Raw genomic sequence first — 288358 nt, 5'->3', positions numbered from 1 at the left:
TCTTTTGTAGTGGGGGTGAGTACCACAGTTCTATAGATGACTAGGAAAAAGATTTGCCCTGTGGATTTCCAATGGAGAAAAGAAGAAAAAGTGAGTTAAAATTGCATCAGTTAGACATAAAGAAAGAGCTTTGTCATGAAACAAGGCAAAACCCTGGACTAAGCTAGTGAAAGAGATTGTTTCCATCCGCTGAAGATTATTAAAAAGAGGAGATGCAACCATCTATCCTGGATGGTCATTCATCTGCCCAGAGAGAGGGAACTTGACTAGATGACCTCTTGAAGGCTTTTCCAGATACATAATTATATGATTGTTTCTGTGGATATTAATGGTAAGGTTAACTAGCACAACACAGGGTGATTTAAAAGTCCTAAATGCAAAAGGTCTGTTGATATTTTTCAGTATTCTAATAATTTAGCTTCATGGTTTTTGCCATGAGGAATGTGTGACTCATTAAGCCTAGGGAGAATTAATGTAAGGATCACAACCTGTCTGGAAGAACAAACAGTAAATTTAAACCTATTATTTAACCAAGTAACCACTGGGTCAAATATTCCTATCACATAACAATTACCCTTTGGCCTGGGGTTGTATCCTAACCCTTTTGTGCCCTTTTTATTTTCAAATGTACTTGGAAAAGTCAGGCCCTTTGTAGTTGCCTAAATATCCAACTGTTTTTTGGTAGTGTAAACATAGGCGGCCCAGCTGATCAGGAGACACATAAACCATATTTGGTTCAATGACTATGTACTCTACTGTGGGATTGTGGAACTGCTAGTGAATCCAGAAAATCAAATCAAACTGGAATTTTTTATGCAGCAATTGGAATAATCCCTACTACAGTCTGTATTACAGATCTTTTTTAGTCAATCAATCAGTGATATCTATTGAGCACCTATTGTGTATAGAGCAGTGTACTTAGTGTTTGGGAAAATACAATACAAGAAAATTGGTAGGTGCAATTCCTGCCTACAGGGAACTTAGAGTCTACAGGGGGAGACAAGCATAAAAATAAATTACAGAGAGGGAAAATAGTAGAGAATAAGGATATCTACGTAAGTGCTGTTCAACTGGGTGAGTATCGAAGTGCTTAAGGGGTACACAGTTGAGTGCGTTGTCGACACAGAATGGAGGGTAGGTAGGGGAAATGAGGGCTCAGTTAGAAAAGGACTCTGGAAGAGGTGATTTTAGGAAGGCTATGAATATGAAGGGGAAGGCCAAGGGAGGACATGGGCAAGGGGTCGTCAGCGGGTTGGATGAGGTCGAGGTAAAGAGTATAGGCAAAGAGAGCAGAATGTGTGAATTGGATTATAGTAGGAGATCAACGAAGTAAGGTGGGAGGGAGAGAGCAGATTGAGTGCTTTAAAGTCAATGGTAAGGAGTTTCCGCTTGATGCAGAAGTCAGTGGGCAACCACTGGAGGTTTTTGAGTGGTGGGGAGATATGGACTGAGTGGTGTACCAGCAAAGGGTTCTGGACAGCAGAGGGAAGTATGGCCTGGAGTGGGGAGAGACAGGAGGCAGTGAGGAGGCTGATGCAGTAGTCAGGGTAGAATAGGATATTATTCAATTGGATTTTTTGAGCACTTACTGTGTGCAGAGCACTGTACTAAGCACTTGGGAGAATATTAATCGATCAATACTTAAGTGTTTACTCATGTGCAGAATGCTTTACTAAGTACTTGAGAGAGTACATTATAACAGAGTAGGTAGACGTGTTCCCTCCCCCCAAGAAGCTTACAGTCTTGATGGGAAGACAGACATGAAAATAAACTATGGGTACGTATTTAAGTACTGTGGGGCCGAGGGTAGGGTAAACATAGAATAAGTGCTTGGATCAACATGGTAATAGTAGCATGATCAATGCTACTGAAATGTTACATCCCTTTGAAATGCAGCATTGATGAGATTGTAAGTAATCTTTGTATATCCTGATTCTAATATTGATCTTTTGTGCTATTGTATGCATCTCTTCTCTATGTCCGACTCCCATTGACTTCAAGAAGAGTTCCACAAATTGAAGTAACAGTCTGTGTAGGAGGTTTGAGATGACTGACAAAGTAGTACCAATAACCTGGAAACTTTAAAACAATGAAGAACGACTAATAGAACAGTTTGCAGAACATGAGAGCCCAAATTACAGATTACCTAAGAACGCAACTCACAATAGCTGACACACCAGAGGATGCTTTAATTTGAAGAATTAATTTTGAAAACGATTTTAGTTGAGATCTTGTTTGACCTCAGATTTGAAGAAGTTATGACCCTATCTGGCTCAGGTATGAGAAGCAGCGTGGCTCAGTGGAAAGAGCACAGGCTTTGGAGTCAGAGGTCATGGGTTCAAATCCCGGCTCAGTCACTTGTCAGCTGTGTGACTTTGGGCAAGTCACTTAACTTCTCGGTGCCTCAGTTACCTCATCTGTAAAATGGGGATTAAGACTGTGAGCCCCACGTGGGACAACCTGATTCCCCTGTGTCTACCCCAGCGCTTAGAACAGTGCTCGGCACATAGTAAGCGCTTAACAAATACCAACATTAATATTAAGAGGAGCAGTGAGACCTTATGGAAAGCACAGGCCTGGAAGTTAGAGGACCTGAGGTGTATTCCCGGCTCTACCACTTGCCTGCTGTGTGACCTTAGTCAAGTCACTTCACTTCTCTGGGCCTCAGTTACCTCATCTTTAAAATGGGGATTGAGATTGTGAGCCCCACATGGGACAGGGAGTGGGTCCAACCCAATTTGCTTGTACAGTGCACTTAACAAATGCCACAGTTATTATTATTCTTCTCTCTTGCATGTTCCCTTCTTCTGTGGGGAATGAGCACTCTGGTCCACAGCCTCAACAGGAAAGTGTTCCCTGCCAAGTCTCACCCTTTTCTTTATTTACCACCTTTACTTACCCCCTTAGCTCTTTACTTATTTATTTATTTTTCCAGTATTGTTAAGTGCTTATTATGTACCAGGCACTGTTCTAAGTACTGGGGTAGATACAAGGTGATCAGGTTGGACACAGTCCATGTCACACATGGGGCTCCCAGTTTCAATCCCCATTTTACAGGTGAGGAAACTAAGGCCCAGAGAAGTGAAGTGACCTGCCCCAGGTCACAGAGCAGACAAGTAGCAGAGCTGGGCTTAGAGACCAGGTCCTTATGACTCCTAAGCATGCTCTATTGACATGCTGCTTCTCTCTCTCTCTCTCTCTCTCTCTCTCTCTCTCTCTCTGTGCCTCTCTCTCTACACACACACACATATATATATCTGAATGGTCTCCCACCTCTGTTGTTTCTTGGTAGCCAATTTCCTGGCCCAATGTGGACCTGTGTGACAACTACCCAATTGTGTATAAGTCTATGCCTCTCATTTTCACCACTCCCAGGGCACCCCACCCCAGTGGAAACATTAGCACCCCCAGGAGACAACACTGAAAGACAGACCAGCCTAGTGCACAGAAAGTAGAAATAGGGTGGCCCTCCAAACTACACCACCCCACGCAGATGAAAATCTGTCCTCTTTTTGCAGCTTCCCAGAAAAGGAAATTCCACAAACCTTCCTTATTAACAAGCGCGGTATCTACTAAACCAAGAAAAACTTACCTCTGAGGGACAGAGTATGGATTAGCTAATTAAGATCGATGTGCTCTAATCTTATGTTAAATGCCATAAAAGGTTAAAACTTTAAAAATGAGAATGCCAATGTATAGAAAAGTTTTGGTCTGGGATTAAGAAGGACACAGCTGTTTAGATTTAAAAAAAAAAATGAGGCAACCTCCACAACTGCAGGGTAAGAAAGAATGACAATTTTTTGTTTTGTTTTTATTTTCCTTCTGAAATACCAAGACACAGTGGTAAAGGCTGTAGTATTTCTAACCTACCTGGTGGTAGGGAGTACTGGAACTTTGATGAAAAATCTTCCCAGTTTAACTGTTCGGATCCAACAATTTCAGATAAACATCTAAATTTCTGGGTGCTTATCCAAACCAAACCTCCAAGCCTTTGGAGCCTTGCCCATCGCTAATGTCTTGCATTTTCTTTCTATGTTTTTCAAGTTCATGGAACTTTTGAGTAAAGCCAACAAGAGAAGCAATGTGGCCTAGTGAAAAGAGCCCAGGCCTGGGAATCAGAGGACCTAGGTTCTAATCCCTGTGTGACCTTGGGCAAGTCACAACTTCTCTGTGCCTTAGTTACCTCACTGTTAAAAGGGAATTAAGACTGAAAGTGACATGTGGTGTCCAATCCGATTATCTTATATCTATCCCAATGCTAAGCACAATGCCTGGCACGTAGGAAGCACTTAACAAAACCATTGAAAATGGATTACAGAAAAAAAGAATAATATCCCTACCACTGTTGAACTATGTCAAGGTGAAGCCAGTGCTCCACAGATTGGGGCCTGTCAATTCATAAATTACTAAGGGAGATGATATCCCCAAAAGCCTTCTAGAGTTTTCTGATAATTACTTTGGCTAAAACCACCCGCTGAATTATTTTACCCATCACTTATTCCTGGAGTGACTGAACAGTGGAGACAGTCTGGCATGCTCTGTGACAATAGATTTAATAACCATTTGCACACAGGATGATGATTCTCCAAGAATTATTAGCTCTTGTTTCTTCCATCTAGTAAGACGCCCCAAAGTCCACACAATAAAAAACTTTGAGAGGAAATGTGATTGATCAGTGGAGAGATGAGACCTTAGTGAAAATGATTCAAGATTCAGTTTGATGAACTCATCAAAAGTATCCTGGGTATCCCTCATCTGGAATACGTTGCAAAGGCTAAATGTTAATTACACTATGAAAATACCAAAGGGCTCTCCAAAATATTCTTATTCATTGCACTCCGGTGTATTAGGTAATCCACATTTTAGACAACACGCTGATTACCTAGTTTCGAGTTTAGAAAGCACATCTATCTGGATGCTTGTGAGAAATCTTCTTTTTCGAACCAAGATTTGAATTATTAGCTAGTAAAATTTATTGGCACCTTCTTACTGACTTTCACTATTCCATTCCAGAATCCAAACACAAAAGGAAATAGAAAAGAGCTTTCCCGTTTGCTTCATCTAATCACCAATAAAACTGATTATCCAACACCCATTCAATTAAATTGCTTATCCACATTAGAAACAGTAATAAAAAGCGAATGCAAAACAGATCCATGAAACGTATTCCTTTCCCCCCCCTTTATAAAACTGCAAGTGTGATCTCTAGAGTAACCAGCCTTTAAGAAATAGTGCCACTATACAGGATTGAAAAGTCATCACCATCAGGCCGAGAAAAGGCCTTTTTTTCCGATGCTGATGGGAATAAATGGTCCCCCAAGGGAAATGATGAGTTCTCTTTATAGCTCACACGTTATTCAGGTTAGTTTGATCAAGTAGAGCAAAGCTGGCAGCAGGTAAAAATTACTGAGATGGCTGAAATGACAAATCTTCTATTGAAAAGAAAATCCAAGATGCAAGAGAGATAAAAGGGTTTATCTTTTTGAGATATAAAAATACCCAAAACAGAATTTATTTTTATTTGCTCTATTTTCTTTTAATTTTTTTTCCTCCACGTCCTTGTTAGTCGACGAGAAACGCAAGGTACTGTTAAAGCTGTCTATCTCCATTTTTGTATCTCCCTGAGGCCGGAGCCTCTTAACGCAGACTTCTGCCCTGTAAGGATCAGCTAGAACATAGCTACAAACACAAAGAACTCCCTTACAGCTCACCTTCTGGCTTCCTTTTAGCAGGCAGGGTTTTAGTGGTTAGCATCTGAAGCAGACTTTTTCATCTCTTGTTCAGGGCTGGCTCCAGAGAAGAATTTGCACCTCCACTCTTGACACTAATGTACTCAATTCCCACTGAAGGCCGCAGTTAGGCACATATCCACCAGATGCATAGTGCTATGGGTTAAACTGATAGCAGCTATTCATGCAGATGCTGCTTGCCAGAGCTGTCTCCACAGTGATCTCAAATAGGACAAACAATCCTGTTTACTATTTCTGCTCAACTCAGGGTAGCTTCCTCTTTTATCAGTGTATTAGGTTTGTTGCTTGTTGGGCCTGATGATTGCCCCAAGACGCTAATTCTTTCTGATCCTCTCTAATGTGATGACTAAAATACCCCAACTGCTGGTCTGGATAATTCCACTTTCGATGATGGGAGTATTAAGCAGCTTCCTACTAGAAAGACCTCAGTATCATGGGAGGTGATCCAGGCTTCCTCTAGTGCCCCTCTCCCATGATGTCCCTCTCCAATCTCGATGGACAAGAGATTTATCAAAGGTTACTCTTTGTAATTTCTGGCGTAAATCAAAATTGGCAACTGACTGGTGCCTAATTCAAGTTTATGAGTATTTACTATCATCTTGGGATGAGGTGGTCTAAAATTGAGCTACTCATCTTCCCTCCTAAACCTAGTCCTCCTCTGACTTTCCCATCTATGTAGATGCCAGCACTCTCCTTCCTGTCCTTAAAGCTTGCAAGCTCGGTGTCATCTTCCACTCCTTACTCTCTTTCTGCTCTTTCTTTCATTAAACTGCTAAATCCTGCTAGTTCTTTTTCCACAATACTTTCCAGATCTACCCCTTTCTTTCTATCTGAGCAGCTACCACCCTGGTTCAAGCTCTTGTGTATCACAGTTGGCTGTTACATCAGCCTATTATTACTAGTTTTGTCCACCTCAGTTCATACTCCATGCTGCTGTCCAGAATAGCTTCTTGCAAAGTCATTCAGAGTACCCTTTCCTCAAAAAAACCTCCTTCTCATCAAGCAAAACTCCTCACAGTCCACTTTCAGGCTCATCACCAGCTCTACCCATTTACTTACTGACATTGTTTATCCACTACTCCCCGCCTTGTCTTCTTTGTTCCTCCCAAAATCACCTTCTACCTCTGCCTTCCTCTTAATTCTTCCACATCTATCCTCTCGCTCAAGGTATTCCCCTGGCCTGGACCACCTTCTTTCTCCCCACACCCCTTAAATCCACCAGACTACAGTTATCCCTTTATTTGAAAACTTCCTAAAATTCCACTTCCTTCAGGAAGCCTTCCCAGAATAATTCACTACATCCACATTCCTAGTTTCAGCACTTGAGCATAGATGCATTTTTCATTTAAAGTTTGTGTATATTCAATTAATTATTCTGTTCATTCACTGAGGTAATCAACTCTTACTTCTTGCATCTTTATTTTTCCTCCTGCTCAAACTATTTGAAAATGCTTTTTTTTCTGTTTCTCCCCATTATACAATAATAATAATAATAATGGTATTTGTTAAGCACTTACTGTGTGCCAAGCACTGTTCTAGGCACTGGGGTAGATAAAAGGTAATCAGGTTGTCTCACATGGGGCTCACAGTCTTTATCCCCATTTCATAGATGAGGTAACTGAGACACAGAGAAGTTAAGTGACTTGCCCAAGTCACACGGCTGACAAGTGGTGGAGCCGGGATTAGATTAGTTTAGGAGATTATAGCCCCTGACGGCAGGGAATGTGTGTCTTGCTTCTGTTGCACTCTCCCAAGTGCTTAATATAGTATTCTGCCCTCAGTAGGAGCTCAGTAAAGACCACTGATAGACTGACTGGAGAAGTAACCCTTCCACTCTACTCTGTGATGTTCGGATAGAGTGCTTGTCCAATTTTGTCCTTTGAGAAGACTGAGAGAAACAGGAAAGCATTCAAAGAACAACAAAATTAAAATAAAATAAATGAGATCTTGTGAGAGAAGGTTTAGGGAATTGGGTGTTTTAGCCTGGAGATGAGAAGTCTAAAGAAGACAATCACTGTCTTCTAGAATATGCCTTTTTGTCCACAGAAAACCAAGCAGGAGGAAATGGGCATAAACTGCAGCAAGAGAGCATGCTCAATTAACCATAAGATAGACCTTATTGACTGGAAACATGATAAAACATGGAAATTAGTGACTGGGGGAAGTTGTGGTCTCTGTTCCCTGAAAAATCCTATTTTCTCCTTGTATTGTCTCCTAGGACCCCAGTTGTTTTTCAGTTTGTCCATTTTCAGATTGTCTTAGCCATGCTGTTTTGGGTAGCAGGAGAATTCACCTTCTTCAGTCACCCTATTAATTATCGATACAAGGAATTGATTTCCATGCAGCTCTTCACAAGTAACAGGATAGTGTGCAGCACAGTGTAAAGTGTCAACTGGATATTGAATATCAATACTATCTAGATATGGATAGTTAAAGTTGATCCCTGAAAATGTTCCTCACTACCCTCATAATGGCCAGGTATTCCCTCAGGGAATAGGCCTTTGGAAGAATTGGTGACTAATATATAAACCAAAGGTCACTGCCAAATTCCGATCACTAAATCACATTCTCCTCACTGAGGCAGAGGTGCAGTTTGAGATAGAATCTCTAACTGACGTACAGTATGTTAAACCTCAAAACTAGCAGCTTAATCTTGGTGGCCTCTGGTAGCCACCACAGTTCCATAAATAACCAAATTACCTGATCACAGGAGATCAAAAATTCTGCACTGCTTAGTGTTTAACCAACTGAAATAGAAGGAACAGGAATACCCACGAAGAGACTATATCAATCTCTCCATGTGAGATCACAGAAGTGTAGCCTAATGCTTTAGCTGCCAGAGTGGTTAAGCATGTTCTAATTTTAGAAACATTAAATAACTGATAACGGCATGTCCTTGTTGAAGACCAAGTTGAAAGTGGAAGGGCAGTGCCAGAAATAAAACCCAGGTTCTTGGCTGAAGGATCCAGGTATACCAGAGGTTCACTTGTACAGAATGTGACCCAGTAGCAGCATCATTCCCAAATCATAAAATCACCACTCTGTCCAGAACTCATATCAAAATCTTCTACCAGCTTTAGGCACTTTAGAAGACTAACCCTATTCTTCTTGGGACCCCTGGACAAGAGCTGCAGTGCTGAGTATCATCAGGTAATAGTGAAAAATCTCACAGTTCAAATCAACATTATATGTAAGCTCAGTTCTCCTCTGAAAGATCTGTTTTCACTACGTGTTTTGGATAAGATGCAGCATGTGGCATGAAGAAGGTCGGAAGAAATGGTTGTGTGTGCATGCAGTACCAAAGATGAGGTGAACACTACAATGCGGGATTTTGCAAGAACCCAAGGCCCATGATACAGGGGACATAGATATCAGTTAATCCATCAGTGGTGTTTCTTGAACATTTACTTGTTTTAGGAACACTGTACTTGGCACTTAGGAACGTCCAATACAACAGACTTGGTAGACACTTTCCCTGCCCACAAGGAGTACAGTCTAGAGGTATGCATGTGTGGAGATATATAGGTGTGATTGTGTGTATAGGCCCCACCTTAAGCCAGGAGAAACACCAGCTTACCAAATACAGATGAGAAAAAATTGCCAGACTGTGACCTGAAAAGGGAATCAGAAAGGAAAACCCTCAATGAACTGGTGAAATAAAAAAGATAAATAGGGAAGTGTCAGATGGGCGACAGTCTCCAAAGCAGACTTCACATCCAGCAACACAAAGCAGATATGGCTCTGCATGGCTTGGCTACCAAAAGAACATTAAATGCTCTTAGCAAGGCTGTCTCAGAGGAGCAACCGGCTTTGAAAGCCAAATTGAAAAAGGTCCATCTGATCATGTAATTAGAGAAAATGTAGGATCCATGCCATGATAACACATTAGAGATATTTTGAAATGAAAGAAAGTAGATAGTCTGATAATTAGCAATGGCCTGAGAATCTATGGATGTGGGCTGTTTGGAGAGGAAGCATCGGAATGTGCTTAAAATCAGATGCTTCTGTTTCCTCCTCGAAACTGGGGAAGAGTTCTCCATACCAAACCTTTGGTACCATTCACACCTGCACTTCCATATGTCTTGGGAACTTTCCACCAACATTGTTTAAGCTGGTGTTTAACTTCCATGGGATTTTTTTTTGAGCTCTTCTGTTTTCAGGATTTTTTTTTTTTACAACTTGAAACAGAAACACTATACCAATATAGCAAGAAAGAAATCTGTTTGCCTCATCGTCATTACAGTAATGAAGCATTCTCAGCAGTCGAGAAAATGTTCAAATGATGTTTACTCATTTCCATTAGGGGTCTTGTGGAAATGTAGATTTGTGAGAAAAAAGGGTGGGAGGCAGCACCTTTTCCACCAGAAGCAAATAATTTTGAAGTTCATTAAGCTTTTGTGTTCCGAACCAAAAATCGGACCCTGTTACAAATTTACAGGGCACCCATTTGGAGACGGTTCGGTGAGATGATTGTAGACTTAGACTCTGTGCCTACATTGGCAGTGTGAAATGGAGGGACAGACAATTAAATGGTAAATTTGATTAATGTTTATCTCCAACTTAGGTCATTCAGGTCAAACAAACAAAGAAAAAAAAACTTCATTCTAAATAGCATATTTTTTTTTGCCTGAATGCTCTGGATAATTGTCTTTAATTCATCTGTATAGACCACCCACAAATCTTTGCCGTGGAAGTAGAGGCAGAACTAGATTTTTTGCTAAGTGGGAACAGTTGTGTAATGACATCCCAGTTGCATCACGATGTCGTGGTGGTCAATTTTTATCACGATGTCATAATGCTATAACTTCACGCTCGCTCTTGTTTCAGGCTTCCTTTCGCACCCTTCCTTCCTCCCCCTTAGGATATGGAGAACCTTCCTTCCCCTGCCTCTTCAGGCTCCAGATGTGATACTCCCTAATAATAAGGATATTTAATATCAATCGATCACATTTATTGAGCACTTACTGTGTGCAGAGCACTGTACTAAATGCTTGGGAGAGTACAATATTAACCGAATTGGTAGACAAGTTACCTGCCCACAGCGAGCTTAGTCTAGAGAGGGAGACAGACAATATAAATGAATGATTTACGGATATGTACGTAAGTGCTGTGGGGCTGAGGGTGGGGTGAATACTTAGTGCCCAAGTGTTCACATCATTCAGAGGGATGTAGAGTGTTACCACCTCCTTTTCATTATTTATTAGGCACTGCACCAGCTCTGCTTACATAAAGAGAAGCAGCGAGCCTTGTGCAAAGAGCTCGGGCCTGGGACTCAGAGCCCCTAGGTTCTAATCCCAGCTCTGCCACTTGTCTGCTGTGTGACCTGGAGCCAGTCACTTCACTTCTCTGTGCCTCAGTTACCTCATCTGTAAAATGGAGGTTAAATCCTACACCCTCCTACCTAAACTGTGAGCCCTATGTGAGACAGGGACCGGGTCCAACTTGATTATCTTCTATCTACCCCAATGTTTAGTACCACGCTACCCCATAGTACGTGCTTAACAAAAACTACAATTATTAGTATCCCTGTGAGCCAAGCAAGGAACCTGCTGCACTGACAGGTTCACTGTAACTCCACCAATCATGCTCATCAAGCTGATATTGGGAGGCCTTCTCTTGTGCCGCTACTCTCTCTAAGGCAAGACTCCCAGAAGGTCACACAGTTTTCCCCCAAGGTGTCAAAAAGCTATCCTTATTGCTGCCGACTCTGTAATTACCATCACTGCCCATTATTCCTTGGACAGCCTATAGAGTAGTAGTAGTAATAGTATTTATTAAGTGTCCACTGTGTGCAAAGCACTATACTATGTGCTGGAAAAAAATAACTAGGGTGAGAATTAGACATGGGTCCTGCCCTACAAGAGGCTCAAAATTTAAGAATAATGGGAGAGACAGTGGTGCATTCATAGGGAAAGATGAAACAATAAAAATGCAAAGCATTGTAAAAGACAAGGATAATGAAGTAGCCTGGCCTAGTGGAAAGGACACAGGACTGGGAATCAGGAGACCTGGATTTGATTCCTGGCTCTGCCACTCGTCTTCTGTGTGGCCATGGAAAAGTCACTTCACTTCTCTGTGCCTTAGTTACCTCATCTGTAAAATGGGGATTAAATACCTTGCACTCCCTCTGCCATTAGACTGTAATCCCCATGTTGGACAGGAGGACAGGGTCTGACCCGATTATCTTCTATCTACCCCAGTGCTTAGTACAGTACTTAGCACATAGTAAGTAGAGAAGCAGTGTGGCTTAGTGGAAAGAACACGGGCTTGGGTGTCAGAGGTCATGGGTTCTATTCCAGGTTCGGATGCTTGTCAGCTGTGTGACTTTGGGCAAGTCACTTAACTTCTCTGTGCCTCAATTACCTCATCTGTAAAATGGGGATTAAGACTGTGAGTCCCACGTGGGACAACCTGATAATAATAATAATGTTGGTATTTGTTAAGCGCTTACTATGTGCCGAGCACTGTTCTAAGCGCTGGGGTAGACATAGGGGAATCAGGTTGTCCCACATGGGGCTCACAGTCTTAATCCCCATTTTACAGATGAGGGAACTGAGGCACAGAGAAGTTAAGTGACTTGCCCACAGTCACACAGCCAACAAGTGGCAGAGCTGGGATTCGAACTCATGAGCCCTGACTCCAAAGCCTGTGCTCTTTCCACTGAGCCACGCTGCTTCTCCAACCTGATCACCTTGTATCCTCCCCAGTTCTTAGAACAGTGCTTTGCACATGGAAAGCACTTAACAGATGCCATAATTGTTACATATTTTTCTATCCCTTACATGGTGAGCCCCCTGTAGGACAGGAGCCGGGTCCTACCTGAGCAGGCATGGCTACAGTATCTATGGAGCCCAGCCACCAGGGGATAGAGTTCAGAGGCAAATGGAAAGATCAAATGAAGCCACCTCCCTTCCATTTGAGTCAGGGAGGCCAGGCCAGTACTAAGTTGTCCATACCGAGAAGGCAATACCCATAGCATTTTCCTGCCCCTGGAAGCGGCTGAAATGCGTGGTTTGAGTGGGACATGTACACCTCACTGATTAAAACACTCCATTCAAAAAAATCCTGGGGAGTCGGTCAGTCGGTTGTCTTCATTGAGCAATTACTGTGTGCAGAACATTGTACTAAGTGCTTGAGAGACTACAGAATAACAATATAACAGACACATTCCCTGCCTGCAGTGATGGGAGGGGAGGGGAGGGAGGACTGGAAAGACAAAGGTGAAAGGGGACAAGATTGGGGTGCAAGGGGTCAGAAGAGTCCCTAGGAAGAGTGGAGGAGAAGGGGTGAGGGAAAATAGTGAAGTGGTGAAGAATCTACAGTATAATTTTTACTTACCCATAGACTCCGATCAACGTGTCAGGGCTGGTTCTGGAATAGAATCTAATAAATTGACTGAAAGTCTATGGGAGAATCTACCCCACAATATAAACGATTAACCAATCAATGGTATTTACTGAAGGCTCATTGTGTGCAGAGCACTGTACTAAGCAGCTGGGAGAAGACAATACAATAGAGTTGATAAACACGATCCTTGCCTGCAAGGAGCTTCCAGTTTAGAGGGGGAGACGGGCATTGAAATAAATTAATGTGAGAGTATACAAGGATATGTTTTAAGTTCTGTGGGACTGCCGTGAGTTTCAAAGTGCCTAAGGGTCACACAGCCATGGGAATAGTTGACATCCATGTTTTGGAAGAACATATCACTCCCAGGCCCATGCTCTATTCACTAGGGCAGGTAGTAGGCACTAGACCACATGTCTTTGACCCAAGTTAGGGTCCTTCTTCTCCGTGTGTGTTTGGGAAAGTGTCTGTCTCACCATCCTAATTTCACAGGAAGGCCAGTGGCTCAGGGACCATCTCCACTGTCCATAAGCAGCACAGCCCCAAGCTCAGAGGCCTTATTGGATGCCGAACGATCCAAGTTTCCCTCTGATGACTTGGAGGAGTCGGGGCTAGGAGTGACCAATTTTAATGCTCTAGTTGAATGTCACTTGGTATCCCTTCATGCTTGTATGCGGCAGAGTGAAGACTGTCTCCCCCGCTCTCCTCCTCTCAACCATCTGCAGGCACAGTGCCACTGTGTAGGGGTATTGCGCCCAACTGTAACCTCAGGCATTCACCACTGTCTGAAGCCGTGCTCATTGCTATGTGGTGGCGGCTGGCGAAATGCTCAGCTGTGAATACTTTGAGTTTGAGTAGCCAAAGCCCTACACAAGGGCACGGAGAAGTTCTGTCAGGGGCAAGCTCGCTGCCTCCCCTGTGGTCCTCAGGAGGGCTTCAGCTAAACAAGCTTAAAGCATGCATAGCTGAGTGCAAAACTAAACATATTTCTGGCAGCCACCACTTAACAGAGAACACGACTTCTAACGGTGTTTTATTTTTTTGCATGTTTTTATGGTATTTGTTAAGCGCCTACTATGTGTCAGGCATAAGCGCTGGGGTAGCCCTGGCAGTATCCATGAAGTATATGCACTTTGTCCCACCACTGTCAGCATCAAATACCATTAGACTGCAAGCTCCACGAAAGGTTATTTGCCAAGGACAGGGCTCTGTACGTGGGAGGTGCTCAGTATAGTTCCAATCTACAAACCCTCTAAGGCAAGTTCAATCTCTATGGTTTCCACTTCTTCTAGAGCTTCTTATAGCTTCTTCTAGAACCTAACAATCTAAAAGGGTTTGGAATATAAGGCTCCCATTATCTCTGCAAAGCAGTCTTTGGTGCAGTTGAGCTAATTCCTTCTAAGATCTCACTGGATTCTGCCCTTCACATTGCATGAATTCAATAATCAGCAACTGAAAGTCTGATTTCTAAAACCAAGAAACTCTCTGCTCATATGTAGGCTTGTTCTGTATGTTACTGCTTTGAAAGAGACATCAACGTTGCCTATTCAATGGAAACCAAGGGAATAGAGCAAAGGACAGGTCCATTATAAAGGACTTTGAAACTGAGGTCAGCAGTGCCAGCATTTTCTGAAGATCTACTGCAGGCAGAACACAGTAAACTAGCTGCATGGGAACATAAAATCAACACAGCGTGGCCTAGTTGAAAGAGCATGGGCCTGGGAGTCAGAGGACCTGGGATCTAGCCCCGACTCTTCCACAAACCTGCCATCTGACCTTGGGCAATTCACTTAATTTCTCTTTGCCTCAGTTACCTCATCTGTAAAATAAGTATTAGGACTGGGAGCCCTTTGTGGGACAGGGACTGTGTCCAACCCAATTATCTTCTATCTACCCAGTGCTTAAAACAGTGTCTGGAAAATAGTAAACGCTTAACAGATACTGTGTCCAACCTGATTACCTTTCATCTATCCCAGCATTTAATACAGTACCTGGCACATAATAAGCTCTTAACAAATACCATATTTTTTTTAAGTATAAGACACAATTCCTGACTTCAAGGAGTTTACCATCTAATGGGTAAAGTGGAAAACAGAGAACCTTTATACAAAAATCCATTTACCGTACCAGTAATTTTCAGCATTTCCTCTGCTGTTACTATACATAATTGAGTAAAAGCTTTCCTTTCTCCAACCAAGAATCAATTTCCAATTGATTCTGTTTTAAATTCAGCATTATAATTTTGCTTCAGAATCATGACTGCAGGGATGACAGGAAATGAGTATGAATGTAGAAAGATGAGAGACATTTCCTTGTCTCAGGACATTCTAGAAAACTAGAAGAAGTAGGAAAACCATGACATCCCCCAACCCATGGAATAAAATGTGAGCCAACTTTACCACACTTATAAATCACTAGGTGAGTATAATTCCAAAATGGCAGGCCACACCCTTCTCAGCTACCCGGTTCTTTAGCGCTTCTGAATCCAACTCTCTTCAGCTATAGTTGGTTGTGTCTACGTTTTATGATCTCTCTGTACATAGCTGTGAATATCCTGTCTTCTCCATTAGATTGTAAATTCCTCAAAAGCACCATCCATGTCTTGTTCTTCCTTTGCAATTCCCCAAAGTGTCTAACATAGTGCTCTGTACATAAACTGTTTTGACTAGTATTTTTTTATGGTGTTCGTTAAGTGCTTACTACATGCCAAGCACTGTTCTAAGCGCTGGGGTAGATACAAGCTAATCAGGTTGGACACAGTCCATCCCCCACATGGGGCTCACAGAATTAATCCCCGTTTTACAGATGAGATAACTGAAGCACAGAGACATTAAGTAACTTGTCCAAGGTCACACAGGAGACAACTGGCTGAGCCTGAATTAGAATCCAGGTCCTTCTGGCTCCCAGGCCCATGCAAGTTGGCAAAAGTTGATTGAGTGCTTTAAAGCCAATGGTAAGGAGTTTCTGTTGGATGCGAGGTGGAGGAGCAGCCACTGGAGGTTCTTGAGGAGGGAAACATGGACTGAACGCTTTTGTAGAAAAATAATCTGGAAGGCAGAGTGAAGAATGGATTGGAGTAGGAAGAGATAGAAGGCAGGGAGGTCATTGAGGAGTCAGAAGCAGTAGTCAAGGTGGGATAGGATAAGTGCTTGGATCAGCATAGTGGCAGTTTGGATAAGAGGAAAGGGCAGATTTTAGCAATATTGTAAAGGTAGAAATGACAGGATTTGTTGACAGATTCAATATGTGGGTAGGAGGAGAGAGATGAGTCAAGGACAACACCAAGGTTACGGGACTGTGAGACAGGGAGGATAGTGGTATTGTGCACCACAGTAGGAAAGAGCAGGCAGGACAGGGTTTGGGTGGAAAGATAAGGAGTTCTGTTTTAGACATGTTTATTTTGAGGTGTCGATAAGACATCCATGAAGAAATGGACAACAGGTAGGGAACCTAGGCATTTTCTCTCACCAGTAGTTCCAGAACCAGAATGAGAACAAGTCCAAAGCAACTGGCAAGAGAGGAGTCTCCTGGGTCCTGGATAGGATCCAAGTAATAATAATGTAAGCTCGTTGTGGGCAGGGAATGTGTCTGTTACACTGTTGTTTCTTGTTGTTTCTTGAAACAGTGTGGCTTAGTGGATAGAGTATGGGCCTGGGAGTCAGAAGGACCTAATCTTGGCTCTGCCATATGTCTGCTGTGTGACCTTGACAAGTCACTTCATTTCTCTGGGCCTCAGTTACCTCATCTGTAAAATGGGTATGAGCCCCATGTAGGACAGGGTCAGTGTCCAACCTGATTAACTTGTATCTACCCCAGTGCTTAAGAATAGTATTTGGCACATAATAAGCACTTAACAAGTATCATATTTATTATTACTCTCCCAAACACTTAGTACAGTGCTCTCCACATAGTAAGGGCTCAATAAATATGATTGATTGATAATAATCAGCAAAAAAATTATATTTGTTAAGCACTTATAATATACCACACATCATACTCAGCCTTGATGATCAGCTCAGACATGAGGCTCATAGTCTAAGAGGTAATCTCCATTTTACAGAAGAGGAAACTGAGGCACAGAGAAGTTAAGTCATTTGCCCAAGGTCACAGGGCAGGCAAGTGGCAGATCCAACCTCCTTAAATTTCACCAATGGATTAGAAACAAATCACAGTCATTCTTTCTTTTCCCAGTAGCACCAGGCTTTGAGTGAGGGAGAATTTATTTTGACCCACCCTTCATTCCATACCCTGCCCTTCTAGGAAATGAGGGGACTCTCTGGGGACCCTCATTCAAGAGGGAGATAACAAATCAGTCCAGAAAGAAAGAAACACAGGAATTCCAGAGAAGTCCAGAGGGGAGAGATAAGAGTCCCATCTCCTTAAAAAAAAGTCTTATCCTCACCCTATCACTACAAACTGTCAGCTGGCTGGTTAGAAATCACAAACACCTAGAACCCTGATGGTTCTGTATATATCATAGCAAAGGGGACAGAGGTGGACTTCTGGACCTCTGGACTGTAAGCTCAGTGTGGGCAGGGAATGAGTCTACCAATGGGTACTGTCCCAAGAACTTAGCATGGTGATTTGCAAACAGTAAATGCTCAGTAAATATGATAGATTTTGATTGATTGACCTGCATCTTATTTCCTCATGTTTCAAGATTCTGTGTTTCTTCTGCCCACCCAATGTCCACTATCAACAATGTCTTCATAATCAATGGGTGAAGAGTTCTAATATAGTTAAAATGGCATATCAATCAATCAATCAGTGGTGTTTATTGAGTGCTTACTGTGTACAGTGCATTATACTAAGCCCTTGGGTGACTATAATCCAATAGACTTGGTAAACATGATCCCTATCCACAAGAAGCTCAGAGTCTAGAGGGGGAGACAGGCATTAAAATAAATTACAGATTTGTACATAGTGCTGTGGGGCTGAGGGTAAATTGAATATTAAGTTCTTAAAGTGTACAGATCCAAGTGCATAGGTGATGCAGAGGGAGAGGGAATAGGGGAAAAGATGGCTTAAAAGGGGAAGGCCTCTCAGAGGAGATATGATTTCAATAAGGCTTTGAACATGGGGACAGTGGGCTCTGTAGGATATGAAGGAGGGATGGAGTTCTAGGCCAGAGGGAGGATGTGGGCAAGGGGGCAGCAGCGAGATAGACAAGATTGAGGAACTGTGCGTGTTAGAGCAGTAAAATGAGCGGACTAGGTTGTGGTAGGAAATCAGCAAGGTAAGTAGGGGGCAAACTGATTGAGCGCCTTAAAGCCGATGGTAAGGAGTTTCTGTTAGTTGTGGAGGTGGACAGGCAACCACTGGAAATTCTTGAGTGGTAGGGAGATATTGAATTTTTTTTTTTAATCATCTAGGGGAGCAGAATGAAGTATGGACTAGAGGGGGGAGAGAAAGGAAGCAGGAAGATCAGCAAGGAGGCTGATGTAGTAGGCATATGATTCTGGATTGATGGTGCTTAATTGCTGCAGGATATTTTGCACTAGTCTGGTAAAGATTATTTTTTCTAACGGTCACTCCACACCTCATTGGAAGGGAATTCTTCACCCCACTGTGCAACTTGCATTAGTAATGGCCATTCTTTAACAGACATATCCATGTTCTTCTCTGGAATTCAGTAATATCATTAATGGTCTCAGCTGTTTCCTATGAAAATAAGTTTCCGGCTGTCATGGGTCAGACTGACAAGTCAGGCAGAATGAACATTCCGCTTGGTCTCCCTCATTCCCCCTCCCATTCCCTGAATCACTAGTGTTTGTGTCCCTGGAAGATTAAGTAATCTTAATGGGCAGCAATTTCCCTGGGACGGTACTTGGTATCATGACACAGTGCACACAGAGAACAAACTAAATGTACTTATTGAGAAGATGCTGTGTAATTATCTTTGTTTCCCCAGTATATCTCAGAACCAAGATCCTCTGATTGTATATATGAAGCATCTGTAAACTATGACATTTTCTTTCTAAATAACTTTCAAATATAAGTTCCTGGAGGGCAAGGACTGCACATCTTTGTGAGGTTCTGAACAGTACCTACTGCAGGGCAGAGAAAAATGAAGAGGCTCCAAAGGTATTAATGGATGATGGATGACAATAACAGTGATGACTCAAACTGGAAGGATTATCAGTCTTTAGAATGGAGCATGCCCCAAAGCCTTCAGTGCCATTAGCAATTAATTGAGGGGATAATGGAAATCAGAGGAAGCCATTCAAGCCACACAAATTAAAGTGAATAATTTGAAGGCTTTAACTGGAGTTTCGATCAAAGATCTGTGAAAGAATGTAAGAGTAGGATAGGATACTCATCTGTCCTCTATGGCTTAGTCAATCACCTGTCTAGTGACAATGGGTTGGATCAGATGACATCTAAAGGTTCCTTCTAGTTCTGTGATACTCTGATCCTGTCTGGGACGGGTGCAGACTTACCTTAGGCAGTGGGGAAAGAACCTAGTTACCTCTCAAGTTTCCTTTCAGCCCTAGATTCAATATAATATGCTGTTCAACCTGCAGAACAGAAACATTAGAGAACAGTAGTCATCTTAGTGTTTTGCTAGTTTGCCACTAGGTAGGAAGAGGAGCACTATGACAGTCTTGCAGTTCATTTGGAAGAATTGTCCTCTCATTCCTTTTCCATTCCCCTTAAAGTTCATTAAAATATTTGCTTCCTCCATTCCCTTTTACCCACCTTCGTTACCACCTTATAATATCATTTGTACAGACCTGGGAGAATAGCTGAAAGAGAACTACTGTATGATAGGATTGGATCATCTCAGTGGGCCAGCATTCTTATCCTATAGGAATTATCGTGCAGTATTATGGCCTTCAGAGAGTTTTATTTTATTTTGTTTGTCTCAAAGACAGTATTCCTTCTAAGTCTGGAGAAAGAAGACATTTTCAGCCAAGAAGTGTTTCTCCCCTGATCCTCTCAGGACTCTGCAAGCCCAGAGTTACCCATTCATTATGTTTAAGAGGTAATTGTTGCCAGTCCTGCTGGATTAGGGATCCCATTTCCAGATGAATTCTAAACTGCTTAGGAATATTTTTCAACATACTGGTTCTTACCCTGCAATCATACTGCAGCTTTTTCAATGGTATACTTGGGTAAGAAGGAAAAAAGAAGCAAACCAAATATAAGTTCACTGGACTTGAGCATTGTGAATTTTCAGAAAACCCCTCTCATTAATCCTTTCTTTTTTCCTTTATCCATTATGTAGGATTAGTTCTTTGTAAATTTGGATTTGGGCTGATGAATTAAGTTCTTGGCAACTGCTGTTACTGCTGACTGGTTGCTGCTTTGTCTTCTTTGTGAGATCTATAACTCATTGCACCTGTTGCATCTGAATAGTCTACTCCAATCTTGGGTTGTTGAGTTCTTTTTTTCTCTTTTCTTTAAAAGCTTTTTAACATTAGATTTATAAGGAAGAACTCCCTGACGGTAAGGGCTGCTGAACCTCCAAATGAGATATTGGGAGAGACTGGGGTCTCTCTTTCCAGGGAGATCTTTAAGAAAGGACAAACATGGATGAAATATTCCGGATGAAGAATTAGACTTTGCTATATGATGCCATGCTGTATGCTATAATGATGCTCTAGACTGTAGGCTACTTGTGGGAAGGGAACATGTCTACCAACTCTATTGTATTCTCACAAGTGTTTGGTACAGTGCTCTGCACACAGTGAGCTCTCAGTAAATGCCACTGATTAATGCTGCCGATGGTTAGACTGTACCCATGGGTGTGAGAATCTTTGAGAGAGAGTCCCTTGTTTCCTTCCACATTTTTGTCCGTGAGAATATTGTATCAATCTATTGTATTTATTGAGTGCTTACTGTGTGCAGAGCACTGTACTAAGGGCTTGGGAGAGTACAATATAACAGTAAAATGGATACAGTCCCTGCCCACCATGAGCTTACAGTCTAGAGGGACATGAAGTGCCCCTTTTCTTGCCCTTTGTTATTCAGAGTGAACTTTTCTCAGACACTAATGATTAAGAGGGGATCAGTAATATCCTACAGCCAACAGGGTATGTGACTGTGTTTTTGCAGTAGTGGAGATGCGCTGAGCTATGAATTCTCTCTTGTCCAGTTCTCTGTGCCCTGAAGCACACATTGCAAAACAGCTGGTAGGAAGAATGGGTGCACTTTCTGGTCAGAGAACAGAATATCTCTTAGTCCTCAACAGCAACAGCTACTTCTGTGCCTTCCATCCACTGGAGGGTCATCCCAGAGAATGATACTCAGAAAGGGGTCACCTGTCCAGTGTGGTCCCTCTGATAATAATAATCATTATTATTATTATGGTTATGTATTAATTATGTACTTGTTAAGTGCTTACTATGTGCCAAACACAGGGGTAGATACAAGTTAATCATGTAGGACATAGTTCCTGTCCCACATGGGGCTCACAGTCTTAATCTTCATTTTACATATGAGGTAACTGAGGCCCAGAGAAGTGAAGTGACTTGCCCAAAGTCATACAGCAGACAAGTGGTGGAGCCAGGATTAGAACCCAGCTCCTTCTAACACCCAGGCCAGTACTCTATCCACTAAGTCACACTGCTTCTCAGATCTTTGTATGAATTTACAACATAGTGACAGCAATCAATTAATGGTATTTATTGAGGGTTTACTGTGGGTAAAGCCCTGTACTAAAACCATCAGGAGACCTGCAGGAGGGTGGGGCCAGCTTCTATTCAGGGCTTGGCCCACGAGAAGAAGATTTCTTTGCTTGTAGGATGTTTTAACTGCCCAGCTGCCCCCTCTCCCCCCCCCCCCCCCAGCTTAAATTTCCATGGTGATCTATCTGTCTATAACCTCGCTTTAGCTATTTTCTTATCACATCTAAGACAACCCTGTCCTAATCCTACCCCTTACCCTCAACACATACACACACACCAACACACACCACAAACATGCACACACACCTTTTCCTTGCAGAAATATGGGAAGCCTTGACCACAGTGTAGACTGATGATAGAGTGTTCTAAACCCTTTCCCAAGGTTCCTGTTCTTCAAAAGTTTTAGGGGAGCTGATGTAATGAAAATCCAGAACAGAAAAACAAGGGGAAGTGTGCTGTAGTTGAAGTAGGGAAATTCAAGTTCTTCAGATGCTTGAATTGGAATTCCTTGTTAAGGAGAAATTTGTGATTTGGGCCCAGAGGTGGATCTTTCACCTCTTTGTTAATAATAGTTATAATAATAATATTTATTAAGAGCTTACTATGTCCCAAGCACTGTACAAAGTGCTGGGGGAGATACAAGATAATCAGATCAGACATAGTCCTTGTCCCACATGGGGCTCACAAACTAAGTAAGAGGGAAAACAGGTATTGAATCCCCATTTTGCAGATGAGGAAACTGAGACACAGAGAAGTGAAGTGACTTGCCCAAGGTCACACAGCAGGCAAATTGCAGAGCTGGGATTAGAGCACAGGACCTCTGAGTTCCAGGCCTGTGCATTTTTCATTAGACCACGCTGCTTCAGGTTCATGTTCACCACCCCCATTGGGCTCTATTCTCTGCACAGATGGAAATAGGCAGTGTCTTTTCACTGTATATTTGGCTCACCTTTCCCATCCTCCTGACCTGACCTGCTCCCAAGTCTGGAACATACCCCTCTCCAACATTCCAAGACAGGTGCTCCATCTACAGGAAAACCACTTTTCTGGGTCCAAATCATTTTATCTCCCAGGAGTACAGTCTTCAGCAGTACAGAGCATCCCATGTCCACCTAACCTGCTCCTTTGAATCATTTCTCTTTTCTTGTCATCTGTACCTATAGAAAGAGAGACTGAAATTGAGCTCTGTGGAAGAAGGGTAGAATCAGCCCAAGCTCCAACTTCCCACTTCCTTCCCCATGAGCAGGATTTCCAATTTCTACTTCTGATGTGATACCCAACTGGATTGAGTGAGTAGAACCACTACTGGAGAAGAAGCCAGCACCCGATATGGGGGGACCCAGGAATGTGAGCTGTGTGATCAGCCCAGAGTTGGAGGCCACCACTAGGCCTCCCTCGCCTCTGCTCTCTCCCTCCCCAATCCAGAGTGGAGTAAGATAGGGACTGGCAGAATATCCCTGTGTAGATATGATGGCTCAAGGATTTACAGTGCAGCTATACGGGCCCTTAGGGGTTGGGGAAGTGGGGAACAGGCGTTCATGATCAAACCTGAGTGTAAAGGAAAGAGAGCATGCCATACCCAAAGGTTAAGTCCCTAGTAATAGTATATGTATAATAGTATACTATATACTAGTATACTAGTATATAGTATACTATAGTATAGTATAATATAGTATAATATATAGTATTATATAGTATAGTATAGTATATAATATATAGTATCGTATTAGTATAGTATATAATATATAGTATAATAGTATAATATAGTATACTATAATAGTATAATAGTATAGTATAGTATATAGTATAATATAGTATACTATAATAGTATATGTGGCTTCTTTATTTTCTTATTCATTGTGATGGTAATCCATACCTCAAGACAAGGGTAAGGAGCAAAATCTCTCAGATTTGAGCCCCTAATTAAAACCATTTGCTGACACCCTTGCAAAATCCCTTTCTTCTTAAGGGTGATGGAGACAGTGTAACTGATTCAGGATAGTTGTGTACAGACCATTTTGAGGCAAAGGGAGGGATTGGACCAAGACTGAGCTTATGATTTAATCCTATATTTGCTCTTAATATTCTGTATACCTTCAGTCATTCATTCATTTAGTCAGTCATTCATTTAGTAAGCATCTACTATGTGCAAAGCACTCTACTAAGTGCTGTGAAAGAATACAATGAAGGATAAGTAAGATGTGGTCTCTGGCCTTCAAGGGGCTAACAATCTAAAATGTGGGGTTGGGAGATTGGTCATGGGCACAAGGAGAAAGATTAAATACATAAAGACAAAGTCTAAGAACACAAGGCCAGCAATAAACACAGTAAAAGAACTGGAATAATTGTGCTGACATCTATCATCCTGTTCTTTTGGTTTGGAGAAATATTATCCATCTAGTTGAGAGAAACCCTATTTTGTGAGTCCCATGTGGGACAGAAACTGTGTTTGATCTGTAGTTAATACATGCTATAATTATTATTATTAGATGTGCTACCAAATTCTGAGGTTTGGGCAATAATACCAGAATTTAGCTCCAAATGGTGAAATATACTTTGCTGAGGAAAATATAAATCAGTGTTTTAAGGGGGAAAGAAAAGAATATCACATTGTGTATGTTTTTCCAGAAGAATAAATGAAGTGGTTGTGATCATTTAGGGTCTTATATGATACATTTATTTATCCATTCACTGAATTTATTAAACCTTTTATTTCTCAACCAGAACTCTGGCTGTACAGGAAATCAGCCGAATTGAGTTCTGCCACCTTTCTTAGGAATTCTGGTACGTTTTCTTCTAAGCTTTTCCTTTCCCTCCTCTCTCCCTTCATCATCATCATCCTCTTTATCCATCATTAGATCGTAAATTACTTGTGGGCAAGGGTCTATGTGTTTCCTTCTATCAGCTACTCATAAGCACCTAGAATAGTGTTCCTCACAATAAGGTGCTCAATAAATGCTAATGAAGAATAAATGAGGCCAGGTTGCAATCATTTTTTTTTTTACTTTACACAATATATTTGCTTATCCATTTGTTGAATTTATTAAATCTTGGACCATTCATTTTATAATACATTTCCTCTTTCTACTTCCCATCTAGAGCTCGTGCTGCAGTGAAAGTAGCACAAACTGAGTTCTTACATTTTTCTTTGGTCTTCTGGTATATTTTCTCTCCAGTTTTTCCATCCCCTTCTCTCTTCTTCACAACTAACTCTATACTTGAAAGCCCAGAAAATAGGGACAGCCCAAGCGGTGAACACCTTTTCCATTCTGAGAGCCAAACATATGTTGGTCAAGCAAAGATCCTGAACTAGCTTATTTTTCTAGCTTTCATTAATGTGTAAGGGCAGGATTTCCATTTCCCTGAGTCCTCAATCAATACATCAGTCAATCAATCACCATTGTACTAAGTGCTTGGGAGAATACAAGAGAGTAAGACACAATCCCTGCCTTTAAGGAGCTTATAGGAGAGTGGAGGAGCTTAGTTATGGTAGTTATGGTATTTGTTAAGCACTTACTATGTGTCAAGCACTGTTCTAAACACTGGGGTAGGTACAAGTTCAACAGATCAGACACAGTCCCTCTCCCACATGGGGCTCACAGTCTAATGGGGAGGGAGTACAGATATTGAATCTCCATTTTACATATGAGGAAACTGAGGCCCAAATAAGTTGTAATTTACCCAAGGTCACATGGCCAGGCAAGTGGTGGAGCTGGGATTAGAACCCATTAGAACCCAGGCTCATTTCCTTTCCAGTAGCCCATCCCACTTACAATTTACTTCCCCTCAACCATATCCAGCTTCCTGTTCATCCCTTTCTTCATAGTTTCCTTCAAACCTAGGTCAAACGTTTTCTTTGCTGAAGGTAAACTTCATCTCTGATCTGGACTCTGATCTGGATCACAGCCTCCCTACAACTTTGATCTGATCTTCTTTTGGGAAATGGTTGCCCCAGTGCAGGTTTGCGACTCTCATTGGTTGAAGTCTGACTAGTTTATTATATGTCCTATAGGAGATTTAAAAAAAATCAGAGACAATGTTTAGGAAGTGTTTTGAATTTTGGTTCAGGAGAAGGAGCCATCCCCAACATCCCGGCCCCCCATTTTAGATGGTGAGCTTCCTGAGGGTCTGGAAGCATGTCTAATTTTTCCTTGATTGTACTCTTTCCCAGGGCTTAGTAGATTGTTTTGCACATAGTAGGTGCTCAATAAGTACTACTGAATGAATGGATGAATGGGGAAAAGAGAATGATCAGATTGCTTCCTATTTGAAAATTAGAGCTAATTACTCAATGACTCTATCTTCCTTAACTTGTTGTCAGGGTGCTAACGTCAACTAATGATGAAAAAGGCATCTTTTGTACTTGAAGAGGATTCTATTAATGGAGAGATCCTATCCACACTGGGAGTGGGTGGCTGAAAAGACCTCCATTCTACCCAGGGTGGCCAGGCTAGGAGTGTCTTTTGCTGTGATAATTCGTTTGCCACTTGGAACATCTACTGTTCTTTCCAATCTGCTTCATGGTTTCTCAGTCTTCCCAATCTATGTTCAAGAACAGGAACCTCTCCTGACTGTGGCACATACTCTAATAGCTTGCAAAAACCATCACCACTGCTGCAAAAGCAACTCAAGAATGGGCCCCTCCTGACCAGTGGTGTCTTGGTGATGTTCACCGTGAATAACGAAGGTCTCAAGAAGGTGCACTACTGTGTTTTCATGAGCGCGGTGTACGTCACAGTGTGACACTCATACCCATGGTTACAGTTTAACATCAGCAGTGCCGTCTTCAATCCGAAGGGTACTACTACATGGTCATTAAATCTTTTGCATCATTTTTCATCTGAACGTAGAAATTTCCCTCCCTTTACTTCTTGGTGTCCCAGAGGGTAGCAAAGTGACAGGGAGCAAGTTCCAAGTAAGTGGCATTTTATGCATGCCACCTAGATTTTCCCTTCTCATTCCTACATCCATCTTCAGCATCTTGTATATATGCCTATTCAATTGTAAATTCAATCATTTGTTTTGACTACTCCTGTAAAATATTTTTTGTTTGCCTCTCCCATTAGAGTATAAGCTCCTGGTATGCAAGGGACATGTCATTCATTAATTCTGTGCTTCCCAAGTGTCTGGCACAGTGTATTCCTCCAAGTGGGTGCTCAATGAATACTACTATTGCTATTATTACTTCTATTACTACTATTACACTGCTCTCTGATAATCCTTGAAAAAAGAATGAATGGGATACACTAGAGCTGCCCCTGTGGAAAACAGGTTCTCAGAGACATCTCTAAACATAGAATTTCCTGTGGCCATGTTTGAATGTTATAAAGCAGTTACCCATGTGTCTAAAAGTTCTACTAAGACTTCTCTACACACCTGCATAAATCTTATCCCCTTTCTCTAAAGAAATGCACGTTCAAGGTCCACCTCTAGCCACACGGTAAAGTTTGCAGAAAAAACAGGATGTGACTACCTAAATATCCTGCTCCCCTCCCCCCAACCTCTCCTTTTATGTTCTTGCTTCTGAAGCCCCAGGCTAACAGCATTGGCAATATCAAATGTTCGGTCCACCACAAGACTTGATCTCAGTAAGCTTAAGTAAAAACACATCAGGTACAGATGAAACACCATGCTGGCTACCGGAAGACAGAAGTATTAGAGCACTACACATCAATCCTGACTTCCAAAACTATAAATGTACAAAGAGATCCATCCAAACCTTCACAGACAGCCTAAGCCATCTATTAGCTTTGCAGTTGCTCCTCAGAACCATCTGGATACAAATAGTGTGTAATGTTTAAATAATTCAGGCGCCTTCCTGCACCAGAGACACATGGGGAAAGGTGCCTGAATGTGGACCGTGTTTCAGTAGAGTTGGGAGGGCTGGGGAGATTCAGGAGGCATGGGGGTGCGTTTTTCGATAATCTTGGTAGTCTGGTTGGCCACTTGTTCCACTTGATAATCACCTCCTCCCACCTTTCACCCTCTCCTAAAAGGCAGAAATAACACAGATTTCAATGACAAGCTGAGAGGAGAAGGAGCATAGCCCCTAAAGGAAATGGTGTGGGGGAGACACCTCAGGGCAGTGTACATGGCAAATTCAAACCACCGCCAGAACCTGATAGCCTGATTTAAAGCACTCAGTCACCTAGCCCCCTCCTACCTCACCTTGCTACTCTCCTACTACACCCAGCCTGCACACTTTGCTCCTCCAATGCCAACCTACTCACTGTACCTCGATTTCATCTATCTCACCTCCAACCTCTCACCCACATCCTGCTTCTGGCCTGGAATGCCCTCCCTCTTCAAATCCGACAGATAACTACTCTCCCCCCACATCAAAGCCTTATTGAAGGCACGTCTCCTCCAAGAGGCCTTCCCTAAGCCCTCTTTCCTTTTTCTTCTACTTCCTTTTGGATCAACCTGACTTTCTCCTTTATTCATGCCCCATCTCAGCCCCACAGCACTTATGTACATAACCATAATTTATTTATTTATATTAATGTCTGTCATCCCCCCCGACTGTAAGTTCATTTTGGGCAGGAAACGTCTCTATTGTTCTACTGTGCTCTCCCAAGAACTTAGTACAGTGGTTGGCATACAGTAAGTGCTCAATTCATATGATTGATTGATTAGTTTCTGACCTGGTTTTCTCTTCTCCTAACATCCAAGGGACCCAGTCCACATCTGAAAGCTGACCTTACAGCCCCAAGGACCTACAAGTCAGCAAGCCCTATTCCGGCGATCCCCATTTCCAGCCAGGATCAATTCTTGAGGAGCATGATAGACGACTGAGAGCGTTAGTACAGTAGGAATGCAGCAGTTTGAAAGGCTAACTTAAGCTACAGCTGAAATGTTAGCTGAATGCTGGGAGAAAGGAATCTGTTGAACAGGTGTGGAGAGTCTGGCAAGGAGAGTTGAGCTGAATCCAGTACAACTGAGCTTGTCTGAATGTCTTCTCTGTTGATTCACTATGGCTGGTTAGAGTTACGGGAGTTAAAAGGGGAAAAAAAATCCAAAGCAAATACTCATTGCCTGTAGCAGCCAGGCAGTAGCTAGGCCATTTGCTTAGCTTTCCACAGCCACATTTTGAATGTTGCCCAGGAGCATCAGATCATCCACTAAACCGAGAGCACAAGAAAGATGGCTACACCATCATGGCGATCCTCTGAAACCACAGTCTTGAATGGCTGCTCTACCATCAGTAAAATGATCTTGAAGCTTCTCTGAGAGGCATCCTGATTTGGGGCTGGATTTGACTAGACATAAAAATTCTTTCTCTCACTATCCACAGGCAGATCAATGTATGTCAATAATTTGGATTCCCTCAATCTGGAATTTATATAACAGAGTATCTTTTTCTCTGTAGTTGCTAGCAGAAATGCCCAAATTATCTTAATTCCTGAATGTAACTTATTCCAATTTCTGGGCCATTATTTTCGATTTGTCAAAATCAATATTTTTAACAGCCTACAGAAAAATTATGACTGGAAGGCATCTAAATAAGTTGTATTTGGGGCCTTGAGACAACTTCTGGTACAAATCTGTACTGAGGTGCAATTGCCATCACTCTAAGGAAAAACACCAATTAATTTCTTCACCAGTTTGTCTGGAGGAGAACAAATGAACCATCCCTCTCATATTGATCACTTTAAATCTGTTATTCCACAGTAATGGATTGATCATTTGTCCTTTATTCCTAAAATGAAAAAAAGAAATGAATTCTGGCCATAAACAGAGGCAAAGTACTGCACCAAGTAACCATCTTCTAAAATTTCAGATTTAGAAAGGTCACTATCTGGAGGTGAGGAGAAAATGAATTTTCCCTCCCATTTCAAGAGGGAAATAAATGGAACATGCCATTTTTAATACATCAATTTTGTTCCAGCAATCATCTCTCCCTTATTAACTCTTCAAACCTAAAGTGTGACTCAGACGTTGGGAGAGGTGGAAAGGAAAATAAAAGCTCAAGTCAAGCAATATTTATGATTTACCTTTGGGTGAGTAGGTAATTAATTAACATATGACTAGCAAGCAGACTAGAGAAACATAAGACGGCAAGCCTGTACTCCCTACCCCAGCTGGAGGCTCAGTTAGCCAATGCCACCAGACATTAGTCTTAATAAATGGATTGGCAATACTGGAAAAATCTCTATTATGGGCTCATCTCCTATTCAGAGGATCGGAAACACCCCATTCCTGGAGCTCTGAAGCAGGATTAGTTGATTGGTCTCATATGAACCTGAAAGCCATTAAGAGCACATAGGATGAAAAGCAATTCAAATTGCTTTATTACCATTTTCTAGTAAAGTACCAGTTTAGACGTTGGACCTACTGTGAAGCAGCAGGTTTCCAGATATTGACTGTGCTGGCATGCACTCCTAGAAGAGAGGAAATGACTGGTTCCTAAAAGCAGAAACATCTGCTCAAATCATGAACAGGCCTGTCGGCTGAGACCAAGCAGCAGGAGTGCTTCTCAGACCCTGAACTCTGCGAGCATCACCGGTTGGTGTCACTGTAGATAGGAGACCAAGAGGAAGCTCCCTTGAACTCTGAATTTCTTGAAATATTATGCTTGAGAATTGTGATTTCTTTTTTTTTTGCCTTCAGGATAAAAAAAAAAACCCACCTCAACTGAACTAAATGATTTTGTGAAATATAAACACCCCATGCTTAGTGAAGGTTGAAGGAAGTGTTTAGGACATAGGAGATGGAGTCCACTTTCCCCAGTTTCATGTGCATCTGCTTTGTCCTTTTAGAAGGAAAGCTCTTTGAGATATGTTCAGTAGACTGCCTGTTTATTAAATGAAACAGGCTGTTTAATGAAGACCTCTACTTTCTCATCCACTTTATCTTCTATGAGGTAGAACTCTGGAGGTGAACAAGAGAACCTAAAACTTTCTGCTCTTCTAGTCATGTTAAAAAACAAATCCACACCCAGTATTTGGGGAATGAAACCACCAGGGGAAAATTTGTTATAAAGGGTTCCAAAGGAGGATGGAAATTTGGGCCAGAGCTTTTTTGTTTTGTTTTTTATGGTATTTGTCAAGTACGTACTGTGTGCCAAGCACTGTACTAAGCACTGGGGTAGATACAAGATAAGTGGGTTGGGCACAGTTCCTATCCCACATGGGGCTCATAATATTAAGACCAACTTTACAGATGAGGTACTGAAGCTCAGAGAAGTTAAATGACTTGCCCAAGATCACAAAACAGACAACTGATGAAGGCAAAATTAGAACCCAGGTCCTCTCATTCCCAGGTCCCTGCTCTTTCCACTAGGCCATCCTAATTCCATTTTTTTGTGTTTGTTAGGTTTCTTTTTGGTAGGGCATTGCTACATTGCTCACTAGAGCCTCAAATAGTGGTTCATATTTAAATGGAGTGAACCTCACATCCGATGAAAATTTTTTTAGAGTCCATAATTACCATAATTATTCCTAGTGAAATCTGACTCATTAGCTGCTAAAGGTAAGGTGGTTTACAACTGGGAATAGTATATTTTGTCCCAGTTTGGGATGGAAGGAGAAACAGACTAGTGGGAAGTGCCCAGGGCTTGGAGTCAGGGGACTTGGGTTCTAATCCTGGTTCTGTCACCTCCTGGGTGACCTTGGACAAGTCACTTAACTTCCCTGTGCCTCAGCTTCCTCATCTATAAAATGGAGACTCTGAGTCCCATGTAAAATAGGGATTATGTCCCTTAAAACAGTGTTTGGCAGAGAATGAACACTTAACAAATACCACTATTAATGTTATTATTGACTGAAAAGCATTAGGGAAGGGATTTGTATGTGGGAGTTTTCTATTAGATTGAGTTCTCATATGGACCACCTGATTGTCCAGGAATCTGCCTGATTGACTGCAGCTGCCTGGGAGAGTTGGTAGCTCTTTGGGCTCTAAACTGCACTCCTCAGCTATCCTCCATTATGCTTGATTCCAGAACCTACCCAGAGGAATGCAGGTAGGTGGTGGGAAATGGAAATGGTGCTGAAGTGTGGAAAAATTGGAAATTATCTGAGCCAGGCAGAAGAATTGACATCAGGATTCTTGGGGTATCTGCCAAGGTAGGACTTCTCATATTCATTCAATTGTATTCATTGAGTGCTTACTGTGTGCAGAGCACTTTATTAAGAGCTCAGAAAATACAGTTCAGCAACAAAGAGGGACAATCCCTGCCCACAACAGGCTCATGGTAACTCTAAAAATGCTGGTCTTGTCTCTGCAGTGCATTCACTATTTATATTAGCTTTCTGCTTAAAGTTAGATATGCCTTAAACAGATTCCAGTCATGAGGGCAGATTGGAATGATGAGTTCCCCATGCAGACACATTTGGAAATATAAACTTTCTATACAGTTGCCTTTTGTCTTCAAAACTGTGTGATGGCTAGTATTCTGGTGCTATGCATTCCACGGTGGGCTCAACTTGAAGTTAACTTGCTTATAATGGTGGCTCTATTATACCTCTGAAGTCTCTCTCACCTGAGTCCATGTAGCCTAGTGGTCTATTCCCCAAAATAACCTTAGTTGGAAGTGAGCTTTGATTCTCTGTTTGGGGTTCACTGTGTTTGTGCTGTTGATAATGTATTCATCACCAGCATTTACTGAACATCTAGTCTGAACAGAGCACTGTACTAAACACTTGGGAACTTATAGTTCCTTCTGTAAAAGATGCAGTCCCCTGCCCTGGGGGAACTGACAAAACCCTAGTGGGGAGAAGAAATGAATTGAAGCCAGGCATCTTGGAGAGGTTTCCCCATCCTATGAAGTAGCTAGAAGAGCAGATCCTTGAGGGTGAAAGGAGTCAGGATCTGGGTCAAGGCAGGGATGATTCCTGGGATATAGAGCTGCAACAGCAGGAGCCAAATTAGAGTGGTGGTCTCCCCCAGAGCACACAGATGTGGAAGTGCACAGACCTCCCCCATAAGGCCAGAATCCTTCTGGGGTGACTTTCTTTAAGCAGAAATTTTGAGAAGATCATGAGACAAGAAGCAAAAGTGAAAGCAATGCTAGATACTGCAAATAATAAATACAACAGCAAAACAAAAAGTGAAAATAATGCTAGGTACTGCAAACAATAATGTAGCAGCAAAACAAGAGGCTGGGCATGGTGTGGACAGGATTGTTGATCCTGGTTTGGACTTTCCAGCTATAAATGCACCCATAGATAAAGTCCAGTGCTATCATCTTCTAATAAAAAGGACCATTGACCCAGATCCAGATTTGGACAGTGGGAAGACAGTAAGACAGGAGTCATGGCTTTTTAGAAAATCATACATCACTTTGTAGACTTTTGGGGTTCCCTCCTGCAGGCTGGTATATAACTTTGATTTTCTTCAGTCTTCCTGCCGACTAATGACCACCATGGGAGTGGAGCAGCATGGCCTAGTGGAAAGAACCTGGGCCTGAGAGTCAGAGGCCCTGGGTTCTAATTCTGGCTCTGTCACTTGGCTGCTGTGTGACACTGGACAAGTGACTTCACTTCTCAGTGACTCAGTTTCCTCATCTGTTAAATGGGGATACAGTCCTTTTCTCCCTCCTACTTAAACTGGAGCCCCTATTCTGTCCAACCTGATTAACTGCTATCTCCCCTAGCATTTGGTACGATGCTAGGTATTCATTCACTCATTCATTCAATAGTATTTATTGAGCACTTACTATGTGCAGAGCACTGTACTAAGCGCTTGGAACGTACAAATTGGCAACAGATAGAGACAATCCCTGCCCATTGACGGGCTTACAGTCTAATCGGGGGAGACAGACAGACAAAAACAATAGCAATGAATAGAATCAAGGGGATGTACATCTCATTAAAACAATAGCAATAAATAAAATCAAGGGGATGTACATCTCATTAACAAAATAAATAGGGTAATAAAAAATATATACAAATGAGCGGACGAGCACAGTGCTAAGGGGAAGGGAGAGGGGGAGGAGCAGAGGGAAAGGGGGGGGAAAGGGGCTTAGCTGAGGGGAGGTGAAGGGGGGGTAGAGGGGCAGCAGAGGGAAAAGGGGAAGCTCAGTCTGGGAAGGCCTCTTGGAGGAGGTGAGCTCTAAGTAGGGCTTTGAAGCGGGGAAGAGAATTAGTTTGGCGGAGGTGAGGACGGAGGGCATTCCAGGACAGCGGGAGGATGTAGCCCAGGGGTCGACGGCGGGATAGGTGAGAACAGGGGACGGTGAGGAGGTGGGCAGCAGAGGAGCGGAGAGTGTGGGGTGGGCAGTAGGAAGAGGGAAGGGAGGAGAGGTAGGAGGGGGCAAGGTGATGGAGAGCCTTGAAGCCTAGAGTGAGGAGTTTTTGTTTCATGCGGAGGTCAATAGGCAACCACTGGAGGTTTTTAAGAAGGGGAGTGACATGCCCAGAGCGTTTCTGCAGGAAGATGAGCCGGGCAGTGGAATGAAGAATAGACTGGAGCGGGGAGAGACAGGAGGAAGGGAGATCAGAGAGAAGGCTGACACAATAATCCAGCTGGGATATTATGAGAACCTGTACCAGTATGATAGCCATTTGGGTGGAGTAAGTAAGTGCTGAACAGGTACTATTATTATTGTTATTATTATAATAATGTTGGTATTTGTTAAGCGCTTACTATGTGCCGAGCACTGTTCTAAGCGCTGGGATAGACATAGGGGAATCAGGTTGTCCCACGTGGGGCTCACAGTCTTAATCCCCATTTTACAGATGAGGGAACTGAGGCACGGAGAAGTTAAGTGACTTGCCCACAGTCACACAGCCGACAAGTGGCAGAGCTGGGATTCGAACTCATGAGCCCTGACTCCAAAGCCCGTGCTCTTTCCACTGAGCCACGCTGCTTCAGTATTATTATTATAGTGAAGCCCAAGTCCCTCAAGAGTCCAAAGGTGTTCCACTGACTGTCTTAATTGGTAGAATGCCAGGGAGGCTGCGACAGGGAATGTTGTCTGGACTGATGGAGATTGAGGATGATCCCCTTTACCATTTATCTATTTATTTTGATGTTAACTCATTAACTTATTCTTATTGCTCTGTGTCTGTCTTCCCCTGTTTAGGTTATGAGCCTCATATGGGACAGCAACAGTGCCTAAACTGATTATCTTATATTTTCCCCAAGGCTTAGCACATAGTACCTATCTACACATACTATCATATATTAATATATAGCATAACTATAGATCCTAAGGAGCCTGAAAGAGTTCTTTCAGCTTCTCAAAATACGAAACTCCCAAGGAGTGACTTAGTCCTTGGAAGAATCTGGCTTGACTTTTCTATTTCTCCTCTAAATACTCTGATGCTGGCAAATATAAAGGGGAGAAAATGTTTCGTCCAAGGGGCATGCTAAATTTGAAAACAGGATGTTCTGCTCCAACTAGGTTCTCAGGACTTGATTTAGATTCCCTCCTCCTCTCTACCACTTACCTTCTTGACCACTTTTATCTGTCTAAAATCCATAGTAGAGCCTCCCAGATATGATAGACATTCAATAAATTAAAATAATATTTGTCCAAGTACATTGCCCCTTCAGCCTAAAAAAACCCTCTGAATTTGTTCCCTAATATGTAATGCTTTTAGATATTGATTTTTCTTAAACTGTGTTTAAGTGCTTGAGTTGATGGGAAGATATTTTTGTAAGTTTTTCTTACCTCTTGTTCATTAAGAATTCATGTTAACTAGAAAGAACCTTCTGTACTATCAAAATTCAAGTAAAAACAACATTTTCTGTAAAAAATTAAAGAGCTCTTCACTGGAAATAAAAGGAAAAGGATAAATTTTATCTGTGATATAATTTGACTAGGTTTTAATCACTTTTATCACCCAAAGTTGTGCTTTGTCTACTTCTTTACTTTTTAAAAATCCTAAGGCATAACTACTAAATTATAGTCCTATAAAGTCTTTATAAGCTCAGTCCCCCAAATTAACACTATGTTGGTATCCATTAGGAACAGAGATTATTAATTTTAGTTCTGCAAATTCATTTCTATATTATATGCCAGTTTATTTTGAAAAATTAGAATAAGATTATCTGCATCAGTGCTGGAGTCTTGAATATCATGAGAGGACATGCTCTCTATTTTTGTTCCAAATATTAAGCCATTCATGCCCATTTATCCAAATGTTCCAGTCCCAAAGTATTTTAACAATGTTTCTCCAGTTAATCTATCAACCACAGTACACACAGAAACACCAAACTTCCTTCTGATATTTGATCCTTCCCCTTTCTTTTCAAAAGTAATGCTTAATCTCAAAATCATATTTTCCCCTTGAAAAGAAGACAGGCAGCCCCTACTCAGTTCAAAAGAAACAGGTATTTTTTCTTCCTCTCTCTTCCCACACTTCTTTTGATACCTCAGCAGCCCAGGATCTCCTCAGCCAAGACTCTTTGGCAGAGCCAATCTGAGACCCTGTAGTACGAGTAGTTGTAAACTCACTGAGGGCAAGGAATGTGTCTGTTATATTGTTGTGTTGTCCTCCCCCAAGTACTTGGTACAGTTCCATGCACACAGTAAGAGCTCAATAAATACTATTGATTGATTCTTCAGTCTGCTTGATTCTTTAAATTATGTTTTCACCCTACACCTCTGGGAAAAACAAAAGAGAAAGGAGGCTATTGGACTATCAGGAAGTGAGAAAGGAAACTGCAGCATTCCCTCAGATTTCCCCTGAGTACACTCCCACCCTTCCCTCACTTGTTGGTTGTTTTTTGGCTTTTTTTTTTTGGTGACTGTATTTTTTTTCTAATCATATTTGTTAGGCTCATACTAAGTGCCAGGCATAGTGCTAAGTGCTGGGATAGATACAAGATAATCGGGCAGGACGGAGTCCTAATCCCCATTTTACAGATGAGGTAATTGAGGCAGAAAAGTTAAGTGACTTGCCCAAGGTCACACAACAGACAAGTGGTGGAGGGGATTAGAACCCAGGTCCTCTGACTCCCAAGCCCAGGCTCTTTCCACTAGGCCAAGCCGCTTTGCTTATAATTCTTGTAATTCCTTCATCAGTCAAGCTGTTTGAGCTCTAGTTGCTTTTACCAGGCTTCTGTAGTAGCCTGAAATGGAGTAGGTATATAAAGGGGAAAAGGAATGGAGACAAGGAGGAAACTAATCTCTGGGTGGTACCATCTAAATGACATAATCTCCTGTCTTTGTCTTCCTTTCTTCCCTCTTCTTTCCAGTACTCTTCCCAGCTTTTCTAGCTCCTTATATCCTGGAAGGAGAGCAGCAGGAAAGTTGTGTTCTGAATGGCTTAAACAACACTGAGAGAAACTTTAGCATTAGAAAGGGGAACTGGAGTTAACTTCTAGTACAAGAGAGAAGCAGGTTGTAAAAGAACTGGGTCTTTGTGCCCTAGAAGATTGGCTGCCTGATGAAAGATGGACCCCCATTCATGGCTAATTACCCATAGTGCAAAAGGACCTGGAGTCTTAATAATAACTGTGATATTTGTTAAGCACTTACCATGTGCCAAGCTTTTTATTAAGCACAGGGGTAGATACAAGATAATCAGATCAGACATAGTCCCTGTCTCACATGGGGCTTACAGTCTGAGGGAGAGCAGGTACTGAGTCCTCATTTTGCACATGGAGAAACTGGGGCACCGAGTAGTGAATTGACTTGCCCAAGGTCACACACCAGGCAAGTGTTGGAGCTGAGATTAGAATGTGGATCTCCTGACTCCCAGGCCCCTTCTCTTTCCACTTGTCCATGCTGCTTGTTTATGACTACATTCCCCACCCCTCCCTTCTTCATCCACTTTTTCTGCCAAGGAGAAGACCAGGAAAGAGGGAGGATTTACATTTGAATCCCCTAGGTTTTTTTCCAAGTACTATTTACTACACTCACCCTAAGGGAGGACAGTGTGCTAAACTACTGTTTAACATGAGACTACTTGTCCCTTGAGACCTGAGGCTGTCTCCTGAGCTACGCCATATGTCTCCATTAGCCCAACAAGTGTGTTCCTGCAAGTGTATTTTCTACTTCCAAAAATCTTATGTTCATTAGAAATCTGTCCTGCCAGAAGCCCCATACTTACCAAAGCTTAATTAGCTATTTCTTAGTGAAGGAGAGGAAAACAGTTAATACTATTGCACTATCCCTGTGTTTCCTAAATAGTTCTGTCCACATACAGACTTGTCACTAAAATAGTAATAATAATTGTGGTATTTGATATGCTCTTACTTTATGCCAAACACTGTACTAAGCCTTGGGGCAGAAAAAAGATCATCATGGGGCTCACAGTCTAAGTAGGAGGCAGAGCAGGCATTGACTCTCCATTTTGCAGATTAGGAAATTGAAGCACAGAGAGGTTAAGTGACTTGCCTAAGGTCACACAGCAGGTAAATGGCAGATTCTGGATTAGAACCCAGGTCTTCTGACTCCCAGGCCTGGGCTCTTTCCACAAGGTGACACTGCTCATGACTGTTTTAAAACATGGTAACAGCAAAGCACATTGTAACATGGTGTGTGTCTTCACCTAATATGCTAAGAGCAGTAATTAGAAATCCAAAATCTTTCCTCGGATACTCACACCCACCTCACAATATTGAGAAGTTTCAGGAAGGCAGGGTCGGAGATGTGCATGAGAAGTTTTCCTTCCCAAGTGTACTCCATGTTACTTTACTTAAAAGCAAGCCAGCCAACTTTTAAAATGACTATAAAACATGGTTTATGGTGGAACTGTGCTCAGCACCTATTTAAACACATAGTTGTAGCTAGCACAGAAACTGAGTCTTAAATGTTCTGGTTTATTTCATTCAAATTCTTAAGCATTCCTAGTGTCTTTTGTAGAACCTGGGAAGTAGCATGGTTTAATTGATAGAGCACGAGCCTGGAAGTCAGAAGGGCCTGGTTTCCATTCCTGCCTCCACCACTATTCTGCATGACCTTGGGCAAGTCACTTAAACTTCTCTGTGCCTCCCTTAACTCATCTGTAAAACGAGGATTAAGACTGTGAGCGGCATGTGGGATGTGGACTGTGTCCAACCTGATTAGCTTGTATCTTTCCCAGTGCTCAGTACAGTGCCTGTCACATAGTAAACGCTTATCAAATGCAATAGGAAAAAAATGTAATTCAAATTCCTAAAGCATTCCTTAAGAGCCTTAAAGATCAATTATTTTCAAGGGGCACATACTGAGGTCTCCTAGAGTGGAAAACACTGTACTGACTGGGATATGTGCTAAAAGTAGACCTGATCCCTGCCCTCAGTTTATATCTAGCTAATTACAGTGCTATGCACATAAGTGCTCAATAAAATACAGATTTTCTGGGTAAAAAATAAACATAATTTGGGAAATAATTAGGCAGTTATTTTATTTGTATTAAGTCAAGACAACATTGCACCCAAAGGGTGTGAGGGAGGTCCAGAGAGCAGATCTAGGTTCTGCGCATGGTCTTCCTTGCCCTCCCAAAGGCTTTTGACTCAGGAAAGTGACAGTCCATGGGCCGTTCTTTGCAATTTAGGCTGTCCGAACAGGTATGTTAATAACACAAGGTCGCTCCATGATGGAATGACAGGTCGAGTTCTGGACCGTTGTGTTCAACCACGTGGAAAATGGTATCTACATGTATCGTTGCCTAGAAGGTGGACTTTCTAATGTGCAAAGACTTTGTGCAAAGACAAAGGTGAAAAGACTCTGTGAGCTACTATTTGTGGATGATTGCACACTAGTAGTCAACATGCTTCCAGACATTTGAATATAATGCATGAGTTGCTAAACTCTTTGGACTGACAATCAGCCTAAAAAAAAAAAAATGAAATCATGCTTTGACCTCAACCCAGTTCCACAGTTCTTGCTACAATTTTTTTTAACAGTATTTGTTAAGCACTTACTATGTACCAAGCACTGTTTTAAGTGCTGGAGTAGGTACAAGTTTAATGAGATTAATAATAATAATGTTGGTATTTGTTAAGCACTTACTATGTGCAGAGCACTGTTCTAAGCACTGGGGGAGATACAGGGGAATCAGGTTGTCCCACGTGAGGCTCACAGTTAATCCCCATTTTACAGATGAGGTAACTGAGGCACAGAGAAGTGAAGTGACTTGCCCATAGTCACAGAGCTGACAAGTGGCAGAGCCCGGGAGTCGAACTCATGACCTCTGACTCCGAAGCCCAGGCTCTTTCCACTGAGCCACGCTCACCGTGCTTGTCCTAAATGGGGCTCACAATCTAAGTAGGAGGGAGAACAGATATTGGATCCCCATTTTGCAGAGAAGGGACCTGCACAGAGAAGATAAGTGACTTGTTCAAGGTCACACAGTAGGCCAGAGGTGGAGCAGGGTTTAGAACCCAGGCCATCTGGCTCCCAAGCACTGGTCACGCAGCTTCCCTATATCCGGATGGATACAACTGTATCCATCAGTGGCATTCAGCTTAAAGCCATCAAAAAATCCTGCTGCTTGAGTAGCGTGCTTTCAAAAAATGCCACTTTAATGACAATATCTTAAGATGCATCGTCATGGCCAACGCATCATTTGGATAGAAAGGGGAGTAGGTAAATCAGTCAGTCACATTTACTGAGTGCTTACTGTGGGGCGAACAATGTACTAAGCACTTGGAAGAGTACACCATAACAGAATAATACATTCCCTGCTCACAAAGAGCTTACTATCTAGAGGGGGAGACACATTAATATAAGTAAATAAAATTACAGATATGTATGTAAGTGCTGTGGGGCTGAGGGGGGGGGATGAATAAAGACAAAGATTGAAGCCTACCAAACTGTTATCATCGCAACACTGCTCTACAGCTGTGGTGCATGGACACTGTATAAAATGACTCAACCAGCTCCACCTGTACTGTCTGAAGTAGAGGGCTGGAATAAAATGGAAATTTCACATTCCGGACATCGAGGTCCTGCAGTGTAATAGCTTCTTCTCCTCCCTCATCGATACCCATGCCCGTCACCCCTGCCGATTGTTCCGGACCTTTAACTCTCTCCTTAGGCCCCCTGTTCCTCCCCCTCCCCCATCTCTCACCCCCAGTGATCTGGCCACCTATTTCCTCACGAAAATCAACACAATCAGGTCTGAGCTCCCCAAAGTCACCCCTCCGCCTCTCCCCTCCCCCCCACCAACCCCCTCCCCTACTTTCCCATCCTTCCCTGCAGTATCCTCAGAGGAGATCTCCTCCCTCCTCGCAAGTGCCACCCCCTCCACCTGCGCCTCGGACCCCATTCCCTCTCACCTTCTTAAAACCATCGCCCCTGCCCTCCTACCTTCCTTAACTTCTATTTTTAACCACTCAATCTCCAAGGGCTCCTTCCCCTCTGCCTTCAAACATGCCCACGTCTCCCCCATCCTAAAAAAACCCGCTCTTGACCCCACTTCCCCCTCCAGTTATCGTCCTATCTCCCTACTACCCTTCCTTTCCAAAATCCTAGAACGAGTCATCTACAATCGATGCCTAGAATTCCTTAACTCCCATTCTCTCCTAGACCCCCTCCAATCTGGCTTCCATCCCCTCCACTCTACCGAGACTGCTCTCTCTAAGGTCACCCATGACCTCCTTCTTGCCAAATCCAATGGCTCCTACTCCATTCTGATCCTCCTTAACCTCTCTGCTGCCTTTGACACTGTCGACCATCCCCTCCTCCTCCATACCTTATCTCACCTTGGCTTCACGGACTCTGTCCTCTCCTGGTTCTCCTCTTACCTCTCTGGCCGATCATTCTCGGTCTCCTTCGCTGGAGCCTCCTCCCCCTCCCATCCTTTAACTGTTGGAGTTCCTCAAGGGTCAGTTCTTGGCCCTCTTCTGTTCTCCATTTACACTCACTCCCTCGGTGAACTCATCCGCTCTCACGGCTTTGACTACCATCTCTATGCAGATGACATGCAGATCTACATCTCCACCCCTGTCCTCTCCTCCTCCCTTCAGGCTCGCATCTCCTCCTGCCTCCAGGACGTCTCCACCTGGATGTCGGCCTGCCACCTAAAACTCAACATGAGCAAGACTGAGCTCCTCATCTTCCCTCCCAAACCCGGTCCTCTCCCAGACTTCTCTATCACCGTGGATGGCACGACCATCCTTCCCGTCTCTCAGGCCCGCAATCTCGGTGTCATCCTTGACTCGTCCCTCTCGTTCACCCCACACATCCTATCCGTTACCAAGACCTGCCGGTTTCACCTCTACAGTATCGCCAAGATCCGCCCTTTCCTCTCCACCCAAACGGCTACCTTACTGTTACGGGCTCTCGTTATATCCCGGCTAGACTACTGTGTCAGCCTTCTCTCTGACCTCCCTTCCTCCTCTCTCGCCCCGCTCCGGTCTATTCTTCACTCCGCTGCCCGGCTCATCTTCCTGCAGAAACGATCTGGGCATGTCACTCCCCTTCTTAAACACCTCCAGTGGTTGCCTATCGACCTCCGCTCCAAACAAAAACTCCTCACTCTAGGCTTCAAGGCTCTCCATCACCTTGCCCCTTCCTACCTCTCCTCCCTTCTCTCTTTCTACCGCCCACCCCGCACGCTCCGCTCCTCTGCCGCCCACCTCCTCACCGTCCCTCAGTCTCGCCTATCCCGCCGTCGACCCCTGGGTCACGTCCTCCCGCGGTCCTGGAATGCCCTCCCTCCTCACCTCCGCCAAACTGATTCTCTTTCCCTCTTCAAAACCCTACTTAAAAATCACCTCCTCCAAGAGGCGTTCCCAGACTGAGCTCCTCTTCCCCCCTACTCCCTCTGCCTTCCCCCCTTTACCTCTCCGCAGCTAAAGCCTCATTTTCCCCTTTTCCCTCTGCTCCTCCACCTCTCCCTTCCCATCCCCACAGCACTGTACTCGTCCGCTCAACTGTATATATTTTCGTTACCCTATTTATTTTGTTAATGAATTGTACATCGCCTTGATTCTATTTAGTTGCCATTGTTTTTACGAGATGTTCTTCCCCTTGACGCTGTTTATTGCCATTGTTCTTGTCTGTCCGTCTCCCCCGATTAGACTGTAAGCCCGTCAAATGGCAGGGACTGTCTCTATCTGTTGCCGACTTGTTCATCCCAAGCGCTTAGTACAGTGCTCTGTACATAGTAAGCGCTCAATAAATACTATTGAATGAATGAATAATAGGATCTCAGGCGCTGAGGCAATGCCCATCAGTGCTCGGCTGCAATGGAGTGGTCAGTTCATGCAAGTGGATGATCAAAGGATTCCCAAGGTGATCTACGGAGAGTTCAGCAGTGCAGCCCAGCCCGCTCCAGAGGTGATGGGAGGAGGAGATACAAAGAAGGCCACCCTCAGGGCTGACTGGCTGATACCAGTGCTTGGGAGAGCACCGTCCAGGAAGGTCCTCTTGTTACAAGGTCTGCCTTTCAGCTATTTCATCTGTTGAGAACGAAAACACCGCTAGAATGAAGTGCGTTAGGGGGATGGGGGTTTCAAGCTCTGCAGAACAATCGATGCTGACCTTCACATGAGCAGGCTGTGGTTGGTCATGTGCCTAACATCGCAGCTTCTACATGCATCTCAAAATGTGCTGAAAGTGAAAGGACTGAGGCTTGTCTGTCATTCTCAGGAGGAGGCTCCATCATTGGGTTTAATTTTACCATGCTAAATACAGGAAAAAATTGAGTTTATTTTTTTTTTTTTCATGGGGGGGTTATTTTAACTTTTTTTTTTTTGAATGATTCCCTGGTCTGGAGCTCTCCCACATAAGGAGTCAAGGGAAAGGGTGGCACCAATGCCACTTTCCTGAGGTGGGGGCATTGAGAGAGATACTAGTAGAAATTAGCATGGAAGGGGCAGTGGTTTTCAGGTCCTCAATACTTAGGTATATATATCTGTAATTTATTTACCTTAAGTCTGTCTGCCCCACTGGACTGTAAACTCTTTATGGGCAGGGAACGTATCTACCAACTTTGTTATGCTGTACTCTCCTGAGAGTTTAGTAATAATAATTGTGGTATTTATTAAGTGTTCACTCTATGCCAGCCACTGTACTAAGTGCTGGAGTAGATACAAGGTAATTGAGTTGGCCCCAGTTCCATACTGAGCTCATAGTCTTAATTCCCATTTTACAGATGAGGTAACTGAGGCACAGAAAAGTGAAATGATTTGCCCAAGCAGACAAGTGGCAGAGCCAGGATTAGAACCCAGTTCCTCCTGATTCCCAGGCCCATGCTCTATCCAATAGGCTCCCCACATATGGTACTCTGCACACAGGAAGCACTCAACAAATGCCATTGATTGACTGTTCAATTGAATGGGATGCTCCAAAGACTAGAGCCTTATGTGAGACAGGCATGGGGAACAAACGCACTTCATCGTAAGCTCCCTGAGGGCAAGGATCATGTTTACCAACTCATATTGTACCTTCCCAAACACTTACGACAGTCCTCTGCGCCCAGTAGGCAGTCTGTAAATGTTATCCATTAATTCATTATTCATTCATATTTACTGAGTGCTTACTGTGTGCTCAGCATGGTACTAAGTGCTGGGGAGAGTACAGTAAAACAATAGACACATTCCCTGCCCACAACCAGCGACAGAAGCCAAACCCTCTGGTCTATGGCTCACCGAGATGCAACAACATTTGCCCAGGAACCATGGAGAATAGAGCTCCTGCCCCCATCATGTTCCCTCCCAAAATTGCTCCAAGGAACACCATGTTAAGCTGTCACAGAGGAGGCAGCCGGATCTGAGAACCACTGCTCTATATGCCTCACTTTACTTGAATGCTTTGGACATTTGATGTTCCTATATATAACCTTCAGTATCTTTGAGGTTCCTCTGGAGGCCCATAAAATATCATTCAATTCTATAAAGGTTTTCTTGCTTACATTAATGTTTACTGGGTTCTTAAAAAATATGTTAATGAGGCTTGACTGGGCTGCGATAATGTAGACTTCTTATTTATCTATTTAACTTTGCCAATGTATATTTCTACTTTAGCAAGGGAACATGTATTTTCTACATTCTTTACATTCTACAGAGCATAAAAAAATAACCCCCAGAGTGATAAAATTCAGATATTTTCACTTGTACTTTCTAAATCTTGGACTCAATGAAATGACATTTTAAAGTCTAGTTCCCTAAACTCATTTCAGTGGATTGAAACCAATCTTTCACCATGAATCAGAATGGAAAAACTAATCAGGAAGAAACAAAAGACTATGAGGAACTTGACTACTATGCCCAGCCAAAGATTTGATGTCCAGCAATTTAGTCATTTGTTCATGGAAGATATGAGATAAATACAAAAGGTTAAAAAAATACTCTGTTTTCCAGATTCTGTAGGGTGGAACAACCAACAAAGCACATTAGCCTAAATGGACCAGTTAGAAAAGAAGTAAAAATTTAGACCTAGAAACATATTCCCCACTTTGGAAATATGAAGCTGGGAAGGTGTAAGAAGAAAGACAAGAATCCCAGCAACAAAGACCTACAAACCATAATCTTTCCTTTCAGATTCCTTTCTGCACTGATTTAGAGCTGATGTTCTATTTATTAATAAGAAGAATAACAGAGCATTTATTAAGTACTTGCTAATGGGCCAAACACTGCTAAACTCTGGGATAGGCACAAGAAAATCTGATCAGATGCAGTCCCTGTCCTAAATGGGGGTCACTATCCAAGAGAGTATCTTATTCCCATTTTACAGAGGAAACTGAAGCACAGAGAGGGTAAGTGACTTGCCCATGGTCACACAGCAGGTCAGAGGCAGAGCTGGGACTGGAACCTACATCTCTGACTCCTAGTCTCATGTTCTTTCCACTGGGCCATGCTGCCCTGAGGTAGTTCCTTTTACAGTGACACAAATTTAGTTCCTTTTCTTTCTCTTAGTCATATTCAGAAGACACTCTAACATTCTGTTGGTCTTTCTTGAAACACTCTTAACTATTCAAAATCCATTTGGAAGTGCAGATGCCAGGGTGAAATTTGCCAGTTGCCTAATGTGGTAATGCAGTACTTTCCCTTGTTATGAATTCCTCTGTATATGACATTAAGGAATTGGACTTTTTTTGGCACTGCACACACAAGTGTGTTGCTGGGAAACAAAAGCAGCAGACAGAACAACCTGGCGTGTACCATCAAAAATGGAGTAGTTCTTTCTGAGCAGAAGTCTTGGGAAGTACATGAGGCTAAGAGACAGGACCAGAAGCAGCACTGGGCTCTGCAAATAGAATCTGTAGTTACAAACCAAAGGTCAGTCACCATCTTCACATGTATGCAGGATGGAAAGAGCTGCTGGTGACATATGCCTTTTAAGCCACACTGGTACACATGAATAAGAATCACCCTCAGTGTCTACTTTGACTAGAAAGGGCAATGATTTATGGCTTTATGACACTTCGGTCAAGGCTAGTTGGAAAAATGTAAATTCAGTGCCTAATGTTGAGATATTTTCAAAGGAAACAATAAACTAAATCACTTTAAAGTAAGTCTTCATAGGCAAAAGGTTTGGAAGTGAAGGTTGCCTTCAGTAATGTGGTTCAGGAATCTGATGGGGGTATGTAGGCTTTTTTCGGTCTCATCCAAAAGACCCACTAAATGCCTAGTTATAGAAAAATGCACAGCCAATAGAAAGTTGAATCATCTTTGCCAATAAATTGGGATTTTCCTCAAGCATAATTTCTTCTAGTAACCTCACTTTTCTTCAGGTTCTGTGCCTGAACACCTGCACTGATTTGTATACAGGTGTATCTCAGGTTACAGTCACTGAGGACATGCCCTACGCTCATTGCTAATGTGTCCCGGAACCGTGAGCCCTGCCGCCTACCTTATAATAATAAAAGTTGTGGTATTTATTAAGTGCTTACTCTGTGCCAGGCACTGTAGTAAGTGCTGGGGAGGATACAAGCAAATTGGGTTGGACACAGTCCCTGTCCCATGTGGGGTTCACAATCTCAACTGGGGCTCACAGCTTATGTCCAATTGCTGCCAGTAAATCCATTTCTATCCCACTTCCTCCTTTCCTAGGCCTGCCCCCATACTCTCCTCCCCCTCCTCCCTTCCCACTCTCTCCTGGTTGGAGCAGTTTTCCTGCCTCTCTCCTGCATGCAAAACTGCCCTTCTCTCATCTTTCCCCTATGTTCCGATATTGTTTTTTCTTATTTAAAACAAGTCACACACTTAGTGTCATTGCTGGGCAAGTTGCATGCACATGGGGTTGCCACCTCGATACACAAATAGCGTCACTGCTTTGAGCCACGTATGTACAGCCACAAGCCTGTGCTGCCTTCACCATCATCACAAGCCAAACGTGTTGCCAGTGCCACAGATCCCAGCTGGGTCAATCATGCTTTCCTTCATCCCTGTGCCAGGGACTCAGTGCCAATTCTATCTCTCCATGCTCAAGCCCACCCAGTGCTTTCTCCCCTTCTCTCTTGAAGCCCCACCTCACTGGCTCAGTCCCTGCCACGTAATGGGAACGGGGAAAGACTGGGACACAGGGTGGCAAGAGTGGTTTCTGTGGGCATTGGTGCCAGCACAGCTGCCCCATCCACTCCTTTTCCCTTCCTGTTCCTGGCTTGTTATCGATAGCCAAAACTGGTGCAGAGGAATGGGGGGAGAGGGAGACAAGGGGTAATAATAATGCTGGTATTTGTTAAGTGCTTACTATGTGCAGAGCACTGTTCTAAGTGCTGAGGTAGGTACAGGGTAATCAAGTTTTCCCAAGTGAGGTTCACAGTTAATCCCCATTTTACAGATGAGGGAACTTAGGCCCAGAGAAGTTAAGTGATTTGCCCACAGTCACACAGCTGACAAGTGGCGGAGCTGGGATTCGAACCCATGACCACTGACTCCCAAGCTCGGGCTCTTTCCACTGAGCCACGGGTAATATGACAAGCTAGTCATGCCAGTGGTAATCATTGCTGAAATAGAAAAAGTAATAATATCAGAGCATGTGGAAGAGAGGTAGATAGGACTTGGGGAGATGGGGAAGTAGAAGCCTGAGTCCCAGATGTGGATAGGCACATTCTTTGGGAATAGGGAAGGAGAAGGGGATGAGGTGTGTGGTGGGGGAGGGGGGAGGTGAGAGGGGGAAGAGAGGAGGAATCTATAGTGTAAGTTTTCCTTGCCTGTGAGGCTCAGTCATTACAATAGGACTGGTTCTGGAATGGAACCTAAGGAATTGCATGTAAGTCCATGGGAACACAAACCTCACAATACAGCCATGCAATATTCAGCCACATTCTCAGGGAGCATAACCCAGATGTATGGTGCTTGAAGTGTGCCTGTGTATGACATTCTGCCTGGTTGAATTTGACTTTTTCACTTTTGAGCCTGAAGTTTCAGAACATTTCACCTGCTTCATTCTGAAGGCTCTAGCCCCAGTTCAGAACCTCAGAGGGCTCAATACCTAGTCGGACAAAGAGACTGTCAACCAGGGTTTCAAGAATCCTTCTGGGAGCACAGCCATGATGACAGAACTTGAGGACAAACAATAGAAACTCCAGAGCACCTAGCAAGAAGATCGGCACTGTGGCAAGAGAGGTGGTAAGAGAATATCGTGTACCCAGGTTTTAAGGTACACAGGAGCTGTACTCTCTGGTCATCTACTTGGGGTGCTCCTGCTCTCTGTTCCATGAGAAGGATGGCTCTGCTCTAGTGAGGATTTCTATGTATGAGAATGGAGGTGTGGGTATGGATGTGTTTGACGGGAGTCTGGATTAGGAGAGGATATGTAAGTGGGAGGCTCTGGATAGGAGGGTACTTAAGATGCAAAAATTTGAAACTCTGACGTGGACTATTTATTCCTGTTTTTCAGCTACCCTTTCTAGCATGTCTAATTTCTCTTCTTGAGTAGTTTAGCACATTCCAATTCTCATAGCCTCATGGTACAAATGAGTTTTCTTCTTATATCTGCTTAAAGGGCTGCCAGATGTACTCATCTATCTCCTATCTCCTCTCTAGCTGAGCTCTGTTTCCTTTTCTTAATTTTGCTCTGTGGACCCTGATTCTGATTGGGCTTCATCAAACTTTAATGGGCAGTTAGTGGACAGTTAAGTTTGGACTGCTTAATATTTTAACAATCACAAAAATTACACTGACCTATTTAACAATTTACAGTTTTAAAATGTATGTGTTGGTGTGTCTCTACATGCATACCTTAGTAAATAGATATCTTCAAATTTTACACACACACCCCACCACACCCTCTCCTGCCTCCCCCCCCCCCACAAAAAATATATTTCTGAGAAATACCTTGGAATAAAAGGAAGTGAGCAGGAAAACACAAGGCAAAGGAAATAACCCACAAAAGTCAAAGAATATTTATATGGAGATTGCCCAAATAATCACCTTATGTTTGAAAACAGTATTAAGAGCATTTACTGCTTGATGCTTAAAACAGTGCTTTTCACTGTAGGCTACTAGGTTTCATACCCTTTATGTGGTTCTTTCCTTTTCCCACTGCCTGCTACCTTCTCATTGCCACCAATAGAAGTTTAGTTTCCAGATGACTACAGGCTGTGGCCCAGAGAGAGCTTTATTGGAGTGGTTGGCAAGATGATTACTTTATGTGATACCACCTTGGCAGCTCCTTGCACATCCTGAGCAAATGTCTGTTTCTTAACTTGAAGCATGCTTGTGCTGCAGTAGGCATCTTTTTTTTCCTTTTTTATTTGAAAACGTCAGGGAAGGCTCCTGAGCTAATCTAAAAAGAGAAGGGCTCTGGCTCCGAGAGAAACTTTATTTAAGAGAAACGGCAGTGATTACTTCTCCTACTTTTCACAGCCAAATAAATATTTACTAAGTAAGGACACACAGCATACATTAAAATTAATGTTCCACCCAGCTTTAGAAATGCCTGTCATATCTGTCAATGTTTCAATAGCTCCATGACTGAGAATGGCTCTGTTGTCTCGCAGTGAGAGCTGCCATTTTACTGATGCTTCTCAGCAGGAATCTCGGTCTGATTACATAGTTTGAGTCAGAGGCAGGGCAGCTCAGCATATGAAAGCTCAAGGGAGGCAAGAAGAGCTTGTAAAGTTAGTGTAGGGTGAGAAGTGTTAACTTCCTAAAATATTTTTGGAGGTGAGTTTAATGGTGATTTCTAAACCATCACAGATATATCTACGTTCATTAATAACAAGAACCAGGAAAATGTGAAAGTTTTTTTTTTCCTGAGATTGTTTCCTATGGTTGACAACATATCCTGTATGTCACATTGTCACGGGGCAAGAATTCATAGAAGGGGTTGGTTCACTCTCAAGAGATATTATGTCTGTTTTCCCAAATGTCACTCACCTTATGGTGTGTGCGGCAAGGAGATGAGTTGGGCTTAAACAATTTCATTTGACGGCTCTCTTCTTTATGAATTTGATGTCAGTTCTGGCTTTTAATTAGGCAGCTAAGAGAATGGCTTCCAGCATCAGTGATGGCATTGTTAAGGCAGGAAAAATGCATTTAAAATATTATTGTTCTGTTCTTCTCTATAAGTATAGGTAATAAGGAAATAGAAACTTTTCCAGAATGTGTAAGCAGATTTGATCATCTACCTGGAGAAATTATAGAAATAGATCTGTAAAACTGTAAAAATGGAGAAACTGATTAATGAAATAAGCAAAAGGCACCCAACTGCAATTACCGGGCTATGTGGTTGAGTACTTTTTTCCAGATATTTGTAAATGAGTATGACAATGCTAAATTTGCTGCAATGTTCTTAGTAAAGTGCCTTGCTTTATATCTGCTATGTTTTCTCTAGGGCTCCAACTTTATGAGACAAGTGATCTGACTTATCTTTGCTTTCTGATTTCCATGACCTTTCCTGTAGGAGTGAGCAAAGTTTTCTTCAAGGATTCAAGAGAACCCTCATTATCAACCTCTTTTTAAATGTTGCTCACACAAAAAATTTTAAATTCAATCCATAACTTCTTTTGGAAAGACCATCTGGGCATTTTCTCTTAATATAAATTAAGAGGAAATTAAGGGAAACTTGTTCTAGTCATTCCTTCATTGAATGTTTTGCCCATATTTGATCTTCAGCATTGATATTCATAACCAAAAGGGGAACATTGCTATTTGTTATATAGTAATGGTTCTAATCAGAGAACTATCTGATATAATCTAGTCCAGTCTCTGCCACTGATTCTGGGAGATACTGAGAAGATCATCTCTCCTCTCTGTGCCTCAGTTTCTCCATGTGAAAGTGAAGTTGAAATATTTGCCATCCATATACTTCCCGGGGGCATTGGGAGGACCAATTAATAATTTAATGTAATTGAAAGGCTTCCTAATAAATAAGTCCTTACCACAAGTCCATAAAGCAATTGTTCTACCACAACCTATCCTTTTTTCCATTCCTTGAAAGGGCACACAAGCCTCACTGTACAGATAGCCACAGCTGGCACAAACTCCCAGTGGAGTTTTAAAATGAACATCTTCATGCTTTCGTACTGAAGGATTCGTCCCACTGAAATGCCCCAGAGCGCTAACCAAAACAACACCTCACTGTGGCTCAGTGGAAAGAGCACAGGCTTGGGAGTCAGAGGTCATGAGTTTGAATCCCGGCACTGCCACTTGTCAGCTGTGTGACTGTGGGCAAGTCACTTAACTTCTCTGTGCCTCAGTTACCTCGTCTGTAAAATGGGGATTAACTGTGAGCCTCACGTGGGACAACCTGATTACCCTATATTTACCCCAATGCTTAGAACAGTGCTTGGCACATAGTAAGTGCTTAACAAATACCAACATTATTATTATTATTATGTTTATGTGCATTGGCACGTAATAATAATAATAATAACTGTGGTATTTGTTAAGTACTTACTATGTGCCAGGCACTGTACTAAGCAGTTGGGTGGATACTAGTAAACCGAGTTGGACACAGTTCTTGTCCCTCATGAGGGTCACAGTCTTAATCCCCATTTTGCAGATGAGGTAAAGAAAAGTTAAGTGACTTGCCCAAGGACACAGAGCAAACAAGTGGTGGAACTGGGTTTAGAACCCAGGTCCTCCTGACTCCTAGACCTGTGCTCTATTCACTAGGCCACACTGCTGTTCATGGAGCATAAGCAAGTAGATGACAGAACCAGCCATGAGTGTATGGATGCATAGTGCTTGAAGCAAGGGCAGAACTTTCTGGAAGGATGGAGAACAGGTATTTTTCGCCAATTTAAAGATGAGGAAACTGAGGCACAGAGAGTTTTAGTGACTTACCTAAAGCCACACAGCGGGCAAGTAGTAGGGCCAGGAATAGAACCCAAGTCTCCTGACTCCAAGGCCCACGCTCCTTCCACTAAACCATGTTGCCAAATACTGAATACTGAATTCACATAAAGTAGTGCGGACACCAAATTACCTTCTCAAACACTGTCTTGGAGAGGCAATTAGTGCTTGAAACTTCCTCTTGCAATATCACTATCTTTTCTTCTTCTGCTAAGCCTCAGAATTTCTAAGCTATTCAAGGATGCCAGCTATTTTACTGAAGAAGAGGAAAGAATAGGACCTTAAAGCCCCTTATTTGTGTCCTTGGTCTGGAAATAAAAATGAAATTGTGAGGTTTCATGAGCTAAGCGTGGCAAGCAGGAAGTTTAACTGCTTCCCAGTACCATGTCTGAGGGGAGGAGAAAAGAAGAAGGGGAGGGAAGAAGAGAAGAGAGATTTGGGATGATTCTAAAGCTAAGAAAGTGTTCCGTTTGACTAATAGCCTCCTCCAAAATGTAAAGTGAAGAAAACATGAGTTATGGAAAAATGTTGTTTTATTTAGGAGGAGACTTGTTGCTAGGAGGAGTGTCACACTAAGATTAAAATAAAAATAGGTGATTTATTTTACTGGGAGAAATTAGGCTTTGGGAAAATATAACAAGTTTCTAGAACCTAGGAGAAGGTTGAGCTAAGCATTCCTCTGATTCCTAATATTCAGCTTTGGAAACATGGCTCTACATTCTAGGTTTTTTTCCTAGTACCCATACATCATCTTTTTTTTTTTTTAGGTTGCTGAATAGTCCTAATGTTCACTTTTCTAAGTGTCGCTTCCATGAAACAGAAGCTGCCAAACTACTTCAAGTTTCTGAGTTTAGGCTCCAACATCCTCTCCACTCTAAGCTCCTTATGGGCAGGGGAACATGTCTACCCACTCTGTTATACAGTACTCACCCAAGTGCTTACTTCAGTGCTCTGCACACAGTAAGAGTTCAATAAATACCACTGATTGATTGTTAATGGGAAAGTTTACAGAAATTCATGCAGTCCTTGAGCCACTTGGGACTCATAGAAAAAACAGAGTTGTACAATTTATTTGGTGATTCTGGGGCTTTATACCCATGTGCTTAGCGTCATTCCACCTCAGTAACAGCCTGAGTTGTCTAGCTTGAGTATGTGTGCCATCCTGAATTCACCAACTAATGTTCTTTGCATTATCCCTGTAGACATGCCCTTCTGAGCCCTGCAATTAGTCCAGTAAATAGAGCACTGTTCTGAGGTCCTAGTTCTTCCTGTAGTTGGTGAATGTGGGCCAGAGACTGCCAGTGACCTCCACAATGTGCCTGCTTCCTCACTCACTGCACTCTGTGCCACAGTGTGCATTTGACTGGCAGTGATGACAGAGTTGTGAGTGGTGCTAACAAACCACTAGCACTAGAAGCACCGGTTCTTGGTCCTGGTTGACCTAAGAGAAAGAGCTTGAAACTGGGTGTCAGGAGATCCGGATGCTCATCATGGCATAGTGGATAAAGCATGGGCCTGGGAGTCAGAAGGTCATGGGTTCTAATTCTGACTCCACCACCCATCTGCTGTGTGACCTTGGGCAAGTCACTTCACTTCTCTGGGCTTCAGTTACCTCATCTGTAAAATGGGGATTGAGACTCTGAGCCCCACATGGGACAGGGACTGTGTCCAACCCAGTGTGCTTGTATCTACCCCAGCAGTTACTACAGTGCCTGGCACATAGTAAGCACTTAAAAAATACCATTATTATTGTTATTATTATTATCATCAATAACTCTGTCACTTACTTTCCTGCTAGGTGACCTATTGCAAGTCACAACCTCTCCTGGCCTCAGGTCCCTCAGCTTTAAAATAGGGATTAAATACATACTTTCCCTTCCTCTTAGACTGTGATCTCCATGTGGAACAGGGACTGTGCCTAATCTGATTGTATTGTACCTACCCCCGTGCTTAGAACAAACAGTGCTTAGCACACAGTGACTGCTTAGCAAATACCATGAATCAATCAATCAGAGGTGTTTATTGAGGGCTTCCTGTGTGCAGAGCACTGACTAAAAGGATGGGAGAGTGCAAAACAAGAGAGTTGGTGGATGCTATTATTATTATCATTATTATTAATAAGTCTCAGGCCTGAGGCTCATCCATTATTCTTGATGTGAGATTCCATCAGCAGCAGCAGCCTGTTAAATTTTACCTGATCAATTCTGTTCCTTAGTTTGTATGACTCGCTCTGGGAGCAATATCCCCTGTGTTTGGGTATATTCTTTATCTGGTTCTGTGCCTCTTGAATCTCCCTCATGTTTGACATTCCATTGACTTTAAGGAATCTCCTAGTGTCAGGGTGAATTCAAGGAATGGATAAGGGTGAATGAATTGCGGTTCAAAGAATATAAATAGGAGATTTAGAGATTAGGAAGGCTTTGAGGAACCAAGGCAGGCATTGCCCATTCCTCTCTGCATCAAGCAGAAAGTCCAGACCATTGGCTTTATGGTACTAAATCAGCTCTCTCCCCACTTCTTATCCTCTCTCTTTTCCCACTCCACCCCATCTCACATTCTTCATTCCTCTCAAGTCAGCCTACTCACTATGCCTCGTTCTCATCTCTCTGGCCTACCAACCTCTGGCTGACGCCCTGTCTCCTTCCCGGAATTCCTTCCTCCTCCTTCGGTGACTGTAAGCCCGGTATGGGCAGGGATTGTCTCTCTCTATTGCTCAATTGTACTTTCCAAGCACTTAGTACTGTGTTCTGCACTCAGTAAGCACTCAATGAATACGATAGAATGAACGAATATCATAATGATAATAATGGTGAAGGTTAAGCACTTACGATGTGCCAAGCACTGTACTAAGCACTGAGGAGAGACAAGATAATCACGTCTGACCAAGTCCCTATCAATCGATGATATTTATTGAGCTCTTACTGTGTGCAGAGCCCTGTACTAAGCAGGTGAAGGAGTGCAATACAGTTGATAGACATGATCTCTGCCCTCAAAGAGCTTACAGTCTAACTGGGAGACAGCCATTAAAATAAAGCAGAGTTGGGGAAGCAACCAAATATAAGGATTTATACAGAAGTGCTGTGGGGGTGGGCGTGAGCTGTTGGGGGGGAGATCAATCAATGATATTTATTGAGTGCTTACTATGTGCAGAGCACTGTACTAAGTGCTTGGGAGAATACAATAGAATTAGCAGACATGTTCCCTGCCCATAATGAGCTTAGAGTCTAGGGGCAAGGCAGACATTAATATGAATAAATGGGTAATTTATAATATATAATTTAAAGATGTGTACATATAAATGCTGTAAGGTTGGGGTGGAGTCAATAGCAAATGATCAAAGGAGATGAGTACCTAAGTGCTTAGGAGGTGGGACTAAATCCATGGGAGATGCAGTAGGGAGGGAAAGTAGGGTGGGGGGCTGAGAGCTCAGACTGGAAGGCTTCATGGAGGAGAGATGATTTCAGTAGGGCTTTCATATGGGGGAGAGCGCCAGTCTATCAGATATTTAGGAGGGAGGGTGTGAGCAAAGGTTCAGCAGCAGGTGAGGTGAAAGCAAGGAGCAGTAAGTAGGTTGATATTAGAGGAATGACAGGAGTGAGCTGGGTTGTAATGGGAAAGAAGAAAGGATAAGTAAGGGGAGAGACTGAATGCCTTGAATCTGATGGTGAGATGTTTCTGTGTGATGTGGGGATGGATGGGGGAACCACTGGAGGTTTTTGAGGAGTTAGAAGATGTGTGCAGAACAATTTCTTTAGAAAAGTTATCTGGGCAGGACAGTGAAGTATGGACTGGAGAGGGGAGAAGATAGATGTATGGAGGTCAGAGAGGAGGCTGATGCAGGAGTCAAGACTGGATATGATGAGCACATGAACCAGTGTGGTAAGAGTTTGGATAGAGAGGAAGGAGCAAATTCTGGAGATGTTGTAGAGATAGATCAACAAGATTCAGTGAATGACAGTGTGTGGGTTGAAGTAGAGAGATGAGTCAAGGATAATATCAGGGTTGAAGGGATGGCTGGAAAGAGAGTTGGGAGGGGAGAGGGTTTGAGAAGGAAGATGAGAAGTTCAGTTTTGGACATATTGAGTTTGAGATGTCAGCAGGCCATCCAGGTAGAAATGTCTTTGAAGGCAGGAGGAAATGCAGAGTGGAGATTAGAACCCAGATCCTCCTGACTCCTAGGCCCATGCTTTATCCACTAAGCTGTACTGCTTTATTTATTCATATGTATAAATATATCTGCATATATTTATACATATTATTTTAGTGGCTATCTCTCCTGCTGAATTGTAAGATCCTTGAAGGCTGGAACCATGCCTTTTCGCTCGATTTGTACCTTCCAAAAACTTAATGCAGTGATCTGTACAGAGTAAGCACTATATACATATTAGTGATTGACTGATTGGTTGATCATTTCATCACACACACACCCTCCACATATACGCGATTCCAGTTCTTTACCTTCACCTTTGCAATAAGAGCCTTCGAAACTGTAGTTATTTTTTGGAGGTCCGAAGTGTAGAGATCCTATTGGAATTCTAGAAATATTCTGTGGGCTTCGATCAGTCGTATTTATTGAGTGTTCCTAAGTGCAGAACACGGTACTAAGCACTTGGAGAGTACAATATAACAGAGGCGGTAGACACATTCTCTGCATGCAGTGAGCTTACAGTCTAGTGGGGGAGACAGACATTAACACCAATAAATAAATTATGGATTCATGCATAAGTACTGTGGGGCTGAGGGAGGGGTGCAAATCCAAGTGCAAGGGTGATACAGAAGGGAGTGGGAGAAGAGAAAATGATGGCTTAATCGGGGAAGGCCTCTTGGAGGGGGTGTGCTTTTAATAAACCTTTGAAGATGCAAAGAGTGATTGTCTGTTGGATAACAAGAGGGAGAGCATTACAGGCCAGAGGTTGGACATGGACAAGAGATAGGAGGTGAGCTAGATGAGGTCAAGGTACACTGTGTAGGTTGACATTAGAGGAGTGAAATGTGTGGTCTGAATTGTAGTAGGAAAGCAGCAAGGTAAGGTAGGAGAGGGCAAGGTGATTGGGTGTTTTAAAGCCGACCGTGAAGAGTATCTGTTTGATGTGGGGGTGGATGGGCAACCACTGGAGGTTCCAGAGAATTGGGGAAACATGGACTGAATGATTTGGTAGGAAAATGATCTGGGCAGCAGTGTGAAGTGTGGACTGGAGTGGGGAGAGACAGGAGGCAGGGAGATCAGCAAGTAGGCTGATGCAGTAATCAAGGAGGGATAGGATGAATGCTTGGATTAATGCAAAAGCAGTTTGGCTTCAGGTGATTTGGGTTACTAAAGAGGAAATGTATGGAGGCACAGTCTTTTCCCACTGCCTTTCTTTAGTGTGGGTATGATTGCCTTTTCTGATATATGGTCTTCAATACAGCTATGTTATTTGTTTACATCTGAATTCAAGTCACAGTTTTACCTTTGGTTGCCATTTAAAATGTATTGGAGGCTTCAGATAGTGATAGCAGAAACCTTAGGATTCTGGTGAACTGGAGTGAATGATAGCTGTGCTCTACTATCTGTCCTGGCTATCCATTCTCTTCTGAATTGCACTTCAAGATGACTTAGAATTATTTGTGAATTTCTGGATTAGATGAATTCCTTTCTTTCCCCTTTTCTTTCACCATAATGCAGTCAAGGTTCTAGAGATCAGCTGAAAGCACTTTTGCAACATGATAGGATGTAATAACAACCTGAGCACTTAGATACATATCTGTAATTTTATACATTGGTATTTATGTCTGTTTCCCCGCCTCTAGATTGTAAACTCATTGTGGGAAGGGAATGTGACAGTTTAATAATAATAATAGTGATGGTATTTGTTAAGCGCTTCCTATCAGCCAAGCACTAGGGAAGCTGCAAGATAATCAGATCCTATATAGTCCCTGTTCCATATGGGGCTCACAATCTAAGCAGGAGGGAAAACACATATTTAATCCCCATTTTACAGATTAGGACACCAAAGCATAGAGATGTTAAGTGATTTACCCTAGGTCACACAGCAGGCAAATGGCGGAGCCAGGATTTAGAACTCAGCTCCTCAGACTCCCAGGCCTGTGCTCTTTCCACTCGGCCATGCTGCTTTGCAAGGCAAGATTCAGATAGTTGTGAATAAATATTCTCATGTTTATTTTGAATTCTCAGTAAGTACTGACAATATTTATTTGGTTGCCCAAAAGTTCAGCAATGAGTGTATTTAAATAGAACACATTGATCTATGCATTTTCTAACCAAGCCTTTTGTATTTGAATGCCTTAGAATATAATGTATAATTTTACCATGTGCTTTTAAAATAAGTACACATACAACATATTCGGGGAAGTCCTAAATATTCCTGCTATATCTAATCCATATTCATTTGGACAAATTTAGACAAAACCAGAAATGGGGCTGGTGTCTTTGATTGCTTTTAATGTTAATGAAATATGAAGCTATACCAATCCCATCATAAGAAATTTAGAGTAGCTTTTGAGGTTATTTATGGATTAGGGACATAATCAGAATAATTTTAACAGCAGGTCCAAGTAATATTAATGCTTTTTCCAAAGAATTAATTGGACAATTGGAGAAATATGGAAACAAATTTGCAGTATTTATTCCAAACTATACAGTTATAATTTTAACTAAAAAGCATGCCATGTGAGGTGTATGCTTGTTAGAATGCTAAAATATTCATGAGCCAATTTTCAACCCAAAACTCTCAACCTAGTTGTTGTTTTTTCTCCCTAAAAGAAATCTCTCATTGTCTTTACATTGACAGATATCACACAGAAAACCCAAGAACTAACTAAGCAACCCAAAACATCAAGGAGGTAAATCACTTTTCAAAATACATGCATTCACAAACAGCACATGCAACTCTATACCTGTATGTATGTATACATGATAAACATAATCAGCACAATTTCTGCTAACTTTTGTGACTACTTATGAAAGCCAAACTCAATGAGTACTGGTTTCAACTAGGCATTGGGTGGACAGGTGATGCACTAGCCTCTCTCTATTCCATCTCCTAAGTCTGCTATAGCATCTCAATTTGGGGCTCAAACCCTCATTGCTATTCTAGTCATAGTTAAAGATGGAAAACACCTATGAGGTCACTCAGTATTTCTCCCTGGGGCCACTGGAGAAGATAGTATATTTTTTGTTTTGTTTTGTTTTAATGTATTTGATCAGATCTCATTTAAAATATCTTCAAATACAGTATTTCTGTTAGTTTTCTTGGGAAGCTAGATTATATACTAATATTTCTCTACATCTCTGTCACTGTTCAATCTAAATTTACCTTTTTACTTGTTTCATCTTATTACTTCTGGTTCTTAGGGACCTCACCATCTAATTCTCAAGTATTTAGTACTCTGTGCTCTACACACAGTAAGCACTCAATAAATACCTTTGATTGATGGACTGATTCTTTCTATCAGATAGATGTGAACCCTAGTCTCATCTTCCTTAATTTTCATAGAGACAAGCTATATAGTTATACACAATTCCATGCCTTTCCCTCCTACTAATTCTACCAGGTAGAAAAGCAGCATGGCCTAGTGGATAGAGCACAACCACTTAGGTTGTAATCCTTGCTCCACCACTTGTCTGTTGTGTGACCTTGGGCAAGTCACTTCACCTCTCTGGGCCTCAGTTACCTCATTTGTAAAATGGGGATCAAGACTCTGATCCCTTTCCCCTGGACTGTGAGCTTCATGAGGGACAATGACTGTCTCCAGCCTGATTATCTTGTATCTACCCCAGTGCTTAGGGCAGTGCTTGGCACCTAATACCCACTTAACAAATACATAATCATCATCTGGTAACAACTCCCTCTCTCCCTCCACCCCCTCTCTCTTTTGCCTTCCTCCCTGGCTCCATCTCCTGTTATTTTCTAAGGAAAAGTGCCCAATTACGCTGAAAGCATTCATTCAATCATATTTTTTGAGTGTTTACTGTGGGCAGAGCACTATATGATATCATGTCCAGAAATAGCCAGTAAAGTTCGAACCCCGAGAACAAACTTGACTAGTGGATTTCTCCCAGACTGTACACTACATGTGTGTTTTAGTCTGTATGTTTTCTTGCCTAAATTGCATCATGTATCATCTGTAACTCTGTGATTTGGTCTTGTTCAAAGTAGGATGTTAGCACCTTCAATGCAGAGGCTCTATCTGTTCTGCTCTGCTCTGGGTCTCAGCAGCAGGTGACATGTACTCAGTGAGTTCAATTTTTCATTCTCTCCTTTGTCCCTGGTAAGACATTGGCAGTGTGGTGCAAAAGGGAGAGCTCCTTCTCTACATTCTGCACGTTTTTCTCAATAGGGTGGGACAATCACAATGAAGAAGACTGAGGTGATGTGCTAACCTACAGCAGAGAAATCCAACACTCAGCCAAAGATTTACTTCAGTAATAAAATTGTATGAAATTTGTTGGGGAATTCTACTCCCTGGATAGTACGCACTGCATTACGATTCTCTGGCTGATAAGGAAGTAGAGAACAAGTAATGTGGGCAAACTAAATGCTAGAAGAGCACAATGAAGCACAAGTCCTAATGAAACAGTGTAGATATGGATGATTTTAGAGTCCTACTAAAATTGTATCTCCTCCAAGAAGCCTTCCCTGAATAAGCCCTCACTTCCTCTATTTGCCCTCCCTTCTGTGCCACTATGGACTTTTCTGGACCTCTTAAGCATTTTGATATTCACCCCACCCCCACAGAACTTATGTACATGCCCAACTGTAATTTATTTTAATGTCTGTCTCCCCCTTTAGTCATTCATTCATTCATTCATTCGATCATCTTTATTGAGCACTTACTGTGTGCAGAGCACGGTACTAAGCGCTTGGAAAGTACAATTCAGCAACAAATAGAGACAATCCCTGCCCTCAGTGGGCTCACAGTCTAGAAAGGGGGAGACAGGCATCAAAACAAGTAAACAGGCATCAATAGCATTAATATAAATAAATAGAATTAGAGATATATGCACATCATTAATACAAATAAATAGAATTATAAACATGTACATATATACTACACAAGTGCTGGGGGGGTGGAGAGTAGAGAGAAGGGAGTGAGTCGGGGTGATGGGAAGGGGAGGGGGAGCAGAGGAAAAGTGGGGGCTTAGTCTGAGCTTAGTCCATAAGCTCCTTGTCACAGGGCACGGATAACGTCCACCTACTCTATTATATTGTCCTCTCCCAAACACTTAGCACAGTGCTCTGCACACAGTAAGTGCTCAAATGCCATTGATTGATTGATTGACTTAAGTCTACAGTAGCTGCTTGAGTCCATTATTGCAGTTTGTATCACACATATATCCCTTTACATCTCTATTGACTGTCATACTCTTTTCTCATGATTGCTCATGCTCGAACTTAAATAATATTGCTATTCCAGAATGCTCTTGTTCTGCAGATCTGCTCTTGATTTTATTGTGGCTATGGGGTGGTTGCCATTAATTGAATACATTTAAATAGCAATTTGGGGAAGTAAAAATAGTATATCCTGAAGGCTGGAAGTTGATGAGAGCTTCAATAAATAATTGTTCTAAATGACCAAGAACGTGCAAACATTTTTTGGCTGGTGGGTAAGGACAAGAGTAACTCTGAACTCCAAAATTTTCATTTAGCTCACCTAGAAGTCAGGGAGAAGATTCTGGTGCTGTGTAAGTAATATCCATTAACATATTGTAATTTCTCTAGTTATTTAGAAGATAACTTTTTTGATCCACAAAGTAAATATTCCAACCAGAGAATAAATTATCTTGGATCTTCCCCTTAGAAGCCAGAAGTGCACTGTAATATGTTCATAAAGCTCAGAAGGCATCGGGTTTCAGGAAAGTAAATTTTGTGGATATTAATTTTATAAAAGAACATGAAGTTGCTAGGATTATGAGCAATAAACAGTTGAATGAAATTCAAGCTAGGAAAATACATACTAAACCATCTGGGGAAAAATAAACCATTTGACTTGAATTGGATGGAATAAAAGAACTTGGGAAGTAATCATGCTCCAAATGAGCACAAACTATAGGATACTATACCTGTAAGTACTGGACAATAAGTTGCAATGCTGAATGATAGAAAAACAAAGGCTCATTTAGGCCAGATTCACCAAAGGTCTAAGCTTCCACGCAAGAAAGCAATTGTCTTTGACCAATTTTTCCCAGGACAGCTGCCACTAATTTTCTGGGAGGCCTAAGCAAGTCACTTTGTCTGTCTGGTCCTCAGCATCTTCTTACCTCGTGCCACCATACCTCCCTCACCCATTCCAGCAATATTCATTTTTGGGAAATTCTTCCTTCTGAATAACCTTTTTTTCTTCATCTTGCAAATCTATCTCTTCTTGTTCTGTCTAGTGGAGTTATCTCCACTCCTCAAAAACTCCAATGATTACCCAGTTTTCTCCATATGAAGCAAAAGTCCTCACATTCAGCTTCAAAGCTCTCCTCCAACTCAACCCAACTTATATATCAGTTCTCTTCAGCCACTACTCCCCCACTCACTCTCTTCATACTTCCCAAGCTGATCCAACCTTTCCTCACTTTTGGCTCCCTATCCCCCCACATCCCCTCACTCACACTGTTCCCCCAGCCTGGAACTTTCTCCCTTCCTCATGAAACTTGACAGACCATGACTTTTCCCAAATTTAAACCACTCTTAAAATCCCTCCTCCAACAGGCCTTCCCTGTTTATTCCTCAGGACCTTAAGTCATACTGAACCACCAGCCATTTCTAGCACTTATGGAAATTACAAGTATAAACACCCTGAGACCATATCTATATGTTTATGCAACTGTATATTTACTTATTTATTCTGATGACTCTATTTGTAACTATTTTTATTTCTTATGTCTCCTGTTAGTGCAAGCTCCTCATGGGCAGAGAATGTGTCCTGTCTGTCTGTTGTACTTTCCCAACTGTTTGTATCAGTGCATTCCTTCAGTGGACACTCAAAAAAAAAAAAATGCCATTACTGCAGGGGAAATGGACCAGCTCATCCAGTGGTAGCAGTTTGGATGGAAAGGAAAGGGTAGATTTTAAGCCATGTTGTGAAGGTTGAACCTACAGGATTTGGTGACAGATTCATTCACTCATTCATTCATTCAATCGTATTTATTGAACGCTTAATGTGTGTAAGGTATTGTACTAAGCGCTTTGGAGAGTACAGTGTAGCAATAAACAGATGCATTCCCTGCTCACCACGAGCTTACAATCTAGAGATTGCATATGTGGGTTGAATGAGAGAGAGAGAAGTTGAGGGTAATGCTAGAGCTAGGTTTACCCGCTTGTGAGATAGGAGGATGGTGGTGCTGTCTAAAGTGGTGGAAAAGTCAAGGGGAGGATAGGGCTTGAGTGGGAATGTAAGGAGCTCTGTTTTGGACATGTTAAGTTTGAGGTATCATTGGGACATCCAAGTAGAGATGTCCTAAAGGCAGGAGGAAATATGAGGATGGAGATGTAGATTCGGGAATCATCCGTGTAGAGATGGTAGTTGAAGCCATGGGAGCAAATGAGTTCTCCACCTCCTACAGTTAGGTGGGAGGCAGAAGAGGAGTCTGAAAAAGACTAAGAATGAGAGGCCAGAGAGATAGGAGGAGAAGCAGGAGAGGACAGTGTCAGTGAAGCCAAGGTTGGGTGATGGGGGTGGTTGACAGTGTTTAAGGCAGCTGATTAGGATGTAGGAAAAGCCATTCGATTTGGCAAGAAGGACATCACTGATACATTTTGAGAGGGCAGTTTTGGTGGAATGAAGGGGGCGGAAGCCAGATTGGAGGGGGTCAAGGAGAGAATTGGAGGAGAGGAGGTTGAGGCAGCTGGTGTAGGCAACTCACTCGAGGAGCTTTGAGAGGAATGGTAGGAAGGACAAGAGGCGTTAACTGGAGGGAGACATGGGGTCAAAGGAGGGATTTTTTTTTAGGATAGGGAAAACATGAGCATGTTTGAAAGCAGTGGAGAAGAAGCCACTGGAGCCTGAACAGTAGAAGACAGTGCTCAGGGAGGGGGTAAGTAGATGCTCAATAAATGCTGTTCAATGTCGTGATGATGATGGTATCATGTGTACTATGAAGCAGGAAGTACACGATATTATCTGGCACTAGATATGGAGAATGTTATTTGCCTTCAAGACAATTTGTCTTTGGCAATTGCTAAAGGTGCTAGTAAAGGGTTAAGTCCATTTAAGGTTTGCAGCTTCTTCATATTTGCCAGGGAGGAAATACCTTAAAAGACACTAACTGGAATTTTCCAGAGTAAAAAGTGTCAGTGTTTAACAAATGGTAATTCAAGTGCTAACTATTTTCAGCTACTAGTTTACCGCCAGGCACTGGTAATCAAGTAAAGGAGGGAAGAGGACAGGAACAATGTAAAAGGTCTCACTTTCTCCAAAAAGTAGGCTGAAGCAAATGAGGGAGAGCAGAGGACTTTTTCTATACTTTAAAAGGCAGAAGAATACCTTTAGTATTTGTTTTGAGGATATTTGCCTGTAACCCAGCAACTGATCCTACAGCCAGGGGCTGTGGAGAATAGTATTAGTGACTGGTTCATGGCAAAGAGAAGAAAAAAAAGCCGCTTTGTTTGGTTGCTTTTATGGTTGTTCTTCTGATATTTTCGGGGATGATTGGCACCTTTTGAACTCTTTTCAGTTCTTATTCATCTGTCTGAATTGAACCACGTGTTCTACTTGGTGGCATCTTCTCTTTTTTAAATTTTTTTTGATGTAGAGGTACAAGCTGAGAATTTGAATACTGATCCAAAACCAGATATTCTTTCTAAATAATTGCAGTTACTTTTTTGGCTGGTACATCCTCACTTTGCTTTTCTCCCCTGCATGCAAATGAATATCCCCTTGGATATTAGAGTCAATAAGAACATACAATTATGGAATCAAAGTTATGTAAGCAGTGTTCAGAAGTCCCCTAGCCCAACTCCTAAACTATCCAGACCTATGAGAATCTCATCTATTTTTAAAGATGTCCAAAAAAGGAGATCCCACAACTTTCCTCAATAACCTCCTATTCCAGTATTGGATAATCTTCACTTTTCAGAAATATTCCTTTTGTTCTGCAATTTAAACCCAATTCCTTTTATTCAAGGATGGAGATGGTCAACATACAAACCCAGAGTTCTTCTATAAGGTGAAAGTTGTGTCATTGCAAATCCCTACATTAAGGAAAAATGAGGCGCTCTCCTCATCTGACACCGCTCAAGTGTACACAGTCCATTTTTCTGACATGAGGAACGCCATAACCAATCAGGCTTGGGATGTCAGAAGAATGTTCCCTAATTCCCTAGCAACCTTCTAGCTAAAATGCATAAGGAACATGTGTGTTATGACAAAACTGAGAGTATTTGAATATGCCTATTATTTCTCCCATCAACTTCATCTTTTAAGGTTAAATAATCCAAAGTGTTTTAGACTTTCTTCATAGATCTGATTTAGCAACCCAGGAAATACTGCACCCCTTTCTTCCCTTATGTCCAAAGCAACATTAGTAATATACTTTCCCTCCAACCCTGTCACCCCATTCCCCTCCCTGCATTCTCTACTGAAGATTCACATAGGCTCAATGAGAGGTTTGTGAGACTGACTGCAAAGCAACTTCTATGGGCCTTTCTTTAAAAGAGTCACAAAAAGACACACTAGTGAAGAACCAAGAGGCCTTCATAATGTCTAGGAGAATCCCTAGTCCCCTTTGAGGACGGTGTGCCAGGACTGGGTAGAAACACGGCAGTCTCTTACATTCATTGATTTTTTTCTTTTTTTGGTCACACCCATAACCATATAATGATTGTGCCAGGGAGTATTTACCCTTATTTCCTTCTCTCTGTCATAAAGGAGGCATGCAGGGAATTGGCCCCAAATTCTGAATTAAAAATGCTTTCCCTTTGCTTTCCTATTAAATTCTCACGGGATTCCTCATGACGCTTTGGTTTCGGAAGGAAATTTACTCTTTCCTTGCAAGGACATCTTCTCCACTCTCTGGCTTCTATTTTTAAAATCATCATCATCATTATCATCATCAAATATTTATTATGTATCTAGGACTGTGTTAGGTGCTACAAAGAGCTAGTCAAACATACATACTAAAATAGACAACATCAATATGAACTTCCAGGTTGTAATACATATGAAACTTAAATACTAAAAGCATACAAAGGGCATGGAAGTATAGCAAGGGTACTGCAGAACTAACTGAATAGACTACATTTACATGTGAGCTGTTATTCTGTGATGTCTTGAGTAAATCAGTATATGCATTTTGATCTCTGTAACTGTGAGGTAATTGGAGACAGCTTCAGAGGGGGAAGGGGATTTTAGGTGGTCTTGAAAGAAGAGGAAAGTGTTGTTTCAATATGAGAAATCAGATGTCTATAGTATACCCATCAGTGCTAGTAACTGGCTGAATATTTAAAACATTTCAAATGAGGTGGCTTCGAGAAGAAAAATAAAAGGCCCAAAGTCTGACTATTTTATGATAATGTTTTGCCCCAGTTAATAAGATTATGCCAGGGTAATGTAGTTTAATACTTATATGACCAATCTATCGATCCATTCATTCAGGTAAGTAAACTAAATTTAATGTATGTAATAAGTTGTAAAATCATTTTACTTTGAGTGTTTGTAGATGTCTTCATTCTCGTCACAAACCAGGGAGGAATGCTATGAAAATGACACTACTTCAGAATCTTATTAATACATCTACTATCATTGAGACCTGGCTTTAAGAAACATAGAAGACTTGCCAAGATGTAAAGACATGGCATTAGTTCCAAATTTGGAGGAAGTAACCAGTTAGTCATGAAGAACGACAAAGCTTCTGGATCAAATTGTACACCTAGCTTCAACAAGAAAAGTGGATGTCTCCAAGCAAGTGGGTGTGTTCTTTGGTCCATTCTTGAGGATGCAAGAAGGAACCTGAAAGCAGGTGTTAAAATATGTGTTTAGTCCTACTACCACTCAACAACCCAGGACGACTAGAATCTTAATTTGATCCTGAGGGAAAACCAGGATAACCCGAAAGTACATTTTCAGGCAATGCGACCTACCTGAGGATTACTCCAAGGCAGTAGCACAGACAGACCCACCTGTTGTGTTTAGTAGTAGAGTAGTAATAGCATTCATCGAGCACCCACTGAATGCAACCTACTGAACTAAGCATTTGGGAAGTGAAGAACAAACCAGTGACATATTTTCTGCCTTCAAGAAGCTTATACGCTAATGGGGGAAACAGACATAAAAGTATTTACAGAGTACTCAAAATGAATAATCAAATAGTTGAATAAATGAATATACATAAGTCCTGGGGATGAGTATAAATGAATGCATTAGAGCTGGAGATAGCCAATGGATTAATATGACTTGGGATGCTGGGAACTAGACAAGGACCGTGTATTGGAGGAGATGGGCTGTCAGGAAAGCTTTGAATATACAGAGGGTTGTGGTCTGTTGGATTTGAGGAGGGAGGGAGGGAGTTCCTAGTCAGGAGAACTGCATGAGCAAGAGGAGGGAAGAGGGAGTGTCAAAGGGCAAAAAAATGGGGTAAGGGGAATCACAAGAGCTTCCCTCACCCAAAGTCCTCAGAGTGCTGGCGGCCATCATTTCCTGAGGCTGTTGTATTTAGGTAAGGTGTGCTCAGTGTCTGGGGAAACAGCTCTTGCGGTAGACTTAGCCCTGGAAGCCCATGCAGCAATAAAAACCCTATTAGAGCAGAAGCTTTGGGAAAATTATGAGAGCAAAAGGCAGAATCCTAAAAAATTGCTAGGAAAAGAGCAAAGTCTCCTCTCAGGCTCGCATCTGGAGAGTTTCCAGTACTCTACCAGGTTCTGTTATGGAAGGGGGAGTCAAGCAGAGGCCTGCCCATTCCATTTCTAGCTTGGGCAATGGCTAGCAAATGGAAGGCAATCTCCTACAAGTCAAAATGCACCTGTGCTGGGCAGCAGCGGCATGGGAGAGAGTCCAGGGAGGAGACTCAAGCTTATTACGTGGCAGAAGGCAGTGGTAAACCACTTCCATATTTTTACCAAGAAAACTCTATGGACACACTACCAGAATGATTGCAGATGGAGGTGGGGCGTTCTGGGGGAGATGTGTCCATGGAGTCTCTGTAGGTCGGAGATGACTCAATGGCATAAGACAAGACAACGAGCAAAGGCCACAACATAGAAAAATATGTGCACAGTGAGAAAGGGGCTGCCAGCTGCTCATTGACCTTTTCAACCACAGGATAAAATCGCACTGCCAGTAGTGCTATCATTGAATGCAAAGAACAGCCGTATGTGTTTATTAACATTTTATTCACACACACACACACATATATATATATATATATATATATATATATATGTTATAGGTGTATAGTTGCATAGCTTTTTTACACTGTCAATAGATGTATAGATTTCATATTTTCAGAGCCTTGTGTTAGTGGGTTGGTCGATATTACTTCCAGTTTTCACGAGACCGCTTCAGGATGGTACTCCTCCAGAAGCAGCGCCAAACAGCAGCAGTGGAGGAGTACTCCAGAAGCAGAGCCAAACAGCAGTGGACAGAGAATTTAGTTCCATAGTTTATACATACATACAAACACACACCGATATATATACACATACATAAACATAGAGCATATATAGTTGTGTAACTTTCCTTTCATGCAGGTATGGCTGAAAGTACTGTTGCACAGCCAGCAATCCATTTCACATTATTATAAACCCATAAAGATCTTCCTTATCTTGTGCTGATGGGCCTGCTGCTTGCAGATCTGTTTTTGGCATCCTGATCTTCCTGAAGCCTTTGCCAATGGCTGGTCTTTATGCTGGAGTTTTCTCTAAACAGTCCGCTGTTGATTTGTATTGCTTGAGACTGTGCTTCACTATGCCTTTTCTGGGAATGGTATGTTTTTCAGAAAATCTTTACTAATAGATGAGAATTAAGAAAAAAGTAAATCAATCAGTCATTGATTGATTAATATTGTTAATATTGAATCGATATTAATAAATACTGCATCACCAATATAGTACTCACCTGGTTCTCCTACCTCTATTAATCGATCACTGGTATTTATTGAGCACTTACTTTCTGCAGAGCTCTGCACTAAGGTCTTGGGAAAGTACAACGCAAAAGAGTTGGTAGGTTCATTCCCTGCCCAACGGTGGGTTAGAGTCTAGATGGGGAGACAGATATTAAGATAAATCATGTATATACCCCTCTGATCTCTCCTTCCCAATCTCTTCTGTTGGCTCCTCTTCTACTTCTCATTGCCTGATTGAGGATGCCCCACAAGGTTCTGTTCTGGGTTTCTTACTTTTCTTTTTCTACACTCACTCTCTCAGAAAGCTCATTTGCTCACATGGCTTCAGTTACCACCTTTATGTAGATGATTCCCAAATCTACCTCTCCAGGCCCAACTTCTCTCCTGCCATACATCTCACATTTCCTCTTGCCTCCAGTTCATCGCCACATGGGTGTACCACGGAAACCTTCAATTAAACATGTCTAAAACTGAAAGCTTCATTTTCCCTCCCAAACTCATTCCTTCTCCTAAATTATTTTTTAACAACATCACTATCCTCCCTGTCCCAGAAGCCATCGATCTTAGTGTTACCTTTGGCTCCTCACTAAAAGAAAAGATCAATGCAGAGTTGCCTAATGGGTAGAGCACGGGCCTGGGAGTCAGAAGGACCCGGGTTCTAATCTTGGCTCTGCAACTTTGCTGTGTGACCTTGAGCGAGTCACTCACCTTCTCTGTGCCTCAGTTATCTGTAAAATGGAGAATCAGACTGGGAGCCTCATGTGGAAAATATGCAGTGTCCAACTTGATTAGCTTGCATCTACCCCAGCACTTAGTACAATACATAGTAAGCACTTAAAAAATACCATAAAATAATAATAATGTCTACAACACTTCTATATGTTTGTGAGGCCTGGATGCCATATCGACTGCATGTCAATCAACTTGACCCCTTTCATATGGCCCCATCTGAAGTGTATACCTGGCATAAAATAGCAAGATCTTACCCGAGGCCCGAGGTACTGCAAAATTGCTGGATCATGGGCACCAAGGCAATAATGACCAGACTTCAGTTGTGATGGTGCACTCATTTGGTACAAATGAACGATCAAAGGATTCTTAGATGATCTTTTATGGTGATCTGAGTACTAGGGAATGCTTCGGTGGTGGTCAGATGAAAAGATACAAAGATTACTGAAGGGCAACCTCAAAACATGCTCCAATTGCCACTACTGCTTGGGAACCATTGGCCCACGGCAAGTCCTCTTGTTGTCAGATGTGCCATTTGGCTATCCAGTCTTTTGAAGACAAAACTATTTCTGCAGCGGAGGAGAAACGTGTTAGGCAAAAGGAGGAATAAGTGCAGCAAAGCAACCAGTGCTAGCCTTGCTAGTCATGCACAGATCATCATCTTAAAATAGTGCTCTTCTCACGTCACTCTAGACCGTAAGCTCACTGTGGGCAGGAAATATATCTACCAACTTGGTTGTATTTACAGAAGCAGCGTGGCTTAGTGGAAAGAGCACGGGCTTGGGAGTTAGAGGTCATGGGTTCTAATCCCGCCTCTGCCGCTAATCAGATGTGTGACCTTGGGCAAGTCACTTCACTTCTCTGTGCCTCAGTTACCTCATCTGTAAAATGGGGCTGAAGACTGTGAGCCCCATGTAGGACAATCTGATTACCTTGTATCTACTCCAGCGCTTAGAACAGTGCTTGGCACATAGTAAGCGCTTAACAAATACCAACACTACTGATTGTACTCTCCCAAGCATTTAGTACAATGCTCTGCATGCAGTAAGCACTCGATAAATGCCACTGATTAATTCATCACTCCCCTCCTGTAAAACTGCAGTGGATACCCTTTCCTTCCACATCAAACAAAAATGCCTAACCTTTGGCTTCACATCTGTCTACCAGCTTTTCTCCTTGTTTATCTACCACCTGATACTCCAGCCCTTGCTCTCCTTTCTTCCCAAGCCAACCTTGTGCTCATCCCTCATTCTTACTTCTCATGCCCCCAGCCCCTTGCTCATGGCTTCCCCCCATGTCAGAAGTTCCCTCCCCCTTCAAATTTGCCAAACCACAGCTCTCCCTCTTTAAAGCCCTCCTGAATTCCCACTTCCTCCAGAAGGCACTCTTCCCCACAGGTTACATCCTCCCAATCTCAACCAGTACAGATTTACAGCAGCACTTCTATTCATATCAATTTGCACACTCTCCTGTTTAAGCATGTATTTATTCACTTATCTATCTTCCATTCTTTTTTTCTCCTAACCAAAAATAAAATATCTGTCATCTCAGATTGTATGCTCCTGGAGGGCAGGGATTATGTCTTTTGCTCTTTTATTATTATTAATAATAACATTAATAATATGCAATTAGTATGCGTCAAACACTGTTCTAAGCACTGGGGTAGATACAAGTTAATCAAATTGCACACAGTCCCTGTCCCACATGAGCCACATAGTTTAAGTAGGAGGAGTTGTACTCACCTAAGCACTTTAGTACAGTGCTCAATAAATATCACTCAACTGGGAAAAAATGAGGCACTCTCTTTTGGGGCAGTAGCTCTTCACACAACTCCTCACCCCTGGCCACTTCCCAAATATCGAAGTTATTGGAATTTTTATGGTATTTGTTAAGCTCTTACTATGTGCTAGTACTGTACTGAGCACTGGGGGAGATACAAGTTAATCAGGTTGGATCCAGTCCCTGTCCCACATAGGGCTCACAGTCTTTTATTCCTAATTTACAGATGAGGTAACCGAGGCACAGAGAAGTGAAGTGACTTGCCCAAGTTTACACAGCAGACAAGTGGCAGAGTGGGGATTAGAACCCAGGACTTCTGGCTGTCAGGACCCTGCTTTTTCCACTAGGCAGTGCTGCTTCTCGAAGGGAGCTCCATATTTCTCAACCTCTGCTAGTGATGGGGCTGGGGAAGTCTCACAATCAATTTGTGGATTACCACAACTCATAGTTTCTTCAAGTAGAATGAAATATTCATAAAAATCAAAAGGAAAATCCTCCATCTAAAGCCAGTTCTTTTCAAAATTTCTATCTTTTTTTATTCATCTAAGAGTGAAGAGTGTGGAAAGAAGCAGGCAGTAGAACAAATTTGTACCTTAGGGAATGTTTAGGAGGGTTATATGAATGGTTGTGTGCATATCCTGTATCTATTTATCTAAATAAACATAAAAGTCATTATTTTAATAAATGTATTATAAGTAGCCAACTAACATGTTGGGATAATTGGGAATTGAAAGGGATCATTAAGAATTCAGCTTTGCTTGACAAATAGTTTCCAAGGGTTTTAGACCCACAAAAAATAAAATAAAATGATAGAGCTGAGGAAAAAATGTCTAGTCAGAAATCCTGAGTAAACCTAAGCATAAGGAAAATAAGAGTTTCTGAAAGCTTTTGCTATCCAGTTTTAAAAATCATGAGATTTTTTTTCCCCCATGATTTTGAGAAATACATCTAGAGAAATTTGGGGTGATAAGAATTAGGAATTAAATAAATACATATCTATTAAGTAACACCTTGAAGGATTTTTAGAATGGAAAACCCAGTAGGTGATATAGAACAGCTATAACCATGAGCAGCAATTGATAAGATGGAGAAATGCCTTAAATTGGCATGCCTTCTTTTCTCCCCTCTTGTTGATGCTTATGTGGAGGAACAGAAGGCTATTTTGTCCCTAGATCATGGCTGAGAGTATTTACTGGATATTCACTCCACTCCCAGCCCCACAGCACTTAAGTACTCATCCCAGTACTCTTCCATTCACTCATTAGTAATTTATTTCAATATTCATCTCCTCTTCTAGACTGTGAGCTCCTTGAATGCCGGGAATATGTCCACCAACTCTATTATTCTCTCCCAAGTGCCTAGTACAGTGTCTGGAACACAATAAGTGCTCAATAAATACCATTGATTGATTATGAGAAAACATTAATCAATTCATCAGTGGTATTTATTGAATGCTTACCATGTGCAAAGTACTGTACTAAACGGTTGGGAAAGTACAGTACAGTAGAGTTGGTAAAGATAATTCCTGCTCAGAAAGAGCTTACATCTCCAGGGAGAGATGGACATTAAAATAGATTAGAATAGGGGAAATAGTAGAGTATAAGAATCTTTACATAAGATTTTGGGGGGTGGGGTGAGTAGCAATGTGCTTAAGGGGGCATAAGTTAATAGTTGACTCAGGGGCGGGAGTGTTTAGGGAAAACAAAGGATTTAGTCTGGGAAGGATGATTGTAGAAGATGTGATTCTAGGAATTGAGGTAGAGTGAATAGGTTGGGGTTAAAGGAGTGAAGTGTGAGGAATGGGTTGTAGTAGGAGATGAGTGATATTTGTTAAGTGCTTACTGGGTGCCAGGCACTGTACTAAGCGCTGAGGTGGATACAAGCAAATTGGGTTGGACACAGTCCCTGTCCTGCATGGGGCTCACAGTCATAATCTCCATTTTACAGATGAGGTAACTGAGGTACAGAGAGGTTAAGTGATTTGCCTATGGCCACTCAGCGGACATGTAGCGGAGCCGGGATTAGAACCTATGACCTTTTTGACTCCCAGGCCCGTGCTCTATCCACTATGCCATGAAGCAGCGTGGCTTAGCGGAAAGAGCACGGGCTTGGGAGTCAGAGGTCATGGGTTCTAATCCTGACTCTGTTGTTTGTCGACTGTGTGACTTTGGGCAAGTCACTTAACTTCTCTGTGCCTCAGTTACCTCATCTGTAAAATGGGGATTAAGACTGTGAGCCCCTTGTGGGACAACCTGATTACCTTGTATCTACCCCAGTGCTTAGAACGGTGCTTAGCACATAGCGCTTGACAAGTACCATAATTATTATTATTATTATGAGTGAGGTGAGGTAAAAGGGAAAGAGTTGATTGAGTGCTTTAAAGCCAATGGTAAGGAGTTTCTGTTTGATGAGGAAGTGGATGGGTAACCAATGAAGATTTTGAGAAGTGGGGAGATATGTACTGAATGGTTTTTCAGGTAATGGAGTGAAGTATGGACCAGAGAGGGGAGAGACAGGAGGTAAGGAGGTCAGTGAGGAGGCTAATGCAGTAATCAAGGCAGGATATGGTAAGTGCTTGGATCAGGTGTTAGCAATTTGGATGGAGAGAAAAGGTCAGATTCTAGAGATGTTTTGATGGTAAAACCGCCCAAATTTCCTGACATTGAATATATAGGTCGAATGAGAGAGTTGAGTCAAGGATAATGCCAAGGTCGTGAGCTTGTGAGACAGGGAGGATGGTGATGTCTATAGTGATAGGAAAGTCATGGGGAGGACAGGGTTTTGGGGGGAAAATGAGGTGTTCTGTTTTGGACATGTTAAGTTGGAGGTGTCGATGAGATATCCAAGTAGAAAGGTGAGGGGAGAGACTAGAGATCAGGGAAGGAGGAAGAGAAGGGCAAGGAGAAGGGGCTAGCAGAGGAGGAAAAGGGGGAGGAGGAGAAGGAAGAGGAGAAGGAGGAAGAGGAGTCATCTCTCTGTAGTCTGTAAGCTCTTCGTGGGCAGGCATTACATTTACCAACTCTTTTGTATGGTATTTTCTCAAGTACTTAGTATAGTGTCCTGCACTCAGTAAGTACCACTGATTAATCCTGAAGACAGGAGGAAATGAGAGACTCCAGAGAAGGAGAGAGGTCATAGATAGAGAGGTAGAATTTTGGGAATCATCCACATAGCCATGGGAGCAAATGAGTTCTCCAGGGGAGTGGATGGAGGTGGAGATTAGATGGGGACCCAGAGCTGAGCCTTGAAATCCCCCACAGTTAGAGGGTGGGAGGCAGAGGAGGAACCAGCAGAAGAAACTGAGGAGTGGCCAGAGAGTTTGAAGGAGAACCAGGAGAAGACAGTGTAAGTGAAGCCAAACTTAGATAATATTTCCAGGAGAAAGGGGGTGGTCCGCAGTGTCAAAGGCAGCAGAAAGGTCAAGGAGGATTAGGATGGAGTAGAGGTCACTGGATTTGATAATAAGGAGGTCACTGATGACCTTAGAGCCATTCCCATGGAGTGAAAGGGGTGGAGCCAGGTTGCAAGGGGTGGAGGTGAGGAAGTGGAGTCAGTGAGTATAGACAACTTGCTCAGGGAATTTGGAGAAGAATGGTAAAAGGGAGATGGGGTGATAACTGGATGGAGTGTGGGGTCAAGGGAGGGGTTTTTTTAGGATAGGGGAGACATGGGCATAGGCCTGTGAGTCAAAGGACCTGGGTTCTAATCCCAGCTCTACCATGTACCTGTTGTGTGACTTTGGGCAAGTCACTTAATTTCTCTGTGCCTCAGTTCCCTCCTGCTAAATGGGGATTAGATACCTGTTCTCTCTCCTCCTTAGATTGTGAACCCCATATGGGACCTGATCATCTTGCATCTACCCCAGTGCTTAATACACTGCTTTGCATAGAGTAAGTGCTTAAGGAATACCACTATTTTAGTTAATATTATTGTTATTATTATTGGCATATTTGGAAGCACTGGGGAAACAGCTATTGGAAAGCGAGTGGTTGAAGATAATGGTCAGGGAAGAAAGAAGAGAGGGGGCAAATGTTTTGGCAAGTTGGAAAGAGATTAGGTTGCAGGCACAGGTGGAGGGGGTAGATTTTAAGAGGGGACAAGAAATCTCTTTAGAAGTGGCTGGGAAGGATAGGAGAATCGAAGAGGGGAGAGGAGGATGGCAGGACTAGAGAAATGCAGAAGGGAATTTAGGGAGACCGAATGGTTTCAAGTTTATTGAAGAAGTACATGGCAAGCTCACTGGGACGAAATATGGGGAGATAGAGGGGATGGGGTTTTGGGGGAGGTGGTTAAAAGCTTGAAACAGCTCTTGCAGGCAATGGGCATGGTAGTCAATAAAACTGGAGAGGTATTGTTGTCAACTGCTTTTTTTCCAATGGTGATGTCCAATTTTCACTGTAAATTTTTATAACAATAAGAAAACTTGTTTGATTGTGTTGATCATACATTTACTTGCATCTCTTAGCAATTAATACATTTGGGATGTGTGGATGCTCTCCTATTCTGGGTAGATAATTTGCCCCAAATATATGCTCATTGTCTTCTTTTTCTTTAAATAATTCTAGTTAATTATTATCTTCTTTCTATGAAATTCCCATCATCTTATGAAATAGTTTGTGCAGCATCAATTTAAGGTTCAGAACAATTTTTTTCCTTCGATTTAGTTGAGTTTTCTGCTATGTTAAAAAGTCATTAAAATGGTCCGTCCAAGGGCAATATTCTGTTTCTCAGTGACCGCAAAGAATGTTTAGAGAAACAAGGCGATTTATGCCCTCCTTGACAACTATCCTCATGGTTATGCTTGCAATAACTAACTTTCCCAGATTTTCACTCTGATTGCCCTTCATGGTACTATCATTCTTATATATCTATTAAACCCTTCTTAATTCTAGAATTAATAAAGTGTTTGGAGTCCTCCCCTTAAGGCCTTGTTAACTTTAGAATGTGGGAAAAATAATTGGATGTGTGACCAGAGATGTGTGCTTATTTCTAGTTAGATTGGACACCACCATGGTATGCCTGCTGAGAGATGAACAAATACCACCATGGCATTTGAATTTGACCTTGGGTAGCCCAACATTCTGAAAGTCTGCACATAAAAAATCATTGAGAAGCAGCGTGGTCTAGTGGAAAGAGCACAGGGCTGGGAGTCAGAGGACCTGGGTTCTAATCCCGGCTCTGCCACTTAACCGCTATAGGACCTTGGACAAGTCACTTAACTTCTCTGTGTCTCCATTTCCTAAACTGTATAAAGGGGGATTAAATACTTGTTCTCCCTCCTATTTAGACTGCGAGACCCATGCGAGACAGGGGACTGTGTCCAAACTAATTAACTTGTACCTAACCCAGCATTAGAACAGTGTTGAACACATAGTAAGCGCTTAACAAATACCATAAAAATTTGTTCATTCTGCAAGATTTCAAACAGTTGGATGATGTAATAAATCCTAGACTGGCTGAAACTTTGCCTCTTATGCCACTTTTGAACCATTCCACTTTCTCCATTCCACACCTTCTCTTCTTTCGAGTCCACATTATCTGCCCATACCACCCACTACAATTACTAGCCACCAACATATAATCCCTGCCCCCTTGGTCTCACTTCCAATATTCTGAGTAATTTGGGGTCTTTCTCTCCTTTCTTCTTTCCTTTTTCTCCTCTACATTGATCCTTAGGGATTCAACATCTATGTGGATATTCCTGATGACCTTCCTAACTTCCCACTTCCTCTCGCTCCTCAACTCTGCAGACCTTCAACTCCACCCCACTTTGCCCACTCAGTAACTTGAACATACACTGGATCCCATTGTGTGGTACTCACTGTACCATCTCTCACAAACTTTGAAATCCCACTCTCAGACCACAGCCTCCAAACCTGCCTTCTCTCCAACTCCTCCTTCCCCAACAAATTATTTCTCTTCCCACATAAAGATCTCTGATCTCAAAACCCCTCAAATTGCCCCAGATTATTATCCCCCATTTGGACTTCTTACTCCTCTTCCCCTATCTGGATACCTAAATCTAGCTGCACAACTCCAGTGTCTCTGGAGAACTCAGTTCCCTCACACCCCTGTCCCTGTGTCAATCGTGCAGTGCAATCCCTCAGTCCAGGATCACCTGCATAGTATGCTTCATCCTGTCCTGCACTCATACTGCAAAGTGTTGTTGGTGAAAATCTGGGCACCAAGCTGAATTCAGCCACTTCTAATTCATCCTCACCTCTTCCTTCTCTTCCTCTCAGCAGCACTACTTCTCCTCTCTTATCGACTGCCATGTCCATTGCTACCAATCATCTTTCTGGTCTTTTAAGCCCCATCTGAAATCCTCATTGCCCTCACCCACCCCCTCTCTTGCCCCGATAACCTTGCCAACTACTTCCCAGACAAAATCAAAACCATCAGTTGTGAGGTCCCCAGAAGCTTCTCCAAAGCTCCCCCGAGGCTCCCGAGTTCCCTCCCACCTCATCAGAAGTAGCATGACCTAGTGGATAGGGCACAAACTTGGGAGTCAGAAGGACCTGAGTTCTAATCCTAGCTCTGCCACTTGTCTGTTGTGTGACCTTAAATCACTTAACTTCTCTGGGCCTCAGTTACCTCATCTGTAAAATGGGGATTAAGAATGTGAGCCCCATGTGGGACAGGGACAACATCCAACCCGATTTGCTTGGATCCACCATAGTGCTTAGTCCAGTGCCTGGCACATAGTAAGCACTTAAATACCACCATTATTATTATTGTTATTATCTATGCTCTCATCTTTATTAGTCATCTCTCAAGAAGAGATCTCCCTCCTGCCTTTGAAATATACTCCTTCCATCTGAGCCTTCAATTTCATCCCTTCTCACCTTATAAAAACACTTATAAAAACTCTTTTCTTCTACCTACTGCCATCTTCAACCACATTACATCCTTCCCTGCATCAAGTAAAAGCCACCTAAGCCCTTGGGTATACACACACACACACACACATACACACACGCACACACACCCCTCCCCCCCCCACACTTTTGTACCTATATTTAAACTCTGTGACTTCCTCCTTTTATAATTGATTTCAGTATTTCTCTCCCTTGTTAGACTGTAAGCTCCTGTCTTCCAAGCTCTTAACAGAGTGCTGTGCACACAGTAAGAGCACAATACTTTGGTTGACTGAAACAAATATGGAACTATAAAGCAATCATTAGGCAAAATTTTACCTTTCTTGTGGTAAAGACATATAATTCCTCCAAGAGTTATGGTTCCCTATTCCACAGCAATCACCTTAAAAAGATTGAGGAACTAAAGTTTAATGGGGATCAAAAGATACATTTTCTCCCCTCCTTGCTAATCATGGAGCATGTATCATTCCCTTCCTAATCTACCGTCTCTAAACCCGTCATCAGGGTGTTCCACATATTTGTAGTAGACTTTCTTCTCCCCAGATGTTAAACTGCATTCCTTCCATTTTTCAAGATTCAGTGTAGAGAAACAGCATGGTCTAGCGGATAGAGCACGGGTCTGGGAGCCAGAAGGACCTGGGTTCTAATCTTGGCTCCACCACATGTCCGCTGTGTGACTTTGGGCAAGTCACTTAACTTCTCTATGCCTCAGTCACCTCATCTGTAAAATGGGGATTAAGACTGTGAGCCCCATATGGGACAGGGACTGTGTCCAACCTGATTAGTACAGTGCCTGACACAAATGCCATTAAAATAAAAAATAATACCTACCCCCTTCTGAAAGACACCACTAAGTGATACTAATCACAGATAGTTATACATAACCTTAAAGTGTCCAACCTATCCCTTGCTTCCATATATCCCATCTAGATGAAACCTGGGTGAGAAATGATATTTCTGATCCCAATCTATGGCAAAAACCTTCAAAGCTTGCAGTTGGTTAAAACGAGTCTAATTTCACTGGTAATGGCATAACAAGAGCTTTAAATCCATGGGTGAAGAGCCTATCATATTTTCCTTAGAGTCTTATTGAAAGTATCATTTTACTCCTCACCAACTTAGAGCTCATGCAAACACTAAGATCCCAATAACTTTAAAAGGAGTTCCACACTCAGCTCAACAGAGAAGCAGAACAAACACATGCTTCTCATAACTAAATGCAAACAATTCAATAGTTCCTCTGTCGAGAACTTAGTTCTGGGAGACACTGTTTTTTCTCCAGTCAAACAGAGTTCTAAAATTATTTCTTATCAAAATTGTTGTGCCTTTAGTTAGTGTTGGATTTATCCCCTTAAGAGTGCAATTCAAAATAGACTGGAGAATTGCTTCAGTTGCGAAAGCTTCTAGTTCTGTGGACAAAATACTATTTATGTTTACTATCATATAATTCAGGAATCTGACTTCATGAACACCATGTCAGACCTTTAAGGCAGTTATTCACTTTTTAAGACATTTGATGCCAAAGTCAGCTTTTGGTATAAAATAAATTGGGTCTGAATTGGCCAAACAAATTAACTACATAAGGAATTGTAGTGTGATTATTAATCTGTGCAGGAGGCTGCCGAAGTACAACCTTGCTCTGCTCACCATGAGAGTGGTTTTTCACTTTTACTGTAATGAAAACATTGATAATAGTAGTTGTGATATTTGTTAAGCACTTGCTATATGCCACAAGCACTGTAATCCAATTTAGCCTTTTCTTCACAGAGCACCTTGTTGTAGACTGTCTTCTGAATATTTCCATACACTTTTGAACTCCTCTCTCTATTAAAGTCTTCAGTCATTTTTAAAAGCGCATCCACTTTCTTGAAAATTGATGCAAGATTTTGTAAATCCAAAAATTGCAGCTGGTGGTGGAACTAAGATTCTAGCCTCAGCAGCAGCCATGACAGCCTCTCCCTCACCACCAGAGAGCAAGGGAGCTGCATCCAAAAGCAGTACAGACTTGGGGTGACTTTAAAAGGCAAAGATTTTAGCTGGATTGAGCAGCCTTTTCTACCATGCCACGATTCTCTCCTGCTTTCAAGTAGACCAGAGAAGTCGGCTTCCAGTTTGGGTTGGGAAAAGGCAGGAAAAGCAGGTCAGGAAGGGAATTAAATTCCCAGCAATTACTGGATATAATGTCGAGTGGGGGATTTTGGACCCTGGGCTACATCAGTAATTAGTGCATAATAAGATATCTGTATGTCACATATTGCAGATGTTTGGAACCAACAGTATGCCTGTATATCAAAGATTCATAAGAACTCTACCAACAAAATTTAAAAAAAAATAATTTATAGAGAGATATACCAAAGTGATGGAGAGTGAAGTAAATACAAGAAGAATTTCTTGAAGTGATAGCGGTGACCGGAGCTAGATAGAGTTAAACTAAGAAAGCTATAGGGAGGAGGTGAATTTTTTGTTTAGAAAGTCATCAACTTAAGACAAATAGCACTTAGACTGTTTCTAAATGTATGCCCTGTTTCAACTTTACAACACACCAGTTTTGACTTAAGATACTAACCTGGCACTAGATCCAGGGGCGGGGGCAGTAAGGAGGGGAATTGGGGGATTGGGCAGGGAAGCCCAGGAGTCAAGGGGAAATGGGTAAACCATTTTAGAAGTTACAATGGGAGGGACAAAGAGGGTAGGTTATTTGAAGAGAGCAAGGGATGGAGTGGGAGGGACCAGGGGAAGGTACTGGGAACTATCTAATCACAAGTTACAGTCGTCAGCAAAGGTCCACATGTCCATTTTACTTTCAGGGAAGTAAAATTCAGCTACCTTAACATGGAACTTCTCCAACTTATTCATTCATTCATTCATTCAATAGTATTTATTGAGCGCTTACTATGTGCAGAGCACTGTACTAAGCGCTTGGGATGAACAAGTCGGCAACAGATAGAGACAGTCCCTGCCGTTTGACGGGCTTACAGTCTAATCGGGGGAGACGGACAGACAAGAACAATGGCACTAAACAGCGTCAAGGGGAAGAACATCTCATAAAAACCGATAGCAACTAAATAGAATCAAGGCGATGTACAATTCATTAACAAAATAAATAGGGTAACGAAAATATATACAGTTTTGCCTCAGTGGAAAGACCCTACACTTGGGAGTCAGAGATCATGGGTTCGAATCCCAGCTCTGCCACTTGGCAGCTGTGTGACTGTGGGCAAATCACTTAACTTTTCTGTGCCTCAGTTACCTCATCTGTAAAATGGGGATTGACTGTGAGCCTCACGAGGGACAATCTGATTACCCTGTATCTACCCCAGCGCTTAGAACAGTGTTCTGCACATAGTAAGCGCTTAACAAATACCAACATCATGAGAAGCAGCGTGGCTCAGTGGAAAGAGCCCAGGCTTGGGAGTCAGAGGTCATGGGTTCCAATCCTGGCTCTGCCACTTGTCAGCTGTGTGACTGTGGGCACATCACTTAACTTCCCTGTGCCTCAGTTACCTCATCTGTAAAATGGGGCTGCAGACTGTGAGCCTCACGTGGGACAACCTGATGACCCTGTATCTACCCCAGCGCTTAGAACAGTGCTCTGCACATAGTAAGCGCTTAACAAATACCAACATTATTATTGTTATTATTATCTATGAAATGGGGATCAGATACTTATTCTCCCTCCCGCTTAGACAATGAGCCCTGTGTGGGGCAGGGATTGCATTCAATCTGATCATTTTGCTTCTACTCCAGAGTTTAGCACATACTAACCACTTAATAAATACCCTAATTATTATTGATGTAACTATAGTATTCATCTATAATTGACTGAGTACCCAATTCTGAGTAATTTTGGTAAAGAGAGGCTATCAAACCTTGGTTCAGTAACTAATCCCCAGTTTATACCATCATTCTTCAAAGTAGTTTGACACTCATCTTTACTCCCTTCATTAGAACCTGTTATGCCTCCTGAGATCCTTTATTTTAAAGCTGGAAAACTGGTTCCAACTACAGTACTTCGATTTAAGATGCAGTTTTCCGGAGTCAATTTTGTCATAAGTCCAAGGACCGACAGTAGAGCTTTAAAGAGGGGAGGGATCTGAGTTATTGAAAAGGAGATGGAAGGTCATTCCAGGTTGTGGAAAAGTATGAGATGGGGACTGGAAAGATGTATAGAAGGGATAATTGGCAGATTTTCCTGGTTAAAGGGTGAAGCACAAATGCTGGTGGAGTGAAAGATGAAAGCAGTTAAGTCACAGGGGCCCTAGTTGGTTCAGGGTCTTAAAACCCATGGTCAGGAGTTTTAATTTTATGCAAGTAGCAACTGGGAACCACCGTACGCAATCGGAGAAGCAAAACTAAGAGAAATAGTAAGATGGTAATTTTCCAGGTGAAAGACATTAAACCTCTCGTCTTGATGATGTTCTGTGATCTCAATCCTGCCTATTCTGGGCTTCTTGTCTTTGTAGAGGAAATGACATCCCTCAGTTTAGCGCTGAACAAAAGATCGGGTCTCCTATCTTTAGGAGGACATGTGTTTCAAACTTGCAGTATAGGACTGCAGTACGATTTCAAACCATTTTCAGTGCTGTATTTGGGTTGGAGGCGTTCAAGCTCATAAGTTTCTGGTTTTTTAGCCTATAGAAAAGAAGAGAAGGCAGAGCGAAGAAGCAATAGCAATTTTCAAAGATATAAAAGTTTAGCATAAGGAGATCAGTGACTGGCTCTTCTCAAACCTCATTTAGGACAGAAAAAGATGAAATGACCTAAAATTGAAACAGAAAAATTCCGATTAGACATAAGGAAGGACTTGGCTGTAAAGACTGTTAGATAGTGGAATGGGAAGCCAAGAGAATTTATGATCTCCTCTTCCCTGGAAATCTTTAAGAATACGTCAGGCTTTTGGATGACTTGATGTTGTTTTTCCTTCTTTCCTGGAGGTTGAGGATTGGCTAGATGAACATTTGAGATCCCTTCCAGGCCTATGGAAGTCAACAGATTTTCCCACTCTCTAGCTTACTTCATAAGGATTTTAGGACTTGTGCAATACCATCTGCTTACAAAATATTTTTCCCCCTCTGGTTAAATTTAGAAATACAAATTACATTAAATGTTTATAATCAGTAAAAATGATGGCATTTATTAAGTGCGCTTACTCTGTACCAAGCACTGTTCTAAGTCGTGGGACAGACAAAAGAGCCGGGGTAGACACTCTCCGTCCCACACAAGGCTCCCGATCTAAGAGGTAGGGAAAGCAGGTATCTTATTTTATCCTCATTTTACAGATGAGAAAACTGAGGTCCAGAGAGGTTAAGTGAGTGGCCCAAGGTCACACAACAGGCCAATGGCAGAGCTGGGAGTCAAACTCAGCTTTCATGATTCCCAGTCTCATATTCTATCTGCTGGACCAGTGGCCTCTCCCAATAAATGATTAAAAAAAAAAGGCTCAACTATATCAGCAGACTTTAAGGATGAACATCGGAAGAAAGCTGGCCAACTGCTAAGAATTATTTTTACAAACAGTATGTATAAAAATTATGGACTTTCAAACTTTTTTACTGATAGATTTAAAGTGGCAGAGAGGAGGTGTTTCTGGGGTGAAGGGGTGGCAGCTTTTCATGTGGGAACAGCTAGATAAACTCATGGCAACTCCACCTGCTGCTTTAAATGAGGATGTGGAACTCCTCCTATTTACCCCGGTGTGGAGGCCTAGTGGAAAGAGCTCAAGCCTGGGAGTCCGAGGACCGGGTTCTAATCCTGGATCTACCAATTAGTCTGCTAACCCTAACCTTAACCCTAATTAGGCAAGTCACTTCACTTCTCTGTTCCTTGATTACCTCATCTGTAAAATGGGGGTTAAGGCCTGCTCCCTCATATTTAGACTGTGTGCCCCATGTGGGACAGAGACTGTGTCCAACCCGATAAACTTCTATCTAACCCACCTCTTAGTACAGTACCTAGCACATCGTAATCACTTAACAAGAATCATTTAAAATGAAAAGACATCAAAATATTTTTACAGATTTTAAGGACACGACCAATTTTAGCCCATTTTCATGGACAATTGGAAACCCTGGTCAGGAAGTCGTTAAAACTAGCCGGGTGATATTTAACTGTTCAGTAAAAGATACTTAAGAAACCAAACTAATGGGTGAATTTTGTCAAATACTTTTCTTTCCAACGTGTGGTGAATTCAAACCATAAGTGTAATTGCCAGAAGTCATAACAGAATGTATGTAGATTTAGTGTTATGGTGAAGAGATGATTAACATGAAATTGATAGAGATTATCGTGTCCCAGAAGGCCAACGGATACAAAATATATGCAAGCTCTAGAAGCTGCAGATAGCATCCTAAAATCCTGAAGGGTGCACTTTTAAATGGGATATGACTAAGAAGGTTGAGGAGACTGAACGGCTGGATTTTACGATAAATCAATCAATCAATGGTATTAATTACGTGCTAACTGGATGCAGTACACCCAGTTATCCTACAACACATGGGGTTGTATTCTTGCAAAAATCCTCATTAAGGAAAACTCCCGCTGTAGTGCTCATCTGTTCTGATGCCACACACATGTACACTAGCTGTTTTTTCTGACGCTACGGTGCTTTGTATCTAAATAGGCTCATGTTGTCAAACAAGCACTGCCTAATTCCCAAACAATGCTCCACCCAAAATATATAGCAAAATCGCATATTAAGCACTTAGTACAGTGTTTTACACATAGTAAAGCATTCAGTAAATACCACTGATATTATGGCAGAGCTGAGTGTATTGTTAAAAATAGAAACAAGGGAAAAGAAAAAAATACCTTCCATGTGTAAGCCTCCATATATTTTATACTGATGAATTAAGCTTATTGGCTGGTATGTAACAGGAAGAATTTGGAATAGGCCTTGCAGTTTAGAAATAATTCTGAGAGCCATTGATTTATTAGCAAACTTATTGGTGACTGCAATAAACATTCAAAATTCCAAAACGTCAGTTAGTGTACCAATTTTTAACACGTCCAAAACAGAGCTCCTCATCTTCCCACCCAAATCCTGTCCTTCCCTTGACTTATAATAATGTTGGTATTTGTTAAGCGCTTACTGTGTGCAGAGCACTGTTCTAAGTGCTAGGGTAGACACTGTAGACAGCACCACCATCCTCTCTGACTCACAAGCCCCTAACCTTGGCATCATCCTCAACTCATCTCTCTCATTCAACCCAAATATTCATTCTGTCACCAGATCATGTTTGTTCTACATTCACAACATGGCTAAAATCTGCCCTTTCCTCTCCATCAAAACTGCTACCATGCTGATCCAAGCACTTATCCTATCCTTCCTTGACTACTCCATCAGCCTCCTTGCTGACCTCCCTGCTTCCTTTCTCTCCTCACTTTAGTCCATACTTCACTCTGCTGCCCAGATCATTTTTCTAAAAAAAAATTCATCTATGCTTCCCCTACTCCTCAAGAACTTCCAGTATTTGCCCATCCACCTCCACATCAAACAGAAACTCTTTACCATTGGCTTGAAAGAACTCAATCACCTTGCCCCCTTCTACCTTACCTCACTGATTTCATACTACCACCCAGCATCCTTAAATCCTTCCTCTGGCCTGGAACGCCCTCCCTCCTCAAATCCACCAGACAATTTCTACCCCCTCTTCAAAGCCTTACTGAAGGCACATCTTTTCCAAGACGCCTTCCCAGACTAAGCCCCACTTTTCTTCCTCTCCCAGCATGTCTTAGTGGAAAGAGCACGGGCTTGGGAGTCAGAGTGGATTCTAATCCCGGCTCCGCCACTTGTCAGCTGTGTGACCTTGGGCAAGTCACTTAACTTCTCTGTGCCTCAGTTACCTCATCTGTAAAATGGGAATTTTAAGACCGTGAGCCCCACATGGGACAAACTGATGACCTTGTATCTCCCCCAGTGCTTAGAACAGTGCTTGGCACATAGTAAGCGCTTAACAAATAACATTATTATTATTATGTCTCACTCCCTTCTGCGTCACTCTGACTTGCTCCCTTTGCTCCTCCCCCCCTCCCTGTCCCACAGCACTTATGTATATATCTGTAATTTTATTTATTTATATTGATGTCTGTTGATTTGTATTGATGTCTGTCTCCCCCTCCCCCCCCCAGACTGTGAGCTTGCTGTGGGCAGGGGTTGTCACTCTTTATTGCTGTATTGTACTTTCCCAAGCCCTTAGTAGGTGCTCTGCACACAGTATGTGCTTAATAAATACAATTGAATGAATGAGTGACTTCGAACTGATAACCTTATATCTACCCCTGTGCTTAGCACATAGTAAGCACTTAAAAAAATGATTATTATTCGCATTGTAGGGGAATTTCATATTATTTCTCCAGAGCTTCTGGAACAGATATATAACAGATAAGTCTATGAAAAAAATTGACTAAGATACAGCCTTTCACTGTATAACAGAATTTTCAAGAAACATTACCCATATCATGAAATATGCCTGTATATCATCATTATTGACAGTATTTCCTGAGCATTTACTATGTGCAGAGCATTATACTAAGCACTCTCAGAAAATGCAATGGAAATATAAGACCTGGTCCCTGTCCTTTAGAACCTAATGAGGTTTTAAAATCAATCAATCAATTTCAGTACTTCAACAAACTTTTAGGACTGAAAACCTCCTAAATTCATTTTATATACTTCCACAGAAACCCTACTCTTACAATCTAATAGGGAAGTTCTATTTTTTTCAGTGACCAACTTCCAAACAAATATTATTGTGAATTTATTTCTTGAAATCTCCAATTGCCATCCCTTTCTATCTCAAATTTAAAAGAATCGTAACAAAAAATAAAATAAAATAAACAAAATTAAGTCAATACATGGAAATCAATTAACGTTGCACTAACCTTTTCATTTTTCTCATGTAGTGTGGCACATAAGATTGAATTTCTTAGATGTCCTTTAATTAAACCTACTTTTCTTCACAGATTGTAATCCTTCTTTCTTTTTACTGAGGAGGGAGACTCTGTCTTTCCATGTTGATTTTAAAAAAGAAAAAAAAACCCAACACCAAAAAGATTCTATATATGCCTGGCAGCAGCTCTGGCCTCCATTTAAACTTAAGGGAATTCTCGGGAAAACAGACATCTGGTAAACAAGTAACTCAGATGTGCTTTCAAAAAAAGGATCTCAGGAGACATAACAGGTTCTAATGAAGGGAGTAAAGGTGATTGTCAAACTACTTTGAAAAGAATTTCCTTCTCTAATCTATTTTAATTGTTTTCATTTACTTCTTAATTGGCTCCACGACACCCCTCTAGCATTCCCATAACACCCCTTTTGGGAATTACCAAGGCAAATGTTTTGAGAAATTTTCCAAAAATCAGTTGCTCATTTGAACAAGTCATTTTTCAAACCATAAATTGATTCAACATTATTCCGCTTCTTAAAACATTCATAGAGAGAAAATTTAGTTGAACTGAATTATTGTTCAATATTGCTCCTTAGAGATTCCCTCCTTTCACTTGCAAGTGCATTTCTTCCATAAAATACCCCCACCCAGCTTGCCACTGTTCCACTAGCTGCAAAGCAGGTGAGATCATCCCTGGATCATCACGGAAACAGCTCCGCTGCTTTCAATAGCAATCGGACTAAACTCTGCCCAATATTGTCTGTCCATATCAAGAAGTAGCATTTATTGAGTTCCTCCTGTGGGCAGAGTATGGTACTAAATGTTTGCGGGAGTATAATAGATATAGAAGGCACAATCCCTAACTACCAGGAGTTTACAATATAATAGGAGGAATTTATAATCTCTAACAGGGCAAATAGCCATATTTGCAATCTTCGCTCCTCCCTAAGTATGCCCGGCTTTTGACTTTTACACCTCAGACACCTTGCTTGTTCCCCCGGGCTTGAACACCCTCCCTTACCCCAGTAAGCCAGACCTCAGCTCACCCCACCTTCAAAACTTTACCAAAAAATCCCAATTTCTCTAGCAGAACTTCACCAGTTAATGCCAACACACCAAAACGTGCCAAACTGCCAGCCACTTCTAACATTGATATACTTATTTATTCCCATTCTCAGCACTTGGGTATTTATGTATAGTCAATTGCACCTCAATTACTTATTCTGTCTAATCCTAATATTTCATCATGGCCTATGTGTTCTCCTTGTTCTCCCTACTGCTTCCACAATTTTATCATTATTATTTTTATTACGGTATTTGGTAATGCTTATTAAGTGCCAAGCACTGGTCTAAGTGCTGGAGTAGATACAATACGATCAGGTTGGACACAGTCCCTGACCCACACCGGACTCACAGTCTAAGCAGGGGGGAGAACAGGCAGGGAATACCCATTTTACAGTTGAGGAAACTGAGGCACAGAGGAAGCGAAGTGACTTGCCCAAGGTCACCCAGCAAGCAGTTGGCAGAGCCGGGATTAGAACCCAGGTTGTCTGACTCCCAGGCCTGTGATCTTTCTACTAGTTCATGCTGCTTCTTGAAAAGATTGGCAAATATTATAAATATTCCCTTTTGAGCAGGGTATGTTTTCCCCGTGCCCACGTCCTCCCTCTGGCCTGTAACTCTGTCCTCTTTCGTATATGACAGACCAACCCTTTCCATACCTTCAAAGCCCTCCTAAACTCACACCTCCTCCAAGAAGTCTTCCTCTCATTTCCCCTACCTGCTCCTTCTTCTGTGTCCCCTTTGTACTCAGATCTGTAACCTTCAGCACTTGACCTTTAGACTGTAAATTCGTTGAGGGCAGGGAACGTGTCTACCAACTCTGTTGTACTTTCCCAAGCACTTAGTATACTAAGGACAGCGTGGCTTAGTGGAAAGAGCCCGGGCTTGGGAGTCAGAGGTCGTGGGTTCGAATCCCGGCTCTGCCACTTATCAGCTGTGTGACTTCAGGCAAGTCACTTAACTTCTCTGTGCCTCAGTTACCTAATCTGTAAAATGGGGATTTTAAGATTGTGAGCCCCACGTGGGACAACCTGATGACCTTGTATCTCCCCCAGCGCTTAGAACAGTGCTTGGCACATAGTAAGTGCTTAGCAAATACCAACATTATTACTGGGGAAGCAGCGTGGCTCAGTGGAAAGAGTATGGGCTCGGGAGTTGGAGGTCATGGGTTCTAATCCCGGCTCTGCCGCTTGTCAGCTGTGTGACTTTGGGCAAGTCACTTAACTTCTCTGGGCCTCCGTTCCCTCATCTGTAAAAGGGGGATTAAGACTGTGAGCCCCACGTGGGACAACCTGATCACCTTGTATCCCCCCCAGCGATTAGAACAATGCTTGGCACATAGTAAGCGTTTAACAAATACCATCATCATCAAATACCACCGATCGACTGATTGATGATCACCTTGCCTTCAGCCCCACAGCACTTCAATCAATCAATCGTATTTATTGAGTACTATATGTACTTCTGTACACACTTATGTACATACCCTTATATTGAGAAGCAGCGTGGCTCAGTGAGAAGCAGCGTGGCTCAGTGGAAAGAGCACGGGCTTTGGAGTCAGAGGTCATGGGTTCAAATCCCGGCTCGGCCATTTTGTCAGCTGTGTGACTTTGGGCAAGTCACTTCACTTCTCGGTGCCTCAGTTCCCTCATCTGTAAAATGGGGATTAAGACTGTGAGCCCCACGTGGGACAACCTGATTCCGTGTCTACCCCAGCGCTTAGAACATTGCTCGGCACATAGTAAGCGCTTAACAAATACCAACATTATTATTATTATTATCTTCTGCCATTTTCCCTACGTGTAATTTATTTTAATGTCTGCCTCTCCTTCTAGACAGTAAGGTACTTGGGGGCAGGGATCACTTCTACCAACTCTGTTGCATTGTACTCTCCAAAGCGCATAGTATGGTGCTTTGCACACAGTTAGCGCTCAATAAATACCATTGATTGATTGATAGTGATGTGTCTTGAGCTTTAGTTGCATTTTCCCAAACATTTAGTACAGTTTAATACAGTGCATTGCATTCAGTAGATGCCAATCAATACCATCACTATTATACAGTCACTCCAAATAGGGGAGCAACAAATTGTCTACACCAAAATACCTTATCTCACCTTGGCTTCACGGACTCTGTCCTCTCCTGGTTCTCCTCTTACCTCTCTGGCCGATCATTCTCGGTCTCCTACGCTGGAGCCTCCTCCCCCTCCCATCCTTTAACTGTTGGAGTTCCTCAAGGGTCAGTTATTGGCCCTCTTCTGTTCTCCATTTACACTCACTCCCTCGGTGAACTCATCCGCTCTCACGGCTTTGACTACCATCTCTACGCAGATGACACGCAGATCTACATCTCCGCCCCTGTCCTCTCCCCCTCCCTTCAGGCTCGCATCTCCTCCTGCCTCCGGGACGTCTCCACCTGGATGTCGGCCCGCCACCTAAAACTCAACATGAGCAAGACTGAGCTCCTCATCTTCCCTCCCAAACCCGGTCTGCTCCCAGACTTCTCTATCACCGTGGATGGCACGACCATCCTTCCCGTCCCGCAGGCCCGCAATCTCGGTGTCATCCTTGACTCGTCCCTCTCGTTCACCCCACACATCCTATCCGTTACCAAGACCTGCCGGTTTCACCTCTACAATATCGCCAAGATCCGCCCTTTCCTCTCCACCCAAACGGCTACCTTACTATTACGGGCTCTCGTTATATCCCGGCTAGACTACTGTGTCAGCCTTCTCTCTGACCTCCCTTCCTCCTCTCTCGCCCCGCTCCGGTCTATTCTTCACTCCGCTGCCCGGCTCATCTTCCTGCAGAAACGATCTGGGCATGTCACTCCCCTTCTTAAACAACTCCAGTGGTTGCCTATCAACCTCCGCTCCAAACAAAAACTCCTCACTCTAGGCTTCAAGGCTCTCCATCACCTTGCCCCTTCCTACCTCTCCTCCCTTCTCTCTTTCTACCGCCCACCCCGCACGCTCCGCTCCTCTGCCGCCCACCTCCTCACCGTCCCTCGGTCTTGCCTATCCCGCCGTCGACCCCCGGGCCACGTCCTCCCGCGGTCCTGGAACGCCCTCCCTCCTCACCTCCGCCAAACTGATTCTCTTTCCCTCTTCAAAACCTTACTTAAAAATCACCTCCTCCAAGAGGCGTTCCCAGACTGAGCTCCTCTTCCCCCTCTACTCCCTCTGCCATCCCCCCTTTACCTCTCCACAGCTAAAGCCTCATTTTCCCCTTTTCCCTCTGCTCCTCCACCTCTCCCTTCCCATCCCCACAGCACTGTACTTGTCCGCTCAACTGTATATATTTTCGTTACCCTATTTATTTTGTTAATGAATTGTACATCGCCTTGATTCTATTTAGTTGCCATTGTTTTTACGAGATGTTCTTCCCCTTGACGCTGTTTAGTGCCATTGTTCTTGTCTGTCCGTCTCCCCCGATTAGACTGTAAGCCCGTCAAACGGCAGGGACTGTCTCTATCTGTTGCCGACTTGTTCATCCCAAGCGCTTAGTACAGTGCTCTGCACATAGTAAGCGCTCAATAAATACTATTGAATGAATGAATGAATAAATTTTAATTGATGACAAATCTTAATCATCAGTGCTGGATTAGAATCAATCCAAGTCATGCTCAATAAATACAATTGATTGAGTGAATTTAAAACCTCATTAGGGCTAGGTTTGGAACCAGGATATGGGTAAGGACTGGTTTAGGGGGAAGGTTAGAACTGACATTAGCAAGATTAGTGTTTAGGGCCAAGGCTAGATTTAGGTGCTGATGGTTGGTTTTGTCAGATAGTATACTGTCAATTGCTGAGCATTAGATGATAGATTTGTTGACAATTGACCTTTAGGCCTTTGACTATCTACAACTGGTCAAACAATCCTCCCAAACCTTTGCAGAATCAATCTAAGCCTAAAGTTCCCTTTGAAGTTCCAATGTCCAAGTAGCTCCAAGAGTTGCTGTTTAAATCCAAAGTTCAATATTTGGATCAACAACTAGGGTCAGGCAGAGAGATAAGAATTTGATATCAATCAATCAATAGCTAGATCAATGGGATTTATTGAGTGCTTAAGGTGTGCAGATCACTGTACTGAGCAATTGAGAGAGTACAGTACGACAGAGTCGGTAGCCACATTCCCGGCCCACAATGAGTTTACTGATATGACATATGATTTTGATTTTAGAAAGAAGCTTTAACGATTTCTGCCATTTAAGACTGCATGTGAGACGAGCATTGGGGGTAACACTGGGGAAGCAGCATGGAGTAGTGGATGGAGCACGGGCCTAGGAGCCAGAGGGTCATGGGTTCTAATCCCTGCTCCACCACGCACCTGCTGTGTGACTTTGGGCAAATCACTTCACTTCTTCATGCCTCAGGTGCCTCATCTGTCAAATGGGGATTGAGACTGTGAGCCCCTTGTGGGACAGGGACTGTGTCCAACCCAGTTTGCTTGTATCCACCCTAGCGCTTAGTACAGTGCCTGACACACAGTAAGTGCTTAACAAATACTGCAATTATTATTATTATTACTATGGATTCTCCCATAATAATGATGGTATTTGTTAAGCGCTTACTATGTGCAGAGCACTGTTCTAAGCGCTGGGGTAGACACAGGGGAATCAGGTTGTCCCACGTGGGGCTCACAGACTTCATCCCCATTTTACAGATGAGGTAACTGAGGCACAGAGAAGTGAAGCGACTTGCCCACAGTCACACAGCTGGCAAGCTGGAATGATGACTGATCCTTGGTCCTGAAACTTTAGGATGGAGAACATGCACATCACAATATGCACTCTTTTTCCCAGCCAGTCATATCTGTGCTGGGGCACAGAATGCAACAAGCGAGTAAAATGGGCTGAAGGGAAACACACTGTGAAGTGTATGTGGAGGTTTTGTACAGACAGGAAAATGAGTGCCAACACTGTGCCTGCAGTGCCATGACTTGGTATGCAGCTAACTTGGTAGCCACTGCAGTCTTTGCTGTCCAGGATAGCCACCTATTTTTCAGAATTCCTGTGGGTTTGTCCATCTTTCAGAACACATTAGGTGATTCTACAGTCAGAAACCTTCACATTGATGGCAGAGCCCTAATAATAATAATAATGATAACTGAGGTATTTGTTAAGTGCTTACTACGTGCCAGGCACTGTACTAAGCACTGGAGGGACTAGATAGAACTGAGACTAGAACTCCCGCCTCCTGATTCTCAGAATAATGCTCTTTCTCACTGGACCAACGGCAGGGCTAGCTTTTAGTCTGTTCTGTTATCATGCCTGTTTTCATTACATAATTTGGGTGTAACCCGAAGGGAGAATTAGGAAACGTTCTTCCCACAACATGAGTCTATTTTGAATGTAGCATGAACCACCAGTTGGTGCCAATAGATTCTGTGTTGGAATAAAAATTATGGTATTTGATAAACTCTTACTATGTGCCAAGCACTGTTCTAAGCACTGGGATAGATACAAGTCTGACATGTTGAACACAGTCTGTGTCCCACAGTGGGCTCACACACTTAATCCCCATTTTACAGATGAGGGAACTGAAGCACAGAGAAATTAAGTGACTTGCCCAAGGCCACACAGCAGACATGTGAGGATCCGGGTTTAGAACCCAGGTCCTTCGGACCTCCAGGTCCGTGCTCTATCCACTGAGCCACGCTGCAAGGAAAGTGAGTGCATGCATGTGTTTTGGTCGAGGTGTGATGTTGCTATGCTTCCCAGGCTCTGTCAGTCTTATCAGTGCTTCAACTTTCATTGTGTTTTGGCAATTTTATTGTACTTAATAGAGTAAAATAAGAATGAGTGGCAAGGGTATAAAGCATCCTGCGAGGAACGGACATATAAATAATTTAGGAATTGTATTGAAAACGGTCAGTCATTGTAATATCTTCAAACCGAAAGAGCACGGGCTTTGGAGTCAGAGTTCATGGGTTCGAATCCCGGCTCGGCCACTTGTCAGCTGTGTGACTTTGGGCAAGTCACTTAACTTCTCTGTGCCTCAGTTACCTCATCTGTAAAATGGGGATTAAGACTGTGAGCCCCACGTGGGACAACCTGATTCCCCTGTGTCTACCCCAGCGCTTAGAACAGTGCTCGGCACATAGTAAGCGCTTAACAAATACCAACTTTATTATTATTACATTATTTCCCACTGAATCAATGTGATTTTCCTATAACATGAGGTTCTTCAAGAACACAACCCCCACATAATAGTAGATCTGGGTATTATTTTAAAGTGAGTTTGCACTCGCATGCTTTGTGGTGCAGTCTTGGAAAGAAAATTCTAACTGCCTATTTTTATGAGATATATGAACATTTTGGCTGAAATAAAAACTTTTTCACAGACTACCATTTTTAAGCATACTTCATAGATGGCACTTCGTGTAAAATTTGGGGTGAAGCTGCATCCACACGTCTTATCACTTAGATTTGAAGCTACATTTTAAGAACTTTTAACTTGTATGTGGTACCTGAAAAAATTGGCTGAAAAATATCAATTTTTCCCACAACCTATCATTTATAAGCATGCTTCGTAAGGCTCCAGAGGCACAAATGAGGAATGCCCACAGCAAAGCTCTAATATCTAAAGTTTGTCAAACATTTTTTCTTCTAACCTACAAGAGAAACAATTTTTAAATTTCTCAGTGGCTTGTACTCTAGCATCATCTCCTCTCTCTCTTTTTTTAAATGATTCTTATTAAGCGTTTATTACGTACCAGGTACTGTACTGAGCGCTGGCAGTAGATACAAAATCTTTGGGTTAATAATAATAATGTTGGTATTTGTTAAGCGCTTACTATGTGCAGAGCACTGTTCTAAGCGCTGGGGGTGATACAGGGTAATCAGGTTGTCCCACGTGAGGCTCACAGTTAACCCCCATTTTACAGATGAGGGAACTGAGGCACCGAGAAGTTAAGTGACTTGCCCACAGTCACACAGCTGACAAGTGGCAGAGCCGGGAGTTAAACTCATGACCTCTGACTCCGAAGCCCAGGCTCTTTCCACTGAGCCACGCTGCTTCCACATGTCCACGTTCCACATGTGGCTCACAGCCTAAATCTATCTGATAAAATGTAAAAATTCATAATAACCTTAACGGTAGCTCTGATAGGAACCTTGTTTCTTAAAATTATTTTTTTGACTTTATCATCACTGATGGTATTTACTGAGCACCTCTTGAGTGTGAAACACTGTACTTGGTTCTTAGAGAGTGCAGTAGCAGCAAGACACATAAACACTGCCCTCTAGAAGTGTATAATAAATGGGATAGGCAGAAAATAAATATTTACAAATAGTGGGAGCAGGAGAAAGAACAAAGATTTAACAGGAAGGACTAGTACAAATGTATCAAGAAGAAATAGCTGAATAAGCAACTGAATATAAAAATACAAATGAAAACATATATAAGTCAGAGTGCTATGGATAAGAATGAAATAAATGTGTTAAGTGTGGTGTACGGTTGACATGACTGGGGTGCTGTGCTTAAATCAGAGAAAGCTTCCTGGAGAGGTGGAATTTTTTTAAGTCGTGTTTTAAAGATGTAATCTGACAGATTTTGCAGATTGCAATGGGGGAATTTTAGGCCAGGAGAACAGAAGGGAAACAGAGGCCAGAGAGTCAAAAGTGAGGTACAGATAGAATGTGAATTGGCAAAGCATGATGAGTGTGAGCTAGGGAGTAGCAGGTAAATGGAGCTTTATGTAAGATGGGGAGAGCTGCAAGACAGCGACACTACTTAAAAGTGGGATTAAAGAGCTTTTGCTTGGGCATAAATTTAAATATTGTGTGAATTCATGAAAGATAGCAGAAGTTGATACATGTACCTCTAATGTTTGCAGAGCGTACACAGCACTTGATTTCCTAAGGAGATAGGAGACATGATCCTGCCCACAAGGAGTTTACAGTGTAACAGGGGAGACAGACATAAGACATACAGCTAGGAGGACGTGCTCAAATAGTGGAATATGAAAATTGACCAGTACAAAAATCCACAAGGGGTTTAGTTTGTGAGTGTCAAAGTGCTAAGGTGTTGCAAAAGTGCTGAGATAATCTTTAAGAGGGTTTGATTTGAGGAGAAGTAAAAGCAATCCAGGAAAACTCTCTGGAGAAGGTGAGATTTTTAGGAGGGCTTTGAAGCTGGGGAAAACTGTGGTTGGGAGGACTTGCAGTGGGAGACAGTTCCAGGCAGAAAGAAGGTCATGAGCCAGGGGTGGGAGGTAGGGGAGTTGAGAACGCGACACAGTTAAACAGAGAACTTGGCTGGAATGGCGAGTGTGCGGTGGAGTTTAGTGGGAGAAGATAATGGATAGGTAAGAGAGTTAAAGCCGATGGAGTGCCTTAAAGCCAATGGACAGGTGTTCAAATCATAATATCTGGGAAAGTAAAATCTATGAGTGTTGACAGGTTACCGAAATGCTAGCTGAGTACAAAAGGGATTTCCAATGAGTTTGATATAGCTATAAGGAAGAAACTATAAACGTCAGTTAATTTTTAGCATTAACTTAACGTGGGGCAAAAGGTGCAGTTAACTTCTATACTCAACAGAGTAAGGAGTCCTTAAAACAAATCCAATCCAATCACAATCTCCATTCAGCAGTCTAACTCCGCGGCCAAACCTTTAAGAGCTCCAAAAAGGCGAGAGTGATTACATCATCTGATGATCTTCTTTGTGTCTTATCTAACTGACTCAGAGGAGTTTTTCTGCTCAAAGCTTACAGTCCAGAGGGGATGACAGACATTAATACAAATCAATAAATTATGGGTATGCACAAAAGTGCTGTGGGGCTGAGGGCGGGGTGACTAAAGGGTGCAAATTCAGGCGCAAGGACGATGGAGAAGGGAGTGGGAGAAGAGGGATTAATCAGGGAAGGCCTCTTGGAGGAGATGCGTTTTTAAATGAGAGAAAATCAAGGTGTGGTTTGTTGTTGTTTTTTGCCTGAGTAACCCTGCCAATCGCTCGATTGTTCATTTCACTAGTGTAGATTTGGTTTCAGCAATCAAGTGCAAATTCAAGGACAGAGGAATACGCAATTCCAGATTCTACTGCTTTGGTTATAATTCATTCTCTGGGATTTAGGACCTTGAGCATCCTTCATCATTCATCTAGGAGCTCCAACTCTCCTCCCTTCCCCCCACCCCCACCCCCCAAAATGCACACTTTTCTCTGGGATTTGGCTATGAGAATCCAGAAAAAAAAAGTATGGAAGTTCTAAAATACCTGATTCTACTACCCTAGGAAATAGCAAAGTAAATGGATCATATTTGCATGGGTCATTCTGATTATAGGGCTCTTCTGTTTCTAAAACTGGGATTGCGAGATTTATTATTCTATTAACGTTCATAAAGTCACCCTTTTGATGAGCCATAATTTCCCTTTATGAGGAGTCAGTATGCCAGTCACCTATGATAAGAAAGGAAAAAGTCCAGACTTCCAACATATTCATATTCCCTGGGACAGTAATAAAGTCTCGAAATCCCATATGACTCAAGGGGATAATGAGACTAGGGACGATCACAATTTGCAAATTTCAAGGAGTTCAGATTTTCCCAAGAGGCTGCCCACACATTGTTCTGTGGTATCCCAAAATCCAAGCTTTCAATTTTTTTAATTAAAATTTTCAGCCCCCCTGACTGAAGAGAGAACCTATGGAATGTAAAGCAGTGCACTATTATCTTGCGAATGTTCTGAGGGAATGAAATAGCAGGACAAACGGAGGTGTGAACTCCCCTCCATTCATCTTAATGGGCTGCTAATGGCATAGCATAATTATGGTTACTTAAGTGTCAACCTTATTAGTGTTTTCACTAAACACCCAACTACTGTGCTCTCCGAGTGGCCGAGCTGACCTACCCTAGCTCGAGGTGCCACCTTTACGAAAGAAACGGCAACGAGCGCACTACGAATAATCTCCACCACGTCTAGAAAGAATACGGCTGCAAGTTTTCGATATGCAAATACAGTGGAATATTCTTTGACTTACTTCAGTTGGATAATTGAGGCACTTGCGACTGTCCTTAAAAGTTGGAGTAAAAGTGATATTTATAGTGTCATTAGCTAAAATTGTTGGCCTCCCACGACGCAAACGGCGGGGCCGTGTGGGTTTTCAGTGAAAAGTTGGTCTAACGGCACTGAGAAGGCAGCTGGCTTTATTACGAGAAGTCTGAAAATGCTTCTGAATGACCCTCCCATGCTGATCTCGGGGAGAAAAACCAGACCACACAAAACGGATCTCCAAAGATGAAATTAAGCCAAAACTCCCTGATGAAATGCGGCGGATCGCCTTGAATTCCCCCTGACTTCCCTCCTCCTCCTCCCCCCCTTCCACCGGTGGTAGCCGCTCGTGTTGGGGCCGATCCCCGGCTTGAAAGGCTACTCATCGGGAAGAGTCCCGCGCCCTCTTCTCCCTCCCTCCTTCCTTTCCTCCCTCCGTTCTTCTCTTCCTCTCTCCCCCTCCCTCCACCGCCCTTCCTCTCCCTTCTCCTCCTCCTCCTCCCTCCTTCCCTCCGTCCTCCCCTGCCCGGTCCACCCGAGAGTAGACAGCCGTCTCCTTCACCTCCCGCCGCTCGAAGATCGAGGCGCTGCTCTAGCGAAAGAGGGAGGGAGGGAGGCGGGGAAAGAGGAGGAGGGCGGCCGGGTGGCTGCACGTTTCATTTACAGCGATGGTTAATTTCTTTAGTTCAGCCTAAACAGCCTGCCAGCCGCTTCCCCTCACCTTCTGCCAAGTGGGTTTATGAGGCCGCGAAACGTGTCGGGACGGGCACGTCCCTAGTTCGGTGCCTAACCCTTCGAAAAGGGTCCCCGGGGCTCGTTCGCTGAGCGGAGCCAAGTCAGAGCCACGGGATCCTCGGATCCACCGGGTTACCCCGAAAGCGGCCGCCACCGCGGCCCCTCCCATCTCGGAACTCCTCCCCCCCCCCCCCCCCCCACCGCCCGGACTGGAGACGCTCTGGACCTTGGACGGTTTCTCCATCCAACTCGGGTCAACCGAGGAGGCTCGAGCTCCCCGATGAAGATTTTATCGTAGGCTTGAAACCCAGCCGTAATAAGAGCCTTCAACCTGAAATACGATTGTTATTTTGCCGGAGCATAGCTTGACAGAAAAAAAAAGTCAGCTTTTTATTAAAGACAAAGAGGTAAATTATCTGCTGCCCCGGCGCTGGGGGGGAACGTCAGAGAGCTCGGCTCGCGCCGTTTCCTTGGCTTTGCCTGGGGGGATTGACGGGGGGAACTGCTGACAGATCGCAGACACCCTTTTCTGGCCCGCGGAGAAGGAGGGCTCGGGCAAGTCCCCCCTGCTCTCAGCGACCTCTGTTGGTCCCGGGGAGACACCCATCCAGGGAGAGCTCCCCCCCCCCCCCCCCCGCCCCGCCACCAGAAGGTCTCCCCAAGTCCAACACTTCTCATCACCCCAGATCGCGACTCTTTTTTCTTTCCCTCTCCCTCCTCCGCCCCGCCACCAGAAGATCTCCCCAAGCCCAACACTTCTCATCACCCCAGATCGCGATTCCTTTTTCTTTCCCTCTCCCTCCTCCTCCCCGCCACCAGAAGGTCTCCCCAAGCCCAACACTTCTCATCACCCCAGATCGCGACTCTTTTTTCTTTCCCTCTCCCTCCTCCGCCCCGCCACCAGAAGGTCTCCCCAAGTCCAGCACTTCTCATCACCCCAGATCGCGACTCCTTTTTCTTTCTCTCTCCCTCCTCCGCCCCGCCGCCCCGCCCCCGGAGGCGAACGAAGCGCCCTCTGATTTCTTGTTTGGTTTTATTTAGTTTCAATGGTCCACTTGCTTCTTGCTTGAGTGGAAAGGTAAACGGGGAGGAAGTGTTGACGAGGAATGGGAGCGAGCGCCTGCCTCGGGGCTGAGAAATTTACCTAGGAAGAAGGGAGAGAGAAACCTTAGGAGACCTCGGGTTGCGATCTGTTTATTAAACTCTCTTATCTGATGGAGACTCCCCCCTCCCCCTCCCTCTCCCTCCCTCCCTCCCTCCTTCCCTTTCATTTAGGTATGTTTCCTGGCTGTTGCGTTGGGGGGTATTAAAGAGGATAACCCTGTAATCAATCACCACCACATCTTTAATAAACTGCTGACATGTTTAAGGAGAAGATCTTGCTCCTCCTCCACCAGATGACCGCTCCCAAAGCCAACCCATGTAAAGGAATCTTCCAATACACCCAAATGTAGGCGCGGACAAAAGAAACTTTAATTAAGGTTTTTGCAACACGCACCATGCTGCGTGTCTCTCGCCCAACGATCTTGAGTGCACAGCTTGAGGAGCAGAGAAATAGGAATGATACTACAATACAGCCCGTGCCCTTGAACTCCAATTGCTCCTGCCTTGCTATATTGATTTTTTTTTTGACACTGTACCCCTCAATACCAAATTAAAGCCTGGGAGGTATCCGACTTGGCATGAGAAAAAATTATTTGCAAAAGAGGTAGTTCAGAACGATTTTTGAAAAATTACACTAAATAAAAATTCAGGGTATGAAAGCTTCATCTTCGCTTTCTTGCCTTCAACATCATGACACCTTATCATTATGAGCGTTGATTGTTACTTTCGAAGGCTTTAAATGATCAGCCACAAAGTGCAAACAACATGGGGTTGGAAGGTGTAAAGTTATTTAAGTAGGATTTTTTTTTTCGCCGTCAAAACATTTCACAAGTTTAAAAAGTGGTTTTGAGGTTCGGAATGATCCGCTCCTTCCCACCCACCCCATCCCCCGTTGCCATATCGAAGGAGAAATAAAATGCACAATGAGCCTTTATTTCTGGGAGAAGACTTCAAAATACGTGCCAGAAATGGACAATTTGAGCTTTTCACATCAAATACTTACAACACAAGCTGGAAGGGGATTAAAAACAACCACGTGGTTGATCTGGTTTTATACTTGCAACCTCCAGCTCAATTTATGTTCTTTGGGAAGATTAGCCTCTAGATGGATGTGTCTGAGGGATCCGCTTAGGCACATCTGCATGTGGAAATCGGCGTTTCTAGCTTGGGTTGGTGGTGGAAAGCTATGACCCAGCAGGCGAGATCCATGGTGAGCACAGCTCCCTCTGGAAAACAAGGGCTGGTGAGTGCCTCCTGGACAACAGCTTGGATTGGGAACCTCTTCAGATCGCCTTTCTCTCTGCTTCTCATTCACCCCCGCCCCCTCTCTCCTCCTCCTTCCTCCTCTCTGGCCTGATTATGTGTTGCTCTGAGTGACAAAGACAATGTCCCAGCTTTAACTTTGCAACCACCTTCCCTCCTCCTTGTGTTCTTCAGCAGAGGAAGCAGCAGCAGCAACGGCGACTGGAGCAGCAGCAGCATCTTCTGCTGCTCCTCCTCCTCCTCTTCCTCCTCCCACTCCCCTTGGGCTCCTGGATATTTTCCCCCTTTTGCTGCCTTTTCCTCCTTTTTTTTTTCTTCCCTCCTCCAAGTTGTTGTTGTTGTTAGGAAGGCTTCGCGCACCCCCTGGTGCTCTCGCGTTTTGTGTTGTAGAAGAGGATTGTCTTCCTTCTCTCACTCTCTCTCTCTCTCTCTCTCTCTCTCTCTCTCTCTTTCTCTCTCTCTCATTGCTCATTATTCAGAGAGAGACACAGAGGGTGAGTGAAAGAGGGGGGTGAGGGGGGAGAGAGGGAGAGAGGGAGGGAGAGAGAGAGGGAGAGAGAGAGAGAGGGAGGGAGGGAGAGAGAGGGAGAGAGGGAGAGAGAGACGGATATCTCAGGTCATCTGCAGCTGCAGCAAGCCAGTGAAGGAGAGGAAAGCAGGAAAGATGGCGATCCTCCATTGCTGAGACCTGGCAAGAGCACATGAGACTCACAAACAACTTCCACAACAATAACAAGAACAAGAAGAGCAGGAAGAGGAGAAAGAGAAAGAGGAGGAGGAGGCAGCAGAGGAGCAGCAGCAGAAGCAGCTCTCAGCTCCGGGACGTTCCTGTAAGTTCTTGCAATTAAAACCCATCTCCGATTGGTATATATGCACAGAGAAGAAAGATTGTGTTGTGTGTAGGCAAATAAATTCATTCATTCAGCCAAGAAAGGTCTGATTTAGAGAAGAGGAGAGGAAGTCTCTTGCATGGACTGTCTGAGGAAGAGGAGAAGAAGCAAGAGAGAAGAGGGAGGAGGGGGAGGAGTAGAGGAGGAGGAGGAGGAAGAAGAGGAGGAGGAGGAGGAAGAGGAAGAAGAGGTGGAGAAGGTGGAAGAGGAGGTAGTGGTGGTGGTGGTGGTGTGGTGGTGGTGGTGGTGGTGGTAGAGGTGCTGCTGCTAGTAGAAAGAGAAGGAAGGTGGTTAATTAATTTGTGTAGTTGTATTAAGAAAAGAGAAAATGAAAGATAAGTGAGAACTGAACTAGAGGCTTAGAACGGATGGTGCGTGTATGAGGACTGGATGAGAGAAAGAGAGAGAGAGAGAAAGAGAGAGAAAGAGAGAAAGAGCGAGCGAGCGCTCCGTGCTGGCACGACCCAAGCATTCGGGTGACCTCTTTCTTTCTGTCTCTCTCTCTGTGTCTGTCTCTGTCTCTCTTGATCTCTCTCTGTCTCTCCTTCTCTTCCTCCCTAATCCGATTGCAAAGCCGTATGTGGATTTCCCCTCTTTCTCAGGTATTCTGTCCCCTTTCCGAAGTTACGAAGCGGGGGTCAGGTTTTGTCCGCGGGGGGTGAGAAGGTTGGTGGTGGTGGTGGTGGTGGTGGTGGTGGAGGTGGTGGTGGTGGTGGTGGTGGTGGTGGTGATAGAGGTGGTGGTAGAGGTGGTGTGGGGGGGAGAGAGGAGTGGAGGGGACTTGGGGTGAGGGGTTGGGGAAAGGCGGGGAAACGGGAAACTGAACTGGTTCTAGTCTGGTGTTTCAGAGGGGCTGTTAGGAGGAGGACAGCGGTTGCTGGAGAAGAGAAGCCATTACACACGTTGTGCTCTCCTTAGAGAGGGAGGAAAAAAGAAAGAAAAGGGGGAAAGGCTCACTTCTTCTGGTTCAGTTCCCGTGTATCTGTCTTTTCTTCCAGTCACACAGGGAAGAAGCAGCAGTCCCCTCGGAGCAGTCTCTCTCTTCGTGTCTCTGTCTCTGTCTCTCATCTCTCTCTCTCTCTTTCTCTCTCTCTTTCTCTCCTCTCTCTCTTTCTCTTTCTTTATCTCCCTGTCCTCCATTTGCAAGCTGTCTGGTTTGGTTCCAGTCCAGACTCCAAAACACAAAGCTCCTTCACACAGTCTCCAAGCTTTTATGCTTCCTAAAGTAACCCTACTTTTCTTTTCATTGTAGCTCCTAACCTACAGAGAGGGTGCCTGCTGGAGCTCCTTTTCTATTTCTCCCTTCAAAAAAAAGTTTCCTTTTAGTAAACGTCTGGGCTTGGAAAGATCTTCCAGTTGGGGCTTTCTCCTCCTGCTTTATGTGCGTTTGTGTGTGTGTTTTGTTTGATTTTGTTTCATGAAGCTGCTTGCATGCTTAAGAGGAAGTGACTAGTTTGCCTGAGAGCTGTGAACTGAGTCAGGTAAGCCATGTCATGTTGTAGCTCCACCAGAAAATGGAGGAGAGCAGACTTCCAGTAGACAAAGCTGAGATGAGAAGTGTTCATAAAATTATGGATGTTCTCCATTTTGAAGCCCAGCTTAGGATGGCTGGCTCTTCCCTAATATTTTTTCCTTTTCGATGTGGAATATTTTGGTGAGTCTTCTCTGACACTTCATTATTCATGGAAAGGGATGCTTTCTCAGATATTTCTCCACCAGGACAATCACTTTACAAGTTTTTTTTTGTTTTTTTTTTTGGTGGGGCGCTGTTTCATTTGAAAGAAAACTTGGATTTTTTCTTTTGCATAGACTTGATGGGGTTATAGCTTCTTTCAGGAGAGTGAAGGAATGCATTTTTTCCCCCTTAAATATAACTAGTAAAGTGCTCCTCTCATCTTTAGGTTGTTCAAGCCCTCCCACAGGACAACCAGGAGATGCTTGGCCTCCACATCTTGAGTTCAATGTTTGGAGCTCTAGGTGGGCCTGCCTTAATTGCATTACAGTAGAAGACATTATCAGCTAATTTAGTTGGACTCCTGCAATAAAACAATGCTCCAAGGCCTCAAGACATGCTATGGAATGACTAATATCAGGCTCTTGAGGTTCCATAGCTTCCTTCTTAAGTTGTTCTTTTTGAGTAACAGACTTTCTTTTAAATCATTGTATTACCCTCCATTCGCCCTCCCCCCACACCCATTCTACTATTTTTGGTCTTTGAAAGTATCAAGAGCTGAAACTCTTTAGACAGATCAGTTTGTTTCCTTTTACAATGTCACTATGGAAACAAAGTTTTTTTTTTAATATGTCAGTTGAGCCAAACCCGACTTCAAGGTGTCTTTACCTTTAAATTTGGAGCAAATTAAAAAAAAAATCTTGTAAGAGATGTTGCTAAATGGATGATTGTATCGCAGGCAGGCACCACACCTCCAACTGAGCTTTGCAGACCAACTGCAGGATTTATGCAGTTGACCTAAACAGCAAACACTGCAATACTGTAGTGATGCTGGTTTCCAACCAGAGTTGAGAATTGTCATCCAGAACATAAGAACTTCAGAGAACTCTTGCGTTCAATAAATAGGATTGATTGATTATGGAAGTATGTAAGAAAAGCCTAATGAGCAGAAGAAGGTGGGAGAGGAAGTATTTGGGGTAAGACAGGACCGAAGTGACTTTCCAATGGAGAGAATGAAAAAAGACCACAAAGTAAGCATGGTGACTGTCAGGCATTATTTAGTGATCCCGGCTACTTCCTGGAAGATGAACATCCTGATTAGTTATATCCATAGGCTACTTTCTTGCTTTCCTTCCTCGTGATGAATCAATCAAAAAGATTTCTCATAATAATGGTTTTTTTGATGGTTTTTAGAATGTGGATGCAAATGCATTACTGTGCATTGGATATGCCAGTCTACATACAAGGTATTTTCCACTTATTATGAAATTAAAATTTTCCTACCAAACTTTTGGCCATTAATCAAGGATTATGGTTCATATTGGGTGTGCATACTTGGGAGGGAAAATCATCCTTACATTTATAATTGTTCATGGTCATGACCTAAAAACCTGCTTGTGTGGACTTGGATATATGGCTTCCCAAGTTTTTAAGTTTAGATGCTTCAGCTAAAAATGTCACTGTTCAAATCTCTGAACCTCCTTTTAAGAAAAAACAAACACCGCAGTCCATCTGAGCTTAACCAGATATTTGGAGTGATACCATCTTTCTAGCTCAGAATAATGAACCTCTGCTTCTTCACAAATACTAATATTGGGGTGGGCCTAATCCCTAATACAATATCTAGATCAGTGCCTTGCCCAATGTGGGCTCAAAATCGATGTTGTGTTTTGACATGTATAATTTGCAGACTCTTTATGGGATGATGCAAATATCCCAGATGGTTTTTAAATTACTGCAGATGGATTAAAAGGAGGCACTTGAGGAGATAGAAGAATTGTTGGTGTAATAGTCAACATCTACTTTGATGTTTGGCAGGTTTCTGTTGCATGGAAATAAAATGTAATCATTATGATGCCTTTGTATTCATTTCTAAACCAGGCTCTCAAATGTTTTAAGCTCATCTTTTAAAAATTTGGATTACTAAAAAGTGATCTAAAAATTTTATATAGTTTGCAGATTATAGCCTAAAAATTAATTTTGATCTAAAGTGATAAACATCACGGTATGCAAACTGTAGTGTAGTGAAATCTAGTAAGAGTTTTTCTGGATCTGCAAGTTTCTCTTGCAAACAGAAAGATATATTTTGGGAACCACAGTAATGAGAGAATTCAAGGTGCTTGTCATTGACCTCTCTCTGACCTCATATCTAGAGATTAAGTATGCTTGTAAATGAAAACTATTCAATTAGTTCTCTGAAGACCATTCATAACTAGAAGATATTTTCCTAAGAGAAGTGCAGAATATGATTTTTTTAGATGAAGAACTAAAGCAGCCCGTACCCTCATCTTTTGACTTGTTATGTTGCATAATATTTGGATCTGTGTCAGTCTAGTTTGGTGACCACATTCCCTGAAGACTTTGTTTTCTTCTTTTTTATCCTTTAATGTGGGATTAGGCTTCTCTAGAAAAGAATGCCCCTGCTAATGAATCTCTCTGAAGACAGTGAAAAAAATCTTACTATACTAATGGACTTTAGAGTACTTGTGGTTGGTTGGTTTGAAAGAATGGAACCATAAGAGAGTATTGGAAAAAAGACTTCTGTTTTCAGTGTAGTGGAATTTTAAGGGTGCTAGGTTAGCTCTAATTGGTCCCTGGACTTCATTCTTGATTTTATTTTTATTATTTTTTTTCGATTTAGGTAGCAATGCTCTCATTCCCCTTGGTTTGTATGTGCCTTTATCAGGTTTGTGGTTCACTGTATCATGGGACAAGGAATTTACAAAGCCGTATCGAATATTTTAAGTTGATGGTTGAGAGTGGAGATGTTATTTCACAATCCTAGAATCATAAATGTAATAAGGTATAAATAGTGGACGTAGAATGTGAAGGGTGTGTTATGCCTCTCTACTTGAATGGTTGAGGTGAAAACTAAGGAGAATCACAAGAAAAATGTGGAATCTTTCCATGGTCTATTATTGAAAGCTAATAAAATTAAAAACAATTTAACTGTATGCAATAAAACAAGAATGTTACAAAGTTCCCGGACTAATTGATGGCTGAGAGGGAGACCTTGGTGTTTAGGAGCTAGTCATTGATTATGAGGGAACCTAATGAGAAGAGCAGATAATATTAGAAGAAAATTGTTCACCACATTTGATATACAAGGACATCTGGCAGATGTTTCTCTGGGCCCTAAGAAGTGGGCAGTTTAATTTTAGCTCTAGCAAGGAAATGGGAAGTTCTAAACTCTTATAATAACACAGCCCTTGACTCAGTTGGGTGAAGGTTGCTCCAAAAAGCCAGAGGGTTTTCTTGAAATATTCTTGAAAGCAGCCAGTGCCTGCAAAGCTACAGATAAGAGGCTTGTGGGTGATAGACAATTAGAGAACAACTCTAGTTTTGCCATAATAAATGTAAGATTGTTATTCTCTACTTCAAATTAATCCACCTTGAAAATGGTCCTATTTTTGAGTTCTACTAAAGGTCGCTTAATTAACGTACCTAGTGTTCATTAATCAGTCCATCAAAATTAGAGAATTATAATTTCACTGTTAGCTTCTTTGAGAAACAACTGTGGCCATACTCAATTTGGGAACACCTATTGATTTTGTTAGTTGGGTTTAGCATGTTGTTAGCAATCATCAATGGAAAATTGTTTCATTGACTAGAGAGAAACTTACGGAGTAAGAAATTATTTGTATCACTTTCTGTGACATTTAGCCACTTTGTGTGCATTTATTTTACTTGTCCTACTTTGTTTTCCAGTTCTGTCATCCAGTGGTGGAAAATCCTTTCAAAAATATAGTTCATTTGGAAAAGTTGCATGGGTCTTTTGCAAGATATGAAAATCCATAATTGAACTCTGAGAATCTATTTTGCAACATGCTACAGATTCAAATTGGCTTCTTTCAGTGATATAATTTTGTAATTTTGATGAATGGTGGAGTGAGAAAATCAGATCTAATATAATTGATGACATTCCAAAATCAGAAATTAATTAAAAAATGTTGTCTTCTATAAATTTTCTAGATGGTCAGTTCTCTTTGGTTGTCTATGTATTTTTTCTCTGTGCAAAATAATAATCATACAAATGAGCCCCTATTAGCACAGGACACAATTTTTATCATGTGTTAATGGACTTGAGAGCCTTGAAAGTGAGTTTCCATTTGGTGTACTACTTTTATGTAAGAAAAGGTGAATGTACAAAACAGAGAGTTGTATCCTAAATGTTCTAAGAATATTACAAAAAAAAAATCAGAGCAGGTAATTTAAATTTTCCACCCAAGAGAATGGATTGGAGAATGTAACACAGGACCTGACCTTCTGGCAGAGACACAGTTAACACGGTCCACAGTTGAACCTCAGTATGGCACTTCTCCAAACGAGTTGACTGTCAAAAATAAAATGTTCCAGAAGAACTGGGAGAACAGGAAAGAACTTAAAACAGCATGGTTTGTATGCCAGTGCTGAAGAAAGAGAAAAAAAATATAAGGGGGAGAGGGGAAGAGAGGAGGTGGTGATCACAGGTTTAAGTTTTACCAATGGAAGATATGGATTGTAGTTTTCTGGGATAAATAGAAGCTTCCAATTGAGGGAAATTTAATTTGTAAGAATTCAGATTACACTTTCAGCCTCCTGAGAAACTCTCTTCATTCTTTTGTCCCTATGACTTTGTATCTGGAAGGTGGCATGGGCAGAATGAATAGAAAGTCAAATGGAGGAGTTTCAAATTCACATTTTCAGCTTAGAAATTACATCAAAGTTTGAAGCTTGTTATTTCTTTCTTTTTTTTAAGGAGATTCATTTACAGCAATAGTAGCATGGCTGGAAAGCTCTTGGTGATCTTGCACAAAGACGATGATCCTTTTAGGGTCTTCATTTCATAAACAGACTTCTTGATTTTCAGGTGTTTGTGAATTTAAAGCAGTTGGGGGGCATGTAGGCAAGGCGATGGTGTTTCTCACTCTACCTAAACTCTAGCTGTAAATAAGAATATTATCTATAGAATAGTTGCCTATGGCTTGAGGTAAGATAATTATTCGAATGTCTCAAGACCATTAGACTAGTCTAATTGCTAGACTGAGATAGTTTCTCAAATTATTGTTGAAGGGAAGGTTTCTTTTTAGTGCAAGGTTATGGGCATTTGGTATTGATTTCCTAGCTTTCATCTGTCTGCTTGTTCAGTTCACTGCATGTCGCTCCTGGACATTAATAAAATACAGCTGCAGTGCTTACTTACCTCTTGTCTCAGCCTCATCCGTAACCAGTAGCGCTCAGTTTTTTTGAACTCCTAAAAATGAAGATGCTATTATCTATCTCTAGATCATTCACTAGAATATCTTGGGAAGACACAGTTTTTTTTTAAAAAAAAATTTGGTAAAACAGTGTAAGGTGGGGAGGGGGATTGGAATTTAGAAATCAAGCTGATATCAGAGGGTTGCAGAACTACTCTGGGGAAGGATTCAGGTCAGAGATCAGAAAGCGAACTGGAAGCATTTGCCCAAAGCAAGGAGGCAAGGATTTACCTTCTATGGATTTAGATTTGGTTTAAATACAAGGAGAGTTGGAAGCCCAGTAGGACAACAGTGTCAAAAGTAATTAAGAAGGATTTGTGAAGAGGCTTATCTGGGCAAGGTCACTGCACGACCCTACTAGTGAAGGCCAAAAAAACCCCATAAGCCCTAGCCTAGCCAGCTTAACCAGAACTCGGTCGAGGCCTTCAAATTGTAGAATTCACCATTGGTTGGTTTGGGCTTGACAAAGTAAAATTGCATTGTTCAGTCTTGCTAATGGCTGAGAGTACTTCTCACTTTGGTAACTACAAGAGAAGGAGGGTGATAACTTACTTCCCAAAAGTGAACAGTCTCCCCATTAACACAGCAGATGTGCATATAACATTGGGCTTATCGCTAAAAAAAATTATTGAGCAGCAGCACAATGTGGGATACTTGAAAGATGTTTGCTACACAAAGGTTTAGTACTCACCTGCAGATTAAGAAATGGGTTTCTAAACCTTCTCATTTCTATTGCTAATGGAAAGCTTTGGAAGGAACCTGTGAATTAGACTCCAGCTGCTATCATGGTAGGGGAAGTGAGGCCTTGAAAGGATAGAAGGATTAGTGTGTCAGAAAAGCAAACAGTAGCATCAGCACAAGTAGAAAATAGGCTGGGCTGTTAAGCAAACAGAAAAGTAGGCTAAGGCATGCCATAATTATGTAGGGGAAATTTGCTGGTGAGAGACATCACTTGGAAAAAGGGAAAGAAGTTAGGAGAAGAGGGGCAGTGGGATGATTTTGAAGACCGAAGAGAAGAGAGTTAGGCATACAAAGGGGGAAACAAGATGTTCCACCTAAGATGACAAAAATGAATCGGAGAAAAACGTAATATGAAGATGATCCACAGATCATTTGTGGATCATATAACCTATTTTATAAATGTGAGAATGCTGTTGAATTCTTCTTGGAGGTCAGTTCCTTTGTTGTACTTGTGTTGTAAATTTGATCTGTGGCCCAAATAAAAGGTGATGTGAGTTTGTTTCACAGTTCTGCCGTAGAGATTGGTGAAGAGATTGAATAGAGACAAAAGAGAAGAAAATGTATCAAAGTAAATCAATAACAGGATGAAAATGAAATGGTTTACCATATATCCCTAAATTCCAGAAAAGTTGAGAGGGAAAAAGGAAGACATGGTGACTTTGGAGATGGAAGAGTGAAGATCCATTACTTTTTGGGACAAATTATTAAAATGGTAATATGCCTAGAGACATGGTTTCTTGCATCAAAAATTATTTAGCCAGCGGATATGTCTCTTTCTGTTTCTGAGTTAGCTAGTGAATTGCTATCTAGTGAATATAACTAGGAAAGGACTAGTTAATGGAAGAGCTAGTTGTAATGTGAATAACAAAATTCAGCTAGCAGGTGATGTACTGAAACAAAATAATTTCCCCTTTCCCCAGCTATTAATTAAAATTTCTCCATTCTAGGAATCCCATGTTTCCCAAAAGAAGGTAAAGAACACTGTCTAAGAAGAAAGTTAAATTTGATTGCTTCACGAAAGGTTTATACCAACCATTCTTCCCAAGTGGAAATCCCATATAGACTTCAAGAAAGTTTTGAGTTAACAAACTGAACTCATACCCTAATAGATTCAAATAAATTCGACTACCTGCTTGCTGCTTTGGTGTTTATTTGGTATGATGCTGGATGTGCTAATGATGGATTCTCTCTTTCAGTTGCTTTACTGTTGGATAAAACTCTAAACCAGTAGTTCCTTAGTATTTGTAGATCGTGGTCTCCCAGACATATAAAACAGGTTCTAGTAACCTCATCTTCATGAGTCAATATGACTTGATGAAAAATGTAGATTGTGGTTTATTAAGTAGCGTTAATGTGCAATGTAGTTAAGTTTGACAAATTCTGGTTTCTAAAAACACCCAATTGTTGTTCTTCTGTGCCTTGGAGAAGACAGTCTACAGTGGCCAGATATAGTGGTAGTAACCCTTCAGAGTGTAAACATGTGCAGGCTGTGCTGAATGGGCTGCATATTGAATGGAAGTCTATGCCTTAAGGCATGCTCTACTCAATAAGCTTAGAGTTTTAAAGAACACCCATCCTTTTTGTTTGTTCACTGGGAAAATGCACCATTGAAACTTATTTTATGTTTTTCCCTCTCCCAGTGCTCTTGTGATTCTTGGTACCTTTTGTTTGTTCTGGATAATGTAAACAGTTGAAGAATTTTTGAAAGCTACCAAAACGTAAACATTTTAAAACCAAACATTTGAAAGTTAATTCAAAGGAGCTGGGAGATTGGCTGAAGGTCACTCAGGAAACTCAGTATTTCCAGGATTCCTGCATCTTCCATGTCCGTATTCCCTGGAGACTATATTGGGAGTAAAATGAGTCCTGGGCCTCTTGGTTTGACTAAGCAACCTATACCTAATTTCTCAGGGGTAGGGATTATGTATGCTAACTCGATTGTACCCTTCTAAGTGCTTAGTACAGTATTCTGCACATAGTAGGTGCTCAATAAGTACTATTGATTGATTGATGGCTACACATGCCAACTTATACTCATCCTTGAGACTTATGTGTATATGTTATTCAGTTGTACATTCAATTATGTGTTTGGATTATCTTGTAAACAGGGAAAGTGTCTGCTAATTCTGTTGTGTTGTACTCACCCAAGTGCTCAGTACAGTGCTCAGTACCTAAGTGCTCAATAAATACAATTTATTGACTGATTATTGAGCTGCTTACTCTGTGCAAAGCACTGTACCAAGCGCTAGGGAGAGTACAGGTCAACAGAGTTGGTAATCATGTTCCCTGCCCACAATGAGTTTACAGTCGGTACAGTAAATACATTTATGTTAAAGTGTAAATGCCTTGTGGGGGAGGAAATGTGTCATTGGCTTATTTTGTACTTCCCAAGTGCTTAATAAGCACTCCATAAATACTACTTCTACTAAACAGTGTGTTGTAGTGGGAAGAGTGCCGGCCTGGGAGTCAGGAAACCCGGGTTCTGAACCTAACTCTGCCCAAGGTCACAAGTCACTCAACTTCTCTGTACCTCAGCTTCTTCATCTGTAAAATGGGAATTAAATTCTTCTCCCTCCCCCTCAGACCGAATCTCAAGTGAGTCGGGGCTGTGTCTGATTTGATTGTATTGTAGCTACCCCAGTGCTGAGAAGCAGCGTGGCGCAGTGGAAAGAGCACGGGCTTTGGAGTCAGGGCTCATGAGTTCGAATCCCAGCTCTGCCACTTGTCAGCTGTGTGACTGTGGGCAAGTCACTTAACTTCTCTGTGCCTCAGTTCCCTCATCTGTAAAATGGGGATTAAGACTGTGAGCCCCACGTGGGACAACCTGATTCCCCTGTGTTTACCCCAGCGCTTAGAAAAGTGCTCTGCACATAGTAAGCGCTTAACAAATACCAACATTAATTAATTAATTACAGAGCTTGGCACATAGTAAGTGCTTAATAATATCATCATTACTACTGCTGCTTGGTGGAAAGAAACCTGCTGTTTATGGAAATCCCCAAGTGGACTTTATTCGTCAAAAATCAATAATAATAATAATGTTGGTATTTGTTAAGCGCTTACTATGTGCAGAGCACTGTTCTAAGCGCTGGGGTAGACACAGGGGAATCAGGTTGTCCCACGTGGGGCTCACAGTTTTCATCCCCATTTTCCAGATGAGGGAACTGAGGCACAGAGAAGTTAAGTGACTTGCCCACAGTCACACAGCTGGCAAGTGGCAGAGCTGGGATTCGAACTCATGACCTCTGACTCCAAAGCCCAGGCTCTTTCCACTGAGCCATGCTGCTTCTCAGTCAGTGGTATTGATTGAGTACTTACTGTGTGCAGAGCACTGTACCAAGTGCTTTGGAGAGTACAACAGATGTTCCTAGACATATTCCCTGCCCACCAGGAGCTTAATGTGAACATACAAATTGCATAATGAGGTGGAAGAAGTCAGAACTTTGACATCCTTAAATGAAGTCACTTTTCCTATGGTAGGGAGGGCTATTTTGAAGGTAGGGATATTATATGACTTGGGACTCTGGTTGCCAGTTTAAAGAATCTCAGAAGTGGAGGCAGCTGAGAAAATTCATTTAATCTATTTTTCTGCATCTAGAAAGGATCTCATTTAAATTGTTCCAGACAGATGAGGATTTCTCTTACATTTAAAGACCCCCCAAGAAGGACACTCTCCATCTTGGAAAGAGATTCTAGGGACTCTTGCAGTCACCTATTCCAAAGTCTTTTATCTTTTCCTGTCAGGAAGTTCTTTCCTGACATAGGCCCTTGATTGGAGGAACTCACAAAGAAGATCCTCCTATTTTGGGGTGAAAGACAACCGAGAAAGGTTTTCTGTGGGGTTTCTTTTACTTCCCATCCTGCTGGGGTTATCTAGAAAGGGAACTGCCCAAGACCCATCTTCAGATGCCTTGATTCTACCAATCAGTAAATCAATTAATAGTATCTACTATTGTCTAGTATGTGTCTACTATGTGCTGAGCACTGTACTTAGCATTTGGATGAGCACAGTAGAGTTAATAGCCATGATCTTTGCCCTCAGGGGATTTGTAATCTGGACCACTGTCTTCTTTCAGATCCTTTATAAAAAGAGGGTTGGGTGACAATTGCACTCAATTGGAGTCCACTAATTTCATTCCAAAACCAATGCTATAAGTATGACAGGGAAGTAAAAGTTGACACACCCTAGGTCTCACTTGCCTAGGTAATAGATTTTAAAATAAGAGTATTAAGGTTGTGTGCTTAATAGTGATATTAATAGTGGTGAGGTGATATGTCATAGCATCCATAGATATATCTCACATTAGAAATTCATTTCTTTAAGGAAATACAAGAGTCCTTGTTTATTCTCCATTTCAGAAATATATATTCTGTTGGTTTGCGTAGGGTAGAGTGATGCGGATCACATAAAATGACAACATAACTTTAAGAATAACACAGAGTTCTCCCATAAGTGGACTTCTATCTGCATTTTGGATAGACTCTTAGGTAATCTGGGAACATTTTTTGACAACACTCATCTAACTGGACAGAATGCAATGCAGAGTCAGGGAAAAAAATCCCACTGTTCCCATGTGCCCCATTTTGGTCAAGGTGTGCATAGTATAATGTGGGTTTTCTTTAACATGGAATTTGTCAAGAATGTTATAGGGGAAATGAGTGTCCAAGAACATAAGGCAGAATTATTGTATTTCTAAGCCCAACTTCTCATTTTGCATTTGTACTTTTCTCATATTTGTCTCCAACAAAGGAATTTTATTTGGGATACAATATGAAAATGTCCACAGAACAGATGCCAGCAGGGGCTGAAATTCATAACTGCAAGGGGACCAGTTCAAGTGTTTGGGATAGCTCACCATTCCTTTTTCTGACAGACATCATTAGCTTGTTAGTAATCAGTTTCACCTGTAGGTCGTGGAAATTAGCAAGTGTTAAATGTTATATGATTGTTAGTGGAAAAACAAGATAATCCAGGCAGTAGTTTTAATTAGGGCCTGATTGCCAGATTGCTGCCACCTGGTAATTTTCATAACCCTGTTTTGAGAAGGAGTACAAGGATCAAAAGCAACCCTGGTATAGGTAAGTGCTCCAGACCTTGGTTGGTAGTGCATCTGAAAGGTGAATCTGTTGTAATTCCTGGAGTGCATTTACCCATTCTGACAATCTTTCTCCTTTGACCTTTGTTTTTCTTTAGATGAATGGTCTGGGGAAGCATCTTGCCTTTGTTTAGGTTAGTATGAATAGGGGTCAAGTTCTCTTTTCCATGACCAAACATTATGTAAAAGCAGCTCTGTGTAAATTGGAAAGAGAAAAATAGAGTGAGAGAGAATGAATATGAAAATCTGCATATATGACTGACTTTATTAGACCCTGAGGGGCAAATATTGCTAAGATGAATCAGCAGGTAGGGTATCCCTTTCATATACCAGACACAGTGGCAATAAGATTTTTTTAAAAAGACCATTTATCACTGGTTATATTGCCTCACGAAAGAGAAAAAGCCAATTTCTGTAGGTACTTACAATCTGATCCATTTTCATATACCTTTGACACGTTAATGGTTATAAGAAGAGTTTCAACTTTGATGGGGAATGAGGTGGAAGAATGGGTAAGCCTTTTATCCGAAGAGTCATTAGCAATCTGAGGATCAACAAACTACACTATGTGAAGGAACATTTAACGCCCTCCCTACCCCCCCACAAAAAAGTGAGGAAATATTAATGTAAGCGTACTCTACCATAAAAAGAACACATTCTTTCTGAAAATCCACAGTGGTTATCAACCAAAAGAAAGATGATTTCTCGGAAGTCCAGGCAGAAGCATGCATCCAAAATGGTATATTAAAGGTGGGCCATGAATTAGCTCATGAGACTTGGGTTTCAAGCTTGGAAGTCTTTCCTCTTCTGTGTGCAATCATAAATACATAAAACTAAATGCCATTGAAATGTCCTCTTGATGACTAATTTTCAGTGGGTTTGAGTGGCATGGAGAAAGCCAGGCACCCATCCACTCTAAATGGCATCCATTTGGAGAAGCACAAATCATTTAACACTCCAAACATTTCACATACAAAATCCACCCCCAGAATCACTCATCTCAATTCATGTATCCCTTGTCCAACGTCAGTATTTCAGTAATGGGCCTTGGGTTGATCTGGGCCATGGGTTTAAATCAGGCTGGGAGTGGAATGAGGACTTTGATTTGGGCCAGACTTTGACAGGGTGGCCTGCAACCTTTCCAGATCAAGCTTCTCTGGGCCCACTACTGGAACTTTTGTGGTATATTAAGTATAAAAGTGGTAGAGGTGGATGTTGAGTTTATATGATTCAGGAAACCGGGATTGAGTTGGGGTAGATTTATTAGAGGAGGTAGGATTTCACCAACCCAAAGCAGATGGACTATAGAACGTACGCGAGGTTTACTTGCCTCTTCACCTCCTCCCTACTCCCAGAAGTTAAGTTGTGCAGGGCCCAATCTAATAAAAATGAGTGTTGGACTAGGTACCGTCCTCACACTCACTATGCTCAGCACAAGCTACATAGGATTTCAGGCAGTGAAGGAGTTTTCTGGTTGAAGGACACTTAAAATTCTAACATCCTTCACAAAACCTTCAGGCTGAGTGGAAGTAGAAGTGATGATACAGTGCATGGAGCACTGGATTATTTCTCTTATCGTCTCTTTCCTGTCCCTTCACCCACATTGACCTCCTCATCTACCTGGTGCACAACAGCATGATGAAGATATTTCTCTATTTTATTAGCTCTGACCTCTTCATCTTCTTTATTGTGAAACATCTGTGAGGTTTGTATTCATTAGTTGTTTTTTGTGTATTTTCTCTGTGTTGTGTTTGAATTGTAAGCTTCTAGAGGGAAAGGACTTGGGTCTAGTTCATTTTAACATGTGTGGCATTAGGTACAGTTATTTGGTAAATATTATCCTTAGACATTGTTCAACTGATCTGAGGCTCCAAAAACTTGGCTTTTAAGTTTTAGCTGCATTTATACTAATACCTGGCTCATGTCTCATTCAGGGAAGTCTTCTGGAATATCATGAGGACAAAATGAGAAAATATTTCCGAAGTATTTTCCTCTCAATCTTGTAGACAGTTGGTTCATTCTTTAGTTGGGTCGTCCAGGTAGCCCTGAGCCAGTTGTAGCATTATCATACAGGGGTGTGCTTTCAAGTGTTTTGGTCTTCTCTGTGGAGATGTTTATTTTAATAGTTCATGTCTACTTAGTCTTCCTAATACCATACTGTAATATCAGATGGTCTTTTGAGAGCTCAAGGAGTAGGCTAGTTATTTTTAGTGTGCCTGAAGAGTAGATGATGTTTCAGATTGAGGAATGGCTTTTTGAAGAGCCTAGTGGTAAATTCTGAGTCTTGTGTCCTCTGACAGAAAGGCTTCATGCTGCTGTTGGGGGATGGTGGTGATGGTTGTGATGAGAAAGGGTGAAGAGGAAGTGTTTGTTGTGCTGTAAATAGGATTTTTTAAAACATATAGGCTTACTTACCGTTTGGAAGTTCCCAGGGGAATAAAGCTAACCAGTCTCGTCGAAATAACAGACATCAGATTGTGGAAATTTATAGCCATCATCATTCTTGTCCAGGACCCATTGATATAGTCAAGAGAGTGAGTGTAATGGAGAGAATTCTTTTATGTGCTGTTTTTTAGATCCCAGATTTGAGAAATCTTTCATATCTCAAGGTCTCTCACACTTTGGGGTGGGGGGTTATGGGTGATGATGTAAAATTGTTTCATTAAGATGAGAGGTAGTGGCTTCTGGCAGTCGGATATCCAGAGCTCAGAGAGCTTTGTCTAGCACTTTGGGTCTGCTGGTAGCCATGAAAAACAGTTTGTATTTGTGCATTTTACTTATATTTAGTGTGGGTTGGCTTCCTATTTTCCTCGGGACAGAGCAAAACTGTAATTTTACAAAACAATAATTGAATTCAGAGTTTAAAAATATCACTGTAAAACAGGTTAAAAATGAAGCCATGAAAGTATCTGACTTTTGTGTTATGGTGATGTGCCTTTGTTTTGGAGACGATGGAAATGAGAAATTCAAGAAGAGTTAAATTAGGTGTTTTTCAGAGGTTACAGGGAGATAAGTGTTCTTGGAAATGCCATCTCTAAATGGAAAGTGCATTTAACTTTCAGTAGCTTCCCCCTAAATACACAAGATACTCACTCATCTGTGGTTGCTTACAAGGGACACCTCTGGAGTTTATTTGCAGTGATCAGTAAGTGCTAATGTTGCAGATAATTCTCTCACTTCCATTCATCTGCAGCTTGTTTTTGCATACCTGTGTTTAGCAGTTGGATGGGAGGGTGATAGCCTTGAATCCGAAGGCATTTAGTGTCTTCACAACCTCAAGGCATGTTTTTATGCAGAGATGCACCTTGAATGATTTCCCCCAAGTTACGGCGCCGACTGTACAGCCACATCCCCATTTGGGACATGATGTTCTCTTATCATGAGAACCATGCTGCCATTCTCCTGTACTCCTAGGGAGTCCAACATTTCAACAAGCATTATGTAAAGTAGTAGTTGGATAATGAAGGTCATTATGATGGAGATTAATGTAGTTGGTGCCGTTAGAGTTGGCTGAGCTTGGGAGAATGTTAACCAGAGCTTTCTAATCAAATGAACTCTATGTATGTGTTTCTGTGTGCTTGGGACTGTGTGTAGGCATGTGTGTTGTCTTTGTTTACAATGCAAGTTGCTATCCATGTGGTCGATCCTGCTATGGTACTGAATCTGGCAGATCATTTAAATATTTACTCCAAAAGATCTTGTTCTCTGTTGGTGTGAAGCAGTGTTTCCAGTTATTTTTAGGTCATTTTCATCTTAGCAACCCTGTTGGAGATGAACCAGACATACTGCTGTAAACTGTCCCCACGTTTTGATAGAATTTAATAAAGTCAAGTTTAATGGTTTGGTCCCAAGGGGAAAACAGACCATCTGGTTAACAGAAGGTTAGGCCGAGTAATGTATTGCTGCGAATGCCATAAACCAACCCAGAATATCTGGTACTGTGTCCAGTTACTGCATGGAGTAAGCATTGAAATGGTGCTCTCAGAACTGCAGAGCCAGCAGTTCTGTTACCACTGCTGTGACGCAGGAGATAATTCTGTTGGGCAAGCAGCAGCATGGGGGTGGATCTACAGTACAGGATGTGTAATGTCAACATGAAGTATTGGAGCTGGCAGCAAGAAGGAAAGCAGCCATTTCATGCCAGTGCAGGAAGCCTAGATGAATTTTTTTCCCCCCCTCTGCATCTTGTCCTTTTATGTAGCTCTCATATTATGTGTTAAATGATTACTGTGTGCACTCAGAACTGCAAAACTTTAGCCCAGCAGGAGATGATTTTTCTTTCTCCTTTTGGAACCTGTCGGCATAAACAACTGAGCTGCATTTCAGAAGCGTGTGCGATGGGTAAAAGTGTGTGCTCCCCAAAGTGGGGGAAAAGAGAAGGGGCTTAGACAGGAACATCTCTGGCATCGGATGAAGCTGCATCGCGCTATCCTTTGTGTTCAGTGCAGGGACAGTTTGTTCGAAGGCTGCAATCATTTGAGAACATTGTAGTGCAGCTGTAGCATGTAGATGGGCAGGGAATGGTGCAAGTGATATGGCGTAGACTTGGTGATTATGTAATTGCTATGAAACTAGAGCAAGCGATCATGATTGTCTGGCTTTGCCAAAAAGAGAAAAGGCCTTCAGCTTTTGGGGGTTCTTTTTCCCTTTTAAATCTGGAGACCGAATTAACACTTTATCAACTACTCACCTACAATCAAATTCTATCCTTGGAGTGAATAAATCTACAAGAAGGTGCTCCTCAAGTGTACTTTCCAGCCACTCAGTGGACTTCAAAATTCTAGAAAAAAATTGTAGTGGCTTATCGAGTTATGGATTCTTTGATTGATTGAACAGGAAATGTGGTGTGTCTCCAGAATCTGAGAATCAATCATATGTTCACAGTTTGGAGTATTTTAGAGTTTACAAGAGTATTGGGCCCAGCTGAACTACCCTTGATCACCAGAGCCCTCTTGATTTCTGTTTGCCTATTCACTAGGATTTTCACAGAATGATTTTATGGCTTCACTTGAATGAATGGCTCACCTTAGATGCTGTTTCTTCGCACCGCTACTAGATTTGACTAGCTTCAGATGTCCTTAAAATTTAAAGACCAATATAGTCAACCTATGAGATGTTTTTCTCAGCTGCCTCAGGGAGAGAAAGAGAGGTAGCAATTAAATTATACAGTTTGTCTAAGAGGAGTTCAGCAATTAATTACTTCTTTAGCCCACCTTCAACCCTCCCTGCTGACTTTACAACATTTAGGGGTAAATTTTCTCTAAAGTCTAGGATTTAGGATTTGTAGAGAGTTGGTGAGGGATTCAGGTTCAATTCCACCAGGCATGGAACAATCATATAAAATTAGACTAATCTTCTAGCCTCAATGTGGACTTTATTGATTTATGAAAAGTAACTCCATGCTTTCATGCTCCTGCTTTTCTGCTCTCTCTTTGGTGGAGATGTTAGAATTGAGAGCAATTAAAGGGGATGCTATTGGAGATTTTCATTGCCTTTTTTTAAGTGGAGAAAGAACTTCTATAATTTATGTCAATACAGTTCTAGGTTTGCAAACATTATGATTTAATCCAGCATTATTCAATCCATAGTTTATGAAGAAAAACTTAATTTGGCCTTTTTTGAAAATCCAACAGAACCCAGCTGGTCTTTATTTGTAATTTCCACCTACCTGCAGTGAGGTTTTCCATGTAGAAATGCCTCTAAGACACAACATTGGATTGCTTTTTATAAACATCTCTGTGCAGTTGGTTTTTCCAAAGAGTTTCTTTAAGGATTTTGATTCAGAGCAGGTAACTGTGGCAGGTTTTTACAGCTCTAACATGTCTCAGCAAGAAGCTTTCGTTTTTAAGCCGTCTGTAGGAGCATATGATCATCTTTGGTGACTCTCTTCTGCATCATCATTATGGACAGGATTTGACATGCTCCAGCAGATGACAATTGACAGCAGGTCTAGATGAACCTATAGTACTTAATTTAGCATCTTGAGACTAGGACTGAACTTATTCAGCTTTTTGGACTCTGAGTGACATATGCCATCTTGGCTTTCCGGGACCCCTGGAGATCATGTTGGGTGCCACATAGGCTAATACCCTGAACAGACATACTAGCCTTAAAGTAAAGGTCTTCTCAGAGAGGCTCTATTTGAGACCTCTGTGTCAAAGAAAATTTGAACAAGCCGCTCTAGGGCACATTGCTCAATGAATTCTGTGGACAACCTGGCTTGTAGTCACACTGTATTTTCTTATAACCTGTGCTATTTGATGCCTACCATGTTTGTGGTGATAAATTCAGCTGTCATATGTTGTAGGGTTAAAAGTAGGCTCGTTGTGGGCAGGGAATGTGTTTACCAACTCTGTTATATTGTACTCTCTCAAGCGGTTAGTACAGTGCTCTGCACACAGTAAGCACTCAATAAATGCCATTGATTGATGGTGACCTGAAAAATGTCATCGTGTTGCTGCTATTGCTGCTGCTATGTGAAGCAGTATTCCAAACTCTGGTCTGGGGAAGAAAAGAACTTTAGTTTATACTTTGACTAGAGTTACTTGACTTACTGGTGAAATCATTCGTATCTGTCAAAAAATACGAGTGCATGCTCTTTGGCAATCCAGTTGTCCTGTCTTACCCAGCTAAAACTTGCATCTTCTCTCATGGCAGTCGTTTTCCAAGGGACGATCCTGGTAAGATAAAATTTGGTGTAAGGGTCTGGGAAGCTGCATAGCCTAGTGGATAGAGCACAGGCTAGGAGTTAGAAAGTCATGGGTTCTGATCCCGGCTCTGCCACTTGTCTGCTGTGTGGCCTTGGGAAAGTCACTTCACTTATCTGTGCCTTAGTTACCTCATCTGTCAAATGGGGATTGAGACCATGAGCCCCACATGGGACAGGGACTGTGTTTAACCCAGTGTGCTTGTATCCACCCCAGCACTTACTGCAGTGCCTGGCACATAGTGCTTAACAAATACATCGACTATTATTATTATTATTATGAATTGTAGGCCATTGAGGGGATTTCATTTTGCTTCTAAACGGAATGTATTGTAAACGGGGGGCATTAATCAGAATGAATTCTGGCTATATTCTGGGTATCATGTTACTTGTGAATTTTTAGAACTTCTGTCTTGTAATCATGTCAGTAGCCTTTCTTTATTGCTTCTTGAGTATGATGGCTGCCCCAAATCTAACCTGACAGGTAATATAATAAATAGGTAGCTGCAAGTGAACTTTAAAAGGAATGCATCAGGAGATAAAACTCAAAAAGCCCAACAAGAGCGCCTCAATAATGAGTGACTACTAGCCAACCTACCCATCATTGTTTTAACAATAAGGAAGGATGTTTTGGGTATAATTGAGGCTGAAGATCCCAATGGTAGTTTTGGTTGATGTTTAATTTTTCCCACCCTCCATTTTCATAGCCTTAAGGATGATCTAGATTCCACTTGGTGGCCTGATCCTGAGTCATTCTTCTGTGCAGTGAAAAGTTAAAATTTGTAGAGCTGACCTGGAAGCTAAGGTAAATAGCAATCAAGAATTCAAAGGTTACTAGTTTGGAGGAGACTCATGGTTTTCTGTTAAAATGGAACACAGTGGGGCCTTCCCAGGGTTGCATTTCAAAACAGGTCATGGACAGTTGCAGATTTTCCATGGAGGAAATTGGTAATTTGGAATTTTCAAGGAAAAGAAGATTAGGTTGGGGTGCCAAGATGGGTGAATCAGTGTTCTTGGCCATAAATTGTGTGAAGGGGGAAGGAGACCCAAGTGCCTCTTCTGTGGTCAGATTTGTCCCAAAGAGGGTTCTTCACTTTTTAACACCTACCCTTGAATTTTTTTAAGCACAATGAGTGTGACCATTCCATATTGGATATGTCCAGAAGGCTTCTAACTGAAGTGACCTTCCAGTGTTAAAGAAACCCATGGGTACTAAAGCTCCAACTTTACTGAAGGACACATTCTGAAGAGCCAGCTCATTAAGCAAGCTTTTGAAGGGTGTGCGCTGCAGAGCAGCTTCCTGTTATTTGGTTAATGGTTGACCTAGTTCTATTGCCATATGCTTCCTGGAACGCATTCTAATATAAAGTATGTGCTAAAGCAAGACCGGGATAATAGCAGGAAAGTCATAGCCTTTCTGAAATAGAAATCTTGTTAATGTTAGTTACTTGGGAGGGAATAAACGTGTTGACTGAAAATGACAAGGCCCTTTCATGGTACTGTTTACTAATTTTTATTATAATCTTTCACTATTGTTGAAATCCATTTTAAGGAGTTGTATTTTCCAGAATAATCTACCTTGTTCAAAAGGTCTGTATCATGAATACTTTTCTGTGCGTGCTAGGCCAAGTTAGTAACTGAAGTCCACCAAGTGAAATTATAGCTGCAAGGAAAGATTAGATTAGACTTGGTTAATGGTGGATGATTTTGGGTTTGTGTTATTATTTTTTGTATCACAAACCAGGGATTAGTAAATCTTTTGTCTGAAGTTTGGAGTGCAGCCAGAATCTGAGACTGAAGCCCTTTTTTAAAAAAAAAAAAATCCCTGGAAATCAGCTGCATTTAGGTTATGCATTTAGATGGAAAGAAAAGAACCACAAGTCATCGGTACGGTGGATAACCCTTGTACCATCAACTGGATGCTTGTTAAACAGCTTCAGAATGTGGAGAATTATTATGAAAAGTTTTCAAGTTAGTCTGGAGATACTAGCTGGTTGATGACTGGCATAGGAGAAGACTGCTGTTGGGTCTTCCTAAGAGGGCATGGTCTAGAAACTGTGCTTATCCAAGAGACTGTACAGAAGTACTGTTAAATTCCTTTGCATTGGGATTTTTCCCCACCTAAATTTGCCCAAATCATGTCCTACTCCTGCTTCAGTCTGCTTCCATCTTGAGTCGGGTGGTGAACTTGGGGAGTGAAATGGAACCAACTTTGTACTCGGTACCAATGTGAAGGGCAGTAGAAAATAATAATAATAATGTTGGTATTTGTTAAGCGCTTACTATGTGCCGAGCACTGTTCTAAGCGCTGGGGTAGACATAGGGGAATCAGGTTGTCCCACGTGAGGCTCACAGTCTTAATCCCCATTTAACAGATGAGGGAACTGAGGCCCAGAGAAGTTAAGTGACTCGCCCACAGTCACACAGCCGACAAGTGGCAGAGCTGGGATTCGAACTCATGTGCCCTGACTCCAAAGCCCGTGCTCTTTCCACTGAGCCACGCTGCTTCTGGAAGTATGAGCACCTACTACCCCTTTGAGACATGACTGAACTGGGCATATGCCATTTAAAAATGACATTTCTCTAATGGGTGAGCCTCCAAAGAATTGTCTTCCTTTAAGCATACACATTTTCCTTGGCAACTAGAGGTAGAATTGAGAACATTCAACTCCCATCTTGGAACACTTCTTTCTATAATAGAAGGAAGGGGCAGTATCACTAAGAGGTCCCTTACTCTTCATTGTCCCCAGGATCAGGTACTGATCTCATAATGAAGAGATGGGATGTGGAAAAATATGGATCAATGTGAAGAAATACATGAGGCGGCAAAAATTTGAAGCAACAAATGGTAGTTATACCAAGTGATAAGAGGGGAGAAATCTATTTTAAAATAATCAGAATTATTAACACCCCCATAATGTTAATTGCATCGCTTTATGTGTAAAGGAAAATGCCTGTATTGCAAACTTTGAGAGTTCTGAAGCTTCAGCTTCCTGAGGAAATGAAGAGGAAACTATCTTCCTTCTCCTTATGCATTGTTTCTAAAAATGCAAAGTCGTTAAAGGGGAGGGAAGGTTGAGCAAATCGTCCATAAGAAGTGTAACATCTTTACCTCCATCTCACTATATAACAGCTAAGTGTAGATGGAGTGATGTTTGGAGAAGAGGAAGCAAACAAATCAAATGTGTTGGAAGGTAGAAAGGAAAATGTGGAAACAGGCTTGTATTGACATAGTACTTATTTTGTAATGAGAAGTACTGGTAATGGCTCAGTAATTCATATCCATATCCCTAGTATGCTTAGAAATACCGAGAAGTAGCTTTTTCAGAGTGGTTTTGTAAAGTTGGACGGGACCCGAAGCAGCGTGGTTCAGTGGAAAGAGCCCGGGCTTGGGAGTCAGAGGTCATGGGTTCGAATTCCGGCTCTGCCACTTGTCAGCTGTGTGACTGTAGGCAAGCCACTTAACTTCTCTGTGCCTCAGTTACCTCATCTGTAAAATGGGGATTAACTGTGAGCCTCACGTGGGACAAACTACCCTGTATCTACTCCAGCGCTTAGAACAGTGCTCTGCACATAGTAAGCACTTAACAAATACCAACATTATTATTATTATTTAGGTGCCTAACAAGCTTTTGGGTTAAAGCACCTCTAAGGTTTTAAGTAGAAGCTGAGATGATCAACTCTGACATGTTGCTGAGAAGTTGAAATCTTTTCTTAGAATTACGATTAAATCTCTTTGCCCCAGCTGAAATCAGTAGATCACCACAGTACTCCCTTATGTCACTTAGACTGTAAACCCCCTGAGGGACAGGGACTTTGTCTGACCTGATTATCTTGTGTCTACCCCAGCACTTAGTTCAGTGCCTGGCAAAAACACTTCTGTCATCATCACCATCACCATCATTATGCCCCTGATGTATGCATCAAATCCCTGCCAACATTTTTCAGCAAAGACAGCTGAAAAGGCTAAAGTGTTCATATGACTGATACTGCTGTGTATTCCAGAGTCTGGCACCTGACTCTTGACTTCCAGGGAGTTTCCACAAGAAACTCTTCGGAGCTAAGGGGAGGATTTGGTGAAAATCATGAAAACATCTGCTTTAACCGTAGGGGTAAAGCTGCCCAGGCCCACAACCCTCCGGGAGGCCCACTGCACTTCCAGGGGCCCATTATGGCCTTCATGCTTACCATCTAACTAAGCCTCCGCAACATTAGGAAGGAAAGCACTCTACGGCAGCATGGGCTAGTGGAAGGAGCCAGGCCCTGGGAGTCAGAGGATCTGGGTTCTAATCCTGCCTCCGCCACTTGCCTGCTGTGTGATCCTGGGCAAGTTACTTAACTTTTATGGGCTTCAATTTCCTCATCTGTAAAATGGGGATTAAATGCCTGTTTCCCTCTGCCTGGAGCCCCGTACTAGGTAATTGGGGAACATTCAGCAGAGATTCAAATTCAATCTCTGCCCTTGAAATTTACAGTCTAGGTAGAAGACACAACCTCTATCCTCAAGGAGTTTAGAAGGAGGAGGAGAGAGATGTTTGGGTAATGTTTAGTGGGAAGGGTGTTCTAGGCAGGGGGAAAGGTTTGAATAATGGGCCAGAGGTGGGAGAGTTCAGCGGTTAGAAAGTTTGCTTGGGAGGAGTGAAGAGCATGAGCTGTGGTGCAGCGGGAGAACAGGCAAAGACCCCCCCCTGATGGTGAACCTTGAAGCAGAAGTCAGGAGAGTTTTGTCAGCTATGAGAAGCATTAAAGAGTCTTAAGGTGGCAAGTGATGCGCAGCTATTTAGTGTTTTCAAAGCTGAGAGGGAGTGAACTTTGTTTAGGGGACAAACTTTTATTTGGCCATAATGGTTTTGACCTTTGAATTTTGTGTCAACCAGAAGGAGGTACGAAAGATGCATGATATGAAGGACTTAAAATATGGGGCTAATGGGCTTTATTACTCTTGTCTTAGTGACTGATAATAATCAAAGTCTAGCCCCTTCCATTTAAAGCACGTATGTTTCTCTCCCCACCTCCACACACAATAGATTTACTGGATTCATTTCTACTGGAAAAGCTGCATAATGATTCCTTTGAATTTATTATTGACTCAGCAAAGAAAATTGGGGATAAAACTGGGGGTATCACATCACATTTCTCAACAATCTCTTTCTCTCTTCTAGTAGTAGTAGGAGGAGTGGTATTTATTAAGCCTCTACTACCGGCAAAGCACCAGGCTAAAGGTTGTGGTAATTACAAGGTAAACAGATTAGACCCTGTCCCTCTCCAGTGTGGGGCTCACAATTCAAATGGGGTTAAATGGACACACAGAACAATGACAGTGGAACACAAAACAATACATTACAAAATCAACAAACAAGATAATAATGTAAAACAAAGTAGCTATTCTATTTCCCCCTGCCCTTTAGTAACTTAAGCATGTATATAAAATTCCAAAATGACTTTAAGATATGAAATGTCTCCACTCCTGTAAGGCTCAGGGAACTGGCTGCCTGTTTTGAAAGCTGATAATGGCTCAAGAGTATCAGGATTCAAGTCATTGCATGCTGGCAATGATACTGGATCCAAGGTTTAAAAATAAGATGCCAGAGTGCCTTCTTAAGAATCCAGAGATTGTCCGAGTCCACAGAAAAATCTGGGCTGATGAGTACATCTCCGTTTGCAGAAAGAAAAAGAAGATCCAATGAAGCTTACTTCTCAGGAACAAAGGAGAAGTTTGAGAATTTCATCCAAACTCCAAAATCACATCTCCAGCATTGACTTGGAAACTTCTATAGTACTATCTTGCTTTTTCTCCTTGTGACTTTTTCCTGAGATGCTTTCTGTCAACAAAGAACTTAACACCAAGGTAGTAGTTGGAGAACAATTACAGTTTAGAGAATGTGCCCTTGGGCGGGTGATAGAAGGTCATTTGCATGTTTTTACCAACTAACCTGATAAGAGATCTCTTGCATGCCTTTTCTTTCCCTTTCTTCGGCTATACTTTCTTCGTCGTCTTTTTTATTTTATTTTATTTTATTGGAATCAACCAATCATTGATATCTATTGAGTAGTCAGTTACTGGTTCATACTCGTGTGTTATAACTTTATCCTAATACCTTGATTGTTTCAGTAGTGAAGCGAGGTATAATGTGCATGTCCGAGGAAAGGAAGGGTGTATAGTTAAGAGGCATTTGGGCTGAGTTGTAATGCGTGTCAGTTACCACCTCACCCCACCAGCCTCATCCTTACCTTGCAAGAACCAAAGAGTTATTTCAAATAAGACGGCCAAAGCAATCAGTTGTCTTATTTGAAGCAAGTAATATCGATAACAACCCAAACAGATTCATTGTCATTTCCTTTACTGGCTTACCCGTTTGTCTTTTTTTGGTTGGTGTGGAAAACATCATCTTGGCTCTCAGCGTGTTTTGTGTCTTCATCAGCCAAGGTCTCTTCTGCTTTGTCACCCATCAGTTTATTTCATCCACTACAAATTGCCTCCACTTGGTAAGGCAATCAGGTAGGAAGGTTCTTCAGGCTTCAGAAGAGATTTTCTTGCTTAAAAGTGTTGCTACTCTTGAGAAAGTAATCTAGGAGGACAATATAGTAGTTTTTCCTTCTAGACTATTTCTTTTTCATCTGTCACCCGTCATTTAACCATCAATAAAAGCAACACAGACGGCAATCCTCCCTCTTCCAGCTCCAACCTAACCATGACCCTTTTTGGGAGGAAGATAGTGGCATAATTTCCATACCAAAAAGGGAACAGAATAGTCTTAATTTCTTTTCCTTTCCATTGTTTGAGCACAAGGATTCTCTTTCACTTTGAAAAGAGTTCTCCTGTAGGTTGCCGATATTCCGGATGTGTTTCAGCATGCCCCGGAGCCATAACACATGTCTTCTAGGGCTAATAATTCTTGTTGGGTGCCCTAGGGTGGAACATTTATTAGCAGTTACAAATACTTGGTTTTGTACAATGTTGGCCTAGTGGGGCACCTAACTGGAAGTTAGTACTTCCACTGCTTACACACAAACACACACCCCTTTTCTCCACCTCTGTAAAAGCCTGGCCGAGCAATTGCTGCTTCCTGCACCTGCCTTGTAAAACTTTTACCAATACTTTTACTCCTCAGAGTTTTGGCAATGAGGTTGAAGAACCACAAGTAACCACAAGCAGGACAAAGAAATAGGACTGGACATGAGAAGGGAAACTCCTACTGAACTTGATGGAGATCAGTGGGGTCAGTGACCAGAGAGTGGACTGTAGAAAAAGTAGTAACTGAGGAGAGTACCTGGGAAAAGGGAACTGTTCTGCATCATTTAAGAAGGTAAAGAAGTAGAACACAATGAAAGATAAAAGTAACAGCAGGAAAGCAGCTATTACTAAGTGCTTAACAAATACCATTTTAAAGAGAGAGAAAAAGGTAACTTTCTGAGGTGCAAAATCCTTCCGAGTTTCATTTCCCTATCCTGGCACACAAAGGCATGACTCCTGAGCCTTTTGTTGGTAGAGGTTTCATAGCACAGCGATGTGCTTTTTCTCTTTCTGAGTTTACATATCAGGGTCTTGGCTTCATTGTAGGTTGATCTCAGTGCATGAGTGGAAGCTTTCTATTCACCTTCCTTCCCTCTAAACTAGGCCTGGCTGCCCAGAGTAGTAAAAGTGTGGCTCTCCTTGTATGGTTTGGTGAAGAAACAGAAAGGCTGTAATGGATTGCTTTCTGTATCCAAAAAAATAGCTTAAGCACACTAAGCAGCCAGCTAAGTTTTTTGGGCAGATCAACATTGCTTCTGCTTTTGACGTTAAGATGGGCAAGGGAGAGAAAAAAATATTTTCAGGTCCGAACCTTAAAAAAAAGGCACTCCTTTTTTCCTTGGCTCTTCAGCATTCATGGGTTTGATTTCTCCTAGAATCATCTTCATTCTTTTTATTAAATCACATCTGAAAATGAAATCACTTTTCAAGTTCTTCCCATACCACACCCTTAATAATGAGGGAAGGTGACGTTTTCTCAGATTTATCTGAAGTGACTTAGGATATATTTTCCTGGCATTTTTTCTCTGGATGGGTTCCCACTGTTGATTAAGCACATTCATGAGACTCCTACGAGACCTAACCATGCATTCTCTTCTGTGAAGAGTGGAAAAATAAAAATGTATTCTGTGTTCTCCTTGGCTTAGAGAAGGAGGTCTCTTGGGAATGGTCTTTCTCTTTCAGAAAGATTGGGGTTTTCAGGTTAAACTACACATTATATAAATTCCCTAGTGGCAAGGAAGGCAAATAATCAACATTCTCGCTCAAAAGTGGGTTTCTCTGCTTAAGGAGAAGAGCTTTTCTATTTGAGAGTGTTGATTTTAAGTTTTCTCAACCAGGTCACTGGTGTAACTAATGGGCCATTTGAAAATGATTAGCAGCTGCTTTAATAGACTCCTAGTAAGTATATCTGAATGAAAAAAGCTAAAACACACACGGGACATAGAATGTCCCCTTTGTTCTAAAATAATCCTGGTATCAATTTAGCATAAATGCACACCAGACAAAATGCAAGGTAGATAAATAGATACATTCTTGATTTCTGGGACACATTTTATGATTTGAGTAACTGTTTTTAAAAAAATAAATTCCAGTTCTTAGAAAAAAAAGTTAAGGTGGAGTTATTTGTCTCAGAAACTTTTTTCCCTATGTAATTTAAATAATTTTGGATGTCCAAGGATGTATGGGCTATATTAACCTAGGAGAAAATGGAGAAAAGGTATTTGAAACAGTTGCAAACGCTTTTCTTTTCCGTCCTTCCTTTCCACTTCTCTTCCAGGAAGTCCAGTGCCTCTTGAATTCTTCAAAATTCTGTTTAGGGAGGTGATTTGGTAATGTAGCCACCTTTTAAAATTTTTGTTGGGCTCCATTAGCTAGCGGCCCCTTTGTCATATAAGACTAGTGGGGGGAGTTTCCTCCTTTTTCAGAGGCTGTTTCGTGTCTTGAAAGAACCTAATTTTCAAGAAAGGGATAAGGTTTTGGTCACATTTTTCAAGTTACAAAAAGGATCTTCAAGTATTTAATTGTATCTTTTGGATCATAACACACCAAGATAGGATGCTCTACCCTGACATTGCTGTTTCAGAATTATGTGGAGGATGGGAGAGAGATCAACAGAAAGTGAGGGAAGCTGAAGCTCGTGAAGGTATACTCCAATGCTAATAGTCTTCAAAGACTGTTGAGAAACGTTTCTGAATGCAATTTTATTTTATTTTTCAGGTCAAAGTGATCTGCTGTAGGGTAAAGCATGACGTTTTAAAGGAACAGCCAAGTACCATGGCCTCAAAGCAGTTTATTTGGCTCAGTTTCCTTGATTCCGTGTTCTGGAATGGTAAAGTAAACAAAATGGAGAAGAGTTAGGGTAGCAATACAAAAAGTATTTTAGAGGCAACTAAGTATTTACAGGTTATATAAGTTATCAACAGAGTATCAATAAAACCCTTCCTTTCAGAGAGGGGATTCTTGTCAAATTCATGGCTATTTTTTGTGTTTAGTTGGTGTAAGGAACCATTAGCCTAAGTCATTGTCTCCCAAACCCAGTAGCTGCAGTATGATGAGCAGATATGGGAAGGCCAGAAAGAAGAAATGTTTTAACGATACGGTGAAGCAAAGCCTCTAAAGGCATGGCATATTTCTGGACAACCTAGTGATGGTATGTGACAGTTAGAAGTGAAGTGACTCAGAGCAGAGGTTTCGATAGGAATTGTGACACCAAGAGGCTGAATTGAAAATGGCACCAGGTACTGCTGGAAAGAAATGGGATATCCCAATAAGGGGCAATTTTTCCATGCACACTAGATGGAAGGGAGCGATGATTGCGTACGGGTCTTCTCCATCACCCTTGCACATGTGTATAATATTTCACCATCAGTGACATCATCTTAGATTGCAAAGGACTGCTTATATGCACTTGCACTCTCTTGTTCTCTTTTTTAGGAATGCACACAAAATGTGTACTAGGTTAAGAGAAGGCTTGAAAACATATCCTAAAGAGCTTACTTGAAGTCAGTGGCTCAAGTATTTGGCTGTGAAAACCTTCATCCTGTTTAGAATCTTAGGATCAGAATAGCTCTCGAGGTCATCTAGGTCAAACCACTGTCTGTTTCTTATCCGGCATTGAAATCAGTAGTTTTCAAAGGTGGCCATGGTAACTGCTTGTGGCCACCCAGTGATTTTGGTGGGGCTACAACAAAGTAATTAAAAGATCTAATACATGGTCTCATTGGATGTATCATTGTTCACACCCCAATGCTCCTTGAAAAATGTGACTGTATTATGAATGGTATTGTGGGGTCTATTCTCCCATAGATTATATGTAATTAGTTAAGTTCTGTTCCAGAACCAGCCCCTACATGACAGCTGAGTGCTAAAGGTAGGTAAAAATACTCTGTATATCCTTCTCCATCCCTCACAAGGCCTCCCCCGAGGCTTTTCTGCCCTGCTCCTGCCCCCTGAACTCAGTCTCCAAATTGGAAACAGGGGAGAGCAGGGAGGGAACTGGGCAAGGTAAGGAGGGGGTGGGGAGGGAATTGATTTTTCCTACAGTGTTTGGACTTAATGTAAGGGTGGGGCTTGTGTCTGTTGGAGTGAGTCAGCAAATATTGTAGGACATCAATCAATCAATGGTGTTTATTGAGAACATACCCCCAGGTTGCCCATATCTTAAGTAGATCATAACCCAAAGGTTGCCGGACCAGTATTTTTTTATTGTTACTCTTTCCTTCAGTACCTTCAGCTAAAGCCCATTTATTATGACTAGCCAATTCTAAAAAAGATGTTTCCACAAAAAAGGTTAGGGTTGCTGTAATAGAGGCCCCAGCAAAATATTATTTGAGAACCATTGAGTGGAACCATCTCAGACCAGTAATCAATCAGAGGTGTTTATTGAATGCTTACAGTGTGCAGAGCACTGTATTAAGCACTTGGAAGAGTACAACAAAGTTGGTAGGCATGTTCCCTGCCCACAGAATCTTACAGTCTAGACGGGGAGCTTATGGAAGGGCCTAACACATTCTTAAATAACTGCATTGCTTTTCTACAACCTCCATTGGTAATCTGTTTCATTGTTTAATTATCCTCATAGCCAAGATTAATTATATCCCAATCTCTGAGAAACTGAAAATGTTTTTTGCAGAATTTTAAAAAGATGAATTAATCCATACTCATGGAAATTTTGAGAGGGCAAGAAATATTTCTTCTATTTTTAAATGGAAAGACTGAGATAAAGATTAAGTGACTTGCGAGGGTTAGGCAGTGAGTAAATCAGTGGTGAAACTGGGAGAGGAATCCCAGTCTAATGACTCTCTCCACTAGTTGGAGAAGCAGCGTGCCTTAGTGGAAAGAGCATGGACTTGGGAGTCAGAGAACATGGGTTTTAATCCTGGCTCCACCGCTTGCCTGCTGTGTGAACTTGGGCAAGTCACTTTACTTCTCTGGGCCTCAGTTACCTCATCTGTAAAATGGAGATGAAGACTGTGAGCCCCACGTTGGGACCACCTGATTACCTTGTATCTACCCAAGTGCTTAGAACAGTGCTTGGCATATAGTAAGTGCTTAATACAATAATAATAATAATGATAATAATAGTTTCAGTCCCTCTGTCCTCTGATGGTTCCTGAAGCCTTCTCGCACCTCCCCTATAGCCTTCCAACAACAATAGAAAAAGGAGGAGGTGCATGTTGTTGAGAAAGGAAGGGTGATATAAACTAATAGGAAGATAGGTGATAATGGTGCTTTGGGAGATGCAATGATAAAAGGCAGTAGAATAGGTCTCTAGAGGAGTGCAGTAGCGAGGTTGTGGGGAGGGAAGATTATGCTAAATGGTTGCATGCACTGTCGTCACCAGGCTGTTCAGAGCTTTGGTTCCCTGATCCACCTGTTCGTTTCATGATCTCAAGGAGGTGGCAGCCCTGCAACTGAGTTGCTTCCTTGTGGCCTGGGGTCCTTCATGATCCTACTTCAGGGAATTAGTCGGTCGTAGTGATTCATGAAACCTGTGACACATGAAGCTGTTACTTTCTAGTTGCGGTGTTTAGTGATCTAGCATGGTGCAGATTTATGCCTACTTTTGTGCTCATACTCAATTTAGGAAGTAGATTTTTTCAAACTCCCATCTGATTCTCCTGGACCTATCCTAAATCTAAGAATAGATGTAGAGCCTAATGGATATGCTGGCTTTCATCTAAAAGGGAGTTGATGTCATAAATTCTGTAGGAACTATATCCTGTGACGTTTAACTGAGACATACTCTGAATCAAGAACTGGTCAGCGGTGCTAGAACGCAGGTGACATGGCTTTCTGGTATAAGCATTCAGAATGTTGTGGACATTTAATAAATATTAAACAGCCAGTAGAACCATAGAGCCTATGCTTGTCCAACACTCTGGATTGGCTGATTTTCAGCCTCAGTCATTAGAGTGGGCTGTATTTCCATCCTTAGAGCATGCCATTACCAGTCATTCTCTTTATAAAGGCCTTGTGAAATTCTCCATCCTGCCCACTTACTCGAGGATTTGGGACCTTAGTTATTGTATATCATTAAATGGCCACAGTGCTATGCAAGGAAAATGAAAGCAAATTTGCTGTGTCTTCTGGTAGTAGTTATAGCATTTATTAAGTGCCTACTTTGTGCAGAGCACTGTCCTAAAGTACTAAAGGAAAAAAAAAGCAGGTGAAAATTAGACATGGTTCCTGGTCCCTGAGGAGCTCACAGTCCAAGAATAAGAGGAAGGGTGTGGGGGCTGGGGGGCGGGGGAGAGTGGATGGTTGGACAATAGACGCGTAAGAAACGATGAAACAATAAAAACAAACAATAGAGAAGGGAAGGACAGTGATATATCCAACAATAGGGAAAAGGCACTGAGGCTACAGGGGCAGAGCTTGGGTTCTTCACAGCCTAGAGTTTATGCAGCTTTGTGCCCCTCACCCTCTATAATGAAAATAAATTGTATATGTTCTCCCTCCCCTTGAATTTCAGGTATCTACATTGCCAGGTCATTTTGCTCTGATGCAGTGTCCCTTGCTAAGTATGTTTTATTTCTTGAGTTCATACTCAGAAATATTGTTCACCATTGGGAGAGATTTATATGAGCTAAATCCTTTGAAGTGACTTCTGGTCTCTCATCTCTAACAAACACTTTTTAGGCTGCAACAATCTTTTGTATTAGAGGAAACAGAAGTGCATGCAATGAAGAAAAAGCTTAGAGTGGATTAAAGATCGTCTCTTATGCTAAAACATCCTTTAACCTCATCATTTTCCTAGCTTGTAAGTACTGGCTTTCTAACTTTTCTGCATGCCCGTTTCTGGGATTTTGCTTATCTATAATCATTGAGAAGGTGGCTACCTCAATCCATTAGGTCTTCATGGTTTGGTTGTATGGTTCATTGGGCAGTGCGCACTGGACATGGATGGATGGCTCACAGGAATTTACTGTATATTATTGGGATTTGGAGAGGACTGAATCAGAAATCCCGTCCTCTGACAAAAACAATCCAACATCAGAGTAACCTGTAGTACAATTTAAATTAGCTAACTTCAACATCTTCCATGGAATTGCTCTCTGCCTTTGATTAGTGAAAGCATAACTTCTAAATACCATGCATCCTTTATTGAGAGATGCCTGAGTTTCCAGATTTCCAGGTAGTAGGATCAATGAACAGATGTGGTCTTCGGCCCAACCTCGGCATATCAGTCATATGCTGTTGAAAAACTTCTTCAACAACCTTAGGAGTAGCATGTCTTAACTCTTTGAATCCTTTCAGTTAATCTGGAAAACATTATCAAAGTGACCATAATGGATGCAGCACCAGAGTTCCAGGCCTAAATGTCATTATGAAGTCTAAATAGGCAACAATAAGCATTTTGTGTTCAGTTCCCAAACTTGTAGACTATACTTTCCTAATGGACTTGCATCTCTAATATGCCTCAGTGTCCTTTGCAATAACATCATCTCTTCCTCATACCCCCGTGCCCTTCAGATTTCACTCTATCCAGTTGGATTTGATACAACAGTGAACATTTTCTTGAATGAATGCTCAGTGTACTTCCCTTAATGATTATTTAATAGAACCTTAAAGATACCTGCAGGAGTTGAATTGTTAACATCATTATCAAGTTATAAAAGTAATAATTTATTGTTCTTCTGGGCCTAATACTAGCCCAGACACCTCACACATCTTCTGCCTCAATGTCCTTTCACTTCAGTTTGCCATTTTGGGAGAATGACGATGTGGTTTGAAACAGACCCATTATGTTAGCTTCCCATTTGATTTCTGCTTGCAAGACTTGATTTTACCTCTAGTAAAACCATTGACTCATATTAGAGGGTTCGTCTCTGAATTCTCTTAGTGATGCTCTTGTAGAGAGCTTTTGAAAAGGCAACAACTGGCTGTTGATGAGTTCCAGTTTGCTATTTGGCTCAGATTGCTATTTGACAGACAGCATTTTGAATTGATCACGATAGCAAATACTATAGTCAATATATTATCAAGAGAAATGGCTAACAGAAATATGCTTAAGGGTTCCTGATGGCTATCTCCTGGTAACAGTGAGATGAAGCAAGGCAAAACTCCAAGAATACAAGATTGAGTGAGAGCTCCGATTGTAAATGTTGCTCCTGCATTGCTGTCCGTACTCCTCTACAGATATGCAATGGGTATGTCTGATTACTTATGGCAAATTGGGTCGAGCATTGTTCTCCTTTGAATTTTAAGTGAACGGCAATTGATATGTTTAGATTATCCCAAGGTTTCTGACTAGGTCTTGAGTGATTGCTTTGGCAGTAGACGGTTTTCAGTGTGAATCAAGAGGATGCTATAACCAGGTACATTTAGGAGACACCCAAACCACTGCATATTCTTGTTCTAATTCCATGAGGTAAGAGTTTGAAGAATGATAATTCAGTATTATAGCTCTTGTACTTTCCTGGTAGCCCTTTGTCAGCAGCTTTTGGTATTCGAGTGTATTTTCAAAGCATGAACAGACCGCTTGCATGACTGAAATGCAGGCTAAGTGCTTAAAATGGCCAAGCTAAGAGTATTGCCCTTGCAGCTTTTCAGTTAGCATTGTGATTGATCCAATGTGTACTTAGACCAGGAAAGACCTTGTGTTGTTGATCTTGAGTCCACACATCTAGGAAAGGTTTTTTTTTTTTTTAACCAACATTAACATTTTCTGACATGTGCTTTCACTGAGATCAGTAATGGATGAGCAGCAATAATCTGTTATTCAGAGTAACACTAATGCTCTGTCCTCATGCCTGTGGCCTGAACAAGACTCCATATTAGAATTCCAAAGGCACTGTTTCTGCCCTTATGGAGAACACATGCCAGATATAGAAAGAGAAGAAGTATTAAAACTGTTAATGCATAAATACGATGGGTGTCTTTGTTACCTTGGGGACTAGATAGGCCATGTCTGCATGGAACCAGATGTATTTTTTAAGAGGAATTTTCCATTGGAAGATTTTGGCTTGAATGTGCATGTGGCAAGCCTAATTTAAGTGCAGAGCTAATATTAGCAGAGATCATTCCATGCAAACAAGACTACTGTTTTTGGAGCCATGTACCAGAGTCTGCCTTAGGAGTTCTGTCATCAGCACGTTCTGCTGACATTTGGGGGTTTTTCAGCACCCCCAAACTTATCTCTTCACCTTGCTACCACTTTGGGAGGCATAAGAGCAGTTCCCAAAATCTAGTGGGGCAGAGGTGCCCACACCCTGGGCAGCTGTCAATTGGGCAAACTGATTAGGAGGCACACATAAAGCACAAAATCTTTCAGAAAACAGCCCTGTCTACATCGTACCACCCTGGTGTTTTTCAGCCCTCCCATGCCAGATTACAGCAAAAAGCACTGCTAGAAAATTCCTTAATTGTTAGCTAGCCACCATGGCAGATTCCATAAGGGAGCTGATGTAAGGTTTGCTCCAGACTGGCATGGCCAACAAATCCAGGGCAGCCTATACTTGTCATTCCAGGCTTCTAGAATTATCCTGACTTTTGAGGAGGTGGTTCATTTTGAGCTATTTACATAGTTTCGTGAACAATCCCATCAGTATATTAGAATGACCTGCCCTAGTGAGGGTTCGATTAGCCCCAGCACACCTTGCCATTTTAGAAGCACTTTATACATCGTTCAAGGAGCTCAAGGTGGATTTCCATTCTCCATTTTCCCATGGAAATTTAAGGAGGCTTTCTGACAAATGTGAAACTTGACCATTCTGAATGCTGAATATAAAACTCATAAGCTCATGAACATAAGAACAGAGTGCCTTGTCAATAAGGAAAGATTAGACTAATTGCCATGTGACTTTGTTTGGATTGCTATTTTGGAAAGTTATTCAATTAGCTACAAATGCCAGAACAGTACTGCTTGTATATGAAGTGAATATCCATAAAAACTTGGTCATACCTATTTTCAGTTGTCATTTTAAAAGATAAGACTTGCGTAGAAGAACAAATTGTTCAAATCTTTTAGGTAGGTCTTTTTTCTTTATCTTCACGGGAGGACTAAAATGTCTAAAAATCTGTCTGAGAAGGCAATTGTGGTGTGATAGGATTTAGCAATCTCATCAGTGAGTGTTAATTGCAGAGTAAAATTCAAGTTCTGTTCCTGTTCTGGAGTTTTTATTTTATTTAGGGGGCATCTCTTCCTGGGCTATTCCCTTTTTTACCCTTCTCTGGATGAGCTTCCTGGTAGGCTTTGGTTGTCCCCCATTATTTTTTATCCTGAAAGGAAGCTGAAATTATGAGAAGACCTTCCTCAAAAGGAGAGCACACCCTTTTGCAATGAGATTTCCCATTTAACTTCCAGTCCCTATCTTTCTTATCAATTATTATTCATTAAGAACCCACAAGATGCACTCAATTTTGTTCCATGGCACAGTACCTGCAGACCCTATTCTTGTAAACCTTGTACTCTAAGGATACAGAATTATTGAGACTTTACAGATTGTGGAGTTTTATATACGCTCTTGAATATTCTGTGTCTCCAGCTGTTGGGTAATAGTGTACTTTAATGTTGTCTGCCTTTAAGGATAGCTCTAAGGTTTCTTTTTAAAAAGAGGCCCACTCATGTGTTGGAACTTCTCGGAATAGAAGAAGAGTTTGCAGAAAGAAGAGAAATTCCTCGGTTATCATTTTTTACTTTTGCATTCTCATGCTTCATTCTCAAACCACTTCTTGAAGGTGGCAGGTTTTTTTTTCTATATTCATTTAATACTGGAGTTGATGCAGCCAGAGCGTTGAATGTGAGGGAATGGTATCCTCATAACTTCTCTGCCAGCAGATGGAGACAAACTGGAAAAAAATACAACAACCCAACATGGTCCAGGAAATATATTCTTAGAAAAAACTGTATTTTATCGAATTGTAGCTTCCAAATGGTTAAGTGAATAGGAATTAGGTTGGGTTTATGAAGGCTCAGCTTTTTCATACAACTTTAATAATCTTTGGACAAGTATTACAATCTTTAGAGAGGCAGCGTGGCTTAGTGGAAAGAGCACAGGCTTGGGAGTCAGAGGTAGTGGGCGCTAATCCCGGCTCTGACACTTGTCTGCTGTGTGACCTTGGACAACCCACTTAACTTCTCTGGGCCTCAGTTCCCTCATCTGTAAAATGGGGATTAAGATTGTAATCCCCCCGTGGGACAACTGGCTTACCTTGTACCTATTCCAGCACTTAGAACAATGGTTGACACATGGTAAGCACTCAACAAATGCCATTATTATTATTATTAAGCATATGAAGTTCAATATCCACTTGACTTCAGTCTCTTTGATCTCACAGCAACGTGACTGTGGATTTCAAAAATGTGACTCTCTGCTAGCTAAAAACATCAGATAGATTGACTGGACTTACCACCCATTCAACTCCCCAAGCAGGAATCCCTCTAGGATTAGGTTTTGGGAGCTAGGTACACTCAGCATCCTCTCCAAATCCCATCCTTTTGGGGATAAGGACTGAAGGTGATGGTGGGTCAATTTGCCAGGTGGTTAGCACCATATGCATTCCTAAACCCAGCAGACATTCTTACAAGGATTGGCCTCAAATTCTGTACAGGATTAAAGATATCATTTCTAAAGCTCCAAGTATTTTATTGTAATTGTCAAAGAATATCATTGAGGGAGGAATCAACCCTTCTCTGCTCGTGGTTGATGTGGGTAGACCAGGGCTTGGTAATTTCATGTCTTATATGAGAGTTTATTCTAGTCCTATTTTATGGACCCTGGTATATGAGTGCTTAGAGGAAATCAAATTATTGGCTAAGTGTTGGTCATTGAATAATGCTCTGACAGGGTAAGATTCTGCTTATGTTCAGGGGTGAGGCCATTTTATTATTTGGGTGGTGTGATCATAAATCGGGAGCTTTAGGCTGGAGATATCTAGGTGCCGGACCATCAGGATCCAAGTATTGATTGCTCACTAATATGAAATTGGTCTAGAAGCCTCATATTCTTTGTACCGGAGATCAGGTCAATTCTGCTGTACCACTAATATGGACTCAGGAGATGTCTCATCCCACAACAAACTTGTGTGTTCTTTAATTTCAATTGCCCTATACCCAAGGAGATGACAAACTATTAAAAATGCATGAGACTAAGTGCAGGAGTGCATGTTGTATTGGGGTACCTAATTAACCTCTTATGCAAATTAGGCCCTCTTTCACTCATATAATACATTTGTGCAGTTTCTTCTCTCCTCCCTCCATACTCCCTTCCCTCTCGCCATCAAAAACATCGTAAAGTAATTGTGGTGATACAACCATACTCTCTGGCTTGGACCTCCTGTCAAAAAGTGCAAATGTTTGAGGCTTGACTGTCCACTTAATGCTGAGCAGTAGAGTTTAGGCTGAGAACCACAAGACACATTTTAGTCTTTGTCGATGTTGTAGATGGCTTTTTGTAGATGGCTGCTTACTGGGGCATCTTAATAAGTCTTTCCAGGCAAAGAAGTAGAAAACTGAATCAAGAAGGACAGCCTGTCCTTTGGGAGACCGTCAGAGTGTGGCATCAGCTTCAAAGCAAACTGAAAATCTAATGTACTGTTGTCCAATCTTCTATATGGTTGTGCAACCCAGACCCACCACAGATACCCCATCTGGCTACCTGAACATTTTCCTTCAGCATTGTGCACGTGCCAAGTGGCAAGATAGGAACACAAAGAGGTTCTGGAATGAAATCAGTCTACCGGTGTCAGAAGAATGGTCAGTGTTACGCAGCTTTGCTGGGTGCTTAGAATGTCTGATTCTAGGGTACCTAACAGAGGCTGTATGATGAAGTGAACTGGAGTGACTGAAAGCACGGGGGAAATAGAGGAGACATTTTTAAAGATACGGTAAAGTGCAGCTTCAAAGCATGGCAATTGAATGCTGGGAGACAACTGCAGCAGACAGCCTGGCATGTTTAAAGCAGAAGATTTTGTTGTTTTTTAAATAGATGCTTCAAGAGAATCGTGAAATAAGGGGCATAGCTGAAAACAATGTAAGCACTGTAAATGCCTAATGTCAGCACTGGCCAATGCTATCATCTTCATCAAGTCCATCAGCATTATCATCATCATCATCGCTGTCATCATCATCATTAGTTTTGAGTGCCTTCTGTAAAGAGGGCACTGTATTAGCTAGTTAGAGAAAGAAAAACCAAAGAAATATAACACATCGTCTCTTCCCTCAAGTAGTTTACAAGTCTTTATGAGCAAATGGTGTGGTAAGAAATATTAGGGTCATGGTCATCAGGATGTTCCGTCAAACCTGCACCCAAATGTAAAATCACTTGTCAGTAGCATCATTTTCAAACCCATATAAATAGCCTCATAATGAAGATTCATCAACATGTCCAAAAGTTTCCTGTACTTTAAACCTTTTTTTAGTGAGGCTTCTGAAGGATGAAGTTGTTTTCCAGGAATTTAGACAACATCTTAAATTGTCTTTAATGAAAGGAACAGCATTCAAGAATTGTCTTTAATGAAAGGAACAGCGTGCAAGATTCTACAGACTCTATCACCTGATGAACTTGGATTCGGAGGAGGAAAAAATCAGTCAAACCATTGCTATAAAAGCTAAAGCAGAAATGGCTCACACTAAAACCATTTGGTTTTGGAGTCTCCAGAAGAGAACTGCCCAAACCTCCTGGTTTTTCTCCATGTTAACTCTTCAATTCAGTCGCTATCATTTGGTGATATCAGATTAGCTGGTTTCTTGTGCTCTCTTTGACTTTCAGACTTTTACTGTGTTGGGTGAAATTTTAAAAGCTGCACTTCAAGAGGAAAGCCTTCAGGGCTATTTTTCATGCACCCAACTCTGAACACTAAGATATCCTCTTATTTCCTGTCTTTCTTTTCTTGTGTCCCATTCTCCTTTATCACACTGTTCCTTTACCATGGACATAAGAATTGGCAAACTGCCTGTCCGATGGTCTGCCTCTGTTAGCCGTGTATCATTGCAAAAGAATGTCCATGAAGTCTCTATAATGTATGTACTATTACTGTTTATTAGACTGTCACTACCTGTTTTCATAGCAGGTCATTCAACCAGAACTGTTGGTTATTTACCTTACTGGATCAAACATTTTTGCTCACGTCCTAATATACACAACCCATTTTAATGAAGACCCCAATGGTATCAGATAGAAACCATTACTCCAGCATGATTTAATAACATTCGAGGGGATTACATACCACAGACACAAAGTCTGTAGTCGAATAGGGTCTTTAAATGAATATTTGTGGATTTCCAGGTTAGTAATCTGCAGATTTCTGCAAACTCACTAAAGTCTCACAGATGGAACAGGCAGACTACAACAGAGGGACCAGTTGGCAGGATGCTAACTCTCACGGTCTTTTCCTGCTACTATTCAAATTGTGTCCCATATTGGCAAGTTGCACATGTGATCACAAATTAATCCTTTCTTCCCTGAAAATTTGGTTTTGAAGAACAGCTGTGTCTCCCTTCTGAATTCCTTAATTATTTATCCTGCCTGATATGTTAAACCTTTCATTAGTGTGGGTAAATTGCCAAAAGTATACAGAACTGCTTAGATCATGTAACAAACTGAATAAACATATGATAGGGGCATTTGATGACATTGCATGTAGAGCCAGAATATGTAGCAGAACCAAGTGGGTTTTTTTGGATGGAGAGAATTAATATATATTATTTTAAAAACCAAGAAGAAACTTCCTGAAAACAATCACATTTATAAAATAAATTTGTCAATTGAACATGCACCCAGAGGTATACATTCTAGCTATTGAAGCATCTACAAAGCTATCTTTTACTTCAGAATCATTGTGCTTATTTCTGAAGGTCAGATTTGCTCAAGATAATTATATTTTATGTATTTTTATGTATATTTTCTATATATAGTTTGGGGCATTTTTCTTGATTTCAGGAAATGCTTATCTACCTCCGTATTCTCTGTTGTGGCTAGCGCAATGAAAGTGTTTTTCAGTGAGATATTATTTACTTTCTTAATTCATCTTCTTAGAGTTTAGATGATAAGTAGAAGCACATGCATCAATTTTCTCATTTCTATCATAATTGTAATGTTTGTGAACTTTGAAATAAAATCCAGCAATCAAATCCCAAAGCTCTCAAAGCTCATCACTCCTATTTGGAATGTCTGATTGGGCCTAATTATTAGGATCTGACTGGTTTCTGTTCTTAAATCACATTATATCAGTCTAAGAATTATTCAGCCTTGCATGCTAACAACTCTGTTGCTATTGTGTCCCAAAATTTAGTCATTCAATGACTTATTCTTAGTTTGGTTGATGATTGATCTTTTCCATTCATGAGAGAAAAGGGAGAAAAACATGCATTTCATTAGTCATGTGATTCAAGAAGATTCTTCAGCTGTGAAGACCAGTGTCTTCTAGGACTGGTTCCTAGAATGGGAGAGAGGAAAACATACTTTACAGTTTTGTACCTAGTGGTTTCAGGTAACATTTTTTTGAAGAACTTGTAAAATTTATAATTAATCAATGCCAACTCACATTGCTCTAGGGTATCACAGTTTTTATTTCTTGTTAGTTAATCCTTCAATGAGAGTAAAGGATAGACCCATGCTAGGACTTGTTGTATTTTGTTCTTCGGGATGTGATTTTGATTTGATTTGAGTACTGATTCATGCTCCTGTGCAGCGCAGTCAGCACGGTTTGTTTACTTAGGACAGTTGTCTTGGGTGGGATTGAAGAGTGATAGATTTGCTAGAATGTTCCAGAACATCAAGTGCACCTCCACCAACCATCACATTTAAACTTGGGGTATGTTTCAAGTGTACAGGATGAGATAATATAGTATCTCCAGTCAGCTTAGCCTGAAGCTTGAAACCTACTTCTCAATTTTCTGAACAAGGAAAATTTGCAGAAAGTCGGAAGGCTTGATTTTCCAGGGAATGATCCCAACGTCGAACAAGAGTTTGACCAGTCTACATGACGTTTTTCCATTGCAAATGTTCATGTGTTGATTCTGAATGTTTCTAGAACAATGCATTTATTTTCAGCCTGCTGCAGCAAGGTAGTCATTTTTTGAGATTAAATTTTGAGATCAGGGTGTGAAGTTTGGGCTTGAGATTACTCAAACCTCAGACTCATTTTTTAAAATCTAAAAACTAATCTAAAATGATAGTAATGACACTAAACCATCATTTTATTGGATTATATTCTTGCCTTAGAGACCATCTCCAGTGATATTTGAGGATTTTTCTGTTGTTTACTCATATTATTTATTATATTTCAACCATACCTTTCTTCCAAGATATGAAAACCTAATTTAGCAGTTTTTCCAGGATTGTCTCTCTGGGAAAATAGAGGTGAGAAGGACAGAAAGCATGCAATTTTGTTAGAGTAAAATACTGAGAGTGGCAAAGTAATCATTGTTCTAATGGGAGAAGTGGCAAACAATCCTGTTTTGGTATGTCCAATAGAATAGATGGAGAAGAAGAATATTACATAGGCTAAATATATGTGGTGATTTTTTTTTCAACCACCTTCGTTAGAAGACTAGCCTGGAATCACAAAATGGGTAATTTAGGAGACATGTAATTTGCAGGCAATTTGATGTAAGGAGACTGGGCCATCTTAGACATTTTTGGGGTTTACTTGATTTGAAGGTTCATTTCATGAACCTTTAAAGAATTGCTCAGAAATTTCCATCACTGCTTTTTGATTTTGCTCATTTGGAAACCAAGAAAGAAGTCTTGCTAATCTGTTATCACAGTATTTTTAAGAGAAGTAGACATGAAATGGATGCTTTTACTTTAAATCAGCATGCCATACTGAAGCAGACCTACGTCTGATTATACTTTCCAAGGGCAACTGAATTCTTGCTTGATCTTTGTGAACCAATGCGCGAGCCTCATCTTTTATTGTTTATTTTGCTTGGTTTGACAGAGCATTAACATCTGCACTGAAAATGTGCTCTTCTCTAGTTGATAGATGGGTCATTCTCAATTCTATATCTCGCTCACTCACAGAAACTTGTACAAATACATGCATCACATTTCAGTTTCTTTGAGAGCTTAGTCCATGCTAGCAATTCCTGTTTTCTCTTTTGAGTTTGAATCTTAAGAAGAATGGCTGAATGTCTCTCAAAATAGGTTGCATCCTGATTTCAGTACTTGGTGAAAACATCAGATTGAAGGCCATTCATCTGTACCTGATGTTCATTCCTCTCAGCTGCTGTGAGATTAACCTCTTCGATGACTCAGTGCTGCTTTTGAGGAGGCTGCAGCAACATTAAAGCTAGAACCCATTAGAAAGGCACTTTCATCATCCTTAAAAAAATCAGTAGTTTTTCTGATCTCATAACCCTTTAATCTCCTTTGTATCTGAACACGGAGACTGTTGGTGTGCATTTGCAACTAGACAACAGTTAGCATCCTTGATTCTAACTTCAGAAGATGCCACAGTATTAAAGTGTGTGGATCTATAGCTCATATATTACTCAATACGGGATCTCTTCTCTTTTCCCTGTGCAGAACCTTAATTTTTTGTTGTTGTTGTTGTGCAAACCAGTCTCAAAGTTTCCAAAAGACACATTGCAGAAAGCCTTTTGTTACATTATTTCTAAAGGCCTAAAGTTTTTAGGGGAAGAGATTTTGTTTTCCTCTTTGGTACACAATGGAGCTTTCAGAGAACCTCTTTTAAAAGGAATAGCTACAGCCTTTGTGTTGAAGGGTGTGTCTGTTGGCAGGGTTTGCTGATGCAGACAGACTGGCTGGTGATTAACAAAGGTCATTAGACTTTGGAATCTGGCAAGCAGAGTCAGATGGTATGTCTTCTGTGTGTAGAAGGACGACTCCCAAGAGGCTAAGGCATTCTGGATGTCCTCCCCCCCAACCCCCCCCACCTCTCCCCCAAGCCCCCCGCCCTCTTTGCTTAAGAGGTTAGACTGTGCAGCTTCAGTGTGTAGGACAGAATCTGGACAAGTATCCTTCTTCTCTAACACCGTGTTGCTGGAACTAATGAATGAATTTATCATTCATGGAATAAAAGAACCTTCAGAGATCTTTGTGAATGGTATTTGAGGGGAAAGGTGCTGCTTTGATAGTAATGGAAACAGTTAATTCTTTGTTGGAAAGAGTGAAGCGTAAGATTAAGGCAAGCACTGCTCTTCTATTGCTGATTTCGTATATCACCCTAGCAGAATCTTGTCTGCTTGAGATGGAGCTGAGATAAGTGAGGCCATGTTGTGCACAGACTAGAAGCTATGAGCCTCTGAGTGCATGAGTTGTCTGAGCTAAAATGGCTGCTCCTAAAGCTCAGAGGACTAGGGCAGCTTAGTGAGTCTTAAAGCTTCAGTGACGCAGGAGCTCATATCTCTTGAAAGTGTGATAAACACATTCAGCAGAGCTGTGGCTTGTTTGGCTGAGATGAAAGGACTAAGCTTGGGGGATGGGTAGTGAAAACTGGATGATCTGCTTTTCTGTGAAGTGCTCTAAATGCAGGAGTCGTCTGCACCATGGAAAAATTTGTTTTCAGGTCTAATGGACTGTGCTAAAGGAGATGTGGGGTGGGGCTTCAGTCACTGCTGTAATTTGATCCAGAGCAGATAGCAACCTCTTCCACACAATTTGGTCTGGTGCTTACACATAAAACCTTGACTATCCTGATTATTGAAACTTCGTTAGCTGAAAAGAACCTAATGCAGTGTTCATTTTGTATTGAAAAAGGACAACTTTCTCTGTACAAGTAGAGTAGGTAAATATCTATGCCTCTGTCAGCTTTCTTGGTCTGTCCACAATTTGACTTGCCAGAAGTTTATTTTAGCCAGGCTATCAGGAGGAGCATTCCTTTATGTGAAATCCTGAGGCAGTGCCCATTTTTATTGCATCGACATAATAATATTGGATTTTGATCGTACTGTGGAAGTCATTTTATGTTTTACAGTGAATACATGGAATTTTGCATCCCTAAAATACTTTGGCTACAGTTCCATTTCTTGGACCTTTGAAACTCTAGATTAAAGTGGCATGATGGGGCTGTGGGAAACTTAATGAAGTAATTAATTAATGAAGAAAATACTGTGGTGCTCTGCCCAAGAAGTGTTTTAAGGTGGGAGGACCTTTATCTTCACTGTGCATTTTTTCCCCCATGCTACACATTTCCAATGGCCTAATAAAAGTAAATTGAAATCTTCCCATTTGTGTCAGAGTTGATTTTGGGGGGCAAGACTTGAACTCTTTGTACTCACTTGTACCAACCTCATACCCATTTATGTCAAAATTGATCATGAATTACTGTCTGTTGGGGAGAAGGAATAGGTGATAGAGGGTACAATCGATGATTTCTTTAAAAACTGAAAATATCTATTGGGCTAGTGGATAGTGCAAGTGGTAGGATAAAAATGTCCAATTTTAAATATAGAAGGCCCTTTCCACAATCCCCACCATCTTCACCACCACCAATCTGTCCTCCAAAATAGATGGCTCATGTGAGGTTCGTACAAGCTCTTGGGATCTACTCCAAAATAAGTTCAGACGAACCTTGGACATCCTGTAGATCTCAATGAGAATGGTAGAAAGATGATCCACAAATCAGCTCTGGGATTAAAAAAACAACAACCACCCAACACAATTAAACCTAAATTGTCTCCTTATATTTGTAAGAATTGATTGGATCCTGGAAATAATTGAAAATGCAAATCTCTTGCTTGAGATTTTTGAAGTCTTATCCCAGTTTATATGGTGACTACAGCCTTGCAGTAGTGAAGGAGATTACAAGAGGCAAAAGAGAATTTCATTTTAGCTTCTCCATTGATCTCCTTGCTTCTGAGATGGTTTTGGTCCAACAAGGAAGTCTACGTTGGATAGCAGAGCCCCATTGGACAAAAGACAATATCCAGTGATCCAGCAAATTTTCGATGAGGAACCCAGTAGGGAAGTTGAGGAATGATGAAAATTTGGGGGACCTAAGACTGACCATCCTGGATGACATGTGGTTCTTCCAGCCCAGTAGTTTCTTTGAAGGTGGCACCAAAGGACACTTAGAGGAAGAGTGTATTAGTTGCTCTCCATGGTGTCCAGTCTCGTCCTTCTAACAATTTTTCCTTCTAATTCATTATGGACCTATTGCCCATAAATTCATCTCAGCCTTTCTTGAGCCTAATGATATTTTCCGTTGGCCTTTGTTCTTCGTTTTCACGGTCTTGAACCTACCACCTTCAAACTTCAATGTGTATCCCTTATCTTGCTAATCCCAGGATTTGATGAACAATTCTGTATTTTCCCTGACCACACCCATCGTGATTTTTATCCTGTGCCTTCTCATCCTTCATTTTCCAGACTGAAGAGCCCTAATCTTTTCAGTCTGTACTCACACAGAGAACCTGCCTCTTCTCCTTAATCATTGTGGTTGCCTTTCATGTGCTTTCAAAAATGTGGTGAACAGAGCCCTGTAGGCATTCTTGAAGCTACCAGCTAAATAGGGTCTTTCTAATTTAGTGGAGGTGTATTTTGCTGAGATGGGACATCATTTTATTTGTGTTGTATTTGGTGTTATCAGTACATCGGCAAAGCTGGACAAAGGGCACCATCACCTGTGTGTATGTTTGACCGCAGCTACAGTTGAGCACGTGAGCAAAACAGAAGGCACTAGTCCCACCTGGGTCTAAATTCTTTCATTATGTGAGGTGTGGCAGTAGCATGAGTTATCTTATTTCTGTTGTTGATCTGCCTTTCAGAATTCCCTAATGTAAAAGAATAAACCCAGATCATGGAGGTGCTACAATGCGATGGCTGTGATTTTAGAGCTCCATCTTATGAAGACCTCAAAGCTCACATTCAGGATGTCCACACGGCATTTCTGCAACCAACGGATGTTGCCGAGGATAGCCCTAGCCAACAAAGATCTGGATCCATGAATGCCAGCAACCAGACCGAAGTGGAATTTTCTTCTGTAAAGGATGAATTTGCAATTGCAGAGGATATAGCAGGTAAATCTATACCTCTCTCGGCATGCCTGCTACGTTTTAATTGCTGTAATTTATTTTTAGCCCAAGGCCATGATATTGATATGAACATCTTTCACATATTTTTCCTTCTGGCTGTAACTGCATTTTATGATATGAGCTACGATATATTGGCTAGATTCTTTCTTTTGTTCCTAGATTGTTGATCATTCGGTGAACCTTCTCCCTCCCAATACCCTTTAATGGAAATGTCTTGATAGTCTGGAACTAGCATCAGTTTACGTGGACTCTCCAAAAGACGTAATTTACCGGCAAAGGGCAAATCTGTGCACATACCAAAATACATGTCGTGTAAAACAGGCTCTAAATAATGATGTGCACCGTGCACACTGTACATCGAATCCGCTGATAGTGGATGAAGATCTGATTAACGTTCAGAAGGTCCAGTTATTGAGATTTTAGGCCTTCAAATGTTCTGACGTCTTTGGACTGTGTTGGCTAGTGATAATGTAAGGTAGTCTAATGATAGTAATTCTTATTCTCTTTCCTTTCTCTTTCCTTTTCTTTTTTCTCTCTGCTTTTAGGTCCAAATGCAACTCAGATCGGAGCCGGAAGTTATTATGGTCATAGCCCAGGATTTTATGGTCAGCACATTGCCCCTAGTCCAAAACCAACAAACAAGTTTTTTCAATGCAAGTTCTGTGTACGTTATTTCAGGTCCAAAAACCTCCTGATAGAGCACACCAGAAAAGTCCATGGAGCACAAGCCAGTGGAAGTCCTACTGGCCCCCCGTCCGCTGGATCGCTAAATTACAACGTCATGATGCATGAGGGATTTGGAAAGGTTTTTTCTTGCCAGTTTTGCACTTATAAGTCGCCAAGACGGGCCCGAATCATCAAGCATCAGAAAATGTATCACAAGAATAACTTAAAGGAGACGGCGACTCCCCCCGCTGCCACTGCACTGTCCGATTCAGTGTCTGCCTCGGTGCCGGTGCAAGATCCCTGCAAGGAGCTACCCGCAGAAGTGGTGGAACGTAGCATCTTGGAATCCATGGTCAAACCTTTGACCAAGTCTAGGGGCAACTTTTGTTGTGAGTGGTGTAGCTATCAGACGCCCCGCAGGGAACGTTGGTGTGACCATATGATGAAGAAGCACCGAGGCATGGTCAAAATATTGTCTAGTCTAAGGCAGCAGCAGGACGGAACCAACGTCCCTGATGTACAGAACAAGAGTGTGTCGAACCCTGCCCCAAACTCCAGCTATCTAGCCATGAACGCTGCAGGCCGCGAGATGCCCAATACCAACGTCTCAAATTTCAGGGGGTCCGTAGGCAATTCCCTCATCAGATCCAATTCTTCTGCAACTTCCAAGTTTTCTCCTTCCTCTTATCCTCAGATGAAGCCAAAGTCACCTCACAACTCTGGCCTAGTTAACTTGGCTGAGCGATCCCGATATGGAATTGCTGACATGACAAATTCTTCCGCTGACCTGGAAACCAACAGTATGTTAAACGACTCTAGTTCTGATGACGAGTTAAATGAGATAGACAGTGAAAATGGTTTGAATTCCATGGATCACCAGGCCTCGGGTCTGTCTACAGAGCAACTGATGGGATCCGATGGCAACAAATTATTGGAAACCAAGGGGATACCTTTCAGAAGATACATGAACAGGTTCCAGTGCCCCTTTTGCCCATTCCTTACCATGCACCGGCGCAGTATCTCTCGTCACATCGAAAACATCCATCTGTCTGGAAAGACCGCCGTCTACAAATGCGACGAATGCCCATTCACTTGCAAGAGTTCATTAAAACTCGGAGCGCACAAACAGTGTCACACGGGTTCTACGTCGGATTGGGATGCCGTGAATTCCCAGAGTGAAAGTATCTCTTCGTCACTGAATGAAGGCCCTGTGTCTTACGAAGGCGCAAACATCAATGGGAGAAAGTCAGGAGTCATGTTGGAATCTCTGCAACAGCAGCAACAGCAACCCCAGCAGCCGCCGCCGCCGCCGCAGCAGCAGCAACAGCAGCAACAGCAACAGCCACCGCAGCAACAGCAGCAGCAGCAACAGCAATCCCAGCAGCAGCCGCCGCCGCCGCCGCTGCCCCAGCAGCCCCCGCCCCCGCCCCAGAGCCAGCCTCAGCACCCATACAAGTGTACAATGTGTAATTACTCCACAACGACTCTGAAAGGTCTGCGAGTCCATCAACAGCATAAGCATTCGTTCTGTGATAACTTGCCAAAATTCGAGGGACAGTCCTCCAACATGCCATTGGAAAGTGAGCCCGAAAGCCACACCTCTTCCAGCACTGTGAAGAAAAGTCAGACCTCCATTCTTGGGTTGTCCTCCAAAAATAACTTCGTAGCTAAAACCTCTAGGAAGATTTCTAATGACTTCCCTCTCGATCTGTCCCCAGTGAAGAAGAGAACTAGAATCGATGAAATAGCCAGCAACCTGCAGAGTAAAATTAACCAGACCAAACAGCAAGAAGATGCAGTGATCAACGTGGAAGATGACGAAGAAGAAGAGGAAGATAATGAAGTCGAGATAGAAGTTGAACTCGACAGGGAAGAGGAGTCAGCGGAGCCACTGATGGAGGCTCCAGGATCTTTTGTGACTCAGCAGATTTGGGGGAGAGAGGCTAATGATTCCCAGAAGGAGGCTAGTTACAGAAACGTGCCACACGACTACAACGCCACCAACGGGGCAGAGATCGAGCTAACCCTTTCTGAAGACGATGAAGATTATTACTGCTCCTCTGTCAACATGAAGGATCATCAGGGTTCCAATGCAGCTCTTTTAGGCAACCAGGCCAGTATGTACGGGTCGGATCATAACAATGAGAATTCTGAATTTAATGACTCTGGAAGACTTTACTACTGCAAACACTGTGACTTCAGCAACAAATCTGCCAGGAGCGTCAGCACCCACTACCAGCGGATGCACCCTTACATTAAGTTCAGCTTTAGGTATATCTTAGACCCCAATGACCACAGCGCAGTGTACCGATGTCTGGAATGTTACATCGACTATACCAACTTTGAAGACCTGCAGCAGCATTACGGTGAACATCACCCCGAGGCCATGAACGTGCTCAACTTTGATCATTCGGATTTGATTTACCGGTGCCGTTTTTGTTCCTACACTAGCCCCAATGTCAGAAGCCTGATGCCCCATTACCAAAGAATGCATCCAACGGTGAAAATTAACAACGCCATGATCTTTTCCAGCTATGTCGTTGAGCAGCAAGAAGGGCTAAATGCCGAGTCCCAGACCCTGCGGGAGATTTTGAATTCTGCTCCCAAGAACATGGCCACCTCCACTCCGGTGGCTCGTGGGCCCGGCGCTCCAGCGTCGTTTCACAAAAACCCTCCTTCCAAGACTTTTACTCCAGAGTGTGAAAATCAGAAGGACGCCTCAGTTAACACTGTCGTGGTTTATGACTGTGATGTCTGTTCCTTTGCAAGCCCAAACATGCATTCGGTCTTGGTTCATTATCAGAAGAAGCACCCTGAAGAGAAGGCTTCCTACTTCAGGATCCAGAAAACTATGAGGGTGGTGTCTGTGGACAGGGGCTCTGCCCTTTCCCAGTTATCATTTGAGGTGGGTGCGCCCATGTCTCCCAAAATGTCCAACATGGCTTCTCCCCCGCCCCCCCCACCCCCCCCACCAGACCTCGGCACTGAGCTGTACTACTGCAAGCACTGTTCCTATAGCAACCGGTCCGTTGTGGGCGTGCTCGTCCATTACCAGAAGAGACATCCTGAAATAAAGGTTACTGCCAAGTACATCCGGCAGGCCCCTCCCACCGCAGCAATGATGAGAGGGACCGAGGTGTCCCACGGTGCTCCCCGGCCACCTGCCTCCATGCAGCGGCTGAACCGGGTGGGCTCCGAGAGAGACGTCCCTCCTGGGGAAAATGAGATGTTCTTCTGCCAGCACTGTGACTATGGCAACCGAACGGTCAAGGGAGTGCTCATTCATTATCAGAAGAAGCACCGTGACTTCAAGGCCAATGCAGATGTGATTCGGCAGCACACGGCCACCATCCGGAGCCTCTGTGACCGCAGTCAGAAGAAGCCTGCCGGCGGCCTGCTTTCCCCAGCCTCAGGCGCGGAGCGAGACAAAGCCAAGCTCCGTGCCCTCAAGTGCCGGCAGTGCTCCTACACCTCCCCTTACTTCTACGCCCTGAGAAAGCACATCAAGAAGGACCACCCCAGCCTGAAGGCCACCGTCACTTCCATTTTGCGCTGGGCCTTTCTGGACGGCTTAATAGAAGCCGGCTATCACTGTGAATGGTGTATCTATTCCCACACCGAACCCAGCGGCTTGCTTCTGCATTATCAACGGAGGCACCCCGAGCATTACGTCGACTACACTTACATGGCCACGAAGCTCTGGGCCGGGCCCGACCCTTCCCCTCCCTCCCTCGCCATGCCGCCTGAAGCCAAAACCTACAAGTGCCGGGACTGCATTTTTGAAGCCTCTTCCATCTGGGACATCACCAATCACTATCAGGCTTTTCACCCTTGGGCCATGAACGGTGATGAATCCGTCTTGTTGGACATCATAAAGGAGAAGGATGCCGCTGAGAAGGCTGATGCCCAGCCCGACGAGGTCCCGGCCCGGATGAACTGTGAAAACAAGCTGACCCCCGTCCCGCACGTCGAGCAGGAGGCCGAGTCCCCGGAAGACCCGGCCCTGTCACCAGAAAAAACCGTCCAGCTAGCCTCAGCCAACCCGGCGATATCCTCCACCCCGTATCAGTGCACGGTCTGTCAGTCGGAATACAATAACCTGCACGGCCTCCTCACCCACTACGGCAAGAAGCATCCCGGCATGAAGGTGAAAGCCGCGGACTTTGCCCAGGACATAGACATCAACCCCGGCGCCGTGTACAAGTGCCGGCATTGCCCTTACATTAACACTCGCATTCACGGCGTCCTCACCCACTACCAGAAGCGGCATCCGTCCATCAAGGTGACCGCGGAAGACTTTGTTCACGACGTGGAGCAGTCTGCCGACATATCCCAGAACGACGTGGAGGAGACGAGCCGGATTTTCAAGCAGGGCTACGGGGCTTATAGGTGCAAGCTGTGCCCCTACACCCACGGCACTCTGGAGAAGCTCAAAATCCACTACGAGAAGTACCACAATCAACCCGAGTTTGATGTGTTTGCTCAGTCGCCCCCAAAGATGGCCATCGCCCTGGAACCCGAGCTCCCAGCGGAGGTCAGCCCCGCCCAGGTGCTGTCTGCCGAGGAGGTCGGCGAAGTGTCTCTGCCCGCCTCTCACTTCTCCACCTCCCACTTGGTCTCCCACACAGTGTTCCGGTGCCAGCTTTGCAAATATTTCTGCTCTACCCGGAAGGGAATCGCCCGCCACTACCGCATCAAACATAACAATGTCCGGGCACAGCCTGAGGGCAAGAACAACCTCTTCAAGTGTGCTCTCTGCTCCTACACCAACCCCATCCGCAAGGGGCTGGCAGCGCATTATCAGAAGCGGCACGACATCGACGCGTACTACACCCACTGCCTGGCAGCCTCCAGGACGGTGAGCGACAAGCCCAGCAAAGTCATCATCCCCTCCCCGCCCAAGGATGATTCCCCCCAGCTGAGTGAGGAGCTGCGGCGGGCGGTGGAGAAGAAAAAATGCTCCTTGTGCTCCTTCCAGTCATTCAGCAAAAAGGGGATCGTGTCCCATTACATGAAGCGTCACCCCGGGGTGTTCCCAAAGAAGCAGCATGCCAGTAAACTGGGAGGCTACTTCACTGCCGTCTACGCGGACGAGCACGAGACGCCAGCACCGCAGGAGGAGAGGAGCGATGGTGAAAAGCCCGAGGTGGAGACCGAAGCACAGGAAATCGAATGGCTCCCCTTCCGCTGCATAAAGTGCTTCAAACTGTCCTTCAGCACAGCTGAGCTGCTGTGTATGCACTACACCGATCATCACAGCAAAGACCTGAAACGAGACTTCACCATCCTGGGCAGTGGCACTCGCTCTCAGAGCTCTGCCTACCAGTGCAGGCACTGTGATAGCAAACTGCAGAGCGTGGCGGAACTGACCTCGCATCTGAACAGCCACAATGAGGAATTTCAGAAGCGGGCCAAACGTCAAGAGAGGAGGAAACAGCTTCTGAGCAAGCAGAAGTACGCAGACGGTGCTTTTGCCGATTTCAAACAAGAGAGGGTAAGGAGCTGTTTTGATTTCCCTTTCCCCCAGGAGGCGCCTCATTGCCAGTGCCCACTTGCACTTCTTTCTTCATTGGCAGCCAAACTGCTCCAGGTTTACTGGTGACTCTGTGTGCCAGAGAGCTCGACGTATCCATTAAACCTTTCGAGTTGGATTTATTCCCATCACTTGGCCTTGCCTCTCCCTGGATTCCCCTTCGCTCAATCTCCTCCCCAGGCATCTTGTTTAGATTTATTTATCTGTCTGTTTCTGTCAAGTAGCCCCCGATCCGAACCTTAATTCCGTGAGGCAGTAATTGTGGGCGGTCTCTTTATTTCGTTAGCCCTCTCTGGAAATGTCCCATGTCATCATCGGTGTTGGATGTCGGGCATGATTGTAACCTCTGCAAAACTAATCTTTTCCAGAAGGACATTGATATCATGTTCACAGAAAATATCGCCCGGGCAGGGCAAAATTAGTTTGAAGCAGGCAACTCTGTGGTAACCGACTATGAGAGGGTTACTCAGCTCCAAAGACGTATCCTCTACCCGCTTCCACTTGAGATTTGAAATATTTTGAATTCGGGCACCTTCCACAGTAGCCAGGGTGCTGTGATTCTTGGGAGCAATACATTTTTTTTTCTTTTTTATGTGGTATCTCCCTTGGTTTAGAACCACAGTATGCATAAAGGCCCGCACGAGCACGCACACACAGACACGCACGCACGCACACACGCACACACGCACATCGAGAGTAATTAGTGGAGTGGACAATCTGGGAAGATTTGGAGTACTGATGCTACCACTGTATTTTAGCAGCCTTTTGGTCACTTAGAAGAAGTGCCAAAGATCAAGGAGAGAAAAGTGGTGGGATACAAATGTAAGTTCTGTGTTGAAGTTCACCCGACGCTCCGCGCCATCTGCAATCATCTTCGCAAGCATGTCCAGTACGGGAACGTCCCAGCAGTGTCCGCTGCCGTGAAGGTGAGAACTCTTGAGGAGCTCTGGCTGAACATTCTTGTGTGTGAGCTATTCTGGTTATTTATTAACCACACGTTGCTAAGATCTTCTTATAAAAGAATTGTCCCAGCTCAGGCATGTCACCCTGAGAAGCAGGGAAGAGAGGCCTTTCTTGTCGTATAGCCTAGGTCCTTGTCCCCGTTCGGTTAGCTCTGTTAATGCCAGACGGTCTGGGTCTCTGAATGGGAGGTTCGAGATCACCCCTTGGTTCGAAAATGATTGTGTATGTGTCTGCTATTTCTTATTCCAAGCACACTGAGCTCTTAAGAGGAACAAGTGCAAAGTATTGTAGTCATCATCCTTACCCTCCTGCCGCTTACCATCCTGTCCCCTTCTGGCTGAGAGTGCAGAGGGCCCAGCTTCCCAAAGAAACTGGTCGTTATACTTCTTACTCCTGGCAGCGAGGGTGACTGAAAACTAGTTTCAACTTGCTTTGGAGAACAGACGTGTCCTCTGGGGAGCGTGAGAGGCATTACATCTGCAACAGAAAAGTCTTCAATTCATTATTGACTCAGGGAGCCTTTTGGTCTGCTCTTTCTTTCTTCCTCCCCTTCTCTTTTCCAGTGCACTTTGGCCAAATACCGACCCTCTCCCCTCCTTATCGCCCGCCCCTTCTGTGTTAGTCTGATGTAAAGAGCAAAATCAGAAAATTCCTCTAGTTTTCCTAATGTTCAAGAGATGATGGTCCCGGGCCGGACAACTCCTTGTGCAGTGCTTAAGGGATCAGTGAATATTAATTGGTAATGAGAAGAAAAACTTGCTTCAGAGGTTTCTTTTCTCTTAGTATGCATGAATGTGCCTGAGGTCTCTCCCCCCCCCCCAGCCCCACCCCTTTCCTTTAACATCCTCCCTTCCACCTCTCCCCACCTCCACTTCTTGCTCTGTCCTCTTAATGAATTTAGCACCAGTTGATAGCTTCTACTGTACTGCACTCAAAGCTGAAGCCATCTCTTTAGATTCGCAAAGCAGGTACTACAGTGAATGGAGCAGCAGGTAGTATGAGCTTCCAGTCACCGTCCTGCAATATTCCCCCTTTTTTTTCTGTAGGAATTGCCACCTACGTGAGAAGGTAGTTTAGGCTTTGGCTTCTTTGTGGAGAGAGAGACTCAGGTGCCAGTTAGATCTGATTATACCATCTGGGTGATTGAGGATTCTTCCTTAATTCCTTAATGATTTTTTTTTAATTTGGAAATGGTCGATGTATGAACAGCACGGGCCAGAAGGCCAGTTTTGTAATTCACATTTAGTGGGTCTCTTTTTTTTTCTTTCCTTCTTTCCTTCCTTCCTTCTTTCTTTTTTTTTTTTGCCTCATTCATGGTATAGTTAAACATGCTCTTGAATGTGGCCTTAATTTCTTAACTTTCTGCATTTGCTTTCAGGGTTCCAGCATATTCTGCTGCTCAAAAGCAGTGGGTTTCATCCATTTTTCAAGTGAGTTTGAGATTGTGGTGTCTGCAATGTGGAGTATTTTTTGGTGGTGGAGAAAGTGTGGCATGGTTCTCATCACTCATTGGTGGAAAAGCATATTAACAACCTTGCTTTCACAGGTTTCTTACTGCACTTCAAAGGGCAGGGGGTGTTTTTCCCCACATTTTTTCCCCACAAGGCAGAAGACATACATGAGAACTCAGAGGCATGAAGAATCACCAGTTTTGGCTGTCGTCTGAATGGGGCCCAAAACGTGATGGAAGGATGGAAGGAAAAGAGGGGGAGGTGCCGCTAGACATTTATTTTTTTGGTGGGGTGTATGTTGTGTTTTTTTTAGCAGGAAGCTGATGATTCTTCACATCTGTTGTTCGACAATTTGGAGGCAGTCAAAGACCCCAGTTGCTTGGTGAACCAGGTAGATGGTGAACATTGCTTGGTGGATGGAACTTTGGAAGATGACACCCGGCCTGGGGGCTACCACTGCAGCCAATGTGACAGGGTCCTTATGTCCATGCAGGGACTGCGTTCTCACGAGAGGAGTCATTTGGCACTGGCCATGTTTACCCGGGAAGACAAGTACAGCTGCCAGTACTGTTCCTTTGTGTCTGCTTTCAGACACAAGTAAGTTGTGGTGCATGTAGGGAAGGGATGGTTGTTGTTTCTCTTTTCTTTTGGAGAGGGAGGGAATTGGAGGTGGAATGGTAGGGTGTGAGGGGGATTGATGGGGATGTGTGAAATGCCAACTCCTAAACCAAGCATACGTTCAAAGATGATGATCACAACCATAATCATCATATAACGATAATGAGTAAGTTGAGCACTTACTATGGGCTAAAAAACTGTACTAAACACTGGGGCACATCCAAGATAATCAGGGCACAATCCCTATCCCATGTGGGACTCCCATTATAAGTAGGAGGACGAACAGCTACTGAATCCCCATTTTACAGATGAGGAAACTGAGGCTCGGAGAAGTTAAGTGACTTGCCCCAAGGCAGACAAGTGGCAGAAGCAGCGTGGCTCAGTGGAAAGAGCATGGGCTTTGGAGTCAGAGGTCATGGGTTCGAATCCCTGCTCGGCCACTTGTCAGCTGTGTGACTTTGGGCAAGTCACTTAACTTCTCGGTGCCTCAGTTACCTCATCTGTAAAATGGGGATTAAGATTGTGAGCCCCCAGTGGGACAACCTGATTCCCCTGTGTCTACCCCAGCGCTTAGAACAGTGCTTGGCACATAGTAAGCGCTTAACAAATACCAACATTATTATTATTATTATTATTAGAGCTGGGATTATAACCCAGTTCCTCTGATACCCAGGTCCTTGCTCTTTCCACTGAGCCATACTGCCCCTCTGAGTACCTGAACCATCTGTAAAAGTAGCTTCACATTTGAGGGTTGTGGATTTCGACTGAGTGAGGGATAAGTGTGGTTGACACAGATTATGTGGCCCAATGTTCACAGTTTGATTGCAGTATAATAGGGATAGAAAGATTTAGAGGGAAGAATGTCAGTCTCAAGTTAGTCTACCAGCTGGTCAACTGGAGCTTGTGGAAGTCATGTTAAATATCTTTTGCCCCTTCCTGCCACAACAGCTCTGTGTCTTGGGTTCTCAGCCAAACCATTTTGCTGCAAGGTAGCCAGTAGTAAAAAATCTGGTCTTTCTATGCTTTGATTGTGCTATGTACTCATAAAGCATTTGGGGATCCATTGGAAAGAGGTGCTAAATTATAGTGAGACATACTCATTTGAAAACAGAAGTGTGAAGTAAGTGCTGGATTGGGGTAGTCTATAAAATATGAAGTAGTTATTTTGTAATCGTTGGCAGGTCGAGAAAGGTTTTTTTTTAATTATAAAGAAGGGAAATGAGCTATATGTCCATACCTTGGTATCAATGGGCAAGCAAAGTTATAGCTTCAAAACTTTCAAAAGCCCAAGATTCAAGAGAAAGACCTCTAGGGTTATCATGATAGGAATGGTGTATGTTTGGCATTAAGTGCACTAGCATGAAAGATTGTGAGGTGTTTTATTATAAATAGCTGTGGTGAGCAGTCTATTTAATTGTTAAGTAGATTCATTCCCACATCAGCTATTTAAAATGGAGTTTTGTTCTATGAGTACTGACACAAATTGGTGTTCAGCATACCTTATTCATTTGTTAGATTAATTATTTTCCCTGGACCAGCAATTATTATGTTGCACCATGGGCTATTTATAATGAAATCATTTTCCTATAAAAATGTCTTTGTAAAGGGTGATGTACAATAAATGTGGTGTTTATCCATGCTTTTAGATATATCACTCCCCTGCCTAGAGATTATAATTTGATAATTCATTGTTCAAGCCCGTTCTGACCTTCCAGATTGTGGCAGGGGGCTGGGGGTGGGGGGGCGGGGGGGCGGGTAGAAGGAGGAAACGTTTGAATATTTTTAAAGAGAGAACACTCCCACCAGATTCTAATACTAAAATAGGACTTTAAAAGTTCCACAGTCCATTTCAAATGAAAACACATACTATTCTTGGTCCCCTATCACTATGCACCATTGAACTTGGGGTTTCAGGATATTTTCTTGCTATTTTTGGCCAGCTTGCACTTCAGCAACTTCAAGGTGTCCAATCTTAGGAGATGTGCCTTGGCTCTCAGCCAGTTCAAACTGGATTCCAGAGAACTCGCTGATTTTTGTGTTCTTGGGTTGAAGCTTCCAAATTTCTGAGGTTCTCCCAGCACAGGAAAAAAACAGAAAACCCCGGTGCCAGTGTGGGTTTGTAAATCCAGCATGGCTATTGGTTCAGTTCATGCTTGTCCACCAAACGGAAAGTCTTTTGGCTCAGATGTGGTTCTCCAGTTCCCTCCTTTGCTGCCTTATTCTGCCAAGGTTTTCCAGATGTGCATCAGGAGGTGGGAACAGTGGGACCATCCTCTGGAATAGGTGCCCCATTGGCCGTTATTCCACTTCTCCAAAGTCTGTTCCTTTTATAAAACTTGCCACTGAAAATTAGCAAAGAGTGGTTCCTCCATCTTGAATAGCTTGTGCATGGGGCCCATTGGAAAGAGGTAATGAGGAAAGTTGGCTTGTACTGTTCGGTCTGAGATGGCATCTGACATTACTTATTCCTCTTTTTTCTTTTCCCTACCTCCTCCACACCAAGTTTGGATCGCCATATGCAGACTCACCATGGACACCACAAGCCATTCCGCTGCAAACTCTGCTCCTTCAAATCCTCCTATAATAGCCGCCTGAAAACGCATATACTCAAAGCTCATGCTGGTAAGTTGCTATTTTACCACTGTTCTACTCCTTTATTGAGGTTAAAATTTGACACGATTTTTGTTATTGAATGTAAAAGAAAATATATTCAACTCATCAAAAAGAGTAAGCTATCTTGGAATTAAAAGGATTTGTTTCTTCAGGTTGATAAAATTCCCCTTCCTCACTACCCCTAAAAAAGAAAAAAGACTGAGCCACATGAAAGTTCTGGTTGTGTTTGCTCCTTAGCTACAAACAAGGGCTTGTTTGATTTAGAAAGCTTCCTAAAGACCTTGTGTCTCATCATCAATGACATTTATTGAGAACTTACCATGTATAGAGCACTGTACTAAGTGCTTGGGGCAGAGTTGGCAGATACGCTCCCTGCCCACAACGAGTTTACAGTCTAGGTGGATTTGCAGATGGGTGTTATATAGATAGTTTTTGGACCCACTTACCGGATCCTTAACCAAAACAAAGTCAAAATTTCAACAAAGTCCAATAAGCCAGAGAAAGTCCAAATGGCAAAAACGAATGCTACTATTTTCAATTGTTTTTACACTAATATGCAAATGGTAAGAAATAACTTTGGTTCTCATTAGTATTCCCAAGATTTGGCAGATCTAGCCTTTGCATGTCCCTCTCTCTTCCTTGCCTGATCTTCTTCATAGCAGCATACTCCTTTAATAATAATAATGTTGGTATTAAGCGCTTACTATGTACCAAGCACTGTTCTAAGAGCTGGAGTAGAAGTAGATACAAGGTCATCAGGTTGTCCCACTTAGGTCTCACAGTCTTCACCCCCATTTTACAGATGAGGGAACTGAGGCACAGAGAAGTTAAGTGACTTGCCCAAGGTCACATAGCAGACAAGTGGTGGAGGCAGAATTAGAACCCACGACCTCTGACTCCCAAGCCCGTGCTCTTTTCACTAAGCCACGCTGAGTCAGAATTTAGGAAATGAATCCAAATTGGATCCAGAGACTATAAAGGATCAAGGAAGCAACCACTGTATTATCTGAAATTGAGTGGTAGAGGTGATGTAGGGAGGAGAGGAAGGTAAGTTGGTCAGCCAATCATATTGAGTGTTTACTGTGTGCAGAGCACTGTACTTAGCACTTGGGAGAATACAATATAACAATATCACAGACACATTCCCTACCCATAAGGAGCTTACAGTCTAGTGGGGGAGACAGTCTTTAATATAAATAAATTGCAGATGTAGAAAGTAAATTACAGGTGTGCTTCAGATCTCTTTGCCAAGTGTTCAGTTTGTTTTCTGTTTCCCTCAGATATCTAAGCTCAACAGCAGCATCTGAGCCACTGCGCAGTGGCTTAGTGGCTCAGTAGGGCTGAAAAGTAAGGCCACTAAATCTGCTAAGCAGCCACCCCAACTTAAGAGAGTTAGAGACCTTAATGAAGGTCAGTTCACTCTTGATTCTGTTCACTGGACATTCACTGGAGGGCCAGGAGCTCTGCCGCAGTTGACCTTCCAAACATTTCTGTGGGAAAGGTGACTTGAACCTTGTTACTCGCCAATGGCATTGTTGACTCATGGGTGTTAACAGGCTTCCTTTAATCAACCACTTTGGGCTCCCCCTCTCCAGATTAACAACAACAACAATAATAAAAACAGCAACAAAAAAAGAACAGTCAAGGCCAATGTACTAGACCCTCAAAGCTGATGGAATGCCTTCATGGTGTTAAGGGAATCCCGGTAGACAGCCAGTAACCATTTTCCCATGTCAGAGAGCAATGTCTATGCTCCAAGAACCAGTCGTCTGGTTGGAGGAAGGGAAAGGGGAACCAAGTGACAGGAAATCATAATCAAATGATTGGGCAGGACTGCTGTGTAGTGCTTCCAGGGAGAATGAAATCTCTTTCTCTGGATAGGAATAGCCAAATATCCAAATGGAAATTCCCTTAATGCTTTCACTTGCTTTCCTCCCTCTTGTATAGGCCCTGCTAAAAGTTGTTCTTGGGACCTCACTCAATAAATACGAGATAGCAAACATTTCTGATCATGGGTGGATAAGGACTCCCATATGCCACTGGGGTAGGGTAGTGACCCCGACAGCCACCCTCCTTGACCATTCTTTCCTTTTGGTCTCCATGAACTTTCTTTGTTCTGGACAATTACATGCTTTGCCAACAAGCTCACCTCCCCTCTCAAAAGTTGGTGGTGTTGGGACACTGACCAGCTGAGAGGGCAAACCCTCCAGAAAGTGGATTTTCCTTCTTGAGGGTGGTTGCCCTTCTTCAGAAAGGGGGGTGGTCTCAGACTCCTTTGGATAACTGTTCTTGGAAAAGGGCATTGTAGAGCTGCTGCCTTCTCCAGTTTCCCGGGATTCCAACCTTTACATCTCCAGTAGCATCTGACTAATGTCCACTCAGTAAGCAGTCTTACAGTTCAAGCTGCTCCTTCTCTACTCCCTATAAGAAGCAGGGCATCCAACCAAGAAATCTTCCCCGGTGAGCTTTTCCCTCAGGCTGCAACCTTAATAGCATCTCTTGTCAGAAGCCCCCAGTGGGAACCAGTTAATCACTCAGCCTGTGGGAAAGACTTAAAAAGAGTGCCAGAGGCTGCATATTGACCTGAAGACACTGAGTTAAAGTTTATATTACTGAATCCGACTAAGTAGACTGGCCTCTTGTGCTTTCTGGAGAATTGGGACCTCACTATAAGAAAGTCAGCTGTTGTCTGAACTTCTTTCCATTGTATGCCAAAGTTCTCAAAGGTGAAACCTGTGCTACAGTGCCTTGTCTCTGAGTAATCCAGTGATTTATAGAAAGAAAACTTTCTACCCATTTAAACAATGGTTCGCAATCCTGAATAGTCTGGCTTAATCCTTTCTCTGGTTGTGCTATTCACTGCAGCTAATCTCTGTTCAAATGATGCAAATTCTTCCACCATGCAAGCTGTCGATTTAATAAAAATTTAAAATCTGGCTCGCAGGAATAATCATGTATTTCTTAGGCCTACTGTGGTTCGCTGATATCAGGTGCCCTATCATTACACTGCTAGTAAATTGAAAAAGTGGGAACAACTTGTTGTGGATTAAATGTTCAAAAACAGAATCTATCAGCAAAGCTAGTTTAGGGTTCATGTTGAATTATAATGCTTTTCATCTAAAACAAAAGCTCCTGACCAGCAGCTTTACAGCTGTTCTTCCTTCAGATGTCTCCCTTTTATTTATCTGCTCTCTTCTTCACTGCACCGCAGGTTGTACTTTTAGCTCTCCCATTCCCAAACCATTGTTTGCACCTTTTCCTCCTTTTTAAAAAAAATGACATTTGTTAAGTGCTTACTGTGTATCAAGCACTGTTCTAAGCCTTGGGGTGAGATACAAGTTAATCAGATGGGGCACAGCCCCTGTCTCACATGGGGGCTCACGGTCAAGTAAGAAGAAGAACAGGTACTGAATCCCCATTCTACAGTTGAGGAAACAGAGGCACAGAGAAGTGAAGTGACTTGCCCAAGGTCACACAGCAGGCAAGTGGTGGAGCCAGGATAAAAACCCAGATCCCCTGTCTCCCAGGTCTATGCTTTATCCACCAGGCCACGCTGCTCTTGCTTGGAAAACCCACCTGGCCAGCTTTGGCAAACTTCAGCCCTCCCCTCCTGCAAAACCTTCTTAAAAATAATTTAAAAAAATCACCTTTCTCAGGAAGCAATCTCAGATTAATTACTCCTTCTTCAACAATGCCATTCCATCAGCTACCTCAGTGCTGTAAATGTAAATACTCAGTGTAAACAAACAGTGTGTTTGTTTGTTTACTTGTTCATTCACTCCTATCACTTATCTCACTCTTGACTAACATATTCATCAGCTCATGTTTACTGTCTCCCCATTGTAATGTAGGCTCCTTAATTAATTCTGTATGTTCCTCAAGCTCCTAGTGCACTCCTCTATTCTCAGAAGGTGTTCAATAAATCCACTGCTACTGGTTATCTTTTAGGTTATCTTTTAGCCCTCCACCTCCTTTGTTAGAAACATGGATAACTAGTTGCATCCTCTTCATCTTTGGATGGGGCCCACCTCAGCATGTTTGGGGATATCCTAACTCTCAGTATAGAGGAACAAGAGAAAAAAGGCAGAACTAAGATTACTAGGTTCACTTCAGATATTTTCAGCAGTTTGCCCAGCTGTGGAAAAACATCTTCTCGGTCTTCTTAGGCATTGTTGCTATGGTGCATTTGATGTTCAGAACTATCAAGAGCCAGTAAATCTAATAACTTTAGGGTGAACTGACTCTCCTCTTTTTTCCTTTCCCCTTCTCTGTTTTCCTTTCTCCCTCCTCTTCCTCCTTCCTCTCCATTTTTCTGTGCCTCTCTCTCCCTCTCCTGCTTTCGGTCATCTCCTCCCTCCTCCCTTTTTTTCTCCCTCTCCCCTTCCCTCTGCTCCCTTCCTCTCTCCCTCCCACTTCCTTTCCTTCACTTCCTCCTTCCCTCCTCCCTCTTTCTCCCCCCGTTTTTCCCTTCTCTCCCTTCCCACTCCCTCTCTCCTCTCTCTTCCTCCCACTTCCCGGCCCTCTTCTCTTTCCCTTCCTCCTCTTCTCTCTCCTTTAGGTGAACATGCCTACAAATGTTCCTGGTGCTCATTTTCCACCATGACGATCAGCCAGCTGAAGGAGCATTCCCTGAAAGTCCATGGGAAAGCCTTGACCCTCCCAAGACCACGCATTGTCAGCCTCTTAACCTCACATGCCCACCACTCCTCCCAGAAGGCTGCCCCTACCGAAGATGTGGAAGACTCCAATGGTAAAATGGGCTTCAGAGCCTGAATTAACCCTCTGGTTGTTGTGGTGGGGTGGAATTTGGGACTGCGGGGGAAATGACAGCTTCAGGGAGAAACTTGAAAAGGCCTCTTGGCCAAATAAGAGCTAGGAGTTGGAGTGGGCAGCCCATTAAATGTGAGTTTACAATGTGACATGGCAGCAAAATTAGGCTGATGCTATTTTGGACAGTATGTGCTGAGATATCATACCATGTGAGAGAAGACCCTGATAATCTCTCTTCCCTCATGACACTCAAGGGTTTTGCGCACTGAAAGTTCCTAAGAGGCTAGATACATCTGGATAAATTGGAGAAATGTCAAAGAAAAAAAAGGCAAGGAAAAGAATTGGAGAAATGTAATATTGGCTTAGCATCATTCTGGGGAAGACGTAAGGTCTTGAGGTGTTTGGAGGTTGTCGAAATAACTGAAGAGAGAAGAGAGTGATTGGGTGTGGCCCAAAGGGGAATTAAAGTTTGATCACGTCAAATTTGAAAATGGAAGGCGTGAGCTGAATTGTAGCAAATCTTCCTAAGTTACATTTGCTGGAGAAGTAATGGAAATGATGGCGGGAGCATTATCCCTTGAGGAATCCAAACTGGGTTAGCCCTTATAATAGGAGAAAAATGGTAGTGCTCCCATTGAGTACTGGTACAGAGTTGTGAAAATTCCCCCTTTGTCCAGTGTATCTATAATTTCTGTTCTGCAAGGCAGTAGCAGGCTTGTGTTGTTTTAAATGCGGGTATTTGAGCATGGAATAACTTCTGTGGTCATTAGAAAGAAAAGAAAAACATGAATACACTTAAGAAGTTGAGGGTGGAAACCGTTTTTTAACATTCCCAAATGATCACAGTAATATCTGAGCAATATTTTTAAAGATGACCTTTTTGAAGGTAGTTAGCTGTGGGGAGGAAAAGGGGGTGCTGTCGGAGAGAACAGAACTCCTGTGGTTGATAACTGCCTTTGTGAAGTCTGGGTTAAGAAGGCAATAGAGAGATTGTGATAGTTTTCTCTTAGGGAATCATATCATACGAACACAGTCTGTCATTTGATATCCCCTCTGTGAAGCATTTCCCTTGTACAAGGAATGCTTCATTATTATCATTATTATATATAATTTATCCAGTGCTGACAATGTACGTTATCCTGAGGTCAGAGGTCAGGTGGAGCCTAAAGAGTTGGATTGGAAATGGGTTAAGAGGAGCACCTAAGTTTTGTAGAAAACATCCCATTTTATCAGGCTACATCTCTTCACCAGAACAGTCTTATACAGTGTGAGCATTCAACAATATTGGTCCCAATTCTTATATATGCTTATTCTCATTGGTGAAGGTATTTCTCAGGTGCTTTCCTCTGTCCTGGAAGATTCATTCATTCAATTGTATTTATTGAGCGCTTACTGTGGGAAGCTGCACATTGTAGAGTCAGAGTACAAGTATGGCTGTGATCTAATTGGCATTTCCAGCATGGACTCAGGGAAGAAAAGGGTCTGACTAATTTTCCATATGGCTTTTTTGGTTTCCCTCCCTTCTGGGGTGGGATCCGGGCAGTGTGGCTCAGTGGAATAAGTCACAGAATGGAACTATGAAGTTCTAACCCCAGCTCTGCCACTCTTCTCTGAGGACCTTGGCCAGGTTACTTCACCTCGGTCAGCTGGGTGACCTAGGTTTCTCATCTGCAGAAAGGGCTAGCTGAAGAGACCTGATAGAGCAGTCTGGACAACAACTCACTTTAGGAGACTGTGTTGCCTTCAGCCCCATTAGTCTTACAACTGGACAAGGCCAACTGAAGTCGCATGGCCTAGTGAAAATAGCATGGACCTGGGAGTCAGAAGTCCTAGGTTCTAAACCCGGCTCTGCCACTTGCTTGCTCTGTGACCCTGGGCAAGTCACTTAACTTTTCTATGCCTCAGTTTCTTCATCTGTAAAATGGGGATTCAATACTTGTTCTTTCTCCTACTTAGCCTGGGAGCTCCGTGAGGGACAGGGACCGTGTCCAACCCATATAACTTGTTTCTACCCCAGCAGGTAGAACAGTACTTGACACATAGTAAGCTCTTTACAAATACCATAAAAAAATCACAGACCTGAGCCCCTAACTCCCCGAATTTCCTAGGGAATGGAATGGAATCACCAGGTGGCTTGCTTGAAGAATGACCTGTGCTTGGTTAAAAGAAATGGTGGAGACTTTGGCATATCCGCTTGAGTTTGGGGGATCTCTAGTAGGATTTGTATTAAAACTGTCACAGACTTGCCTTTCTGTGGTCAAGGAATGTCTTAAAATACTGAAAACAGGGAAGGTATGTTGAAAGCATGCCTAAATAGTATAAGTATTGAATAGGGCCTGTACAATACTCAATCACTGGACCTCTGCTGTTTTTAACATATATGAAAAATGCTTACAGAAGGGCCAGCAGTAATCTATTCTAATTTGCTGATGACACAAAATTAAGTTCAGATGTGGGGGTAAACAGTGGGTAGAGAAGCAGCGTGGCCTAGAGGGTAGAGCCGAGGCCTGGGAGTCAGAAGGACCTGGGTTCTAATCCTGGCTCCCCCACTTGTCTGTTGTGTGACCTTGGGCAAGTTGTTTCACATCTCTGTGCCTGAGTTACCTCATCTGTAAAATAGAGATTTAAGTCTGTGAGCTCCATGTGGGACATGGACTGTGTCCAACCTGATTAGCTTGTTAACTCCAGCGCTAACGGTACAGTGCCTGGCACATAGTAAGCGCTTAACAAATACCATAAAAAAAAAGAGACTGCATTTCAAATGAACTTGAATGTATTTCATGAATGGGTAACTGGATGGAAAAAAGAATTGTCTGCTGATAAATGAAGCCCTGCAGGGACACGACAAGTCATATGATGATACACACTCCCAAGAATGAATGAATCCAAGTTGGAGCAGGACAGCTTTCTACCGAGTTGAGAGATACAGAGAAATCCTTCTGGAAAAACTAATATTATAGGCAAAAAGCAGTTTACTGGGGAAAAGAATGCCCCGTGTTCAGATAGCCTGTAAATAACATCTTTGTTAGTGTTTGGAATATGTGAAGCAATTCCCTGGAAGACAAATCATATGGAGTTGTTTTGGGGTTGCTCTTACTACATTAGGTTTCTAACACTGCAGTTGCCAAGAGCGGGAAGATGCCAAGGGCTGGTAACCTGTTCTAGGTCCCCAGGGGATGGTCATAATTGAGCCAGGTCAATAGCCAGTACGTGTAATGGCCGCCTGACAGCTGTTAGGTGGGCATGACTGAAATGAGTTGAATGTTTCATTGCCATTTGTAATGGTCAAGTGCGGCAGGCCAGGAAGGGACCATCTCTCAATGGCTGTCTTGGCAGGGGCTGTGTAATTCCTTCAGTTCCCAAGGCAGCCCCTCCCAGAGCATTGGTCCCTTCCAAGGGAGGCACATGCATGGGGTAGTAGCAGGAGAAAGGAGGAGGAGGAGGAAGTGGAAAGGGAACTTGCACAGCAGCTGCCTGTACTGCACCTGTTCTCTGGATAAAGAGAGGACTTTGGGTGTCAGGGCTGTCAATCTGGCACATTTCACTAGCTAAATTCACTCAATTTTTTTTTTTCAACCAGTTGTTGGAAAGAAAGGAACTGCTGTATAATGTTGGTTCTGTATATAGGGTAATGGGAAATAGCATGCAATTGCTATTCTAAACAAAGCGTTAAGGGGAAACCTTAAGATGATTCACAAAGGAGTTGCAGGTCACTTGTATTTCTCTCTTTGCCATATATGATATAACACTGTGCTTTATTTGGCTTTGCCAAATTTCTGAATTTCTTTGCTGGAAAAAAATCCAGGTCCCCAAACAAATAAAAGCATCAGAAAATAGGCCCTAGGTTTGTTTAAATCTGAGAGTTTTACACAATATATGGAGCGGGTTTGAGTGGGTATGCACGCTCCAGACCTAGGAGAAATTTGCAAAAAAAAAAGTAGTGGAATCCACATGATTCTAAATGTTCCTAATGATATTTCACACACCGGTCAGCTATTGAAGGAGGATTTGAAATGAATATTTTATCACAGGACATCACAGAAATTGTTAGGTTAAAATAGTGTAACAGGTATTGTTGTCTCCTCCATTGTGCCTTCCTTTTGGGGGTAACCCAATTGATCATTTTGGGGTACCCCACACCCTGTTGTCAGTGAGCTGGGACTTGGGCAGCAGAGGAGTCAGTGACTAAACCTAAAATGTGATCTTTCGATCTGGTGGCTGTGCTGATGTCAGGATTTTAGAGGTGGCTAGAAAGTGGAACTACTAATATGTGGGTCCCAAAATGGTATGCTTGTTTGTAAGGCATGCACCCAAATGGTATTTTATTGGTTCCTAATGTTCGAATTTTTCTGTACAGATTCAGGCAAAAAAGAAATTTTCCATGGCAAAAATCCTTATAAAAATATGCCTGTTCACTCCAGACCCAATCGATATGCTTTGAAATTTATATGTATTTATATTATGGCATTTGTTAAGTGCTTACTATGTGCAGAGCACTGTTCTAAGCACTGGGGTAGATACAGGGTAATCAGATTGTCCCACGTAGAGCTCACATTTTTTAATCCCCATTTTTACAGATGAGGTAACTGAGACACAGAGAAGTTAAGTGACTTGCCCAAGGTCACACAGTAGACAAGTGGCAGAGTCAGGATTAGAACCCACGACCTCTGACTCCCAAGCCCGTGCTCTTTCCACTAAGCCTCGCTGCTTCTCTAAAATTTATCAGAACAACATCAGCAATACCTTACCAGGCTGAACCAATACCCAGCCAGGCCAGTATTTTGTCTCTAACAGTGGCACCAAAGGATGTTTGGAGAAACCCAGAGGTTGGTGCTCTACTTGACCTCCAACTGCATGGTCAGGGGCGAGGGGAACTTCCAACTTCCCTCACTCTTCCCTGTAATAGTTCATCTTGGATCTTTCATTCATTCGTTCAATCGAATTTATTGAGTGCTTACTGTGTGCAAAGCACTGTACTAAACGCTTGGGAGAGTACAGTAGAAGAATAAACAGACTCAGTCCCTGCCCACAACGAGCTTTCAGCCTCTCATTCCGAAATCTATTTCAAACATGTGGTTTTTTTAGTTTGCTTGTATCCCAATTTTTTTCTTCTGACTTCCTCTCATCCAGAATTTGTCCCAGTACTTCTGCACAACTTCCTGTGATAACAAATACCATATGCTTACCATCCAGTGGATGAAGAAGTGTCTCCTTTGTCTCTTAGATCGGGTAGGACTTAGTGAACAACAATTCTGTGTTCCCTCTACCTTATTGTAGACTGCAGTCATGCCCCTCTCAACCCTGCCTGTGCCTTTCCAGACTGAAGAGCCCTAATCTTTTTTAGCATATCCTCATAAGATAGCTGCTCCACCCCCTTCATCATTTTCATCTTCTTTCTCTGTACATTTCCCAGCTCTACTTATGTGCTTCCCAAGATTTGGGGACCAGATTTGCTAACAGTAATCCAGTTGTGGACACACTATGGTTCTATAGAGTGGCCAGACAATGCTCTTGGTTTTGTTTTATAAACCCCAAACTGTTTGATGATAAGGTATGTCATTGTTGAAATTTTGCCCAAACCACCCTTTCTTCTGACTCCAGAATTAAAAAAAAAAAATAGCTATGTATTTTTTTTGTTGTTGTTTTTGTTTTTATCCATTCAATCCAGCTATGCTTTGTAGAATGGCCATAGTAGCAAAATCACTTCTACTGCTAAAGAATTTACAGTTCATTTTGGTCAACATAAATAAAAACACAGCAGACATTGAAACTGAGTATAAACCAAATACAATAAAAGGGGTGACTTGGGGGCATGGAAAGTAGGAAACTGGGAGTCATATATCACGGGGGGTGCCATCAACTCCCTTGACTTATTTGAGGCTAATCGTTAAACTTTCTCCATCTTAATTTGCCCTTCTTAAAAATACAGTTGTAATGCTTCCTACCTGAGAAGGATGTTTGTACTGTTATAGAATGATGACATATCATTTGTTAGAAATTTGGAAATCTTGAAATGAAAGATGCTGTGTACAAGGACAGAGAACTGTTACTGGAGAAAATCACTACGCAATGCAATTCACAGCGTGCCTGTCATTAGACCAGGTGCTCCATTATCTATAAATTCTCAATTGGTATAGAAAATGGAAAATCACTTAAGTTTCTTTAAAAAGAAAGTTGGGAAAAAAAAAGCGAGTGTAGGGAAAATAGATATGAAACCTATGTCCAGAATAGTTTTACTCTATAAAAGTAATCCATAAGAATGATAAAGTATCCCCAGAAAAATAGTAGAGCTACAAACATTAGGATTTTTCCCAAAGGGAGGTTGTGTGGAAAGAGGAAAACATAGAATGGATTAAGTTTTGTCATTCCCCACAATATACTCATAAGGTAAATTTTTGAGGCATTCTGAAGTTACTCAGGTAGTAGGGTATCCATTTATTGTAATGATTATCCACTGCAATATTTGTAAACAAATTTACAGTGGCAGTGGGAGGGGAAAGAGAGGACATTGAATTATGTCTACATAAGTCTATTTTTGTGTTGGATTAGATCCAAATACTAGGAAACCTCCTTAGCAAGAAGCTACCCAGAACACAATCCTGTGGATGGTAAAAAAAAGTTGACAGTTCCACCTGTGGGCACATGACATTTCACAGAAATCCAAATCCACTTAGAACTTTCTGGGCTTCATTTTGAGAGCGTCCCTCCTCGTCTTTAAGGCCAGGAAGCTCTTCCTCACGATGCTTTTGCTGTAAAGCCTAATATTTAGGGGAGACAGTTGAAAAGGAGATATACCCAAAGAATGGGAGATGCAGTGACAAAGAGAGGATGTGTGTGTATGTCGTCAGAGGGGCTTCCTCTGTACCATAATTATTGCTGAGAAATTTGGAGGGTATGGCAAGAGAGGAAGGGAATGTTGCATGAAGATGGGCTTTGGGGAATATAACAGTTTTTATGGTTTACAAAGGGTCCTATGGTAAAAATGTAGAATTTATATAACATGTAATTTTACTCACAGTGACTGTTGTGCACTTATGTGTAACTATTTCTATATGACTTTTAAAAAACACAAATGAATTTGGGTGGGTGGGTGGGTGAATTGTATTTAGACTTTTTTTTAAGCATCTTGAATTTTGAATTGCTTTGCTTTGAATGTCCAACCCAAATTCCAAGCTTCCAACTCGACCTTGACTGCAGCAAAACCTGACACTAAAAAGTGAAGATACTAGATGCCTGCCTTTCAAGAAAAGAATTTCAGACCAGTACATAGGTCAAACATAAAATTCAGGCTTTAAGAGGATCCAATAAGGTGCATCAGCCCATTTTAATAGGTTCCAGTTGCAATCAGGTGCCTTGGGGTGGAAAAAGATGAGGCAGTTCTTTAATAGAACAGTAATAGTAATGGAGAAACTCAAACGAGTGGTGATAATGTGGGCTGCAAGGATTCACAACATTCACAGCACATAGAAAATAGGCATGATTTTAATGGCCCAACACTTATAATGACTAGGTACTGCTTATCTCAAACATAACATCTCACTTGTACCTGACCACAGAAAACTTCCCTTACCACCTGATGAGGCCTTTGCTGAGTCGTAAACTAAAACTGATTTGGGGGACCAGGTTTGTAAGCCTCTCTGAGAATAGTACTCTTTGTTGTATAGGCTAACAGGTCTTTAATTCTGGTGGTTCTGGAGGGCACTTCTGTAGTGCGGTAGTTCTTTCTCATACACCCAGAAGTCTTCAAGGGGGAGGGCAAAGGGGCAGAGGCTATGCTATTGGAGCTTGGCCTCTTGTTTGCTCCAGGGTCTGTCACTGTCACTGTCATGGTTTAAAAGCACCCTTCCCAAGGACCCTAACAGGGTGGGATTTCTTTAGTTTTTAAGAATTAGCCACAGATAACACGCCAAAGATTAGAAAGCATTTGGAGTGTACTTTAGCATGCACCAGGAAATTTGTAACTAACCCCTTTCCCTTCCCCTTTGCCAAGAAAAACATTTGCTCATCATAAATATAAGCATGCGTTACCAAACACATTCAGAGCCAGTAATATCCAAAACAGAAGTTTGCTTCAGTGTTCCACATGCAACAGCAGTCTTATCGCAGTGTACTCACTGGAAAATTATTCATCAGCCCTCTGTACACCTCATTCAAGTAAAGTGTCTAGTGGAGATGAGGAGAGAGAAGCTGGGGGCAGGTAGTACATGAGCACAATTAGACTAACTGTACATTAACCTTGAGATGAAAAGTTACTTCAGTCCAGGTTTGCCTAAAGCAGGTTTTGCAAACAGGTTTCTGGCAGCCCTTCCTCTCCCCTTCACCCTTCCTGTGACTCTATGTGTCTCTTTCCCTCTGCTTTCTACTCCTGGTATAGAGAGCTAGGTCAGTGAAAGTGAGTAAAGCCAAACTGCAAAGGAAAAAAAAAATCAAGAAATGGCAAATTAGTGGGTAAGCAGTAATGGCCTTCATAATCGTCATTTTCAACAGAATTTATTGAATAGGTTTTCTGTTGGGAGCATGGTATCGTATGCAGTGGAGAATTTCAAAGGACAGCTCAGGCGCGGTGGAGGAAGTGTGAACACAGGACTAGGAAAATATGATTAGATCAAAAATGTAAGTACCTGGGACTTGAGGAGGGCAATACAAATAATAGAAATTGATACACGTGATTGACAGCGATGAAGATAGCTGGGGTGAAGGGGCAACCAGCTTTGAGGCGGTGGAGTTAGAGAGAGGGTGGTTTATAATTGCCTGAGAGTATAGATAACATGGTCCAAAAGGTCAGTCACAAATTATATATGACCTTCCTAATAATTTCATTCACCTGTCTGCGACCCTCAGAGAAAGCCTTCGGAAGACTCCTGGACTAACGTCTTGGCGAACAAGGGGTCACAGAACTCAAGCGCTGGCATCCTGTATAAGCTCGGGATGGTCCTGTGGGACCCAAGTCCCTGTTTGATCTTTGATCTTAGATGACTCTTCAGCCTTCCATTTAGGATAAGGTGGTGGTCTAGAATCAAAAGGCAATATCCTGCCAATGTCAGTTTGGTGCCACCCCTGTCACTGGCAATTCAGTTGGTACTAGACTGGGCACAGTGTGTGCTTGGAAGCTGCCAAGAGTCAATCAACTTTCTTCTCTCTTTTCTCCCCTTTCTCTCTTGCTTCTTTTTTTTTTATGGTGTTTGCTAAACATGTACTATGCGCTAGACACTGTGCTGATACAAGCTAATCTGGTTGGACACAGTCCATGTCCCCCAGTCTTAATCCCCATTTTATGGATGAGGTAACTCAGGCCCAGTGAAGAGACTTGCCCAAGGTCACACACAAGACCAGAGGCCATGCCAGAATTATAACCCAGATCCTTCCGACTCCCAGGCCTGTGCTCTATCCACTAGATCATGCTGCTTCTCTCTTCCCCTCCCCCACTTCGTTATTCTCTACTTGAAGCAGGTGAATCATTCTTGGGCTGTCATGCTTGGGGTGCCCCACTGCTCTCCCTCCTCTCTCTCCATACCTTCCTGATAAGTCCTACACATAACCAAAGGTTTTCATCGGCACCCAGAACTTAGAGTTATCAAATTCTTTTGCCTGTGTGGAAGCTTGTCCAACGTATGGATAAATAAATTGAAAAGGACAGTGTGGCCTTTTGGAGACTGCTAGACAGAATGTGCTGACAACAGGCCATTAAGCTCCATACCTAGTTGAAGTTCTACAAGGCTATTGTGACTACCCTTCTGTATGAGTTTGAGATCTAGACCTTCTACAGAAGACACAGTCAGCTCCTAGAGCAGTTTCAGAGTGTCTTCAAATAACTGGATTCAGTATCAAGTGGCAGGGTGTAATTACCAATAATGGGGTCCTGGTACATGATCAACTCATCAGCATTGAAATAATCTCACAGTAACTGGGTGGGAAGGCGAAGAGAATGAGACATGGTGGAGCACAGAAATCGGGGAAGGGATTGCTCTCCTAGGGCAACTTAATGAAGACATCATGAAGAGTGGGAAGTCAAAATCACAGGCAGACTCAATGTGGGTCAAACCCTCTACCCCATCCAGTCCATACTTCACTCTGCTGCCCAGATTATTTTTTTTTAAAAGAAGCATTGTCCAGAAGTCTTCCTGCTCTTCATAAACCTCCAATGGTTGCCCATCCCTCTCTGCGTCGAGCAGAATCTCCTCACCATTAGATTCAAGCCATGAAATCAGCTCTCTCCCCTTTACTTAGCCTCACTCCTATCCCACTACAATCCAGCCTGAACACTGCACTAGTCTAATACCAACTTGCTTACTAGGCCTCGATCTTGTCTCGCTCACATCCTTCCTCCTGCCTGGAACTCCCTCCCTCTTCACATCTGACAGATCACTGCTCTCTCCATCTTTGAAGCCCTACTGAAATCACAACTTCTCCAAGAAGCCTTCCCTGACTAACCTGCCTTCCCACCTTATTCGTCCTCCCCTCTGCATCACGTATACGCTTGGATCTGTAACCCTCAAACACTTGGATACTCACCCCAGCCCCACGGCACTTATGTCCATATCCTTGCACTCTACTGCTTTCCTTCTCTGTAGTTTATTTTAACGTCTGTCCCTCACCTACTAGACGGTAAGGGCAAGGATCGTGTCTCCAACGCTATTGTATTGTACTCTCCCAAGCATTTTGTACAGTACTCTGCATACAGTAAGAGATCAATAAATACCATCAATCAGCGGTATTTATTGAGCGTTTACTCTGTGCCGAGCTCTGTACTAAGCACTTGGGAGAAGAAGAGCCTTTTCAGCCTCACGTATACTGTTGGTATCTCGTCAGTAGCATCATCTTGGAAAATGAAGGTCAGCTGTACACATCTTCCTATGCAAATAAATGTCCTTCATTTTTGAAGGGCCTATATATGGTAGCTTTAGGATATTTTGGATTAGGGTGGGATGGTGGTGGGCATGCTGACAGCAGAATCACCAATCAGACACATCTGCTAATCCACCCACGCCCCTAGCAGCCCTGTATGTCACCTTTACTAGTGCATCAACTCAATAATCCTGTTTGGTTTCCTTGCACTGCGTGCAAAGAGTTCTTCCTCTCTGTAGAGGGCAGATCCGGTGCATTCTTTCTGCACCTACAGAAGAAGCTGTTGCTGTTAAAAGCTAAATTATCTCTTCAGTCATATTTGATGGATCCAGGTGCTTAAGTGACTTTTCTTTAAAACATCATCAGCCAAAATACATTCTTAAATAGTTCCTCTGTAGACCTGAAATGTATTATCGTTGGATTTATGGAAGGATGATTGCTGGATGCCCAAGTCATAGCCAACTCTTTGTCTTTAGCTGTTAAGGACTGATTCTAGCATCAAGGACTGAGACGATAGGCAAAAATGAGCTGCACACACTGCTTGATACATTCTTCTCTTTTCTTTTTTATTATCCCTGCAATTTAGCTCTGTCATTGTGCATTTCTCTCTTCAAGGTCTTACTCAGTTCTTTCCAAATTTCAACAGCGTCAGCAATAAAACAGCAAATTCCTTGCACTTTGTTCGAGGTTACAGAAATAGGCTACAGGATAGTCAGTGACGTTTCACATTTCTCTTTAGCCCTAATGTTGGAAAGGAGGATGACAGTTTCATCTATTTGTCATGATTTTGCTCCCAAATTATGGTCAGATGAGGCCAGTTCACAATATATCACGTAAAACAGCTCACTGCTGAGTCCATTCCACATCTTGTAGGAGAATTAGTTTGGTTTCTGCAGAGCAGTAGCTGCTGCATATTGTTTTGGTTATGGAATTATTTTGCAATTTTTGCACTGTTATTCCTGGAGCATTGAAGGCTTTGGCTATGTGGTGCATCTTCTCATTGTCAGTATTTTTGCAGCCTTATCTGAAGCAAAGCTTTCTACTAGACATTTTCATTTATTTTTCATTTGATTGTGGTTTTTACTGCTGTTTCAAGTTTGTTTTTTGCGGTGTGTGCATTTTAGGTTGGATTAATTATTTCTGCAAGGTAGATCCTTCTGATGTCAAACAACCTTGTGTATCGGCTCTGCTATGATGCGGGGCTTGCATTCTTGCAAATCCCAGCCTTAAGGAAAACTCGTGTCGTGGTACTCCCCTAAGTCTGATGAGTCTGGGTGCACAAAACATTTCTTCCAATGTCGGGTCATAGCGTATCCAAATAGGATTGCCTTTTTTGGAAGGATGCTCCCTAATTTCCTAACAAGGAAAGCTTCTAGTTTCTAGTCAAAACACATAGTGGGAACACAAGTTATGGTGGAACCTATCAATCAATAAATAGTATTTAATGAACACCTACTGTATTCAGAGCACTGTACTAGTATTGGATCACTGGGTCACTGGTTCATTTTTTCTTCTCAGCCCTCTGAACTCTGCTCAGTTTATTTTTCACACTCTTTCTCCACCACTTTTTCTAGGATATCTACTCCTGTGGAATGAACTATGTCCTAATCTTAATTCCTGACCTCATAAGTGAATGTGTGGGCTGTTCTCAACTATATTGCTCTATTATAGGGAAGGCCACGTGGCCTAGTGGATAGACCACAGGCCCAGCAGTCAGAAGGACCTGGCTTCTAATTCCGGCTTTGCCGCTTGTTTGCAATGTGACCTTGGGCAAGTCACTTAATGTGCCTGTTACTTCATCTGTAAAATGGGGATTAAGATTGTGAGCCCTATGTAGGATAGAGACTGTATAATAATGTTGGTATTTGTTAAGCGCTTACTATGTGCAGAGCACTGTTCTAAGCACTGGGGTAGATACAGGGTCATCAGGTTTTCCCACGTGAGGCTCACAGTTAATCCCCATTTCACAGATGAGGTAACTGAGGCACAGAGAAGTTAAGTGACTTGCCCAAGGTCACGCAGCTAACAAGTGGCAGAGCCGGGATTCGAACCCATGATCTCTGACTCCCAAGCCCGGGCTCTTTCCACTGTGCCACACTGCTTCTCTATATCGGGTCTGATTAACTTGTATCTACCCCAGTGCTTAGTACAGTCCCTTGCACATAATAAGTGCTTAACAAATATCATTAGCAAATACCATTACGCAGTAACAAGAAGCAATTTTTTTCATCAGTTATTGCAACCTTATCTTTTTTCTTCATCTAGCTGATTTGCTTTGTATCAGGGTGGTACATTTTACTTTACATTCATTTGACTAAAGCCCTGCTGTAATTAGGAAATAGCTCTCAAACAGTAAGCAGTAAAGATATTGTTAAAGGTGTGTATAAGTCAGTGGAGTCATTACAGACCTGCTCACTTAGTATTATCACTATAGCCCCTATTTCTTTAAAAGACCTGGAACTGTAAAAGAAGGATCTGCATATTTCAGCCGTTTTATGGAGCGCACACATTTTAATGCAGTTTTTAATATAAAACAATGATATTTTTGCTCCAACGCCTTGTAAGCATTAAAGACCATTGGATAAGGAAGATAGGTAGTCCTTAAGAGTGAAAAATGAGATTTTAAAATGCATTGGCTTGTATATTCTCTATGTTTTGATCTGTTCCATTCATCATCTTCAAAGCAGCTGCCACCAGAGAAGGAGGAGCACTCCTTACACTGTTGTTTCATTTGAGTCACCGGCCCTTATGTTTATTTGTCACACACTCTTTGCGTTTGCTCTCATGCCTGTCTGACCCACAGGGAGAGGAATTTCACTGACATATTACCCAAAAGAGTCTTTTTTATGGCCTGGCAAGCCTACTGACACGGATGGTTTCTCCTCCTACCTACAGCTGACAGAAACCCTGACTTAGGCGAAAAGAGCAACAATTTTGGACCACCATTCCGGTACCTGAGAGAAGGCTGGTGGGACTCCTGAAAGTCCTATTTTTGCCCAAGGTGGCAGTGACTGCCATGACAGGGCCGATGTAGCAGGCAGGGGCTTTGCCTCCGTTCAGAGAGAGAGAAGCAGCACGGCCTAGTGAAAGAGCCCAGGACGAGGAATCAGAGGACTCTGTGTGACCTTGGGCAAGTCACTTAACTGCTCTGTGCCTCGGTTTCCACATCTGTAAAATGGGGATTAAATCCTACTCCCTCCCACCTAGACCGTGAGCCCCAGGCAGGACAGGGACTGTGTCCAAAAGGATAACCTTGTCTCGGTCTACCCCGTTGCTTAGAATGGTGCCTGGCACGTAGTAAGTGCTTAACAAATATTATTCTTACTATTACACAAGCAGGGAGCAAGAAGGACAATAGTGAGTAGAATCAGATAAGGGGAAGCCTCCTCAGCCCTTGTCCCTGCAGTGCTCCCAGTTGTTGCGCCTTCCACCTTTCTTCTAATTTTCATCCTGGCTCCAAGCCACTCCCCAGCCAGGACAGAAGATGACAGTGGAAGCAGCAGCAGGAGACCTGGAAATGGCGGGAAGGGTGGTGGCAGTTGGAGACGGGGACACTGCACCTAACCACGGCTTCCCCTTACCCGCTGCTGATCCTCCTGTCATGCTGTTGCCACTTTGCTCTTCCGTGCTGAGCTTGCCTGCCTGCTGTCTGCTGCTGGCGTCCTGGCCCCTGCCTCTCTCTATTCTCCTCCTGCTGCTCCCTGGCAGCGGGACAGAAAGAGGAGTGATATAGCCGGGGACCTGACGGTAGCACCTACAGCAACCCCGGCAGCGGACAGCAGGCAGACAGCCCGGCACTGAAGGGTGGAATGGCTCTGTTGCTCTCTGCTGATGGGTGTGGGCCAGGGAGCCACTGCCATGGAGGATGTCATTTTGGTGAGTAGCTAATTTTGGTGGGTGCTTATGTCTCGATGTGTCTGTTGTCCTTATTGTGTATTTTTTTCCTGTGTCTCTTCCTGTCTCTCTCTCTATCATGCTTTCAGTCTTTCTCTCTCTCTCTGCCTCTTTCTCTCTGACTTCCCCCCAACCTGCATTTTTGGCATTGACTCCTGCTTCTGAGAGCCCCACCCACATCCCACTTTGAATTCCCATAAACCTGGTCACCTTGTACCATCCTCTCTCATGACATTGAATCAGTGGAAAGGCCAAACTAAAGCAACTTGAAGACTTGAAGACTTCTGGAATATTGTGTTGCAAATGCTTCTCTTTTGTTCCTCCTTTCCCTTCCTCTTTGCATTACTCTAGAACACTGCTCTTTGCATTACTCTAGAACAATTCTCTGTTGGTTCCTGCAGTGTTCAGAGTCCTTTCTGAAGTCATATCTCCTCCAGGAGGTCCTCTTCGAATGACCCCTCGTCTTCACACCCTTATACCCAGCTCTCCTAACTGCCACTCAGCACTTCCATGTCACCTAAGCCCTTGCATTTTTTTAATGATATTTGTTAAGCGCTCCCTGTGCGTTAGACACCGTACTGCTGGGGTAGATACAAGTGAATAGAGTTGGACACAGTCCCTGTCCCACATGGGGCTCACAGTCTTATTCCCCATTTTATAGATGAGGTAACTGAGGCACAAAGAAGTGAAGTAGCTTGTCCAAGGTCACACAGCAGACAAGTGGTGGATCTGGGATTAGAACCCAGGTCCTTCTCCCTCCCAGCCTTGTGCTCTATCCATTAAGCCATGCTGCATTCTCAAATCTCCAGTGGCACTTATGTCCCTATCTTTATATGCTATTCGTTTTCCCTACCTGTAATTTATGTTTGTGTCTGTCTCCCGCACTAGGTGGTAAGCTCCTTGAGGGCAGTGATCATGTGTACTAACTCTGTTTTACTCTGCCTAGCGTTAAGTACAGGACTCTCTAAAGAGTAAGTGCACAATAAATACTATTGATTAATTGATTGGTGGGTGACTCCTTCCTGTTCAAATCTTGTATGTTTTTTGCACTTTTAGAGAGAGGAGAGGCCCTGACTGTCCAGAAACATGCAGCAAACTGATAGATAGGCAATCAGGGCTGGTAGCTCTCATCTTTAATCAATCAGTCATATTTGTTGAGTGCTTACTATGTGCAGAGCACTGTACTAAGCATTTGGGAGACTACAACAGAATTAGCAGACATGTTCCCTGCCCATAACGAGGTTACAGTCTAATAGACAGACAATAATATGAATAAATAAATAATTTATAATATATAACTAATGTATCTTAATATCCTCTTCTTACAAAGGATGATATTTCCCAAGACCCACCTCCATAATTCGAGACCCGAAAGTAAGCATCACAAAGAAGCTCAATGGGATCTTCGAGATTGAACACTGGATCTCATTTGGCCAAACTGGTTTTCTTTAACTTACTGATCTACAGAGAGATCTTTGGCATTCCCCTGAAATTTTGCCCTTTTATATAATCGATATCGCATTGTGACTTATTTTAATATCATAGTATGTAATTTCAGAATTCATAATTTCTCCTCTACGACAGACATTATTACACGGTAGTTTATCTTAAATTTAAACTCTGATCACATAGAGTCATTTTTAATGCATCTTAAAAATACAAAAATAATGACCAAATTTAAAACCCGTAATTTTTTAATTTTTCTACCCCCCAGTCCTGCATCTTCAGATTATATCCCTAGCCCTCAGCACACAGAATGATATAAGTGCAAAGGTTAATTTTGTTTTACATACCACCCACACTGTTGAAACAGTTTCAAGGAGATGAGATTTGCTAGAAGGAAGATGTTGGTTGGGGCAGTTTGGGCCACTGTTGAGATTTAGTGGCCCAGAAATCCTGTCAAGAAATATTTCCAAGCTAGGTTCCCTCAGAATGCTCAGGGACATCATTCTTAAGTCTTATTTCCTAACTGATCTTTTATTTTTCAATTGGCATCTCATTTTTCAACAGAACTATAGTAAAAGTCAAATCTAGAACAGAGGGACACTCATAGATGCACCTGGTCCTCCAATTTTCATACTTTTTTTTTCCACTTTTCCTTTTGGTCGACAATTCTTTTAGAAAACCATATGATTGTGTATGTAAGGAGTGTTTGTATTTAGGGAACTTGCCTTCACATTCTTGAAGGCTGTTATCAGAAAAGGAGACCCTCTCAATCATGTTCTTGTGAGGAAGAGAACCGGCCACGTTTTGGATGTTGGAGCCCCGTGATTTTCAGAGAGTGGGCTCTATTTAATTAATATTGTTCCTTTGGGCATTCTTGAGGTTTGAAGGGGGACTGATAATTAAATTTCCTGACAGAAAATTGGCTTTTGGTTTAGGTTGTAGGGTGACTTAGAGTTGTAGTTGCAGGAAGAACGAAGCCTGAGCACCTTTAAGATAAATGTTCTTTTTTAATTCATAGAAATCGTCTATCCCATTTTGAATCTGTGAATATTTGACACTTCATTTCCCAACATGTCATATCATCAGTTTATACAAAACACTTTTGATTAACAGGTGCCCAAATCTCCTCCAAAAATGGAAAAATCAATCTTCTTTGCTTAGTAATGGGTATTAAACAAGGTCTCGAGTTTTTAGTTTTTCTCTTGGTGTGTGTTTGAGGTGTGACTGAAATATGTGTGGTCATTTAAACTTTTCCCAAAAAGGTTGTTTCAGCCCATCGATTGGGTGTCCTTTGTGCAGAATTGGGTGTCCTTTGTGCGGTTGCTGGAGGATTACAAGCTGCAGAATCTTCAAAGCTTAACCAGGTCATTTTCATTTTTGCCAAGAATGTTCCCAAACTGAGATATATATGTTTTTTTTCCTTTTGCTTCTTTGTCATTTCTTAACATTCAGATGGATTTTTAAACATAAGCATCAAAGGGAGAAAACAGAATGAGGAAAAAGGATTCTTCTCGAGCAGAGCTGTGGTTAAAGAAGCTGCAGACTCGAAGCAATTTTTTTTTAAGATTAGGCTTATAAATTACTAGCAAAAATACTTGGTTTTCTCCCCTGATACACATTTCAGGTTTCTCCTCCCCCCTCCTAAGGCCTTTTCCCCACTCCTTTACTGTAACCACACGCTCTCACTCAGCCGCTCATCCAGACAGACACACCTTCGGAAACTAATGTACCTACAAAGACATTCTTATTTCCAGTGTGGAGCAACCCCAGCAACAGAGGTGTGAGTGGCTGCTGACTTTTCTGGTCAATACTGCTGGCTGGACTGAAATCCTAACACATCCCATGGGAGCCAATATGGAAACTGTAGTTCCGGGCAGTAGCTGTAGTGGCAGAAAAACCACTGCAGAGTGTAGCAGGGGTGACTGGAAATTGTTTAGACAACTCAAGCTGCCGACCTGCCTCCTGCTACTGACTGACTTGCCAAGTTTCTCTGTTGGTTCCTGCAGGATCCATGCCAGAATTTCAGTCCAGCTAGCACCTACCTCACATCTATTTTCTTTTACTGCTGGGTGTCTCCAGTCCTTTCCATGGTCTTCTCCACTCAAGGGAAATCTGTGTGTGGACAAGTGTGTGAATTTGACTGGGTGAGGAAGTGAGGAGAAGGGGGTTAAATTGACAAACAGATTAGGCTCTGCCCTATTGATTTCTGGGAAATGTGGCTCCTCAAGCCCGACCATCTCCTGAGGAAAGAAACAAATTCTGCAGTATTTGCAGATATTTTTAAAATGAGGATTCTTGCTGTGTATATTTAGTTTCTGGGAATGAATGGCACACAAGATTAGCTGAAGAGGATGGTGAAAACTGGGTGAGGGAAAGTTTTTGCCTAAAGAAAAAAACAACCCCAAAACCCCTCTTTTTAAACTACTGAATTTCCAAGCCTGACCTGCAGGCCAAGAAATCCGTAACCTCTGTGATGATGTGAAGTTAATTTGCTTCAACCTGATGGCATTAGAACTAATACCAAACCCTCTATTCTCCTTTTGTCTACTGTAATTCAGTGTTCAGTATAGTTAGACCTAAAATGAGATCCCTATTGTCACAAATCTCCTATTTTTGAGAGACAACCCTGATGATACTGTATTCAGTATGTGACAACCACAAAGGCTGGCAGACTTCTTTAGAATTCATTTTTTTTATTATGGTTCTTGTTAAGCGCTTACTATGTGCCAAGCACTGTACGAAGCATTGGAGTAGATACAAGATAATCAGGTTGGACACAGTCCCTGTCCCGTATGGGGCTTACAGTCTAAGTAGGAGGGAATAGGATTTAATCCCCATTTTACAGATAAAGAAACTGAGGGATAGAGAAGTTAAGTGACCTGCCCAAGGTCACACAACTGACAAGTGGTAGATCCGAGTTAGAACTCAGGTCTTCTGACTCCCGGTCCTCTACTTTATCCCCTAAACCATGCTTCACACTGGGTTGAATAAAACCGCTGAAAGGTTGGAGTTAAACCTGATATTCCCCTTAGAAAGTTGAGGCAGTGAATTAAATCTGTGCAAAATAAAATTTTTCATACAGTTTGACTAGAGTTGATAAGGAATCAAGGCATATGAGCCTGTTTGAATCAAGGAAGAGTTGGTGCTGGTGTAAGCAACAGTTTATTTGCATGGTGGGTATTACAAAGACATCAGGGCACATGGTATCTGCTACAGTGCTAGTTTTCCTTAATAGTTACTAAATGTATTACTCAATCAGTGGTATTTATTGAGTACTTATTCTCTACAGAGCACTGTACTGAGCACTTGGGAGAGTACAGAATTAGTGGACACATTCCCCGCGCATAAGCAGCTTACAGTCGTAAGTGTTTACTGTGTGTTACGTACCGGGTAGATACAAAATACTCAAGTCAAACACCACCCCTGTCCCAGCCAGTGCTCACAGTCGTAAATGTCAGGCGAACAGCTATCTTTTCTTACCTTTTACAGATGAGGAAACCAAGGCACAGAGAGCTTAAGGTCGTACATAAGGCCAGTGGTGGAACTAAGGTTAAAACCAGGGCCTCTTGATTCCAAGGCTCATGCCCTATCCACTAAGCCAAGAACACAGTTCCTGCATTTTAGGAGAAATAGGTGTACCACTTGCTTCTCAAAACGATGATGATGACGATGATGGATTCTACCATGGTAAACCACGGGCAAGCCTCAGACCAGTCACGAAGACTCCATGATCGAAAAACCTGCGTGAAGGAATTGATGCCACAATTATTCTTTTTATTATTATTGTAATGCTGATGGTTTGCCAGTGCCACCTACCCTCTCTCATCCCTGTCTGTCATGTTCCCTATGGGGCAATGAGTACCACAAATGAGTGGGTGAGCAGGGGTATAGTACTTGCAAAAATTTTAATTATAAACCCTTCCATATCTGCCGTATGGATGGGGAATGAATGAATGTATTCTGTTTGATGAAAAAGTTGAGTCGGGTTTGTGTCACCATACAGTATCGCACTCTCCCAATTGCTTAGTACAGAGCTCTGTGCACAGTAGACACTCAGTAAATACCACTGATACATTGATTGATTGAAAGCATGAGTTGCAGGTTCAAAGAGAACAGGATTATTCATAAAACTCTTAAGACTAATTAGATGACTTTTCCCAAATTGTGTTTTGAAAAGTTCAGTCAGTGAGTCCAAGACACAAGGATACATTTTCCTTCAAAAGATCCATGGGTTTAAGTATTAAAGAAGCAAAGTCACTTGGCAAGATACATTTTCAGCTTTGCAGAACCCAAAAATGTGCTAATGCCAAACCCTGAACACTATGATGCTCTCCCCTCCATAGTGTGAATTGGCTCTGCATTCTCTGCTTTGTTATTATTTATTGTTTGTTGAAGGCTAGCAGTGGGCTGGTGGTGTAACTCCTTGGGTTGTATTTTAGATGAGGTACTAGACAGATCAAAGCTAGTCCAGATGAGATGATGGTTCCAATATATAAAGAGAAAGACCATTGAAGTTCAAATACACTCTCTCGGAGCCTTACCCGAGATGAAACGGATGGAAAGTATGTTTGTGTGAAATGTGTCAATCATATTATAGTAAAAGGTATGTAAATGTAAGGTTGAAACCTCTGGTTAGATTCTCATTCTGGGGAAGCCCTTGAAGTTCCCCAGGATGAGCTTCTGCTCTCTGCCCAGTAGCTGCTATTGCTATTGTAGAGTGTGTTAGCTCCTGCTCAGCCAGCTGCAGTGCCATGCTTCAAGCGAGAAGCTACTGAATAAACAAAGATGCCATGGACCCAATCAAGAAGAGGAAACCAAAATTTAAATGCAAGTGAAAGAGCTTAACATATGGTGCTTTTATGACAGGGCCTGAGCAGAGTAAACCAAGCAAATCATACTGCAAAGCACTTACTGGCTGGAGGTTATCACAAAGAAAAAGAAAACAGGCAGCAAAATAATTGCTAGAAAATCTTTTTTTTTTCTTATGGCATTTGTTAAGTGCTTACTAAGTGCCAGACAGTGGGGTAGATACAAGATAATCGGTTGGACACAGTCCCTGCCCAACATAGGGCTTACAGCCTTAATTCCCATTTTATAGATGAGGTAACTGAGGCTCAGAGAAGTGAAGTGACCTGCCTGTGGAGCCGGGATCAGAACCTAAGTCTTTCAGACTCCAGGCCCATGCTCTATCCAACAGGCCACACTGCTTCTTGAAGTTAAAGAAGGAAATAATGGCTTGCAAGGGCATTTCTTTGGGAAGCAAATTGACTCTTGACCACATCTAACTCCTCTTGCCTTGTTATTAAAAAAAAAAAGGTAAGGTCAATAATAACTGTGCTCAGAATTTGGGGCCTGTCCCTTAATAATAATGGTATTTGTTATGTGCTTACTACGTGCCAGCCACTGATCCAAGTGCTGGGGTAGGTACAAGCTAATCAGGTCCAACACAGTCCTTGTCCCACATGGGGCTCACAGTCTTAATCCCCATTTTAAAGATGAGGTAACTGAGGCCCAGAGAAGTTAAATGACTTGCCTAAGATCACACAGCAGACAAGTGGCAGAGCCAGGACTAGTACCCAGGGCCTTCTGACTCCCAGGCCCATGCTATATCCACTAGGCCACACTGCTTCTCTGTCCAAGGTTTCCTGGGAGCCTGCTTTAATCAAAGAAACGTATGGTAAAATTACACTGCTGCCTACTCTGCTCCCTCCCACTATAGCAGTTTGGCCTCATCGAAATATCTCAAGGGAGAAAAGCAGCATTGATTGCACTGATAACAGAATTGCCAACAGAGCCTGTCCATCCAGTATCCCCAGACAGCTATGCGCAAACCCCATGCCAAGGTCTGCCATGACATTCTTGTGCTGGGCACCAAGGAAGGAGATAGGTTTTCCCCACGACTCCACATGTCTGAATTAGCATCCCTACCTGGTGTTACACCTGCCTGATCTTCTAAGCAGAGGGAAGAATTGGGCTCAGTATTAATAACAACAAAAAGAAATCTAGCAAAAACCCAATACCTAGCTTAACTTGCACAACAGAGGTTAGGAATCCACTGAGTTCCTTAGTGTGAGAAGCAGGCCCATGGAGACTGTCACAAGAGGATCTTGCGGAGAAGTGCATCAACCTCAAAATATCATTTTTATTTAGTTGTAGATAATATCCAGCCAGTTCTCTGATAATGCTTGTTTTCACTCTGCTTTATAGAGAGAATGCTGTTGGGGAATTAGGGATCGTTCGTCCGACTGCAGGTGTCTGTCTGGATAGAACCAATGGGAAGTTCGAAGACATGTTTTGGTACAGGCACACTACATTCATCAAGGCATGAGTATACTATTGTGAGTTTGATTGTGGAGTTTGTCAAGAATACAACCCCTGTGTTCTTGAAGAATTGGCTGTATAGATCATATATATACATATATATATATATGTGTGTGTGTCTTTTGGGGTTCAAGCAAACACACCAGCAATTCCTTCCACATCATGTGCAATGCAGTACATAGTTATATTGTTTTCCCTGAAAGCCAGATTTTTGTTGTCATTATTATCACCCCTCATAATATCTTGCAGTCTTTTTAAATCAGTGGGAGCTTGGCCCAACATACAGACTGTCAAAAAGAAGCCAGTGGGAATTTTCTATTCCCTATGAAAAAATAAATACCATCCCAAGATTCTTTAATGTTGCTAATACTACCTCCAAACTCCTTGCCAAAAGAGGCTTTATTTTAGATGTTTCACTATTGAATTTTCAGCATGTTGAAGACATCCATATGATCAACAGAAACAACAGGAAACACTAGTTCCTCGCCATAAAATTTGAATGTTTCCCCTGTGAATTATTTATGTGGAATTATAAGAGTTCTGTTTGATTAACAGATGCCACCTTGATCATCCTTCACAAAATGTGAAAAAGGAGAGGAGTAAGAGATTTGCTAAGAGGGTTGTGTCAGTATCAACAGTTCTGAGAACCTTCCATGGGCTAGGAGCTTGGGGAATGTTCAGAAGAAGTGAAAAGACACTCTTCTTGCCCTCCAGGGGAGTACAGTCTAAAGGGAGAAATACGCCATAAGTAATAATTGGAGAATGTAAATAAATAATTGACAAACGTGAATGAATAAATCAATAAAGAATGTGTGCTGATGTGGCTGATGAAGTAGTATTGTGAAAGTTGGAAGTATTTATCATGGAATGTCTCCTTAAGGATGTGACTCTTTAGGAGGGTTTTGAAGATGAGGAGGTACATGGTTTGGTGAAATGGAGTTGGGGGAGAGAGTCTAAGGCTAAAGTTAAGTTACTAAGTTGTGTTACTGTGTGATAGATAGAGAGCAATGATGCTTCATTCTTAACCAATTAGGTGGTTTCGATGACCTCAATAAGTCTTTTTAATGAAGTGCATGTCTTATTGCCCATGTGTCAGGGCCCTGGTTTCCTCTCAAGCGAGGGATGGAATAATGAAATTTAGCGAGGGTCTTCTTTGGGTGGTCACTGTTTCTCAGCTACAGCATCAGCTACATATTGCATTTTGAGTTTTGTTGGTACAATTTCTCAAATCCTTAAAAAATATTGACCAAGTAACCAGGGTGATAAGAAGTATATGCAAACTTTCTTGAATAAAGTGGGCTAGTATGTGTTCTTAGCTAAAAGAGGGAATTGTCTAAGGGAATACAAGCCTGGGAAAGGAAAGAGCAATGAGGAACTGCAGAGGGAAAAGCGATTGGGTAGCCAACTTTTTAAGAAGGACATTTTAGTACCATAAGTCAGCCAGTGGTATTTATTGAACATGTACAGTGTGCAGAACACTTTACTAAGTGCTTGAGAGAATACAAGAGAGTCGGTAGTCAAGTTCCCTGCCCACCAGGAGCTTACAGTCTAGAGGGGGAGAATCCCAAGAATCGAAGAATCCCAGCCTGTGGGACACCAGGACGTGGTCTGCAAATGCAGGATCATTTTGTCTACATTAAGTTAGGCAATCACTTTTGCCTGGAACCTCCTTAAACCAGATCTGCTTGAATTCCCAGAAGTTTGCAGAGGATGATAATCCAGCTCCCTTTTGTTTGTTCTTGGTGCGCCTAGTGCTAATGGAGAGCCGGAAGACTCTCATGCCTAAATTAAGGATAACAGGAAGCTAGGTTTCAAAAGTGAGGCAATTGCATGTCTTCTGCTATTCATCTTCTGTGGATATTGAAGCCTAACCTGGGTTTTTTTTTTTCCTCAGCTATTTCCAGGTAATATTTCAGTTCTTTGTTTTTCTTAATCAGCATTTCAGGAAGTTCTTTAGTGTGCATTTCCTTCAAGTTCTGTGTCATCCTTATTTTCAAGATTAGTCATTTGTTTTCCAATTTACCTCCATGACAACTGACTGTGTCCAGAATTCCTATATTTAGCCATCCAGCATCCATTTTCCCATTGGTCTTCATCTTATAATTTAGTGCAGAAAAGGCCACAGACTGTGTTAGGAATGGGGACGAAAAGACCCTGCCAGAGCCCTTGGCCTAGAGATTCCCATAGCAGCATCCAAAAAAGAGGGGGGCGAAGGGGGAGCCTGTCTATCTTTGGAGATTTATGGTAGGATCCATAGGAATTTGAAGTATTCTTAACTGGGAGGTTTAGGTTTCTAATACTGATTTCATTTTGAATGATCCTCAGATGGTGAACTCTTCAGAGGTTTCCCAGATGGAATGAGAGCAGGCTACATCAGAGTCCATCTAATGCAACTTTGCTTCCCCCTCATATCACATTCAATTCCACTCAGTTTAGAGTGGTACATTGTGTGCCTGGGCATGTGTAACAGATATCTATCTGAGGAAAAAGACTAAATCGAATTTCAAAGAAATTCAGACCTTTCTGAATAATTTAAATCATTGAGTCTATAAATCATCTCAGTGACTCTCTGCTCCATCTTCCATCTTTGGTGTTCCTCATACACATTTTCCAAAAATCTGACCATCCGGAGCCGAGCAAAGCACTGAATAAAATGTTGTGGTTTGCAGTAGCTGCCTCGGGCACTGTAATATTTACTTTACTCTCTTGCCATTGTTTCTCTCTTTATCATGACCCAGGGATGAAAGTAACTGAAATTGCTGACTGGTATGGTTTTACCCCTTAAACTCCCACACCCTCAGGCCCACCTCTCCTCAACTTCACCACCTCCCTGCGAGTCTGCCAAGTACAAAGGGAGAGAAGCGGAGGTGGAGAGGATTAGGATTGCAAACTGCTTTGTGAGGAGGGACTCCCTCCTCCCTCCTCCCCTGTTCACTCATTCATTCATTCCGTCATATTTATTGAGCATTTACTGTGTGCAGATCACTGTACTAAGCGCTTGGGAGAGTACAGTATGGCAATAAATGGACACATTCCCTGGAATAATAATGTTGGTGTTTGTTAAGCGCTTACTATGTGCCAAGCACTGTTCTAAGTGCTGGGGTAGATACAGGGTAATCAGGTTGTCCCACATAGGGCTCAAAGTCTTCATCTCCATTTTACAGATGAGGTAACTGAAGCACAGAGAAGTAAAGTGACTTGCCCAAGGTCACACAGCTGACAAGCAGCAGAGCCGGGATCTCTGACTCCCCCAAGCCCGGGCTCTTTCCACTAAGCCACGCTGCTTCTCTGTAGCCTTGGCAACTCCAGGTGCCATCCCCACCTGCTCCCATGTCCTTCCCCTCCCCTGGATGCAAGCAAATCACAGCCCATCTGTCATTTTCTTATTGGTCAACCATGCCCATTTGCATCAGCTGACTTTCACTTTTGCCATGGACATAAAACAGTATCATGGGCATTTCTGACATTCAGACCCCTCTTTGTCCTAGTTTCCTGCACTTGTAGATCAGTATTTTTTATACTATTTGAAAGTTTTCCTGACTGTTAAATACATTATGACTATAGCTACTCCCCTCAGATTTACCGATCCTTCCACAAGCAATTCTGTCCAATTTCTTAAGTAGACTCAGTGGAATGTATTCCCGGCTCATTAGGTTTTTCCGTATCCTACATGTTTCCAGCATTTCCCTGGGTCTAAGAGTCTCTAATGTACTGGGTCTTAACTGAGTACTTCTATTAATGTTCATCAGTACTCCCATTTCTCAGGAAGGCTATAAATGCAAGTATTGAATGCCTGGTCTGGCCACTTAGTTGAAAACTCTGAGCTACTGATGCTGTCCACTGTACCGATTGCACATTTTTTTCAATGAAATGTTTTTCACTGACTCATTTCCTTCAGCAATCCCTTCTCTGGGAATTACTGGGAGAGCCCTAGCAAGCAACACACCCTTCACACCTTCCCTCATAATCATTCCCCAGCTCTAGCGATCATCAGGAGAGAAACGTTATTATGTTGATTCCAAAACAGCATAATAGTGCTCCTGCCAAGGAATGGAGCGGCAGCTGCTGTGCAAGGAGCAGAATCCCTTCTCATGTGCAGCTGTCGGCCTTCTTCCTGTAGCCCCCCATTGGCGTGTGCACAGCTGGTACAGCATTCAAGCACAGTAGAGTCCCAGAGTCCCACAGCCCCACAGCTCTAGGGTATAGGTTGTGGGGCTGGGAAGGAAGCCTTTTTACACACACACACACACCCCACCCCCCACCCCTCCTTTTCCCTTGCTCATTTGTCTCCCCGCTCTGTGACCAAGCCATTGAAAGACGATAATGATAATAATCATAGTTACAGTATTTATTAAGCGCTTTCTATGTATTAAGCACTCTACTAAGCGTGGGGGTAGAGACGAGATCATCGGGGCCCGCATGGGGCTCCCAGTCTAAATAGGAGAAAGAAAAGGTATTGAGTCCCCATTTTTGCAATTGAGGGAACTGAGGCACAGAGAAGTTAAGCGATTTGCCCAAAGTCTCGTAGCAGGTAAGTGGCAGAGCTGGCATTAGAACTCAGCTCCTCTGACTCTCAGGCCCGTGCTCTTTACGCTAGGCCATGCTGCTTCCCTAAGATACCTGAAGTGTTCCTGCATCATTTTCCAACAGTACTCTCCCTCCAATTTGAGCCTCTGTTACAAATAAATGCTATATAATTGTATTAATGGCCTCATGGCCTCATCCAAAAATTTGCTCAGCTAAAATTCATCATCCTTATTTTTGCCCTTTCTGTGATCCCCTCAATTAGTTCAAAAAGTCAGTCTCATCTCCTCTACACGTCTGCAGGAAGATCTAGCTCAAATATAATTAAATTGTGGTTGTTGGCTCCAAGATGCTTCTTCTACCTCTTCACCTTCACTCACACCCTCTACACCAAGCTGAAACAAATTGAGAATTGATCTTTGTGTAGGTCTTGCTTTTATGTATCGCTGCATGTAAGGGAGCTGTCCTGTGCAGCTATCACAATTTATTGTTCAATTTATTCTTCCTGTTTCTTGTGTCCTATTTAATCTCTAGATGGCTAAACTCTCCTATTACTTCTCATTTGCCCTTTTGCCTCTTTTTGATATTTTTTTTTTTTAACCGTAGAAGTAAGCTTGCTTGCCATAGAGAAATTCCTTTGAGTCACCCAGTCCATCCTCCTGCCACAGCAAAATAATTCCCGTGGTCTCTCAATAAATGCTTGATAGGGGGCAGGGGGGTGGGGAGAGAATGATTACCATGCACTTCCCTATATTACATTCCTCAGGAATGTTCTGCTTAACTTTGGGACGGTGTAAAATTTTACTGCTTATTTTGTTCTAAGAATGGCTTAAGATCATCAGGTCCATTGCTCTTCTGGTGTTTCCTAACCCCTTTGGTTGCAAGGAATCTAATTAGAGCTATTTGGACTCAAACATCTACCCGGGCTGTGTTCCGAAGGGCTCGATCTGTGGTCTGCATGAGCTTGGCTGGTAGTCCACCACCCTCCTTCTAGGCAAGCGGATTGTTTGGGAGTGGGCTCGCCAAATTGAGTGTTCAAGAACTGTCAGGTGTGAGTATCTTTACAGTCAGACCTGAAACACAAAATGCTGAGACTGCTCATTGTCAAAGCCTAACCCTGCCTCGAATCCTAACCTTAACTCTAAGGGTCGATTTTCTCTGGATGGTCGTGCTTCACACATGGAAAGGATATTAATAAATGTTTGTGTGATTGATTTGATGGCCACCTCTGGGATGTCAAGTTTTCGTTTGTTAGCTGAAGAATTAAGAGCGGTGAGACTGGTGATCTGCTAAACGGAGCTAAGCCATTAGGCTTATCTGTGCTGCCAAGAACTGGGAGAACCAAAGACCAAATCATCTTCCCTTTGTTTCATGGTTCCTTCTCCAGATATTGTAGCCACATGCTCCCCGAGACATTTTTTGACTTTCATTTGTTTGAATGTGTACCCTTAACTTGTTTGCATATTACTGCGAATTTAACTAAAACATGAGGTATGTGTACATAAATTTTCAATTCTCTCTGTTTTACATGCTTGTCAATGCTATGACGTGCTTTTGTATAAAAGTATTGGTAGAAGTAATTCCTAAATGGTTATTTAAATTTTTCACCCTTTCAGGTCTTTTCCACAAATTCTCCTTGGTTTTGTTTCAAGCTTTTTGTTATGTATTTCATTGCTCAATATAGTTTTCTCCCTGTTCACTCATCTGCTTATTTTAGCATTGCCTTTCTCATAGCCAACTTTAAAATGGACTTCCTTCCCTCCTATACTTACTTCCCCTTAATAATTTAAACTTTCCTGGAACCATTGATCCTCTCGGCCAGTAGCCTACTGTCTCTGTTGTCTGTTCAGCTGTAGTTCACCCAACTTATTTGGGAACCTAGATTTCTCCGGTTTACTTCCTCATCCCTTACATTTGCCATCAGCTTGCTCCGGGCCAAGCCTACTAGTTCTTCTCTGGAATTCGTCCAAGCTGATTTCCCCTTTTGGCCCCTGGACACATTCTTCTGGGCATACAAGACACGGAGATATCATTTTTATGGTCTGCAGTCATGGCATGGAGTGTTAGTACTGGTTTTCCCATTATTAACACATTGTTCCCATGCCTTGTTCTCCTTCCTTTCCCAGCCCCAGAAATGTAGCCCTACAAGCTCTCTTTCTTTCTCTTATTTATTTCACCATTCTCCAGCTATGGAAAAATGAAAAACTGGTTTGATTGTGATTTAACTCATCACTTCTACCAGGTGACAAGACCCACGCTTCACCCTCACAAGTCTCCGGACTAAGAGGCCTTCCTCTATTCTTGGGGTCACGTCCCAGAGGTCAACGAGAATTCTGTGTATCTTGGCTAAAGGGTCATTTACGATCCAAAGAAGCCACATACACATTCAAATCCTTTCTGCAGGAAATGTTAAATGTTGCATTGCTCCATGACTCCTGAAGAGTATGAATGTCTTGTTGGGAGAGAAGGAAAGATCCAAGAAGAACCAAAGACGTGCTTTCTGGGCAAAGTTGCATGTGGCAACTGTGATGTGCATGGATCATATATTCATATATGACCCAGTATGTCCACCTTGCAAAAAAAAAAAACCAAAAACAACCCACACATCCGAGTTTAGTCTAAAAAAAGGAATGTTAAAAATGCACAGCATTGCCTTGGAGGGTGAAGATCTTCATTTTCTTGAGATTCTTTCTTGAACTTTTTCAGACTGCTTTTTGACTTCTGCAGATTTCACATAATATGTAAATGCCAGAGTTAAAATTTCCTGTTTATTCCTTGTGACAGCTGGAGTAATATGTAGCAGACCCTAGGGAGGAAAAAAAATGTGTTAAATAAAATAAAGGAGAATAGATCTTCCCCTTAAAACGGTTCTGGTTAAGAGATCAGTATATTTTTTTTTTTTACCAGTGTATTTGATTCAAAACCTTGATGGATGAGTCCAAAAGAAATGAATAATTGTCTGGCCTTTGCTCTGAATATTAACCAAGGTTCTGTTTCTTGCACTAAATAGGCATACTGCTAAAAGAGAGTTCAAAATGGTTGTCTGGTTCTGAGTAACCAACAAGGAGCCATTTGGATTCTCTTGAGTAGGTAATGCAGATTTGTCAGAGAATGGAAATCACCTATTTTGTGGCCTGTGTTGTGGGAGCCTCAGGAGTGAACCAATGGTGTTTGTAGAGAAATGAGCATTTCAGAGAGACTTTGGAGGTATATTTTAGTGTTGGGGCAGGTCCCCGAGCTTGAGGCACTCCTTTGATCACAGTTTCGTTGTAACACGGTTTCCAAGCCAAAATGATGAGAAAGGAGCCTGGGCTTCATCCAGCAGAATAGCATCTTCCAGAGACATTGGAATGTCAATGCTTAACTTGCTTGTCATGTCTATGTTAACAGAGTGGTGAAAACAGGTGATGTGCCTTTTTAAAAAATAAAAATAAAAAAAAGAAAACCATCCTTGAGGGTTTAAGTAGAAAACATCTTGAACAATCCGAGAGAAATGGTAAACAAACCTGTATAGAAAGAATGAATGGGAAGTTAACAAATGTGGTATTGTGATCCTAACTGGGTTCATCAGGAGAGAATGGAGGAACAAAGAAAAGGCAATAAAAGAATTGGGTAAAATGAATTCTGTTGTGTCATTCCTTTCTTCCTTTGTTTTCAGTATACACCTGGTAATGAACCCAGTGAGGCTTAGAGATATTGTTCAAGTTTTCTTTTGTTTTTTATTTTTATGTGGCAGGTTTGTTTACAATTTCCAAAGGGATTCTTCTCAGTCATGAGAGGTGGGGTTAAAAAGGTAGAAGGAAGACATTTTAATATTTTGAAGATAGGAGGTTCTCCAAATCGAGGAAAGCTCCTAAGCTTTTGTTTTTCTTTTCTAATGGGTTGCCAGAAAGGATAGCATTAGTTTCATCAACTATGGGTGTTACAGAATTCCTACATGTCCTGCCTCAGGGAATCATGCTTTGGAAAATTAAGTGTCCATCAAATCAGGAGGAGGCTTGTACAGTTTCTACCCATTTTTTTCTTTTCTTTTTCTTTTTTTTTTTTTTAAAAAGCTTAAGAAAAGAGTCCTTTGTCGTCTTTTCAAGGAAAGTTACACAGAAATTCATCTGTGCTGTATTCATCTCCCTTCATTTGTGTCATTCATTGGCAGCTGTGGGTTATGTAGGACAATGTTGATGAATTCCTAACCTCAACATTCAAAACAGTGCATTGGGAAAGATTCAAGGCCCTTTTTTTTAAGGTATTCTAGCTGTCAGTTGATGTACTGAGATTTTTCATCCTTCTAGATAAAATTTCTTAATAATGCCATTTAGTGGCATTACAAAACCATCCAACCTAAGATCTGTGCATGCTGATGGACATTTTACTCACAGTAGCAAACTTTTTCAAAGTATCTTTCCAGAAAACTTATTGGGGATTTCATTTTAGTGGGATTTATGAATAAATCTCCATTTTAATGCTGACTAAGCTGTAAATATCGACCACAGGAGAATGCTATTGGATTTTAGGTTTTAAAATTTCAATCACTTGCCTCTAAGGGTGTAAACCATTTTTATGTTTGTAAATGTGACATGCTGGAGCATTCCTATGAAAACCTGGGGTTTTTTTTTGTTGTTGTTTTTTTTGTTGGCTTTTTTTTTTTTGCCGGGGCCGGGGGCGGCGGGAGTGGCTACACTCATTTGATGCTGCAAATGGGGAGATGGTGCATCATTTACTTTCCTTTAGCATGCAAACTCCTGTGTATGTTATGCGGGTTTATTTACCTCACCTACATGAAGAACTAGTATTATATATTAGCCTGTTGCCATGTTGCAGTTTCTTTTGGAAAACAGTTTACTTTCTTCCTTCACTTTGAAACCTGAAACCTCAGAATTTTATTTTTAAAAACTATGAGCCCTCAAAGTCAGATTGAGGCAGCATTTCCTCCCAAATTTCTCTTCCTCACATCCCTAGATGAAAGACTTTAGAGGTAATAAGTCACCCCCTAATGAAAAAAAAAAAACAAAACAAAACAAAACAGAACAAAAAACAACAAAAACCCTAATGCCAAGGGGTCTCAAGCTTCAAACCTTTAAATCCTTCTCTCCACCTGGTGTAATTTTCCCCCTGTCTCTCCACAGACTCTTCATATTCAGAACCTCCAGATGTTCAGCAGCAGTTGAACCACTATCAGTCAGCTGCACTGGCGAGGAACAATAACAATGTTAGCCCTGTACCTCTTTCTGGGGCCACTGCCGGCGCTGAACAGAAAACTGAAGCCATTCTTAACTGTGAATTTTGTGAATTCTCCTCTGGTTACATTCAGAGCATTAGGCGTCATTACCGTGACAAGCATGGAGGGAAGAAGCTCTTCAAGTGCAAAGATTGCTCCTTTTATACAGGCTTTAAGTAAGTGATGTGAAGAACAGATTTCTAAAACAAAGCTACTTGCTTTTTTTTCCCTTTTTCTTGTTTAGTTTAAAAGGCACATTCCTCTTGAACCTGAGAGTTAGGGGAAACCTGGACTAGACCAGGTCATAATTTAAGTTCGGTCTTTGGTAGAGTAGGCCAGTGTAAGGAGGCTGCATTCATTCAGCATGTTTGGCTACACTATGTTTGGCTACACTAATGATGGTGACAAATGGGTGGTTTTACTAGGGAGAGAAGTTGAAAAACCAAAGGGAGGGGATGGGGGAGAAGTGCTTCTCTGCAAGAGAGGGGAGCATCCCCATTGACTGAGTGGACAGTTTGTATATTGACCCTCTAGATAGAACCTCAATTTATTCTGAAGCTGAAAGCACACAAGCTCTCTGGAAGGAAAGGCCAGGACTACAGGGGGAAAGCTTTACTAATAGTGGCTTCCCATTCCTGGTAATAGTACTGGGCCATTACTTCCTGCTATCTTCTACAACCTCCATTTCCTAGAATCCTAGGACTGGAGAGAACCTCGATGGGTCATTAGTCCAAGCAGAACTCCACTCATCCATCCCAGAAAGATAGCTGTCGATTCTTTCTTTAAAATCTCCATAGACGGAGACTTTGCAATCTCCCTTGGTAACACATTCCAGTGTCTCTCAACTCTTGGAGTTGAGAAGTTCTTCCTAATTTCTAACTTAAATCCCTTCTGCTGCAATTTAAACCCATTCCCACTTCTTGTGCTCCCCTGACCTTGAATCATTCCAATCTAAACGGAGGAGTGGAGGGGATGAGGACAATGTCCAAAGACCAATGTGGACGGGGAAGGACTCAATCATTTGGCCACCTGCCCTTTAATTGCCATCAGTTGGCGGGAGAAGGAAGATGCATCTCTCTTTGTGGACTTGGTCCAGTTTTTTACAAGTTACCTGGTGTGTTGTCAGGACTGAAAGAGGAGGAGGAGGAGGAGAGGGAGCAGATAGAGAGGAAGGGCACCTCTACAGGTTGCTTCAAAGGAAAGAACTTCGGACAGCAGCAAAAAGTCCCTTCCCACTGAACTCTGGATTTCCCCTGTGCTTGATACTTCTACAGCCTTTAATTTATTTTAATTTATGTCCATTGGAGGAGTACTGCCCACTGAATGCTTGGCAACCTGGTCTGTCGACTCATTGACTACTCACCAATACTCTTGACTACTAGCCAATACACGTTGTGAATTGTGACTCTTGAAGGCCTTTTCCTCCCCATCCCTGTGACTTGAGAAGAACCATGTGAGAAACAGACTACCCAAACGTTTCATGAATTATATCTATCTCCGTATGTCTGTAACTGTGCTTTCTGATTTTGAAAGTCTGACGTCTCAGACCTTCAACTACACCTTTGACCATGGAGGCAGAAAGACCCACTGAAATGCCAGACTTTCAAAAGGTGCCATCCCCCTATCATCTGAGCAAACCCTCCCAGCAGAATATTGTACTGGAATAACTCTGTCATCAACAAACATTTAGAATACATGTTGACTGTGTAGGTGAGATGGACTGTTACCGGAATGTCAGGAACGGTTCCACTTCTGTCATCCAGGATCATTCTCTCCTCAGGCCCTGACACCTTTCCCTTGGGTAGGCATGGAGATGCTTGTTGGGGAACAATACATAGCAGCTCTTCTGTCAGGTTGCAAGACAAGAAGGGTAAATGAATCACCTTGTCATTGTCTCTCTTCCCTTCCCCTTTCCTTCTGCTCTCCCTCCTCCTATCCCTTCCTCTCCCCCGCCCCCCAACCCACCCCCCAACACTCCCCCGCCCCCACCCCCCCACCCCCGGTCCTTACTGTCTTGCAGATCTGCTTTTACTATGCATGTGGAAGCTGGACATTCAGCAGTTCCAGAGGAAGGACCCAAAGACCTGCGCTGTCCTCTCTGCCTCTACCACACCAAATATAAGCGCAACATGATTGACCATATTGTGCTCCACCGAGGTAAAGTACTTTTTCATTATTTGGACTTCAAACTGGTCGGTGGGGAACGTCTTAGGAACGTGGAGCCACAGCGCCTGTTCTCTAAAATTCATGTCCGTATCTTGAATGAATTCTTCCCTTAGAAGAAAATCCCCAAGAGCTTAAAAAGAATGGCGAGGTTTCCTTGAGAGTTGATGGGTAGGTAGGGTTGCTCTAAGCCTGTTGTTCTACATCTGCTTCCCTCAGCCAATTAATTGTTGACCCAGTTACATTTCTACTTCACTGTAAGCAGATTAAGCCTTTAGTTGACCTGCAGCCCCTCCCTATTCTCTCTCTTTCTCTCTCTCTCTCTCTTTCTTGCTCTCTCTCTCTCTGTTTGAAATCTGAAGTTTTCGTATATGTGCCATATGAAGTGCAAGGCCAACCAGCCTTTAAAAACAGTTAAAATGTAAGCTACTTGTTATTCAGCAGGGAACTTTCATTTCCTGACACATGCATGGGTAATCATTTGGGAGGCCAAGAAGCCATTCACTGTGAGGGATCAGAACTTATTTTGGCCGATTATTCAAGCAACTGCCATCCCTCCAGAGGAGCAGCCATTTGGTGACTCTGTTTTAGAGCACTGGGGTTCAGAAAACCCCCAGTGGGCTGATGACTCTGTGAGCCTCACTGGGCTCTGAGTCGCTCTTGGTGGTTCTCTTACTTCATCTCCTGTCTGGAACTGAAGCAGGAGAGTGGCAGATGGAAATAAAGGAACTTTCACTCCTATCATTCAGTGGATCGATGCTATTTCTTAAGCACTTGCTCACTTGTGCAAAGCTCTGGACTAAGCAATTGAGAAAGGACAGTACAATGGGGTTGGTAGACATGATCCCTGCCTTCAAGGAGCTTACAGTTTAGTGGGGGAAGTAGACATTAAAATACATTACAGAGAGGGGAAGCGGCAGAGTACAGGGATACTCTGTACTCTCCCAAGCTTAATACAGTGCTCTGCACATAGTAAGCACTCAATAAATATCATAGATTGATTGATATGTACATAAGTGCTGTGCTGGGCGTTGGATGAGTATCAAGGTACTTAGGGGGCACAGACCCAAGTGCAGAGATGACGCGGAAGGGAGGGGGAATAGGGTGGGGAAATGAAAGGTCATCAGGGAAGGCTTCTTGGAGGAGACAGTGATTTTAGTTCCTCAAATCACCTCTTTGCTTCCACGCTCACATGCGTTCATAATGGGATTTCTGTGAACTCTGCTGAAGACTAAATTTTATAGAGAATATAGCTTAGAATCGAGTACTTCTTCCCTCCCATCCAACGCAAGCATTTTCCTTTAACCATCAGTTTACAAGCTTGGAGGAGACGGTTGTTCCAACCAGTTTGGCAGGAATTCCTGGACTCACTCAACTCTCACAAACTACACTTCTACACAGACTTTGGGTTTCCAATACCACCGTCATATGTTCAGGTGTCTGTGCCTTCCCACGGTTTAATCAGAGTCTATCCCCAGAGCATAGCTTTTGAGTGGACTGAAGAGCCAAGAGCTCATTTTGCATGAGTCACTGTTGGCTTGAACCTAAAACATCATGCTGGTGAGACCCGTTCCCCAAGCCTGTAGCTTGGGGACTTTTGCTACGTAAAAAAAAAAAGTAGATTTGAACTGAAGGAAGAATGGGGGAATGGGATATGCAAATTTAAGGATTTGCCATTTGAAGACACTGGATCAATGGAAGTGCATCTGAGAGATGGTTCCGTCTGTTTGGGAGCCACATATTCTCTTTGGGCTTGGAAATAGAATAAGCCTTCTTCCTCATTGACTCATGGCTCTACTCTAGACTGTAAACTTGTCTCTAGAATGTGCGCTCGTTATGGGCAGGGAATGTGTTTGTTAATTGTTGTATTATGCTCTCCCAAGCGTTTAGTACAGTGCTCTGCACACAGTAAGTGCTCAGTAAATAGGATTGAATGAATGCATTTTAGATCAGTCCTAATGATGAAAATATCTGTCTCACTCCAAAATGACATCTCAGTGGAAAACCCTATTTTGGCGCCCAAACTTAGTAGTACTGGGACCCTGCAATACCCGCTCAGTCCCTCAGGTTAAGTTTGAGACAGTTATCAGGGCAATAGAATGGGGCTCTGACTGCACCTGTGCTCTCTCTCCTCTCCGGTTGAATAAACATATTTGGTCTCTAGGGTCCTCAATAAAGCACCTTTCCTGAGATCTGGTTTAATTAAAATGTTTGAAATGTAATGGGAGGAAAAACAACATGTGTACTGGCCCCGAGGCCTAGCCAGCACTTGAGAGGCACAAGTTCTTTTGCTTCTTATTAGGATAATCATGGCTTCTCCATGGAGAGCAAAAGAAAGGTGTCTACTTGACATCCGTGAGCTTTAAATGAGAAATGTCGCTGATTATAACTCTAGCTGTGGCTGAAGGGATCAGCAGGAAACATAGGTGGATATTTACCCCTCCTTCTTCTCTATATCCAGATCTAAGCCCTAACTGAAGGAAAGTGGGGGAAGGCCATTTAGGATCAAGGTGTGGAAAGTTTTGTGTGAAAAGCACTGTGGTTCCAGCAGTGAGTGCCATTGTAGAATCTTGTCCATTTTCCTCTGGAAGGCAAAGGGCTTTGATTGTCATTGAGAACTACTGATTTTCCTACTAGGACCCAGGCTAAGTCAGGATTTAGTCAGTTTGATTTGGGGGAGATGACAGCAAGCCAGAAGACTTTGATGTTGAGGATGAAAGCTGAGTTGGTAGTAGGACTTTTGGTCCATGAGTCACTCTTGGACTTTCAGGGACTTCATTCATATTGGAGGTTCCGTGCCTTAAATATAGACTCAGGCTTAAAAATGAGCAGCCTTTAATTTTGCTCAGTGAAATTGTATGTTCCCATCCATCATTCCAAAATACTGTCTCCCAAAATTGAAGGCAGTGCTTTGAACTCGCTCCAGGACTGAGAACAATTTCCCAAAGGCAGACATTAGCACGTATCTTTATCTAGAGGCCACTTCAAATTTCTCTAATCACAAATTCACATTTTCTCACTTGTTTGCTGGACAGGGGTTTGGCAGGGAGAAAGGGTTGCTCCTTGGAAATAGTATATAAAGTTTGTTAGGCAGAACAAATTCCAAATCTAGCCCTGCTTCATTTGGACTTGGCCCAATCTGGGGAGGAAACCCACGTATGTTGTGGTCTGTCTGTCAGGAAGAATTTTACTTGGTAATTCTGGATTCCACAGTGATGTGGTTTTTCTCTGCTTTGAGCAGTTATAGTGTTGCAGATGTTTTGATACTGCATTGTAATGGAGTTTTCATTACACTTCTCAATTATGTTGTCTTAGCCCAAATGCATTTGTGTCTGACTCCAACTGGCATTCTTTAGAAAAGCTTTTCTTCTGGTTTTATGTCCGGCTGCAGCAGTGAGAATTGAGTAGGAAGAGACAGGGAGCATAATTCATCATGTAGTTGAGCCCATGAAGTAATAGTATTATTGCAGGCTGTTCTGGTCCAGCAGGCTAAGTCACAGTGTGTATTATTCAAGCTTTATTTCCTTGCTCGAGGTAGTTTTGGGGGGGTAAAAATGCTAGAAAGTCCAAAATTTGCTACTGCCCCTTATGAAACCTGAACTATAAGATTGTGGAGCCTTTAGATCACATTCAGCCCCCAAGTTAAAAGCTTCCCCTTTTGTGTTCTTTGCTTACCATTTAATCACCTCGGTTGTGAATAAAACTTCTCCATTGAAAAAAAAAGACCATATAATTTCTGTACTTACCAAAGGGGTTGCTTTTTATTTTTGAACCTTTTCCTACTCTTTGAAAAGGAAAAGAAGTTCAGATTTTTGTAAAGATTATCTTTTCATAACATCCCACACAGCTAACCTCTAAGGGTAACCTAGTGACAGCCTTAAGAGGGGAAATGGGAAAACTTTCATTTCAAGACAAGTAATCAAAACTATTTTGAGTCGAAACAAGAAGACATTTAAAAGGCTATTTAAATGCAAATTATCACTATAAAAATCTGCTTGTGTTATGGTTTTAGAAGATTAGTAAAATAAATGCCTTCTGAATAGGCAACATTGCAGATTGGTTATTCGTTGTTTACTTTTCCATCAACGTGAGTACTGGTGTGTAAGATACCTAAGTACACATGTGGCAGAATTGGAGAGAGTCCAGAGGAGAGCAACAGACGTAACTGTCTGGCTATAAAGAGAGCTCGAAAGGAGAATTTGGATTATCTGTTAAGGTGAAAGGCGGACTGAGAGGTGGCTTAATAGTCTTCAAGTATAGAGAGGGTTGATTTTGTGAAAAATTGTCTCTGTCTCTGCTGAGGATAGAACAGGAGATAATGAGCTTACTTGGGTGCAGAAGATATATAGGTTAAATATCAGAAATAAACAATGAAGGGCTTTGACCCCTCATGAGGATGGTGCCTTCCTTCTTCCTTGAAGGACTTGAAGAAGAGCAGAGACACCCATCTTTCAGGGATAGGGCAGGGACAGTTCTGCCTGGAGGTGATGAATGGATTAGATGATCTTCCATCTTTTCCCTTCCTGCCCTTTGATTCTTTGCATACTTGAAAAGGAAAGGAGACTAGCGTGTCAACCTGTTTTAGTGGTGATGGATTGACACATAAAGGCAGTGAGTGAGTGTGAAGCAGCGTGGTTAAATGGCTTCACTGTGGTAAGACTAAATTCTTGAGACTAATCCAGTTTGAGCAACAACATCCTTCTATTTATTTTTTTTGTCCATAGGCACTAAACTCTTAAACTGGATCTTAAGAAGGCACTTAATATATCTTTTCTCTACAGAAACACATCAGGGTTTTCTCTTAGCGGACAGTTGTAATTTTGTATTCCACGGACTTCTGATGTACACTGATCTAAGTAGATTTTTTTACAAAGCTCTTGATGTACAGAAAATAAATGCTAGCTGACAGCCCCTGGGAGTGCCATGAAGATGCTGCTTCAACCTTTCCTTGCCCAAGAATCCTCTGGCCAATTAACAGCCACACTCAAGGGTTCCCAAGGCAGTGTCATACAGTTAGAGGATTGTTACTGGAACTTAAGCATGCTGGATGGAAAGAGAGATCCTCAGGGAGTCATCCAAACTTCCACCCCCCAACAACAGCTAAAGATGTGTAAAATTCCATGTAACACAAAATAGTGTGGCCCCCAAAACACCGTCTCGAAAACTCTGAAAATGGAGGAACGTTCACTTTTACCAACCCTCAGAGATCGTTGATGCAGTTGTAGAAAAAAAGGAAACTCTAGCAGAACACACAATCTAACCCACTGTGGGTTCCCCTGGGTAAGAGGAAACTGGAGCCCCTAAGTGCCTTTAGTCAGTTGGTTTATAAACTTGGTAGATTTTAAAATTCAAGCCCAGCAGAGAAATGCTTGTTAAAGAGTAGGGATTTTATTTTTCTCCCCAGTATGGGTATTTAACTGGCTTGATTGGTCAGGGAATGTGTCTGCTAGTTCTGTTGTATTGTACTCTCCCAAGTGCTTAGTACAGTGCTCTGCGTATAGTAAGCACCCCATAAATATGATTGATTCATCGGGCAAATTGGTGTAAAATTTAATCCGAGCAGTTGCATGCAGGGATGAGAGAGCACAATACCAAAAAGATGCTATTTGATTTCGAGCTTACAGCATTTGGTGTGTTAGCTTGAAAACATACCTCGGCCTCTTGTTCTACAATTGGAGGGAGAGAAGAGAGCCTAATGTATCAAGTTTTCTGTGTTTTGCCTGTAATTTTATTGGTGAAGGTGACCTGGCCAAGGTGTATGTTTTTTCTCTTTGTGTGTTGAAAAGTCCTATTTAGTCCTATAAGAATAATTTCATTTCTGTATATTTGAGTTGAGTGGGAGGTAGATATTCGAAGAAAGAAGTCTAATTTTTTTTTTTAAATTCATTTGTTTTCACAGAAGAGCGAGTTGTTCCCATTGAGGTGTGCCGTTCCAAACTGTCAAAATACTTGCAGGGAATAGTTTTCCGCTGTGATAAGTGTACCTTCACCTGCTCCAGTGATGAGAGCTTGCAGCAGCACATAGAGAAGCACAATGAGCTGAAACCTTACAAATGCCAGCTCTGCTACTATGAGACCAAACACACAGAAGAGCTGGACAGCCACCTTCGAGATGAGCATAAGGTACGGCCCTTAGAGGTTTTCCTTCTGACTGGTTGTACACCAAAATAAGTGTGCACGGTTGTGTTCTGAATTTAGTTAAGATGTTCCCCATAGTTGGTGCACGAAGTGTGGTGGATTGAAAGTGATGGTAAAATAATGATAAGTCTAAATATGCAAATGATCTAGTATGGATTGAAGTGGCTGTTGCTTGGGGGACAACAGTTCCAGACTGAGATTTGAGTAGAAAATAATAAAAGTAAAAGTTTCTTACACTAGGCAGCTTAGCCTAGTGGATAGAGCACGGGCCTGGGAATGAGTAGGACCCGGCTCTGCCACTTGTCTGCTGTGTGACCTTGGGCAAGTCACTTCACTTCTTTATACCTCAGTTACCTCATCTGTTAAATGGGGATTAAGACTGTGAGCCTGCATCCAACCTGATTAGTTTGTATCTACTCCAGCGCTTAGTACAGTGCCTGGCACACAGTAAGTGCCATAAGACTAAGAGTTACAGCCTCTGCCAGGGCTTAGTTGATCTTGTGTTTGCGCTCCACAGGCCTTAGAGTCAAGAGAAATCATTCACTGTCCTTGTCTACCCTACCATTATGCTGACCCAGCATGTCATTACCAGAGAGTTTAGCACTTTATTATCCAGATACTGTCCATTTTCTCATCCTCTTTTGAAAAGGATATGCTTTGGAAAACAGCTTTCTAAAATAGTTTTAATATGCTATCTTTTTTCCCCACTCCCAAGCAAAATGAGGCCTCTTGTCATGTCCCCACAGCCTTATGAAAATACATTTTAGCTCTGAAAAAAGCAGGGGATGAGGGAGATTTGGCCTGCCAGCCAGCTAAGGAAGCACAGTCTTCATCATCTTTGAGTTGGTTGGATACACAGCTGGTCAAAGGTTGCATGATAGTAGGGTGTTTTAACAGGAACATGACGTGCCTTCTGCTATACTCTGCTTTGGGCAGGACTTTATCAGAGTACTGTGTCCAGATTTGGTCACTGCATTTTCCAAAAGAGAAACTAGAGAAAGCCCAGAGAAGAGCAACAAAACTGATTACCGGGTCGGAAAATAGGTTTTATGAGGAAAGGTTAAAGGGACTGGGGGTGTTTAGCCTAGAGATGAAACGTCTCAAAGGTGGCTTAATACCTTTCCTCAAGAATATGAAGAATTTTTATAAGAATGTTGACCATTTGTTTTCCATGCCTACAGAGGATTGAATAAGAAGAAATGGGCTTAATTTTAAATTGAAAGGATTTGGGTTAGATAAAAGAAGTTCTTGACTGTCAGAGTGATAAAAACACCAAAAGAAGTAATCCAGGGAATTTGTTGAGATACCCACCCCTGGAGAGCTAAGAAAAGGGTAGGCAACCATTTGTTTTGAATGGTTCATTCATTTACCTGCCTAGAGGCAGGGAGCTGCCCCAGTTTATTTCTTGAGGTCATTTTCAGCTATAGGATTCTAAGAGTCCATCATTAGGTTCACTTAAAAAAAAAAAACAACAACCAACTCTTCAAGCCTTCCAGGAACTTCTGCTTCGGTCTAGAACGTGAAGTACAAACAAACTCATATCCAAACTTTTCTTTCTCACATGCTATGTATGCGCTCACACACACATACACAGAGCTTAATATACCATTTTAGCTACAGGTTTTAGGTACTCCCTAGACTCTTAAGCAAAAGTTTAAAAGACCAGACTGTAGGAAAAATTCTTCTTTGTCCCCTCCTCCTTTAAGAGTGGCAGCCACCTTAGGCGATCACATCGGAGCATCTTTGGTCCTTGAATAGGGTGACTGAACTCTTCTGGCATTAGAATGCCAAGATACTAGGAATTAATTAGATCTCTGAAGGGCGAGCGTTCCACAGTTCAGCCTCCTTATAAATTTAATCTCGGGGTCAGAAATAACCACAATGCAGAAAGGAAATAGGCTGAAGTGACATCGGACACATGAATTAAGCACTGAGTGTGGGAGAAATTCAGATCACTACATAGGATAGATGCAGGCATGACCTTAGTGCTGTTGAGGCTTTTGAGTGTGGGCTAAGAGAAGTGTGTATTGCTTATCATAGAATCTTCCCATAAATAACCTTGGGTGCTTTTTGAACTCTGTGTGACTTTGCGCAATACCCTTGGGATGGCTCCATAAAATGAAATGCCTGCAGAACAAACACAGTATGTAACCTAGTGGGATTTGCCTTTTCTAAAGGAAACACACAAAGCAGTAGAAGATTTTCAAGAATGGCCTCCTGCATCGGTGGTGTTTGACACCCACAGTTACCTGTTTTGCAGGTGTTATATGGGCACAGTTCCGTTTTGCATTTTATACTGTCCTACCTTGAATTCTTTGTGACCTTTGAAAGTTCTTCCCTTGCACCATCTCATAATCCTTGCAACATCCTTGTGAAGTAGTGAGGGGACAGGCACTGCTATCATTCCCATTTTACAAGTGGAGGAACTGGAGGCAAATGTCAGTTATGCCCCATATGAGTATCACCCAAACCCCATTTTCCTTCTTTTTCCTCCCTTAAATGCCTACCTTTTGGCCACTTGGCTGCTCATTAGCACCTCCACCTACAGAATCAGGGAGGGGAGGGAGATTTGAATAGGTCAGATTTGCTCTTTATTAGCAGCTATGGTCAAAAAAAGAGGAGGGTTGAAATTAATAGTTAGAAGGAGGGTCTGGATTACCTGTGAATTTCATATTCATCAATCAGTCAATTATATTTATTGAGCACTTACTGTGTGCAGACCACTGTACTAAGCTCTTGAAAGAGAACAATATAACAGTATAACTATCACATTCCCTGCCCACAATGAGCTTTTCATGCTCTCCCCATCAACCCCTGCCCTTGATTTGCACATTCTACAGTTGACAGTGTGTTCCATGTTCAGGAGCGATAGTTATGCCTTTAGAGTCATTTCTCCTGTATCGTGGGGAGTTGCATTCTTGAAAAACCGTAAGTTAAGGAAAGCTTGCATTTTAGCTTTTGACCCGAATTCAGTGCCACCCACACATGAACCACCATTTCTTCTGACACTACATCGTGCTCTGGCAGACATTTATTGTTAGAATAATATTCCCTAATTATGATAATTGTGTTATTTGTTAAGCATTTACAGTGTGCCAAACACTGTAGTAAGTACTGGGGTAGCTACAGGATAATGAGGTCAGGCACATTTCCTGTCCCACATGGGGCTCCCATGTTCTGTCTAAAATGCATTGTGAAAACAAGTGTTTCAGCAGAATTTCTGTGCCACTCTTCTGAATGATACTTAAATGGTTAATTTTTTTAACACTTTCCTTCATGGAAATTCTTAAAATGAGGCAAAAATGTGATTTTTATCCCCATCTCATAAAATCCAGCTAACTGTACTTAAAGAAACTTTGTTCAATTGTTTAAATAGTAATAATAATAATAACTGTGGCATTTGTTAAGCACTTACTATGTGCCAGGCATTGTTTTAAGTGCTGTGTAGATGCAAGATAATTGGGTTGGACATAGTCTTTGTCTCTCATAGGGCTCACAGTCTTAATCCCCGTTTTACAGCTGAGGGAATTGAGGCACAGAGAGGTTAAGTGACTTGCTCAGGGTCACACAGCAGACAAGAGGCGGAGCCATGATTAGAACCCAGATCCTTCTGACTCCCAGGTCCATGCTCTAGCCACTAGCCAAGCTGCTGTTCTAAAATCAATCAATCAATGATATTGAGCACTTACTATGTGCAGAGAACTGTCCTAAATGCTTGGGAGAATACACCAGAATTAGCAGGCATGTTCCCTGCCCATAATGACTTACAAAAGAAATACTTTGTGGTTAAACCATGCCACGAAGCAGCGTGGCCTAATGGAAGGAGCCTCGGGAGTCTGAGGACCTGGGTTCTAATCCCAGATCCTCCACTTGTCTGCCTTGTGACCTTGGGCAAGTCATTTAACTTCTCTGTGTCTCAGTTACCTCATTTGAGGGGTTTAAGACTGTGAGTCTTTTGTGGGACAGGGATTATGTCCAACGTGACATATCCTGTGTCTACCCCAGAGATTGGTACAGTGTCTGGCACATAATATGCATTTAACAAATATCGTTTAACTATAAAAGTTTCCCTTACAGTCATTCATAACACTCATTTTGAACTCCCTAGCCAAGAAACAAAGTCAGAGGAAGAACATTGCTAACAGACCCAGCTATTGCTGGAGTACTGTAGACTCATTGTAGGCAGGGAAATTGTCTATCATTGTATTGTACTCTCCCAAGCACTTAATACAGTGCTCTGCACACAGTAAGTGCTCAATAAATACGATGGACTGACTACTGAATTCATTCATTCAGTTGTATTTATTGAGCACTTACTGTGTGCTGAGCACTGTACTAAGAACTTGGGAGAGTACAATATAACAATAAACAGATAGGCGTACTGAGGCATACTAAGAGAAGCAGTGTGGCTCAGTGGAAAGAGCACGGGCTTGGGAGTCAGAGGTCGTGGGTTCTAATCCCTGCTCCGCCACTTGTCTGCTGTGTGACCTTGGGTAATTCACTTAGCTTCTCTGTGCCTCAGTTACCTCATCTGTAAAATGGGGATTAAAACTGTGAGCCCCACGTGGAACAACCTGTTTACCTTGTATTTACCCAGCGCTTAGAACAGTGCTTGGCACACGGTAAGCATTTAACAAATACCAAAACTATTAAATTATTAAATTATTATTACCAGAATGGATTTGTAAATTACATGATACAGGAGCAAGTTCTCTGCCATTTCCCCTATTCCAAATTTATTGTAATATCTGTCTACCCCTGTAGACTGTAAGCTCCAGGTGGGTAGGGATCATGTCTGCCAACTCTGTTGTACTGTGCTTTCCCAAGCACTTAGTACAGTGTTCTGTCACAGAGGAAAGAGCACAGGCATGTGAGTCCGAGGTCATGGGTTTGAATCCCGGATCTGCCGCTTGTCAGCTGTGTGACTGTGGGCAAGTCACTTAACTTCTCTGGGCCTCAGTTACCTCATCTGTAAAATGGGGATTAAGACTGTGAGCCTCATGTGGGACAACCTGATTACCCTGTATCTACCGCAGCGCTTAGAAGAGTGCTGTGCACATAGTAAGCGCTTAACAAATACCAACATTATTATTATTATTAAATACCATTGATTGCAGAGGGTGGGTAGTGTATTTCTATGCCTTGGCACTGAAAAGTGCCATTTAAGAAGAGAGGGATAATAGAATTAACACTCCTCCCCACCTTTGACCTTTTTTGAATTGGTGAAGAACCAGAGGTTTTCAGGTACCATCTGAACTATCAGGGAAATGTTTTGACAGGGTTCCACTGTTTTCGGAGCTATAAGATTCAGGGCTTGGTATCATTCAGAGCAGTGCAATTCTTATGTTGAGGTTTCGAATCATTTTTACAATGATCTTTACAATTTTTGGAGGCTGCTTTCCAAATATCCTCTCTACCTTCTATTTGTCCCCTTTCTTCTCTGTCTTCCCTCCTTCCCCTTCTTCTTCCCTTCCTTTTTCTCCCTCGACCCTTCTCAGTTTAATATTGAGTGCCTGATATAAGCAGAGCATTGAACAGGGTGCTTGGGAGAAAATAATAAAAAAAAAAAAACCAAGTGGTCTCTGTCCCCTGGGAATTTATAATCTAGTTGGGTAGGCAGTTGGGCATACATTACAAGCATATAAATTCCATATTATAAATTACTCCTTTATATTAATACCTGTCTCCCCTTCCAGACTGTAAACTCATTGTGGGCAAGGAACATGTCTGCTGACTTTGTTGTATTGTGCTCTCCCAAGTGTTTAATCCAGTGCTCTGTACATAGTAAGCACTCCGTAAATACCACTGATGGATTGATATGATAGGAACAAGAGTAAGAGTGGAGGAGATACAACTGACAATAAAAGTAGGCCATTGCTAGAGTGCTAAGGGAGGCTGATAAGATGTCATGATTGGGCAGGTGAAGATTAGGCAGAGAAGGCCTCTTGGAAAGAGATGGATTTTGCCAAGTACTCTGAAGGGAGGAAGGAATGTGATTTGCTGCTTTTTCTATTCCCCCTCCTCTGTCACTGTTAATACTGGTTAGCCCTTTGAACTATGAATGAGGAATCAGTGGCTCTAAATGATTCTTTACTCGGGTTAGGTCAAGTTTATTTTGGAGTTTACTTACTTGGAATTGCTTTGCTATTTGTTTTGTTAGATGTGGAGGGCTCCATATTTGGACTTTTCTTCTTAGGTCATTCATTCTTCTCTTCCTACCAGAGCATGGGAATGAATGTGTATTACGTGTCTTTCTTTGCATAAAATTCTCTGTCTGATCCTATATGGACAAGAGCAAAAGTATAGTATATTAAAGAGATATAAATCCAGAGTTTCAAATGCACAGATAGCCCAGAAAAGACAATTATCATATCTTCAGGACAATTCTTTTTTTTTTCCCCATGAGTTTTCCTTAATCATTTATTGAAGAAAATTCCTGGAGCACAAGGGGTTCCCAGCACGGATATCACCATTTGAAATGTGTGCACATTTTAAATAAAATAAATCCTCACAGAGTACCTCTCCAGATGTCCTGAATTTGCCCAGGTGGGATATCGCTCAAACTCAGAGAGATGTGGCAGTTTACCTTGCCAAGATTTGGTTGCAAGCTAAATGTGACCAGAGCCCATTAAAAATCTGACTGAGTCACCCATAAGTGTTTGGTTCTTGCCTCTAAGAGTGTGTTTGAGAAGGGAGCAGGGAGAGAGGATGTATTGCCCCTTGTGGGAAGTGGAATTGTCTGGAGAAGCCACTCTCTCTCTCTTTTTTTTTTTTTTTTGGTATTTGTTTACTCTTTGTCAAGCAATAAATTGATGAATGGCATTGATTAAGCATTTATTGTGTGCAGAGCTCTGAAGAGAGCAAAGCGGTAGCTTAGTGGATAGAGCACGGGCCTGGGAGTCAGAAGGACATGAGTTCTAATCCACCCTCTGTCACATATCTGCTTTGTGATCTTGGGCAAGTCACTTAACTTTTCTGGACCTCCATTACCTCATCTGTAAAATGGGGATTATGAGTATGAGCCTCAGGTGGACTAGGGACTGTGTTCAAACTGATTAACTTGTATCTACCCCAGTGCTAAAGACAGTGCTTGGTGCATAATAAGCACTTAACTAGTAGCATAATTATTATAACCTTATTATTATTATTACGTTATAACAGAGTTGGTAGACACATTCGCTGCCCACACAAGCTTATAATCACTGTTTTAAATACTGGGATAAGTACAAGGTAATCAGGCTGGACAAAGTCCCTGTCCCACTTGAGGCTTACAGTCAAGTAGGAGGGAGAACAGGTATTGAATATCCATTTTGCAGTTGAGGAAACATGCCAAAAGAAGTGAAGTGACTTGCCCAAGGTCACACAGCAGAGGAATAGTGGAGCTGGGATTAGAGCCCAGGTCCTCTGGCCCCCAGGCCCATGCTCTTTCCACAAGGCCACACTGCTTCCCACTCCCTCTGCTTTAGTTTTATAAGCACAATATCAAAGCTCCCTTTCATCTGGCTTCACTTTGCCCACAGTACCCCAGCTCTTTGTGCATTTCTTCCTTCCCCAGGGAGGAGAGGGAAGGAAGGGTTGATGCATCCCTAGTGCCCTAATGCACACACCTATTCTCTGAAGCTTCCAGTGCAGCACTTCCAGAGTGTTTCTAGATGGCCAAAGTCCGAACTCTGTGATTAAGTTGCTTGGAGGAAGAGTCAATGAAACGGACCCCCACAACTCTTAAAAGGGCCTCCTAAATAGTTATGGTATTTGTTAATCCTTACTATGTTCTAGGCACTGTACTAACCACTAGGGTGGATACAAGCAAATCAGGTTGGACAGTCCCTGACCCGCATGGAACTCACAGTCTCGATCCCCCTTTTACAGGTTAGGTAACTGAGGCACAGAGAAGTTAAGTGACTTGCCCAAGGTCACACAGCAGACAAGTGGCGGAGCCGGGATTAGAACCCATGACCTTCTGACTCCCAGGCCCGTGCTCTATCCACAGTGTCATGCTGCTTCTAAAGATTAATTGAGCCCCCCAAAGGCTCAGTTAGTCCAGTGCTCTGCATACAATACTCAATAGATTATGTTCAACGGTTGGTATTTATTGTTGATGATGATAATGATTTAGTGGGCACTCTAGACTGTAAACTCATTGTGGGCAGGGAAATTGTTTATTGTTGTATTGTACTCTCCCAAGCATTTAGTACACTGGTCTGCACACAATAAACGCTCAGTAAATGCGATTGAATGAATGGAGTTGAACTGCTTGAACTGGTGTATTGGTGCCATTGTTCTTGTCTGTCCATCTCCCCCGATTAGACTGTAAGCCTGTCAAACGGCAGGGACTGTCTCTATCTGTTTCCGACTTGTTCATCCCAAGCGCTTAGTACAGTGCTCTGCACATAGTAAGCGCTCAATAAATACTATTGAATGAATGAAAGTGTAGTCTATCTTGGCCTATGTTCCACTGAGACCATGTTCCACACCCCTAAAATCTGAGTTCTTGAGATCACCTGAGATAATCCCACTATTACCCACTGACTTAATGTCTCAGGAGATACAATTGTATCACGCCAGCTATTTTCTCAGAACACAAATGGTGTGTAGGATTTTACTGTGTAAAAGATCAACCATGGTGAGCACATAAAATAAGGATAACAGATTAATTTACACTGTTAATATTGCTGCTAATAATCATATTAATAGTCATACCCTTCTAGACTGTGAGTGCATTATGGGCAGGAAACGTGTCTGCTAATTCTGTTGTACTGTACTCTCCCAAGCGCTTAGTATGATTGATACTCTATATTCAAATACTCTGCACCTAGTAGATACTCAGTAAATACTATTGAGAGGATGATAGGAGCAAGATAAACGTTATCTAGCATGTAAATGGGGATTAAGACTGTGAGCCCCATGAGGGACATGAACTGTGTCCAACCCGATTAACTTGTATCTACCCCGGGGCTTAGTACAGTGCCTGGCACATAGTAAACACTGAACAAATACCACTTTAAAAAACCCAAAAAAAAACTGCTCCCTGGAGGGATGCAGGCAGGAAAGGTGAGGTGGAGAGATGATTGTCCAGAGATGACTAGTTAGAGGGACAATATCATTTATTCGAGACTCGGCACAGACACGGTTGTTGCCAGATTTGCTTTGCAATTGTTTCTCCAGCAAAGGGGAGAAACTTCACTGGTTTTGAGACTAGTGGCTCACTTATTTGTTTGGGCCTTCTTCTTCCAGGTGAGCCGTAACTTTGAGCTGGTTGGGCGGGTGAATTTGGATCAGCTGGAACAAATGAAGGGAAAAACAGAGAGCTCCAGCAGCGACGAGGATGAGAAGGAAGAGGAAATGAACAAAGATGAAGACAGAGGTTAGTCTCGCCTCTTTGCTTTTGTAACCAGGGCAGTACCGAGTATGGTGAGGAAGGGCTCACTGTAAATTTAGCCTGCATAGTAAATTTTGCTCCTCGTGTTCTAAAGGAGCAAGTAGCAACATTGGACTCATTTTGTGTGAAATCTGACTCACTAAAGTAGGCCCCATTTTACACACGCACATGGGTATTTGCATGCATATTATGTCGTAGAGATACCTGAGTAAAGAAGGGTTGAATTTCCTTGTAGTGGAAGAATTGTATCGCTGCAGTCTCCAGTCCATGAACTGAAAGAAGAGAGTGTTTTTAGTTTGGGATAGATCACCTTTCAGACCTCAGATTTCTCAAAACCAAATGGCATGTTGATGATGCACGGATTAAATCAGTATTATAGCTGTTGTTTCATGAAGTGAGGAGAGGTTGGCTGGAAACCCGTGATTATGTCCTCCCTCTCCTCCTTACAAGGTCCCTTACCGCCAATCTTTCCTGGACAACTACTGAAGACAGATGAGGAGAACTTGGTTTTTGTTCTCCTGCAAAGAGCTGTATTCTGTGTGTGTGAAAAGGGGCCTGGGGGAAACAGCGCTGTGTGATCCCATTCTGTACAGTCAAAAGGCCAGGTCCTGGTTTAATACTTGAACTTGAGACCTTTTACATTATGGGAAATGGGGACTCCCTGCGAGCTGAGGTGCTCCGAGTCCCCGCAAGCCAAACAAACAAAAAAATCCCTTTGTTGTGATCTGGATTCAGAAAAACTTGAATCAGTGGATAGTTTTATTGATGCTGTTGAAGATTTATAACCTTCATTAGCAGGGGCAGTAGAAATACATTCTTCGCTAGGGAAATGCTTATGATGTGAGAAGTGGGACCTTTTTTTTTTAGCATTTCATATGTATTATTTCCCTAGTGGTGATCTCTTAACATCTGTGAGCTGTTACTAGAATTCTTGATTTGAATGGGGATGCATCTTACAGAGGGTACAAAGGACCCTTTTTCTTCAGGATGTTGTGGGCTCTGCTCTTCTTTATTGCTTTATCGGTTCCTCTTCAGGAAATAAATTATTCCTCATTGATTGTTATGACTTTTTAATCTCTTAAGATTAATACAGGTTTGAAGGGTAAGGTCATCAGTTCAACCCGAATCGTCCCTCCTCCCTGCTCATGAAAACCAATTTAGAAAACTGGGGTGGGAGGGAGGAGACAGGTGAAGTGGTGGAATGTTTTAAACAGATTTTCTCTCCTCCCCCATCTCTCCTCTCTTCTCTTTCTCAATAGCGTTGTGGCATAAATCCAGCTCGGCACAACTGAAATGAGCTCAATTGTCTCTGACTGCTTCTTGCTGGAGAGTGTGTAGTCCACATTCATGAATCCTAACCACACAGAATTGAAAAGTCTTAGGGGTGGGGAGGAACGGATTCTTCCCTGAAAGAGTAGGGGGATTTACATGAGTAACTCCCAGTAATGTTAATGGGAATTACGCACGTAAATCTCCCTCTTCCCCCTCATTGAAAGGAGACTAGTCCCTATTGTCTGTACCTCCTCTTGGACAGACCCAGAATCAATTTTCCACTCTCTAGGTACATTCTTTTAGAGGAGAGGGCTTACTACACAATAGCGTCCTTAGCGTTTTACCAGCAGTAAGTCTTCAATGAGTAGAAGCATAGTGAGGCATGGTAAGAGGAGCACCCCTAAATTTTCCCAGCAACTGTCTGTTGGTAGATGCTAACAATTGCTTAATAGCCTCCCCCTGCAATGAAACTTGGCACTGGGAATTAGCAAAAAGCGAGCTGGTTTCATGTTTCATAAGGAGGAAAGGAACAAGTGTTGGAGAAGCACTCCCCTATTGCAATTTAGATTTTTAATGAAGCGTAGCTAGTTATTGAGAATCTAGGTGCATTTATATCCCTTCAATGCATAGATCCTAACTGCACATAAAATAGTGAGAGCGAGGGGTTGTGGTTACTGGAGTTCCTAACTATGGAAGCTTGGTTTTGGACAGGGTGAATTTTAAAGTGAAGAAACCAGGCATGCACAGATCAAAATTAAACCAAGCAGAATCCCCCTCTCTTTCATTATGTAGTTTGGGAGGAGTCAGGAAGGCAGTCTGTTGATTTCTTGCCCAAGATAATCCCTGCTAAGGAATTAATGCTCTGAGCAGATGGTGCTGTCTCATTTCCAGTGAAAAGAATCAAGCGAGATAGTCTGTGCAATTATTTTTAATGGCTTGTGTGGTGATCTTCTTAATTTGTGAGAAAATGTTTCATCTTTTGTTAAAACCAGCCCCATTCACACAGCTTTGTGTGTAAAAGATTAAGGCGGCCCAGAAACACCTAGCCAGTTCATGTCGCCATAAGAATTTTATCAGATGGCATTCAACAAGCCTTTCGGTAACATCTTGTGTGCACCGGCACATAGTGATCAGATATGCGGAGATGATCCTCTCTACAGTGTGCTTTGCCATAACCGTGCATTGTAACTAAAAAGCAGAATAGGCCCTGCTGTTTATTCCTGGTATGAGGGCTTTGGTCCCGTTTTACGGAAGAGGGCGAGGGCCAGGAGAAGGGCTGTGAAGTGATCTGATGACCCATGGTTCTGTGATAGATTCTCCATCTAGAATTGTTTTGGTTTGTATGAAGTCCTTTGTGATGACTGAAATCGGGGAGGAAGAGGTGGCCAGACATGGAGGACCAAGCTTTCTTATGTTTTCAGTGATATTTTGGGGCTGAGCCTCCACTATCCACGAATGTTTTTCTCCCCCCTACTTCCGGCTTCGGGAGAGATATGTTGTTCACAGAGGAGGTCTGTGGTGGCTGTTGATTCTTTCCTCTCTCTCAGTAATGCTTTTATTCCTTCTGCAGATCTCATGGCATTTTCTGACAGCGGGGCCCCCATTTGCCCCGAGAAACGTTTTCCGTGTGAATTTTGTGGACGGACGTTTGCTCAGGGCTCTGATTGGGAGCGACATGTGCTGAGGCACGGCATGTAAGTCACTCAGCAGAGGACGCTTCCCGACAATCCAGAGCTCTAACGTGGTCTTAGAGGGGAACCGCGGGTGACCTGGGAGGTTGGGCTCGTTCTTTGGGTTCCCCTAGAACCAGGAACTAATCTGGACAACCACAAGATGCACTGTGTTCAATTCCAGCAGTATCTGTGGGTTCATCTGCAACTACGTTATAAAGAATGGAAGTGGGGTTGGTGATGATGGAAGGGGGAGTTGGTGATCTGGTTATTTCAATGGCCGTGTAACAACCAACCCACTACATCTCCATAGTTCTCCGTATAAAACTCTACCATGTCCATACCTAGAAATGGCTTTTATCTGGCTAGTGTTGATTCAGCCTAAAACAAAGTGAAATTTTCCAAGAGAAAGCTAGCCTGGGAGGCAGATGATGTGTTGTCCTGATCCTGGATCCTTGACTGAATTGAACATGTAGGTTCACCTTACCTATCATAAATGTTCTCTCTGGGGGAATGGAATCAACCTCCTTTGCCAGCCTCTCAGACAGGTTGTATCTATAAAGTATTTGAGAGCCCTGAAAATAAAGTCACGCTTTGATAAGATATTTTAACTAAAGGCACAACACATACACATATACCTTGGTGGGAATGTCCAGTGTTGCAAGATGCTTTCAACTACTTTCAGTGACTCCTCAAGCTTATCTCTACATCTTGGGGATGGTGGGGGTGGGGGGAGGGTCACTGACCTCATAGGTTTCCTGCTGTGGGAGAAAAGTCATTGTGTTTGCCCCCACAGTTGTTTGAGCTATCCTCTCAGCCTTGCTCATTCCAGGTCTCTGTCAGGACACCCGGAAGTTTTCTAGTGGGGTGGAAAAGATCCCCAAACTGGATAGTTTTAGTCCATTAGATCTTCAAAGCCTGCCTGCTCCTTAAAAACTCCATTCCACTTGCTAGTCCCCTCCCAAAGCCCCTCCCCCTTCTTGCTCCCACACGCTAAAGGAAAAATATTTTCTAACCAGAACACCTCCACCACCATCTGCAGTGGTGGCAAGAGGGTATTAGGGTGGAGGTGGCATCTGGTGGAGGCAAGGCAGCTCATAAGGGCCCCACCGGGGACTCGGGGGTGGGTGGGAAGAGGAGGGGCACGGGGGGAGAGAAGAGAGGTCCAAGCACTGCCATTCCTTTAACCCGAACTGAATTCTGACCTATTCCGGTTTACTTCATCCCAGCCCTCATCCCTTGCTTTAGAGGTTCTAATACAGCTAGAGTTGAAAAAACAAAAATCCGTACCCAACATTCTCAATTGATTCCACCTCATGACTTTCTGTTTTTGTTATTTGCTTCCGAATCTTTCCCTTAAACCTTTTTAGAGGAAGCCCAGGTAATAGGACGTATATGTAGAAAACTGTGTCCCAAAAGGATAGTATTTTAGGAGGTTCCACTCTTCATAAAGTCTAAAGGAGCATCATTCCTCGTTGGGAGGGTAACTAGTTGTTTGAGGCCATTATGTGGGAAAGGACACACCATTGAACTTCAATGGAATGGAGGCAAGTTAGTATTGCTCAATGAAATGTTCCTCATTTCCTCTCCCCTGCCAATGCTTTTCTATTTTCAGGGCTCTGAACGAAAGCAAGCAAAGGAGCCAAGAGGATGACCGCCCAAAAGACAGCCTCGAGGAAAATCTTAAAATGCCCTTAACGGAAGAGAAGGAAGGTGACGAGGTGCTAGAGATGAACTTTCCCCTCGAGAATGAAACAGTAGCAGTCTGTGTGGTAGCTACCGACGAAACTCTCCAAGAAAATGCAGAGGCCAAAAATGAATAAGCATTTGGTGTGATTTTTAATCAAATCCTACTTGAACAGCGATGAAGGGGGTGGGGATGGGGGGGCGGGGGGTGGGAGTTGGGTGGGGAGGGAGAAATGAGAGGAGAAGACAGAAACAAAGCTGCTTTTTAGGACTGAACGATCTATTTTCAAAGCACTGGTACCTGTGTGAGTGAGTGTGTATATTAAAATTATTTAAATGGTGGAATAAGTGGCTCCATTACATCACTGCATCTTTTCTTCCGGACCTTCACAATGGAAGTTACATTCATTTGGACTGTGGAAGCATCACTTGTGCTACACAACGTGCTTTGTGGTGGAGCCTGGGACTGCATATGGAAAATGGAAGCTTCATGAAAGTGGAAGAAGACTTCTTGTGAGGGGACAACTTTTTGACGCACAACTTTTGGTGCGTTTTTCTAGTTTTAATACATTAAGCTTTTCCAGACTTAACTGCAACCGCTTTAGAAAAAAAAAACTGCTTTGCTTAAAACAGTCACCTGTTTCCTAGTACCTCAGAATTAACCAAGGGAATTCTCTGCATTTGTCAGTACTACCTGTCGTCATTGTGGTTAAATGTAGAGAGAACTGCTGGGCAAGTTGGTGAATGGGGAAAAAAAAAAAGAGTTTTAAAGAAAGGAAAGCAAATTGTTCTTAAAATCCCAGTGTGGGTTTTATTTCTTAAAATACTGTGATTTTTTAAATTATTTTAGTAAAAAACAAAACAAAAAAAAAGAAACAGACTTTAATTACTAGATAACTGTTTGTGAAGTGTCATCCTTTATTCCAGGTAAGCTGTTTGTTAGTGTTTCACTCTAATTTAGGATTTGATAGATTCATGTGAGCTACTTTCAAGGTGATTGTGCAGTTTTGTTTGCCACATGTTTATTTTCTATCAGCCTGAGGTGTTACAAATACAGCACAATTCCGTTTTTTCATGTAAAATGTTTTTGTTTGGGGGGCAGGGGAGATTTAGTTGTTGTGAATAGGAGTGTTTTGATTTTAAACTTGGAAATAACAAAGAATTAACGTTTGTTTTTTTGTTTGTGTGTTTTTAATTTAACTAAAGAACCAAACTTACGGCACAGCTATGCAGCTTGTGGGCCAAACAAGGAGGTCCTCTTCACCATTATGTTGCTTGTCAAATTAACATAATATTGGTCTCTCTCACATGAATAATTTCTGTAAAGATTGGCTGGATTTTTTGTGTGTGATTTAAACTTTTTTTTTTTTTTGGCGAGGCCAGGGAATGTGTTTTTTAATCACGTCACTGGCGGTCAGAAGAGAAAAAGTTATATCCTACAAGGAGCCTGGAGAACTACTTTTATTTGATCTAGATGAGAGCTGCTATGTTTCTCCTTATTAGCTTTAGCATGAGGGGAGCAGCATAGGCTGAAACTGAGTCTACACATATGGTATGTTCTGATTGTGAGCAAAGGGTTTCGTTCCAAAAAGTAGAAAGAACTTTTATTGAAACCTAGTTTTTAGATGTGTGTGTGTGTGCGTGCGTGCGTGTGTGTGTGTGTGTGTCCTTTTGTTTTCATGTTTTGTTTTTTACTAGGGAGGGGTGGGTGAGGGAGGAAAGGGAGGGTGAGGGGGGGAAAGGGGGAAGGGGGTTGCTGAGAAGACAGTGTCCCACACAGCTTCAAATAAAATCCATGGAAAGATGTTGCATTTGTGGAATAAGTGCTTACTTGAAAAGCATGTGTGTTTTGTTTTTTGGTTTCGTTTTGGTTTCTTTTTTTCCTTTTCTTGCTGTTATGGATTCTTATTTGCAGGGTGTTTGTTTTATTTTGGGGGAGGGGGGGAGCATAATGTGGAAACCAGAAAGGGGGAAAGGGGAATGAACTATTTAGACAAATACTCATTTTGTGTCTGTATTTGTTTTTAATTGGCCGCGTTTCAAATGTATTTAAACAGTTCCATACCTGGATTGGGTGTTTGTAATGGTTACCAAAAAAAAAAAATATCCATAAAAAAAGAAAATGATTGTGACATGCTTTTATCACTACTTTATTTTTCAAATAACATGTAAATATTGTAATCCATTGGATTTTGTTTTGCTAACCTGTTAATAAAAATATGGGACCATTATCCTTTTAACAAGGCTAGAATGTCATTTTTTTTTCTTTATTCAAAATGTATACCTGATATATTGTGGCCACACATTTTGATGCATTATTATAATTCTGTTGACTGTAATGACCTAGAATTGACAATAACATTTTTTCATTGTTTAATTTATACAGAGGACATTTTTTTCAGAGCTTGAGAAAGGAAATAAATAGCAAAATGATGACCCATTGACTCCAGCAGTCAGTATTTCCTGATACTAAATACTTGATTATTGGTGGGGAGATCCTGAGTTGAAGCAAAGGGTTAAAAAAAAAAATTAAAAAGCAAGTAGGTTATTCAAGTTGTTGGCAACATACATTTTGTAATGAAAAGTGAAAAATTAATAAAGAACTTTTTGCAAATGTGTCTACGGCTGTGGATCTATCTTCAAAAATACTCCCAAAATAGTGCGACAAAAGGAAAAACAATTTATTAGCAGAGCTGATTGTCCACATCAGTAGGGATGGGTGTGTGTGAGAGAGAGAGTATGAGAGTGTATCTGTGTTGATGCTACAAATGGTGAAATTTCTGCCCCATGTATGTGCTGTTGAAAGGAGAGTCTCTCTTACAATCTCCCTTGAAGATTAGGGCCCTTTTTCTAGCCCTCTTGTCTAATCACGTTGAACACAGCATCCCTAAACAGAGGTGGTAAGATGCAAAGTATACTACCAAATGGCACTGTTGCCTTTTTGGAGCCGCCCCCTAGGTTGTGGGGTGGAGGAGAGTCCCAGCTCCCCCACTTGTCTGCTGTATGACCTTGGGCAAGTCACTTCGGTTCTGTGCCTCGGTTACTTCATCTGTAGTAATAAAAATAATAATAATGGTATTTATTAAGCACTTACTGTGTGCCAAGCACTGTTGTAAGTGCTGGGGTAGGTAGAAGGTAATCAAGTTGTACCATGTGGGGTTCACAGTCTTAATCCTCATTTTACAGATGAGGTAACTGAGACACAGAGAAGTTAAGTGACTTGCCCAAAGTCACACAGCTGACAAGTGGCAGAGCCGGGATTAGAATCCACAACCTCTGACTCCCAAGCCCGGACCTTTTACATTAAGCTAAATTGTTTCTGTGAAATGGGGATTAAAGACTGTGAGCCTTATGTGGGACAAGGACCGTTTCCAACCTGATTAGCTTGTATCTATCCCAGTGCTTAGTACAGTGCCTGGCACATAGTAAGCACTAAACAAATACCGTGGGGGAAAAAAGGTAGAAAGGTAGAGGTAGAGAAAATAGTAGCCCAAGGTCAGTAAGCCATGTGCTTGATTTGTGTTTGCAGGAAAGGTGATGAGTTATGCTGAGTTACCCCCACTTTTCAGCTGGCATAGTGGATAGAGCACAAACCTGAGAGTCAGGAGATCATGAGTTCTAATTCTGGCTCTACCACTTGTCTGCTCTGTGACCTTGGGCAAGCCACTTAACTTCTCTATGCCTCAGTTACCTCATCTGTAAAATGGGGGTTGAGACTGTGAGCCTCACATGGGACGGGGACTGTGTCCAATTACCCTGTATCCACCCCAGTGGTTAGTACTGTGCCTGGCAAGTAGTAAGCGCTTAACAAATACCATTATTATTATTATTTCTTACCTGATCCCCAGATGGCCGCTGAAAGGATGAGCTGGTGGGTTCTGTGGTCACCGCAGCGGAAATCTCTACAACAGGAGACAGTGCTGGGCTCTCCCCTATTTCATAACCACTGCTAATGGCACACCCCAAAATTTACAGCATAGCATAATGGATAGAGCATGGCCCTTGGAATCAGAAGGTCATAAAATCTAATCCTGGCTCTGCCACTTGTCTGCTATGTACTTTAGAAAGATGGACTAATTCAGCAAAATAAGGTTCAGCTATCAAAGACAGGGATTGCTCAGTTAACCTAAGTTTCAGCTCCAGTACTGCACTTCTTTGGGCAATTAGTGCTCACTGCCATTAGATGTATCATCAAATTCACATTGCTAAACATGGGGAAGGGTTGGCGATCGTGTCGGTGGGCTGGGAGATAGTGCTCTCCAAAGCTGATTTAAATACTCTGCTATCTGGCTATAGTGAGGTTCCATAGCATTTATTCTTCTCACCGAACAAGAAATGGCACCAAATCTCACGATTTCCCACTAACTTCCAGTGAACAGCATTTGGGCAATCTGTTTTCATCTCTATTTTTCCCATTGTGTGTTGTGCAGCGGAAATGAAACCGCACTGGTTACTCATGGTACAGATGGAGACTTTCCCTCAGTAACTGCAGTAAGAAGAAAGCAACAGTGCTCTTCAGAGAGTTTGAGTGTGTATGTGTGTCCATAGGCATGAAAGGTATTAGCAATGTATGACAGACAGCAACACTGTGTAATAGGGTGTGCACTGCCATTAAATATCCTGTCTCGACGATGGCAGTGTTCTAGATGAACATAGTCTCCGATGGGGAGAGTTTTCTTTCCATATCTAAAACAAAAAAAAAAGCCAATTTAGACATGTCTGAAACTTAGAGAAGACCAAAAGTCATACAAAAATAGCTAATTGGGTTGGTTTTGTTCCCACTCTGAGAGCTTCATTCTTCAATTTTATCTGCAGTATAATCTACAAGTCAATGCATGAAATATATTTTTGCCTTCGCCAAAACCCCTCTTTGTAAAATATTTGCACAATGGCATATCACTGCTCTCAGTAGAAAATAGTGTAACAAAAGACCCTTGTCCTGTCTTTTATTACAAATATGCAGTGGGACAGGGTTATCTGTTTAGCGGGAGTCTTGACTTTGAATTTTCCTCTGTACTGTTTCTTTAAATCCTAGCCAACATTCGGTCTAGTACTGGATCTTTTTTTATTGTTCTGGAATACATTGCTGTTGGTGCATATATTCATTCATTCAATAGTATTTATTGAGCGCTTACTATGTGCAGAGCACTGTACTAAGCGCTTGGGATGAACAAGTCGGCAACAGATAGAGACAGTCCCTGCCGTTTGACGGGCTTACAGTCTAATCGGGGGAGACGGACAGACAAGAACAATGGCAATAAACAGCGTCAAGGGGAAGAACATCTCGTAAAAACAATGGCAACTAAATAGAATCAAGGCGATGTACAATTCATTAACAAAATAAATAGGGAAACGAAAATATATACAGTTGAGCGGACGAGTACAGTGCTGTGGGGATGGGAAGGGAGAGGTGGAGGAGCAGAGGGAAAAGGGGAAAATGAGGCTTTAGCTGCGGAGAGGTAAAGGGGGGATGGCAGAGGGAGTAGAGGGGGAAGAGGAGCTCAGTCTGGGAACGCCTCTTGGAGGAGGTGATTTTTAAGTAGGGTTTTGAAGAGGGAAAGAGAATCAGTTTGGCGGAGGTGAGGAGGGAGGGCGTTCCGGGACCGCGGGAGGACGTGACCCGGGGGTCGACGGCGGGATAGGCAAGACCGAGGGACGGTGAGGAGGTGGGTGGCAGAGGAGCGGAGCGTGCGGGGTGGGCAGTAGAAAGAGAGAAGGGAGGAGAGGTAGGAAGGGGCAAGGTGATGGAGAGCCTTGAAGCCTAGAGTGAGGAGTTTTTGTTTGGAGCGGAGGTCGATAGGCAACCACTGGAGTTGTTTAAGAAGGGGAGTGACATGCCCAGATCGTTTCTGCAGGAAGATGAGCCGGGCAGCGGAGTGAAGAATAGACCGGAGCGGGGCGAGAGAGGAGGAAGGGAGGTCAGAGAGAAGGCTGACACAGTAGTCTAGCCGGGATATAACGAGAGCCCGTAATAGTAAGGTAGCCGTTTGGGTGGAGAGGAAAGGGTGGATCTTGGCGATATTGTAGAGGTGAAACCGGCAGGTCTTGGTAACGGATAGGATGTGTGGGGTGAACGAGAGGGAAGAGTCAAGGATGACACCGAGATTGCGGGCCTGAGAGACGGGAAGGATGGTCGTGCCATCCACGGTGATAGAGAAGTCTGGGAGAGGACCGGGTTTGGGAGGGAAGATGAGGAGCTCAGTCTCGCTCATGTTGAGTTTCAGGTGGCGGGCCGACATCCAGGTGGAGACATCCCGGAGGCAGGAGGAGATGCGAGCCTGAAGGGAGGGGGAGAGGACAGGGGCAGAGATGTAGATCTGCGTGTCATCTGCGTAGAGATGGTAGTCAAAGCCGTGAGAGCGGATGAGTTCACCGAGGGAGTGAGTGTAAATGGAGAACAGAAGAGGGCCAAGAACTGACCCTTGAGGAACTCCAACAGTTAAAGGATGGGAGGGGGAGGAGGCTCCAGCGAAGGAGACCGAGAATGATCGGCCAGAGAGGTAAGAGGAGAACCAGGAGAGGACAGAGTCCGTGAAGCCAAGGTGCGATAAGGTATGGAGGAGGAGGGGATGGTCGACAGTGTCAAAGGCAGCAGAGAGGTCAAGGAGGATCAGAATGGAGTAGGAGCCATTGGATTTGGCAAGAAGGAGGTCATGGGTGACCTTAGAGAGAGCAGTCTCGGTAGAGTGGAGGGGACGGAAGCCAGATTGGAGGGGGTCTAGGAGAGAATGGGAGTTAAGGAATTCTAGGCATCGATTGTAGACGACTCGTTCTAGGATTTTGGAAAGGAAGGGTAGTAGGGAGATAGGACGATAACTGGAGGGGGAGGTGGGGTCAAGAGCGGGTTTTTTTAGGATGGGGGAGACGTGGGCATGTTTGAAGGCAGAGGGGAAGGAGCCCTTGGAGATTGAGTGGTTAAAAATAGAAGTTAAGGAAGGGAGGAGGGCAGGGGCGATGGTTTTAAGAAGGTGAGAGGGAATGGGGTCCGAGGCGCAGGTGGAGGGGGTGGCACTTGCGAGGAGGGAGGAGATCTCCTCTGAGGATACTGCAGGGAAGGATGGGAAAGTAGGGGAAGGGGTTGGTGGGGGGGAGGGGAGAGGCGGAGGGGTGACTTTGGGGAGCTCAGACCTGATCGTGTTGATTTTCGTGAGGAAATAGGTGGCCAGATCATTGGGGGTGAGAGATGGGGGAGGGGGAGGAACAGGGGGCCTAAGGAGAGAGTTAAAGGTCCGGAACAATCGGCGGGGGTGACGGGCATGGGTGTCGATGAGGGAGGAGAAGAAGCTTTGCCTGGCGGAGGAGAGGGCAGAGTTAAGGCAGGAAAGGATAAATTTGAAGTGTGTGAGGTCGGCTTGGTGCTTGGACTTTCGCCAGCAGCGCTCAGCAGCTCGAGCATAGGAGCGTAGGAGGCGGACGGAGGAGGTGATCCAGGGCTGTGGGTTAGTGGAGCGAGAGCGGCAGAGGGAAAGGGGGGCGAGAGAGTCGAGATGAGTAGAGAGGGTGGAGTTGAGAGCGGAGACCCGATCGTCGAGAGTGGGAAGAGAGGACAGGGCGGCAAGGTGAGGAGAGATGCTATTGGAAAGACGGATGGGATCGAGAAAGCGGAGGTCTCTGTGGGGCAGTAGCGGAGATTTGCAGGGGGAGGGAGTGTGAGAGATGAGGCAGGTGAGAAAGTTATGGTCAGAGAGAGGGATTTCAGAGTTGGTGAGGGAGGAGATAGTGCAGCGGTAGGAGATGACGAGATCGAGGGTGTGACCGAGTCGGTGAGTGGGCGCGGTATGGTGGAGGAGGAGGTCGGCAGAGTCGAGGAGGGATAGCAGGCGGGCGGCAGAGGAGTCGTCGGGTACATCCGTATGGATGTTGAAGTCTCCAAGGATCAGAGTGGGCAGAGAGAAGGAGAGAAGGAAGGTGAGAAAGGGGTCAAGGTGGTTGAAGAAGTCGGAGGTGGGACCGGGAGGGCAGTAGATGACGGCGACAAGTAACTGGAGTGGGTGGTAGAGGCGAATGATATGGGCTTCGAAGGAGGGGAAGGAGAGGGAGGGGGGAGGAGGGATAGTGCGGAAGCGGCAACGGGGCGAGAGGAGGAAGCCGACGCCTCCTCCCTTACCGGTGAGTCTGGGGGAGTGGGAGAAGGAGAGGCCTCCGCTGGAGAGAGCGGCGGCGGAGACCGTGTCTTCGGGAGAGAGCCACGTTTCCGAAAGGGCGAGGAGGAGGAGAGAGCGGGAGAGGAAAAGGTCATGGATGAAAGGTAGCTTGCCTGTAATAGAGCGGGGGTTCCAGAGGCCACACTTGAAAGTAGCTGTGGGTGCAAGGGGAGGGGGGGGAAGGGCGGGGGGAGGGGAGGGTTTGGATGGGAAGGAGGTGGCGGGGCCCTGGACGGGGAGAGGGGGATGAGGGCAGTCACCCACCCTCAGTTCAACCATTTCCAATTCTTTGCTGACTATAACTTCCAGTGTGGTAGGAGCCACTGTAAGGAGTTGCTGTAATAGAAAACTAATGAGGGGGAAGAAGTAAATCAAGTACAAGTGGGGTGTATTTAGTATTGCATCCTTTCCATCTCATTTCACCTTAAGTGAAACATCGTTACATGCTGATATAATCTTCAGCTTCCATCTTTCTTGAGTGATGTTGGGAAAATTTACCGCCTTTTTCAAGAGCAGAGCCCTTTAGGTCCTCTGGGAATCCCAATATTACAGGCCATTCAGCTGTTCAGGCACGTCACCTATATAAATACTGAATTACCCAGCTCTGTTCCCATGAAAACTCCAAAACCTTTTGTGCCTTTATGTCACCTCACTCTTGGTGGATGATTTTTATTCCGTTAGTGTTGGAAGGTAGACTATATTCTTTAAAGTACGATAGTAGCTCTGTGAAGTTTCTCCCTCAGATAACCACCTCAAACCTATTCTCTCCCATTGGGCAGAAATTGCTCATTGTTGTCATTCTGCAAACCACAGTTTCAGGTTTAAAGAGAGGGGAGTGTGTAATTAGTTCTTTTTGTAGTCATTTTCCTAGATTGACTGAAGGTCATTAACGTGAGCCCCTGCAGACATGGATTTTGACCATATTATTGCCAACTCGTGTTGGCCCCTGATTGGTCCTGAAGTCCACCTGATTAATAGTTTCTTCCCAGGAATGCTACTCCTCTCATCACCCACCCAATGGGCCTGGTCTGAGGTCTATTATGAGAATCCTCAGAGCTGCAAGTGGGATTGGGGCTGGGATAAGAAGAATACCACAGGCTACCTGTTAATCAGGTGGATAGGCAGCCAAGAATTTTTGGGGTGGGCCAATCGGTACATGACTCCATAAATATTAGTCCTGACACAGTGCTTTCTTTAGGTATATGATGCTTTCGTGACAAAGCTTCGGATCTGTCAGCCAGTCAAAAAATGGATATTTCTGTAACCTGACCCGCTTCAACCCTTGGTTCCAGGGATGACACACACACAGCACTTCTCAGCACTTCTATTTCCCACTCCACCCTCCAAAAGGTAAACAACCACCACTCTAAATCTGCTCCCTCTAGTTATACCTTATTCCCACCCCTGTACTATAGTCCCACTCTTTTTTCCTTTCCCAGATAAGCAAGGTAATGATATTTACTGAGGGCCTTATGAGGGTTAGGCCCCTTACTTATAGTACAACAGTAGCAAGACAAGCATTCCCTGCCTTCAAGGTGCATATCGTTAATTGGAGGAAACACAAAAAATTGTTTACAGGTAGCGAACTGAAAGTGGAAACAGTGCAAACACATTAGGGCTAAACAAATAACTACCTGCACATATAAATCAATAAAATATATAAATAAATAAAAGTATACCTATCTACACGCGGGAAGCAGCATGGCCTAGTTGAAAGAGCACAGGTCTGGAAGTCTGAGGACCTGGGTTATAATTCCAGCTCTGCCTCTTGCCTGTTCTGTGACCTTGGGCAAGTCATTTAACTTCTCTCATCTGTAAAATGCATGTTCTCCTTCCTATTTAGACAGTGAACCTCAATCAATCGATGGTATTTATTGAGTGTTTACTGTTGGCAGAGCACCGTACTGACCACGTGTCCCCATGAGGGACAGGAACTGTAACCAACCTAATTATTTTAGATCTACTGCAGCATTTGGTACAGTTCTTGGCATTTAGTATCAGCTTAAAAAAATACCACCACCACCACTGCTCTGAGTGCAAAGGGTAGTGATAAAATATGCAAGGGCTAAAGGTGTCTCAACTCATTAGGAAATCACCTTAGGCTACATTTTCCAAAGGAAAAATCTTCACAAAAATACACTTGCCTCATGCAGACATGGACCTAGAACTCCATAATTACTATGGTTAGAATAAGAAGGAATGGGTTCATATTTCAGCAAGTGGGATTTAAACTAGATACTATAAACTTTAATAATAATAATAACTATGGTATTTGTTCAGAGCTTACTATGTGCCAGGCACTGTACTAAGCCCCAGGGTGGATACAAGGAAATGGAGTCGGACACAGTCCCTGTCCCACATGGGGCTCACAGTCTCAATCCCCGTTTTACAGATGAGGTAATGGAGGCAGAGAAGTGAAGTGACTTGCCCAAGGTGACATAGCAGACAATATTAGAACCCACGACCTTCTTACTCCCAGGTCCATGCTTTACCCACTACAAACTTTCTGACAGTGAGTGAAAGATAGATGCTCGAAAGGGTTACCAGTGGAATCTCTTTCCTTGAAGATCGTCAATCGTTGACTAGGATTGACAGGAAACATGGAGATGGGCACACTACTAAAAGCAGGCTAAAGATCGACTGAATAATCTCTTGGGAATCTCCTGTCAATGGACCAAACTCTTAGCAGTGACTTAAGTCTCTAAATTTGCTTTGTTTTCAGTTATCTGGATATTTCAAGCACATCTCTTTTGTCTTGGCTTGATGTCTGGATAATTCATACCAAAATGAATTTTGAGGTTCCAGTGAATTAGACTGTGCAGGCACCTGCTCTGCTGTTTGGAGTGTGAGAGGTTATTGGGACATTTTTTAATACAAAGGAGCAGACGTGAGTCTGGGTCTGTAGCTACCATTTTCAAACTGCTTTGCTCAATCCTCACAAAGAGGTTATAATAATAATAGCAATATAATGGTTTTTCTCAAGTGCTTACTCTGGGCCAAGGACTGTTCTAAGCGCTGAGGTAGATACAAGGTAATCAGGTTGTCATAGTCATAATCCCCATTTTCCAGATGAGATAACTGAGGCACAGAGAAGTTAAGTACCTTGCCCAAGGTCACAGAACAGACAGGTGGTGGAGTCGGGATTAGAACCCGTGTCCTCTGATTCCCAAGCCCATGCTCTTTCCACTAAGCCACGCTGCTTCTCTGCTTCTATGACTTGTGGCAAACAAGCACAACCCTTCCTCCATCCCCTCTACCTCCCACCCCCCACCCTCCCCTCCACCACAACCACCCAGTTTCCAAGCCCAGTGTCAAGGATTTGGAGAGAATAATTTCAGCAGGGCAAACAAGTACCTCAGATGAACCAGTCAGTTCACTTTTCTTAAGATTCAAATAGATGTGTGGTAGCAACCAAGTGTTCCCATCAGATCTGGCAGCGTTAATATCCTTTGTCTCGTGGCTTAATGCTTCTTTTGAAATAATTGAGCTAAATTTTGCAGCTTGGAAATAGAAAATTGTCTCTTTCCTGAAGCTCTGGGCTTTCTCAGAGGAAATTACAGAGAACACTGGGGCTGAAGGGACACGTGGTGGAGGTCAATGAGTTCATCCCCTGTCTCAAGCCTCCTGCCACCTCTTCTCTATCCAAATGGCTATCACCCCGTTCTAGGCACTAGTCGCATCCTGACAAGACTACTTCATTTGCCTCCTCACTGGTTTTTCTACCTTCATGTGGAAGTCTGGATTGTATTTCTAAAATGTCACCCTTCATCAGCATCATCAATGATATTTATTGAGTGCTACTGTATGCAGAGTACTGTAATGAGCTCTTGGGAGAGAACCAACAATTCAACAGAGTTGGTAGAAGAGTTCCCTGCCCACAACAGGCTTACAGTCTAGAGTACGCACATCTCCCTACTCTTTAAAAACCTCCAATGGTTACCCATTTCTCTATACATCAAGCAGAAACTCCTGACCTATTGGCTTTAAATCACTCCTTCAGCGATCTTCCTTTTACTCATCCAACTCTTCTCCCCAACTTGCCCTCTTCCTCTCAGATTCACCTTCTTTTCTATGACTAACTTTTGATTCTCCTACCTCCAACCCCTTGTTCATGCCTTTTCTCCTGCCTGGAACTCTCCCCCTTTCAGCTCCCTTTCCAATCTGCCAGACCACAGTACTTCCCATTTGCAAAGCCCTTCTGGCATCCCACCTCCTCCAGGAAGCCTTTCCTCAACTAACTTGTTTCTCCCTAGGTCTTAGTCTCCTAATTTCCACCCCACCCCACTTCCAACACTTGGGCACTCACAACAACCTTTATCATTTCTCTTCATATAGGCTTGCATATGCTGCTATTTAAGCATCATATTACTCATCAACATATCCATCTTTTCACTCTCCTTTTCCTCCTATTTGTGACTATTGTTGTGTCTTTCTTTCCTTTCTAGATTGGAACCAATCAATTGTATCATACACCTATGGTATGTAAAGCCCTTATGGTATGCAGAGCACTGAACTAAGCTTGGGAGAGTATACTAGAATCAATAGACATGATTGCTGCCCTCAAAGAGTTTACAATTTAATGAACTCCTTGAGAGCAGCGATTGTGTCTTCTAACCCTATTGCACTCTCTCAAGTGCTTAGTCCAGTGCTCTGCACTCAGAAGGTACTCAATAAACTACTCTCTTGCTTCAAAGCCTTATTGAAGGCACATCTCCTCTAAGAGGCCTTCCCTGACTAAGCCCTCTTTTCCTTTTCTTCAACTCCCTTCTGCATCACTTTGATTTGCTCCCTTTACTCATCCGCCCTCCCAGCCCCGCAGCACTTAGGCACATACCTGTAATTTATTTGTTTATTTTGATGTCTGTCTTTCCCTCTAGACTGTAAGCTCATTGTGGGCAGCAAATATGTCTCTTATATTGTTATATTGTACTCTAATAATAATAATAATGTTGGTATTTATTAAGCGCTTACTATGTGCCGAGCACTGTTCTAAGCGCTGGGGTAGACACAGGGGAATCAGGTTGTCCCACGTGGGGCTCACAGTCTTAATCCCCATTTTACAGATGAGGGAACTGAGGCACAGAGAAGTGAAGTGACTTGCCCACAGTCACACAGCCGACAAGTGGCAGAGCTGGGATTCGAACTCATGAGCCCTGACTCCAAAGCCCGTGCTCTTTCCACTGAGCCACGCTGCTTCCCAAAGCACTCTCCCAAGCACTTAGTATATTGCTCTCTACAGAGTAAGCACTCAATAAATACAGTTGACTGACTAAATACTATTGATTGACTGATGAGGCAGGGCTAGGCCTAACCCAACTCAGACAGATGAGACTCCTTCTCTGCAGAGATGATTCTACAACCTCTTGGCCGAGTGCCTTCCTCTGCCTAGCCAGTACCCGGAAACATTACCAGGTGTGAGAAGCAGCATGACCTAGTGGAAAGAGCACAGTCCAGGGAGTCAGAACACCTGGGTTCTATTCCCAGTTCTGCCACTTGTCTGCTGTGGGACCGTGGGCAAATCACTTAATTTCTCTGTGCCTCAGTTACCCCATCCATAAAGAGGGGATTAAGACTGTGAGCCCCATGTGGGACATGGACTGTGTCCAACCCAATGATCTTGTCTCTACCTCAGGCTTTAGTGCAGTGCCTGGCCTGTAGTAAACTGTTAACAAATACAATTTTAAAAAAAGAAGCAAACTAGGGGTCCAGTGATTTTTTTTTTTTAAGAAAGTGAAAGCCTTCCTTCCTCTGACAAGATCCAATCCCTTCTCTGCAGCTCTCCATAGAGAGGGAATGGATCTGGGATCTTATGCAGTTCTGTCTAGATTGGTCTTGGCAGATGGAGAGATTTGTGCTGGCTTCCATTTGCTGGCATAGCCAAAATGAAAATTGTTTCCCTAAGAGCTAATGCAACAAGTTCTAACCACAGTGTAGAGTGAGGGAGAAGAAATTCTGTGAGATCTTCTCTTGGACTCCAAGCTGTATTTGTCGTGTTACAAATGTCACCACAAACATTTGGATTCATTTGATGGTATTTATTAAGCACTTACTGTGTGCAGAGCACTGTACTAAGCACTTGGGAGAGTACAAAAGAACAATAGACACACTCCCTGCCCACAATGAGCTTACAATCTGGAGGAGGAGACAGACATTAATGTAAATTTTTAAAAAATTACAGATATGTGCTGTGGAACTGGGAGGAGGGATGAATAAAGGGACCAAGTCAAGATGACACAGAAGGAAGAGGGAGAAGAGGAACACCCTAAACTGAGGCACTGCAAGCAGAATTGTTGGTTTGTTTGGTTGGTTTTTTTTAGCTTAGTCAAAGACATCAAAAGGGGAAGTTGGGCTGGTAATCAATTAGTCTACCACTAGGGCCCAAAAGAAAAAGGTTGCCGGAGAGTAAGAAAAAATATCAAGATGGCAGCTGAATTCCAAAAACATAAGATTTTTTTACCCTCTCCCTTTAATTTCCCTTTTCATCTCCTTCTTCCTCTTAAGTCTTCCCTCCTGTAAAAGAGCATTAGAATCATTCACTTTTCTTTTTGCAAATGAGTATGAAAAACTTTACCATTCAGTCTTCAGGAAAGGTTTTACATTTGCCTTTATAATTTGCATATTTTCACAAGCAAAAGCCCAGTTTTAAGTGAGGGTGGCCAAAAAAAAATGCTTTATCCAGAGAGATCCAGGTGATAGCCTTTGATTTGGACTTCCAGTAAAAATGATTTTCAGCTGTTAGAACCCGGAAAGGTTACTGCCTTTCATGAGCTGCCTCTGAATCACTGGTAGTAAGCAAACACACCTTGACCATATTCACCCAATTCTCTCTTTAATTTTCTTCCATTAATAAAGTCACTTAGTTTGGTTTAGTTAACTAAATACATGCCTTCCAAAAACCACATCACAATGTAAAGTGGAATGTTGTCTCTGAGAGAGAAAATACAGCAGCTTAGCCACATTGTGTAAAAGAAGATGCTGGGATAGAGCCCATGGATCAGAACTTAATTTAAGATGTGTGAAATCATTAGTTGGAAAATCTGAGCTTCCAATGCATCTGAAAAGGGCCATTCTACCTACTGCAGCTGGCTTCAGTGCAACACAAAGCCCTTCCTCCTTTGGAAATGCTGCCCAAGGGGCTTGATGTGGGCAGGGAATGTGTCTACCAAGTCTTACTTTGGACTCTCCCAAGTGCTTAGTACAGTGCCCTGCACATAGTAAGTTCTCAGTAGGCTCAGTCTCGAACCCAGCAACCTGCTAGGATGTAATACTCCAAGAAAGAAACAAAATGTGCCCAGGGAAGATGTGCAAGAACCTGCTTGAAGGTTTTCCTTGTTGAATCCATTTCCAGTCAGCTTTGAAGGGAGAAGAGATCGCTTGGTCTGGAGGTAGTTTCCTACATTCTTTCTGCATTTTGACCTGAAATAGGATCCATCTAAAGAAGAAAGGAATAATCAATCAATAGTATTTATTGAGCTCCTGCACTTGTCTGCTGAGTGATCTTGGGCAGGTCCTTTAAGTTCTCTGAGCCTCAGTTCCCTCATCTGTAAAATGGGGATTCAAATACCTGTTCTTCCTCCTTCTTGGACTGTGACCCACATGAGGGACAGGGACTATGTCCAACCTGATTATCTTACATCTTCCCCAGGGATTAGTACACATAGGGAGTATTTAATAAATACCATAATTGTTATCAATCATTATTATTGAGAGAGAAATTGAAATGATTTTCCCCCTTTCTTAAAAGTGTCCTGATGTACAGTCTTCTGGTCTATTACGCTCCTCCAATCTCAGAGAACCCCAAGTTTCACGTTTCTTCCTCTGGATCTTTCTCTCAGGATTTACAGATGCCAGTGGAAATATGTTGCCCATACACAGGATGGCGTCCTCTTCCCTCACCATTCCCAGGGTAGGAGGCTTGTCTGGACCTCAGTAATAATAATAGTATTTGTTAAACACTTATTTTGTGGCAAGCACTGTTCTAAGTGCTGGGATAGATACAAGGTAATCAGGTTGATCATAGTCCCTGTCCCACATGGGGCTCACAGTTTTAATCCCCATTTTACAGATGAGGTAACTGAGGCACAAAAGGTAAAGTTACTTGCCCGAGGTCACACAGCAGACAAGCAGGAGAGCAGGGATTAGAACCCACATTCTCTAATTCTCAGCCCCGTGATCTTGCCACTAGGCCAAGGTGCTTCCCCAGCACTGTAATAATTAATATTATTATAGTATTTAAGTGCTTGCTATGAGCCAACCACTGTTCTAAGCACTGGGATAGATACAAGGTAATCAGGTTGTCCCACATGGGGCTCATAGTCTTCATCCCCATTTTACCGCTGAGGTAAGTGAGGCACAGAGAAGTTAAGTGGCTTGCCCAAGGTCACACAGCAAAGAGGCATAGCTGGGATTAGAACCCACATCCTCTGACTCCCAAGACCGTGCTCTTTCCGCTAAGCTACTGTAAAGTGCTTACTGGGTGCCAAGAACAGAGGGAGAAACAATACAATCAGATGAGATAAAATTTCTGGCCCAATCATTCATTCATTCAATTGTATTTATTGAGCACTTACTGTGTGCAGAGCACTGTACTAAGAGGTTGGAATGTAACCCCCACTTAACAGATTAGGTAACAAACACAGAGAAGTCAAGTAACTTGCCTAATGTCACACAGCAGGCAAGTGGTGGAGTCAGAATTAGAATCCAGGTCTCCTGACTCCCAATCTTGTGTTCTTTTCATTAGACCATTCTGCTTCTCTAGCAAAAAGGACTTACTACACACCAAGCACTCTACTAAGCACTGGGGTGGATAAAATATGATCAGATTGGACACAGTCTCTATCCCACCTGAGGCTCAAAATCTAAGGAGGAAGGAGAACAGGGATTTCATGCCCATTGTAAAGATAAGGAAACTGAGGCACAGAGACATAAAGTGTCTTGCCTAAGGTCACACAGTAGGCAAGTAGCAGAGTCAGGATTAAAACTCAGACTTCCTGACTTCTAGTTCTGCTGCTCTTTCTACTAGATCAATTGGGTTCTTCCCTCAATTAACTAAACACCTCATCTTTTCCCAATCTTCCCCCGTGTTACAGCTGGAGACACCAGATGAGTCCCTGGTTCTTAATACAATTAGTCTTCCCCTCAGGGAGAAGGCGGGGGTCATTAGGAGTGGGTTTTCTCCTCTTCAAGCAATTTCTACCGTTTCTCTGCCTCTCTTCTTCTCTGAGTGGGGCTAAACTGAGTAACCATCACAGAGGGGACATCAAAGAGGAGCCTAATATAGATGTGTGAGGGTGTGTGTGGTTAACTTGTCAAAAAGACTTTGGGTCAGGATCTTTGCATTAGGGTCTGTAAGCTATAGATTTCCAAACAAGTACTTTAGGTGCCTTGGGCACCATTTCCTAATACAGAAATCCAAGGAGTCACCAGAGACAGATGTGCTTCTTGAAGTGATTCTTACAACAAAGAAGAATTAGGTGAAAACCTAGGGCAGATAGGAAGCTGGTGGAAGTGACTACAAGATGGCTGAATTCAAGACACTAAGGAGGAGAGGGTAAGTCAAAAAGATACAGAAACAGCATGGCCTAGTGGAAAGAGCATAAGCCTAGGAGTCAGAGGCCCTGGGCTCTAATCCTGCTCTATTACTTGCTGTATGACCTTAGGCAAGTAACTTCACTTCTCTGGGCCTCAGTTACCTTATCTGTAAAATGGTGATTAAATCTTCCTCCAGCTCAGAGTGTGAGCCCCATGAGGTACTGGGGACTGTGTCCAACCTGATAAACTTGTATCTACCTCAGCGCTTACAACAGTGTTTGGCATGCAGTAAGTACTTAACAAATAACATAAAAAGGTTTTGGTAAAAATGGCTTATATAGAGCTGCTTGTAGCTGAATGAATGTCTCTTTTTTGTAATTGTATGGTACTCTCCCAAGTGCTTAGTACAGTGCTCTGTACACAGTAAGTGCTGAATAAATATGATTGAATGAATGAATGCGACACTATTGGAGGTGAGGACCTATCCATGAATGCAGATGTAAATGGAAAAACTTGACCTCCCACCCCTCCACTGGAGGCTGGAGAAGGAGAATCTTTGTATGTTCTACAATATTAGGGTTGATCTATTGTTTCAGTATACTGAGGGTATGGTGGTTTCACAGTGCCACACTACCGACGTGTAAAAGCTCTCTCCGGGGTTAACTGTAAATCATTTCTGTTTGACTCCCTCCCTACCTCAACGCCCCCCTCTGCTCCTAGATTGTCTGTCTCTAATCAATTTTTCTCTGGATATTCCCCGAGAACCTACTGGTCCATTCTCTGACATACAGGGGCTCAATAAATCATCTTGGCTGATGATATGATGATAAATAGGTCCTACGAACATCACAGGGCTAATGCAAATTGAGGCAATATCTGAGACACAAGAGGCATGTCTAGGTTGGCGTGGGCTGACCAAGTGATTCACTACAGCCCACTGGGTGGATCTGGCCCTCTATCTGACTGGTGGCAGGAGTGATTGTAGTTTTCTCTGGGACTGGCTCTTCCAGATTCAGATCCTCCCCTGGAAGCCCTTTGAAATCCTCCCACGGCATAGCCCATGGCTCCCAGAGTTACTGGACATAGTCGGGGCTGAAGCCTGTGGGGTTTGCTAACTGTATCCATGGCAGGATTAAAGCAGTATAGTACAGGCAGAAATTTTACTTCCACCTCTCAAACGTTCTCCTCCTCCTCCCCCGCTGTGGCAGAGAGTCGATGTTTGTGTGCAGCCCACACAAGTTGTGTAAAATTTGGTAAAGTGGCCTGCCAGCTCAAATAATTGGCCAAGCTGGTTTAAATAGTGTGGTGCACACAGCAAACTAGCTGTGGGAAAAGGTTGGCCTTCAGAAGCCATTGAAATATCTGGAGTGGGTTTTTGCATTATAAAAGCCCCTGGTGAAAATTAACCAGTAAGTATCAAACGTGGAAAACACTCCTCGAAGATGAAACTTTCTCAGTATGATTGTAGTAGGTTTTGACTTGAAATCCTCATCAATGAAATGCATTTATTTTAGTATCTTCCTCTTCCTTCTCTATTTAATGTGTCTGTTTAGCTAATTAAGGCTCTATCTCCTCAGGATCTGTTACCAAGGGGATGGATTCAGCCCTCCAGCCCCTAAGGCTTCAGGAAGTGTTATGTTCAAGTACTTGAAGGCAAAGTGAGGGCCAGGGAAGCTTAGATTTCTTATTTTGTGCAATTTAATTGAAAAGGAAGAGGGAGCTTACCCGGCTTATGCTGAATTAAAATAGGACTCCGACTCAGATATTGGTAACTGACTTTGGCATTAGAGTATTATTTCTGAATCACTTCCTTTAACTTCCCTCTGCTCCAAACAATCTTTCTCAGTTTAGAAATTGTCTGCCTGAGATTTTCCTTTCCAAGTGGAGATCTGTTTTGCCTGGGGCCTTTCCCTCTTAAGCAGTATTCAGTAAACTGGCCACTCTGGTCTCATCAGTCAATCAATGGTATTTATTGAGCACTACCTCTGTGTAGAACACTGTACTATCAATCGGCCTACCTCACTTTTGATCACGTTTCTTTCTCGGTGGAGCCAATTTCTGCTGTTTTCTGGCATCTTCAGTCCTAACACACCTCTCAAATGAACACTGGATCTCATTCTTTCCAATCCCATCAGTATGAGTTTTTTTCAGGCTACTGCAGATCCCTGGAGAAATCTCCCACTTCCCATCTAGAAAGCTACCTCCTCCTAATGATCTTTATCAAATAATATTTAGAAATCACTTAAGGTGCTGGTGCTATGAATCCTGAAAGGCTCTCTTCTTCCACATCGCTTTTCCGGAAGTATGATACCTCGAACCCAAGACATTTGACTGACCTAAGGACTGATTTCTGATTGCTGATTTCTCCTTCTTATCCCATACCTGCCAAATCGGTGGGTTCCCACATTTCTCCTGGCATGTATTTTCACTGTCTCTTTCAGTTCTATGCCCATTTTAGGCAGCACCAAGTGGACTGCTGGCAATCAAAATAGAAAATTATCAAAAATAATGATAACATGAGTGCACTCTCTCATATTATTCGGAGACATTCAAATCGAGAACTCGGAGCTCTCCAGTCCGTCACTGCTAGTAGAATCTGAGTAACCTATGTAGATGACCTAACAAGTTTTATCTTGGGTGCACTGAAAAGGTACCCAGGACTCCTTAAACATAGCATCATGAGCATGAGGCTAGTTTTGAGGAATATGAGGTCCAAACTAGAAAAGGTAAGCTCTGAAGTTATCAGTGGGTCATGCAAGTTGTCAGCATCTCTCTGAGAAGCCTTAACTTTTGCAACTGACATTTAAGAGACATCATCTTCAGCCCTGCAAACTTTAACACTGTTAACAGCCTGACAGGAAGATACAAATGTGCTCTCTTGCTCACTTTAAAAAAAAAAAACATTAAGAGGAAGAAAATTACTTATTCATCAATGTCAACCTTGGCAAATAAACATTGCCATTACACACTCCAGAACTCAAGGAGCAACACATAATTAGGTACGGGATCAATCAACTGGGGAAAATGAAGGTTAGGTGAGAGTATAAGTGGTTAATTTGCACTGAGGAAGAGGTGGTAAGGTTGATTTTCATGCAAAAGATGTCTCAAAGATTCTCAATTGAATAATCACATTAATATGTTTAGGACCTGATTTCAGTAAGAATGCTTTTTATAGGAAAAGTTGTGGGAGTGCAGAGAAATATGTCTAGGAAATATCCCCTCCAGAGCTCTCTGGGAGACCCTGATTGGCTTTAGAAGTAGCAGGACCACGCACATCAAGGACTGGGCTAAGAGGAACATAGGACTCCCGATTGGTCTTGAAGTTTTAACCCCTCCAGAGACTAAAACATTGATTGAGTCACTGACTACTTAATATTCTCAGAGTATCTCCAATGACTTTCATGCTACACAGAACACACCCATAAAACAAGATGCCCTCGGGGAGCTTACAACTCAAGGCTATGAGACAGGTATTGTTTGACAGATGATCTGTTGTTACCTAGGATTTCTCCACTTATGTTACATTTTTCCAGTGCAACTGTTGGTATCTTTCTCTTTCATATTCTTTCAAATTTCATGTCAAGGAGGCATCCTGGGGGCCTTGCTCCCGAACTCCCCTGCTCCAACTGGGCCGGGAAGGACACGAGCAGGGATTGCTCAAAATCACTGCAAAATTTGAGTATATTGGGAAGAATGTATTGGCTGTGGCAATGGCTGTTGAACTCTGACCAGTGAGGATCCTAAAACACTGCTCCTCTAGTCATAGTACCCTATTACTTTTGTCTTCTTATTTTCCTTATCTTTTATGTTTGTACTCCTTCACCTTGTGTTGCCAGTCTCCTCTCTTCCCCTTATTCTTAGATTGTGAACCCTGTGGTAGCCAGGGACCAAGTCTAATTCTCCGCTGTGTATTTTTCCCAGTGCTTAGTACAGTGCTTTGCACACACACAGTAAGCTTGTGAGCAAGGAATATGTCTGTTTATTGTTGTATTGTACTCTCCCAAGCATTTAGTACAGTGCTCTGCACACAGTAAGTGCTCAGGAAATATGATTGACAATACATGTGACTGACAGTAAGCGCTTAATTTACAATTAGCATGACTAATAGCCATTTAAGTTCTTGCGATGACTGAGGTATGGAAACAGAGAGAAAACATGTATTTGCACTTTCCACTTATTGGGATACAGTTCTTTCATTCAATTTCCCTCATATTTTCAGAATAATGAAGAACTGTGGGTGAGAGTCCATTGTCTTGCCCTTTTTGATGCCCAGCCCCATGGGGAATGGTGGTGGTGATAGTAGTAGTCAGTCAATCCTACTTATTGAGTGCTTACTGTGTGCAGAGCACTGTACTAAGTGCTTGGGAGAGAACAATTTAACAGGCACATTTTCTGCTCACAGTGAGCTTACTAGTATTTACTGAGCAATAACTGGTTGCAATGTACTGAACTAAGTGCTTGGAAAAGTACAACAGAAGAATGAATGAGACATGTTCCCGGCCCACAAGTAGCTTACATCTTTGAATTTGTGAAGCTTATTTGATGTTTTCTGCCAGTTGGGGAGGGGGTGGCATAGGGACCTGGGGCAAGAGCAGACCCTGGGTGGGGTGATGGTGTCAGTGGAAGCAGCAACAGCATAGCGGGTGGGACTAAACTAGGCACTTGGGATAATAATAATGACTCCCTCCTAAGAGTCCTTGTCTCAGACACCCCAGTTCCCACCTCTAATGTTTGGCATTCCTGAGCATTCTGGTATGAAAAACATTCTACTTTCACCCTGGTCCACGTCCAAACCCTTCATGAAACTGAGGAACAGCGTGTCCTAGTGGAAAGAGCCCAGGCCAGGGAATCGGAGGACCTGAGTTCTAATGTTGGCTCCGCCACTTGCCTGCTGTGTGAACTTTGGCAAGTGACTTCACTTCTCTGTGCCTCAGTTACCTTACAAGTGGTGGAGCTGGGATAAGGGCCTAGGTTCTAATCCTGACTCTGCCACTTGTTGGCTGTGTGACCTTGGGCAAGTCACTTAACTTCTCTGGGCCTCAGTTACCCCCTTCTGTAAAATAGGGATTAAGACTGTGAGTCCCATGTGGGACAGAGACCGTGTCCATCCTGATTAGCTTGTATCTACCCCAGCCCTTAGAACAGTGCTTGACACATAGTACTTAACAAATACCACAATTATTACTATTATTCTCTGTGCCTCAGTTCCCTCATTGGCAAAATGGGGATTCAATACATGCTCTCCCTTCTGCTTAGATTCTGAGACCCATGTGGGAAAGGGATGTGTCCGATTGGATTATTTTTGTATCTACCCCAATGCTTTAGTACAATGCTTGACACACAGTAAGCACTTAAATACCACCATTATTAATTATTAACCATTAAGTCTTTGTAAGCTTTAGTCACGTCTACCCTTAGCCTTTCATGTTTGTAGACTGAAACATCCTAATCTTTTAAGTCTGGGCTCATGCCCTGTTCATCTTGGTTGCCTCTCTCCCTTGGTCACCTCTATTATAGCCTTCTTAAAATGTGGCAACTAAAACCTCACCACCACCTGGAGATAAGGTACTCCTGCCCCTCCCTCCCTTGCTTAAAGGGAATGCAGAAATCAAAAACTGCCCAGATGAGTGGAGTCAAGTTGTGTGCTCCTGGCTAACTATTTCTTTCACAACTACCTCGACATAAGTCTCTCATGCCCCTTACCCTCTTAAAGGAATTTAGGAGATTGAAATTCTTCACAAATTTTAGAATGTGGGGGAAACTGCTTGTACTGGATGATTGGGTAGATACATTATCAGTGTGGCTTAGTGGATAGAGCATGGGCCTGGGAGTCAGAAGTACTTGGGTTCTAATCCCAGCTCTGCCATATGTCTGCTGTGTGACCTTGGGCTTCTCTAGGCCTCAGTTACCTCATCTGTAAAATAGGGATTGAGTGTGAGCCCCATGTGGGGCAGGGACTGCGTCCAACCTGATTAACGTGTATCTACACCAACACTTAGAACAATGCTTGGCACACAGTAAGTGCTTAATAAATACTATTATTATTTCCATTATTAATCAGGTCAGACACTGTCCCTCTCCCACATGGGGCCCACAGTCTGAGGAGAGGGGGAAGAGGTATTGAATCCCCATTTTACAGATGAGGAAACTGAGCCACAGAGAAGTTAAGTCACATCCCCAGGGGCACAGAGCAGGCAAGCGGAAAAACCCAGGTCTCTTCACTAGGCCACACTGCTTTCTCAAGTGGAACAGGGACTGTGACTGACCTGATAACTTTGAATTTACTCCAGCTCTCAATATAGTGCTTGGCACACAGTAAACACTTGACAAATACCGCAATTATTATTAGTTTACCCAGTGGGTTCTCAATAAATGCTCCTGGCACCATTACTGATTTTGGACAATAAAACTACACTTTTTGTTTTCCATCCTGAGTAATTTATTGGTCTTTTTAGCTGCCATCATACCTTGGACCACTGAAAGGAGAGAACAGTTGATAACACAGGAAAAAGATCTTGCAATCATTCCTTCACTGGACAGGATCTGTAAGGAGAGTGGGAGACAACAGGATATCCAAATAGCAATTTGTTAAACTGAAGTGGGAGAAGGGAGTAAAATCATAACCAAGTTCAGAAGAAACTTTTAAAGGACAAAATGAAGCATAACCTCAGACCATATGGCATAGCTGTAGACAGTTGAGAGATAGAATAGAGACTAGCTTGAACTTCCGCAATGAATTAAAAATGGGGTGATTCTCTTAGAGTTTGTAATATCTAAAGGCAAAATCAAAAGTAGAGCCAAACATTGGGTATCAAATATTATGTTATCAGCACTATCATCTACCTTTAGGATCATGAATTAATTATATTTTCCAGATCTTCAGAGGTTTGCTGCTGTTTTGTTTTTTTTGTTGTTAGTGAGGCAAATAGGGGAAATGAAAAAGACAATGTTTTCAGGGAAAGACTTAGTCCATGGTTATCCTTAATACTTTGGAAATCTAATTTTCTCCAGCCTAACTATTCTTCTCCCAGTGGGCAATCCTAGAATTTAGGGTTGGATAGAACTTCAGTGGTTGTGAGGCCAACAGAGTAAATGATGCTGTTGGATCAGAACATGTCTCATATCCCAGGGGCTTTTGGTCCTCAGATTTTTTTTAAAAAAAGACAAAAACATTTCTAATACTGACAATAGTGGTATTTGTTAAATGTTTATTATGTGCCAAGCACTGTACTAAGTGCTGGGGTAGGTACAAGACAATCAGGTTAGATACAGTCCTTGCCTGACATGGAGTTCAAAGTCTATGGGGAGAGGGAGGAGAACAGGTATTTAATTCCCATTTTACAGATGAGGAAACTGAGGCACAGAGCAGGAAAGTGACTCACCCAAGGTCACACAGCAGGCAAGTAGCTGGGCTGGGATTAAAGCCAGGTCCCCTGACTCCCAGGCCCGTGCTCGTTCCACGGGTTATGTTACTTCCATGCTTGGAGATCCTTGAATCAAACCTAAAGCAAGTTTGCCTTCCCCATAATAAGTTGGGAAAGAAAAAGATTACTAAATTGCATTTCAATTGTCCCAAACTCACTTCTGGGGATTACTCATCAAATGTGCATGAGAGGCTGCCAAAGAGTAAATATTCTGGGCCAATAATGACACCATGGGGCAAATTTCAAAAATGGATTTTCAGAAGCGCCTGTTACCTTTGGCCATAGCTTCTGATTCTCCCCCTTTCTCTCACTAGGAGACATTCCTCCTCCTCAGCTTCACTTGCAGGAGCCAGGTGAATCTGCAGCTACTTGTACCAGCAGTACAACTCTCTCCTACTCACCACCCTGCTCCTCTCTCTGCCAAACATCTAATTAGTGGGTATCTAGGTGGAAGAGTCAGAAAAAGCAAAGGGTAAGTTCTTATTTTCTTTGATTTAGCCAGGGGAAAGCAGCCCAGCCCAACATCTTCCCCCCACCACCCCCCTGGCCAAACACCTTTCAAGAGCCCCATGGAGTCACTAGTGCTAGCTTACTAGGTGGCCCTCCTCTACCCCAAATAAGATTGGTCCCCTCACAGAGAGGTGAGTAGTTTACTCATTCTGGTTCACTAAAGATCAAGTGAGAATGAACCCTTTTTTTCCGATGTAGTAGTTAGAGCCAGAGAGCCTAGAGTACCGCATAAACAGGAAGAACCTGATCACTGGTGGCTCTTATTCACCTTCCTTTCATTTATGCTTTTTAAAAAAAAATGGTATTTAAGTGCTTACTGTGTGCCAGTCACTGTAGTAAGCACTAGAGTGGATGCAAGTTTGTCAGGTTGGACATAGCCCCTGTCCCTCATGGGGCTCACCATCTTAATCCCCATTTTACAGATGAGGGGACTGAGGTCCAGAGAAATGAAGTGACTTACCCAAGGTAATACAGCAGACAGGAACCAGAGTCAGGATTAGAACTCAGGTCCTTTCGACTCTAAGGCCCAGACACTATCCACTAGGCAACTCAGCTTTATGTGTCAGACAAGGGCCTCTGCCCCAGCTGGCCAAGTCTTTCCAACAGTGTTTCTTTATCTGAAGTCTCCCTGTGAGACCATAGCCCTTAAAGAAGAGAGAACAGGAAGGGCAAACATCACTTATGAAACAAAAATGGGAATACCTGATGGAGATTCTCTCTTGCTCCTGGCTCAGGTGAATAAACCCTTCCTGAAAAAGCAAAAGGAGGTATTTTTCATTGAATGAACTAGTAGTGAAGTTGCTCCTTTTTATACTAATAGGTTCAGAAAGTGAAAGTGAAAGTCCTTGGCTCTCTGGTGATAAATGCTAGAAATATAAATTGATATACCAGGAAAAGAGGATTTCATTATATACAAAAATTAATGAACATCTAACAATAATTAAATAAGCAGCTTCTGATCTAACGGCCACTTGCTCTTCAGATTAAGTTAATATAATGCAGGTTTCATTTTGTGCTCTTTGGAATTCTGCTTGCATGAACCAATGAAAGTGTCTTGTTGAGTTAGAGGAGCAGTGAAACTGATAAATTGAGGTAGAGGGGCAGACAAAAATATCTGTTTTCTGCAGCTCAGTTTTAAAGTGAAATAAAGATTCAAGGAAGCAGAGGTGTAGAAAGACTATTCCAGCAGGCAGAAGTGACTGAGGAGAGAAATGTCTTGGGTTGTTTTGAGGTCAGATTCGGACTGAAGGAGAGGGAAGTTTTTTGACGATAATGAAATCCACTAGATGCTCTACCTCCCCGCGCAGATGATGTTTAACTGCCATTTTCATCTTGGGTGTCCAGGAAAAGGTCTAGTGCTTCCTGAACCATTTGGGATGGGACCTGTCCCGGGAGAGAACTTTCCAGGAGTTCCACACTTATCATTTCCATCTGCTTGGCATGCACCCTATGGGAAAAAAAACATCATGCTGTGATAGATGTTGAAGGAAATCTATTATAGATTAGGTGAATGTGGAGGTCCATTTAGAATGAGACAAAGAACCACTCAAGGAATTTGGCGATTGGAAAAAACAAGTTATCTTTATTTTCCAGTGCAGATTGTTGCTATACCAGCCCCTTGTCCACATCTTCTAGACTGTAAGGCCTGTGTGGGTAGGGATTGTCTCTCTTTATTGCTGAATTGTACTTTCCAAGTGCTTAGTACAGTGCTCTGCACACAGTAAGTGCTCAATAAATACGATCGAATGAATGAATCTTCCCTCTGGCCTGAAACTCCTCCCGTCACATGACAGACCACCACCTCTCCCCACCTTCAAAGCCCCCCTAAAATCATATCTCCTCCAAGAGGCCTTCCTTGATTAAGCCCTCATTTCTCCTACTCCCTCTCCCTTCTGCATGACTTGCATCTGTTCCCTTTAAGCACTTGAGGGTGGGGTGAATATCAAGTCCACGACATTTATGTACATATATGTAATCCATTTATATTACTGCCTATTAATATAACAAATCAATGTCTATTACGGAGCAGTATGTTCTATTGGAAAGAGTGTGGTTCTAATCCCAGCATCACCACTTGTCTGTTGTGTAACCTTGGGCAAGTCACTTCATTGTCCCTCAGTTACCTCATCTGTAAAATTAGAATTAAGACTGTGAGCCCCATGTGGGACATGAACTGTGCCCATCCTGATTATCTTGTATCTACTCCAAAGACTAGTTGGGTGCCTGGCACACAGTAAGCACTTAACAAACACCATTAAAAAGAAAAAAAAAGTCTGTCTCGCCCTCTCGACTTTAAGATCCTTGAGGGCAGGGAACATGTCTATCAGTTCTATCGTATTATACTCTCCCAAGCATTTAATACAGTCCTCTGCAGACAGTAAGTGCTCATTAAATACCACAGATTGAGTGATATGTGAATAATGCCATTCAATCGATGGTATTTACTGAACAGAGACCTGTACTAAGCCCTTGAGAGAGTAAACTAGAGAAAGGACTTTTCTGAAAATCTTCTAGTACAGAACAATTTGTCACCCAGTCCCCAGTACTGGGCTAGCCCCAAATAACTGGGTGACACTGAGTTAATGGAGTGGGAACTAAGAAGTAGCAAGGCCTATGATCACTATACTAATTTGAATTAATGTAAAAATTAGTGAACAATTTCCTCAAATCCAAATAACTCTGGATTCTTTCCTATAGGTAAAAATGGCACTTGAACTTGGTGGATACTTGATGCACTTATTGTTTATTGTGTCTGGCTTTCGGGTGAGATTATAACCAGCTTTCAGAATGTACAGTGCTTCTGCAGGTGATATAAATTAAGCATCAGAGTTCCTGGGCTCAACTAAATAGATGGCTTCTGGTAGTCTAGCAAATAGTAATCTGATGGTATAGCAGGGTTTTGTTATTCAAATTCAATTTCCTTTACTGCCAGTGAGGCATGTTGGTATTCTGACTTCCCCATCGGTTCAGACACAGAACAGTGGAGGTTTTCAACGTCAGTAGGTGCAATCTTTAATTAGCACTGCTGCAAGTGATCCAGTGCACAAGGCACATTCCAGTTGAATACGATGTCAACTATTGTTCTTCTCTCAGCATTTGTCAGAAGGTCATGGGTTCTAAGCCGGGCTTTGCCACTTGTTTGCTCTATGACCCTGGGCAAGTCACTTAACTTTTCTGTGCCTCAATTACCTCATCTGTAAAATGGGGATCGAGACTGTGAGCCCCACGGGGGACAGGGACTTTATCCAACTCCATTTGCCTGTATCCACCCCAGCGTTTAGTACAGTGCCTGGCATATAGGAAGCGCTTAAGAAATACCATAATTATTATCTGTTGTTTTTGTGCCAGCATTCACTAAAGAAGGACCATATCATGACTGTTTCCTTCCTGCTGCAGGGTTCCTCTCTGCAGGACCCTGAAGTGATCTGGATAGCCTGTTCTAAGATGGTGACTTTACTGGTCTAATCTTGGCTCTTTTCTGAAGTAAACCTCCTTCCACCATTAAAAAACACCACCACAATCTCCAAAATCAAAGTCAGATAGTAATCAAATAGTAAGAAATACTAATACTAATTGAATAGGAAGAAAAAAACCTCTTGTTCTTTCATCTGCCTCAGGGCTGCTCTGACTTTTTGCCTGCCCTGCTCTCCAGCCCTTCCTCTGTTGTGATATTCATCAGGCCAGAGTGATTTTTTTTTCCCCCTCCTCTTGTTCCTGGAGGGCCAGATTGAAGAGAATGCTTTCTAAGAGTATCAAAAGACCTTGCATTGAGATAAGAATCTTGGTTTATCAAGCGCCCATGGAGCCAAGAGAGGTATTAAATGGGATGTTTGCCAGAAAGGCCCTCGTCTCTGTGGGTGCAATTGGTGAACACAACTGAGGAAACCAGTCTGATTCTGAGGCATAAAAACCTTTCCCAGATGCAGATCTGGGGTGTAAGCACCATCTGGCTTGCCACAAAGGATTAAGAGGAACAGCTTTTCTAAGGGTTCTGGGGATGGTGTAGGAATCAGAGATGAGCTGTTGATATTAACTTGTCTTCACTCCACCTGGCTAATTGCAGGCAAGGGTATCTGTCTAGAGTTTCGGCTTTGAAATAAAATGGGAGATGGTCATTAGGCTTTTGTCCCAGGTGTTCTGCTGGATTAATTAAATTAATTTCTATGGAGAATAAGAAGACTTTTTTTTTCTCCAATCCTGGGAGGTTTTCTGTCACGGCACATCATGTGTCTGATCTTTGATCTTTATGTTGCAGAAGAAATGAAATGCTCTTCCTGTTGCTTGCTTTTCCCCTTCTACAGTGTTTGATTACAGAGAATCTCATGCCTCAGGAAATCCTTTCATGCTCCTTCAGTAGCTTGCAGCCCCAAGGTCCCTTGCAATATTTCCTCTTGCCCGGTGAGGACAATTATGTGGCCTGCTTCCTTTCCCAACTTCTAACAGTTCAGCCTCCTGTGCTGATGTTTTCTATTAACTTCACTAAACTGTCTCATAATGATTTTCTCCTGTGCCTGCTTCTAACCTGGAGTTAGGAGACTGGGTAATGGTCATTCCCAGAGGCACATATTCTCAGGCATGGGAGAGCCCTGAATCATGGCACCTCCCAACCCATTGCCACCACTGCAGTTTGGCTATGGACAAGGAGGAAGAGTGGGAGGTAGAATCAAATCTGCTTTGGAGAGAAGGGAAGACCAAATTTGGTTTTCTGCCTTGGAGCAACCCCTCTTCCTCACTGTTAAACAGTAACAGAGGGGTGGAGAGCAAAAGGGGGCCCAAACTTGCCTTTCTCTTCGCCTCCCGACCGTCTCAGGGCAGTCCTGAAGATTTACCTCCAATCTTAAAAGAAATAGCACTTTTCTTTATATACCCAACCACAACACCTTCAAAATCCTCTCTCTGCCACAGGACTGTGTTCTCTCTCTCATCTTTTGCCATTCTACCAGTTTCTTTAGCTGCAATTCCGTGAGCTTCACATAGCAGCCTACTGCTTTCCACTGTCACGGTGCTCCCTCGGAGAATCGTAGAACTCGAAAGGCACTTGAAAGATCATCTAACCCAGGGGTTTTCAACCTTTCTTAGAAACTTTATCCCTGGGGTCTCAAGTCTCACCTGAAGTAGCTATCTTCTCTCCTATCATAAGCCTCCCCCTGATCCAGGCCCAACTCACATCTAGGTCTGCCCCATAAACACACACCCTTCCACTCTTACACAGAAAGTCACTGGCGCTAAGCCCACCTTCTAGTGGAGCTGCTGCTGATATTACCGTTACTAGGGGCTGTAAATATGCAAGTCTTTTTGCAAAGAAATTAACTTTGTGCATGTAAGTTTTTCGGGGGTGGGTAGGGGTGGGTTTTTCCTCATATTTTTCAACTTTTTAATTAGCTCTGTAGCTCTCTCCTCTTGAGTATTCTCCAAGTTTGCCAGGACTCTGAAGTTGTGAAGCTTCTTCTCTTTGGGAAAAAAACAAACAGCAACAAAAACCAAGGCTCCATTTGCCCTACTCTTTGAAGAGACTTGAAAATCAGATTGTGCTTTCAATGGCCTGATCTTTTTTTGCTTTATTCAGGTTGTTATTCGGACAGGGTTGTTGCTGTGCATACTGAGCCCAGAAAGGCAGTTGTGAGGAAAAGTATATTCTTTGTGTGAATAGGATTCATTCAGAAAGGAAGGAAAATGTTCTTTATTAACCCTTTTCTCCAAAAGCAGTGTAATGGTCTCCCTGACCCCAGAATAGCATTAGACATTATTATAATTATTCAATATCAATTAATTATATATGGATAGGATTAAAATTTAGGTTGGAGTATGCTTGTCAAGTATGAAATGGATAGAGCATGGGCCTGGGAGTCAGAAGGACCTGGGTTCTAATCCCAGCTCTGCCACTTGTGTGCTGTGTGACCTTGGGCAAGTCACTTAACTTCTCTGGGCCTCAGTTACCTCATCTGTAAAATTCATTCATTCAATCATATTTATTGAATGCTTACTGTGTGCAGAGCACTGTACTAAGAGCTTGGGAGAGTACATTATAACAATAAACAGTCACATTCCCTGACCACAGCCATCTTACAGTCTAGAGGAATAATAATGGTATTTGTTAAGCGCTTATTATGTGCCAGGCACTGTACTAAACATTGGCGTGGTTACAGGCAAATCGGGTTGGACACAGTTCCTGTCCCACATGGGGCTCAGATTCTCAATCCCCATTTTACAGATGAGGTAACTGAGGCACAGAGAAGTGAAGTGAGTTGCCCAAGATCATACAGCAGACAAGTGGCAGAGTCAGGATTAGAACTCATGACCTTCTGACTCCTAAGCTTGTGCTCTATTCACTACACCATGCTGCTTGTCAGGATTAAATAGGGATTAAGACTGTGAGCCCCATGTGGGACACGGACTGCATCCAATCTGATTAGCATGTATTGACCCCAGCGTTTAGTGTTTGGCAAATAGTAAGTGCTAAGCAGCGTGGCTTAGTGGAAAGAGCACGGGCTTGGGAGTCAGAGGACATGGGTTCTAATCCCGGCTCAGCCACTTGTCTGCTGTGTGACCTTTGGCAAGTCACTTAACTTCTCTGTGCCTCAGTTACCTCATCTGTAAAATGGGGATTCAGACTGCGAAACCCATGTGGGACACCTTGATTGCCTTGTAACTGTCCCAGTGCTTAGAACAGTGCTTGGCACATGGTAAGCACTTAACAAATACCATTATTATTATTACTACTACAGAAAACTGTAGTCTTCATGAATGGATTGAGGCCTGTCAATTATTTTCCACAGTATACTCTATCAGCTTCGGTGTTATTTGTGTCAAACACTTTGCTAAGGGTTATAATAAGTGCAAGATGATAAGATCAGACTTGATAGCTGTCCCACCAGGGGCTCACAGTCATACATAAGGATAAGGAGGCCAGGTATCTTATCCCCATTTTACAGATGTGACAAGAGAGGCACAGAAAGATTAAAAGTGACTCAACCAAGGTCGTACAGCAGACCAATGGTAGAGCTGGGACTAGAATCCAGATTTCCTGATTTCTAGTCCTGTGATCTTTCCACTAAGTCATGGTGCTTGGTAGAGCTCCCTGCAAGTGTAAAGTAACCATATGTGTAAATTAGCATTGCCAGTCTCCCAATGCCCTGGATCAGTCAGAACTCTTGGGTAGCAGGGCACTAACTCCTTCCATTCTAGAAAGGCAACAAGTACCAAGGGAGGTAGATTACATGACTGAAAAATGAGAGCTCCAAAGTCTTGGCAGGTGTTAGGTGAGCAACAGGGTATTGTGATATGTCACTGGAGAACAAGTCAGGAGACACCTGGATAGGAGGGAAGCATTTTAGAAAGACCTAAATCTACCAATCCCCCTAACTTCTTATTGTTTAACATTCTACTCCTGAATATTCAGTAGGCTTCAGATGGTAGGGAAAGCTCAAATAAATATTCAAATTGTTACTAGTAAAAGCCTACTTCCCTCGGGTGATAGAGCACAGGTGTTTTTTGCACCTAAATTTGATGTCTTCATGTCAGTTGCTGCCATTTCTTTGAAGTGTTTTAATCAGTCAGTAAATTAATAGTATTTATTGAGTGTCTACTCTGGGCAGAGTGCTATACTAAGTGCTTGGGTTATGACCCATGTGGTTTCTGTAACACAAAATTAGGTGCCTTTCTGAATCACTAGAGTGGCATTGTTACCATAGCATTAGAAGGGAATAAATTCAGAGAGAAGTACTTGAAAGGGAGTAGCAGAACATGAGATGGAAGACCCCTGAGCATTGACCAAGAAGAGGAAAGGGTGGATCTTAGGACCATAAGAAGAGGCTGAGGAGAAAAAGGTTTGTTGTTAATGGATATAGTATAATTTGGTATTGTAATAAGGTCTCCTTCTGTTAGCAAACTCTATCTCTTCTATCAAACTTCAGCTGTACAGTTACAGTGCTCTGTTTTGAACTATTTCTTAAAGGACAGCACTTCCATAACAGATTGTAATATAATCAGTGAATCACTTGCATGTATAACTCAGATGTCCAACTGAGATAACCAAATAAAGAACGTGTCAGAAGCTGAATTTCTAACATTCCTTATTTCAGAGAAGCTGCTCTTGCCCATGCCTGCACCCTCCCTAATATGCAGTTCCTTACCTTCAGTTCTCAGAGTTGCTCTCTGATGGCCTAAAAAGGAACAGCAAAAGATTCTAGTCATTTCCTCATCTGGAGCAGGCTGTCATTTTAAGTTCCTCATTAGGTTGCTTGCACTCACATTTACTGTCTTCTCCTTCCCTCCCTCTCTGACTGACTGGCTGACATAGGCTGTTTTTTCTGTTGAATACTTTTCCATTCAATTCAGTGGCAAATGTCAATTCAAGAACTTAGTAGGCTAACCTACCTTCTACTTTCACAACATCTCTACAATCCCCCCTTTCCTCTCTATTGAAACTGCTACTACACTGATCCAAGCACTTGACTACTGCATCAGCCTCCTCACTGACCTCCTTGCCTCCTGTCTCTCCCTACGCCAATCCTTATTCCACTCTGCCTCCCAGATCAGTTTTCTAAAAAATAGTTCAGTCCACATCCCCCACTCCCCAAGAACCTCCAGTGGTTGCCCATCCACCTCTGCATCAAATTCCTTACCATTAGCTTTAAAGCACTCCATCAGCTCTTCCCCTCCTACTGTATTTTGATGATTTCCTACTACAACCCACTACACACTTCGCTCCTCTAACACCAGCCTACTCACTGTACCTCGAGCTTGTCTATCTCACCACTGACCCTTTGCCCACAGCTTCTCTCTTGCCTGGAACTCTCTTCCCCTCCATATGACAGACCCTCCGGCTCTCCCCACTTTCAAAGCCCTATTAAAATCACATCTATAAGAAGCCTTCCCCAACTCCCTCATCCTTCTGTGTTGCATATGCCCTTGGACCTGTACCCTTTAAGCACTTGATATTCACTCCTCACTCAACCCCACAGCACTTAGGTGCATATCTGTAAGGTATTATTAATATCTGTCTCCCGCTCTGGACTGTAAGCTCCTTGTGGGCAGGGAATGGAACTACCAACTCCATTGTATTGTACTCTCCCAAGATCTTAGTACGGTGCTCAGCACACAGTAAATGCTCAATAAATAAATGGGCAAGGACACAGAGGTACTGCTGCTCTTGAGCTCATGGAGGTATTCCATTTTTCATATGTGCTTCTGGACATGGCAAGGAAGGGGTGGATAAGAATGTGTAGACAACTCGGTGCAATCACCCCTATTGCAAAAACAACTCAATCACATGTCCCTCTGGCAGAAGGCTACCCCTTTCCCCTTCATTCAATCGACCGTATTTCTTGAGTGCTTACTGTGTGCAGAGCACTGTACTAAGTACTTGGGAGAGTACAACACAACAATAAACGGACACATTCCCTGCCCACCATGAGTTTACAGTCTCAGATACATCCAGTTGGTAGTAGGATATCCCTTTCCCCTTTTAACTAAAAAGTTGAACTACTGGACAAAGTTTGCAAGGGATTTTCTTAAAAAAGACTCACTGTCATGGAGGCTCTCACCATCAGCAGGGTCCTCACTGAACTGAAGGACAACTCTACTGTTTAACTCAGTGAATAACTACCTGACTAACTTCCCTGGACAGTCTATCCTGACCTCAAGATGGCCACACCTTGTTCAGCTTGTAGGACTGAACCACATTTTAACCTGGTTGTTATACTCCACAAATGACTCATTGCTTGCTGGCCCTCTGCTTTCCTCCTCTCTCCCCTCTTTCTCTCCTGTGGAAATCAGAAACAGAAGCGAGGTCCCCGAATAGTCAGGAAATGGGAAACTGCCAGGGGAGTGAGAAGTGACAGCCTTAAAGGCCGGTTCTGCAGGAGGAGAAACAATTTTCTTTTGCTCTCTTCCTTCCTCCAACAACAGTGGGTTTCCATCAAGTGTATACTTGGCAGTGTGGTTTCGGTTTAAACCAGGTGCTAGCAGTTGCTTTTAGATAGTGTATAAATATACGAATAGCTCTATATGTAGTTTTCCTCTGTTTGAAGATGACACCACTGATGGTGACGCTTACCTGTGGGTGCAAGTAAGGATGAAAAAAATTGTACATTAACACCTCATTAAGATACCTGTTTTAAAGCTTTTCTAGCTAACAGGGTAAAGCTATTCTAACTAGGGGGTTAATTAACTAGCCCTGTAATATGGTGTCCACGATGTGTCATTTAAATCTACTTAAGCCTTTCTGGGGGCCACATAAGGGGGGCTCTATGCTTTATGTAATTTCTGTCTAAATGAGCACTGAGAATTGCCATCAGAATGGAAAAACACCCAACATTAAATCACCAAGGTCACTGTATCGTCCTTTACTAAACTGGTTGTTTTATGAAAAGCTCTCCATCTATGCATTTCCCCAGATATGAAGTCGGGCAGGATTTTAGAGACAGTATTAAAGTTGTATGGCTGTGGTGAGAGGAAGATTTGGGAAATGCACCCCTAGCTAACAGGAAGGCCTTGTGAGTTACTAGAAAACAAACAAACAATAAACCTATTGAAGAGCTATACTTTTCCATTTCTTTTTATATCACTTTTTTGACACAGATAACTGGTGAAGGAAATACCTTGTTTTTTGTTTGGAGCTTTTTTTCCCCTTCCCTTTTATGTGAAACAATGCAAAATCCTGACCCATCTTGAGGCCCTGTGATAGGAAGGTGGAATTGAGAATTCTGGCTGAGATGTATAATCCACATCCTTCCATGAGCTATGCTAGGTGCACAAGGGCAGAAAAGTGGCTTGAAATCTGTATGCTGGAAAGGTTGAGAAGGTTGAAGAGAGCAATTTTTGTTTCACATCATTCCTTTTGTATAATGTTGTATCCTTTTGACAAGCCAGCATAACAAAGCTTAACTTTTTCCCAATTGCTGCCTTAAAAGAAAACAGTGAAGACCTATCTTTAGCGTCAAATGAACAATGGGCACTTTTCCAAAGGGGAAAAATGAGTTGCTTTGAAAGAGTTGTAGAAGAAAGTGCAAAATGTTCTAGCTTAACATAGGAAAAAAAAATGTAAGTGGTAGAGTGTTGGCACATTGTCTCACAGACAGCAATGGTCTCCTGTGGCATTTGCATAAAATACTGGCTGGAAGTCTCTTAGTATGAGTATGAATAGACAGATACATATTTGTTTCTGAGGAAAGCTAGGTCAGCACATATCAATCCAAATATACATATCCCTAATTCAAATGCTACTAATCCTCCTTTCCTTTGAAAGAACCAACTCTCAGGACTCCAGCTTTCATTCATTCATTCAATAGTATTTATTGAGCGCTTACTATGTGCAGAGCACTGTACTAAGCGCTTGGGATGAACAAGTCGGCAACAGATAGAGACGGTCCCTGCCGTTTGACGGGCTTACAGTCTAATCGGGGGAGACGGACAGACAAGAACAATGGCAATAAACAGAGTCAAGGGGAAGAACATCTCGTAAAAACAATGGCAACTAAATAGAATCAAGGCGATGTACAATTCATTAACAAAATAAATAGGGTAACGAATATATATACAGTTGAGCGGACGAGTACAGTGCTGTGGGGATGGGAAGGGAGAGGTGGAGGAGCAGAGGGAAAAGGGGAAAATGAGGCTTTAGCTGCGGAGAGGTAAAGGGGGGATGGCAGAGGGAGTAGAGGGGGAAGAGGAGCTCAGTCTGGGAACGCCTCTTGGAGGAGGTGAGTTTTAAGTAGGGTTTTGAAGAGGGAAAGAGAATCAGTTTGGCGGAGGTGAGGAGGGAGGGCGTTCCGGGACCGCGGGAGGACGTGACCCAGGGGTCGACGGCGGGATAGGCGAGACCGAGGGACGGTGAGGAGGTGGGCGGCAGAGGAGCGGAGCGTGCGGGGTGGGCGGTAGAAAGAGAGAAGGGAGGAGAGGTAGGAAGGGGCAAGGTGATGGAGAGCCTCGAAGCCTAGAGTGAGGAGTTTTTGTTTGGAGCGGAGGTCGATAGGCAACCACTGGAGTTGTTTAAGAAGGGGAGTGACATGCCCAGATCGTTTCTGCAGGAAGATGAGCCGGGCAGCGGAGTGAAGAATAGACCGGAGCGGGGCGAGAGTGGAGGAAGGGAGGTCAGAGAGAAGGCTGACACAGTAGTCTAGCCGGGATATAACGAGAGCCCGTAACAGTAAGGTAGCCGTTTGGGTGGAGAGGAAAGGGCGGATCTTGGCAATATTGTAGAGGTGAAACCGGCAGGTCTTGGTAACGGATAGGATGTGTGGGGTGAACGAGAGGGACGAGTCAAGGATGAGAGGGAAGAGTCAAAGCTTGACACTTTGGCATCTGGAGCAGGATGCCAGTTTGGGTTCTCTCTCCCAATAATTGGCAATTTTTCCCTTAGGCTTTGAACTCTCAACAGGGTAGCCCTCCTTGAGTGTCCTAAGAGAGACAACACCTCTCGTACTCACTCTGGCCATGCTGCTGGCCACCAGTTGCAGTGGAATCTGTCAACCGATGGCGTTTAGTGAGCACTTATTGCATGCAGAACACTGAACTAAGTGCTTGAGTAGGCTGGTAGACATGATCCCTGCCCACAAGGAGCTTACAGTGGAAGACCTATAGAAGCACTTTACATGGGTTGGAGATTCTGTCTCGCGTCTAGCCAACTGAGTGATATACTAAATGGGTTGAGGATCATGAAAAATTTCCTGTCTTTGGCTCTTCTGAAGTCCTAATATCACCTTTCTGCCCCCTCGGCTTGTGGCCAGCACCCTTTCAAATGGACTGAAACCTTGGTTTTGGTATCATCAAGGATTTGGGCCTGAGGTGTGTTGTTTGTCAGCCCCAGGGGGCATAGACCTTATACCACTAGTCTTTGCTATAGAATCTTCATAACTGGAGAGGAGAAAGAAAAGACAACCATCACAAATGAGATGGGACCTTTTGAAAGGTTCAGGGAAGGGAGGGATGTTCAGGATGGGACTTGATGTCAGGCAGGTTGGCTCTTTAGCCAAAACAGAACTCCACACCTTCCCACCCAGCTTTTGTCCTCCCCCTGATTTTTCCTTCACTGTAGCCAGCACCACCACCTTCCCTGTCTCATAAACTTATAAAGTTGGCATTATCCTCAATTCATCCAGCGCTTAGAACAGTGCTTGGCACATAGTAATCAGTACCATGGTACACATAGTAAAAAGTACCATGATAATAATAATAATATTAACTATTGTTATCTCTCTCATTCAACCCACATGTGCAATCTGTCACCAAATCTTGTCTGTTCTACCTTCACATCACTAAGATCTGCTCTTTCCTTTCCATTAAACAGTGATCGAAGAAGTTAACTTATCCTGCCTTGACTACTACAACAGCCTACTTGCTGACCTCCCTGCCGCCTGTCTCTTCCTACTCCAGTCCATAGCTCACTCTGATGCCTGGATCATTTCTCTTAAAAAAAAAATTCAGTCTAGGTTTCCCCATGCCTCAAAAACCTCCAGTGGTTGCCCATCCACCTCTGCATCAAGCAGAACCTTATCATCGGCTTTTAAAAATTCAATCATCTTGCTCCCTCCTACCTTACCTCACTGATTTTTCTACTACAACCCAGCCTGCCCGCTTTGCTCCTCTAATGCCAGCCTTACCTTACCTTAAGCTTGTCTATCTTACCACTGACCCTTTGCCCACATTCTCCCTCTGGCCTGACACTCGCTCCCCTTTCAGATATAACAGATCACCACTCTGCCCACCTTCAGAGTGGTATTAAAATCACAGCTCTTCCAAGATGCCTTCCCCGACTAAGCCCTCATTCCCCCCTATTCCTTCTCCTTTCTGTATTACCTGCACACTGGATTTGTACCCTTTAAGCCCTGGATATTCACCACACCCTCAGCCCCACAGCACAGGTACGCCCGCACGCACACACACACACACACACACACAAACATATACACTTTAATGTCTGTCTCCCCTTCTAGACTGTAAGCTCCTTGTGGATAGGGAATGTGTCTACCAACTCGGTTGTATTGTACTGAGTATAGTATAGTGTTCTACACACAGAAAATGCTCGATAAATATCACTGATATGAATTCAGTGACTTAAATCAATCAGTGGTATTTGAGCACTTACTGTGTGAAGACCATTGTTTTAAGTGCTCAAATTAAGAAAAATGGGTGAGGATATATTACATTTGTCTATTGCTTGCTATGATCCTGTAGAAGGGTTCTCTTACCTTCTGACTCGGTTCAGATGACCTAAAGATGTTACCTCCCTTGTTAGAACACATTTATGTTTCCTTCATCAGGAGTAGATAGATTATCATGTATCAAATAGAAGAGGATGTTTCTCTCTGTTCTGTCTAAATTATGCTTTACTATTTATCCCATGACTTTGTCATCCCTCCTTTCAATTTGGGAATTTGGCTATTGTCTGAACTGCATGCGACATAACTTCTAATGCAGCATATTATATTATGTGTACTTCCTGGTCAACGTGTTATTGCTTGAAACCATTTGTTATCTAGTCTAGCAGCCACAGACGCCAAACTTAATCTAATTGGGATTCTTGTTCTTAATTCATTTCTAGTCTCTAAGGAGGAAAATATCAGTAGGAAAATTAAGGCCATGGAGGGAAAAGTTAGAGAGGTTAGATGGTCTGTCCAGAGCCATTAAGAAGAATGTCAAGGAGGGCAAACATTGTCACGCTGTTCAAGCACCCTGTCTCCATCGAAAGATCATCCTGGGCTTAGATGGACCATTGTCCCTAAGTGGGCCTAGTGGGTTATGTTCACTCTTAGGCTATTCTTAACTAGCTGTGCAACTGCATGGTCTGAGGACTATACCTCTCTTCCTGAATAGGAGAACAGACATGCTCCTCTAGTCTCCCTCTTTCTCCCATTTTTGTGACAGAGTGGAAACTCTAGAAATCTAAATTGCTTACCCTAGTTAAAAGTATATAAAACAGATGACAAAGTTCTCTGAAGCCACACTGAAGGAGGTTAGTTAATGCTAAGGCAGTATATTGTTTTTTGAATTATCATGGCAGGTTTATTATTCTTGAAAGAATAATAATGTTTTCACCTAATCCAATACAGACAGGTTGGGAGGGGAGTGAGGGTTTCTCCCAGATTCTTTCCCCAAGTGATTAATAGCCATGCTGACGAGACCAAACTGTGAATCCCTTCATTTGGAAGCAAATCTCATAAATCTAAACTTGGCCTTATGCCCCTTGGAACTCAGAAAAAAACCCCTAATGCTAATGTATGTGTTTCACAACCTCAAATCCTCTTCCTTCCCAGACAAGGAAAGTGCTACATCACATAGGTAACCCAGCATTATCTCCTGCTCTGCTTAGAAGTTGAGTATATTTCCCCCCCCACACCCCCACGCCCCTTGGGGGCTTGCACACCATTCCCATTAGCGCTAATATGCCCCTGCATATGCAACTGGCAAAATGTCATTTCTTCCTACTACCCTAATGGATTTCACTTGCCACAGATACCAGTAGGGCAGAGCACTCTAGGAAAAACTCTTCTCTCCTTTCTGTTCAACAGTTCTACCATATCTATCACCTTGGCACTTTATCCCTATTTAGAAACATCTTCTGAATCCTCACCAAATCCCTCTGAGGTTAGTTAGGGGCATAATACTTTATAGACATTATCTCATTAAATCTCCAACCCTTCGCCTGGCTCCCTTTCTCTCTCCCCCAACCCCCTGGGATTTGGACCTTCTGGCTCCCAGTCCAGTGCTCTATCAAATAGACCATGTGAATAATAAATATTATTTGATTATGAGCCATTTAGAAGGAGCTTTAAATGGACTGTGTTTTGCAATAGTGTCCATCTGCTGACCAAAAATACCCGACACTGATGATCCTGCAACCTTGAGGATTCCCATGTGTCTGGGAAAACCAATTATGGTAAGGAAACACATGGGTATTTCTGACATCTACCCAGGGTTGAGAAATGGCTCCACCTAACTATGCCTGGGGGTCCTCTGGGTCCTACCCGAAGCCAGATCCCGATGTGTCCCACAACTGTCTCTGGCTGGAAAGGTATCTTGCAATTGATCATTGTGGGGATTGGGCTGAAGGTGCAAATGCTACGGTGCTGAATGGATGAGCATATAAAGTCACTCTCATATTCCCCTTCACACTCCTGCCCGCCTTGCTGTACACTCTCCCTGACATGAGAAGTTCTCTGAATTCTTGAACGTTGCCCAAGGTCCAGGGACTCCTGAATAGGCTCCAAAAATAGCTTGGGGATATGTAATAACATAACCTACTTTGAGGCCATCGAAGGTGCTTCTACTATGGTCAAGAAATGTGCCAAATAGTAGTTATAACTGAGTGATCCTTAATCTATAATAGTCGCAACTTGGCTGGGCAAGCTGGAGTTGAAGGGCATGAGTAAACAAGTGCCCTCCCACCCCAGGCAGGATCAGCTGAGCCACCGCCATCCCGACTAGGTGGCATGAAGTACCAGCATGAAGATGCCAAGGAGTGCCTGGCCCTCAGGGAGATCCTGCTGCTCTTCGAGGGGCAGCATGGTCTAATGGCAAGAGCACGTGCTTCAGAGTGAGAGGACTTGGGTTCTAATCCTGGCTCTACCACTTGTTTGCTGTGTGACCTTGGGCAAGTCACTTAACTTTTCTGTGCCTCAGTTACCTCATCTCTGAAATAAGGATTGACTGAGCCCCACATGGGTCAACCTGATTACCTTGCATCTATCTCAGTGCTTAGAACAGTGTTTGGCACATAGTAAGTGTTTAATAAATAACATCATCATTATTATTACTGTTATTGAGGTAAGGAGCTGGGAGAGACGAGGATGAGAGGGAATAGGGAGGCAAACATCGGATCCAAACTGCGGAAGAGGTAGCGTTCCACTGTGCTCCCTTCTCCCCACTTATGTACTTTCCTTGTGTGTTGCACTTTGTGCCCAGTTTACAGACCAAGTTTCAGCTCCCTGCTCGGGCTTGGAACACCCACTGCCTCCATTTCCTCTTCTCCAATTATCTTCTAGACTCCCTCCAATGTGGCTTCCATCCTCTTTGCTCCACTGAAGCTGCCCTCTCAAGAGTCACCTGTGATCTCCTTCTTGCCAAATCAGATGGCCTCTACTCCATCCTAATCCTCCTCGGCCTCTCAGCTGCCTTCGACACTATCGACCACCCCCTTCTCCTGGAAATATTGTCCAACTTTGGCTTCACTGGCATTGCCCTGCTTCTCCTCCTATCTCTCTGTCCACTCAGTCTCTTTCGTGGGCTTCTTCCTCTGCTCTTACTCCCTAGCTGTGGGAGTCCCTCTAGTTCTGGGTCCCCTTTTATTCTCCATCTACATCCACTCCCTTGGAGAACTTATTCACTCCCATGGCTTCAACTAACTACCATTTCTATGCAGATGATTCCCAAATCTACATCTCCAACCTGATCTCTCTCCTCTGTAGTCTTGAATTTCCTCCTGCCTTTAGGACATCTCTCCTTGGATGTCCTGCCAATACCTCAAACTTCAAATGTCCAAACCAGAGCTCCTTATCTTTTCATCCAAACCTTGTCCTCCCCCTGACTTCCCCATCACTGTAGACGACACCACCACCCTCCCTGTCTCACAAGCCTGTAACTTTGGCATTATCATCAACTCATCCCTCTCATTCAACCCATGTATTCAATCCATCACCAAATCCTGTCAGCTTTAGTGTCGCAACATCTCTAAAATCTGCCCTATCCTCTCCATCCAAACTGCTACTACACTGACCCAAGCACTTATCCTATCCTGCCTTGACAACTGCATCAGCCTCCTTGCTGACCTCCCTGCCTCCTGTCTCTCCCCACTCCAGTCTGTACCTCACTCTGATGCCCAGATGATGTTTTCTAAAAAAAAAAAAAAAAAAATTCAGTCTAGGTTTCCCCACTCCTCAAGAACCTCTAGTGGTTGCCCATCCACCTCCACATCAAACAGAAACTCCTTACCATCAACTTTAAAGCACTTGATCCTATTGCTCCTTCCTACCTTACCTCCCTGATTTCCTACTACAACCCATCTTGCTCACTTCACTCCTCCAACACCCACCTATTCACTGAACTTTGATCTCATCTATCTCACCACCGACCTCTTGCCCACATCCTGCCTCTGACCTGGAACTACCTCCCCCTTCATATCTTTCAGATGATCACCCTCCCCACCTTCAAATCCTTATTACAATCACATCTCCTCCAAGAGGTATTCCCTAACTAAGCCCCCATTTCCTCTTCTCCCACTCCCTCCTGCATCACCCTTGGACTTGGATTTGTATCCTTCATTTATCTCAGCCCCAAAGCAATTATGTACATATCTGTGTTTAATTTTAACGTCGGTCTCCCTCCCTAGACTGTAAGCTCCTGGTGGGCAGGGAACAGTCTACCAACTTTGTTATATTGTATGCTCCCAGGAATTTAGTACAGTGCTCTTCATACAGTAAGCACTTAAAAAATACAATTGATTGACTGAACCAGGGTTTCCTTTCACACTGTGACTTTCAGGGTGACTTTCAGAGGATGCTGCAATGATGGCGATAGAATGTGCAACTGGGGGATGTGATGTTGGAGCCCTCCTCCTTAGCTAGCCTAAGGCCTGGGGCTTCAGCCCCTTGCGCCCCAAAGTTAACCCAGCTTTGGACAAGTGGAATCTCAGTTAAACTGAACATTGAAATAGCATGTTATTGAGAAGTTACTAAGAGGCAGCATGGCCTAAAGGAGAGAGCACAGGTTTGGGAGTCAGAAGGACCTGGATTCTAATCCCAACTCTACCATGTGTTTGCCGTTTGACCTTGGGCAAGTCATTTAAGTAGTGTGGCTCAGTGGAAAGAGCCCCAGCTTCGGAGTCAGAGGTCAGAGGTTCTAATCTCGGCTCTGCCGCAAGCCAGCTGTGTGACTTTGGGCAAGTCACTTTAACTTCTCTGTGCCTCAGTTACCTCATCTGTAAAATGGGGATTAAAACTATGAGCCCCACGTGGGACATCCTGATCAGCTTGTCTCCCCGCAGCGTTTAGAACAGTGCTTTGCACATAGCAAACGCTTAACAAATACCACCATTATTATTATTATTATTATTTAACTTATCTGGGCCTTAGTTACCTCATTTGGAACTTGGGGATTAAGACTGTGAGCTCCATATGGGATGTGGACCGTGTCCAACCTTATTAGCTTGTATCTACCCCAGTGCTTATTTACAGTGCCTGGCACATAGTAAGCACTTAATAAATACCATAAAAATTACTGAAAGTGAAATACTGTTCAATGTTCAGATAAGCAATGGACACAGGAGTCTTGTTGACTTACACTTAGGTCCCAAACTGGAGCTCATCAGTGACAAGCAGTGCAGGTGGCAATGGAAGCTGACCCACAACAAACGAGGAAGGAAAGTGAGTATCCCATTTGGCAGAAAATGCAATGCCCAGCTCAGGAGGACCAGCGTATCCTCCCACAACGACCCACTCAAATAATAAGAATTGTGGTATTTGTTGAGTGCATATTATATGCTAAGCGCTGGGATAGATAAGATAATCAGAGGGAACATAGTCTATGGCGAAGGGTGAACATATTTGATTCTCATTTTCCAGATGAGGAAACTGAGTCTCAGAGAACCAGAAGCAGCAGCGTGGCTTAGTGGAAAGAGCACGGATCTGGCAGTCAGAGGATTTGGGTTCTATTCCCATCTCTGCCACATGTCTGTTTTGTGACCTTGGGCAAGTTACTTCACTTCTCTGTGCCTCAGTTACCTCATCTGGAAAATTTGGGATTAAGACTGTGAACCCCAGGTGGGACAGGGACTGTGTCCAATCTAATTACCTTGTATCTACTCCATTGCTTAGAACAGTGCTTGTCACATAGTAAGCGCTTAACCAATACCATAATTATTATTAACTAACTGCCTCTATATTCTGCCTGGCTCCAGATGCAGGAAAACCTAGCTAAGAAGACTGATGATGCTCACATCGCCTGCACTCCCCATCATCTCTTGGAGCCTAGCCTACACAAACCCTCACTCTTGAGCTTTTCCAGATCCCAGCGCCTTTGGCTGGCTCTCAGAGCCAGACATCTGAACCCCTAACCCTGGTGTCCTTTGGAGTCTCCTGAGAGACCTTTGAGCCCCAGTGTTCTTGCCAGGTATTTTGACTCTAGCAATGGACCTCAGCCATTCGGGATCTGCTTTCCATCTGGGGAAGGCTTGCCATTGGTCTCTGTCATGGTACTCTAACCTGTAGCACTGCTCTGTTTTGACTGAAGGAAGAGACGTTCCATCAGGTGGTGCCACTGTAGCTAGAGTTGGGTGTTTTGGCCGCAGTCTGCCTAACTGGGAGGCAGATAGGGGTGAATTCCATAAATGATACAGTCGCCTATCATGCCTAGGGATACTCTATGGGGGGCGGGGCACGGAGGGGGGAGAGGAGGATTACATGGGGTTATTACAGTGATCAGCATTTCTGCTCTGCCATCTTCAGTGCCCCTAGTGTCTTTGAGTGCAGATGTCCTGTTGCTAGATGGGCTGTCCTTCTCTACTCTCCTAAGCACCCATCCTCCTCTGGTCTCTCCCCATAAAGCTTGTCATGGATCTGTGGGTTTTTAAATACTGGTCTCTGACCTGAACGGCATTATTAGTCAAGCAGAGGAAGGCCGAACTTGTAGCAGCTGCCGGTGACTGCATGACTGATGACAAAAACCACTAGGTGGGAATCCCCATTTTTGCTGGATTGAAAACAAGGCTGCAACCTCTGGTGCCGTGAAGAAACATGTGGATTCTGAATCCCTACCCCATACAGACATAGCGGATGCTTGGACTAATGTAGTATTTCCTCATGCAGCTTTCGCATGACATCTTAATTGGGAAAGTGCTTTGTATGTTGTTCAGCACACAGAAAACCCTCACTAAATAGGACTGATTGATTGGATGGAGCCAAAATTGTTTTGTGACTTGACTTTTCTGGATTTCACTTCCTTTACATATGAAGGCAAAACTATTTTGTTTTTCCAGTTAAAAGACCTATAAATTCTTATATGTTTGAAAAGAAATCAAGAATGCTAAACCAACAAAGAGCAAGGTGCCATTTTTAGGAAAATTAGGCCAATTAATACTGAAAAGTTTTGTCTCATTGTACAAAGAGCAAATGTGAAACTGAAAGCTGTTTCCAAGAAAGAAAGGACTATATACTTTAACCTAAATGTTAAATTTGAATTTAGGTAATGAGGCTATCATTAGATTATGGGTTTTGCTTCTGTTGAACTATCCCAAACACTTAGTACAATGTGTTGCACTAAATAGCTGTTCAACTACCATTACTACTATTCCTACTAAATATAGTGCAGGGGCTCAATAAGTACAAAACTATATTTTTAAAAAAATTAAAATGTGGCCTGCCACACCCAGAAGCCTCAAAGTGCCACCCTTCCCCATGCTCTCCTTACTTCTTCAGAATAATAATAATACTCGTGGTATTTCAGGCCTTAACTCGCTGTGCTTAGCGCTGGAGAAGTTACAAGATAATCAGGCCTGGGAAATGACTGAAATCCTCAGGTTGTTGTCCTTGCTTTCAGATCATGGCCTCAGAGACCTCATGGGACATTCCTTCTCAACTGTTGAACATTGGGAAGCAGTACTCTCTTGGGAAGTTGTATCCTTGAGGTTCCAGGACTTCATCATTCATCACCACAGCCCTGTCCTCCTCTTCTCTCACCACCACACCAAGCCACCCCTCCCTAGTATTGCATCATGTCCGCTCACTCCCATCCAACTTGTCCCCCTCTCTCATCCATCATGCCACATTCCTGTTGAATTATGGCCTCTGGAACACCCCATTCCTGACTCAGTCATTGTGCCTCCTGTTTGTCACCAAAGCCTGGCTCATTCCTGATGGCACTCTCCTGAGGGGATCTCACCTTTTCCCTCTCCCCCCTGCAACCACCGCCCCCCCCACCCAGACTCACTGGGAAGGGAGAGGAGGTGGCCTGCTCCTTGTTCCCCTGAGCCATTTTGGCATCATTCCTCTGTCTTCATCCTTTACCCTCTCTTCCCTTGAAGCTCAAGATATCTACCACCCACTACTAATGCTAGTTGCAGTTATATACTGTCCCCACCTCCACTTTTATGAATGATTTTTCACAGCTTTCTCACCTCCCTCCTCTTCACTCCTACACTGATCCTTGGGGACCCCTGCTGCCCACTTCCTCTCACTCAACTCTGGAAACCTCCTGTTCCACCTCACCCACTCACCAACTTGGACACAAAATGGATCTCATCATCACTACTCATTGTACCATTTCTCACCTCACCAACTCGGAAATCTCACTCTCCATTCACAGCCTCCTAACTTGCCTCCTCTCCCACACCTTCCATCTGCAGAACTGTTCTCTCCCCACACTTATCCCAGGCCTTCATGGCCCACTTTGACTCCCTATGCAGCCTCCCCTCTCTTGATGCACAAATCCACACCCTCAACACTGTCCTCTCTGCCAAACTCAACTCCCTTGTTCCCCCCTCCCTCTATTAATCTCACACCACCAACACAGCTCTTGGATCACCTCTACAGTACACTTCCTCCACCTTGGTGCTCATCCTGCAGAGTGCCGGTGGGGGAAATCCAGGCATCGGGGCAACTTTGGCCTCTTCAGATTCATCCATGGTGGAGTGGATAAAAGGGGCCTGGGAGTCAGAAGGTCATGGGTTCTGACCCGGGCTATGCTGCTTGTCTGCTGTGTGACCTTGGGCAAGTCACTTAACTTCTCTGTGCCTCAGTTACTTCATCTGTAAAATGGGGATTGAGACTGTGAGCCCTATGTGGCCTAGGGTCTGTGTCCGACCCAATCTGCTTATACCTACCCCAGAGCTTAGTTCAGTGCCTGGAACATAGTAAGTGCTTAACAAACACCATTATTATTATTACTGTTACTCGCTATAACTCTGTCTTCTTTTCCACACAGCAGTATTATTTCTCTTCCAAAGCCCATTGCCCCACCAATTATTTCAGCCTTTTAACTCCTTCCTGAAAATCCCAGCACCTCCATCTACTCACTCTCTCTTCACTGATGACTTTGCTAACTACTTCATGACAAAATCAAAACCATCAAGCATGGTCTCCTTAAAGTCACCCACTTGCCTCTCCAACTCCCTCCCATCCCCTCTCCATCCACTCTCCCTTCCTCCTTGGGCATTTCTTAAGAGGCATTCTCTTTCAAAATCCACCTGTAAATTAATAATCAGTAATATTTATTTAGCACCTATTGTGAGCTGAGTATTGTAGTAAGTGTTTGGGAGAGTATGAGAGAAGAAGACATGATCCCCAACCACAAGGAGTTTGCAGTCTAGCTGGGGAGACAAACATAAAACAGTTGACAGATGAGAGGGAGAAGTGCTCAAATAGTATAGTATGCAAAACTCTATGGACAAAGGTGCAATGAGAAGTGATGAGTGCAAAATTGGTAAGGGGCTCCAATAGTGCTGAGCTGATAGTAGGGAGGATGTGACCTGAGAAGAAGAAAAATCAGTCAGGAAAAGCCTTCTGGAAGAGGTACGATTTCAGAAAGGTTTTGAAGATGGGGTGTGTTCTGGCAGATTTGAAAGAGGAGGGAGCTGTAGATAGGAGGAAGGGGGTGAGTCAAGAGCCATAGCTGGAGACTCAAAAACAAAGCACAATGAGAGAGTGAGGTTAGGAGAAATGGAGATTGTGAGCTAGGATGTAGTGAGAGAAGAGAGCTAATGGAGTTGCCCTAAAAGTCAATGCTCAAGAGATTCTGTTTGATGTGGAGAGGAATGGGTAACCATTGGAGTTTTTTGAGGAGTGGAGAGATATGTTCAGATCAATTTTAGAAAAATAGTCCAAATAGCAGAGCAAACTATAAACAGGATAAAGGAAGTAGGGAGACCAGGGAAGAGGCTGATAGAGTAATCAAACCAAGATATGACTAGCGTCTGGATGACAGTTGTGGTCATTTCAATGGAGAAGAATGACTGATGGGAAATGGGACTGCAACCAATCCCTTTTTACCTTTTCACTCCCCTCTCAGCCTTAAAACATGCCCATTGCTTCCCTTTGTGGGCTTAAAAACTAAACAAGAACATTTTCTGGATTCCACTCTATCCTCCAGTTGTTGTTGCATCTCCTAATTTCCATTCCTGTCCAAACTCCTCAAATGGGCTGTCTATGGCTGCTGACTCCACTTCCCCTCTCCCAACTCCCTTATTGACCCTCTACAATCTGGTTTCCATTTTCTTCACTCTAATTTGACTGCTTTCTCCATTGGTGATCTCCTTCCTGCCAAATCTAACAGATGCTATTCTATCCTAATCCTCTTTGACCTCTCAGCTGCACTCTCAGTTGCCAGCACAGCACTCATGTCCTTATTTTTACACCCTATCTTTTCCCACTACCTGTAATTTATTTTAGTGCCTGACTGCCCCATTAGACTCTAAGCTCCTTGAAGGAAGGGATCATGTCTACTAAAGCTATTGTCTCCTCCCGAGCTCTTACTACAGTGTTCTTCAAGGAACAGGTGCTCAAAAAATACCATTGATGTGATAGCTGCCTCTACACTGTAAGGCACACCCTTTTTTTTTGAAACACTTCCTTAGTTTTACTGACAGTTCTCTAGTGGTTCTCCTCTTATTTCTATATCTAATACTCAGTCTCACTTGCTTGCTCTTCCTCTACCCCTATTCCTTAACTGTGGGTGTCCTTCAAAACTCAGTTCTGGGTCCCCTCCTCTTCTCACTTTACATGCACTTTCCTGGGGAGCTCATTGGCTCCCTTGGCTCCAACTAATATTTCTACAAGGACGACGCCTCACTACTTCACTAGTCCCAACCTCTCTCCTTGGGAATCTTGCATTTTCTCTTCCCTCCTAGGACATCTCTACTTGGATGTCTTGCTTGCACCGCAAGTTCAGTATGTCCAACTCTGCCTCCTCTTTTTTTTCCCTCCCAAATTGTCTCCTCCCCCTAATTTTCCCATCACAATTGACAACACCACTATCCTCCCCATCTCTCAACTTTGGCAATATCCTAGAGTCCTCCCTCTCTTTTAACCCCCATAGTCTGTTGCCAAATCCTGTTAGTTTTTCTTCCACAGTGTTTCCAGGATCTGTCATTTTCTCTCATTCCCAATGGGCACCATGCTGGTCCAGGTGCTTTTCATAGCTCAGCTTGAATGCTACATCAGTCTCCTCACTGATGTCCCTGCCTCCAGTCTCCTCCTCTCCAGTCCATACTTCACACAGCTGCCTGGAACATTTTTCTAGGAAAAAAAAACTAGTTATCTCCCCACTCCTCAAAACCTCTAGTGTTTGCCCATTCCTCTCCACATGAGTCAGAAACTCCTGATCATTTGCTATAAGGCGTGCAATTAGCTCTCTACCTCCTACTCATCCACTCTCTTCTCCCAGTATACCCCAGTTCACACTCTTTTTTCCAAGCTAACCTATTTACTGTGGCTTGCTCTTTTTCTACCATTGGAAAACTCTTACTTATACCCTCCACAATGCCTGGAACTCTCTCCCACTTTGAGTAATAATAATTGTAATTATTATTACTATTGTTTTTAAGTGCATACTCTATGCCAAACACTGTACTAAGTGTTGGGGTAGATATAAGATAATCACATAGACATTGTCCCTGTCCCACATGGGGCTCACGGTCTAAGAGGGTGAACAGGCATTACTCCCCATTTTACAGATGAGGAAACTGAGGAACAGAGAAGTTAAGTAATTTGCCCAAGGTCTCATGGAAAGCAATTGGCTCCACTTGGAGCCAGTTTTAGAATGCCGTTTCTCTGACTCCTTTTTCCATTAGGCCATGCAGCTTTCTGAACCTGCTACTTTTTCATATCAGCCAGACAACAGCTCTCCCCATATTCAAAGCCCTCCTGAAATTTCAACTCCTCGGAAAGGTCTTCCCCCATTAATCACTAATCTCTCCACTTCCCCCAATTGCCACTTCATCCCTCCTCTGCTACCTAAGCACTTAAGTACTTGCAGTCCCTTATAGCACTTATGTACATATCTCTATACTCTATTACTGCTGTCCTAGCTTTAATTTATTTAGCTGCCCAATTAGATTGTAAAATCCTTGAGGCCAGGGATTATGTCTCCTAATTCTATTGTACTCTCCCAGGTGCTTAGTACAGTGCTGTGAACCCAGCAGGTGCTCAATAAATTCTGTGGATTGATCAATTGATAATTTAGCCTTAAAGTAAGCTTGAAAATCTCTCACACTTTTTAAGTGTGACCTGAATTTTTCTCAGGCATAATCTGCCTCCTGAAAGGTGTCTCCTCCTGGCAGGTACTTTGCTGTGTCACTAAAATGACAGCCCACATTGAGAAGGACAGCAGCAACCATTTCACTCAGTGGAGCTATTGGTAACTGGTAATCTTTCCAAGCAGATTTGAAGCTTCTTGGTAATAGACTGTCCTAATCAATATTTATTTTGCTCCCTAAGGAATTATAAAGAATCATTTGTCTCTCCTCCATAGAGCTGATGAACTCTGACACTAGAAAGAAGATTTATCTAGGTTTCTTTGAGATCCCAGCACTCTAGCATGACCAAATATGGGGGAAACCTAGGATGCTGGATTGAAGACCAATGGAAAAAAATGAGCCTTTTCTCATAGATGTTAGCATATGGTACTTTTTACATCAATGATATTTAGTGAGCACTTACTTTGTGCAGAGCACTATATTAAGCACTTGGGAGAGTACAATACAACGGAGTTCGTAGACATGGTCCCACAAGGAGTTTACAGTCTAGGGGATCATTACATCATATATTATCTTATCATGAGGTGGTTTGCCTTCCAATAGTCTTTAGACTGTGAGGAGCAGCATGGCTTACTTGATAGAGCACAGGCCTGGGAGTCAGAAGGAACTGGGTTCTAATCCCAGTTCTGCCACATATCTGCTGTGTGACCTTGGGCAAGTCACTTCATGTGTTTCTGCCTTAGTTACCTCATCTGTAAAATGGGGAGAAGAGTATGAGCCCCATGTGGGACAGGAACTGTGTCCAATCTGATTAATTTGTATCTACCCTAGCGCTTAGAACAGTGCTTGACACATAAGTGCTTAACAAGCACCATTATTATTATTATTCATTACTGTGGGTAGGTAGCATTTCTATCAACTCTACTCTTGGGATTTGTACTCTCCCAAGCTTTTAGTACAGTGCTCTGCACAGGGTAAGTGCTCAATAAATATCATTGATTAATAATATGATTGGAAATGGCATTCTCTTTTTCATTTGGTTTTGACTTCTTCATAGACTTATGCTGAAATAGCCTAAATAATTTTGCTGGAAAAGTCTTTAGCTATATAAATGGAGTAATACAACTAGGGGAAATTTTAAAATGACACCCCCTCACTTATATAACTGAATAAGTCTATTCCATTTTCCAGGGCTTAATATACACTGCTTCTTTAGACAAGTGTTGATTTAGACAAACAGTTGATTGTAGCCTAGTGAAACAAGAATGGGCCTCAGTTTTAACCCTAGGTCTGCCACATACCTGCTGTGTGACCTTGCCCAAGGTCACTTGATGGCTCCGTGCCTCAGTTTCCTCATCTGTAAAAAGGGAATTAAATACCTGTTTTTCCCGCCCTCTTAGACTGTGAATGCCAAGTGGGAAAAAGACTCTCCTACCTGGTTATCTTGTACCTACCCCCCGATTAGTACAGTGATTGGCACACAGTGCTTAACAAACACTATTTTTATTATTATTATTACTACTACCACTATTAGAAGTGACTCTCATTTGTCATGGGCATTTAGGTCCTACCAGGAAAAATGCCAAGGAGAACACATGAGGTGAGGTTTGAAAAGATGAAAATCAAAGTGAGAAGCAGCGTGGCCTAGTGGGAAGAGCACGGGCCTGGGAGTCAGAGCATTTGGGTTCTAATTCCGGCTCCACCGCTTTTCTGCTGTGTGACCTCGAGCAAGTCATTTCACTTCTCTGTGCCTCAATTTCCTCATTTGTAAAATGTGGATTAAGGCTGTGAGCCCCACTGGAGGCAGGGACTGTGCCAACCTGATTCACTTGTGTCTCTCACAGTGCTTAGTACAATGCCTGGCACAGAGGGCTTGACAAATGCCCTTAAAAATAAGATGCCATGTGAGTAGGAGTGAGCAGCTTTACCAAAAATAGCGATGGAGTTTGTAACAGTGGTGTGTATAATAGAATTAGTGGGGGAAAAGGTAGTTAAGTCTGCTAGTGCAGAATTGCTTTTTAGGGCCGAGCCCTTTGGCAACCGAGCAGCCAACTTGAGAATGAGGGTTGGAGGGGGAAAAGGAGAAAGACTTCCCTATCCCACTGTCCACTCATTGCTGTTCTTCCGGCCATCAGTGCATCCATATTTCAGACACTGCTTCTTGGCCCCAGCTGCTGTCTGATTTCCCACAGCATCTGGAAATTCCAGGAAGCAAAAACATCCACTGCTACACAAACTATGATCATTCAATTAATGGCATTTATTGAGTGCTTACTCTGTGCAGAGCTCTTTACTAAGAACTTGGGAGAGCACAATGCAGTTGAGTTGGTAGACACAATCCCTACTCCCAAGGAGTTTACAGATTAGAGAGGGAGATGTCTCTGTGTACCTAGAGGTCTAAATAACTGGGCAGCTTTGCTAATTGTTACCCACAATATGGGCAGCAGTGGGAAGCTGAGATCGGAGTGGAATTGAGTCTTTTTCTTCAAAGTTCGGGGGGGTAAGGGGAGGCTTCTCTGTGGGAGATGAGCTTCCTCCTTTCTTATTTCACTCTGAGCTTTTCTCCCCTGCCCTCCTCCAGGTCTGTTCCAGCACCGTCCAATTCCATTTAAGAAGCAGGGTAGCCTAGTGGAAAGAACCTGGGCCTGGGAGTCAGAGGATCTGGGTTCTAATCCCAGATCTGCCACTTGTCTGCTGTATGACCTTGGGCAAGTCACTTCATTTGTCTGTGGCTCAGTTACCTCATCAGTAAAATGAGGATTAAGACTGTGGGTTCCATATGGGACATGGACTATGGCCAACCTGATTATATTATATCTACCCCAGGGCTCGGTACACTGTCTGGCACATAATAGTGCTTAACAAATACCATTTTAAAAAATCACTGAAGAACCCCTAAACCAGGACAAAGGAAGAAACAACCTTTGTCGAGGTCTCATCTCAGACATGTTGTACGGGCTTCGGGACTGAGGAAAGGAAAAGTCTGTTGAAATCGGCCATAAATGATTGTGCAAGTATTCGTTAATGCCCTTCAGGGACTAAGCCAGGATAGAAATAAAGTATCTCTCTGTAAGGATAATGGCAATTAAGTAGAAGGCTTTATGCTAAAAGTTATAACAGTGTAGAAGAGATTATTGCATTTGCTGGACATTCCCAATTCCTTCCTTTAATTGTAAATTGGTTTCTAGATTGAGATGACAATTTAATACTAGTAGACTCAATTAGAATTATTCACCTCACCACAGAGAATCCTTGTTGATAACAAATGCACCTACTTCACCACCCAAATTAAGTGGACCTAACAACACTTTATAGTGGTAAACTTTATGCTGATTATTCTAAGCTCCATGTGGTCACTGTAATCTTACCAACTTGAAAGGAAATGCTCTGTGGAAGAAGGGAACGACAATCTTCACATAAGAGCTCTTGGTATATAAAAGGTGTGAGTCTTATCCGACAGCATTACAGCCACAGTGGGACTGAATTTGTAATTTAGTTTCTGGGTATTGTGTCTGTTAATAGGCAGCCAGACCTTGAATTCCATTTCAGCCATTGGCTCAAGGGCACGCAATAGTTCTGCGGTAAGTGGTTGGTTCGCTTGGTACTGAGGGTTATCTTTTGGGTCCTTTCATTCTTTGATGAGACTGATGACTGTGGTACTTAAAATTGGACCGAATAATATCAGCGATGAAGATCAAATGATGACTGTTGTTGGTCTGGCCACCTTCCAGCCAGAGGATAGGTGGAAACTATCTATCTCTGAACAGAATAACGGCCCAGTTTGGGAAAGTGTCTGGAGGCCAAATTTGTACCTTTCTTGTCCTGTCACTAGTCTTCCATATTTCCCAGGGTCATTGGGATAGGGTGCCTCCAACTCTTCAAGATGAGCCAAAGGAACCAGTATAAATTAATCCCATGAAATTGTTACTGTGAAAACTTGTGCAGTTTGAAAATAGTGGTTCAAAGTGGGTTAGATCAATCGATGCATCAGGTCCATAATGGGCCATTAGAGGGTTACTAGACTGTAAGCTCGTGGTGGTCAGGGAACGTGTCTACCAACTCTGCTGTATTGGACTCTCCTAAGTGCTTAGTAGAGTGCTTGTCCCATACTAAGTGCTCAATAAGTACCATTGACTGATTGATGGATTGATAAAAGTGAGGGATGTTAGAAAGTGCAGACTTAATCATGCAGCTGGATTTCAGGAGGATACCGTTCCTCCAAATATCCTGTTGTGACACTGTTGGAGGAAGAATATTGGACTGGCACAGGAATGGTCACGAGGAAGACCAAAAAGATATTATCCCTTCATAAACAGAAAGGGTAGACTGGTAGTAGATGGCTGGGAACTGATTAAGGTTTTAATGTTTTCGTTCTTTTTTTGGATGAAAAAAATCACTGTTTATGTACAGAACAAATGTCACTTTCAATAGGCCCCTGAGCATGCAGGACTAGTAAATTCTTAATAAATATGATTGATTGATAATCGGGAGACCTGGGATCTACTCCCAGCTCTGCCACTGCTCTGTGACTTTGGGCAAGTCACTTAACCTCCCTAGGCCTCAGTTCCCTCATCTGTTAAATAGGGATACGACACTGGATCTCCATGTAAGCTAAAAACCAAAAATCCCCAAGACTGGATGCATTCAAATCCACAGGCCTTGAGAATATAGATCTTATGGTACTTAAGGAAGCAGTGGATGTTACCATAGAGCCTCTAGTTGAATCCAGTGCTGGGAATATCAGAACTGGCTGAAATTCTGTTCCAGTATAAGAAAAAGTCTTGGTTATGTCTGTTATGTGGCAGAAGGGGGGAGGCAGTGCTACGCCCACATAAACCCACTAGGGACCCTGGTTGGCACTGCCACCCCTCCCACGCTAGGGAGCCTGCTCACTCCCAGCATTCCAGTTATAATTTTTTTTTTCAGCCCTGCTCTAGTCATTATTTTTGAGAAACAGAATGAGGAGAGAAGAAGTCCTTGAGGACTGGAAAAGGGATCATTTTATGCCCATCTCTGAAAAAAAAAATGACCCTGTAAATCATAGACCTGTCAGTTTAACAAAGATATCTGGGAATATACTAGAACAAATCATCAAACAATTTCCAGCCACCTAGGAAAACATAAGTACTAGGAAGCAACTAACATGGCTTTGTGAAGAGCAAATTTTGCCAGACAATTTAATTTCCTTCTATGATTGAGTGACAAGTTATATAGACCAGGAAAAACAATAGCTAGATCCATCTAGACTATAGTAAGGCTTTTGATTCTGTCCCATATGACATTCTCATCAAACAGCTTAGGGAGGTATGGTCTTGACATACAATCCTGACAGCTAACTCAAAGTACTTAGTCTCAACCTGGGAGAAGCATATCAAGTGGTGTCCCACAGGGATTTGCCCTGGGATTGATCCTACGCATATCTTTATAAATGACCTGGACAAGGAAATTAAGCTCATCAGGTTTTCTCATGACAAAATAAGGAGACTAGCTTGGTACAAGTTCAGCAAAAAGATCTTGTGGGGGAGACTGTGGTTATATGTATCCCAAGATAAAAGCAGCAGCAATGGAGTGATTGTTTTAAAGAACCAGCTATATACAGTAAAAAAAAAAATAAATCATGGGATGAATGTGAAATTTGATTGCATTGTCCAGTTGATATACCAGAGCCAGGAAATGATCCTTCTGAGCTACTCAGTATGAATCAAGCCCATACTAGCTCATGTAACCCTTGGTCCAGTGGAAAGTGAACTGCTCTGTGAATCAGGAGACCCGGGTTCTAGTCCTGGTTCCACCTGCTGGGCCTCTGTCATCACTGGTGTGGGTTTCTGACCATAGAACTAAGGTGTTCCACAAGATGGCCAGCCTAGCAAGAATTCTGAATTCTGAAAAATAGTTGCCTAATGGGGACAGTGAAGGCTTGCACTGATAACCAAGGCAGTGTTCCTGCTGGGCTGTGGTGCTTCTGCATGGTTTTACTGCTGTAGTCACTTTTTTATGGTATTTGTTAAGCGCTTACTATGTGTCAAACACAGTTCTAAGCGCTGGGATAGGTACAAATTAATTAGGTTGGACACTGTCCCTGTCTCACATGGGGCTCACAGTCTAAGTAGGAGGAAGAATAGATATCCCCAATTTACAGTTGAGGAAAACTGAGGCACAGAGAAGTTACATCACTTCCTCAAGATCACACAGCAAGCAATTGGCAGAGCCAGCATTAGAACCTGGGTCCTTCTGACTCCCAGGCCTGTGCTCTCTCCACTAGGCCACGCTGCTTCTCTTTCACCTAACATGGGTCCTGCATGCAAAGATTTTTCACAAGGAAGTAGCAGTGTGTTGCATTCCAGCCCTTCTACTTTTTCATCGTATTCCATGCCCAAACAGGAACACAACTGGTAGGGATTGGAAAATGCAAGTGATTCTGAACAAACCACTAGTACTATAATGATATTTTTTTCAAAACATGTGGAGAAAGTAGAGAGAATTTAGAGAGAAGTATCAAAAATGAATAAAGCGACAGGAAATAGGTAACATCAATCAATCATACTTATTGAGCATTTACTCTGTGCAGAGCACTGTACTAAGCTCTTGCGAGAGTACAGTCTAACAATATAATATTACGGTCTAGAGGTGGAGACAGACATTAATATAAATAAACATTTTATGAATAAAGAAAAATGAAAGGAATTGATATTATTTAACCCGAAGAAGGTGAATGGAGACAAAATTGACGCAAGATTTTTATGAGAACACTCACAAGTTCTCCATGTCCTTAGGGGGCTAAATCAAAAGAAACAGATTTATGTTGCAATGCAAAGGACTTGGTTGGGTGAAAAGGAGAACTTCTTGACTGTAAGAGTGAGGAAACATTGTAATAGCATCTCTATTGATGAAGATCCTAAGGAGAAAAACAAAATAGACAAATATCTACCTCCAGTGGTTGTTATTCATACGCCTAGAAGCAAGGGACTGGAACAGATACCCTCTTGAACTCCCTTCCAGCTCTATGATTCCCCAAATTTTGTGTTTATTCTAGGGGTGGTAATAAGACACTTTTTCAATAATCATCTAAACCATACTCTGTGGACTTCACTGATCCTCTGTGACCAAGCAAAACAGAAATGGGATACTTAGTGCAAAATTAGAGCATTAACATGTTAATTTTCTTCTATTTTCTAATCTAGTCCTTCTTGGTATTAGTAGTTTGAAAATCTGTTTGTCACTTTGAGATAGTTTAATTTTTTTTTTTTGGCAAATGTTTCCATACAAAACTATTCACATTAATTTTGTCCTTAGGATTTAATCCTGGGGACATAGTTTTTAAAGTAATTTAAGTATTATTCAATTATTAAGGGATTGAAGTTGTAATATTGTGGCACTAATTTATTATGGGATTATTTAATAAATCATTGCAAAAGTCTCATGTTGGGAAAATCTGATGAAGAAAATAGTATTGCAGTGGGTTTCAAAATTATTAACCATGAAAAAGATGGAGTAATTTTATCTTGGCAAATCCATTTTATTCCTTGATGCATTTTAAATGAAATAAAATAGCAAAGTGTGTTTCTACCATTCAAAACACCATGATACTTTTGGGAGGGAAGTTTTTCTAAATTACATTGATTTGTCTTTCATTTTTACATAAACATTGACTGGGCAATTCATTTAAAGACATTTAGTGGAAATAAATCAATCTTATGTATTCAATAGGCCATAGCCACAATTTTAAGCATCTTTACTTAGCAGTTATGATTTGAAGGGTTATATTTTTTAGTAATCTCCTGCAGCATATTTATAAAGACCGGATTAAGAATATTTTGCAGGACAAAATCTGCATCATACTAAAAAATAATCCTATAAATATGTTTATAGACAATCATGTGATAGGCATGTTTTCAAAAAGAAAAAAAAACACTAAAAATGCAAGGGTGTGAGACTAATACCCTGCAAATCTAGACTCCTTAAAACTGTTTCTGAGATTCCAGGCTGTTTGTATTTCTCCAGGTATTTAAAAAATGTGATAGCTAAGTTTCAAGGGTGTTTGGCCAAGCACTCAACACATATATTGACCTTAAGACCTAGAATTCTGATTGTATTAGCTACACATACGCACATACATACATACACATCTTAAACACCAGGGACTGGTATTATACGGTCACTGGAATTTAAGATATCTTTGCACAGAAAGCCTTCTCAGCCTCCATGATTTATTTTTTTCCCCTCAATGAGGGACTTTTGATTTGCAGAACAGAAATAAATGTGAAGCCTAAAAAGTTGAAGATCTGTTTTAAGCTCAGACATGGGAAGGTTCGCATTGATTTAACGGACAGGCAAGCTATCATAGTCGTAACCAAAATATCCACCATGTGTCAAGTTTGATAGATGGGATAGATTTTTAAAATAAACTTATGTTTTGATCACAAAACATGTATTTGATTTTTAATACATTGAGTGTTCAGTTCATTGATTAATGGTATTGAGCTCTTACTGTGTGCAGGACACTGAACTAAGTGATTGGGAGTGTGCAGTATAGTAAAATTGATAGACATGTTCTCTGTCCTCAAGGGTCTTACAGTTATGTGGCCAAGGTTTGACAAAAATAAAAAATAAATGACAGGAAAATAAATCTTATAAATATATAGATGACTGTGATCATACATATTAGACTATGGAGAGAGCTATAGACCAGATATTTAAATGGAAAGTGAAGGGGGCTGCCAATTTGAACCATAAAAGGAACAAAAACTAAATCTGGCAAAAAAATTAGAGGAGAAGGAGGCAGGGACATTAGCTCTCCTCTACTGTCAATTGCTATTATGTATCATTGGATGACACAATTTCTCCTCAAATGCTTTCCTCTTTAGCATGTGGAGTAGATGATTTCCTTGTGTGTGATGGTGTTGTTTATCATTATTATTTAGCATTTAGATGGCCTTTAACGTTATCGCATATTGCCCATTAAGAACTGTGAAGCATAATGGGTGGAACTATCTCTTTTTCCTCTACAATACTTATCGAGGCAGCCAGAGGCTAATAAGCAATCCAGTAAATACACATAACTACATAAGTGCAGCTCTTTTCAGTTCAATCCAATATATTTTCAATGTCATGTGTAAGAGCTGTTGAAAAGTGATGATTCCTTTCCCTGAGCTCGATTCACATTTTGCTCCACACAGCCCTGAACGGATGAGAGATCCCAGCGATTTGTAAAGTAGTGCTCTCCATGGAATTACTGAACTGCTTTGTAGAAAAGGAAGGAGAACTGGAGGCCATCAGAGGTGACTTGGAACCCACTGTGGGATGCTCCGTGGTAGAGCTTGAAGAGATGCTTTTAAAAAGAAATGCAGACTTTCATGTTTTCAGATCACCTCTAAAACTGGAGGATCCTATTACTGGGAAGCAGCATGGCATAGTGGATAGAGCATGGGTCTGGGAGTCAGAAGGTCATGGGTTCTAATCTCGGACATGGCATTTTGCTGGGTGACCCTGAGCAAGTCACTTCACTTCTCTGTGCCTCAATTACCTCATCTGTAAAATGGGAATTAAGGCTGTGAGCCCCAGGCAGGACAGGGACTGTGTCCAACCCAGTTTGCTTGTATCCATCCCAGTGCTTAGTACAGTGCCTGGCACATAGTAAGTGCTTAGCAAATACCACAGTTATTATTATTACTATTAGACTGTAAGCTTGTTATGGGCAGGGAACATGTCTGCTAATTCTACTCTCTCAAGTGCTTAGTACAGTGCTCTACATGTAGTAAGCACTTATTAAATAGCATTGCTTGATGGATTATTATTGTAGTTAAGTTCTATGTGCTTATGTAGAACTAATACAAATCATGTAGAACTTGTACAAGTTATCTATAAGCAAATCAGGTTGGAGACAGACCCTGTCCCACATGGGGCTCAGCCTTTCAAGAAGGACTTTCCAATAGTCCCTTCTCTAATGAATTTCAACCTTCTTATTGACTCTGGATGCACATATTCCTTGGTGTTGGGTGGTATTTGTTAAGCTCTTGCTAAATGCAAAGCAGGGGTAGATACATAATAGTCAGGTCTCACTTGGGGTTCACAATCCAAGTAGGAAGGAGAAAACAGCTTTTGAATCTCCATTTTGCAGATGAGGGAACCAAGGCAAAGAGAATTGACTCACCCAAGGTACATGGTGAAGGCAGGATTAGAACCCAGATCCTCTGACTCCTAGGCTGGTGCTCTTTCCACTAGGCCACGCAACTTCACTGCAAGCAAGAAAAATTTGAGGGCCAACATATTCGATGTCACCCACGCCTAGATCTTTGTTCTTCCTCCCTCATTTCCTGGCACTTCTACCAAGCTGGTGCTCAGAGCAACTATTGAAGGCATCCAGAGAAAAGGGGACATGCCCTAGAATATCAGCAGCCAAAATGTGAAGGCTTGTGGCTTGTAGGTGATGTAACCTAAAGGCATTTCTGCACCAAATGAATCTAGTGTGTCTTTCTCCTAGAAAAGAAATACATATTTAATCAATTTTCCCTGCAGGTCCATATCTGCCTGGCAGCAGAAACATTTTCAAAGTTTGTAAGTGTTACGGGTTCCCCTCTACAAGGAACCTGCTGGGAAAGGTAAACAAAGCATTTGCTCTAAATAGCCTCTTGTTTCCTTGCTGTTTTTTTCCCTCTTTGGATTTTAATGTAGCTTTGCCACCCCCCTCCCCCCCACCCAGTATTTACAGCATTATGCAGCAGTATGATGATGGGGAGCAGAAAAAAAGGTGTAGCTCTAAAATGGATTTCGATAAAGGGCTAGAGCTTTTTTTAAAAAAAGATCCTGCCAAAAGGTACTCCAGAAGGGTTTTAATTACAATGTAGTTGGTCTCCAATGGGGCAGTGGGCCAGGCTCCAGGGAATAATCTGAACATAACCTCCAGAGGGTGGCAGAGAAGGTAAAGACGACTAATCTCCCACGGTAGTTCGCAGGCTTTCTGCAGCTCCTTTTTCAGACGGACTAAAAGCTCTCTGCAGTTGTCCCAAACACACACAGTGAGATGGGTAAAGAGCTAGTGTTATTTGTCCCAGAAACGTATTTTCCCTCTTTTCCCTGAGAGCTAACAGGTCATTCACCTCATATGTGTGGGCACTTGATTTCTAAAGGCAGTTATTTTACTCCCCCAATGTCTACTGTGGGCTTAAGTACATGTCTCTATTAGACTCTGCGGAGGTTTCTTTCCTTGGGAGATCCAAGTTGGGCTCATTCGGCTCTATACGACCAAACTACATTACTAAAATTACTGAGCGCCCTGTGTTCGGTACTATCCAAGGCAGATCTGGGATTTGCAAACTTCCACCAGGATGCAGGTGGTGGTTCTGTGGAGGCCCCAGAGACCATGTCTGAACCAGACTCTCAAGCTAGACACTGATCAAAATTGGGATTCCATTAGGGGCCCAAATGTGAAAAGAGCGTAACAGAAAATACTCAGGTCAAGGGTTGCAAAGAAATAATAATAATAGCTGTGGCATTTGTTAAGCGCTTACTGTGTACCAGGCACTGCTGGGGTGGATACAAGCAAATCTGGTTGGACAGAGTCCCTGTCCCACATGGGGCTCACAGTTTCAATCTCCATTTTACAGATGAGGTAACTGAGGTCCAAAGAAGTGAAATGACTTGCCCAAGGTAATATTTAAAGCCTCGGAGATTGAAGATTGTCAGGGCCAAGTTGAAAATTTGATTAACAAGTCATTCATTCATTCAATAGTATTTACTGAGCGCTTACTATGTGCAGAGCACTGTACTAAGCACTTGGAATGTACAATTCGGCAACAGATAGAGACAATCCCTGCCCAGTGACGGGCTCACAGTCTAAACGGGGGAGACAGACAGCAAAGCAAAACAGAACAAAACAACATCATCAAGATAAATAGAATCAAGGAGATATACACCTCATTAACAAAATAAATAGGGTAATAAATAATATATACAAATGAGCACAGTGCTGAGGGGAAGGGGGAAGAGCAGAGGGTGGGAGGGGGGAGGGGAAGGGGATCAGAGGGTGGAAGGGGAGAGGGGAGAGGGAGCAGAGGGAAAAGAGGGGGCTCACTCTGGGAAGGCTTCCTGGAGGAGGTGAGCTCTCAGTAGAGCTTTGAAGAGGGGAAGAGAATTAAAGTTATAAGCCATGTGCTAGCCTGGAAGCTGCACTTCGGGCAAAGACTGGGGAAAGTGGTTAAGGTCATCTAAGATCCGGAGCTGCAGGGCAGTGGGTCTGTCCTGTATCCAATCAGTTATCCCAATATTGCCGCAGGCCATGGAGATGAGAGTGCTCTGCACACAGTAAATGCTCAATAAATACGATTGAATGAATGAATGAATGAAAGAAGCTGGGAGGCCTGGAGGATCACCACATTCTCAGCATTATTTACTTATTTCAACAGTATTATCTTGGATTGTTTTCTTTGAAACCTCTTGTTGTGCTTTATTCAATTCTCATTGTTCTCTTATCTGCCTTGCCCTACTTTAAGTCCTGAGCCCTGGGTGGGACAGAGATTGTGCTTGATGTAATTATCCAGTACTTAGCATAGTGCTTAGCACACAATAATTTCCGCTACTACTATTTCTAGCGATAATGATGAAATCTCTGGACACAGTGGGTGCCCTATGTGGGGCCCACAGTCTTAACCCCCATTTTACAGATGAGAAAACTGAGGCCCAGAGAAGTGAAGTGACTTGCCCAAGGTCACATCGCAGACTAGTGGTGGAGCAGGGATTAGAACCCAGGTCCTCTGACTATCCACTAGGCCATGCTGCTGCATATCCTTCCATCCTACTCTCTGCCCATTGTGCTCCTGCTAAGGCAATGAGACAGTAAACTGGCAGCAGTGCAGCCCAATGCAAAGTGATTGCCAAGGTTTTTTGCACAGAGGACTCACGTGTGACCAAAGTGGCCACAACTAAATGTCAGTGCCGGGCCGTAGTCCCAAGGCCCAGCAGATGGTTACTTTAGAAGTTGTTGCGGACTTTGCCCGCCACATTGGCTAGCTATTATTCAAAATTCCTGCTGGACCTGTCCACTTAATAATGATGATGGTATTTGTTAAGCGCTTAACTATGTGCCAGGCACCTAGTCGGTCCTTCAGTCAGAAACCCTCACTACTGATGGCAGAGCTCCAGTCAATCAATCAGCACACATTCCCCTACTTACTAGTAATATTAAGTCCATTCAGTTGTATTCGTTGAGTGCTTACTGTGTGCTGAGCACTGTATTAAGCGCTTGGAATGTACAATTTGGCAACAGATAGAAACAATCCCTTCCCAACAAGATGCTCTATGACTAATAATGATGATATTTAAGTGTCTGCTCTGTGGCCTTGGGCAAGCCATTTAACTTGTGTACCTCAGTTTCCTCATCTGTAAAATGGGGATTCAGTACTCATTCTCCTTCCCCATTAGACTATGAGCCCCATGTGGAATGGCAACAGTGTTTGACCTCATATTGTATCTACCCCAGCATTTCATGCAGTGCCTCACAGATAGTAAGCGCTTAATAAATACCACAATTAAAATGACTATGTGCCAAGCACTCTACTAAGTGCTATGGTAGATGCAAGATAATCAGCTCAGTCATAGCCTTGGAGCTCACCTAACGGGGAGAGAGAATGGGTATTTAATCCCTATATTATAGATTAGTGTTACCCAAGGTCACACAGCGGGCAAGTGGTAGAGCCGGGATTAATAATAATAATGTTGGTATTTGTTAAGCGCTTACTATGTGCCGAGCACTGTTCTAAGCGCTGGGGTAGACAGAGGGGAATCAGGTTGTCCCACATGGGGCTCACAGTCTTAATCCCCATTTTACAGATGAGGGAACTGAGGCACAGAGAAGTTAAGTGACTTGCCCACAGTCACACAGCCGACACTCAGGGCTCCTAACTCCCAGACCTGTGTTCCTTCCACTAAGCAATACTACTTCTCTACTGGATGATGATGGTGTTTGTTAAGTGCTTACTATGTGCCAAGCACTGTTCTAAGCAGTGAGGTAGATACAAGTTAGGTTGTCTCACGTGGGGCTCTCAGGCTTCATCCCCATTTCCTAGATGAGGTAACTGAAGCACAGGGAAGTTAAGTGACTTGCCCCAAATCACATAGCTGACAAGTGGCAGAGGCGGGGGATTAGAACCCACGACCTCCAACTCCCAAGCCCGTACTCTTTCCACTGAGCCACGCTGCTTCTCCTTTAGTTATTGAGAAGTAGCATGACCTAGAGGTTGGAGCATGGGCCTGGCAGTTGGAAGTACCCAGGTTCTGATCCTGCCTCTGCCACTTAGGTGCCGTGTGAACTTGGGCTGGTCACTTGGTTTCTCTGTGCCTCAGTTGCCTCATCTGGAAAATGGGTTTTAAAACTGTGAGCCCCATGTGGAACAGGAACTGTGTTCAACCTGGTTGACATGCATCTACCTCAGTGCTTAGTAAAGGACCTGGCACATGGTAAGCACTTAACAAGAGCACGGACTTGGGAGTCTGAGGTCATGGGTTCGAATCCCTGCTCTGCCACTTGTCAGCTGTGTGACTGTGGGCAAGTCACTTAATTTCTCTATGCCTCAGTTACCTCATCTGTAAAATGGGGATTAAAACTGTGAGCCTCACATGGGACAACCTGATTACCCTGTAAATCTCCCCCAGTGCTTAGAACAGTGCTCTGCACATAGTAACCGCTTAACAAATGCCAACATTATTATTATTATTAACAAATACCATTTATTTTTAAAAAAAACAGAAAACAAAACCCAAAAAAGGTCTCCCAATTCTTAGGTCATGCTCTTTCCACTGGACAGCAGTGGGCTGCTTGCTGCTGCCACTACCTACCACTAACACCACCACCATTACCATCCACCCCCTCCTACTGCCCTTATTCATTCATTCATTCATTCATTCAATCGTATTTATTACACGCTTGCTGTGTGCAAAGCACTGTGCTAAGCACTTGGAATGTACAATTCGACAACAGATAGAGACAATCCCTCCCCAACAAGGGGCTCACAGTCTAAAAGGAGGAGACAGACAGCCAAACAAAACAAGTAGTCAGGCATCAATACCATCAAAATAGATACATAGAATCACAGATATATACACATGCAAGCACGTGGTTTGCAGGCCCCATCTATTACTTATATGGAGAAGCAGCGTGGCTCAGTGGAAAGATCAGGGGCTTGGGAGTCAGAGGTCACAGGTTCTAATCCCGGCTCCACCGCTAGTCAGCTGTGTGACCTTGGGCAAATCACTTAACTTCTCTGTGCCTCAATTACCTCATCTGTCAAATGGGGATTAAAAAACTGTGAGCCCCACGTGGGACAACCTGATCACCTTGTATCCACCAGCGCTTAGAACAGTGCTTTGCACATAGTAAGCGCTTAACAAATGCCACAATTTATGTGAGGGGCACGATGTGACAGTAGAGGAGTGGGCAGCCAAATAGGTGCTAAACAGGTTTGACACTTTAACCTTTTGCTCGTTTCCCATTTGAAGATGACTTGATAATTGTATTATTTTTCAGGCGCTTACTATGTGAAAAGCACTGTTCTAAGCGCTGGGGGATACAAGGTAATCAGATCAGACACAGCCCCTCTCTCACATGGGGCTCACAGGGTAAGTAGGTATTGAATCCCCATTTTGCAGATGAGGAAACTGAGGTACAGAGAGGTTAAGTGACTCACTCCAGGTCACACAACAGGCAAGTGGCAGAGTCGGGATTAGAACCCAGCTCCTCGGACTTCCAGGTCCGTGCTCCTTCCACTAGGTTATGCTGCTTCTCTTTATTCTTCAGAGTGCTCAAGTCGGTGGTAAAATCTCACATGGGAACTACCTTTAGGAATGTTAACAACTTCCAGATAGGGAGCACAAGATTAAGAACTGACAAACTGTTAGAAATCCTGGGAAACTCTCCAAGGAAGGAGATTTGCAGGATATGCGACTGCATTGTTTGCTCATGTTGAAGGCCAGACAAACTCGTGGGACCATCCAGGAAGAATTTTCAGCACATCTTGTCTGGAATATGCCTGGAAGTTTCTGGAAACTTTTGGGTAGGCCACTTCTTCAAAACATGTGGAAGTTGGCCAAAAAATTAGGAGCTGGTCTTCTGAACAGCAATTCATCTTTGTGAGCAGCAGAAAGGAAGGAATTCCTCTCCCCTTCCCCCTCCCCACCGCCGTTCCCTCCCTCATTCTCCCCTCAAGAAACGTGAGTGTCTGTTTCAAACGGACCACCTGCTCCACTTCCTCCCAGTACGGCTCTTTGAGTAACGTGTAAGTGATGTTACAAGGGAACAGAGCAATGCTGGCTGTGTTGACTGCAGGAGAAGCAGCGTGGCTTAGTGC

At 42.7% G+C, this 288358-nt stretch overlaps 1 protein-coding gene, 2 long non-coding RNA genes and 1 other non-coding gene across 8 annotated transcripts; 2 read left to right on the top strand and 2 right to left on the bottom strand.

The window, feature by feature from the left end:
• Positions 1–27428: 27428 nt before the first annotated feature.
• Positions 27429–28471, bottom strand: LOC114807975. Its single transcript, XR_003755973.2, has 2 exons — positions 28369–28471; positions 27429–27713 (listed from the first exon to the last, which is right to left on the bottom strand). It is a non-coding gene; the product is annotated as an uncharacterized LOC114807975 (long non-coding RNA).
• Positions 28472–67591: 39120 nt separating this feature from the next.
• On the top strand, positions 67592–67729 carry LOC114808468. The gene has a single exon (XR_003756316.1). It is a non-coding gene; the product is annotated as a small nucleolar RNA SNORA7 (small nucleolar RNA).
• A 33191-nt stretch (positions 67730–100920) lies between these two features.
• On the bottom strand, positions 100921–103199 carry LOC103170908. Its single transcript, XR_486474.3, has 2 exons — positions 103114–103199; positions 100921–101229 (listed from the first exon to the last, which is right to left on the bottom strand). It is a non-coding gene; the product is annotated as an uncharacterized LOC103170908 (long non-coding RNA).
• Positions 101837–220419, top strand: ZNF462 (zinc finger protein 462). 5 transcript variants are annotated; one of them, XM_029055114.2, is made up of 13 exons: positions 101837–102096; positions 148800–149051; positions 149612–155226; positions 156027–156191; positions 158173–158276; positions 160801–160919; positions 165469–165660; positions 197834–198101; positions 199946–200082; positions 205988–206211; positions 215461–215590; positions 218448–218571; positions 220163–220419. In XM_029055114.2, the coding sequence occupies exons 2-13, from the start codon at positions 148832–148834 to the stop codon at positions 220368–220370; spliced, it is 7506 nt and encodes a 2501-aa protein (XP_028910947.1). In that variant the 5' UTR covers positions 101837–102096; positions 148800–148831; the 3' UTR covers positions 220371–220419. The 5 variants fall into 5 exon arrangements, with proteins under 5 accessions (XP_028910947.1, XP_028910941.1, XP_028910948.1 ...); XM_029055108.2 differs by having other exon boundaries at positions 156024–156191; XM_029055110.2 differs by lacking the exon at positions 101837–102096 and adding an exon at positions 102630–102758 and having other exon boundaries at positions 156024–156191.
• Positions 220420–288358: the final 67939 nt, after the last annotated feature.

Source organism: Ornithorhynchus anatinus, chromosome X5, assembly GCF_004115215.2.
Source record: "Ornithorhynchus anatinus isolate Pmale09 chromosome X5, mOrnAna1.pri.v4, whole genome shotgun sequence".
NCBI classification, from domain to species: domain Eukaryota; kingdom Metazoa; phylum Chordata; class Mammalia; order Monotremata; family Ornithorhynchidae; genus Ornithorhynchus; species Ornithorhynchus anatinus.
This window is presented reverse-complemented; position numbering and strand designations above follow the sequence as displayed.

Bases quoted from the DNA above. Each gene is read 5' to 3' on its own strand.
- ZNF462 (XM_029055108.2), top strand. From the start codon at position 148,832: ATGGAGGTGCTACAATGCGATGGCTGTGATTTTAGAGCTCCATCTTAT. The intron at 155,227-156,023 runs GTAAGGAGCTGT...ACTGTATTTTAG, and splicing joins CCGATTTCAAACAAGAGAGG to CAGCCTTTTGGTCACTTAGA. The intron at 218,572-220,162 runs GTAAGTCACTCA...TTCTATTTTCAG, and splicing joins CATGTGCTGAGGCACGGCAT to GGCTCTGAACGAAAGCAAGC.